The sequence below is a fragment of the Lagenorhynchus albirostris genome, chromosome 5 (assembly GCF_949774975.1).
Source record: "Lagenorhynchus albirostris chromosome 5, mLagAlb1.1, whole genome shotgun sequence".
NCBI lineage: Eukaryota > Metazoa > Chordata > Mammalia > Artiodactyla > Delphinidae > Lagenorhynchus > Lagenorhynchus albirostris.
Window position 1 is genome coordinate 92,850,755 of NC_083099.1, and position 288,358 is coordinate 93,139,112.

At 36.8% G+C, this 288,358-nt stretch overlaps 1 protein-coding gene across 1 annotated transcript; it reads left to right on the forward strand.

The window, feature by feature from the left end:
* Positions 1–12,930: 12,930 nt before the first annotated feature.
* CBLB (Cbl proto-oncogene B) lies at positions 12,931–224,057 on the forward strand. Its single transcript, XM_060150650.1, has 19 exons — positions 12,931–13,017; positions 14,351–14,534; positions 27,114–27,364; positions 106,170–106,316; positions 122,558–122,714; positions 128,251–128,372; positions 130,998–131,135; positions 135,964–136,051; positions 138,661–138,792; positions 150,753–150,956; positions 166,392–166,577; positions 168,121–168,486; positions 176,464–176,558; positions 189,640–189,786; positions 193,037–193,134; positions 193,250–193,381; positions 195,968–196,108; positions 203,061–203,180; positions 223,325–224,057. Exons 2-19 carry the CDS (start codon positions 14,367–14,369, stop codon positions 223,582–223,584), a joined length of 2,952 nt encoding a protein of 983 aa, XP_060006633.1. The 5' UTR covers positions 12,931–13,017; positions 14,351–14,366; the 3' UTR covers positions 223,585–224,057.
* Positions 224,058–288,358: the final 64,301 nt, after the last annotated feature.

Sequence of the window (288,358 nt, forward strand, 5' to 3'; positions counted from 1 at the left end):
TTTGGAATGAATCCATGCATTCCATTTCAGATTTCAAGTAAACGTTTTTGTTTCCACAGTGATAGGCTTCCCTAACTAGTTAAGTATTACATATTAGAAGCCGCTATGTATGAAAAAACAAAAACCTAATAAACACATACAGTATAAGAATATTCTTCTCAAATCCCGATTCAGCACACCTCTTTATGTGTTATATATGAAGTTATACATGACAGACCACAGTAATGGCATAGAGGCTGCCTTAATAATCTCATAGTCTGTAAAATGGCTAAGTCCAACTATGCTCTGTAATGGGACCGTATTTGCAACAGTATTCATGTCTGAATATCATTTTTTCAGATTTTATTTTCTTAGAGCAGTTTTAAGTTCATAACAAGATTGAGAAGAAGGTACAGATATTTTCCATATGGCCACCTTGCCCCACACATGGATAGCTTCCCCCATTATCAACATGCCCTACCAGAGTGGTAAATTTTTTGCAATTGATGTACCCACATTGACACACCATAATCACCCAAAGTCCATAGTTTACCACGATATTTTACCAATTTACATATATTTATTATTTTAAGAGATAAAAAATAAAGTGGAGGATGGCCTGAGAAGAAACACCAAAAATTGAAAGGATAAAAATCAGATAACTTGAGGACCAGTTTAAGGTCATTTATCCTAAAGAATAGAAGGTTCAGGGGACTCTATGTTGTCAAATTAATATACTGTGATGAGCTTTCAACCAAAAGGAAACTTGCATTTTTCTCTACGGTCCCAAATTGCAGGACTGAGGTCACTGAGGTATCTCAGGGTACACAGATTTGGGCCCTGTGTAGGGAAAAGCTTTCTTCTTCACATTCCGAAGTGTCTGCATGGGAATGGAATTTTGCCTTAGTATGTTTAACTAAAGGCTATTTATTATATCACTAAGTGGGGTTGTGTATATGGAGTTGAAGCATTGTATCTTCTTAATCCAGAGATTTCTTCTGTCATAAGATGTTTCCCCATCTATCAAACTGGTGACTATTTAGGCAGATATTGGTAGATATTATGATTTATCAATAGAAGAAGACAGTGAACCTCTACGAAAAAGACCCTTTTTAAAATTTTTTAAATTAAAAAAAATTTTTTTAATTTTTAAATTGAAATATAGTTGATTTACAATGTGTCAATCTCTGTTGTACAGCAAAGTGACTCAGCTATACACATATAGACATTCTTTTTTTAATATTCTTATCCATTATGGTTTATCACAGGATACTGAATATAGTTTCCTGTGCTATAGAGTAGGACCTTATTGTTTATTCATCCTATATATAATAGTTTACATCTGCTAATTCCACATTCCCAGTCCTTCCCTCCCCCACCCCCCTCCCCCTTGGCAACCACAAGTCTGTTCTCTATGTCTGTGAGTCTGTTTATGTTTTGTGGATAGGTTCATTTGTGCCATATTTTAGATTCCACATATAAGTGATATCATATTGTATTTGTATTCCTCTTTCTGACTTATTTTACTTAGTATGATAATCTCTAGTTGCATTCATGTTGCTTCAAATGGCATTATTTCATTCTTTTTTATGGCTGAGTAGTATTCCATTGTATATATGTACCACATCTTCTTTATTCATTCATCTGTTGGTAGACATTTAGGTTGTTTCCATGACTTGGCTATCGTGAATAGTGATGCTATGAACATAGGGGTGCATGTATGAAAAAGACCTCTTTTATCACCTACCATAGCCTCAAGCCTAGATGTATAAAAATGGACTCATTCTAATCCCAAGTCCGTTCCCTTTCCTGACTTCTCTATTTTTATCAAATACATGTATGGGCAGATATGTTATTTTAACTTCCCTTTAAAATCATATTCAATTAGAGTCAAAGGTCATGATCCTTCTTCTTCTTTAAATTATGTCTAACCTTCTTCCTCCTAATTTCTTCCTTTTGCTAGAGCTACCACACCATACCAGATTCTAAACTGGACACATTCAAACCAGGTCAACAGCCTCCTAACAAGAGCCTTGCTACTAGTCTCCTCATTTCACAATAATGTCAGATACTGATTTTGTTTTCTCTTTACCCTCTTCAGTAACCTTTCAAATTACCTTTGACTGCAGAATTAGTACAAACTCCCAATTATATCATTTAAAACTTCCATAATTTAGTTTTTGATATCTGTTGAATTTTGTCATTTTTGATGTGAACTTTCTGGCATAGGGGCTGATACTTTTCTTTCCCTTGGACACAGAAATCTGATTATTGCTATGCTTCCTGTGTATGCTCCATTTCCCACCCTTTAATCTTTACCTCCCAACTTGTATGTTCTTCCTTCCATAACATGACCTTCAAAGGAAGATCTAGCTTACTTTCTCTGCAAGGCATTCCCTTCCCTTTCTTACCCAAGTTAAACACCCATTTTTTCTTACTTTTGTAGTAGGCACTGTAGTCATATATTTATATAAAGTACTTGTTGATCAAACTAGTAGCAGCCAATTTATAGTGTGTATGAGGGAAACTCCAGATACATAATATAGTCCTGTTCATTTTCTACCAATAAAATGGCTTAATTGTGCATATTGTAATCTGAATTCCACAATAACATTGATTTCCTACATTAGACTAAAAATATATGTGATAATTCTCTGTTAATATCCATAGGTAGGAGAAAATGTTTCCATCAGGTGCATTATGGCTAAGAGGCACAGGATAAGCTATCTACATCAGAATTTAGATAAGAAGCTTGCTTGAAAGCCAAATGAGCCATCTCAACTTGTTATTTTTAAATCTGCCAAGGAATAGCTCATTTCATGCAAGAATAACCTTGCACCTGACCCAGAGCAAAGACTCTCTAGCTATTTTTTACATACACTGATGTAACAGTAGAATTGTTTAATGCTTTAAAAACCAAGTAAGGAAGAACATGAGAAAAAGAAAATAAACTTACAGCTTTGCTTTTCTTCATTCCTCTTTCTCTCTCTTTTTTTGTAACTGCAAAAAAGACGGTCAGTATTAAGCCATTGAGAAGAAATGAAATGGTTATTTTCCCTAAGAATTTTTATAAACATATTTTTCTAATGCTTCTTTAGGAAATACACTAATTTTGGCAGGTGGTAGTTACATCTTCTCTCTCTCTGTCTCTGTCTCTCTCTCTCTCTCTGCTGTTGACATTCAATTCAAACAATCCTATCATTTATCCTTTTTTGTACATTTAAAAAAATCAATGTTCACAATTTCGATTGCCTTCTTAGCAATCTTCTGGCGACCTGTGAGAGTAAGATGGAAAATTGGAAAGAGGTCGTTGGGAGAGCAGGCACAGGGGGAAGAAAAGTAGGAAATCAATTGTATTCATTGCCTTAGTCACTTCCCAGAGGATGCCTTCCAAAATTCTGCCTTTTATTTTTGAATTCATTTTTCCTCATTATTTAGATGCATCTGCAACTGGTAAGAGAGCTTTTGATCTATATTTCATAGGTAAGTATTATTCATGTGAATATTCCTTTTCATTAGTATAGAAAATATAAGCTGCACATATCTCCTGGCTGAAGTCTCTGCCTCTCGTCCTTGCTTGCTGGTCACGAAGCCATATTTTAAAAATACGTCTGGTTTTTCATTAACAACAAAGATTAAATAGCAATGTGCAGCCTTCATGATCTTCCCTTTTAATATCAGAAATAGACGCTTTCTTCTAATCACAAGCAAAACCAAAACAAGATGTAACAGGGAAAACAAAGTGTGTGTAAGTGGTCTAAGTGACTTCCTGCTAGGAAGGTGTCTGATGTGGTGGTGGTGAGGGGCATATAACCAAAATCATCAACCCTACCCAATCCTGACACTTAATAAAACACTACCCAATGAAGACATCCTATTTTCCTGAAATAAATGTAATTATTTGGAAAAAGATAACACATTGCGCTACTATGTGAGAAAATTTCTCATAGCTTTTCACCAGGCAATTAGGGCATAGAAGGGGGAAGAGAGAGAGAAGGAAAAAGAGAGAGAGAGAGAGAAATGGAGCTTTCCTGAAAAAAAAAACTGAACACAATCTGAATACAATGTGTACAATGGAGGTAAACTGACATTAAAGAGCACAGATAGCTGAGTCCTAGAAACTTGAGATTGGTTAAGTAAAGCAGGCTCATTCAGCTGGGCCACCTAAAGATGTGTGCGTGTGCATGCGTGCGTGTGTGTGTGTGTGTGTGTGTTTATGTGTGATGCAGGCAAATGTGAAGGGGGTAACACTATGAAGTTAGGATGAAGTGCTCAATGGGAAACCATTGAAAGTGATCAGATGATTTCCATCATACCGAGTTCCAGTTCTGATTGAAAACACTGGAAATCTAGTTCACAAGTGGTGTAGTCTGATATAGTCTGATAACATGCCTGTTGAGAAATGCAGACAGCTAATGGAAAGAAGAGTTTTGATGATGGACTTAATACTGTTGATGTTTTTAGATGATGGTTTGAGAAAGCTGGGGCTTGATTAGTACCCCTTCTGATTCTTCAACATGCAGCACCCAGTTAATGGAAATGAATCCTGCTAATGAATATACGCCCTTTACTCACTGGTCAAGGAATTAAATGTCATGTAGTAGGGCATGCAGTAGTCGAGAAAGTTGTTCTTGGTGTGTCCTCTGTTTCTGTATGTCATCTTCTGAAGCCATTTTCTTTTTTAGATGATTACTGTTTCACATAGCGTGAAAGGGCACATACAAAGTTAGGTAGCAGTTAGAATGTACAAATGGATAAAAAGTGAATAACCCTCCTGGGTTTTTAAAATTTCCTTTGTAATCTGGGGCAACCCATACATTTACAAATAGTAAAGTGAATTTAATAGTTTTGTGTTTTAATGTTTCATTATTTTGTGAAAAATATATTACCTCAGACATTTAAAATCAATATTTTATTAATGTGAGAAAGTATCTTATTTCCTGTTTCACTTTGATTACTGGAAAATAAAATTTTCTATAAAAGAAATGTAGTATTAGATACATCTAACTATACATAAAAGTATATCAAATAATATAAAATGCCATACATAGCTATGTAAAAATTTTACACAAGCACATGAACACATGCATGACAAGTGGAATAATTTCTTTGGGATTGGATTATTATGACATGGCTTTCCTGGTAGGCTGAGGCACGTTAATGCACCATATTAAAAAGATAACTTTCTTGGGCTTCCCTGGTGGCGCAGTTGTTGAGAGTCTGCCTGCCGATGCAGGGGACACGGGTTCGTGCCCCGGTCCGGGAAGATCCCACATGCCGCAGAGCGACTGGGCCCGGGAGCCATAGCCGCTGAGCCTGCGCATCCGGAGCCTGTGCTCCGCAACGGGAGAAGCCACAACAGTGGGAAGCCCGCATACCGCAAAAAAAAAAAAAAAAAAGATAACTTTCTTTTCTTTTCTTTTCTATGTGCTGTTGCTTCCTTCCTGACCCATCTTGAGTCCCATAGTTGATCATCTGAACTATTCTTTCACCAAAAGCCTTGACTTCTTTCATTGTATTTCTGCAGCACCTGCTCAATCAAAACACAAACGTGTTTTGAAGTGGCAACCTTACTACCCCAGTGCCCTGCTAGAGAAACTTCCAGATCCTGCCAGGTTGGCACCACTACCCAATGCATCGTCTCCAACCTCCACTGTGTATTCAGAATAGATTCTCAGTCTTTCTTTTTCTTGTCCATTTCCTTTTCTTCAACTCAAAATCATCATTCTCCTCAAGTTCCCTTCCATTTGAGATGACAATTTTGTCTACTATTTCATCCAGAAGAGTTGGAAGCCATGAAGCATGATCGACCTCAACCTCTAATCATCTCTAGAAATGTATTCATAATAAAACTATGTGTATATAGTTTTATAGATATTATTATTTATATATTTCCCTATCTCCACCTTTTTTGTTCTCAGAGGTCTTTTTTTTGTTCATTCTCATAGGATAATGTGTCCTTTAATGTCTTTCTTTCTAATTTATCTCTCAGCCTATTCACTCATGCTGAAATTTCTGTCATTTCTCTTCTCCATCCTTATACAGATTTCCTAATAGACTAATCTCTACTTTTCAGTTCCTCATCTCCCATTCCTGTCAGTCCATTCTTTAATTGACGTCGTTCCCACCAAGGTCCCAAATGATCTCTCAACTGCTAACTCCAAAGGATGTTTTGTAATCTTTTTTTTTTTTTTAATTGGACCTCTCTCCTGCATTTTTGTTTGCTCCAGGGAAATACTGTACTCCCCTGGTTTCCAGCATACCACACTCAACTAGTTTCCTTTGTGATCCTCTGTTTTTTTGTGATTTTTTTTTCCTCTGCTTTTCTCTGAATGTTGATCCTCAGGGTTCAACTCTCAACTCTTCTTATTCCATATAATCTCTCTTTATGACTTTGTAACTCTCAGGTATTTCTCACTTATCAGTGTTGCCAAACCTATGATCACATATGTCCCATTATCTAACTAAAATATCCTTCTGCTTACTCAGTGAATGCCTTACATTTTCGAATTTTAAAACGCAAATTAAATCTTCCTTTTCCCTAAATAGACTGTCCCTTGATATTCTTTATGCTAGTTGTTGAGCCTTTTACCAAGTCATTAAAGCTAGAATTTTGACCATCATTCTTGACTCCTCCATTTTCTGCACTTTTCATATTTCTGTACTTATCAGTTACTACAATGATAACTAATCTGGTTAATTAACTAATCTGCCTCAGTTGCTAATTAGGATCACCTGGGAAGTTTCAATGCTATACTAGCGCAATCAGAGCAGAATCTCTGATAGTGGGGCCGTGAAATTTGGGAAGATGGGAACTACTTTTCTCAATATTTCTCAAATATATCACTTGTTTTTTATCTCCAGTACCACTGCCTCATTTTAGGTCCTCATCATTACTTATTGCATACGTCCTAACTGGCCACCCTGCCTCAGTCTCATCCCTCTGCAATCTATTATCAATCTGACCATCAGGGTGATCATTCGGAAATATGTTACAATGTCATCTCCCTTACTTTTCTAATCCAGAACACTCTCCCCTGGTTTCAAACACTTTAATGGCTTCCCATCAAAAAAAGGATCACATCCAAGTTCTTCATTTGGGCACCTGAGGCCTTATTTTAATTTACTCATCACTTGCCACTTTTTGCCTTTTATTTACCTTTCTCTGCTTCCCACAAAATGGACCCACTTATTCCCTGTACATACATATTTGTTTTCTTTCTTTTGTGCCCCTGCTCATGAGGTCACCTCTGACTAGAATGACCCTTTCGTGTTTAACTGTTAATCCTATTCATTTCATAAGTCTTGGCTTTGTAATCACTTTTTCCAAGCTGGGTTAAGTGCCTTTCCTCAGTTTCTCATAATGATTTCTGCCTAAAGAAATTACTGTTTTTACCACTTAAGTTTATAATGATCTTTTATATGCCTGCTCTCTTTTTGGAAACAATGACTGGTGCTTGGTCATCTTTGTACTCTCTGGTGTCTAGCATAATGCTTGGCATATATTAGATGCTCAGAAAAGGTTTGTTGAATAAATGAGTGAATGAGCAGTTAGACGTCATAGCTGGTAAAATAAAAATGGATACTAATAAATGTTGTGTCCTGAAACAATCAAGAGATTTAAAATAAAAAAGGATAATTACTGTACCTTGAGAATGGGAAACTGTGAAACCAGTAGAGAAGACCTTCTGTAGGTCTAGAATATATTAGATCTTTATTGACATTATTAGACTTACTCCTGCAGGTAATTTGCTTCTGATTTATACATTCATTTTGGAACTTTCTGGTCTTAATTTGGCTTCTTGAGAAGAAAAATGAATATATAACTGGTCTATATTAATACTGGTCTGATTAGCAGTTATATTTCTCATCTAATTACATGGTTTTTATACTACACATTAATCTCCTGTGAATTTGAGTTTATTGTCTATATTTTTTTAGGGTCCAATCACCTTGAATAAATTTTCAGTTTCCAGATCTGCCAAACTGAGTGATGTGATCAGTAATGAGATGCCCTTCAGCCTTGAAATTCTGAATTTACATTTTGCTTAACTGAAAAATAAAAATTCAATGTTGTATTAATGTGGCATAAATCAAAATATGTAGGGACTATAGATAAATTATTGTGACAAATTCTATCACATTTTACATTCTTCACACAAACTCTTGAGGGAAAAGAAAATTATCAATATATTTCTGAATCAAGGCATGTTAGGGAACATGGAAAATGTACTGTGAAATAAAAAGAATGCAACGGGGGTACAAAAGAATACAGAACTGAGACAAAGTAGTAGGTTCATTCCAAGTTTTAAAGTAGCTATATTTAACACTTTGGTATAAACCCATTTTATTACAAAGAATAACTGCCAAATAAATCACAGTCTGGAAAATAATTAATCTGAGAATCAATAGCCTGGGAAAGAAAATCACAAGGAAGTGATTTTGCAGATGTTATTTTTTCCAAATATGCAACTATTTAATCTGATATAAACTTTAGGATAGAAATGTATTAAGGAAGCTGCTTACTTAATTTTGCTCATTCTGCACCCTGTGATATTGAAATCGTTCAGGATTACTGGACTCACATGTTATAATGAGAATTTACTATGTTTATTTACATATAATAAACTTTAATGATATTTGTGTCCAGTAATAGCAAATAGCAGATGCTGGTTTCTTCTAAGGAATATATATATAGGTGTGTGTGTGTGTGTGTGTGTGTGTGTATATATATATATATATATATATATACACACACACACACACACATACATATATGTAACTCATGTATATAAATATCTCATATATAAATAAATAAATTAAAACATATATATATTATCTGGTATCTGGTATTTCAAATTTTTGTTATCTCATACCACCTGCAATCTCTAGTTTTTGTTTCAAGGACTGATTTATTAATCATAAGTTTAATTCTTGAACAAGACCTTTGTGATAGTATTGGCTGGTTTCTTGCCAAAGATCTATTCACCTCTTTCTCTTTAGAAACAAAACTCAAATTTTTAGCTGGTTATATTGCTTCCTATAATAAAAAGCACATTGCTTTCCAGATATTTTAGCAGCTAAGTTTGACCATGAGACTGAGTCCTGGCCTTGAGCTATTAAGAGAAATATTTGTGGGAGTTCTATGAAAATTACTTAAAGGAAATTGATTCAGGGAGAAGTTTGTAATACCTTTCTACCTTTCCTCTTAGCTTTTAACCTGAAAATAAGTGATGATAGCTGCAGCACCAATAGCTATCTTGGAACATAAGGTGATCTGAGGGTGAGAAAAAAGGAGCCGGGATGATACAGAGGAAAGATAGGAACTCTTTGAAAAAAGTCCTTGAAAAAGGACTTGAAAAAATTGTGGAGCCACCATTCTTACCTGTAATTTCTACTTTCAGACTTTTTCTACGTGTGAGAGAAATAAGATTCTATCTTGTTTAAGGCATTGTTATTTATTGTTGCTTTTGTTGTTAAGCAAGAATTCTAGTTGATCCCAAACTAGTACTTAGATTCTGGTTCTATCTGGTGAATCCATAGATCAGCATACCTCACTGCTAGCTATTGGTATGTGTTGTTAAGGAAAGATGGAAATCTATTACCCTTAATAAGGGATGACTTGTTATATCCCAATATGACTAGGTAATAATCCACTTATTTATCTCTAACCTGTGAATTTGTGTCCACAGTCTCCCTGGGAGATTAGTGTTTTGCATTGTGTCATTCTGATTTTGAGTTAGAGGGGCATTGTAAATCTACCTGGTAGGAAAAGTAACATCTTGCTTGAAATTGTGAATAAAGTGGACACTCCATTGCACAGAAACAGGGACAACATTATACTTCCTATACAATATCCTCAAACAGTCAATTCATTCATTCAACAAATATTTTTTGAGTGGCTATTTATAGATCAAATAAGTTACAGGAAGGTTTTGTTATGTAGTCAACGAGTCTAATATCACATGGGTCACCTGTGAATTTGGAGAAAGTAGAAAAAAGAAAAGAAGAAAAATTGAACTGAATGAAAAAAGTATAAATATTTGCTTTTGCACCTATAATTTGCTATTGCACCTATAAATATATAGGTGTCTTCTTTTCAAAAAAATTTTCCTGTGTTTAAAGACAGGACTCTAATCTGCATTTTCTCAAATGGCACCAGCCTGTGACTACATATATTAAGGTCTAATATTAATGCTCAGATGACAAGCGTTCATATCTGCCATTACAGAATCTCTCAGTACCCCTGCCACAATGTCTCCCAGTTTGTTCTGGGAGTCCTAAGGGAGGGGTCTCACATAAACTTATAATCAGTTTGTTTATATTATTCACTTACTGGCTGTTATGGTGGTTGGAAAGCTCTTTGTTAGGAATCTCACCATTCTCCCTCATGCCAGGATCTTCCAGGAGAACACTCCTCTCCTATAAGGGTGTCGTACCCAAGTTCCCTCTAGGTTACAAATCACCATGCTGCTGAAGGATACTGCATTCACCTTAAACTGCACCATGTTGGAGATTGACTTGTTCTATGCAGAAATGAGGAGAGTATTTCTCTAGCCAACTCTGTCACCTTGAAGTACTACTACTTATGCTCTGAGTATCACAAAGTCTCCTATGAAAACACTTCTTTGTGCTTTTATTTATAGCCCTCAGCATGCAGTCCTTTATTATGTTTTATATCTTGTGTCTTCATTGGAAGCATCTGGGATATGAAGGTTCATCCCAACAGGTATTTATTCTCCCACACACATCAACTCATGTTAATAGTTTGCAGGGAGGGCTACTACTCCCTCAGTTCATCAGACATAAGCAAATGCTGAATCCTAGTAGGGTTCAAATGGGAACTCTACTACACCAGAACTTGACTTGGATTCAAGATGGCTTTGATAAAATAGCTAGTGGAGAATGAAGCTGTAAATTCTTGGTATTATATATATACGTATGTGTGTTGTGTGTGTATGTGTTTAATATATATATGTATATATATATACACACACATATATATAAAACTATATCCCACAAAACTTGTAATTTGTTTCAATATGATATGCTTGATACCATAGGCAGTGCTATTTTTTCATTAAGTCATCTCTTTCAGTTGCAAAACTAACATCAAAGGAATGCCACATGCTATAACATGTATTTTACTTATTCTGCATTTATCTAGATATCAATATGAGTAATGTACTTAGTTGTAATCTTTCCTTAAGCTACTCTTTTCCTACATGCTGAAAAACCTTCTATACATATATTCTTTTTGGATTTATTTAAAAGGTGAACCAATAAGTTTTTTCCTTTTGCAGTCTTCCTTTAGTAAATTTAGCTACTGTTACTATGAGTAAAAGAGATAGGCATGGGTGGGGGAGATATGGAGAGGCCAGTACTTATGTAGATAAATGCAATGTGAAAACAAGGACCTACTCTTTAATTATTGGCATAGAAAAAATGGCAAAGAAACAAAATTACTTCCTGAACCACATTTTATCACCTGACTAGTTGCAAAGAGCACGTTTTGCCTGTTTTAATCAAATGAAAATCTTAACCACCTGAATTTAGGGCTGTAAAGAATGTTTATAATAGCTCATGATCCTTGACAGTAATTACCACAGTACTAAAATGGTTATTTAGGTAGAAAGTGGTTAGAATCATTAAGAAACATTTTATCGGGTTAACTGATTAGAGAAAGAATTAAAAAAAATATTTTTTGAATACAAACTATTACAACACCTGAGAAGCCCAAGGTGTAAAGTGTATTCAACACTACCAACTGAGGTGGAAAGAAAATTCCAAAGAATGACAATCTAGAGCAATTGTTAGTAGCACCTGTGGTGGGGCTGAAGTTAAATAGAAAGAAATAGAAGGCATTTGTTTAATATATGATCTTGCTGAAAGGAGGATCCCAGCACAGCAGCTTTTTCCTTTTAAGATTAGCCAGATGTGGACGTTTCTAAAGACATAAGGATGGAGCCACAGAGAGATTACAAATGCTGGGAGAGAATGGCAGACACAAGAGTAAAGGTGACTTACAAAATACAAAAGCTGTTTCCTTTTCAGTCATTTATACACAACTTGCACTAAATAAAAAGGTACATTGTATACATTAGCAACCCACATAGTCTGGTTCTTTCACTGCCCTGGCACGATTAGCAGAGACAATTTGGCCAGCGGTGTCAACTATTTACTTTTTCATCAACCTGATGTTTGATCAGCAATTCTTTAAAACTAACAGTAAAAGGGAAACACACTCAGAAATTTAGGAAGTTTTGATTGGCAATCAGGTGTCAACCCTAGTCTAGTCTATTCTATGAAAGGCTTATACTTCATCTTAGAGGCTGAGTGTCTGCTCTGTTTTCGACAGTCAACAAGAAGCCATGCCTTAGACCTGTTTGGCTGCTGTCCTGGGTAGAAGAGTTTGGCAGCCCTAGGGAGATGAATTCTTCAGCCTCGGATCCGCCCAGAGTAAAGAAGCAACACCCTCTCAACCACTACTCTGTTGCTATGAAACAAAAGACTAGGAAAGTGAGCAAAGCAGGAAGTCCCGCCTTTTAGCCGGAGTCCGCTTTGGCTCCGGTTCCCAACGCTCACGCCCACCCGCCCACTCCTTATTGGTCAATTCCCTAGTGCCTTGCATCCTTTCTTTCATTTCCTTTCCCTTTTCCACTTTCGTTCTCGGGTGAGTCCAGTCCCGCCATTTCCCTCCGAATCCCTTTCCATCTGGGACGTGCGGCGAACCGGCCTTCCTCTGGGGCCATTGTGTACTGTGGGAGACGTGGACCGGGTGGTAGTGCGAGGAGGACGGGCGCCTCTCGCCCATTGGCACCGCCCGCTGTCGGGCAGGGCACGGGTGCTCGGGATTGGTCCCGTCGCGTGCGGCCCCGCCCCCGGCCCCGCCCCGCCCCTGTCTCTCTCTGTGTGTATCCTACAGGGGTGGGGTGGCCAGCGAGTGGTCTCTTCCCTCCGGCTAGTGCTGCTGCAGCGTCCCGCGGCCTCCCCGAGAGTCGGGCGGGAGGGGAAAGCGGGCGTGGACTGGTCTTGACGGTAATTGTTGCGTTTCCCTGTCTCGATGGCCGGTGCTCTGGGTCACTCCTTCCTCTGGAGCGGGGTTTTCACGGCAATTACACACTCCCTGCCCGGGCTGCCCACGCACCCTGGGCTCGTGCGCGTAGAGTCAGACCCGCGCACACGCGTGTCTCTGGGCAGCTACTGCGCCGAGAGGCCTGGAGGGAAGGGGGCGCGGGGGAGGCTCGACGCTGCTTTCCGCCTTGGGGGCCCAGGGGCAGCCAGGCGCGGGCCACAGAGCAAGAGGGGACAGCCCCGGCTTCCAGCTGCTGTCGCCGCCGCCGTCACAGTTTGAAGAGGGGTATTTAAAGACCGGACCTGGGCAGGGCCAGGGAGGGAGGAAGAGGGAGTAAAGGGAGACGGGCGGCTGGGATTGCAGGCAACCCGGGGAGCCGAGCGCAGAGCGCCCGAGACGGACCGGGCTGTGGGCGCTGTAGGCACGAGGCGATACTTTGTCCTTTCTCTGTCCACCTTCCTCCCCCAGCTGTGATCCGAGAGTGGCAGGGGAGGGGCCTGAGCCGGGAGGAGGCACAGATGTCCCGAAACAAAGCTTTGGACCCCTTACCCCCACCCCAGTTGGATGAGACCAGAGGCGAGGAGCGAAAGAAGTGAACTCTCTCCTCCTTTCTGTGCCCGCTCTTGTCAGTTTCTCACTCTCTTTTAAAATGGGTTATTTGTGTGTTGGTTTATATGGCTCTTAACTTGGGCGCAACTCCTCAACCGCGTTGGCTGAAGAACTGTGTGTTCGTGTGTCCATGTTCATGAGTCCGTAGTTGGTGGTTTTAGCGGGTAAAATCCAAGTCCTAAGCCTTTGTTGACAGCAGACGTGCCCTTTAAGCTCCTGTAGAAGTATCTTTACGTTTATATAACTTGACGAATTCTAACAGAGTGAAAGTGCGGTTTTTGAGGGAGGCTCCCAAAATATTTTCTGGGGGCTTCAGTTCTAGTCTTTTGAATTGGGATTAAGGCAGGGAGGGGAAAAACAGAACAGTGTGTTCTTATCTAGTTGGAGGAAATCTATATAAGTTTTTATTGTTATGAGTTTGGTATTAATCAAGCCTTCATTACTTGCATCTTTAACTCTTAGTGTTCCAAAAACAAATCTAAGGTCATTGCTACTTAACCTGTTTGCTGTGTGTAAAGATTGAGGGTGTAAATTCACACGCTATTGAAAAGTTGAATCTGGGGCCCTGGATTTTGTTCTCACTGATGGAGGAGTATGTAGTGTGTACAAGTTAACCTGTTTTCTGTTGGGTAAATATTTTCATGACCAACTAACTTTTTTTTTTTTTTTTTTAAATTTCCCTTTCAGAGAACTAATATTCCAGATGGCAAATTCTATGAATGGCAGAAACCCTGGTGGTCGAGGAGGAAACCCCCGAAAAGGACGAATTTTGGGTATTATTGATGCTATTCAAGATGCAGTTGGACCCCCTAAGCAAGCAGCAGCAGATCGCAGGACTGTGGAGAAAACTTGGAAACTCATGGACAAAGTGGTAAGTTTTGTCTGACCGTGTCTGTACACAGCAGGGTTGACCCTGGATGTGGCTGGTTTCTCCAGTTTTATTTGTACTGTTACTTAATAATAATTATTGTTGTAGCAACAATCTTTTGCTTTGGATTGACCATCTTTCTTATATCTGCTCTGGGTGTTTAGAAAAGTTGGGTTCAGAGCTAAGATTTGTTTTTTTACCTTTTGTCCTGCTCTTCAAGGTTCAAAGTTCCTCTACATGACTCAGACATGCAAAGTTTTTACTGTTGGCTGCTCTTTGTTGGTGCATGGCATAGAATAGTTTGGATGTGTTTGTTACATTTTATGTAAGGTTGTCTTGCTGTTAGATAACAAAAGAGTGTATACACTCCGCTGAGAATGATAACTGGGGAAAAAACCAGATTAGTCCTTAAGTGAGGAAGCAGTGTTTGAGAGTTTCCATTTTCATCTTTGAGAATTCATCTTCATTGAGGAACTTTTTTGCTGTTGTTAATGATAGAGTTACAGTTTCTTTCATCTATTCCATTTTGAAACAGGAAACCTTTTTGATTGCACATTGTTTATTGTGAAAGGAAAATTTATGATGTAGGTGGTGGGACTGAGAGTATCAGAAACTTCTGTGGTTTCTGCATGTTGCTTTCAGATGAACTACAATGTTACAAGAAGAAATAATGCTGGCTGTCAGTGCCCAGAGAAGTCTAGGCAACCTGAATACTTCACAAGGGTCTATGGAGAAAACTGTAGGTGTGTCCTATTTTACCAAGTAGGATTATGAAATAAATATAATTAAGATGTAGCTTGCTGCTGTGCAAAATTAATAGTTTTGCTCTTGAAGCAATAGTACTGTACCCTATATATTGGTAAATGTTTGTAGCGCCTTATGGTTTTATTTCATACATATTTGGGGCTAATTATAAAGTTAGTTGATGCAGGGCTCTTGATGTCTTTATAACTGCAGAAATGGAGGTTTAAAAAAAATATTTCTTTGTAGGTGTGTGCTAAAGCCTTCACAAAGTCATATGGTAGCAGTCAACTTTACTTTGGTTCGTAACAGTGTTCAAATATTTGCCGCAAAAAGCCACTGTCAGTGGTATTAGCAATACAGGAAGGGGATAAGATTTACTTTATTTTCATTTCTCCTTATGAGAAGCACAGATGGGTAGATGAACAATAGACCTGGCATTATATGGCTGGTGATGCTAAAGGCAGAGCCAGAATATTTTTGTTAGATAAATATCCTTAGTTTTAGGATTCAGTGTGACCTATTTAAGCTTCTGCCAATTTATTCAAATTGTGATATTAAAGTGCTCCAGACAGAATGATGTCATAGTGTCAGAACATTGCAACTTGCTGCTTGAGGTCAGGTTTTGATTTTAACATTAGATACTTAAGAATGAGGGGCATGCAGTTGGAAAAATTGTATATATTTCACAGGCACAATACTAGCTGTCTTTGCTTTTCTAAGGAGTAAGCAATTTAAGGTCACTCTCATGCCTGAACCATTAGTTGGGCATAAGAGAAGGAGATTCAAGGTTTTTCTTTAACTTATCTGTTATACGAGTGGGCAAAAATGGGTCAGATTCTACCAGGGAGCTGCTCCTCTCTCCCCACCCCTTTGAGTTGTCAGAATTTGTACAATTGTGAGTAGATGTTAGAACATCAAATGAAAAAGATTTATATAAGAAGTGGTAAACTGTAGGTAATATAGAGTCATTATTTTTGAAACATTAAAAAATGTGTGTGTAATTTTGGTCTGTAACCGATTGTTAACCTAAGTTTTCTCCTCTTTTAATTATTTCACCATGGGTTATGGTAAAAAAGATGGTTGTTTGATAGTTAAGCTTCTGCCATTGTTTGTTTTGTTAACCCTTTTGTGGGTTTGTGTTTAGCCTCTCCAACTGAGAAACTTGACTCACGGGGAAATCTACTACCTAAAGTCTCTACTTAGTGGAATGCGGGTATCGGTGTTGGCCAGAGGTGCACTGTGTGGCTTTCCCTATTTGTCTTCATTATTTGTCAAGGCTGAAAATTGTTGTGTTCATTTATGAATGCATTCGTGGGCTTTGTGGAGGGAAACCATATAAATCATTTTAAAAGAGTTCAGTATGTTTATCGCTACTCTATCTCACAGTAATAAAAAAGCATTGATAATTACTATTTGGAAAGTCTATTTTATTTAATTGTGTAATGCAGAAGGATCACCCACATGTGTTTGTCTTTCCTTCCTTGTCAGTGGTGAAGGAAGTGGTTCATGATATCAACACTGTCCTGGTGATTACATCAGGAACTTTATTATTAGTCGAAAAGTGAATCCCTTGACACATTACCTGTTTTGTAAAATAACTGCAATAGTGGGAGTTTAGCTTCTGAATAACGGAAAATAGTAACTTTCAAATCTAACTGGTAGTTATGTAAAAGGCAAGGTTAAGCATTTGGCATTTTTTCTTTATGAAGCCTCTGCAACAAGGTCAAATCTTAGAAGTGTAAAATTGTAAACAAACTCCAAGTACAGTATGTCGTCTCAGCCACTTGTAAAGCAAAATAACATCTCACAGGGCAGTGAAACAGTCTTAGACTGTAGAGAAATGTGTAGTTACACCATTCCCTGGCCTCTAGAATTTAAAACAGTCAACTGAAATTCCAGTTCCAACTAATTGTTATGTTTTCAGAGGGCAGGCTTTCTATACAAGGTCACTGAGAGTGGGAGGGAATAATTGCTCAGCTGTGTTCCTTGTAAGATGTAAAGTGTTTTGTAAGAAAACATCAGTGGCACAGACTTACTAGAGTGCATTTATTGAGAAAAAGAATAGTATCATATCCCAAAGCATCTCATTTAGACATATTTTCTGGTTTTAGTTCTACATGTCAGTGTAAGTCAATAGCTGACCCCAAACTCTTCAGGTCAGTAGATGCCTGTTTGATATAGTGACAGAACTGTTACTCATAAATACACAGCAAGGTTCAAATACACCTGAAATGTGGAGTCTGTTCCAAAGCTCTTACAGAGATGGAGGTTCTTAAACACTTAAACATTTCTTGAGGACCTACTGTGTTTCTATGAAGTGCTTATTACCTGGGGATGCAAAGCTATACAAGATATAACTCTGCCCTTGACCTGTCATGGAGCTCAGAGACCAGCATCAGAGCCAGGCATGTAAGTGGATAATTGCCATGTAGTATGGAAGGGGCTGTAATACAGACCTATACAAAGTACAGTGGGAGCAGTCGAGAACATCTGTCTTGTTTTTCTGGCCACTGCTCAGACTGTTGTCTGTCTGGATTCTGCTGGCCACTGCCTTTAGGAATAGCATTATTGTACTCTTGTTGGAAATGCTGTGGTGAGGGTAAGGAAATGATTGCTAATCAGTATGGTAGGAATGATGATTTATTAATGTGAGGTTCCTGTGCATGGTTTTCACAAGCATCTTAGCCAGGTGATGGAAAGTGGAAGAAACAGTTTTCCATCTAATAGATACTAAATGTACTGAGCATACATGGATGTTCAGGAAACTAAAGAGTAATTAATTGATGCTAAAGAGCAAAGCAAGTTGAGTACCTGCCTACGTTTTTGTCTTGCTGTCCTTGTCATTCATTTGAAATTACGTTACCGAAAGAGTTTTAAAAGCATTTAAAAAGTGATGATACCAAACAGCCTTTTCCTGCTTTTAACCCTCAGTACATTTAGTACACTTGCCAAGCTTGGAATATAATTTTTTCTCTATCTTTATAATTTCGCTTCAACCATAATATATTTTAAAGTTTGTCAATCAAAAATGCTTAAATTATATGCAGCTATTAAAAAATAAGAGTAAGTATTCTCTTCTGAGTTGAATTACTCACACCTCTGAAAAATATTGCATGTGGAATAACATTTAGGTTTAGGATGCCTATTGTTTATGTTTGTTCGGTTTGAGAATATCACTGTCCTTGGGCCCTTGGAACAGGGAATATCATTTATTTGAATTATTCTTCACGTATTTCTCTTTCCTTAGTTAGGTTGTTCTATATTAGCAGAATCATGGGCCCTAGTAGACTTTGATATGGTAACACATTACGTGTCTGGCTTATTTTGTTTACTACTGAGTTAGATTCTGATTTGTGCTTAGATAAATGGAGTGATCCCAAAGTTTGCCTCTTATCACTTCTAGGTAAAGCTTTTGGATAAAGTAAAAGATTTAAAGGAATCCTCCTAAGAGTTCCCTGGCTTTTTATCTGTGTGATGTGGAGCACACATTTAGCAGAAGCCTTAATCAGTTATTATCTTTTAAATCCTATAGAATTTTAACCATTCAGATTTTGAATCAACTTCTTACTTTCTTTCAGAGTTGCTTTCTATGCTGTCTATTTATTTCATCATTCATTTATCATGTCCTAAGTCTGGAAAGATAGAGAATCATAGATAACCATGTTATCCTGTAGGGTGTAGTTAAGTGCTGTAATACGGTGTAAATAAAGTGCTGTAACACAGCGTCTGGTAGATGTGAGTGTTGCTTGCTGGGGTGAAAAGTTGGTGTAGAATGCAGCATAGTGGAGGTATTATCCAGCTATTTTTTAGAGGATGCTTTGGAGTCCAGTGAAGTGAGGACACATCAGACAGAAGGAATGATGAGTAAAGGGAGATTGCTGAGTGAAAGAAGGTTGGAGAAAGATGAAGAGGCTTTGACTGTTTTTTCAAGGAATTTGGACTTTATTTGGTAGGCCGAGAAACACTGAGATGTTTGAGCAGAGTGAGAGAAAGTCAAGGCTATGCTGTGATAAATTACTGTCTTGACTCTAGAAAGGATGAATTAAGAGACAAAAAGAAACCCTTAAAAGTAGGAATAATGATAAGAGGAATTAAAACAGACTGGGCAAGAAATAATGAAGGGCTGAGCTAGAGAATTGACAGTAGATTAAGCAAGTGTTGGTTCAAACGTGGGAGGCATTTTGGAGTAAAATCTAAGGTCCTGGTGACCCTTCAGAGATAGAGGATGAACAAGAAGTTGAAGTGAAAGTGATTCTTGAGGTTTTCAGCTTAGTTGACTATAAAGGCAGTGATGCCCTTAATGAGGTAAGGTACATAGGAAGAAAAAGAGGAAGCTTGGGGGCTGGTGCATGATAAGTTTGTTTTTTGGCCATGTCGAGTTTGACTTGCCAGAGTGAAATCCATTTTGAAGTCAGAAAATTGAATGTACAGTTAAAGAGAGAAGTTGAAACTAGAGACATATGTTTGGTAGATATGCCATAGAAGCAGCATTTCAAGCTATAGAACAACAAGAGAGTTGGAGGGCAGAATAGAAGGTGAGAGGTGGAGAAAAAGTTAGAGATTGGAATTCTCGGCTGTATCGGGTGTGTATCTATAATTAGATGGCAGTGAAGGAAAGGGAATCCCGCAAAGAACAGTGATGAGACAGATAGGAAAAGAATGAGAGCATACTGATTTCCTGAGTAGAGATAGCTTTAATGAGGATCTAGTTTCAAAGTCTGAGAAAACCAAGTTCAAATGGAGAAAACCAAGCTGAATGAAAGTTCAAGAAGTCATTGAATGTCCTGAGTCGAGTCCATTGTTGATCTTTCAGTGTAGTTTTGCTTATGTGACAGCTAGATGAAGACGAGTATGTGGATTATTTAAAAATTGTTCTAGAACTGGGACAACTAGTGTAAAGAAAGAAAGTTCTGATAGATAGCTTGAGGGTTTGAGCAGAGCATAACTTTGTAGGTGCTATTGGAGAAGTTCACGGATTTAGGGGAAGGAATGTAGATAGGGAGTGATTTAAGATGTAAGGGAAGAAGAAATAATTGATGAAGTGGCATCCTGGATTACAATGTGAGAAGGAGAGGCTAAGAACAAGTAGAAGGGTAATCCTTGGTAGATAACTGAAACTTCCACTTAGATAAGAGGGAAGTAAGGAAATATACAGAGAAGTTTTGGGGAATTTTTAAATTTAATGTTGGGTTGTCAAGAAGTGATTTAACTTGTAACATTTGTAATGTCTAAATCATGTTTTAAAATTGTATATTATAGAATAAACAATATATATTTAAACTAGTTTTATAGCAGTTAAGTGCATAAATAAGTAAAAAATTGAAATGGAAATCAGTCCTGAGCCTTTATATTAAGATCACCTTAAAAACATGCTGTGACTTAGATGATGCCACAATGCTGTTTTTATCTACTCTGCTTGGGCATATATTTAAGATATTTTTAAATGTATTTGTAAGTGCTGATTTTCTCCTAGTAATTAAAGAAGCATTTTGAAAATATCCGACTAAATCTTTAGCTTTTTAACATATTAACATTTAAATAATTGTTAAGCTCACACTGTTTTCTAATAGTAATTACAAAAAATAGTTCTTAAGTATTCTACCTTTCAAATGATTCCAGATCAGCTGAGTACCTATGTACTGATTCCAAATCAGTAGAGACCTGGGCTTATTAGCCTTATCTGCTCCTATTCTGTACAAAACAGGAGACTTTTTAAGGATTTCAGGTAGTATAACAAACTTTAGGAACTAAATAAAAGAGCTCTTAATGATCTCCAACAAGGCGGCCAGTGCCCTTGGTCTAATTCTCACATCTTTGCAAAACCTGCAGGGATTTTGCCATGTTGTGGTATAATATGGAAGGCGAAGAAATCCTAAAAAGTTGCCAGTGCCCAGTATGTGTCAGGTATTGTGCAGAGCACTTTACATTTCCTCTTCTGAGAATTTGTAACATCTTTAGAAGTTTTCGTGGTTTCCAGAAGAAGAAACTGGCCCACGGTTGTAAAGCTAGTAACTGGCAGGGCTAGATCCCAGGTTTGTTTGGTTCTGATGCCTATGTTTATAGTATGAAGATTCAAGCACACTGCTTGAATCTTCCTCTTTCCAAGAGAAGTAAATCAAAAGGATCTTTACCCCCTATATTTGAAATGATCAAGTTCTTTCCCAAGCTTTGTACTCATTTGTAGACAGGTTTATTCAATATAGGTATGGACATCCTGTTTGTAATATTACTTTACTTCTGAGAGGTTCCTCCTTAACTTGTGTCTTTCCTCCTTTCCTCCATCAAATATTTATTGCTCATCTACTATATGCAAGATCCTACATTAGGTGATGGAGATAGACCAGTAAGATAGATATGTGAACAAATGAATACACAATTGACGTCTTAATTACAACTAGTCAGTTATTTAATGGTGCTTCTTATAACAATAAAAAGGTTATAAAGAGGTTATAAAGGTTATAAAAGGTTATAAAGGTTAAAGGTGTCTTTCTAAAGAAACCTTCTTTGAAAACCATAAAAGAATTGGTAGTTTCCCCCAAATCCTGCTATGATTAATTTCTAGACTCATAACCAGTTATATGCTAAGCTTCTTGTTTTGCCCGATTAATATTCTATGTAGAAAGAGTTCTGTTTTATTTTTATATTTTTAAAATTTTATGCTGTATAAGTTTTTATGCTTTTATATACTTAGTGGTGTGATTTGCTGAACTAAACTGTAAAGAACCCAAAGAACTCACAGATCCTTTTTGTCATAATGACATATTTTTAAGTAACTGCAATAAGGAATCTCTTACAGCAGTTACCTGAGGAGCACAAACAAGGGATTCTTTCAGGCTTCCCATACTATCTTTAAAAAATGGGATATTTCATTTCGCAGGTACAATACATGATTTAATATAACTGAATGTTCCATGAGGTGAGGTGTGTTTTATAATGAAAGTCTTCTATGGTATGCGCACAATTCCTTACTGTTGAAGTTTCCATTTGCTTCAGTAGAATTTCTTTCATAGGTTTCAGGGCCTGGTTTGAACCTTGTATGCAGAAAATATGTTAGCTGACCTAATACTTCTTTGTTACCTTTTGGCTGGAAATTTTAATTAAAGCACAGTCAGGAAACTGTTTAAATGCAAGAGTGTTCCAGAATAATTAATGGCTTTGAAGATTCTTGTAGCCCTAGTAAATCCTGTGTTTATATTTGTGCCTTTGCTTTGATATGGTTGAATATATATTTTATGTATGTGAATACATATTCATGTATTTACTGAAATACACATGTAGTGCCATATTAAATATAAAATATATTTTTTTTATGTATGTGAGATGATGCATATATAGACATATACAGAGAGGTCTACTTAAAAATCTTTTTTTTTTTTTTTTTTTTTTGCGGTACGCGGGCCTCCCACCGTTGTGGCCTCTCCCATTGCGGAGCATAGGCTCCGGACTCGCAGGCTCAGCGGCCATGGCTCACGGGCCCAGCCGCTCCGCGGCATGTGGGATCCTCCCAGACCGGGGCATGAACCCGCGTACCCTGCATCAGCAGGCGGACTCCCAACCACTGCGCCACCAGGGAAGCCCTAAAAATCTTTAAATACATTTTCAAGAAATACATCAGGCAGTTGTCCACTGTTATGGAGAGAGTGCCTGACTTGTTAAGTCCAGACAGCAGGGTTCTGAGCAGTAAACTTAACTAGGTTCCATTTCTGTGTTTAAGTATTGTTGTGTAACAAGTAAGGAGTTGGTCTTGGTGACCTCCAAGGTCCTCTTTAACTCTAAAATCCTTTGAGCCAATGACTATAATGGAATTTTTAGCCCTATTCCAATATTAAATGTTTTACATTTTAGTTCAAAAGCAAAGAGTAATGAACCAATCCTTTAATGTACCAGTTGGTGGCCTAAAAAGTCCATCAGTGTATAATGTGACTGTAGATGTGTTCTTTGTGAAAGCTCTCCTGTGTTGGGACCCGCTTTCATTCTAGGGAGTGACTTCGTTATTTCTAGAAGTCTGACTCATTCGAATCTGAACTTGAACCTTAAATGGTGAGCTTGATTTTTCTCCTTAAAATACTGGTTTTAGAAAAGTGATTTTTCTCGCCCTGGTTTTGCAGTTCCTTGCACATAGCAGGCACTCAATAAATATTTATTGAATTGAATTGAATTAGACCTGCTAGGAAGTCATAGTCCTGGCATAGGGTTATTCATTTTCGGCAATTTTCGGCAAGAGTTGACATAAATCACAGTTTAATACTAATCCAACTGATGAACTGCACAGTCAGCGGCATGCAATAGTAGTTCAGCATTTTATGTTGCACTTGCCCAAGTGCAGATTTAGAAAACTGTGTGGCCTACAAAGGCCTTGATGCATTGACTCTAGCCTATTGAAGATCTCCTCATTCCACTCACCCAGGGGCTCCTATGCCCCCACCTTTTAGAATGACTGCACTGACTGCTCTTCACACACCCTACTCTCTGGGGCCTCTCAAGCCTCTGCACATCCCTGCCTGGAATATTCCTTTTGCAAATTTAGGTATGCCTTTCATGGCCCTGCCACGTAGATGCGTCTGCTTCATTCCTCCTCTAGCGCTTTGTAGTCTCCTCCATTATAGCACTCTGATTCTCCTGTCATTCTTTTCTAAGCCACCAGTCTTTTTCACTAGAACACTCCTTGAGGACAGGTGTGTGATTTATTCATTGCTGTACTCCATAGGGCCCGAAACAATGCCTGACATATAAACGTTTGTAGAATTAACAAATGGGTCCTCAAGTTCCTGTAAATTTGCAAATGGAGTAAAATAAAAATGTAAATGAGTTTAGCCAGGGATCATTAGTTATATGCTTAATTCTAATTAAATTGTGATATAGTTAGAAAGAAGATCAGGCTGAGATTCATAAGATGCAGACTCTTGTGTTGGATTAATGATTTTTCAATAGTCGCCTTAATCTTTGTAGTTCTTAGTTTCTTTATCTGAAAAATGAATGGATTGGACAGGATCTTCACTAAGATCCCTTAGAGCAAGAATTACATTGCTCCTAAGTTAATTATAGAGAACTAGGTCTCTTCTGCCAGAGTCCTTGAGGCATGAAGTATGCTCTAGTCATCTATAATTTCCTGGCACTAAGCTCAGTACCTGGTATATAGTAGTTATTCAAACAATTTTACTGAATAAATCAATACTCACAATTATAATTTAAATAAAACAAATGAGAAAAAGGCCACATAGCAAATAGTAAATTAAAAATTTGTAACGTTTAAAAGAATCTATTAAGGAATGGTGATTTGGAATGTCTGAAATTTTTTTATTTAGCAGTTAAAAAATTCACCCGTTGGAGGAAATGAATTTAAAGTTGCCTAGCCCCCCTAACTACAAGTTAATAATTTATCAGTCTGTGACATGTTGTACCAAGTTTTATGTTGCTGAAATTAAACTGCCTGCTGTAGGATGTTGGTGGTGATATTTTTGAAATTTGTGTGTACTCGTGATATTATCTTTCAGTTTTAAGAACTGAAAAACCATCCTTTTTCAAGCAAGATTTGTTAAATCATTGATATATTTGGGACTTCATCTGTCTTTAGGGGAGAAAATATTATATAGTTCAATCATGAAAATAAGGAAGTAATATAATAACATCTGTGTGTAAAAATACATATAAAGAATTTCAGAATCAATCAACCAATCATCTATACATCCATTTATTAGTTCTGTACTGTATGCTAGACAGTTCTGCTTTAGGCGCTGTGTACAAAGTGGAGGGAGATAGAACGCCCTTAGTTAATGTGAGAAATGGTTGTCTTAAATTAGGGGCTGATGCTTGATAGTTTGAGCCAGACTTTTTTCCCCCACAAAAGATATGGTCATTTCTCAAAGGAAGCAAGTGAGAAAGTAAGTTTAAGAGTGCTTTTTCATTTGTCATTTCCTTGACTTATTGTGTTTGTGGTTCTTGAAATTATTAATGTTCAACTCTTTTTCATTTGGCCGGGGCACTTTTTTGAGTACCCAAAAGTGTATCCATGTTTTTGTGGAACCTGAAATTTAGAGTGGTCCTTTTAAAGAAAAAAGTACAAATACAAAATTGGGTATGAAAAGAAAGACCATTAAAAGAAATGGTTAAGTCCACAAACATCAGAGAAATAATCTAGACTCTGTACACTTATTATTTTTTAAAATTTATTTTATTTATTTATTTATTTTTGGCTTCATTGGGTCTTCGTTGCTGCACGTGGGCTTTCTCTAGTTGCCGTGAGTGGAGGCTACTCTGTTGCGGAGCACGGGCTCTAGGCGCGCGGGCTTCAGTAGTTGTGGTTCTCGGGCTCTAGAGCGCAGGCTCAGTAGTTGTGACGCACGGGCTTAGTTGCTCCGCGGCATGTGGGATCTTCCTGCACCAGGGCTCGAAACTGTGTCCCCTGCATTGGCAGGCAGATTCTTAACCACTGCGCCACCAGGGAAGCCCTCTGTACACTTTATGCTTTGATTCTCTTCCATTGCCCACGTATGCCTCCAATTCTGGGTAGCATTGGACACATTCAAATTACGAAATTTAAACGTGACCTTCCTGCTCCTGTGCTGGGCTGGTCAGCACCATGAGCACTTGAAATATTCCCGAAGCCATTCTTGTATCACAATTGCTGACAGTGATTTAACTAGTTCCAGAAGTGACTGCGTTCCTTACATGTACCTTCCACTAAAGCCAAACTAAGTGTATTTCAACTCAAATTCCCATTAGCCAGACTCCAGAAATGCCCCCAGCTCCTTCAGTGCCACCCAGCAGAAGGTTAAGTTTGACAGAAGGGATGTTGCACTGGGAAAAATACAGAAATCTTAACTAATTGTGTGTAAAATATCTTGCTCTTGAAAACTTTACAAAAAAAATGTATGACGAGACCTTTAGAAGAGGGCCAAGTGTCTGAGGGACCCTCAAGCTTCTGCTTCATGAGCTTCTCAGTAACTCTGCTTTGATGTGTACATTTTGCCTTTTGTAAGAGTGTGTGCCTTTACACTGTGTACACACTTGTGCAATTCCCAATGAGTTTATTTAAACAGTCGTTTAATTGGATGGTTCTTTATGCTGTGATTGGAGGGGTAAGAATGAGAGATGGGTAAAATTACTTATGACTAAATCACATGAACGTGTAGAAAGAAGTGAACGTAGTAGTAGAATTACTACCTTTTCGTGCTAGCAGAAGGTATGGTTATGCAGGCAGCCCTGAACGCCCCAGTCGTTGGGTGGCACCTGATGGAATGAACCGTTATGTAACGTGTTTCTAGGCCTGGGATGTAATGTGAAGAGGTGGAAAAGACTTGTTCTGACCTGACACCCATTTACTACTTAATAATTCAGTTATTAAAAGAGCACCTGTTTTTAGTACTTCTCAGGGTTCGGGAACAATACACCAAAACGTAAATTAAAATCTATCAAAGAGCTTTAGCTGGGAAAATAATCTCTGAATGTGAGATGTTAAAATGGGCCAGCAGATGAGGCCCATTCCCTCATTTTTGTTTAAAAAAGATACTGTTAGTGATATATAATAATTAGCACATAGATGTTCTGTTAAGCCGTGAACAGTGGGATGTTGAAGAGAGAATGAAAACTTTCGGGGTTGAAAGTTAAGGTCGGACATAGAAAAACTGAATGAGAAGAGAAGAGAATAGTATTTAATTGTATGAAAACAGATGGGAATGTAGATTCTTTGTAGATTGCTGATGATAATTTTAAAATCAAAATGTATATTATGCAAGGCAAAGAAATGGTACATAGTTTGATAATTTTCTCAGCTCTTCTGTGAAAGAAAGTGTTGCAGTTCATATGAAAGTGTTTTATTTCTGTCTTTGTTTCTTTTAGGTCAGACTGTGCCAAAATCCCAAGCTTCAGCTGAAGAATAGCCCACCGTATATACTTGATATTTTACCTGACACATATCAGCATTTGAGACTTATATTGAGTAAATATGACGACAACCAGAAACTTGCCCAACTCAGTGAGAATGAATATTTTAAAATCTACATTGATAGTCTAATGAAAAAGTCAAAAAGAGCAATAAGACTCTTTAAAGAAGGCAAGGAGAGGATGTACGAAGAGCAGTCGCAGGACAGGTAAGAATATTTCAGATTTTATTTTTCTCAGGGTTAAGGTCATTTATGTTGCTTTTTGTTTCACAGTTAGGATGAATGTTACCATGTGTTTGTTTTGGGGGAAATATCATTGCATTTGTGTATTCGCTTTTCATATTATTTAAACCTTGTAGTTTTACACAAGGTTTACACAAATTTCTCTGTGTCAATAGCTAGTTCATGAGACAGTGTTCTTATTTTGTTTTAATAGCTTTATTTTTTAGAGCAGTTTTAGGGTTGCAGAAAAATGACTCGGAAAGTAGAGCTCCCGTATACTCCCTCCCGCCATTTGCCGTTTCGTCGATTATTAAAAGCTTGCAAAAGGTGGTTCTTTTGTTACAGTGATGAACCAGTATTGATACAGTTTTATTAACTAAAGTTCATAGTCTGTATTAGGGTTCACTCTTTGTATTACACGGTTCTCAGAGTTTCCACAAATGTATAATAATGTCATATATCTACCATTATGGTATCATGTAGAATAGTTTCACTGCACTAAAAATGCCGTGTCCCACCTATTCATTGCTTCCCTCCCCCACTGCCTCCACCATACACCTCTTGAAGCCCTGGCAACCACTCATCTTTTTAAAGTCTCTATAGTTTTTGCTTTCTTCAGAATGTCATATAGTTGAAATCATATAATATGTAACATTTTCAGACTGGCTTCTTTTACTTAACAGTATGCCTTTAAAGTTATCCCATGTCTTTTCATAGCTTGATAGTTGATTTTTTTTTTTTTATTACCGAATGATACTCCATGACATGGATGTAGCACAGTTTGTTTATCCACTCACCTATTGAAGGACATCTTGGTTGCTTCCAATTTTGGGCACTTATGTATAAAGCTGCTATAAATATTAGTATGTAGGATTTTGTGTGGACATAAGATTTCAGCTCATTTGAGCAAATATTTAGGAGCATGATTTCTTGATATTATGATAAGCCTATGTTTGGTTTTGTAAGAAACTCCCAAACTGTTTTCCAAAGTGGCTGTACTGTTTGCATTCCCACCAGCAGTGAGAGTTCCTGTTGCTCCATTCCACCAGCATTTGGTGTTGGACAGCGTCTTCAGGACGTAGTCTTGATTGGAGGTGTAGGTGTGTAAGATGTGGGTGGAAGATGTAACTTCAGTTCCTATACTTTGACTATTAAGTGAGAAGCAGGGTCAGTGATGACTGAAGTGACATCAACTGAATCCTCATTTTATAGCCAGGATTTTTGACTTAGAGACTCTTCACTGAAGTTTGTTTTTTGGCTATTTCAACGTTAAATTTCATGATCTATCTTAAACTAAATAGAGCAAATAATAGAGTTTTCCACTTCTGGGACATTTAAGTTCTATCTAGAATGTTCACCGATAGTGATAGTCTATTTAGATTTCCAGACTGGAAAATAAATATTAATTAAAATATATAATGTCTTAACGTAGTTGAGGTGAATTTTAGTTTAAGACTCTTAACGTCTCTGGATTTTAGTTTTCTTAGATATAGGAAAGACCTCTAAGAAATCTCTAATGTTTCAGGTCAGAAGCAGTAGTCTCATATAGTCTAATGAAACATAGGATTGTGTAACAGAAAATTCAGTTATGTAGGTATATAGACTCTGAAGTTGTTTGTAAGTAGCAGCCAAAGAAATACCCAGAGTGAGTAAAACGGTCAAATTCAAGCATAGTAAAACCCTCTGCCAAAGGTAAAATGGCATAAATGTTTACTTATTTATCATTTGCTCTCTAAATTAGTGATGAATCCTAACATAATCATAGGAGTCTAACCAATTATGTAACTATGGGCTCATCACTTAATATTCTTGGACCACAGTTTATACATCTTGAGGGTGGTGACCCTTCTAGTTAGCTGCCTTTTAGCTCCAAGCTCTAAGACCCTCTCCAGGACTGTTAATGGGCATTTTGAATTGCCACAAGGTTCCAGAAGTAAGGAATAGAAATATCATAGTGATTGCTTCTTCTTATAGACTTCCCAAGAATGGCCAAGGTTATGGGAAGCCAGATGTTTATGTTTAAAACTGTATTTTCGCCTTGTAGTTTTAACGTAGATCTAATAAAACTAACTTGTTTTAGAAACATCTTTACACTTCCTTCTCACATTTGGTAGCCCTGAGATTCTTCTTGATATAGCAATGTAATCCATGAAATTTTACTTTTTAGGTTATTGGATCAGTGAGAAGGTGTGTAACTTCTAGGACTAGGAATTTGAGTCGTGTGTTTCAATTGGATGTAGTAAATATGATGGGGTAAACTTGTATCTCACTTTTACATCTTTTTTAGAAACTTGAAACATTTCTAACTCAGGAAATGTCTTATAACTACCATTTCATAAATAAATTCAGATTTTTTTGGCTTTTTATGTGGGAGCATATCATGGTGGAATCTTTATAAATTTTGGTTGTGTGTAGATTTCCATAGATGATGACAGACTGCATAATGCTAACTGATCACAATGAGGCAACTCTGTGTTTTAAGTGTCCGAGTAAATTTTGTCACTGTCTTAAATTCAATTCTAAAATAAAGTTTATTAGCTTCCGTGATGGTGTAGCATATTTCTAATTGGATTTTTCTTTCATCCATGTTCAATTTTCTGATAATGTTCAGTGGCCACTGTGTTTATGCAAAACTTACATTCGATAAATGATCATAACTCATAATAATGTACTATTCTTGGTACACTGTAACAAGACATAAATTTTTGATTTATGTTTCTGACTTATGTTTCTTTTAGTAGGAATATATATATATATATATATATATATTTTTTTTTTTTTTGCGGTACGCGGGCCTCTCACTGTTGTGGCCTCTCCCGTTGCGGAGCACAAGCTCCGGACGCGCAGGCTCAGCGGCCATGGCTCACGGGCCCAGCCGCTCTGGGGTATGTGGGATCTTCCCGGACCGGGGCACGAACCCGTGTCCCCTGCATCAGCAGGCAGACTCTTACCCATTGCGCCACCAGGGAAGCCCTAGGAATATATTTTTAAACGTTCACTTCTGTGTTCCCTTAGACTTCCAAATGTAACTGAGGCTAAAACGTGTCACTGTACACGGAACTCTGGATGTTTTGCTCTATAGAATATAAAAGAAACTCCTTAGAATGTTTTCAGGGTTGGTAGGCAATTGAATATTCTTTTTAGTAGTATGACTCTTATCTAACATGTATTACACACTGCTGATTGGGAATATTATAAATTCTCTGAACAATTTTTTTTTATTCTGTAAATAATGTCACTAGGGACATTAATATTTTTTGTTTGTTTGTTTGTTTTTTTGCGCGGTACGCGGGCCTCTCACTGTTGTGGCCTCTCCTGTTGCGGAGCACAGGCTCTGACGCGCAGGCTCAGCGGCCATGGCTCACGGGCCCAGCCGCTCCGCGGCATGTGGGATCCTCCCGGACCGGGACACAAACCCGTGTCCCCTGCATCGGCAGGCGGACTCTCAACCACTGCGCCACCAGGGAAGCCCGGGACGTTAGTATTTTTAAGCTGAAAATGAAGGACAGTAATACTAGAAATAGTAATTTGGAGTTCATTGACTAAACCAGCATTTCCCTGAGAGATTCTGTACTTTATGAGTACATGAATCAAAATGTTTATTTTAATGTTCTTGTTGTATCAAAAATAAACTTCTTTGTGGGTTTGTTTTAAATGTAAGGGCAAGTGGGAAAAAAATCAGGCATCAGTTTTGAACTAGCTGTGCTTTGATTGATTGCTAAAATATGAGTAGCCCGAATTTTTAAGGCAATTTCACACAAATGTGATAAATATAATAAATAGAAAAATAAATAGATATAGCAAATGGCATGCACTGTATTCCCTGTGTAGCAGGTGAAAGGTAGAAATTATAGTTAGGTAAGTTTATTTGCTGTGGAAATAGATATTATGAGTGTGTAATGCAAGCCTTTTGCTTTGAGAATGCGTGGAATAATGATTTCTGGTAGAGGCAGCCTGCATGCCTCTCTTGACGTTTATAGTAAACCTCTTCCTTCTCCAGTATCACCTTTTCCCCAGTTCCCCCTACCCCCCAAACAGCTGAACCTCACACTGTGCTGGTGCTTCTCCAGCAGTGTCTAAACCATTCTGAGCTGGTATTTCTGGGAAGAGTAATTCAGTGATTTGTGGCACACAGAACGTTTTCAAGTGAATGTGTGGAGTGGACTTCAGGAATCATGTAGAGAAGGGACAATTTATAGTTTCAAGCACAAAGAAGAGGAGAAACTTTATAACATATTGCTTAAATTTTTAGTGGCAAAAGTCAAAGTGGGTGTGAAGGTAGTTACAGGTGACAAATATGAAATTGACAGGAGATGCCTTTCCTCAGTGATGTGGCTGGCAGTTTCGTCAGTTGACCATTTTAATAGAACAATATTTACTCTTTCATATAAAAAGTTATGTATTAATCTCCTGTTCTTCAAGCCCTGGTGTTGGACACTGTTTTTTTAGAGCACCCAGAGGTGATGGCATAACGATAATCAGATTTTCCATATTTTAGAACTGCTTCAGTGAACCAGAGTGCTACAATCCATTTTTCCCTCCCACACTCCGGTTTGCAATCACTGGAACAAAACCAGAAGTCAACTGAGGTGGAAAAATAGCTCTGAGTTTGATAACCTATCTGTGAGAAAAATAAAGGCTTTTAAAAAATTCATGCCAAAGAGTAATACACAGATGTTGTCTTATTATTAATATCATTTGAAAGCCCCTGGACCATTCTTTATGCACATGTGTTGTAGAAAACAAATCATAGTGTGCATAGCTTGTATAATAATACTCATTCTAAATGATATTATTTTAAAAAAAGTATTTTGACATTAAAAAATTAGTTCTAGAAGATGCTAGCCTTTATTTAAAATCCTTCAGGAGCACCAGGCAAAATCTTTTTCTTTATTGACTATTTTGGCTGAACAAAGATAAACGTATAGCCTGCTACATTAATGAAGTGCCTTTCCCTCTAAAGAACTACAAATCACTCTACTTGCTGTTTATGCCTGTGTTGTCATTCATGAGATAGTGTACCAAGAACATTTTGAAACTGATATACTAAAGAGAAATGGTTAAGTTAAAAGTTGAAACAAAACAACATCAGCTACAACAATAATAACAGTAAGGGCAACAACAAAACACAAAGCTGCAAACCAACCTGCTTGCATTCCTCATACCACTGTATGACAACATTGCTTTGGCCAAAGAATAATGCATTAATTGAAATGTTTAAATTGGTATAAACATGAGTACTTGTTGATTACATGGTCATGGAAGCAGTTTTGAAATTCCTTGTGGGTTTTCAGTTTAACCATAGGAAGAGATTGACCTGTGTACACAGTTTGGGTTCTGTGGAATAGTTTTAATTATTATGGGATCTCACAGGTTAATGGCCTTGTTTATAATCCCACATCAAGTTCCACATTTTCTCCTGGGCAGCCCTGTACATTGTGAGAAGGACATGAAGAAAGAGTGCAGGAATCTGGTGGTGTGATGCCATTTCTCCTCCAAGGTTTCTTTGTAACCTTGGTTGGTTTCCTGACTCCAGTAGGGTTTTTTCAGTCTTTAACTTATTTTCTGGATATTCACAATATTTGTTGGCTAAGACATTTCAGCATCAACAAATGAAGATGTCATTTGTTTCAGACTAAATGTTACTGTTGCTCCATCAGTCTGTTAAATAGTTTTGCAAATTTAATAGTAGTTTTCTAGTAAAAATACTTTTTTTAAAAAATTATTACAGTAACCATTTGCAGGAGAATTAATCTTAGGGAAGTTATGTTATCTATAAATAATTTGTACAGTATTGAATGCATTGCATTTATTCTATGAAGTATCTATTGTTCAATGATGCAAGAGAAGGAATGGTTTATACTCCTTTAAAAAACAATTTTATATTTTAAATATTAACCTAATCTTTCTATTTCTCTTTTTATTTACTAATGGTGAAAATTGCAGTTCTTCTGCATTTCATGAGGACAAGGGACAAGTTGCAAAATATGATTTCTAAGTAAGTCAAAATAGGTTACTGATAGGTTTGAACACAGCTATTTTAATATAAACATACTCAGTTGCTATTTAATTTTTTCTATATGTATCTGCATTCTAGGCTTTTTTTTTCTTTTCAGTGGAAGAATCAGAGGAAGTGGAAGATTAATTTGTGACATTTTAAAATGATACTATATAATTTGGATTCAGAGGAAAATAGTAATCAATCCTTTTAAGTAGAAATATGTCTGCCAAGTAGGAAATGGAATTTTCTCTAGGAAAAGTGAATATCTTCCTGAGATTAATTTATCATGAATGAATAGAAAGTTTATTTAGTCTTGATAAGAATGCTTTCATTCATATTTAAAGCATCTGAGAGATGTGAATATACTTTTCTAAAGTTTGGAAATGAAGGGGCTTATTTCTTTAACACACTATGAGAGTAGAGGCCACAAGAAAGTTTTCTAGACAAATGTTTTCAAAGTTAAACAAAGGGAGTCTGTCAGAGTGGGCAGGTGAGAGCTTTCAGAATCTTTGACTCTTAAGGACTTTGGCCAACTACATCCATGCTGCTTTGCTAACTGGATACAAAGTAATTTATGTGTGGATTTTCATGTAAGTCAAAAGTGAAGGGTTTCTCTAGCAGTTTCCTCTTTGGGATATATTTTCAAAATATGAAAGAACACAAATTATTCTGCTATTCAGATATTCAAATTTAAGACTAAATCCACTGTCCCCTGTTTTTAAGTTTTAAATAAAGTGTTTACAATTAATCCATTTATTTGCTGTTTATTTACTTTTTTCCCCAGCCCTGTGTTAATACCATTCAGTCTCTAACACCTGGTTTATTAAGTATTAAAACTTTTATTGCAATTCATTTAAATTCCTTCCAGGTCAAAATATATATTATATACACGTGATATTTTGATTTTAAAATTGGAGAATTTTTTTCCTTGCAGTTGAGAGTTGATTAAAGGTTCATAAATTGCTGAGTGGTAATCATTGTATCGTAAGACAGTAAGCCAACTCACAAGACTCAAGTGCACTTTATGGTTGAATACCTTTTATGTTTTTCAGTCTTAAGGCAGTTTATTAAAATTGATGTTTTCCTTTCAGTAAATATCTGGTGACATTCAAATTTGATAATTAAAATCCTGAAGCACTCAAGAAAGAATGCCTGTTTTCAGTTTCATAATAACAATACTCCCACAAAGAAGGTTGATGAATGATGTCTTTCAAGTGGCAGATTTGTTATTTAGTTAAAGAGAGCTCCTTTGGCACATTTTTACGAATCTAAATTGAAGTTTGTTTATAAAACAGACAAGCTGCAGTGATAATTCTATAGCCTGAGGAATGCTTGGAAATCTAGTCCAAGAAGCATCTTTTTTTCCCGGTGATTTAACATAGAAGTGGAGTTTCCTGGAATCCAAACAGATTAGCATCCAGCACTAATTGGGTAGGTCATAAAATAGTACTCATATCTCACAGTTTTGAAATAAAGTGCTTCAGGAATATTCAGTTTTCTAAACCCATTTTAATATTAATCTTTGTCTCTTTAAGCTCATTATTGTCAGAGCATGAGTTCTTATTCGAGTTTGCATTTATACATGAGTTGTTTATAGATGTGTTAATTATAGCAGGATATGCATAGGTCATTACAGAAAGTACCCATTTATAGATTTAAATCATAAAGAGAGATCGAGGCTGCCTGTCTTATTTGGTAGAATCACTGAGGAACAGATTAAACTCAGAGACAATTTAGATTTATTTTTGAAATGTGTTACTTTGAACCTCTGATCATGTGATGTAATCACATGTGATCATAGATGTGTGACTATGAGTTTCCTAGGACTGCTGTAACAAATTACCACAAACCTGAAGTTTATGTTGTCTTAAGTTGATTCTCTCACACTTCTGGAGCCTAGAAGTCTGAAATCAAGATGTCAGCAGGGCCATGCCGCCTCCAGCTCTCTAGGGCAGGATGCTTTCAGGACTCTTGTAGCTTCTGATAGATAGCTCCAGGCACTCCTTGGCTTGTGGCAGCATAACTTCAATCTCTGCCTCTGTCATCACCTGATGTTCTCCTCTGTGTGTGTGTCCAGATTTACCTCTTAGGAGAGCACCAGTCATAATGACTCAGGGCCTAACCTAATGACCCTATCTTACCTTTATGACATCTACAGAGACCCTATTTCTAAATAAGGTTACATTCCTAGGTAGGGTTAAGGTTAGGATTTCAACATATCTTTTTAGGGGGCACAGTTCACCCATAACAGTGACTGAATACAGCACAATTTATACTATGGAAGGGAAAGAAAATTGAAACTCAATAGAGTATATGTCATGAAAGTGTGAAAAACTTTGCTCGGTAGAAGATAATGCTAAACAAATTACTTAAAATTGTTTTTTGAAGGGTCTGTAGCTCAAATAATTTTGTAGTTTTTTTTCTCAGGTTTATAATAAAAAGCTTGATGAATTAATTTACTGGTTAATTTTTATGCATATATTGAAAAGCATGGTGAAATTGACTTTCATCAATAATAAAATTTTTATATAAATTGAAATAAATGAATTTATAAGTATCTTGTTATAACATTCTTACTGATTTCAATGTATAAAATTATAAAATGCCATCTCTTTAGAAATTATTAGTACTATGAATATGTATATTTAATTAATTTACAATATTACTAGTAGCCCTGATTACCCTTTGATTAAGAATCCCTGTTTTATTCTTTTATTTTTGTGATAAGCTCTGGATGATTAATTAAAATAGTTAATTATGACTTACATCATCATCATTAAATCTATGTTTACAAAGTTTTCTGTATTGCAAATTAAAAAAAAATGTGGGAGGTATTTTCCATGTTGGTGGCATAGAGGAGACTACACTTCACGTTCACTTTGTGTCTTTACTATTAAGATATAAAGTATTATAAGTATGATTTCAAATTAAGATTTTAGAGAATCAACTCAAGGGTTTTAGAAAACAAGAGTAAATTATTTCTGAACATGGCATGTTGAGTGGCTTAAACCAGGGGTCAGCAAACTGTACAGAGCTAGACAGTAAATATTTTAGACTTCGCCAGGTCCCTGGTAACTAGTCAGCTCTGCCTTTATAGTAGGAAAGCAGACATAGACAGTATGTAAATAAATTGGAATGGCTGTGTTCTAATAAAACTTTATTTAGAAAAACGTTGTGGTAGACTAAATTTGGCCTGGGGGCTGTGGTTTGCCAACTGTTGCCTTAAAGTATTCATCTAAATTTTGGACAGTACAATTTTAAAAGTGTTTTATCAACATGGGCTGAGTATATAAATTGCATAAACTAGGAATGTGTCTGGATAAAAGTAATAATACCTAAGCAACTGTAGTTTACATATATAGGGATATATAATTCTCAGCAGTGCTGTCAGAGACTAAGCTCTTTCTGACTTTGTAATGTCCTTCCTTAGTGTGTTGGGTTTGTCCTCACTCTAGTCACCTAATGTCTGTAGAATTCCTGCTGCGGGTCCATATTTTTTTAAGGCTACAAGACTGAGGAGAGAAGGGCAACAGTTATGTATGCCTGTCCTCTTTATATTATTGATCAAAAAGCTGTCCAGGAACCTTTCTACCAACTTGTTCCCTCCAGCAGATTCTCTTAGGTCTTTTTAGGCCTGAAAAGTGTGATATCCAGAACAATAGTGAAAACATTTAGATATAATTTTTTTCTATTCTTGTTGGCTTTCTAGGGAAAAATATTTAAAATTAAAAGAAGGAACAAATTTACTGAGACAGTTTCATCTTGAACTCATTATCTTTTAAAAGAGAAAACAATTCTGTTTCCTTTTTTCATTGAATAATACCTCATTCTCTTTTAAACTTTGATGACTGGAAAGTTATGTTCAGACCCAAGTAATTGAAAGCAAATAATTAGTTTCAATAGGTAAGGAAGATTGAAATTATGTTTTATAAGCCTTGTATTATTATCTTTGTTATCAAACATACCTCAGAAATGTGTGGTAGGTATTCCAATTCCATTTTCTATCTGGAGAAGCTAAATTGGAGGTTACATGACTTGACAGGAATTTTATATATCACGTGTGATGTATTTCTAAATGATGTCTTCTTACCAGTCGGCATGTGTGAGCCTGCGGCTGTTGGCAGCTGAAGGGTATTGTCTCAGGAACACTCATTCGAGCAGTTAGCATATTTTATACTTGTGAAAATGAGGTGTTTTCTCATCTTCATTAAACCAGTATTGATATCGTATGTCAGATGGTCAGTAAAAGGAACTTTTGTTTTTTTTGCAAGACAGCTTATATTAGTTAAGTTCAGGACTGTTTATCTGAAACATGCTTTTTTGTTGTATTTACATGTGTGTTTGAGAGAGAGAGTTTTAAAACTTTTAATTTCTCCAGGTGAGCAAAGTCTTTTCCTTTGAGAAAATGGGAGAGGTTACCTAAGTATTTCCTTGCTGAGATATATTAACGAAAATAAAATTTAACTCATCTTGCAGATACTGCGAACATTTCAGTTTTTGTTCTAAAGGTTTTTTATGGGGTATATTGATTTTCTATGGTTGTAACAGCATGTGGAGCTGTCAAGTTTATTCTTTTCGAGAAAAATTTAATTTGACTAAAGATCTCTATTCTTGTCAGCCAGATCTCATTTATCCGATTAAAGTAGGTTTGCACGGATTCAAGTCCTAAGAAACAGAGAATTCTCCTTACCAATTTTTTTTTCCCCTGTATAATTCTAATTTTAGTTTATTCTCCACAGAGTTGGATATGTAAAAATTTTGTTTTTATAAAGCAACTGAAGCCGTAAAGTTGGTAATTTATCACAATCTTTCAACCACTTTACCAGTATTTGGTAAACTACAGCCTGTAAGCCAGATCCAGCCTGTGCTTCTTTCTGTAAATAAAATTTCAGTGGTACTTGGACATGTCTTTCTGTGGCCACAGTGACAGACGTCAGTAGTCGCCACAGAGACTATATGGCCCACAAAGCTGGAAATATTTACTATGTGAGCCTTTATTGAAAAAGTTTACTGACCCCTGCATTATTGATATAATCTTCTATGGCAGTCTTAGAAACTTGGCATTTTTAACATAAACATTTTCTTCCTGTTGATTTTCTATTCTGTTCTGCTAGTGATGCTTTATGAATTACTGATCATTGTGATCTTCTGAGGACAATAAAGTGTTAATGGCAGGGAGTCAATTATTGAGAGCTAAATCTTTATTAGACCCCTATTTTCTACCTTGTGTCAGTATGATGTATTTAATTTGTATATAATTTTAAAGTGTGATAAATTTAAACTTTTTTTGTAGGGTTTTGTTTTTTAAACACAAGGTACACAAAATATGTCATTAATGTCTTTGACAATCATCTAATCTAAGGGCTTCTGTACATAGCCCATGGACCAAATGATGCATTCTAACCCTCTAGAATGGTTAAGTATAGGTCCCTGACTTCCTACAATACCTCTGCCTTTACCAGTTGGGATGTGAGTTTCCACGTTTTTAAAAGTACCCTAGCTGTTTCTGCTGTCCTGCCTGCTCTTAAAATCCCCAAGTCAAATCATCTCATTTTATGTATACAGTCACCTCGGATCATTGAAATGGCACAGGTGAGGCTAGAAAGCCCAGATCTGTTCAGAACTCTTTTCATTTTTCTAAGCTTCCTTTATCACCACTGTAGGTAGGTGACCACTCCCAGTTGTAAGTCATTTTAAAGGATCCCAAGACAGATAAGTTTCTGAAAGGCTTTTGGAAGAATTTTGTTGGAAAAGAAGGAATGAAATTCCTTTTTATATTCTTTTCAGATTGGCCTAATCACTATCCTTAGAATTTACCTTTGCATGCCAACCTTTTAGCCTGCCATTTCCCCTTCATCTTCCCATGTCCCCTCCTCCCCATTTAGCAGACCCTCTTTCCTATTATTGGTATAGCTGAAGCTCCCACTCTGCTCCATTCATATGTTATTTCAGCATTTTCTGATCACTCCAGCCAGAATATCTCTTTTCCCTCTGACATTTATCAAGACCTTTCTTGTGACCCTTAACCAACTGTATATTGTCAGATATTGCCATCTTCTTAAAATGGTGATAAGACAGGTCATTTTTAAATGTCTCATTATACGTTGTTTAAAGGCAAAAATCACTTCTTTGTATCTCCCACAGTATCAAGAACAGTGCTTCAGAGGTGGCCAACACTCACGAGAATATAGGATTGTTCCTCTAGAATTACTGTAGGATTATTTGAAAATTCTGATTTATTCCTCGTTTAGGAGCTACTAAGGCCTAGAAACACGAGAAAATGAAAGCGTTACATGGGAAAGTGTCTGGTGAAGTGTCCAAAGGCTTATTAGCTTTTAGAATTTGTAGATAAACTCTGAATATCAACTTTTTCAGATTTGGGAATAAGTGCCATTGATTTTAGAAGGAAAAAAATGTCCATAAGCACAGTAATACCACTATGATTGATCATAGAATGGTTATATTTTACAGGAATTCTTAATTTTTTTTTTTTTGGCTGGCCTGTGGGATCTTAGTTCCCTGACCAGGGATTGAATGCGTGCACCTTGCAGTGGAAGCGTGGAGTCCTAACCACTGGACCGCCAGGGAATTCCCAATTTTTAATTCTTTGTGTATGCAGAATATCCTTAATGTAGTGACATTTCTGGATAAAGTTGGTGAAATTACTCCGATTTGGAATCACTTTAATGGAGTGTCCTTATGGCTACCCTTCGTACCTATGAAATAACCCCCTGAAAAACTCATAGTGCCACCATGCTGCCTGTTCCTACAAACCACACACGGCAGTAAACATATTTTGCAGCTTTCCTATTGACATACTAGCTTTCCATCTGAGCTCTTCTGAATGTTTTCACTTCCTCTTGTTTTAACATTTCTTCAAAGACTGCTTTTGTTTTTATGCTGTGTTGTATTTATGACCCTGAATGCACAGAACTTTTCAGCAACTGGGGAATCCTCCAACACTCTATGCTTTCGACATGAATAGTCCAGTTTCGTTTGGTATATATTATTGACAGAAGTGCTTCGTCGTCTTCATTACTTTCTGTGCAGCAGATCGTCATTATATCGTTTCATGACTCTTCAGGGAGTGTATAAATACGTGTGCACAAATGAAAAAACGTCTCATTATGGTGATCATCTTGTGTTGTTACTGATGGAGTTCCCTGTTACAGATAAGGATTTTCAAACTTGAAAATTCGTTTTCAATTTTTAGCTAAGTTTTTTTTTTTTTTTTTTTTGGTATTTGTGTATTTCCTTAACCGCCATCTTTTTTTCTTCCCTTTTAAAAGACAGGGTTGGACAGTTAGATCTGGTATTCTTGCTGTAAAGCTGAAAGCTTTTTTAACTTTTTTTGGGGGGGGCGGGGCACGAGCATACCAGCTCTGAGGGACATCTGAGACATTTTGAATATGTAGACAGGGATTTTAAAGAAAGGAATTGCTGTTCTCTTACATCAACCATACAGACTTAGAAACAGACTTTAAAGGAAAACAGAGACATGTGTGTTCTCACTGTGTATCATTGTTACGCCCCCTCACATAGCTGTGAGGATTTGTCAGCAGTTTGTTTTGACTCACTAAACCAAGGTGGGGGTGGTTTTGTGTGTTTTTGTAAGTTAACTAGTGTGGGATGTCAGTAATCTCAACTTTACCATTTTGATTGGCCATGATCCAGCCATTTCTCAGGCCATATTTTAATGCTGAAACCTGCCCGGAAATCTTTGCCAAATAATTTTCCTCTTCCTATAACTGTGGAGGTCAAAACCCGGTCCTTAAGATTATATCCTCTTTTTTGTTTCGTGTTGCCTCTGTGATGTCTTCATGATATCTCCCCAAACTAATTTGGGAACCTCCCTCCTTGAGTTGTTCTTTTCAATTTATCTTAATAGTTCTTCTTACATAATAAAATTTAATGTTATTTATTTTGGCAAGATTGGGGACACTCCCAAATCTACGTTTCATTTCCAGGGAGGTGGTTTTAGACACAGATAACCACAGTAGATCTTTTTGATCGGGGATGAGGAAGTCTTTGGTAGCATCTGAATGGGTCTTCTGACTTCAGAAACCATTGACAGAGGGAAGGTGGCCTAGGCAGATGTATCTTGACCCTTTTACTGTCTCCTTAGAGAAATGGCACTCCAGGAAGTTGTGCAACATGGTGGTCCTAGTACATCTTTGGCAGGACTTTATGGTTGGAAGGAAAAGTTTTGTAGATGAGACACAAAAGGCAAACAATATTTTCCTCTAGTCACCCAAAGTACCCATTACATTTAAAGGTCAGTGTGGATGTCTTTTGTCCCTGACAACTTTCCATTATGTAACTGCTCTTTATTTACTTCCTCTGCTATACGTGTGGCATCGTTCCCACAGCAAGTTAATGTCTTCTTAGTATGCATTTATTGTAAATTGTCATTTATGTGGGAGTAAAATAAGTAGAATTCTTTCGTATTTTCAGTACTTGACATTTAAGAAAGAGACAGATGGCAAGTAAACAAGGTGAGAACGGGACTTTATTTGCTGTATTACAATCTCAGACTACTGTAAAGAATTTTAACTATATGTTATTTTAGGAAGTTTCCAATTCACTACAGGTCATTGAAGCTTTGACAGAAGCAGAATCTACTGCATGTAGTTGAGAGTTCATGGGGAATTAGTAGGTTATATTTTTAAGAGTGTGAAAAGTTTTCTGGGTCCCAGTGTGCCTTAGAATAAAACTATTTTTCTATGTAATTTTAAATAATATTATTTAAAATTCCTAGTTGGGGTTCAGAATTAAGTTGGTTTAAACATTTTAAAATTCCTACTGATATCTTATCTCTCCTTTTTTAGTAAGCTCATGTTCATTTTTCTTCATGGTGATTATCATTATTTTTTAAAACAGGTTGTTTTATTTATTTATTTATGTGGACCATTTTTAAAGTCTTTATTGAATTTGTTACAATATTGCGTCTGTTTTATGTTTTGGTGTTTTGGCCCTGAGGCATGTGGGATCTTAGCTCCCTGACCAGGGATCGAACCCACACCTTCTGCATTGGAAGGCGAAGTCTCAACCACTGGACCACCAGGGAGGTCCCCATGGTGATTATTTTTAATTTCCCATAGCTCTACTGGAGATTTTCTTCACTATGAGATAGTAGTTGTTACAGATAATTCAAAATTCAGTTCTTCAGTTTTCACAAAGAATTTCTGTGAAATGTGACTAAAGAGGTTTTTTTTTTAGATTGAAGCTAGTTTTTAGAGCTATTCATGGTATAGGAAAATAAATTCATATATGATGCCTTTTTAGGTTATTCTTTGTAGAATTACCTATTTCTTTTCATCTGTACAAATAATATGAAGATCTTGGATAAACATTTGCTTCTCACCATTAAAATAAAAATAAAGAGCTGGTGCTGATAGTTCAAAGAGGTTAACAAGTGATATGCAGAAGGCAGACTGTCCTTCAGTTGCAAAATGTTACAAAGTGTACAACTCACCAGCTCTGGGGAGAGCAAGTATTCAGTTTGGTGAGTAAGAAAAGCTTCCAATGAAAGGTCCAGTAGATGACTTCCCCTCAAGAGGACAGCATTTCTGAAGAATGTAGAGCCTCTCTTGATATGGTAGTAGTAAAGTTAAAACTGAAAAGTGACTTTCTTTAATTGGTATACATTTAGAGAAAACATAAGAATTTTGAAAAAGACTGCATACATTATATGTTTTGTTTTGTTTTTTAACATGATTGAGTCCTTTTTGTTTCCTTCTCATTTTCGGTTTGTAATTAATTTATATAGAGAATCTTGTGCTAAAGTTTGTTGTAAATACAGCATGATATCAATATTATGTAGCACCCCCCTCCCATTTAGTTATATTAACCTCCTGGTTTCTCTTCAATTGCTAGGAATATATTTATGCTTCCTTCAGCTCTTTTGTCGATTTAAGTAGCACTTAACATTGCTTATCTGAATAGTGTCACCTACTGTGTACGACTATGTAGGAAATAGTGGCTTGGATTCTGAGTGAGAGCCTTGGAAAATTACCATCAGAAGGTCCGCTGTACCATTGCATACTAAGGAGTTTTAAGAACTATTTCTCCAGATGAAGTCAATACAGTAAAAGAAGTGCGGAGTCCTGACATTCTAGGCTTGATGTTCCCTATGTAGTCTGTTCTTTTATCATTAGAGGTTAACCCAGTCCTTAACGTTTTGTTTTCAAATTTTTGAGCTCATTTTAATGTACAATGAGGGTGTTTTGGTTGATATAGTTTATATAAAGTAGAGTTAAAGACCTCTTTTGTGATAAAAAAGAGAAAAAATCAGTAGTAAACCAGAAAGACTATTTTAATGGGTAATTTGAGGAAGCCAGTTTATTCTGGACCTGGTAATCTTAAGATCTAGAAAAATAGTAACTTTTCAGTTTTTTTTTTAATTAAAGGTTTCACTTAATTATCAAGTTGTAATTCTTTTGGGATACTGGTCTTTAGTGAGTGTTTAACTATTTCAGAGGAAACTTACATAAAGCGTAGAATTTTCATTTTAAAATTTATGCTGCTCCAAGATTTAAAAAGAAAACTTATCTCTGAGTTGTTCATTACTGATGTCAGTAGATTTAAAAGAGAAACATATCAGATTTTTGAAATTTTGATGAATAATAAACTTATTTGAATTGTAAGGAAAATGCTAAGAATGTGTCTTACTTTTTTTAAAAATCAGAATTAAACTCAAACATATATACTTACAATACCGAAAACAGATCTTAACAGCATTTCTTATTTAGGAAACGATATTGGTTATAAGCAGAAAGAAAATATCCTACTGAGTGTTTGAAAGCCAAATTAGTTGTAAAAGGAGTAAAAATCACTAATTTTTATCTTGCATTAAAGTTTCCAATTTTGTCTTTAGTTTTAACTGGTCATGGAAGTTAATAAGCCTATTTGTCCCAGAGAAAGGTGTTTGCTCTGCTTTCACTATTCTTTTTGAAGCAAGAGTCTGGAACGTTCTCCAGAACCATCATGCTGAATGAGTTGTCGTTTTTATTAGCTGGCCTCAAAATCTATTCTCATTATACAAGAGTGTCTGGTGGAAATGAATGGAAACTGATGGCTATAACCTTGAGTAATAACACTACGCAAAGCACTGTTTATTCATATGAGTGGTTTATCTTTTATATTTCTTCATCCTTTGCTTTTCTAGCCCCATCTCAAATCAGTCTCCCTCAGGTCTTTTTGCTCTGGCCACTTACCATTTTTCAGTGTTTCAGGCCTGTAGAGGCTCCACATCCACAGCTTCATCTGCCTGAAATGGTTTCCACTATCTGTCTAACTCTTGCTCATCCTTTAGATTGTAACTTAAATGTCATTTCCTCAGAGAGGCCTTCCTTGACTGATCACTCTAAATTATTCTGTACATTATTTTCTGTCATGGTTCTCTATTCTCTTCTTTCCAGATCCTATCATAAACTATGTATAAGTTTCTTTCTTTTCTTCACCACTCTCTCCCTGGTGCCTACTCCAGTTCCTACACATAGTAGGTACTCAATACCTGTGTATTAAAGGAATGAGGGGTGAATGTACACTAATCTCAACCTATATGCTATTTAAGCAGCATTATGAAACTTGCAGGCATCATTAAACCTATACTCAGACAGGAGCTGTCATTGGTTTTTTTTTTTTTTTTTTTAAAATACATTTATTTATTTATTTATTTTTGGCTGTGTTGGGTCTTCGTTGCTGCGCATGGGCTTTCTCTCGTTGCGGTGAGCATGGGCTACTCTTTGTTGCTGTGCGGGGGCTTCTCATTGTCATGGCTTCTCGTTGTAGAGCATGGGCTCTAGGTGCGCAGGCTTCAGTAGTTGTGGCACGTGGGCTCAGTAGTTGTGGCTTGCGGGCTCTAGAGCACAGTCTCAGTAGTTATGGCGCACGGGCTTAGTTGCTCCGTGGCATGTGACATCTTCCCAGGCCAGGGCTCGAACCCATGTCCCCTGCATTGGCAGGCAGATTCTTAGCCACTGCGCCACCAGGGAAGCCCTTGGCATTGGTTTTTATTGTTGTTATTCTATCTAGTTTTATTTTCTTTCTGGTAATGGAAGGAGAAATTTAATAGTTATTAAGCTGGAGAAATTGAATTAAATTGGGCTTGTTAATCTTGTATGGTCCAGAAATATTTCTTTTAATCAGTTGAGGATTATATTTTCATGTGACATTCTAGAAATGATGAAAAGGGCCTTGGAGCCACATGCATCACTCTTTTTGCCTGTTGATCCATAATTAGAACCAGTGTCCAGAATCTGTTTTAGCATAGATCCAAATAGCACAAAAACATCAGATTTACAAGTGAAACCACTTTCCACATATTTAATTATTTGTTGTACTTTACTGCTTAAAATTAGCATATTTAAAAGTTTTACTGAGAAGCATGAAACTGGAACCTGATGCATCCATGTTATGTTTCTTCTTAATGCAAATTAAATAAAATTTCAAAATCCCTGTGACAAAAGCACTATGGGGTAATTTCTTGGTTATAACTCTGAAGTTAATGAACATAATATTATGAATATATACAGGGGTCTTTGGCACACGCCTCTCTTCATGAAACACGTGAATAGTATTCAAGTGTTACTTTATACCTTTTTGAAAGAATTGACATCTTTTAAGAAAATAATTATATCATGCCAGATTATTTTTTTAATATATTTTTTTTTTTTTACTGGTTCCTTGTTTCCAGGTATACCAACCTGAAACACTTTGACTAGCTTTTTGGTTTCCTCCTAGTTTTCTGAACCATATTCTTGTACCTCCAACCATTACTCAGTATCTCATACAGTATTCCCTCTTTATAATTTTGTTTATTTGGTTCTCTTAATTTGAAACAGTTTAAAAAGAAAATCTTGTTACTCTCTTGCTTACTCTTGAATAACATTTAAACTTCAGGCTTACTGTCTGATTTCAATTCCTGGATTGTGCCAAGATCTTTCCTACTTTGTTGCCTCTTCAAGTTGCTTCCACTTCCTGAAGAGCTCTTCCTCTGAGTCTTCACATTTTTAGAGGAGGGGCAAAGATCCAAGTGTAAGTATCACCTCCTTAGATGGGTCTTATTTGCCTACCCAATCTAAAATAGGTTTTCCCACCCAATTAGTATTTTGAATGTTTGCTGATGGTTTCTTTCTTTTCCCAAGTGTGTTACCTATCTTTCAAGGTATAATTGAAGTTCTTAATCCTGAAGCATTTTCTGAATAATTGAGTGCTAGAATTTGAGTTTTTTGAAGAAGCTTTTACTGTTTGTCAGAACATGGTAGTTGGTAATGGAGAAGCAGAGTTCTGTCTTGGTTCTTCAATGTACTGTATCTAGTTGAGGGACATTTAGGGTCCTCTGGACTCACAGGAGGGCACCTGAGCTGACTTGGGGGTCAGGGAAGACTAGGGTGGAGAGTTATGTAGGAGTAGCAGTTAGATACAGGCAGGGCGAGTGTGTCATGGAAGACATTTTAAAGGAGTGGGAGGTCACACCTAGCTGAGAGTGTGAGAAAGCATATTGTGTTGGGGTTCTGAGGTATTAGGTATCTCAGCAGGGTGGGAACCTGGTGATTTTGGTTAAGTTTTTATACTTTTCTTTTTCTCTTCTGATTTTTCAACCGTTATCACGGTTATGTTTCTGATGAGGGGGAGAGGGGAGAGTATACATCAATAAGAAAAGAAAGAATGGAAATTAGTAGTGTACCATACAATTTCATATTTAAATGACTACGTTTTGCATTTTGGATATTCACTGTTAGCTGTTCATTTTGAAGTTTGGTGCTACTGATTAGTACGTTTGGTGCTTCACTTGTTTTAGCTTTGTACTAGAGCACATGCCATATGCACACTGGGCACTCAATGAACACCTAAAAGAATCGACCCAGATTTTGAAAACAGAGTTTGACTTTTAAGTTTGGTGAGTTTTCTTCATTGTTCCCTAATTGAATGTCCAGTAGACGTTGCACTTCCCATTAGGCTGCTCCTGAGATAAGTGTTTGATTATATGCAGGTGTGTGTCTTACTTTGCTACCCTAACATGATTTTGTCTCTGAAATGATATAATCAGGTATTTTACTGTCTTATAACTTCAACTTTAAAATTTAATCTTAGACTGCAGGGTTGTTTTCTTGTTTGTTTTGAAACAAACTTTTAGAGACAGAGATCGTTCCTTAAAAGAAAAAAAATGTAGCTCTTATCTGTGTCCTCTCTCTCTCATCAAGATCTGATTGATCTTTCTTATTATTATGTGATGCTTCATATGATTGATGCTGTATCAAGGTTACCATCACATTCCCTCTCAGAAGAAAAACATCCAGATCCTTGTATTGCTGATTCAGAGGAGGTATTACATACAGAGGAAAAGGCTTTGATAGGAAATTTGCTTCCTCTAGGAAATGAAGTACAAGGATCTAAATGTCTGTCATATAGACAAGGGCCAACCTTATTAGGCAATTTTGGACACGTATTCAATGGCTTTATTTATTTATTTTTAATAAATTTATTTATTTATTTTTGGCTGTGCTGGGTGTTTTTGCTGCGTGTGGGCTTTCTCTAGTTGTGGCGGGCGGGGGCTACTCTTCGTTGCGCTGCACGGGCTTCTCACTGTGGTGGCTTCTCTTGTTGCGGAGCACGGGCTCTAGGTGCGTGGGCTCCAGTAGTTGTGGCACGCGGGCTCAGTAGTTGTGGCTCACGGGCTCTAGAGTGCAGGCTCAGTAGCTGTGGCGCACGGGCTTAGTTGCTCCGCAGCATGTGGGATCTTCCTGGACCAGTGCTCGAACCCATGTCCCCTGCATTGGCAGGCAGATTCTTAAGCACTGCACCACCAGGGACGCCCTCAATGGCTTTATTAGAAGGCTTTTCCCATCATGATTTTTGACGAATTATACAGTGATCATACCACAGACAGTCTTAAAAGTTGTTTTGATATTGACAACAATGCATTATGGTGGAGGCGTAGAAAGTACAGATTATAACTAAACTGTTGCTCTCTTATCTGTTTCTTAACATCTAAAGCAGTAGAATTCCTGAGTAAGTGTTCCAGTGAAAATGGAGGCAAGTCAACTACATTTGATTGTTAGGGTTCTTGGGTTTACAGGTGTGCTAACCACATAATTACATATGAAAGGAGATATCCCTTTAAGTCAAAACTGTCAGTATTTGAAGATAGCATTTCAAATACTGTTATTAGGGCTGCATTGATTTAAATTTTCAGCAGTAATAAATAATTTGCCCTTCTTGTAATGGCTTTCAATAGCAGGAATTTCTCCTACAGGGGGACGATCAATAAATGTGAAGAAATATTGCCAAAATCATAATAATGTATCTTAAAAATTTTTATGTACTATGCTTGACTAAGTGACAGGAAGTTTTAAACGAAAGTAAATGCTAACTAACTTTGAAAGGATTTTTCTTTTTAGAATTTAGTTTCACCCTAAAGATAGCTGGGAGAATTGTGAAGTGACACAGAGTTAGGAATTACTACTGATATTGGGTCTTATTCCCATAGAAATGGAGAAGAAAGAGAGAATTTTGATTTTAGAAGGATATCTTCCATATCATGAAGACAGCTGCAGTTTTGTGTGTAGGAGTTGATCTTCTGCCTTCACTATGAGAAAACAACCGTGTAGACAAACAGTATTCATTATATCTATTTCACCTGAGTATTTGATGCTAAAGTTTGTCATAAGCTCCAGAACCAGATTGAAAAAGTTACCTCTGTTTCCTGAAGTAGGCATATTTCATGAGCTTTATAAAAATGATGTTTTAAAACATTATTTTATCATTACGTTAGAGGATATTACAATGTCTCTTTAGCAGTTACTATATAGGGGGATAGGAGAAAAAAATTGATTGTTACTTAAATTGTTCTTTGTTTGCAGGAAGACTATAACTTAAAAAGAATTGCAGCACGTTGTTCATGTTAAATTTTCTGGTCTAGAAATTTGGCATAGAAGTTCCCTAGAAGCTTCTGTTCCATTGTGGTTGAAATGTTTTCTCACCTTTTTGAACTACCTCATTACTGCTGATGTAGGTGAGATCTTGAAATGTGCCCGGAGAAAGTGGTGTAAAACTTCCTTTGACCTTTTCTGGACTCAGGGCTAAGATACCTTAGACCTGCTGCTTATTTTTAAAGATCCACGTAGGTTGTGTTCAGATGAGAAAGTTTATTTAAGAAACTTCAATTTATGTATTATGTATAATCATCTTCTGCTTCTAAATTTATCACGTAAAGAAAGGTAGAGGGTATTTCGCCCCGGGGTCAAGAGTAATGTTATTTAAGCTTATTGATGCATATTTGTGTATTTTCTATCCTATGCTAAAAAGAGCTTGAAACTAAAGTGGGAAAATATCCATTTTGGTGGTAGTTTTAAAAGATGTTTAGTATTTCATACAATCCTACCTTTAATGTAGTTTGGCATCTCTCTTAATATTTTTTTCCCTTTAAGGAAAGATGTTCTAATTTGGCTTAATTCACTCAGTGAAACTTCAATTAATATCTAATGAAAATCATTTTGTAGTTTCCATTGTCATCTCTATTTAAGACTGTTAAGTGTTCCGAAAATTCATTTTGCTCCTTTCTCTCGTTGTATGTTCCCCCATTTTTATCCACCCATAGTAAAGAGTATTTCCTGGGCTCGCGTGGACCTGATGCGGCCTTGTGAGTAAGTTCTGACTTATTGGATGTGAATAGAAGTGAGGCTTCTAGATCATGTCCTTAAAGGGGGGCCACATGCCCTCCTTTCCCTGCTTTTCCTGCTCCCTGCTGACTGCAGTAGTTATGAGTCATCTTGGGCCACCGGGAGGAGAGCTATGGCATAGGAATGGCCGAACTCCAAGAAAAAAGGAGCCTCAGTCATTCACCACCTCGTGGACTAGAGCTGCTATACTTTTAGGTGAGAGGGAGAGGAACATCAGTGGAAGCTGCTACTATTCTGTATCTCTGTCACACCCAGCCAAAACTGTATGCTAAAAGTCACCTCCGTGCTGAAAGTGTTCACTGTTTCTGCCGCATTACTTTGAGATTTAAGTTCCAAATTTGTTTAATAGTAATAAGTGAAGTCATGGCCATTTGAAATAAAGCTTTATTAACTGTTCTTTGCTTAGTTAAAAGCAAGCGCTGGATTCATGCTAATAAGACTCTTTAATGTTATATTGTCGTGATTTATATTATATATTTACTCTATTGTATGTTAAATGAATTTATGACCATCCTTGTGTTGGGTTTTATGACGCATTGAGGTTTAAACAGGATATTGTCTGTCGCTGGTCCAGATTTCCTGTGTTTCTGTCTTTGCGTCTGCTTTACTATACCTTCCTTCCTTTATCTGTGTCCCCAAGTCTTTCTCTTCCCCTTCTCCATTTGGCTGGTGTCCGGGGAGGCTCTGGTGCAGCTCTGCCTGGCCAAGTTCACTAGAGCTGTAGGATCTTAATAGAGACCAGGTGCCTGGCCCTATTTCTGAACACACACACATTGGTGAAATTCAGTTACTTGCTTGGGGGGTTTGCAGGCTTATACTGTAATGGATGGAAAAGTGCCCCGTGCTTTACAACCTTTTAGACTAAATAATACCACTTACAAGAAATTGTCAATGTTATAGGAACCACCTTCTGTGTGGGAGATGAGTACTAGGAAAAAAAGTTTCAAAATGATGAGTGAGAAATTTTCAGAAAGCATTGTTTGGTTTGTCATTTTCAGTCCAAAAGGCAACTTACATCCTCTTACTGGGGATGTGATATAGCTTCACTGAATGATCTGGTTCAGTCTCAAGCAATTTAGTTATGTTTCATTATGTTAAAATACTCTGTCTGTGCAGAATCATCATAAATTATGTGTGAAGTTCTAGGTGGGGAAAGCTGAAAGGAGGGCAGTGTTATATTATAAGAACGACCCAAGTCCTTCTGCCGATGTCCTTTCCAGTCTCTGTATTTATGGCCGTGCCAGATTCCATCGCATTCTGTATGCGTATCTATAACTGCATGCAAATACCAGGCATCTTGCATTTTAAAGAAAACCAGGGAATGGCCACATGTAATCTTACTTGCCTATGATTCATTCACATTTTGGAATTCATTTTATATGTGAATGGAAAAGAAGGAACATTTCCTTCCATATCAATCTATAAAAACCTTCACGCACTATAGTCTATATCCTGATCCTTGGAGCAATATTGAAAACCTCTTGTTTCTCTGGAGCCACTTACAGACCATTGCTCTTTTTACTTTCAAACAGTTTTCCTGTCAAGGCTTCCGCAGTCTTCCATTGAAGGCACAGCCTTGGAGATGTCAATATCCGTCTTCATAGCGTACTCCACACTGTTTAAAGGGAACTTTGCCCCACAATCTTGTTTGCACTTCAGATGTTACCTTCATTCTAGGCAGCTGTAATTCTCACCTGGTTGACTTCATTCTCAGGAGCTCTTATCATTATTCCACTCAGCCATGTGTACCCCTGGCCAAGTCATGCTACCCTCAGGAATCCTTAATTCCAAAATCTCATTCTGCAAGCACACCCCTAGTCCTCCTACCTTTCTTATTTCCTTGTACCCATGAAATCTGCTCTTAAATTTCACTGGTATTCTCCGTTACTCCTACTGCATTCTCTGGTCTCTTGATTGTCTTCAGGCTTCATTCATTTCCATACCCATTTTGGATTCCACTAATCATTAGCCAGACAGATATGAGTTCAAACTCTAGCTCTCCAAGTTACTAACTGTGTAACTTACATAATTTACCTAACTTATCTGTCTCTCAATATTCTTACTTGTAAGAAGGATATTATAATATCCATCTTGTGGAGTGGTTGAAAGTATAGTGTATAGAAAAATGTTGGTTAGTTGCCTAATATAGTTCAAGGCCATTAGTTGTTTTTAATGTGGGCTGCTTTTATCTTTAATATTATTTGAGAGAATGATAAAAGCTGATGAAAAGCTGAATGAAGTTGGGGACAAAATAACGGAGAGTGAAGGAATATAGATTTGATTTTACAAACGCTGTGGAGAACTATTGTAGGTTCTTCAGCAGTGACGTGGCACCATTTAAAATTCATGTGAAAGGTCACTCCAGAACAGTTTGTGTGATTGTGATGAAGACTAGAGAACAGAGTAGGAAATTTGTTGGATTGTATACTGGAGCTGTGACGTTTCCAGGTTAGTGTATCTTGTTTCATACTTTATCTTTTTAAAATTTAGATCATGTTTTATACTGTATTGTTACCTTTTGTACCACATGGCTTTATTACTTCTTTATGAATGACTTAGTAGAGAACATTTTACACATGCAGTAAATGTGAGTTTATTTCTGTAGTCAAGGAGATAACGGATTTCTTTCGAAGTATCTACTCTCTTGTTGCCCTAATTGAGTTGTACGATGAACTTGAGTCTCCATAAATAAAACTGGGGACAGGTCATGCTGGAGCCATTTAAAAGCCCAAGGTGCTTGGCTTTAAATTTCCAAAGCATTTGGATTTGTTGTTTAGGTGCTAAATCGAAGCAGTCTCCTCAGGAATTTCAGTCTTATTAAATTGATCTTGTCTGATTTCTATGAATTTATGTTACCAAAATACTCTCAATGGTGCCATTCCGATGTGAAATGAAATATGAGTGGAAAGATGGGGGTTCCCTTGATGATGTGGTACATTGTTTATTATACTGGAGAGTGAATGCTTCGCATCAGCCTGGGATTAGTGACATCATACCTTCTTATACTGTTGTCTTCACACATTTTCATCAGGAACAGTCAGTGAGAAACAGATAAGAATTTTAACTAATGGCAAGTACTTTGTACCTTTAAAACACTTTACTAAGGAGTTGTTTTTAATTGAAAACTGAGTTGATACACGGCAGTAAAATCTGCTGTTGTTAATTTACCTTACTCTCAAACTTTTATGAATTCATTTATTTACTCATTGGTTCCTTCAATGTCATTTGCTGAGCACCTTCTCTGTCCTGGCCCTGTTTTAGTTACACAGGATAATTATGAATTGTTGAGCCTGATTCCTCTTCCATATGGATTAGACAGTAGACAGGAAAATACCTAGAAAACTAAACAGTATCTGCATTTTGCTTTGAATATTTTTTTCTTCTCCTCTTCCTTCTTCCCTTTGCCCTGTTCTTCTCTTTCTCCTTTCCATCTCAATTCCTCCCTTCTTCCCCATCTCAGGGTTCAAGGAGATGAGGAGATGGGAACTTGGAGTGGAAGATTGATTTAAGTAAACTATTTTCCCGCCATGAGTTTGAATCTCGGCATAGTGTCTGATAAGCCATTATCTGCAAAACTGAAATGAAGAGATGACCATGACTAGATTGGTCCCTTCATCCAGCTCTTGCCTGGTGAGGGCTCTCAGGGCACCAGTTATTCCAGGCACTAGGATTCACTGGTGAACAAACCGATTGTGGCTCCCATCCTCGTGGAGTAGACATTCTAGTGGGGGAGGCAGACCACGAAATCAACACACATAACATGCTAGAATCTCAGTTAGGGGTACGTTCTGTGAAGAAGAGTAATCTCTAGGATAAGGGGCTAGATGGTTATACTCTAGGATTGTGGGCATGGCTCTGTCATTCCCTAACAGTTTCCCCAGTGTAGGGATAGGTCCTCTTCTTGTGAGTCTGAGAGGGAGAAGGTAGAAGAGTGAAATCTCCCTCTCAGGGGTGGTGTGAAGTGCAAGGACATTGGAGGCTGCCCCTACTTTCAGTGCCCTTGCTACCCCATCAGGGTTACTGTATCAGGCTGAGCTGTCAGCTTCTCCATTTCCACCACCTGGACGTCCACAGTTGGTATAAAAATCCTCTTTTAAATTGTTATTACCTTAAGCCAGTTGTGAGTAAGAATGGGCTAGGTGATGGGCAGCAGGGAGGGGTACAAAGAAGAAAGGGGCCCAGAGAGTGGAGGGTGGAATTCACTAAAGACAGCCTGAGTCTACTTCACAGTTGCCCTGAGCCAAGGCTGTGTTTGTGCTATTAAACCCTCTTAAGGTGACAGAAATATGTGGCAGTTGGTTTAGTTTCTATTTATTTATTTATTGAAGAATAGTTGATTTACAATATTGTGCCAGTCCCTGCTGTACAGCATGGTTTAGGTTCCAGATACATGTTTTTTAACTACAGTAGCCTTGCTTGGATAGCAGAACACCAGCCTGTTGTCCATTGTACATGCATAGGCAGGGAGGTGTTTGACATTTGAATTCAAGGCTGTGGTTACAGCCTCCACAAATTGTACCCTTTGCAAGGCCCCTTACACATAAACTTGCCTTTTAAAGAGAGAAGATCGGAGCTACTTCACATTCATCCCTGAAGAGTGAGCAGGACTGTAGAGGGAGTTCCAGTGGATTTGACAACCCGCAAATCTGGAGTTTGGGGAACACAGGAAGAAAACACCTGTAGGCTTAAGTTTTCAGATTCCCAATTAACTGCATACTCCTCTGAAGACTGATGATGGGGAGGAGAGTTATGAAAGAGGGGAAGTTTCAGGGAACCTCTGAGTTCAAAAGGTAGAATAGGAACAGAGACCATACGGGGAGAAATGGGGAGAAAGAAGCTTACTTGTTTCTTTTTAAAGAAGAAAGTGAAGCCTGGTGGGGAGATGGAGAGCCAGCTATTTAGAATTAGTAGTAGGGCCAGATTTGGGGTGGGGGAGGCACTGAAGAAGGTGAATAATAGAGAAATGATGAGTGTGGAGGTTCAAGGGCACCCTGCAGGGTGCTTTTCACCCTGAGCTGGGGAGAATTTCTGGACTCAGAGTTTAGGAGACCTTGGCAAGTTATCGAGCTCAGCACAGGAGGAGATTAGTTGCAACTTGAAACAAAGAGGGTAATTGTGACCAAGACAGAAAAGCATCCTCCTTTCAAAGGTCAAGATCACTGAGGTTCATGGCTCACTCCATGTTGGGCAGTGAAAGAGTAACCCAGTAGGAAAGGCAGTAATAACCTGTTTATCAAAGTGTGCAGGCAGCTGAATGGGGGGATTTGGAACAGACTGACTGATTTGGAAGTAGGATACGAGCTAATCACGTAACATGAAACCTTCCATGTGTTTCTTAAACTGATTACTTTGAACTCAAGATTTTCTTGTAACGTAAAAGTAGTTTGTGGATCTGAAAATGTCTGTATTGAACTCCTGTGGCCTGGAAGGGGGCCTGGGGTAGCAAGAGAAATGCAAATCCTAGTGGTTCTGTCTGGAGGGGAAACCGTCCTTCTCGCCCTTTTCCCTTTGTGGTGTGAATGGAAGGTCTCCAAGAGAAGCAGAGATGAGATCAGGCCAGGGAGCCTTCTGTTCTGTGTGGCTTTATTTGTCAGTGACACTGATCATAGCCAGAAACAGCTGTTTCAGTGAAGTTCAAACTCGCCATCTATTTTTGGTAGAAGCAGGAAGAATGTCAGAGGCGATGTTTGAATTTTAGGGCATTTTATAAGGGCCTAAGATAAAGCTGTTTAGACCTTCTGTCCTCTATCATTTCACTTATCAAATTCAAGCACAGCCTTTTAATTTCAACACACTTAGCTTCTGGAGATGAATAGGGCATTGAACGGGTTCTATAAACAAGTACATTTCTGAGCCATAAACAGGAACACAAGCAGCACAAACAGAGCGTGTCAGCAAGACAGGGGATGTGAGGAGAGCGACAAGGCAGGAGAGCTTTCCTTGCTCCAGTCTGGGGAAGCAGCTCTGTTGTCTTTGATTTAAGGAGCAGTGAAGGTATAAATCAGAAAATGCCGAGGTACCTAACCACCATTAGTCAGGTCTCCAGACAGTGCTTCGGGGTGATGATATATGAAAAATATTAGAGGTCGATTAAACACATGTTGCTTTTTAAAGAAACCACAAGATGGAGAGGCAAAACAAAATGGATAGAATTGTTTGGGTACTAAGAATAGCAGAGGAGACTCTGAAGAGAATTTTAAATCCTATCGCATGGGAGGTTTATTTTTCCATCCTCCTCTGAAAGCGTCCTACTCTTACCCTCTCCCTCTATTTTAGATTTAATTTGTTTGTTTACTTTGGCTCTGAGTGTGCCTTGAAGAGATACCACCCCCCCCCAGCAAATGTAACTGAGTGAGAACATTATTTTAGTTCACTCTCAAGGGGAGGAGATATTCAGGGTACCCAAAATTGAGAGTCCCGGTTCATTCCAAAATTAACCATGGAAAGACTTAGCATCTTTGCCTGGTCACATGCTCATCCTGAGCGTAGGACCTGAGCTATTGGAGTTGTTAAAGAATTAGTAGGCCTGAGAACTCTTAAGGCATTTTATTTCTTTCGTATTTACCAGCTTTTCTTGAGCAGTTTTCCTGTGCCTCTTGCGTTTAGAAATATTTTACGTTATCCCATTCAAAAGTGTAATTTGTTGTTAAATAGGTCAAACACCTGTGACTACGTGCGTGTGTGCGTGCACACTATTCATATGTAAATGAATGCAAATAAAAACAATTATAAATAAAAGTTGTAATTGTAATTTATAGTAGCACATGACAAAGAAGCAGTTAAAGAAATTATCCATCAATACGATGGAAATTTATGTTTATAAAAAATAGAGTTGTATCTATATTTGCTGGTATAGAACAATTTTTAAAGGTTTTACAGAAATAAAAAGAAAATGAAACAAGATGCAGACAAATGTGTTTAGTATGGTGATGTGATATGATCAGGAATATGTATACAGACAGACAGGTTCACATCTATGCTTCTTTATATTTGGCCCATGAAAAGAGGTGAGAAGGGATGGAGTCATGACCTTGGAAATGAGAAGCTCTGTTTCTTCCTCTGAGTTAGGAGGGAAGAAGAAGTCGAGTAAAGATAGAGAAATACTGAAATACTGAAAAATTAGTTGAGGAATAAAAGAAGGGAAGTTAGTACAAATCCTGTGTCTCTGTGTGTGTGTGTGTATATATATATATATTTTTTTAATGCACATTTTAATTCCTGGGAATCTAGAGAAAGCAGTGTCATCGGTTAGATGATTGCAGCACCTTCTCATATGTTCACGGAGGAGAGTACGAACACATACTAGCATGCTGAAGTGCTACTGACCTTTGTAAATCAGTTTCTTTTTCTACCTGCCTTGCAGAAATTTTCTTTTCTTCCTTTGCAGTAACATTTATATGAATCTCTACTCTGAAATTTCAGCATCCTGTCTATAGATTGTTCTTTGGGATAGGATACTGCCTATTGGTAAAACTAGAAAGGGCTTATTGGCTAGTCATTTTCTCTGGCATTTGGCTTTTAGGAAGGTGAATGTGTAAACCTTTGAACTGTTTGGCTCTGAAATATTGACGGATCTCTTAGGCAGATATCTAGTATTTGAATAGTAGGTTATGTGTCACTGATCTTTAAGGGACCAGGATTTTGAATAATGTTAACGAGGCACCTAAATTATTTTGTGTTTGTATGTAAGGGACAGAATGACTACCCAGATCAATTTTCTGAATCCCATAAAATTAAGAAAATAGAAACAATGGAATATTTAGTTCTTATTTGGCATTTGTATAAAAATTTAAATGCTGGTGGTCACTTCATGTCCTACCTTTAAGGAATAGGTAAACTTTAACCCGGATCTTATGAACCTCTATTAAAATAGTTGGATTATTGGTTTTCTGAAGTTAAAATTTCTCTTCCCCTATTAAAGAACAAAATGGAATGGGGAGTAACAAAGATGGAAAACAAACCTTCTGGGACTTTTTAAGCCATATGAATATTCATTTTATCAGTTCTGTTGAGTTTCTTAGTGGGGCAAACTCTGGTTTTTCTGTATGTATTTTCTTGATTTTTATGGTACAAAATTCTTTAAAATTATCCTAAAGAATTTCTTTCTGTACTTGTTGAGGTTTCACATTTTTAAATTTTATGTATGTGTGAGAGTCATATAGCTTAGTTATGATGACAGATTTAGAACAAATGCGTTGATGTTCTCTCTATAAGCTGGAGTAGGTTGTTTTCCTGCATTACTGCAAGACCAAAGAAGGGGGTGAGTCGGGGCATCGGGGAGAGAACTAACTGCTGATTGATGACGATGAACTTTGATATCTTAAGCATGCGTTTATATATGACAGTTTTTTTTCTTAGAGTCAAATTAAATGTCACTTTTCCCACCCCCCTCACCAATCTTGCTTCTACTACTTTAAACTTTTTCTGCTGGCTGCTTCTTTCTGAACCCTAAGATAGTTAGCATCAGTGGATTTCATGTATAAAGATAACATTTTCATTTTAGGAATATTTTTTCTATGTAATAATAGGAAAATAGTGTATCAACAGAATTTTGGAATTGTTTGCTATTCTATAGGTAGGGTGAGTAAAACTGAAAGGTAACGTGGTATCCATTTAAAGAATTTTGCAGTATAGCCATTTAGTGAAAATGACCTTGTATTTCTAGAAATGAAAGTTGAAACTTTTCAGGAGCAAGGAAACAAAGACACAAGAAATACAACAAAAAACTATACTGTTGATTAGTTCTGAAGTTGAGTTGTAAAACCCCTCAGGAGTGTAGAAACCAAGTAGTATTACCTACTTTCACCCCATTATGTATTTTTGAGTCTGTTAATTTGACTTTCTGAGAAACTTCATGCCTCTACTTTAAATTTTTAAATTTATACTTTTCAAGTGGTTTTCATAATGGCTGACTGTATTTAGCTGATATATGAGTCTAGACTTAGTCAAGTTATAGCTAACATTTTGCCCAGTATGTTGAAAGCATAATGGAGTTACTGGTTACATGTAAGTAGAAGGATTCCTGTTTTGCAAATTGACAGGTGCAGTTATGAAGTTAAGTCAGAGCTAAGTTGCAACAAACTTTTTCATTTTCCTTTTGCTCACGAACATAACAGGTTTCTCTGAGAATTTTTTTTTTACAAGTCAGTAGCACAGGGCTGATCCTCACTTTTCTAAATCTAAATCTCTAGTCTTTAATTTTTCTATACCTTACCCTATACTTCATGAACTACTAAAGCTCTTAAAGGGATAGAGTAGCTTAAAATAGCTGTATACTTCATTGTTTATAATTGTTTAAATAAAACTAACCTTTACAAGTATCCATTTTTCTAAACTTTTATAGGCTTTTCATATTTTAATTTATTAAAGAATTCTTAGTTTCTGTTGTGTTTAGAATTATTTAAACAGTATTTGCATTAAATTCAGTGGTAATGCACAGTTGAATTTATGGTATATTTATTATCAACAGTAATCAAAATCATACATAATTTTTTTTGCTTTTAATTTAAATCTGACTTTTAATTTATTGCCTTAATTTCAAAAATGTCAGTGCTGTTTCTCAGCATTTTTATGATGTACAAAAACTGTGTAATCATTGTGCTTTATTTTTAAATTGCTTTCTTTCAATAAGGAATACTATTATCATGAATGCATTCCATTACCTTTTTAATGTCTTTACAATTTCCCTAACTACATTGTAAATACCTGGAGATTTTATGTCTCAGCCATACTTTTGTCAGTATGGGAATATAATCTTAATAAATGATGATGATGGTGAACTGTTAAAATTAATGGCTTATTTTCTATATTGAATTATTATGGAATTAAGTGTTTGTTTAAGTCTAGGGTCTGATCTTACAAGATTATACCTGTAAATACATTTTTATTATTACCAATTTATTAGTTGCCATTCTTTGGAATAATTATTGTCTGAAGTTTTTTCAGAACAAGTTTTCACTAATTCTGACGAAGTTTGTGGTATTTTTTAAAAAGCCACTTTAGTAGTATTGTGACATATTTAAATGAAAGCACATGGATTTCTGGAAACCAGAATATTTAAACAAGAGATAATTTAATTAAACCTTTTGAAATAATAATTGTTTATTTTCACAAGTGTATTTTTATTCCTGGAAACAAGTTTCAGCATAATAACTTAAAATGATAAACTGATAGACAGAAAACTTTAATAAGGCAAATTAGATTTTTATTGGCTGTGACTGTGTTCCTTGCTTTATGTATATTTATGTAGTACCTCAGACATCCACAATGCTTATTAAATACCAGTTTCTTTCTCACATCAACCTGAAAACTTGCATTAGTCACGTTTCTGCCTGCCTTTATTGCCAAACTAGTGGTGCACACAACTCTTTAATTTTTCGTAAACAACGCCTTCTGTTATTTCTTGGATTTGGGCTTCGGTATATTCCCGTTTTCAAAACTTGTTCTAAGATTTCCTTTGACCTTATGGTTCAACTCAGTGGCTTGGCCTCTGCAGCACCTCCTACTGCTTTTTGAAATATTCACGTCTCTGGTTTTCAGTAATGTTTATCTGTCTCAATTCCTTTCTTAACTCTGAACTATTCCATCTGCAGTTCCTTTTGTTGGGTTCCTAAATGCTGGTACTCCCCAAGGCTCAGTCTTTGACTCGAATCTACCCTTTTCTTGGTGATTTCATTTAACTCTCAACCACCTTTGTCATGCTTATGGGTCTTTTGTCTCTCACTCTTTCTGTTCAACTTAGCTCTAGTTCCATATTGCCTATGAACATGTATGCTTGGAAATCATAAGATTATCTCAAATTAATGGGCCTGAACTCCTCCTCTTACACCCTGACATCCTTGCTTCTGTTAGTGTTATCAAGCTTCACGTCATCTATGACTACTAATCCTGTTCATCTATTTCCCCTCTTCATGTAGTCCCGAGTTCCATTGAATCCTCTCTTTTAAAAATACTCTTTGCTGCTGCTTCTTGTTCCCTATTCTTGCAGCTATTTCAGCCTTCCTTCACTCATGGCTAGATCACTGTTGATGGCTGGCCTTCCAATATCTTGTTCCTCCATTGCGCTAAAGCTAAAGAAGTCTTTTTTAACACTTCATTCCCCATTGGAGTCATTTGCCTTTGTTGCAGAAGATTAAACATCTTCTTTGTAAGCTGGTTTACTTTACATATCCTATCTCATTTCTCACTACTTCAGACTTGTCTCCATCTCTTTTTCATTTGCTCATGATCCTAGAAACATGTCATGCTAATTTTTGTCTCCATCCCTTTGGTCATGATTTCCCTTCCCACCCATCTGGAATCTCTTCATCATACCCACCCAGTTCCTGTTCCAACTTTTCCTTGAGTCTTTAGACCCTTCTGATTTCTCCTTTTTCTGAAACGGTTTTAGCTCTTAAAAGCTGGATACTGATGTTTGCCAAAGTATACCTTTTTACATTGCTTGCAGTTGTGGTAGACTTGTCACTTCAACTGAAATTTGGATCCCTTTGGAGAAGATCATTTATTTTTGGTATCCCCTTCAGTAGTACTGGGTCCATATTTTGGTACTCAGTAAACTTGATGGTTGATTGAATTGATTAAGGAGGTGATTATTCAACATTCAAATGCAGACTTTGCTTCTTAAAAGCACTTAGCTTGACATTGGGTAATAGCCCACATGCAAACACATACAAGTAGAATTCAATGTATGCACAATATACTTCTCTACTTCTAAAAGATACTTTCTTCTTTTTTTTTTTGAAGACCACTTTCTGGAGTGCTTTTATATTTTTTAAATGTGTTTTTTAGCATAGGGAATAATGAATAGTATTTGTAAGAGTTCCATTAATGCACTTGGAACCTTAGGGGTACTAAGGAGCTTAACATAGCAAAATTACATTTTGAAAGAAGAAAAGCTTAAGTGCTACATATGAAGATCTGGCAAACCTACTTAGTAGTTGTCTCAACGGTTTAGATGAAATTAATTGACAGGTTTGCTTCAAGTAGCTTTGAGACAGTCAGCTTGCTCTTTTTAATTTTATAGTTTAGCAAAGTGGAAACCAAGACTAAGTCAGATGACACCATGCAACCTTTTTATGTTTCAGTGGAACTGATAAAAGTTAGCATTGATATTCCATTTTAATATAAATCCATTAATAGCCTTTCTTCCTGTGGTATTTCTTGTCCTCCTTTGAATGAGATGGATGCTTTTATTTATTTCTCTTTTCACTACTACACTCAAAGCGAAAAAGGATATTTTTCTCAATCATTCAATAAAGTCATAGGTGCCTCTGGGTGTGTGAGGCCTTCTCCCTAAATTTAAAGCTCAGACTGCCCTGAAGGAGTTATCAAATCAGGGAAATAATGTAGGTATACAAGAGATATTATTATTGTGGAGAAGGGTGCTGGAGATGGATTTGAAAGAAATATAAATAAAGAACTCCTGAAGAAGGACAGATTTCTTGTGCTAGGCTGGCCCGATCATGGAGAGTTTTGTGGAGAGCATTTGATTTCATCTGCAGAAACAGATGGGATATTAGTGGGTAGAGAATGGGAGATGGAGGGACTGAACTGTGCAGGGCACAAGTGCAGCAGAAACAAGGTTTGTGGTGGTCCTGTGGGGAGGGGTAAGAAATTTGGCTCTGCAGGTGGCTGATACCAAATCTTGGAGGTACCTGAATCTTAGACTAAGAAATACGTCTCATATTCATTAGGACGTGAGGAATAATTGAAGAGCAGTGACATTACCAGAGGTGTGTTTATGAAGATTTGACACCATTGTGCAGAATACATTGAGTTGATGAAATTGGTAATCAGCACATTTATAGACAGTGTTGGTGGTAGTACAAATAAGACATAATTGAAGCCTAGATTTACGATAGTGGCAATGAGAATATTCAGTAAAGAAGGAATGGGCACAAGAGTGATTTCAGACAAGCCAGTGAAATTTGGTGCCACATCCCTTTACGCTTCCATGAAAGTATTTAGGCTTTTCAGCACATATTATACATTTATACTGTTCTCCTCAAATGTGGCCAGTGGTGGAAGATAATTCATTGATTAAAAGATTCTACTAATAGCATCAAAGTCTGTTTAGTCTCATGATAAGTAACTTAGATCAGATTTGTTAAAAATTTTAAATCAAGTTAAATATGCTACTTTGCATAAAACAAAACTAAATGAAACCAACAGTTTACTTAACCACCATGATGCTTGTTAATTGATTTAGATATATTGACAAGTCCTCATATCTGTGTTCTATCTAATGTTTTATTTTTTTTCAAATTACATTTTTCTTATTATTTTTATGAACATATAAACATAAAGCACATAAAAGCTTTGGTTGAGAGAATTTAATCCTGTCCAAAACCCTATTCTGATTTTGAGTCTCACTCCTTTATTTTTCAAATTCTGGAGTATGACTATTTGAGTTGAAATCCAGATGATCTTTCTTTTCATTTTCATTAGAGAGAATTAAAAAAAAAATTAAAAGTCCTTCTTTGAACTGCATTTTAAGCCAAACTGCATTTAAGTTTCAATATGCCATCAATCAGCTTTTTCTATTCTAGGATCTTTCTTCATGGGGGAGTCTAATAGGCTTTGCAGTCAGCATATAAGGCAGATTTTCTTTACTGAAATGCTGCCATTGATGAGAAGGAGGAAAAAAGCATATTTCCCAGGAGTGGGGAAGACAAGCAAACAGTTACAGTTTTCTAAAAGTAGTTGAGTAATACCCAACTTGGAGTTCTCGTTATTGAATTTTTTTGATATAGGCTTACCAATTATCCTCCAATAACTGGTTCTGTATGTATAGCTGCTTACTTGTGCCTCAGATGTGAGTCTTTCTTCACAAAATTATGTATTCTCTAATATTTCTATGATAAACTATAAATGCAATATTGCTTTTGGCCCTTGGGGACATAACCTTACAGACCTTGAAAGACAAGTTTGTAATTGTTATTTGGACTAATATTTTCATAGTCAAGATGCTAATGTTTGGGAGGAGGAGAAATGATGGCTTTTTATAATTTTACTCAGAAAATCTCTGCATAAAAATTATGTTGTAAATGTAATAAAGTGGTTAAGGAGAACTTACCTTGTGTTTAGTAAAAACTCAGAAAAATCAATAGGTATCGTCTGCAAGTTTTCCTTTGTTCCCATAACTGTCATTACCAATATTTTAAAGTATTTTCCCCCATGAAACAAGCCAACAGAGATAAGCCCCAAGATATCCATGTTTGGGATTTTGTTTGATCTAATTAATTTGACTTTTTCCTGTTTTATGTTTATATCTGTTACTCAGAAAGAATGTGTTATTATATAGTGAAATATTCTCTAAAGTTTTTTCTTAATCACTTTATCATCCTTCTTCCTTCCATAGAAAATGACCTACCATTGTTTCCTTCTTGAATTTGCTGAGTTAGCTGAGTTTTACCCATTTCAAAATATTGTTTTGGTAGGTTAGTTTTTTTTGTTTTTTTGGGGTTTTTTTGCGGTATGTGGGCCTCTCACTGTTGTGGCCTCTCCCGTTGCGGAGCACAGCCTCCGGACGCTCAGGCTTAGCGGCCATGGCTCATGGGCCCAGCCCCTCCGCATGTGGGATCTTCCCGGACCAGGGCACGAACCCGTGTCCCCTGCATCGGCAGGCGGACTCTCAACCACTGTGCCACCAGGGAAGCCCGGTAGGTTAGTTTTAATAGTATTTGAAATATTTTTGAATTCGTACACTACTTTATTCTTTGCTTCATCCTTTAAAGTGCAATTTTCCATTTAATTCTCTCAATATCTCTGAGACATAAATGGGCTTGGTGACTTTATTTACATTTTATAGATAGGAAAATTGATAGACTGTTTAAGTGACCTGCGTAAGATGACTAAGTTGAGATTAGGACTCTGAAATTAAGATATTGATTTTATTTAAATCAGTTGTCAAGGGGAAGCTTAGCAGTCTTCTACATAAAATTTTTATAGGAATAGGAAGAACAAAGAGGAAGAATCTCAAGGGCTTTGATAGGTCTCAAATCTTAAACATAACCTGTAAGGGCCTCCCAAGTCTGGCCCTTGTTACCCCTCTAGCTTCATCTTGCACCAGCTTTTCCCTTGTTTCTTTGCTGCATCCACACCGACCCTTTTGTCTAGTCCCTTGGAATTGCTCTGTTCCCTTTTACCACAGAGCTTTCATGTCTCCCTGGAGCAGTCATTTTTTCCTTTCAGTATCAGTAACTCCAATTTTTTCCTCAGATCTGATCTTTCTCAGGAAAGATGTTTCAGACTTCACTAGGTCGAATTCCTTTGAATAGTCCTTGGTATGGTTGCAGAGTTAGTTTCATTTGCCTGATAGTTTGACTCCTGCCTTTCTTATACTGATCTGTTAGTTCTTTGAAGACTGTGATATGTCTAGGTCTGTTCATACACTGCATTGACTAGCACAGACGTTGAGACAGAAACGGTGCTCAGTAAGTATTTGTTGGATGAGTGGATGGGTTTATGAAATTATTTCCACCACAGTCTTTTAACATTTATCATCAACCAGTCATCTTTGTCAGTTTCTGCTTTTACCTACTGTCCTATTTTACTCTGGGTGCCAGTAGCAGCAAAGTAGTAGTATAGATATTACTGGTAGGCTTAAGTTAAAACAGCAAACAAACAAGTTTAAGAAAGGGGAATGGAAGAAAGGGAGGGAAACCAAGTAGAAAAAAAAAGGAAGTGGTTTTTGCAAGGTTACAGAATTTCAGAGCTAAGTAGAATATTGGAATTTATCTAGGCAAATTTTTTTTTCCAAATTTTTATTTTGAAGCTTCATCCAGTCTTCCCCAATGTTAACATTTTGCATAACTGCAGCACAATATCAATAGCAGGAAATTGGCATCATCCATGGAGCTCATTCAAATTTCTTCACTTATGCACACACTCATTTGAGTGTGTGTGTGCGTGTCTGTGCATGCGTATGCACGCACATGCAGAGGCAAGTCATTTTTAACATGAGAAAATAGGAGTTTATAGACTTGTTTCAGTGACTTGCTCAAGGTCACCAAGCCAGGAGACAAAATAATTCTTAAACTCCATGTTGCTATCCATCCACCAGGCTATGAGTTCTGTCATAGAATTCTGCAAAGTATCAGGATTGTTCATTAGCATTAGTGCCAGAATTGGACTAATCTTCCTATATTGAAAGATATTAACTATGCCTCTTAGCCAACTATATTCACACAGACTCAAAACATTTAGTTTTATCAACTTGGGTCTATGTCAAAAATTGGAATTAAAGTCCTACTCTTATTTTTGCCCAGCAGGAGTCCTCTAATATTCAGGGAAAGGCCTAATGAAGGTTTCCTCAAACTACTTTTTAATCATTTGGATTAGAATAAAAAAATGTTTTTAATCACAGACATATCTGCTAAAGCTTTTCTTCTGGTAACTAATTGCTTTGATAATATAAAGTAGTAATCAAAGTGGAGGCTTAATGGATTTTAAACATGTGGTTTCTGAACTATATATTTTATAGAAAATACATATTTAATGCATTAAGCAGTGTTTTAAACTTATACCTGTGAAGTGCTTAATTTTTAAAATTGATCAGTGGGCAACCTCAGCATTTCCTGGAAGTAGCAGGCCTTTAATCCTAACAGGAAATATAAAGAAATGAATATGAGTTTGATTTGGTGTTGGAATCTGATATAAAATCAAATTTCTTCCTGTGTTATAAGCAATTCTATTTAATCCTTTCTACATTTTATGATTATAGAAAAAAAAAACAACGGCTTATAACTATGAATTATTTTGTCAAACTGGAATATCTTTGATTAGGGTAGTTAAGTTTTCAGCCATTTGGTATGATAGACACAATGTTTAAGCTTCCCCTGATTTTCAATTTTGAGGTTTAGAAATAAAGTTTTTCCAGGTTTGGTTATTTCTCCCCTAAGTTCAAGTTACACCTGTACAATAGCTTCTGATTTGTTTTTGTAATTTCACTAGGATAGGTTTCTTCGTGGACTATAGAATACAGCTTGTCTTTTTAAATGTGTGATTCTTATGAATTTAAAATAAAAATATTAAACTGCTTTAAATTGATTCATAAAAAAATAATTCTGGGTGTTTTAACTGAATGTTTTACTTTTTTATAAGAAAAACATTTTAAAGATTTTGGGCTAAGAAACTTTTATTTTAGTAATAAAATAGAGACTGCTATAGTGAATATAATTAGAAATATATACTATATCATTAATTTCATTGAATAAAAATGAGGGAAAAACATTTCCGAAAAGAAAATGCCTTTGGATTGACACTATTTCCAGGCAATCATTGATTTTAAATGGGCGTAAATCTATAGCAAAACCAGTGTTGCTTAATTTGTAGAGCTCCCAGCAAGACTTAAAGTATATTTCTGGGTGTATGCTTTCTGTACTTGGTGTAGCATTAGCACATATGTCTTCTTCTTGAAGCTAGTGCAAGTTTTAAAAGTCTCTTTTTTCTTCAAATATCTACAAACATATTTCTTTAGGAATTTTAGACTTTTAGCTATTTTTGATATGCTAGCTTATGCTTTGTTATTAGGGACAGTTGGTTCTGTCTCTAAATGTCCCGTCTTCATTTTTTACTGAATCTCTTCATTTCAGGTGCATAACAATGAGGCATTAAAATCACATGTGTAGTTTACTATTGCTTTATTGTTTTGCTACAAACCATTAAACAGTGTATGTGGCCTTTGCCCCACCTGACCCCTCATCTGTTTGAGAAAGCAGTTAACCACCCAGGATTTGCAAAGAAAACAATAAGAACAGTGTTTGGCAGTTTGCTGGGTCTGCCTGGGATTTGTACACATTCCTATCTCCCAGTCCTTGATTTTATGACTCTAGTAACTGTAAACAACAGTGAGCATAAAACAGACCTTTTAATTAAATGTGTTGGAATTAAAAAATATACAAGACAGTGGTGAGGTTATTATTTTTTTGATTGACTACTTTTGTAGGTTCACAGCAGAAATGAGGGGAAGTTACAGAGATTTCCCCTGTATCCCCTGTCTATCAGATGCACAGCCTCCTCCATTATCAACATCTCCCACCAGAGTGGCACAATTTTTTAACTGATAAACCTACACTGACATGTCATAATCAGCCAAAGATCATAGTTTATATTCTATAGTTCACTCTTGGTGTGTACATTCTCTGGGTTTGGACAAATGTATAGTGACATGTATCCATTATTATGATACCATACAGGGTATTTTCACTGCCCTAAAAATCTGTGCTCTGCCTACTCATCCCCTCTTCCACCGCCACTCCTGGGCCGCCAACCCCTAGATCCCTAGCAACCACTGATCTTTTTATTCTTTTTATTTATATATATATATATTTTGCAGTACACGGGCCTCTCACTGTTGTGGCCTCTCCCGTTGCGGAGCACAGGCTCCGGACGCGCAGGCTCAGCAGCCATGGCTCACGGGCCCAGCCGCTCCATGGCATGTGGGATCTTCCCGGACCAGGGCACGAACCCGCGTCCCCTGCATCGGCAGGCGGACTCTCAACCACTGCGCCACCAGGGAAGCCCGCAACCACTGATCTTTTACTGTTTCCATAGTTTTGCCATAGGTGATTTTTTGGCTTGTTATTCTTGACAGACTACGTGTATGCTTAAAAATAAGAAAAAGTCAGAAGGCACTGTACATAGGCTTACGAATGGCTATGCAACAGAAACATGGTACTGAGCTGGTTGTATGGTCTCCTGCTAACGCTGTCAACCTTTACGCTTTCACAGAGAAGTCAAATGACTATTGACACAAGTAATAGTTTTCAAGTAACAGTACTCTGTTCATGTCATCCAGCTATATTAATAATCTCCTATAATTGAATTCATGTTTTGTATATATTTGTGTCCTGAGCTCTTTGTAGATGGATATGTGTTGCTTATATATTTCTTTTTTTAACTACCTCTGATTTTGTTGTAGCAGTATAATAAAACCAGTTATTTTTTATTTGTCTGTCTGTTTTCATCTGACTCTCCATTCATTCATTTATCCAATTATCTTATGTACTTTCACTGCTATATCACTATTGCCCAGAAGTGTGCTTGGCAGATGGCCAAACTCAGTAAATATTTGATGAGTGAGTCAAAGAATCTACTTAAATGGTGGGTTATTTTGTGTTTTCATTTACCTGCTGGCAGATAGGATTGATTCTGGTCTTATAATCTAAAAGCTACAGTTACATTAGCTAATATGTTACTTAGTTTTAGGAATTTTTCTTAGCCTATTTTCAGTGAACCTAGTATTGGAGTATAGTTTAGTCTTGGATTTGTCCTAAAATGATTTTTTAAATTGTTACATGAAAGCATTTGCATCAATAGTTACTAACTTCTTTAAAGAAAATAAAACCAACGAAATAAATAACCACAAATAATAATAATTTAATATTTGGAAATATTGGCAATGAATAATGTCTACTAATGCTGTTCTTACCTTTAAAGTACTTTAATGGATTATTGTTGGTGGCCCAAAGAGTACAATCTAAGTCATAGACTGTTACTTTTAACCAAGAACAGCTAGTGCGCATTTACCCTGTACAAAGCATGTGGGGCAAAACAAAAGAAATGGAGACTATGACTCCTTCATGAAACTTCGGAGTATAGTCGGATAGGGTACACCGTGAAACTGATGTAAAGTTTATATTATGAAAACACAAAGTTTGCCCTAATGGGATCTCTGGTGAATGAATGATTACTTGAACAATTTACCACCAAAATAAACTGCAAGACAAATGCACATACTGATCCTCAGAGAAACAAGTGTTTCTAAAGCGTATGAGACAGGGATTGGGCAGGACATAAAGCTGAGGTGGGGAGAATAAAATTAGTAATTTAGCTTAGTCTTTTATAGTTTTCATGTTAAGGTAAGGTCGTTTCAATAAATTTTCTTTTTTAGGGTTCTTAAGAATTTAACAAAAACACCATTTTAGATGGAAATTTTAATAATTTTTGTAGAAGGGACGGAAAATTAAATTTTTTCTTTTTAAATTTGTATGAAAAATCCTTTTCCTATTGGTTTTAGAAGACTCAGTAGAAGAAAGATGTTAGTACAGAAACCTAAATAGCCAAACTGGTCAAACAGACCAAAGGATCAATAATCTCTTTTGGGAAAAGTTTTATAAACAGAGATTCCTTCCTGGGGACTTGTTTTCTGATTTTACTACATAAAGCAGTGGCATATTTATTATATCCACAGTGAAAGTATAATGAACGAGTACCGATTGAGATGTTTTGAGATTCGCATTCCAGTTCAAGTAGTTGTGTGATGTCAGGCAAGTGTCCTTGGCCCTTTTACTTATCTATAAATTCATGGAGTTGTACCACATGATCTCCAAAATCCTTTCCAGATCGATACTGATTTATTATAGTCTAACTCAGAAGCAGTTATTCTGAATAATCTTTGAATTAACAGCATAATCCTGAGAAAAAAAATCCTGCGAATTTTTTTTAAACAAATAAGATTTTTTGTCTTTGTTGTAAATTTTATTATGCTTTGTGCAATCTACTTATCTATCTATACTTTGTTTTCCCTTAATTTTATGTGTTTCTCTGAACACTGTTATTTCATAAATAAAACTATATATTGAACTATTAAAAATGCTTACTGAACATACGCCAGATCCTCAGGATTCTTTATAAGATTATGTTGCAAGTTAGCACAATAATTGAATTACTGATAATGGAAAATATTTTACCCTTCATAATTTTTTAATGAAAAGTAGAATCTTTGGGACAAAAAGTGACTAATCTTTCTGTAAAATTTGATCTGGTGAAATTTATTTCAGTGAAATTTAGATGTATCAATAGAAATTTACTTAGAAAAGGTAAAGCTTCTCTTTGTATAATGGTATTCTATTAGATACATGTATGATGGACTGTTCTAAGTATTAATTAACTTAAATGTTTAGTTCGGTATTTGTTTTAACCAAAGTAATTCATCGTTGTAGTTAGTGAGTAAGCTTAAAAGAATCTAGATTTGTGTCTCTGAGTCGCTCAAAAAGTAGCTTAGTAATTCATATGGTTCCACTTGTAGGTTTGTAATGAACATGAGTTGCTTCAAAATAGGGTTTTAAAAAATTTTTTGGGAAGATGACTGAATGTTTTACACAAATCCATGTTTAGTTTCTTTACTTCTGGTAAATTAAGATGTAGTTTCTAAACAATTCTGTATTATTGATTTATATTTAAACAGTTTTGAGGTTTTTTTTTTTTCTGCATCTCTTTTTTGGAAATTTCTACCCATTAATTTTTAACTTAAAAACACCCTGGTATAACATGTGCTATTTCCTGTGGCATATCTTTTTTTTTTTTTTTTTTGAGTTGCTTTTTAGCAAGCTATTTGGCAAAACTTAGTGAGGGGTTTAAGGCTTATCACATCTTTATGACCTTTAAAACGAATATCCGCTTGCTGATAACAGATAGGGATCTCAGACTTTCTATCTCTGCCTTCTGGGAGATGTTTTAATGAGTCAGTTCATTAGACCATATGAATAAAGTATCAAGTTCTACTTTTGCTTTGAAGTGGAGTTGGTGGATATTTGAGAATATAGGTAGCTTCCCTTGGAGGACTGTGTTCATTGTCCTAAAATTTCATTTGTGCAGTAAACATAGTTATGTTTGTTGAAACCTTTCCAGGTACAAGGTGTCTGTCTACCTGAGCGTATAGAGAAGCTAATTTATTTACTCATTGACTCAACACATGCTGTAGAGAATGCCACGTTAAAGTGAGAATTCAAAATCTCTTCGAATTTCTAAGTTTTTAAAATCAGAAATTTCATTCATATTGTTCTTCATTTAGCAAACATTTATCCTATTGTGTCCCTGCTATGTGCAGATCATAGGAATAGGTACTATAGGAACATAGTGGTTGACATGACCTGCTTCCTATCCTTCATAATCGTTTTTTTCTTTCTTTTTTCCCCCTCTCTCTCCCTCCTTTCCTCCCTCTGTTTTATTCTTTTCTTCTTCTTCTTCTTCTTCTTTTTTTAAAGACTCACAGCAGAGGAGACAGATACGTGAATATAATTCAAGGGAAGAAAAATTATAAATGCTGTACTGTTTATACTAGCAAAGGGGTATGGGGCTTTAGAGTGTAGAGTGATTAAGTGCAGCTTTGGGCACTGGAGATAGCTTCACTAAGGGATGAGTGGGATTTTTCAGCACCCATGTGAGGGAAGGGTCTTGCAGACTGAAGTTTGTGTAAAGATAAGGGGTTTTGAATGTACCTGGTACTCCAGGGAATTCTAAGTAATAATATAAAAAATTCAGTCAAATATTTTAAGAAGAGATGTAATGAAAAATGTGGCTAGGATTGTCCATTCAGGCTAGAGAGAATGAATGCCATGCTCAGAAATGTGGACTTTATAAAAATCATAAGGTTGGGGCTTCCCTGGTGGCGCAGTGGTTGAGAGTCCGCCTGCCGATGCAGGGGACATGGGTTCGTGCCCCGGTCCGGGAAGATCCCACATGCCGCAGAGCGGCTGGACCCGTGAGCCATGGCCACTGAGCCTGCGCGTCTGGAGCCGGTGCTCCGCAACGGGAGAGGCCACAACAGTGAGAGGCCCGCATACCGCAAAAAATAAATAAAAATCATAAGGTTGACATTTATTCCAGGAGGTGAATGAAGTGATCTGACCTGTGCTTTAGAAAGATAATCATGGGGAAAGTATGCAAATGTACCAGAGGGGGTAGATTGAAGGCAGGGGAACCAGTGGGTACATGACTGTCGTTTGGATGAGAGTTGAGATGTCTGACCTCTGAAGAACCATTGTGGTGGTGGATATAGAAGTTACGGTGTGGTGAGGACGCCCAGCTGACGAATATAGTGGTGGTGATTTTTTTAGGTATTGGAAGTGAAAGGGTATTAGAGATGAAACGCTCTCTCACTATGGAGTGAGGATAGAGGAACAGCTGTTCTATAGTAGAGGAATATCTAAGTGGATTCAAAGACTCTTAGATGAAAACTAAAGAAAAATGGAAACAAAGCAATAGATATAGCAAAAGGTGGGAGCAGATGAGTTCAAAGGACAGCACTGTCCAATAGAAATATAATGCAAGGCATGTGTAATTTTAAGTTATCTAGTAGCTATATTTAAAAAAGTAAAAGGAAGATAAAGTTAATTTAAAAAATACAGTTGGCTTAACCTAAAATATTATCATTTCAACATGTAATCAATATAACAGATTCTTAATCTTTTACATTCTTTTTTTCATACTAATTCTTGGAAATCCAGTGTGTACATATTTGCACTTACAGCAGATCCCAATTTAGACTAATCACACCTGAAGTGCTGAATAGCGTGTGTGCCTAGTTGACTGTCCCCATAGGATAGAGAAAGTTTAGGAAACCCTTTTTTTTTTTTTACGTCATCTGCAATTTATACATATTAACAATATTAGAGGCAGGGACTTAAAGTGTGCGACCAGAGTGCTATGTGAGAACTGCTCGTTTCTAATTAATAATTAATATAATGGAGTAAAGTTTAACTTAAGAGAAAAAACAGAGGTTCTTGGATGAAGGGAAGAAACTTCCAGCATTAACCTAAAAAGTACTCCTGTAATTGAATATCTTGCTAATTCCAGTAACTATTCCTGGGTTCAAATATTTTAAAGCCAGCAATGCTTTTTTTTGGTGGGGGAGGTTGTTTCCAGTTTTTGCTTTTTTTTTTTCTAACATCTTTATTGGAGTATAATTGCTTTACAATTGTGTGTTAGTTTCTGCTTTATAACAAAGTGAATCAGCTATACATATGTCCCCATATCTCCTCCCTCTTGGGTCTCCCTCCCTCCCACCCTCCCTATCCCACCCCTCTAGGTGGTCACAAAGCACTGAGCTGATCTCCCTGTGCTATGTGGCTGCTTCCCACTAGCTAGCTATTTTACATGTGGTCGTGTATATATGTCCATGCCACTCTCTCACTTCATCCCAGCTTACCCTTCCCCCTCCCTGTGTCCTCAAGTCCATTCTCTACATCTGCGTCTTTGTTCCTCTCCTGCCCCTAGGTTCTTCAGAACCTTTTTTTTCTTCTTTTAGATTCCATATATATGTGTTAGCATACGGTATTTATTTTTCTCTTTCTGACTTACTTCACTCTGTATGACAGACTCTAGGTCCATCTACCTCATGACAAATAACTCAATTTCATTTCTTTATATGGCTGAATAATACTCCACCGTATATATGTGCCACATCTTCTTTATCCATTCATCTGTCGATGGACACTTACGTTGCTTCCATGTCCTGGCTATTGTAAATAGTGCTGCAATGAACATTGGGGTGCATGACTCTTTTTGAATTATGGTTTTCTCAGGGTATATGCCCAGTAGTGAGATCAGCAATATGTTTTTGAGGGGAAAATGTAACTTTAATAAAAAGTATAATGAGAAAATAAGTGGCCACTTCGAGGGGTATAACATCATAAATTTAAGTTTATTCCATTATCTTTAAGAATATATACCCAACTTAATACTAACTTTGTCGTATAAATCAACTTCCGGATTATTTTAATTTTATTTTCCACCGAGAATCCACTGCTCCCCACCCCCAACCCATTGGAATAAGAGAACAAATAATAAAAAGTAGCACTTGACAAAATTCTAGGACTCAGCTGAGGAGGGCACAGCTGAGCCACAAGTCCACTGTGGGCCACTTGACCTTCCACTCCAGAAAGATAGAAGGTGTGAACAGAGTGCTTTGAGGTGGGCTCCTTTATTCCGAGCTTTGAGAAGCTTGAGGAGGTGGTTCACTGCATGAAAATAAACTCTGAATGTCTTTATGGTACCTTGGAACTTTGAAAGTAGCTGTATTTAACAACAAATAGCAGTTAGCGGGGAGAGTCAAGAGACATACATACTGCCATACAGAGGTATCTCAGTGGGGGCTTGCAAAATAAATCTCAGCCCTCAAATTTTCTCTCCTCAAATGCTGAGCCTAAAGGAATAAATAGAGGTTCCATAATTATTCTACAAATTGTGGATTCTAAATCTCTTGGGTAATTATCACAACTAAAACTTACACATTACAATAATCACAACTAGCAAATTACCTGGAATTGCTTGCTCAGTGAGTATCTTCAGTAACCAAAATTTGTACATCAAATGACTATGCGTGAGTGCTATTTATAATGGAGGGCTTGCTAGCATTGGCTGATGTGAAGACTTTGCTGATTTCTCTAATTTAATTTTCATCAACACTACAGGTTTAAACGTAACCTGCCTGAGTATCTAAGCCAATGAATTGTCTTGTTTTTAGAATAAAGCAGTTAAATTGGTGACATCAAATACTATATTAAAATATATGCATATACATTTATAAATTCCAAGAAAATATTAACTTCTTCATTCATCTGTTAATACTTGCTACCTTCATTAATTTTTTTCCATTATTAAATGCAAATTTTAGTGTCTTCTAAATGTTTTAGGAAGCAAGTGATTTAATTGTAAAATCCACTGATACTATGTCTGAGCTACTTCAGCTGGGCCAACTGCATCCTGGAGTGTGATTGAAGGTATGTCTACATGGAGACAGCTAACCATCTCCCTCTTGCCTCTCTCTGACCTTCCCTCCCAAAACAGAAGGACAGGGGAATGATTTTTATTGGTAGACTGTTGGGATTTGAACATTTTTTTCATCTTTTAGTCCTGGCTGTGAGCCTCTTGGAAATTCTGTGGGACCTACACTGGTGACAGACATTAACATTAAAATCTGGGACTTTAATTTGGTATTTTGGCACCTGAACATAATAAAACTTTTTAACTTTTTAGTTGACAGCTCTGAAGAGCACTGGTTCCTAACCTCTTTTGTCTCACAGACACCTTTAAAACTCTAGTAGAGACCTGTGGATTCTTTCCCCCCCCCCCAAAGCTGGATATAAGCTCATGAACAATTTTGCATAAGGCCAAGGAGGAATTAGTGAGACTAAGAAGCAAACTGAGAACTGTTTCAGCTGGAGAGGACTGGATGTGAGAAGGAAACAGAACCATTTAGATGATTGCAAATCGTGTGCGTGCGTGTGTGTGTGTGTGTCTGTGTGTGTGTGGGTTGTGGTGAAGAATGAGGCTAGAGTCAGGGGCCAAGCAATGACAAGCAGGAATCTGACATCCAGTCTGATGTGGGCGTCTGTGGGTGTGGGAGTTTCTCCTTGAGGTGTTGTATCACATTAGTGGCTTGCTTACAGGATTATCTTGAAAATTCTTAATATGATTCAGCTAGTTATTTTTGGCAAATTGCTTTTTTTTATCATCTCTGATTCAGATATGTATGTTTCCCTTTATATATTTGAAGAAAACTGTTTCTATTCCCTCTTACAACCCAGGCAACCTCCTCATCTTATTCCAGACATCCCTGGCATCTTTCAGGATTCTGTCCTCGGTTACAGCTTTAAGGTGTCTTGCTGACAGAGGTGGAGTCCTGAGCTTGTTGTCATTCTGAAACATGTTTTTGAGTAAATGCTATTTTTAATTCTTACCTTTAGGAGTTTTAACAAGTTGTTGTTGTCATTAGCACTAGGTTAGCTTAGAGTTGTGTCTAGCTATTCCCAAACAACAACACACTGCAAAGGCACCTTCAAGACGAGCAGTGGGCCAGGCCCAGCCTGTCTTAGGAAGTCCCCTGGCTGTTCACCGTACTACATGGGGTAGAGGAAGAAGACCATTTCATGTAAATGAACTAAGTGATGTGGTTAAGCACAACACAGTTCTTTATAAAATGAAAATTAGAATTGTTCAGACCTGTCTTAATGTTTAATAAGTACTTAAAAGGCTAACTGACTAATTTGACTAGCCATTTGTTAAAGGATTACTCATTTTTAACCTTTGAGTTCATTATCCTTTAAGTAGCTAAACATATTTTAAATAGTCTGTAATACACTGAAGTATTAAAAATATGATATGCTTTCTCATTAAAAATAACTTTTTCCCCTTTTATAAATATGGTATTTAATACAGTGATTGAATATCATTTAGTCTCCTGTACCTGGGCTTTGCAAGCTATTAAAGTTACAGACTTTTTATGCGTTAATACTGGCTGCTGCTTCTTCTTATGTTATTTGCCTGGGTGTTTTAAAGATTACTTTTATTAATAACCCAATATTTCAGTGCCAAAGAGAGGGTAATCCTCTCTAAAATTTAGCTTTTAACCTGCTCAAGTCATGAGTGATTAAAACAATTTTTTTTCCATGAAAACTCATTAGTCACACATTCAGGAACTCTAAATGTTTTAAATCTCTTCCCAGGATTTTTTTTAACATGTTGAGGGTAGCATCTCTCTCTCTCTCTCTCTCTCTCTCTCTCTCTCTAGGTAGTTGAATAAGCCAAATGGGTCAACGTTATTTTCTCATAAAGTATGCATTTGACTCTTTCACAAGTTGTTTTTGTATATATTTACTAAATTTGATTTGTGCAGTAGTTTTCTAAAGCCCAAATTATTTCTAAAGCCAAATTACTTGCTCTTTTTGTTTCTAGGCCAATATGCTATAATTGTAATTTCCCAGTAAATCAGATCGTATCAGGGATTTCTTTCAGAATGACCAGTAGATGTCCAAAGGATATTAACTTGGCTCATAGTTTCGGATTGGGGTTAGTGGTTTTATGTATATTTTCTTTTCCTAGAAGTTTTATGTAATTCGAGGTTTTTATCCACACACCTGTTATCATCAGATAAGAGCTTGCCATTTAAAGAATTCTAGAGCTAATTTTTCTGTAAATTAAAAGTGTGAGTCTTGACAGTGAATCCCAACCGCTGTGATCCATCAGAATCATTTGCAGCTTTAAAAGCGGCACCAGTGCCTGACATTCTCTGAGGCTCTGATTGGCTTGGCCTGGAGTGGGCCCTGGCAGAGGCAGGCTTTACGAGCTTCTCAGGTGATTCTGATGTGCAGCTCACCTTGGGAACCACTGAGTGTTAGAAGGCACCTCGAGAGCCTCCTACTCAGTGGTTTTCAACCTTGGCTGCACATCGATGTCACTTGGGGAGCCCTAAGCAACTCTGATATACGGGTCCCACCCCCAGAAGTTTTGCTTTGTCCTAGGATATTGCCTGGGGCACGGGCTTTTATAAAACAGCCAGGTGATTGTAACACAAAGGCACAATGCAAACCGTTGGTCACCAGCTCCTTTTTTTTGTTTTCTTCAGATGAGGAATCTGAGGCTCATACCAAAGTGATTAAGTAACTTGTCCAAGATCCACAGGACAGAACCAGAATTCTGATCTTTGGACTTGGAGTCAAATGTTTTTACCAGGACATCCCATATTTTTATGGAAGTGTAGTTTTTGGTATGTCAGAAGAACCCACAAGATTATGTTCCTTGGCTACTTAGTCCAGAAAATGACAAATATTTTCTCTATTTTAACACTGGAAATGTGGAAGTTCATAGCCAAGCTTCAGTCATTACCTCAGTTATGCCATAAGAGAAATTAAGAGCTAAGAATTAGACACATTCATGTATCCTAGAACTTGTGCACATTATCTGGAAGGAAATTAGGCAAAGAGATAATCCAACCGAAAATGCTTTAGGCCAGGTTAACCCCATGTCATTTTTGCTGTAGCAGGAGGTACAGATAATTGTGTTTATAACATGAGTCATTCTTTAAGAGAAGGTTGTGCAGGCCTGTATGGTTGGAGTTACAACTACCATATACATTACGAAGGGTACTTTGTTAGTAATGTTAATAGCAAAGGTAAAGATTAGAGCAGTGGTTTAGAAATATAATTTTCAGAACGTCACAGAAGGGAAAAAGAAATATTGGCAAAATATAGGCTAACTATATAGTCTCATATATTTGAGAAACACATGTGTATTTGGTACTCTTAGGGCAGAGGGAGGGTGTTAAGGTGGCTGTTACTCTTTGGCCCACATCTAGTTACCTGCCAAACACACAAACAAGCCTTTCACTGGGTGCACCTGTAGCCCCCATGACACCTGTACCTTCCTTTACTTATTACACTTGTTGTCTTTCTGTAGTCTGTAGCCTAGCACCTCCATGATCATAGGGTGTGTTTAAGAAGTATTTGTTAAATGAATGTTGGAGACTGTAAATTCTTAGGGTGGTGTTTTGCAAAATGTGATCTGCAGACATGCAGAATTAGCAGCAGCTCTTGGGAAGCCTGCTGGCAAGGCAGATTTTCAGTCTCTACCACAGAGTTACTGAATCAGAGACTCTGGACGTGGAGTTCAGTCATCAGTGATTTAAGAAGCCTCCAGATTTTCTGAAGTTCCCTGTTATTTGGTGAGGATTACCAAACCTTTTTGTATTCTTGGAAGGACCTAGAATAAAGAATAAGATGGTAGCATTTGTAAAGCAATCATAGATGCCAGGTACTATGTTAGATGCTTTATAGATATTATTAGGGTGTTCAGTACTTAGTATCTCTATCAGTTTGCTTTTTGCTGCGTGGAGAATCTAGTGGCTTAAGAGAATGATTATTATTTCTCATGACTCTTAGGCTTGGCTGGATGACTCCTGTGGTCTGGGCTACTCGGCTGAAGCTAGATGGCCTAGGATGGCCTCCCTTTGTGTGTCTGGGGCCTCAGCTGGATGGCTGGAGCTTCTTTTCATGTGTTTTTCATCCTCAAGGAGGATAGCCTGGGCATGATCACATGATTGCATAATGGTTCCCAGCATCAACAGAAGGGACCCACCAATTCACAGGAGCTTACAGCCCTGTTGCATTTACTAACGGCTCATTGGCCTAAGCAAGTCACATGACCAAGCCTTGTTAAAGGGGGTGGAGGAGGGCTTCCCTGGTGGCGCAGTGGTTGAGAGTCCGCCTGCCGATGCAGGGGACATGTCGGGTTTGTGCCCCGGTCCGGGAAGATCCCACATGCCGCGGAGCGGCTGGGCCCGTGAGCCATGGCCGCAGAGACTGCGCCTCCGGAGCCTGTGCTCCTCAACGGGAGAGGCCGCAACAGTGAGAGGCCCGCATACCGCAAAAAAACCCCAAAACAACAACAACAAAAAAAGGGGGTGGAGGAAAAGATTTCCCCTCTTGTGGAAGGAGTGGTCGCATTACAAAGGTACATGCATATCGGAATGAGGAATTTGTAGCTGCTTTGTAATTCAGTAAATATTTAGTTAGTAGTGTTATTACTAACATTCTTATTTATTACTAACGTTCTTATTTATATTAATGGTCTTATTAATTAATGGTCTTAATCTTAATGGATTATTAATGGTCTAAAGGTACAAGATAGATATACTTTGAAAGCAAAAAGGACATTTTAAAAGAATTTGTGATTATTTGTTAGCATCTTGCTCTTTTTATAATGGAAACTGTTTTATTCCTGCCTTCTACAGAAATAAGGTCTTGTGGACATCATTTTAAAAAATTGTGGATCTATAAGAACAATGGGTACAATAAATGTCAGGTTCATATTTTGAAATATTTCAATATAGCATACTTCTTTTCTTTTAAAAATATGATTATACGGATGTGCATTTTGGAGTCTTGGTGAGGATCTTCCTTGGAGTAGGTTTATCAGTTATAACAATAGCCTTAAGACTATATGCACCTGATTCCAAGTTGGTTGAGGGGAGGGGTGATTGGTGTAGACACCAATTCAAGGTATGTAGTAAAATCTCAGTTGCTAAGAGAACGTTTTTTCATGTGGTGCCACCTCAGACCTCAGAACTGAACGTTTGAAAGTATATTTGATTCTTGTTTGGATTATAGGGTGAATACATACTCATTATAGAAAATTTGGTAATGTGAGCATAAACAAAACAAAATAAAATCACCTGTATGTAATCTTACGACCCAGAGATAACAGAACACAAATGTTATTTGTGATCAAATGCTGAAATGCCTTTTATTTTTTTGATTATTCAAGTGTTTTAATTGTGGATGGGACTAGTCTGTATAAGATACTAAAGCTTCATGATGCAACTATTGCCTCATCTATTTAACAAATATGTACCAATATGCCTATTTTACGTAGCTAATAAAAATGGAAAGACCGTCAAGAGTTAGCTTTTTCATGCTTAAATGTTCTCTTTTATAACTTCTACATTAAATCCTTGTTTGTTTTTCCCTACCCTTTATTGTGTTTATTTTGTCAATTCCTTTTTGGTGTTTTTCCTATTTTTTCAATGTCTCAGTTGCAGGGACTGTTTTCTTTCTTTGTTCTTGCTCATTGTCATGTGTTCTCTCTCCCACTGCTGTTCTTCTTTCCTACTTTTCCATCTTTATTACTCTGGTCATTTTTATACATTTCATTTTTCCATCTAGTCATGTTGTTTATTAGACCTTGACAGATTAGCAACAAATAATCACCCTGGAGTTCTCATTTTATCTTTTACTATATATATATATATATATATATATATATATATATAAAATCTTTCAAATACATATATATATAAAATCTTACATATATATATATATATATTTGTTTTTTAAAGGAAGTGGGTGCTTCCTTGCTGCTTAGCCCTACCACTATGTGGTACTCTTTTGAGGAGTCCAGCTTAATCAAATTTTGGCTTTCTTGTGATGCCCTACCATCCCCCAAACAAAACGAAATCAAACCATAAATGCCTCCTTAAATTCCTGACCTCCGTACATACACACATTCACTAACAGTTAGGAGGTTTTGACATCTAGGCTGCAACTTTTCATTTGAAACCTTGTATGTTTGCATAAGCTCATGTCACTCAAAATAAGCAGTACAGGGGGGGGGGATGGGAGGAAGGGTAGTTCTTGGGTTAAAAGGGGAAGTTTCCTTCCTTAGCCCTAATCTCAATCTCTAACATTTGGTTCTGACTACAGATGGGGGAAAAAAAAAAAAGAGACTTAACTCCCCATTCAGCCTGCTCTTAACCCCCAAGCAGTTTGATTTGTGATAACATTTCTATTTTTATTGTGATCTGTAGGGTCAGATGTTTTGGTTAATGACTTGTAACGGGAGATCTGAAGGTTTTGCCTAACACCTTATTTCTCTGAGTGTTTATAATGTAACATGCCAACATTTCAGATCTCTGGATAGGGTTAAATTTAATCATCCTTTAGTGAAACTTCGAAGGAAAGAAATTATTGTTGAACTCCATGTGCTTCTGTCTTGTTTTAGAGACAACAAAAACCAGACATGTTTAATTCATCTGAAGGCATTTTATTTTTATTTTTTAATGTATCGTAACTTTTGAATAGGTAACACATTCACATGAATAGATTTCAAACAGTGCTATGGAATATCTGTGTATTTTGAAAACTCCACTTTTTAAAAAATTTTAACTAGCACTTTACATCTCTTTGTTTGATATAACTAGTTTAAATTCGCATTTTTGAGAAGGAAATATTTTATAATTTCCTGAGATTACTCTGGAGGTTAGCTTGTATCTTACAAAAACTGAATGTGTGCCTGCTTCTGATAATGGTGTCACCTTAAAATTTGGAACGACCAAAATGAGGTGGTCTGGATCTGCTTTTGAGCGGGCACCTGAGCACAGCTCCACAATTAGCCCTCGCTGCACTTTTCCCATTGCAGTGGGTACAACCGGGGAACTGCCTTGCTCGAGCTTCAATAGCTTGATGAAAAGGAAAAGGCTTCCACTCTGCATTATTTTTTCGGCTTCAATGTACAGCGTTAGGGGATACCTGAGGAAGGATTCATACCAAGAAAATCCAGTTGTCCTGATATCTGAATTTATAAATTAGAAACTTAAATTAGGCCTAAGTTTACCTATAGCGTTTTGCCTATTTATATTAGAAATTCAAAAGCATTTTATGGGAAAACTGAATTTTTATTGAAATCTTGAGTTTATTATGTGAAATTGGTGGTTGGGTTTTCCAATGGAAGGAAGATTTGTCATAAACAAATAGACAAAAGTATTATGATACCCCCAATAGCAGATTGAAAAAATGGTGAGACAGCTTTCTTTCTGATATTAGCCTCAGTTTATGGACTCTGGCAGTTCCACATTTAGCTTTAGGGGTGTTGAAAGATAACCTGAGGCATACTAAAATTTTTGAGAGTTGATTTGAGCAAAATCAATCCGAATCTGGCAGCATCCAATCTAGCAGAAAGACAGGAGCTCCAGGGAGCTGTTCAGAAGGAAGGACTTCTACAGGCAGATGGGAGCAGGAGCAAGGAAGTTATACTAGGCAAAAAAAGTGGGTTGGTTATTGCAAGGTTACTTTCCTTTAAGGGATGGCAGGGGTCTACCAGGCAGATGACCTAACTAATGCTGATCAGGTGATTCCTGATTGACTGGTTTAAGGTTCCATTCCTGGGAGAGCCAAAAACTGTAATTGTCTCAGTTTGATGACCTGGAATTTAGCATAAGTGACTCCACTTTGGGCCTGTTGTCTTGTTTTTAACAGGGAGTAAGCTTGGACTGGAAAGTAGCCAGTGGGGAGGTTATAAACTTACATTTCAGGGAGTGAATGTAAAGAAAAGAGCAGAAGTCTCTTTCTCCTTTCCCCAGAGAACGGGGGGGGGGATATATAGATATATATTTTTTACATACACAACACATATCTATTCACATATTTATGGATAGCTATATCCCTTAGTTGGTAATATATCCCTATATAATCTAAATAAGTAAATATTAAGAAGTGAAATCTTATGGTAGATACTTTCGGGTCTGGTTGCTTTGGCTCAACATTATGAGTGAGAGTCGTCCTTATTACTACATGTCGCTGCAGTTTGTTCATTTTCATTACTGTTTAGTGTTCCATTTTACGACTGTTTCACACTTTATCCATTCTCCTATTAATGGTCATTTGAGTAGTTTTGGCTTTAGTGTAATGCTGTGAAGGTTCTAGAACATGTCTTTTGGTGTACCATATGCATGTATTTCTGATGCATACACATACCAAAGAGTGAAATTGCAGAGTCATAGGGTATGCATGAATTCTGTCTTAGTAGAATATATGTGTATTTTTTTTTTTTTTTTTTTTTGCGGTACGTGGGCCTGTCACTGTTGTAGCCTCTCCCATTGCGGAGCACAGGCTCCGGATGCGCAGGCTCAGCGGCCATGGCTCACGGGCCCAGCTGCTCCACGGCACATGGGATCTTCCCGGACCGGGGCACGAACCCATGTCGCCTGCATTGGCAGGCAGACTCTCAACCACTGTGCCACCAGGGAAGCCCTATGTGTATATTTTTAACATATTTTAATATATTTATGTGGTATCTGTTATTAACTTTTTTGGTCATTTAAAAATGAGTTATGGCTGATTAATTGGTTAGTTCACAAGAAAGTATTGCCTATTTATATTGGGGGGAAATGTATGTGTGGTTTCATTTAGCTAGGAGTTTGAAGATTCAGTTCTAGCCCTTAATTGGTCTGTGACATTGGGCCTGTTACAGACTTTTCAAGTTGCAATTCCTTTCTATAAATGAGAAGGTAGAAATAATTATATGATTTCTAAGGTACCTTCATCTCTACATATCTGTGATTATTTTGAAATGTCCTAAAAGACTGTTATATAGGTATGCTTTTGTGATAGCTGCTAACTCAGGCAGAAAAAAACAAACTACCCAGTAAGATTAATGTCTGATTATATCATTTTCACAACACTTAAGTAGTATTGGGATATGCAGAAATCTATTTGGGTTTTTTAGTAAGCAGGGATGACTTTTAGTAATAGTCTTAATTCAACAGTCCCCAACCTTTCTGGATCAGGGACCGGTTTTGTGGAAGACAGTTTGTCCATGGACCAGGGTGGGGGAGATGGCTTCGGGATGATTCAAGTGCATTGCATTTATTGTGCACTTTATTTCTATTATCATTACATTGTAATATGTAATAAAATAATTATACAACTCACCATAATGCTGACAGGAGGCAGAGCTCAGGTGATAATGCGAACGATGGGGAGTGGCTGTAAATACAGATGAAGCTTTGCTCGCTTGCCCACCACTCACCACCTGCTGTGCGGCCTGGCTCCTAAGAGGCCACAGACTGGTACCAGTCCATGGCCTGGGGGTTGGGGACGCCTGTCTGATTCACATAAGACCCATGTGAAGGAAGAAAACTCATTAGTTTAACATGGTAACAGTTATCACAAAGCTTAACAGAATAATTGAAATTAACTTACAGCACTAAATTTTACTCCAAATAATTTGATAACCTGGAATTTCATGTCCATAGAATCTTTGTATTTTATGTTAAACTTTCATTCAAATCAAATGAATTAAATGGGAATGGTTGTCTTCAGTCTTACTTTTAAGGTTGGCTTTGTGTATTTTAATAGTCCATTCATTTTCCTCATGGCCTTTTCCCATGTGTAATCTGTATTTGCGAGTCATTTCCAGAGTTGGAAAAAAAATCAGCTAATATTTTATAGGTGAATAATAACTACTTATTAGCAGTCCATATTCATTTTTATGAGAAGCTTCTTTTTCACTTTTTGTTTCATTTTTTTTTCAAAGCTTGTAGTGTGTCCCCAGCTCAGTTCTTCAGCTGTGATTAGAGCCATGTGGAGGTACAATGGGGTGAAACCTTTACACTCTTCATGATTGGACCGCTCCTGACAGGGTTCCTCAGACTTACCTGTGGAACTGGAAGGTATAGCAGGCATTTCAGTGAGTCTTTCAGGAAGTTAAATTTATCCAGTTTAAAGGAATACTCTTTTTGTTCTGAAATTATGCCCCTCTCGTTCTTGTGGTGTGAAAATATTTTTTAATGTCCAAAGGATGATAGGTTTGGTGTTAATACCCTTTTGGTGAAATAAATAGGAATCCGAGGTTAGTTTCCCCTATTTTTGTTGTTGAGCGTTGTTAAACATTTCAGTTTAAACGTTTCAAGAAAATTTATTCTTTTAAATAAAAGCATCTAGGAACGAGCCATTTATAGAACACCTTCCTCCATCAACCCTTTTATATTGAGAAGGCCAGCTTCTCTGTATCAGTTTTTCAGAGCCCCTTCGTTAACTTTATCCTTGACTTATTACTCCTCACTGGCCTCTCAAGGGTGCTGGGCACGCTAACGTGCTCTACTGAGAGTCTCTCTCTGCCTTTCACTTTCCTTTTCTCAGGTGCCAGAATGGAGTAGCATCACCCTTAGGCTTCCGCAGCTGCTCCTTTCAAATTCCGACACTCCTGGCCTTGTTCCAGCCTCTGGTGTTGCATTCATCACTCCACCACAGGCTGTGCCAAGATATTTCTCTCCCTGATTAGAGGTTCTCATGATAACATTAGTTAGCCGGGCTTGATTGACGTTTTCCAGGGATATTTATGCTGGTGGGTAGGCAGGCAGGCCCTGATTGCTCTTTAATTATTAAGTTACAAGGAGATATATAGCAGTGGGAAAACTTAGTTCTAGGAGGAAATAGCACCTTAGTGGCATTTGGAGAAGATATTTTTTATTTCTCAGCTGGTGGGTCTTACTCCCCGCCCCCCCCTTGCTGTTCTTAAGGAGGTGGAACCAAACATAGCAGGTGAATTCCTTGCATTTAGGGATCTCAAAGTTTACTGGTGATAGAGGGAGATTATTGAAGGGAGAACTGCCCTTTCTCAGAGTAGGCATAGGTGAGCCACACTTAGGCTGAACCAGTGATGTGTGCGGTCGTCTTCTATTTCCTGTAGTAGGAGGAAGCAAGCCCACTCCCTGACCTCTGACAGTATGTTAACCAATCAGAAGAATTTAGTTCTTCTCCCAGGGTAGAGATGAGGAGGGTGAGCTGGGGTATGGTGATGAGGTTATCATCAGTCTGATGTTGATATTTACAAATGTGAAAAGTACAGGCTGTCCCAGGTTGGGGCCATCAAGGACTTAGGGGTGAGTTCTTTAGGGTTATTGAGCAAGAGGGATGAGAAATGAAGTGTCCCATCAGCAGTTAACCTTGATGTCTGTCCTGGAAGAGAAGCTAAATCACTCTTAAACAGTGATGTTCCAGCCCAGTAATGATGACTGTGACTCCTAGCGTGTTGGCAGCATCAGGGGAGGGACTGATGGATAGTATGTGGTGTGGGACAACAGAGTGGAATCTCTTTTGCAGATTCCACTTTAAAAACGTATTTAGATCTTGAGGCTGCCTTAGATGCAGTTTTACCTAGAGGCAGAACAATGAAAAATAAAGTACCTCTTGAGTTTCCTGCTAGTAACCCTGTGCTCTTCAGATATTAAACATGCACACGAATCACCTGGGGAGCTTATCAAAGTGCAGATTCTGAGTCAGCAGTTCTGAGGTGGGGCTTGAGGGTCTGCAGTTTTGACAGGCTGTGGGGTGACGTTTTTAAGCTGCTGGTCCAAGGACTGGATTTTGAGTATAATTGTTAGATAGCAATATTTATTTTTGCTCTTGCCCTGGGTCTTGACTGCGGAACTGAAATCTAAGGCTCACTATTACCATTAATTCTTCTTCATGTTTAGTCTTCCTTTACAGTTGACTATGAAAATGCTATTCACAGTGAAGAAGATAATACTTTATTATTCCCGGTGGTATGTATAATATGTGTATTATGGGAAGAACAGTGATTAATAATAGATATTAATAGGATCCAAATTAAATCCACCGACCAACCTACTGGAAATTCTTTCTGATCAGAAACCAAATGCTAGGCTACGCATTGCTATTTGCAGACATCTCCATGCAGTACCATATTCACATGTGTGTTGTACCAAACAGATGTCTGAGAAACAGATTTTTGTGACAAATTTTGACACAGGAAACGCGTCAGGCTCCATAAAACTTAATGGAAAAATGTATTGCTTAACTACAGTCCTTTTTTATTTTTTTTTACAGTCCATTTTTAAAGAACGGATTGCAGTGCTTTCAGTGGAATCAAATGGGTCTTATACTTGAGAGCCTTGGCAGTCTCCCTACCCAGAGAATTCACTCTGAGAATGTCACCTGGTGATGGTCCTTGATGGGTTATTGATAATGTTGTGTTTGGGGTTGGAGTTGGTCAGCTCAGTTTTCTACTTTAGATCATGGAAAAAGGATATATTTCTTTACTACACTAAATATTTATCTGCTGAATCATTTCTGGAAGTGAGGGAATTACCGTGGTATTTTGAAATGGAAGCACATCTTTTCAGATGTACATTCGCAACGTGATCTCTGAGTGGGTTTCAAATGATAATACACCAGGGGCAGAGAGCTTGCCAAAGGAGAACATCTGCTTCTAAGACATAGGCTTCTAGAGCATTCCTCTCTGAGAGCTTTTCTTTTGCTTGTTTTCTCAATTTGTTAAATCTAGATTATATTCTATTAAGGACACAGGGAAGAAACCCTCAAAATTCAATTACTATCTTACAACAGAGAAGTCTTCAATGAAAGCTTTTAAATTTGGATGAAGATCTAAGAACTCCTAGTTATTCAGCTATAGCTTGTGATGCATTTTACTGAAAGTGGTTTTCTTTTTCAAAGTCCCCCTGGAGATCGTGCTCCCTTGTGGAGTCATGGTTGGGTATGTTAAGCTTCTGCATCCTTGAGCAGCCTGAGTAGGTGGTGGGACTGTGCTGGTATAATGGGCAGGCCTGCAGAGCGAGGCGATTTAGTGTCTGCAGTGTGGTCTTGCTGCCCTTGAGGTCTCTTCCGTGAATACAGATCACTTCTGACCCTGCAGTCTGTCATATGGCCAGGCTGATCTACACCCACATACCTGTGTCTACCAGCCTTGCTGCTTTTATCTGGCATGCTCTTTTCCCTTTACCCTGCTTGTCTGAACTCCTTTTAAGAGGCCCAGAGTTGAATACACTCTCCCCCTGGGCTCCTGTGTTGCTGAAGCACCTTGAATGTACTTCATTTGTACAGTTACACTGCATTGTAGCTGTGTGTTTTTATATCTGATTACCCACTTAGATTATAAACGCCTGGAGGGCAGGGACGTAGCTGGTTTTCATCTCATTATCCCCATTGCCTAGTGTAGTGGCAGATCATAACAGAGCCTCAAAAAATATTTACTGAGTGAATAAACTTTATTTTAAAGTCACCGGAACTTCATATATGCAGATCACAATTTCTATGCATATAAAATTATTCCGAAAAACAGGGAGAACTGACTTTTGTGCAAGTAAGCTAGACTTTTAGAAAAGCCGCGAGCTCCATCATAAGTAAGATATGCCAGAAAGTGAAAAGATTAATTGGCGCTGCTTTTACAGTCTGATCTTTGTGGATTATTTGTAGCTTTTCTTTCTCTCTTAGTATTTGATTCCTTAAGAAATACTTCATTAAGCAGGAAATAATTAAGCAGGAAATAAAATTTTCATAAGTTAATACATGATCCTTCGCTCATCATTCTAAAATTTAACTGAAATATTAAAAATGGTTTCTTTTTAAATATTTGGGTTTTCTTATTTCTATTAAGCTTTAAATGATAGGTATCATCAGGAGAGGAATAATGATTGATTCTCATGCTAAGTGTATGAATTGAATCTTACAAGTCTTGGGTATAGCAATATATCTGTTGAATAACCATTTCAGTAAATTTATTTACATGGATAGACAGGTACAATAATCTGTTCAACAGTACCTTTAAATGTCTTCTCAAGATTATTATAGTGATGGTATAGGTACAGCTGGAAGCCAAAAGAATTATGCTTTAAAAAAAAAGTGTGTACAATTCAGTGTTGATAAGTAAGGGATTATTAATAGTTCTTGACTTTTTTTTCTTTTAATAGATCTTTAATGAAGTAAATTGCTTCACAATACTGTGTTAGTTTCTGTTGTACACCAAAGTGAATCAGCCATATGTATACATATGTCCCCATATCCCCTCCCTCTTGAGCCTCCCTCCCATATTCCCTATCCCACTCCTCTAGGTCATCGCAAAGCACCGAGCTGATCTCCCTGTGCTATACAGCTGCTTCCCACTGGCTATCTATTTTACGTTCGATAGTATATATATGTCAATGCTACTCTCACTTCTCCCCAGCTTCCCCCACCCACCCCGTGTCCTCAAGTCTATTCTCTATGTCTACATCTTTATTCCTGCCCTGCAACTAGGTTCATCAGTACCATTTTTTTCTTTTAAGATTCCATATATATGCATTATCATATGGTATTTGTTTTTCTCTTTCTGACTTAGTTCACTCTGTATGACAGGCTCTAGGTCCATCTGCCTCACTACAAATAACTCAATTTCATTTCTTTTTATGGCTGAGTAATATTACATTGTAATATGTGCCACATCTTCTTTATCCAGTCATCTGTTGATGGACACTGAGGTTGCTTTCCATGTCCTGGCTATTGTAAACAGTGCTGCAGTGAACATTGTGGTACATGTCTCTTTTTGAATTATGGTTTTCTCAGGGTCTATGCCCAGTAGTGGGATTGCTGGGTCATATGGTAGTTCTATTTTTAGTTTTTTAAGAAACCTTCATACTGTTTTCCATAGTTGCTGTATCAATTTACATTACCACCAACAGTGCAGGAGAGTTCCTTTTTCACCACACCCTTTCCAGCATTTATTGTTTCTAGATTTTTTGATAATGGCCGTTCTGACCTGCATGAGGTGATACCTCATTGTAGTTTCGATTTGCATTTCTCTAATAATTAGTGATGCTGAGCATCTTTTCATGTGCCTCTTGGTCATCTGTATGTCTTCCTTGGTGAAATGTCTATTTAGGTCTTCCGCCCATTTTTTAATTGGATTGTTTGGTTTTTTGATATTGAGCTCCATGAGCTATTTGTATATTTTGGAGATTAATCCTTTGTCTGTTGTTTCATTTGCATATATTTTTCCCATTCTGAGGGTTGTCTTTATGTCTTGTTTACGGTTTCCTTTGCTGTGCAAGAGCTTTTAAGTTTAATTAAGTCCCATTTGTTTATTTTTATTTCTGTTACTCTAGGAGGTGGGTCACAAAAGATCTTGCTGTGGTTTATGTCAAAGAGTGTTTTTCCTATGTTTTCCTCTAAGAGTTTTATAGTGTCTGGTCTTACATTTAGGTCTTTAATCCATTTGGAGTTTATATTTGTGTAAGGTGTTAGGTAGTGTCCTAATTTCATTCTTTTACATGTAGCTGTCCAGTTTTCCCAGCACCACTTACTGAAGAGGCTGTCTTTTCTCCATTGTGTGTTCTTGCCTCTTTTGTCATAAATTAGGTGACCATATGTGCGTGGGTTTATCTCTGGGCTTTCTATCCTGTACCATTGATCTGTATATCTGTTTTTGTGCCAGTACCATACTGTCTTGATTACTGTAGCTTTGTGGCATAGTTTGAAGTTGGGGAGCCTGATTCCTCCAACTCTGTTTTTCTTTTTCAAGATTGCTTTGGCTATTAGGGGTCTTTTGTGTTTCCATACGAATTGTAGGGTTAGGTACAATTTTCCTAGACTGAACCAGGAAGAATTAAGAAATATAAACAGACCTATCACAAGTAATGAAATTGAAACCTTAATTAAAAATCTTCCAACAGACAAAAGTCCAGGACCAGAAGCCTTCACAGGCGAATTCTATCAAACATTTAGAGAAGAGCTAACACCGATACTTCTCAAACTCTTCCAGAAAATTGCAGAGGGAGAAACACTCCCAAATTCATTCTATGAAGCCACTGTCACCCTGGTACCAAAACCAGGAAAAGATATCACAAAAAAAGAAAATTGTAGACCAATATCACTGATGAACATAGATGCAAAAATCCTGAACAAAATACTAGCAAACAGAATCCAACAGCACATTAAACCGATCATACACTATGATCAAGTGGGATTTATCCCAGGGATGCAAGGATTCTTCAGTATACACAAATCAATCGATGTGATACACCACATTAACAAATTGAAGGAATAAAAACCATATGATCATCTCAATAGATGCAGAAAAAGCTTTTGACAAAATTCAACACCCATTTATGATAAAACCTCTCCAGAAAATGGGCACAGAGGGAACCTACCTCAACATAATAAAGGCCTTATATGACAAACCCACAGCAAGCATCATACTCAGTGTTGAAAAACTGAAAGCATTTCCACTAAGATCAGGAACAAGACAAGGATGTCCACTCTCGCCATTCTTATTCTGCATAGTTTTGGAAGTCTTAGCCACGGCAGTCAGAGAAAAAAAAGAAATAAAAGGAATACAAATAGGAAAAGAAGTAAAACTGTCACTGTTTGCAGATGACATGATACTATATATAGAAAATCCTAAAGATGCAACCAGAAAACTATGAGAACTAATCAGTGAATTTGGTAAGGTTGCAGGATACAGAATTAATGCATCTAAATCTGGCATTCCTAGACACCAACAATGAAAAATCAGAATAAAAAAATTAAGGAAACACTCCCATTTACCATTACAACAAAAAGAATAAAATGCCTAGGAATAAACCTGCCTAAGGAGGCAAAAGACTTGTACTCAGAAAACTATAAAACACTGATGAAAGAAATCAAAGATGACATAAACAGGTGGAGAAATATACCATGTTCTTAGATTGAAAGAGTTAATATTTTGAAAATGACTATACTACCCAAAGCAATTGACTTTTAAACAGAGTCCTCAGTGAATAGAAAGACAAGCCAAAATCCAGGATGATTTCTTATCTAGACATATTTCAAATCTAGTTATGTTAAGTCGTATTTAGAAAATGTGATATAAATGGCAGCTCAATTAAAAGACTGCTATACAGTCTATAAACATTTCAGGTCTTTGCTTACATTTTATGTACATATAATATTAAGGGTATTCTCTACCTTTGAGCTTTTAAGACTTGTAGAAATTAAGTCTGTTGTCGGTATAAATCAGTGGATTTTTTTAAATATCTTTTTTAAACATCTTTATTTGCTTTACAATTGTGTGTTAGTTTCTGCTGTATAACAAAGTGAATCAGCTGTATGTATATATATATCCCCATATCCCCTCCCTCTTGTGTGTCCCTCCCACCCTTCCTATCCCACCCCTCTAGGGGGACACAAAGCACCATGCTGATCTCCCTGTGCTATGCAGCTGCTTCGCACTAGCTATTTTACATTTTATAGTGTATATATGTCAATGCTACTCTCTCACTTCGTCCCAGCTTACAATTCCCCGTCCCCGTGTCCTCAAGTCCATTCTCTATGTCTGCGTCTTTATTCCTGTCCTGTTCCTAGGTTCTTCAGAACCTTTTTTTTTTTTTTTTTAGATTCCATATATATGTGTTAGCATACGGTATTTTTCTCTTTCTGACTTACTTCACTCTGTATGACAGTCTCTAGGTCCATCCACCTCACTGCAAATAACCAATTTCGTTTCTTTTTATGGCTGAGTAATATTCCATTGTAATATGTGCCACATCTTCTTTATCCAGTCGTCTGTTGATGGACACTTAGATTGCTTCCATGTCTTGGTTATTGTAAATAGTGATGCGATGAACATTGTGGTATATGACTTTTTTGAATTATGGTTTTCTCAGGGTATATGCCCAGTATTGGGATTGCTGGGTCATATAGTAGTTCTATTTGTAGTTTTTTAAGGAACCTCCATACTATTCTACATAGTGGCTGTATCAGTTTACATTCCCATCAACAGTGCAAGAGGGTTCCCTTTTCTCCACACCCTCTCCAGCATTTATTGTTTGTAGATTTTTTGATGATGGCCATTCTGACTGGTATGCGGTGATATCTCATTGTAGTTTTGATTTGCATTTCTCAGTGGATTAACCTAATGGTATTTTCACAGTTCAGTTCATTGTATGCTTATCTAAATAAGTGTTTTGGAAATTAAATTCCTTCTGACGCAAATCTGAGTTAGACTACTTTCCAGCTAGTATAGTCCAGATTTCTTCTAAAAACCTCTTTTGGTTAGTTTGTTTTAGTATCAGAGAAAGTACAGAGATGTAAATTTTATAATTTCCAGTGTAAAAATGCTTTAAGTAGGAAGAGTAGTTTTAAATAGTGTTTGATCCTTTATCCATAAGTTATTTACTTATTCATATTGACAGAGAGAAGAGGGCCCTAGCCTTTCAACTGCTACTATTGATGACAATAATGATAATAATAGTAAGCTAGTAGCACTAATAATACTAGTAATAATGATACAAATTTATCAAATGCTTGCTGTGTGTCAATTTCCTAAGCCAATTATTTACTGCTGTGTATCAAACCACATAAAACTTAGAGGCTTAATTTACCAACAACTATTATTTGCTATGATTTTGTGCGTTGGCTTCTATTTTATGTTGTATTGGCTGGGGTGTTGGGCCTCCCTTGCATGCCTAGCGCTTGTTGCTTCCTTGCAGCTGGGGACCCACTAGGGCCTTTCTGCATGACTGCTTGGGCTTCCTCACAGCATGACCACTAAATTCCAAGATCATTTTCCAAGATGCAAAGGCAGAGAGCACAGATCTCTTAGGGCCTAGCCTCAGAATTTACGCGGTATAATTTCTACCACATTCTACTGGTCAAAGCAACGCACAACCTAGCCCAGGTACAAGCAGAGGGGGAATAGACTCCACTGCATGATGGGAAGAGTGGCAAAGAATTTTTGGCCATCTCTAATCCTCCACGAATTCTTTAAGTACTGTTGTAATTCATGTTTTGGAGATGAGGGAACTATGGCTTAGAGGGTAATTTAGTACCTAAAGTCATTCAGTTACTAAGTGGTTTAAGCTCAAGTTTAGATTAATTTGACTCTAGAGCTGGAGTTTTAACTTGAAATATTTGGCCTTGAGTGTGTGGGCAGATTAGATATGTTTGTCTTTCTACTCCAAAGCCAGTGTCTAAGGGTGGTTTTATTGATGTGCAGCTTATGTCATTTGCAATCAGACTAAAATAGTAAAGGGATTTGATTCATGTTATTGATCAGCCATCATGTGGTAAACATTACAGTCTCCCTAAATTAAGATATTTCTAAACTCTCAGTTGAGATGAAAGTTAACATTCTTAGATGTGGTAATGTCCTATGCTTACTATTAGCACATTTCCTTACCAAGGACAAATAAATAAAATCAACTTTTTAAACCATAGATTTCCCACTGAGCATACTTTGCTTTAGTAGTCTACGTTTTTCATATATTCTAGTGTTTACTTTTCATTAACACGAAAAACAGAGTTTTTAAGTTGCCTTTTATTACTTTTTTGTTATTTCTGCTGCTTTGTGGTTTTGATTTGAAAGAGTGTGTTATTCAGGGATTTTCCTTTGTTGAAAAGGAAAGAAAAAGTCAGAGATGCCTATATGGTAATAAACAAAATAAAAATTAAGGCTTCCAAATATACTAATGAATTTTTATACTTACTGTAATTTCAATTTTCAATGTTAGATTTTTCTATCCTGACTTAAGGATTTCTGCAGTCTCCGATTGAGGTATATTGAGGAAAGTCTGTACACTGAAAATATTTTATAGCACCTTTTACTTCATATTGATTTTTAGGTTGTGAAATGGATTCATAATTTTTCCCTAAAGCATATGGGCTTTTTAGTGCCTGAGCTGTCTAGTCACCTCCTACCAGCCAGAAATAAAAGTGATGACAGCTTCATGGAATGTTAGGGGACCTCAAATTATGTACCCACAGTCTCCTCATTTTATAGAGGACAAAACTTTGGATAAGAGAAGCTTTCGGCTCTTTTCTTATCATGGAGTAATGAGACAGGCAGAGCTGTGTCTAGACCCCTGTGTTCCCAGTGCCATGCTTTCCTCCACCATATCCCAGTACTTCCTTCATGAGGCTTGATATGGGAAATGTAGAAACCAATTGTCTACAAGGTCCTGCCGCCACCACTCGGCTACAGAATAAGCTACATCCAGTTTAACTTTAGCCAGTTTAAGCCAATCTTAGACCTTTTTTCAAATTTAAAAAATACACCTGTTGTTGCTACGTTCAGAAAGTTTAAGAAGTTTCTAGTGGTCCAGGGAAATTGTACTGCTAACAACTATTACAGCCATGTTTTCTTATGATTATTTTACCTTTTTTTATTTTGAAAGAACAATAAAATCCCAATTTTGAAAGAAAAGTAAGTCAGTCTTTACTGCTTAAAAAAACCTAGCATTTCTTTCTGAGGCTGCAGACATCTAAATTAGCCCACTTGTCTTGAACCCATTATCATATGTCATATCTGTATCTGGTATGCTGAAGGGAAAATGTGGGTTACTCTGGTCATGTGTCACTATACATTTCCTTTATGCTGTTGTATGACAAAGAATATATGTGATGTGCTAATTTATCTATAATAACTATCAGGGACTCTCTTGTTCCTAAAAATAATTCAATTTAATTGTGGTTTTTTTTTTTTTTTAGGAGATTATTGTAAAGGTAGGAGATAATGTCACCAACCAGCTTTAAGGATAATGAGGTGTAAGCAGAATGAGATGATTCCTCATTCAGTTTATCAGTTACTGGACTCTTTGACCTTTGTATTCCCTGCTTTATATCCTAAAAAAGTGAAACTATACTGTGTGCCATCGGTGAATGTTCTATGGTGGAAGGGCTAGTGCTTTGTAGAAAATTGGGACTCAGTGGTCAGGTAAAAGGTTTGGGGTGACTGCACCAGAAATGCCTTCTGGACTCGAAAGCCAAGCTTGGGAACCTGGGTGCCACTGGGGCCTGTCAGAGGACGGGCTGTTGCAGTGGGTGTGGAAATCTAGTCACTCTCTCTCCTTCAGGCACATTGCAGGTTTGCCTGAGAAGGTCAGTATGATGGCTTGTCAATACTATGTTTGAAAATAGGAATATTTAAAGAAAAAAACAGAAAAACCATTTATAAACTATCCAGAGATTACTACTGTTTATGTCTTTTTGTGTATATCCTGTATTTGGTTTCTATTTGTCTGTAGTGTGATATTTAGCTTTTTAGTAGAACTAAGACAGTACTGGGCATACTATTTATTGTCTTGCCTTTTTCACTTCACACTTTTATTGAGCACATTTGTGTGTGTGCATGCACACACACACACACACACACACACACACACACACTATGTTATAATGTGGCATCCATGTCCATTATACCAAAAATAAATGAGAATTGCTTGGCCAAATTATGTTTATTTTTATATTTGCCTCAACCGTTTGAATAAAGTAATTTTAACCCCAGGGAAGAGGTGGAATAAATGTCATGATTTTAGTTTTCTTGTCAGTAATGCAGAACATGAGCACATGCAGAGAGCTGAGCTATCTCTTTGCTCTGTGGTTCATTTGTTTTTCACTTGTTCCATTCCTGGGGAGCAGGGTTGAAGTGGGACAAAGGTATCAATGAGGAAAATTTCCAGAGTCAAAAGGAGGAAGTAACTGTCAGGGAACAGGCAATGTGATGGAAACTATGTTTATGCTTCCTCAGAAAGTATGACAAATGTGTTCAGTTTACTGAGATTCTGGAAACTTCACATGGGGCATACAGCATTAATTTCCTTTCATTGCTGTTGTTATATTTTGCAATTAACAAAGAAAAAATAGATAGGGAGAGAAAAGATACTACAACTCACAGAGCAAAGATTTTTGTTTTTTCTTATTTAGAGTCAAACACTAGATTTTTACTTCTCTCTTAAAGCAGCTTTTGGTAAAATTCCTTTTCATCAAAGTTTGGAAAGTTGATGCCTCACTATGTAGTGTTTCTGTAAACTGGTTTTATGTACTGCTCCTATCGATCTGTTCATTAGCACTGTTCGGGTCAGGAAATTCTTTTTTTTTTTTTTTTTTTTTTTTTTAAATTTCATTTATTTATTTATTTTTGGCTGTGCTGGGTCTTTTCTGTGCGTGGGCTTTCTCTAGTTGCGGCGAGCGGGGGGCCACTCTTCATCGCGGTGCGCGGGCCTCTCACTGTCAGGGCCTCTCTTGTTGCGGAGCACAAGCTCCAGACGCGCAGGCTCAGTAGTTGCGGCTCACGGGCCTAGTCGCTCCGCGGCATGTGGGACCTTCCCAGACCAGGGCTCGAACCTGTGTCCCCTGCATTGGCAGGCAGACTCCCAACCACTGCGCCACCAGGGAAGCCCAGGAAATTCTTATGTGTTTATTCTTTAAATATTTTCATGGTCATTGACATTAACATTTATTGGGTATCTATTATGTGTAAGAAGCTGTTACAGGTATAATAAGACTTTTTCTTCCCCAACAAAGACTTTTGCTCTGATTGAGGTGAAGTGCGATATGTTTATACAATAGCTGTGGTACTCTTCGGAGAGAACTTCCTGCCACTGCAGGTAATGTGAAGTGGTGGCATTTAATAGCCTGATAGATGACATTCAGGAAGGGGGATGGAAAAGATACCGTGGCCGTGCTTTGACATAAAACTGGTGCAGGTGAAAGTTCAACAGGCTGAGACGTTGGAACTTTGAATCAGTAAGGAGGAAGATGTGGCTTAACCTGAGGTTAAGAGCAGGAGAGGTCAGGAAGAGGCCATTCAAATGCTCGAGGAGAGAACAGAGAAGTGGTGTGAGAAATGGTGCAAGGTAGCTTGGTCCCATGGACAGGAGAAATCCTCGAAGAAAATACTGTAGGAAAAATTTGAACTATATTCTAATGAGTAGAAGTAAAAGCTATCTCTGAAGTGTAAATGTGACAAAAAATAAAAATAGTGGACTAGGGAATGTAGCAAGTAAAAATAATTAAGAATTTTCATTAGAAGCAATAAGTACTGACTTAATTGACATAATTCAGATTGCTACTTCACTGTAATTTTTCTTATGGCGATCTACTGGGAATTGCAAAGAACAAAAATGAATCTAGATTAAAAAAAATTGTTTCAGGGTCAAGTTTGTCTATTTGATGAAGAGACTCTTCTTTTATCAAAGTACCCCGGGTCATAAAAGTATAGTTTAAACTTCCAGTGTTTCTTTTTCTTTTGAAAAAGAACCTATCAAAGAAACTCAAAGAAAACCAAGTTCTACTATGATTACTTCTGGCTGCTTGTATTTGAATCATTGCAATGGGAACTTTCCACATGGTTCACAGAATTTTTATTGTATTGATATTTTATCTTAAACAGGAATGCAGGAATAGTTTTTTCTTTTCTCTCTCAAGTAATAGACTGGTCTACATTTTTAAGGTTTATTTTATAAGAGGATACTTGTTACAGATTAGGTTTAAAAATCAAAAGAAGTCCAACACTGAAGACAAAAGTGTTTTCTTTATTGAAGTAGATATTGTTAAACTTTTAAACCAGATGAAAGTATGAGTGATCATATCATACTGTCGTAGTTTCTCATAATAAATTTTCCATATAAAATTATTTGTTGTAGGGAGGGTGGGAGGGAGGGAGACGCAAGAGGGAAGAGATATGGGAACATATGTATATGTATAACTGATTCACTTTGTTATAAAGCAGAAACTAACACACCATTGTAAAGCAATTATACTCCAATAAAGATGTAAAAAAAAATTGTTGAAATCATTAAAGGGATAATCCTACTCTGCGTTGCTGCAAAGTTTAAATAGCTAACATTTAAAAAGATTATTTGGGAAGTTTTATTGGATGTACTGAGATAAGGCTTATTGTAGTCCTTTTCTTCATCCAAACTGCTGTCATAATCGTAGGAAATTTCAAAATCCACTTGAAGGACCCCATTCACCCTTGGAGTTTTTTAATTCCTCACCTAATTCATCTTCACTGTACTGTTCCTACCCATTGCAGGGCCATATTCTGGTCAGAACTGCATCCATCACCCCCAAAATTGTAGACTCCTCTGTCTCTCTCACTGATTACCACCTTTGTTCTGCTTCTATCTCAGTTTTATTCCCACTATGTTGTTCTATACCTTTGGCAATCCCTAAGCCCCTTAAATTCATTAAGAGTAGGATTGTGTCATCTTCACCTTTGTATCATCAGTGCCTACCTAGACGTAGTCTAGTAGACACTCAGTCAAGGTATGCAGAATAAATGAATGGATTAATCAAATATTCGCCCATTGTTTGCTGTGGAATTTTAAGAGGCCACCATGACAATTGATGATAATAAGGTGAGAATGATGGCCTTAAGATGGCCATCAGTTTAAGTAACAATAGTATTATATGGGGAAACGAAGAAAGACTACTAGGATATTTATACTTTTAAACAGAGGTGGCAGGTAGAGTTAATAATAACTCTTATTTATTGAGAGTTTTAAAAATTAGTTGTGTTAGGCTCTTACCTTCATATCTTATTTACTCCTCACATCAACTTAGTGAGACAGGCATTTCTATTTAAAACTTTTAGAGATGAGGAAACTGATTCAGAGAGAGAGGTTTAGTAACTTGTTCAAGACTACCAGCAGAGTAAGGATATGAACCCAATATGTACTATCAAATTTCAGGGCCAATCTCTTTAATACACAACAGTTGAAGAATTAGGCAGAATATCTTTTGAATATCTTCTGGGAACTTGTCAAAGGACATTACATTTGAATGTGATAGGAATATTTCATGTTTTAGTTGTGTTTAGGTAAGTCATTTGTAAATTGTCCATTCAAAACTGTTTATTTTAGAAAGCAAATTTATTTACCCTGAGTGCATCGTTCTTATTTTGTAAGATGGCCTGCTGCTCTTAATAGACCGTTGTGGGCAACACGTTTGAGAGTATACTGCAGAGATCAAAGGATGCCCAGGGTTCATCTTTCCCAGACACAATTTTGCACTTGGTCTCCCTAGCCTTGTTAGTGGTGGATGATTTGTCCTTTAAGAAAGGAAAAAGACCTTCCTTGTTTACCTATTTTAGTGCAGCTTTTGGACTGACATAGTTTGCTAAATTCTTTTAAAGTGAGCAGTTCAATGGAGTAACATGGAGCAGCTTAAAAAATTGTCCTGCTGCCTGTGTCTCAGGTTAGAATGTTTCTGTTCACACTTTACTTCTCTTATGACTTGGGGTAGACTCTGAGTCTTCATTGGGATTTGGACTTTTAAGATCTGCTTCGTATTCCTTGTAAATTGGTGCAGACACTATGGAAAATAGTATGGAGGTTCCTTAAAAAACTAAAAATAGAGTTGCCATGTGATCCAGCAGTCCCACTCCTGGGCATATATTTGGAGAAAACCATAATTCGAAAAGATACATGTACCCCAGTGTTCATTGCAATACTGTTGACAATAGCCAAGACGTGGAAGCAACCTAAATGTCCATCAACAGATGAAGGGATAAAGATGTGGTATATATACACAATGGAATATTACTCAGCCATAGAAAAGAATGAAACAATGCTATTTGCAGTAGAAATTATCATACTAAGTGAAGTAAGTCAGAGAAAGACAAATACCGTATGATATCACGTATATGTGGAATCTAAAATATGGCACAGGGCTTCCCTGGTGGCGCAGTGGTTGAGAGTCCGCCTGCCGATGCAGGGGACACGGGTTCGTGCCCCGGTCTGGGAAGATCCCCCATGCCGTGGAGTGGCTAGGCCCGTGAGTCATGGCCGCTGAGCCTGCGCGTCCGGAGCCTGTGCTCCGCAACAGGAGAGGCCACAGCAGTGAGAGGCCTGCGTTCTGCAAAAAAAAAAAAAAAGTAAATATGGCACAAATGAACTTATTTACGAAACAGAAACAGACTGACAGACATAGAAAACAAACTTACGGTTACCAAAGGGGAAAGGGGGTTGGGGAGGGATAAACTAGAGTTTGGGATTAATATATACAAGCTACTATATATAAAATAGATGAACAACAAGGTCCTACTGTATATATAGCACAGGGAACTAGATTCAATATCCTGTCATAAACCATAATGGAAAAGAGTATGAAAAAGAATGTGTATATATATGTATAACTGAATCACTTTGCTGTACACCAGAAACTAACACAATATTGTAAATCAGCTATACTTCAGTTGAAAAAAAAATCTGCCTCGTATTCCCCTTAGATGTATGGAAAACTTTAAAGCACTTAGACAAGAGAATGGAGAAGATCCAGTTTTATTTGAGACTCCCAGGAGTTATCTTAATAATAGTCTTTATTCCCAAGAGGGGGAAATGAAAGGCAAGGCTTGCATCAGCCTAGTATCCTCACTTCCTTAGGAATCAAAATGTTCCCAAGGTCAAAAACAGTGTGAAGTAACGCCCTAAACCCATCTTGGAAGGCACTACATCAGAAATGGAGTGAATGGTAATTGCTCTTTAACTGGACGTGAGTCTCATTTTCAGTGCCACTGTTTATATTCTTCGTGTCCTGCCTTTCTCTTTATGTTGAATTTGTTCCACCTTGTAAAGATTAAGAAGCACATGTTCTAGCTTTTAAATGTAAAAATTGAATTATTAATAGTTTTTGGATAAAAAATGGGCTCCCATTTCTTCTACCAGAAGCAGTACATTCTCAGAAACTTTGGAACTCACTGATATGAAGTGTCATTTAAAGTTTTTCACTAATTCAGCACTTAAAGCTTTTTATTTCTTCCTTGATATATGACACAGCTGTTTCTTGAAGTGAGAAAAGTCAAGGACTCCATACGAACTAATTAGATTATTCTCTTTGTGTGTCTCCTACATTTAGTGAAGGCTACTAATCAAGTCTTGATGTATTTTTTATTCATTTTTCAAATTCCTCATCTCAAGATGGCTATCGTTGGTGCATTGCCCCCACTATATTGTATGATAATAATGTAGTCATGTCTTTTTCTCCCCTACTATGTGATAAATTTATTAAGGGTAGGATTGTGTCATCCTACGTCAAATCTTGTGTACCTTCAGCCTCCTGATGATGCTGGCTATAGCCACTTAAGCTACTAAGACTTATTCGTAAAGAGTGATGCTCCATCATTCCGACCTCACATTCTGTGCAGTAATGTAACTTGAATTTTGGAGAAATTGATTCATACTGTTTTAAAGAAGGACAGTTTTAAGTGATCAAATTCAGGATAAAAGAGGCACCTTGCTTCTTAGGTGATATTCTTGACATTGCTGATGCATTCATTACACTTTTTTTTTTTTTTTAAATGCAGATAGTTTTCCTTCTCATCTTCTCCCTCTCCTTTGTCTTTGCTCCTCTCTGCCTCCCCCTTCTCAAGGCTCCTCTATATATTAACATCTTTACTGGTTTACCCAGTATTGACATCTAGAAGTTACTTTTTGCTTACCTGGTGTATCAGAATACTTTTACTCCAAAATTATTTCTTATAAACAAAATCTCACACAAAACAAATTTTTAAAATGGCTTAGCTTTGATGGTTAATGGGAGATAATGTGGTAGTAATTAGTCAAAATAAAATATCCCTTTATTGAAAGTATTGGAAAATTTCTTGTAAATTAAAGTTATGTTTAAGGTTATTGAGTCTTTGTAGATAAATTTTATTTCCTTAGTTGTTCTGGGGTAGGGCATTTAGTAATAGATACATATCTTAATATAGGATGCTTCAAATCCTTTATTAAGCAGTCATCATTTTTGGTCTTATGATGAGCGGCAATCAGGTGGGCTTAGGGAAAATTGGCAAAGTATGGACAAATATCAAGATAGGAAAAAAATTCATCTACAAAGAAGATGTGGAGTTGTTGCCTTTCTTCCCTCTATGTCTAGATGATTAGAGATGACTGTATCCTTGGATTTTATTTTCAAAATTGGAGGTTATTTATTTTTAAAATGGGTATCTAAGAGTACAGAGTGGGGTGGGGAACTAAAGCTTGATGTAAAGCAAAATATAGTAAACAAAAAACTCCCACACAGTCATATAAAAAACAAACCTATTTGCTATGACAGTAAATTTAAATGACATCAGAGAATAGAGTTAGCTATAAGTTCTTTTCATTTCTTGTTGTGGATTGCAACCTCTGTAAATCGATATTTCAGGTAAAGTGTTTCCAAAATAATCATTTACATATGTATGGTGTGTGTTTTTAAAAATTAGATATAAAATAAATATAAATATGCGTTCTGGTATATGTGAAAAATAAAGTAACACAAAACTGTTGCATTCATATGTTTTTAACAACTTGAATTTGTGTTTCTTTAAAGACTAAAGGCAAAATAAATCTTTTCATTGCCTTAGTTTATGCAAAAAGTTGAATAAAAATATGGTGATCTGTTTGTAGGAACAAGAAAATTGGACTATACACACAGTTTATAATTTAACAGTGATTAGTTATATAGTGATTATTAGAGCTTCTAGACTGTAAAGTATAAAGATAAAATGTTACTATTTCTGTTTTAAAGTTTAGTGCCTACATAGCCAATGGATCAAAAATCCAAGATGGGTAATCACTGGTACTGTGCTTCAGGCTTTAGATCTAACAAATAAAAATGAAAAACATTTGGATATGATTAAAGAACAGAGAAACAAGGGGATGGAGAGCAACCAATTCAGAAAATAAGGAACAGTTGGTTTTCCCTAATTACAGCCATCTTGTTTTCTTTTTTCTTCTGTATGTATCAATTGGAAGTTTGGTAGAAAATTAACTTGTTTGCCTAATTATAGAAATAAATTCGTTGCAGATTTTCAAAAGTGACTTTATGTTTTTCCTTAAACTCAGATTTCAAAAGTCAGTTGCAGTTTGTATTGGCTGCAATTCTTTCCTTGGATATAGTTCATCAGTTTACTTTTCATTTCCTAAGACTGGATTTCTTAAATCTACCATCACCTAAATGAGGATGTGTTGACATAAATGAGAAGATCAAGGATTCAGCTAATTAAAGAAGTTTTACCTTGGAATTAGGCTGAGTTGTGCGGAAGTGTGGCTGAATCTAAGAAGATGATGAAACATTTTGCATAACCTAACCATAATGAGATTGTTTGTTGTTGCCAGTCAAGCACTAAAATAAGGCCTAAGTTCTGACCCTTCTTTCCCATAAATCTTCTCATGGATAATAAAGGTTATGGAAATTGGGACTTTTTGGTTTTCCAGTAGAGATGAATTTTTTGAGATGTCAATTACTTTATACTTTATTGCTTTCTGTTCATTCCTATTTTTCCCACTTTTTATCACAAGTACCTTGTTTATTACGTATTCATATAATATAGGAAGTTACATGTTTCCTTTCAGTGACTTTACGGAGAGGTGCATGTTTTATGATCTTTTTGGTACCTAACATGTTTTTTTGCTTGTTATTTGAGAGTCATTAAACCCAGATACATGAGTAAAAAAAAAAAGGCAAATAAACACAACTTTCAGTGTCAAAGTCCTGCTGAAACATTGTATGGTGTTATATGCATTGCAGATTTGATGGCTTTCTTTAGTTTTCCTCTGTACTTACTTTGAGTGCTAATTCAAGTGCCTCCTCCCCAGCCCCAGCCCTGACCCCTCAACACACACACAAAGCAGTTAAGACTTCAAAATGGAACCATAGTAGGTATGTGCCTGCTGTGTTCTGGTGATTCTGAATAAGCAGGAATATAAAGAGACAAGGTCACCTCAAAACTGAAAAGTTCTGTAGTATTTTATCTTCCAGTTGCTTCCTTACTATCTAGCACTAAGAGTTTTGGGCTGATTAACATAATTAATGTTGTAAACTTATGAAAAGCTAAGAAGGAATGTAGATGATACTGTTAAAGTATTAGTCATGGTTTGAAGCCTGTTCTAAATCATGTCAGAATTCCCAGAACTTAACATGGAAATTAGAATAGAGACAACACCTACATTTCCTTCCCTTCCAAACCATTGTTTCCATACTGCCATAACTTTTTCTTTCTAAAACCGAGATTTGATCATTTCCTTAATCTTTTTAGTCCATTTTGGCTTCCCATTCCTTATTGCAGTGGCTTTTTATGGGCTACATTAGAATTACCCAGGGAGCTTCTAAAATATGCACATATCTGAGACTTATCAGAAACTCTGATTTTTAGATAGAAGTGACAAGTGTATTTGACAAAAACTTTGTTCATTGGTTCAGATGCCTCTTTTTGTCATGTCCCAACCAAACTTTCTCATCTTGTCTCAAGCCGTTTCCTCCACTCTCTTTCTGCTCTTCTCTAGCCATGCTAAATCTAGATATTATCCAAATAGTTCTATTCCTAACCTCTCCTCCTTCCCCTCCTCTCCACTCTAAGTCTTTCATCTGTTGAACAACTGCTTATCTTGCTAGATTCGCCTTAAATGACACATCTTTCCTTATTCCCCGTGTAGAAATAAGCACTCTGTTTTTTTTGTTTAACATTTATATTTGATTATGAGTTTTTTAGGTGTCCGTCTCCCCCATTAAACCTCATGTAATTCATCTTGTTCACGTTTATATTAAATGAGTACATGGACGACTAATAGAATCCCTGTTAGGAATTTAAATGTACAGTTTTTATGAACATTGTTTTTAAGGGCTTTATTGAGTTGACCTAGGTTGATAATTTCATTTTTCATAGTATATTCCCATTAAATCTTACATGCCTTATATTTACTTTTTCCTTCATTTTTCCCTGTTTGTATCTACAGACGAAATCTTACAAAACTCTCCCTTATCTTCAGTCACATGTTGGCAGAAATCAAAGCTATCTTTCCCAATGGGCAATTCCAGGGAGATAACTTTCGTATCACGAAAGCAGATGCTGCTGAATTCTGGAGAAAGTTTTTTGGAGACAAGTAAGTACAAATTTGGATCCATGTTTGAAGAATGGCTTAGACCTGCCTCCAGTTCCATATGGTGTAGATTTTACCTGAGTATTTTGAGAATATACTGCAGTGTTTTTGATAAGTGTTTTGATTGCTATTTTTTCTATTTAGCCACCAGAAGTATATCTCAGTAACTGAATAATTTTGTTGTTACCAAGTAAATATTATATGACATTTATTTATTTGGTGAGCATTCATTGAGTTAAATAGTTAGCTCTAAGAAGCAGATGTATGTAAGAGTATACATGAGAAGCCCATAACTTTTTATAACTTAGTGTACACATAAAACACATATAGAAAATAAAAGGCAGAAAGGGAAAGACACTTTAAAAATTGGCCTAAATAAATTGTTCTGACAGTCCAGAGGGGGGACACTTACTTGAGGACTGCGGGCATCAGAGACTGCTTTCTATACTAGGAGGTAGAGTATAAGCTTGACGAAGATCTGAAATTGAAGTGGGAAAAGGCCTCAGCACTGGCATTCAGGTTTTCTCTGTGTCATTGCACAGAAAGTATGCACGTGTAAACAAGATACAGAAAGGAGGATAATGTTATCACAGAGTTGCATTATCTCACAAAAATAGCTGAAGATGTTTTCCTTAGGTATTTCCTATCCAGACACAAACCCAGGTGAGCTTGGCAAATAATAGGAACTAAATGTCTGAAGTCTGCATAACTTAAATAAAACGTGCAAAACTTTTATCAGGAATCTCTTAGTAAGATGCTTAAGAACTGAGCATCAGGCGGCAGATGGTTTCTTCAGTTTCTTTTAAGGGTCCCCTTTGATGAGAGAGCACCCTCAGAATGTCCTTGAATGTAGGCAGAACTGTAGCTAAGAATTAAGGAGGAGTGATTGCTTACACACAGATTATTGTTTTCATCCTGTAGTTAAATTCTATATTCATACATTAGCTGATGAAATACGATGTAAAATGTTGGCACACACTTTCAGTGATCTGGAGTCCCGTGACACTGGTGAATTAACTGTAACGTTGGGTTTCCCGTTTTTTTCTTTTTTTCTCTATGACGTGCTGTGTTTATCTATAGCTACCACATGACTAGGACATACACAGAGCAATGCACATTTGATTAGATGCATATATATATATTTTTTTTGCGGTACGCGGCCTCTCACTGTTGTGGCCTCTCCCGTTGCGGAGCACAGGCTCCGGACGCGCAGGCTCAGCAGCCATGGCTCACGGGCCCAGCCGCTCCGCGGCATGTGGGATCTTCCCTGGACTGGGGCACAAACCCGTGTCCCCTGCGTCGGCAGGCGGACTCTCAACTACTGTGCCACCAGGGAAGCCCAGATGCATAATTATTTTACTTCAAAAATGTTAAAGCCTTTTTCCCACTTCTTAAATAAAATGTATTCTTAATTATTTTTAGGCACTACAGGAGGAAATACTGTTATTGCTTTTAACACAAGACATTCTGTGTTCCAGAAATCTAGCTCTTTGTAATGCTCCTATATCTATTCACAAATGAGGACTTAAAAAAAGAAAAGGTTCATCCTCATCTGAATTAGACTAACAGCCAGGAGTGTACGGATTAAATATTTGTGAATAGTAGAAAGCAGAAAGGGACCGCAGAGTTCCGGGAGTAACAGCTGAGGATGTCTTGAAGCTACAGCTCATATATTAACACTCTGAGCCTAATGCAAAGAGTTGGTAACCTTCAAAATAAACTATCTTAAAAGTTTAAGAAAATCTATCAGAGAAGTTGCTTGTGGTATTTCTTTTTGAAAACTGAAAATTCTGGTGAGTTAAAAATTGCTTGCTTGTCAAAAGGTCAGTAAAAAATGGACCTTTTGACAAAAGATTGCTCACATGTTTTTCAAGAGAGGAGTTTGTTTTGCCAGCACCTCAAACCACAGAGAATTATGCATTTGAGACATCGTTACTTCCCTTTATTTATAACCATAGACATTAAGGGGCTGAAATTTCTGTCCAACTGCTACGTGAGTGAAATCACTACTAAATCAAATGGGGGATTCTTGAAATTCTGATTAAACGCTCTCCCTACCTCCTAAACCCTTGTACCCTTGTCTGCTGTCTTTGCTTACTTGAGAAGGCTTCTTAATTGGTCTTTAAGATTTTTATTTTGGGGATGAGAGCCAAAGGTAAAGCTCCCTCTGGAACTCAGACATATTTCTGTAGTCATCAAAAGTAATGCTTCTTTTATTAGATCACTGGAGAAACCATCTTTATATTCTCTGTGGGTTTTCACCTTATAGTTCCATAGTATTTTATTGAATGAATGGACGAATGATGTAGCCTTTTAAAAGGTTGAATTCTTTTCTCTTCCTTATACTCATACTAGTTTGCATTTTTGCATAACTGAGTTCTCATACAGAAGTATTCCTGTTATTTATCTACATATTGAGGGCATATGAGAATGCTTTCATGTGACCTAACCGGTGACTTTAAACTTGAATGCATTATTGTTTCCAAAAACAGAACCATTGAGCGGTTAGTTCTAAAAACAGCCAAACAGATTATGATTTTTATAAAGCAGGTTTTAACATAAGGAGTAGTATTGTGATATTTTTCCCAAAAAGAACTGTCAGTAAGAAAAAAATATTAGTATTGAGTTAAAATTGGGAAATAGTTATCGTTCAAAGGACTTTATAAAACTCCTAAAGGCAATCTTAGGATTCAGACCTAAAGAACAGGCAGCAGACAAAAATCTTTAGGTGTCATGTGACTAATGCTTCCTTTCTGTGCTTCTCAACCTTTTTGAAGTCATGGCAGGGCCAGCCTCTGCTCAAGGCCCAAGCCCAGCTGCGAAGGAGGTTCTGTCTGTCTGGAGCCTTAGGGGATCAATAACATATCATGTGCCAGGGTAGACTGGTTGGGAAGTTCTGTAGTTGTTAGATTTGGGGAAGTCCTGTAGTTGGTAGATTTTTATGAGACGTTATTGAATGTGTTAATAGTTGAGTTCTGCTTTTGCTTTCTTAGTCTGTTGACCAGGAGATGGTAGAAATATGTGGAAAAGAGGAGTGGCATTTTTGAGTGAATGTGTCTAAGTAAATTCTGCCAAATGAGACCAATACCAAACTCTGGGTTAGAGGGTGAAGTTTATAATCCAGAAATTTTAAGCATGAGGCTCAAAGCATGTATTATTAACTGTTCAAAAAAGACCCATTCATGTGATTAGACTCGGTGACAGTCATTTTTCTAGTAAGCAAGTCAGGTAGCAGTTTCTAGGCTCCTTGTACTAAGCATTTCTTGATGTTGAGGAGATTAGACATGTGTTTCCCACCAAATTATAATTCAACAAGAACCATTCTAACTCCTGAATCTTTGTATGTCCCTTCTCCCCATCCTTACTTTACTTCAAGTTCTATTCATCAGTTTCATGTTCGAGTTCAGATTCTTCCCTGGACTACTGCAACAGCTTCCTGTCTGGTCTCCCTACCTTCAATAACAGCCTATCCCATCGATTTTCTTGATGAGGCCAGTGAGCTCCACAAAGCAGAACTCTTCACTCTATTTACTTTTTCTGCCTGAGACGCTGTGCATTCTATGCATCATTACCGAATCTGGGTTAAAGTCTATAACCCCATTAATATGACAAGCTTCAGGAACTTTTTTTCTAGCTTCATCTCTATTCAATTCATCCTCAAAGAAACAACCTCCTCATAGTCTGTACTTATTTCCTAGTATGCTTTTTATTTCCACACCTCATTGTCTTTGTTTCCCTAAACTGCACCCTCCTCTTGGGAAACCAGTTACCCACACCCTACCCAGTGTCACACCCTACCCAGTGTTGCCACTTTGGAGGCGTTCCTCAGTAACCCTAACCTAAGGTGGGCATGCCTGCTCTGTTCTTCCAAGTACCTGAGCTCACATCTCGCACACTAGACTGCCGTGAACTGCTGACATGCTTGCATTTCCCAGTAGACTAGAAAGCTTCCTTGATTTTTATTTCTCAGAGCCTGGTGTGTTTCTTGGAATATGTGAGCTCTAATAAGTGTTAACAGACTGGATGAATAATTGGATGGATGGGTGAGTGGATGGATGATGTCTATCGTCTGCTCAAAATTTTCAATAACTTATTATCTACAAATTGATTTTTTTTTTGTCATCAGTTCCTACAGTTCTCCCCGGCATGCCCCTCTTCCCTCCTCTTTCTTTTCTACAGTCCCAGAATCTTGGCACCCTTCCTTTAAGTCTAGTTCAGAAGTCTTCTTTTCTGGGTTCTAATATATACCCTCCCACATGTTCAACTTGACCCCATGTTTTGTGTTTATGTTGTATTTTAAATATATTTATATTATCAAATGTATTTATTACGTGGGTCTTTCCTGCTCAAAAATAAAGCTCCTGTTGACTTTTTATCCAAAAATTAGTAAAAACAGGTACATTTATTAGAGTTATTATATGTCAAACTCTGTCAAATGCTTTCACATAGATTAGCTCCATTTTCAGTACGAAGTTTGAACATTATTCTTTAAATGGCTATCAGATGAGTCCTTTGGGTACTGTATACATAACAGACACTCAGTAATTATTGGTTGAGTTCACGATGTATTTTTCTACCATTTTAGTCCTCTTTTCTTTTACTTATGTCCTGTTCTTCAGGCAAGTGGGATTATTTGGCTCTTTCCTGACACCTTAGCAGCTACAGGTTTCTATGTCTTTGCCCACATTGTTCCTTCCACTTGAAGATTTTTATCTCTGGTATAAAAGTTCTCACTAGGGCTTCCCTGGTGGCGCAGTGGTTGAGAGTCCGCCTGCCGATGCAGGGGACATGGGTTCGTGCCCTGGTCTGGGAAGATCCCACATGCCGCGGAGCGGCTGGGCCCGTGAGCCATGGCTGCTGAGCCTGCGCGTCCAGAGCCTGTGCTCCGCAACGGGAGAGGCCACAGCAGTGAGAGGCCTGCATACCGCAAAAAAAAAAAAAAAGTTCTCACTAACCCCTCAAAGTTCATCTTGCTCTTGATTCTGGCCCTTATTATCATACTGGATCTTTTAGTTCTTAAACTCCCATAAGCTCTTGCTCATCCTCTATATTTATTAGTTTTCATTGATTTTTAAAGTTATTTGTCTAGCTATCTTTCCATTAGACTATAAGCCCCATGAAATCAGGCTTATTTAATCAATCTTTGTGTTTCCCAAGGTGGATCAGCACAGTGTCTCATTTGGAGACTTTCAGGAACTGTTGCTCATTTAATTCAAATGAGTTGAGCAGCAGAGGCATGTGTGTGAGTGTGCGCACGTGGGACGTGTACAGCGTTTGCTTGCTTGCTTGTTCTGGGGCAGCATGCTTAGTGCAGGCTCGCAGGCGGGTCATCTGTGTTCAGGTTCTGACTGCAACATTTACTAGCTTTGTGACTTTGGGCAAGCTCCGTGCTTTCTTCATGCATTAGTTTCTTCATCTGTAAAATGTGGATGGTAATAACAAGAATACCTACTGTGTAGGGTTGTTGCAAAGGTTAAAAGAGCTAAAATCTACATTTCAGGCAGGTAAGACAGTGTCTGGCACTTTGTATGCACTCTGTGTTGTGGAATAATTAACCAGTTTAAACCTTTAATCTTGCTCAAAGCCCCATGAATATGTTTATTATTAATTCTACAAATAATATCATTAATATTCAACTTTGCATGATAGAGGTTCCATGGTCCCTAGAAATCTAAAAGCAAAATCCAGAAAAAGTTAATAAAAGTTTTCTAAAATTGTGTATATCCCTATGTAAAAGTGAGGTGGAATATAAGAAACTGTCCTGCTGACCATGGGGGGAAAAAAAGATGATCTGTTTAAAATTCAGTTCATTACATCTACCTTTGATTTCCTGGGGAAGTGGTAGGGACCTTTTTAGGTTTCCTGTGTTTTCACTTTTAATAATAAACAAAGGACAATGGTTTCTTTACCTTTGCAGTGAGTAAGATACATTTTTTTTTTAGCATATTAGCTAGATCAGTTTTCCCTCTAATCAAAAGGCAACTTAGTCATATTTAATTAAAGGATGCACAATAGAAATGAAGAACATTTATAAGAGAAATGTGCAGCAGGAGATCTAGAGAGAAAGAAAAAAAAGAACTGAAATAGAACTAAAAAAATTACCATTTAATATTTCTGTTATTTAGTCAACTCTTATTACTGCCTGTTTCGAAAAAGCAAAGTATCTTTATTTCATAAGGAAAATAAAATGACAGGGCTATTTTGTTCAACTCACTGCAACAAGATCCAAGACAGAAAAAGCAAATAAGATGTGAAATTATAATTTTCTACCTCTAAGCAGTATGTGTTCAATTTGGGGAGGGCAGTATATACAAAGATGATAAATATTTAAAATCAGTTCTGTCCCATTACAGAAGCGCTTAAGGAATGTCACAAATAGTAAGTGAATTATTTACTAGGGCCATCAGAGGAACACGCAGGCTGCATGGAGGAATTGGTATTTTGTATGGGTTGCACATGTGTTAATAAGGAGTACACAGGGGAGAATACTGTGAGAGGGATGGAATTCTCATGGCGTCTGCTGTCTTTCCAAAGAAAGATGCAGAGTAACTTCAAGGTTCCATAAATGGCATTTTTTTTTTTTGTTCTTGTTCTCTTTTTCCTTCTTTTCTTCACGTTGAACTCCTCAGTAAGTGACATTTACTTCAGTGAAATCACCGTGAATTAGGTCCTGGTTCTCAGCCTTGAAACCTGATTTCATTAGAGCCATATGTTTAGAGACTGAGCATACTTTACTGAGCTCACAAACTGATCTATAATCCAGAATAGTGGTTTTATTAATTCACAGTGATTAATGCTACTGTCAAGCAGATGGGAATGCTCTCGTCACTGTTAGCTAAATTATATGTGGAGCTATACCATATCCAGAACATTCCTTAGTGAACATGGAATCTAAATATGGGGTGGTGGTTTATGACCCACTATAGGAATTCCCCTGCCTCAAGGACCAAAGTACTTACAATTGTTATTCTCTCTCTTGGGCTATGCTTTGAAAGCTCTGTCCATTTTTGGCCATTTGGACTTTCTTTTTCCATATGCAAAGTTGTACTTTTAAAACTCTGTTCTTTGGAGCCCTGAGAACAATGGGAGCCCATGATGGGTTTTAAGTAGGGAAGTGGTCACACTTGGATCATAGGTGGGCTACTCTTGCTTGAAGTATGGATAATGAACTTGAGCAGTAGTTTCTAAACCCATTCAATCATATTCCTTATTACTAACTACTTTTTGAGCATACATCATCTATCTATGTATATCATCTACATACTCATGTATAAAATACATATTACTATACAAATAATGTGTATTCTCATATATAATATAAAGGACACATTATAATACAAATTTTTAAAATTGAATTAAAAATGCAAGTAGCATTTCAGTCCTTTCTTCTCATCCTAAATAGGGTCATCTTGTATACCCCCGGGGTCTATGACTGCCCTGCCCCCACCCCCCGATTCCACTTCCCACTTTAGAAACTGATAAATTAGGAGAGAAATAGGAGAGAGATAGGAGGCTGTTGTAGAAAACTAGGTGAAGATAATAATAAATTAAATAAATAAATAAATAGAAGTACATGAATTTGAGAATTATATGAAGATAAAATTAACTGTACTTGATTATTAAGGTATATGAGGTACAAAAAATGAGCCAAATGTGATGCCTCAATCTGGGATTTGAACAACTGGGTACCACTTACTGAGACAGGAAAAGTAGGAAGAAGAGATTTGGCAGTCAGACGAATTCAGTTTGGCATATGTTCAGTTTGGTGGGTCCAGACAAATCCATGTGGTGATATTTATTAGTAGATTAGATATACAACCTTGAGGAAAAGAATATAGAATTAAAGACAGAGATTGACAGTACATTTATGAGTTTGCAGATTGACAGCCTGTAGAATGTTTTCCTTGGCCTCAGACAGTATTTACATTAAAAAATTAGTTGGTAACTTTTAAAATTATTGATTTTTACACAAAAATGTTGTATTGAATTTCATTGAGAAATTGGAAGTGATGGCAACACTAGATATGAACTCTGACGTGGCGACAGTTGGCTAGACCTGGGCGCCAGCTGCCCAGTTTAGATGTGTCCCGTCCAGTTGATTGCGGTCCTTACCTGGACCTCTTTACTCATATACATTATCTGCCTGGTCTCCAGATATCTGAGTTTGTAATCTCTAAAAGCTGTGTGAAGCCATTGGACTGATTGATGTAGACCATGGAGAATGTGCAGGGAGAACAAAGGGGACAGATCCTTAAAGAATTCTGATGAATGATGTATGCACAGAGGAAATTTAAGGAATGGAGGCATCACCAGGGAAGTAGGCATAAAACCTGGCGAGTGTGGTATTATAGTTGCTAAAGGAAGATAGGATTTAAAGAAAGAGGGAGATGAATCAGAATATACTATTGAAAGATCAATTAGATAAAGACTTAAAAGATTTCATCAGATGTGGTACAACAGGCTTTCATAACTTAGTTTATTTTCTTTTTAACATTCTGAAAGTCTCCTTTATAACCAGTCTTAATAGGCTCCACATGTTGCACTGAATAGATGTGTTGAGTTTTTGGTGTACCCTGCATAGGTGCGTTGGATTTTGCTGTACACTGAGTAGGTACATTAAGGTGTCTGGCCTTCCACCAAGACTTGTGGTGCATTATAACCAGCCATCTAGGTGGTAGTCTGAGAATATCTTTTCTTGTTTTGAAGTTTCTAAGCTCCCTAATGATAAGATAAAATTCTGACCTTGTCCTCTAAAGTTTAACCTGTTTGTATCCAGATTTTGGCTACTTATTTTACTTCCCCATCTTGAGAAGTAATTGGTTTTTGTTTTGTTTTATTTTAGCTACTCTACCAAATGAGGAAAATACTTTCATGCTACTTCTTGAGACCATTAATGTTTTTTTCAATAATTTGGAATGTTAAGCCAATCACTAAAACTTCCAGAAATTGTGTTTCTAAAATATCATTTAAAAAGTTCTCCTGTGCAGAGCCCTGTTTTTTTTTAAAAAGCAGACTTCACATTTCTCTATCTCTTAGTTCTAGTCAGCTGATCAGTTTGATTTAATTAATTAAAACAGTTTTTAAGCCACTTATATTCCCATTCTCAGAAGTTCTTATATTGTATTCAGAGAAATAATTATTTTCTTATTAAGTATTTAATAACGTGCCCCTGGAATCAAAGCACGTTTGTTCCTTTCTCTGTGGGATGTTTCTACCTTGGTAGGTGAAGAGAGGCACTTCCTCCTTCTGAAGCAAAGACTATGCTTGTTTACAACCCTGTAATGTAAAGATAGTATTTCTCTGCATATCCAAGGACAAGCATACTTACCATTATAAAATATTTGGGTTCCCTAAGCCCTACATTCCTCTACAGTTACAAAAGTCACTGTGTGTGTAGGTGTCACCTGACGCTCTTTGCATCATCCTGTGGGAATTAGAGCTCAGGGAACAAGTTCCAAGAAAATGGTGTTACTCTGACCACTGCTTCCTGTGAGTAACGAAGTCCTTTGGCTTTGGTGCCCTGACCCACAAATACTCTGTCTTCTGCCAGCATCCATGCAACTGTGATAGGCTAACTTGTTAGCTTGCAAATAGGGTAGAATCTCAGATTTTCACAGTTCTTTAGAAACATGTTCTGCTGGTGGAGAAATTGTGACTTAAAAGCAAAGTAAATAAAGCTTCATAAAATTAATATTTAGGATTTATTTTTCATTAATAGACTGCTAATGCTTCATCTTCCTGTTTTCCTTATTCTGAATGTTGATTATCAGTAAGAAATGACAATAATTGTTTTTCTTTGTAGCTTTGTTTTTCCCTTGTTTATCTGCAGTCATCAGTAGTTTCTCTTAATAAAAAGGAATTTTGGGGGATCTACTTATGCAAAATAGTATGTACGTAGTTTCTCCTGTGAGGCTTTAGTTATTGGAAATTGTATATTTTTTTGCCTTAACTTACATATCTAGCAGACTTCACCCATTGCTTGTTAATGTAATTGACCTATGTAGAGAGATTTCTGGGGAATTTTCTTTTATTACAGACATTTTAATTTGTAGGACAGGCTGGGCTCTTAATGCTAAAAGAAGGATGTGTGGCAGAACTTTCTAATTTTAGGGTGTATAACTTACTAATTTTGTTTAATCTGAGTATCCTAACTTCTAGTATCATGAAATCATACATAATTAAAATCATACAATTATACTCTGAAAAAAATCTGGCTTTTTTCACTATTATGTTTATGAAATCCATGCATGTTCTTGCATATAACAATAGTTTGTTCATTGTTCATTCTCCTTGCCCCATTGTATGGCTATACCACAATTTACATATTCATTCCATTGGTGATGGACATTGGATTCTTCCTCCTTTGGATTTTTATGCTATGAACACTTTTTGTACATTTAAAAAAAGACATATGTATACATTTCTATTGTATGTATATCTAGGAGTGGTATTGCTGGCTCCTAGTTTATGCATAGTTTTAGCTTTAGTAGCTTTTAGTAAACCACCAAAGAGTTTTCCAAAGTGGTTTGCCAATTTAATCACCTATGAGGAGTGCCTGAAGGTTCCTGTTTTCCATATCCTTCCCAACATTTTATATATCATTTGTCATTTTAAAACTTGTTAAGAAGCCCCTCTGGTGGGGACGAGTGGAATCTCATTTTGTTCTTAAGTTACATTTCCATGATGACAAATGAAGTTGAGTGTATATTTGTGTGTTTATTGAATATTTTGATTTTTTGTGTGAGTGTGAAAATTATTTGCCCAATTTTTGAGTAGTAATTATTAATATTTAGAAGTTTTTATATATTATAGATGTGAATTTTTTGTTGATTATATTTATGTGAATGGTTTCTCCCAATATGTGGCTTTCTTTTTCACTTTGTTAATAACATTGTTTCATGAACACAGGTTTTTAATTTATTTTTTCCTTTATCCTTTGAACATTTGGGGTCCTGTTTTAATTATTTGCCTGTAATGCAGGTATTCTCTTCTGTTTCTTCCAAAAAACTTTATTGCTTTATCTTTCATATTTAGGTCTAAGGTTCATCTAAAATTGATTTTCATATGGTATTAGTTCAGGGTCAAGATTCATTTTCTTCCATATGTATATTCATTTGACCCAGCAGCATTTATTGAAAACATCATCCATTCCCTACTGCTGTTTATTTATAGTTGTTACATAACCAGTGTCCAGATATGATTGCATTTGTTTCCAAAATTTGTTTTATTCTATTGTCTATTTGTCTCTCCTTGTGCAATATCACACTGTCTTAACTGATGTGAAGAGTATAACTTTGTCAGTGTTTTTCTTATTGAGGTTCGGCTTGATTATTCTTGGCTCTTGGCATTTCCCTATGAAGTTCAGAATCAGCCTATCAGTTCCTACTATGAAAATGTCTGCTGGAATATTTGATTGGGGTTGTAATAAATCTAAGAATCAATTTGGAGAGAATTGACACCTTTACCATATTGAGTCTGCCAGTCCCTTAAAGCGTTATATCACTTTATGTCTTCTACATCTCTGATCAAGTATGTCTGTGTGTTTATGTTGTGTTTTTGCTTGTGTTTTGTTAGCTTTATTCCCATTTATTTGATATTTTCAGATGCTATTGTAAATTTTTTAAGTTTTATTTTCTAATTATGTATTGCTTATATATAGAACTACAACTGATTTTTGCATATTTTATCTTTAGCAGCCATGTTGAATTCTCTTTTCTTCTCATAGTTTAATCTGTAAATCTTTTTGTATTTCCTAGATAGAAAACCATTTCATAGGCAAATACTATTCTAATTTTTGTTTTTAATTGGTTATTTCTGTGATTGCAAAATATACTTGAAACAGTTTTAGTATGTCTTTTACTCCTTTAAGCCACTAGAGCGTATTAGAAATATTCTGAAAGCAATTCCTTGTAATCCTACCAAGATCTAGATATCATCAATTAAAATTTGTGTTGATCTCTCCAGACATTCCAGATAGTTTTCAGCATTGGATCATAAAGGACATACAATTTTTCTTTTTTTTTTAGCCATGCTACGCGGCTTGTGAGATATAGTTCCCCAACCAGGGATTGAACCGAGGTCCCCGGGGCCCTTGGCAGTGAAGGCACGGAGTCCTAACTACTGGACAGCCAGGGAGTTCCCAAGGACATACAATTTAAAAAATGCCATTTAATGCCATGGACACTTTTCCATGACAAATATTTTTTCCGTATACAATTGTTAATTGCTGTAAAATATTCTAATCTATAGATATGTCATTATTACTATCAAACATATTTGTTTTAATTTTTTGCTATTATGAACAACACTGTTGAAGAGACATAGATGAGTCTTTGCATTGCTGTGTTTTGTTTTTTTTTTTTTGACATAATTTCCTTGTTGAAATCCCTAGAAGTAGGCTCTTTTTGGGTTAAAATGTATAGGTTTTTGAAACTTTTGCTGCCAAATTGCCTTCTAGAAATGTGTAAATTTTCATTCACACCAGAAGTACACAAAAGTTCCTGTTTCCAAACATCCTAGCCTTTGTTGAGATTCACACCTTTATTATATGGATTCTTTTTGCATATGAGTTAAAAATAAAACCTATATAGCCTTTTATGAGAACTTGTGGTTTCATGGAAATGTTTTGCCCTTTTTTTGAGTATCAATTGCCTTACATTTTTGTCTTCAATTCCTTATTCTTTTGTGTTAAAACTGCAGGGTTTTAAAATTTAGCAAGTTGTTATCTCTCCTGACATTGTGTGAATACACTATCGCTTTTTTTTTTAAGTCATCAAACCATTTCTGTTTAGTAAGAGAGTGGTAGTACACTCAAATTTCTAGGTTCCTCCTCTGTGAAACACTCCCTTGCCTTCCCTAGACAGAGTTTAATTACACAAATTTTAGTTGCAAAGATGAATAAGATAGTCCCTGTTTGCAAGGATCTCCATCCCCTTGGGTTCCCATAGCACATGAATCTTTTTCTATGATAACCTGAGCACATGACACAACATAAGTTATTTACAAATCTTTCCACTTATTAGACTGTGGCTTTATTTAGATTTTTGTTCTGAAACTAGTACAATGCCTGGCACACATACGGCCTTTCTTGGGTGAATCACTCAACCTCGTTAAGCCTCAGTTTCCCCATCTCTATCTTGAGGATAAATATATTATCTGCCTCACACTGTTATTATGACAAACTCAGTACTTAATTTGGTGATTGGCAGATGTAAGTCATCAATAAATGGCAGCTCTCATTTTTTTTTCCTATTGGAAGTCTAAATATCCTGAACTCACATTATTGTTATAGGTGCCAGGCTACCCATTGGTCTTTTATTCAATTCTTTGTGGATTGATGGCTACTTGAGCTTTTCACTGGATTTTGAAGTTAATTCAACGTGTAATTAAAGTGATTTATAATTGTAAGTGGCAAAAGGACAAGTTAAAATACTTCTGGATTGGTGGGAGCTTGAAGCTTAGTTGGACCTTTTATGTTCTATTCCTTTTCTTTCTCTGCCTCTTTCCTTTTCCTAGATCTCTGCCAGCACACTGAAGTTCCTACATATTTGTAAAACAATTTGCCATTAACGTTTTCGCTCACTAGGTTCATATCTAGGGGAAGAGCTTATAGAAACCACCACTCCGTGGTATTGCTACAGTTAGTTAAAGGTGTGAACAGTCATCCTCTGCCTTTCCTCCTCCACCCACAAACCTCAGGAAAGTATGTGGTAGCAACTTGAAATCCTCTTTAAAAAGTTAGATCCTTAGTGCAACAGTTGTAGAACTTTTTTTTTTTCCAGAAATAATTGTACTGTATTTCTCTTCTTCACTCATGAACCTGCCCGCCCCACCGTTGCTCCCACCTTCTTCCCATGGTGGGTATTTGGCTCAGCTGATCAAGGGAAGGGTATCTGTTGTACAAAGTTTTATATATAGTAAGTTAACCAAATAATGCCCTTTCTTTTTAATCCCAGTTACTACCCTTAATTAAGGTTCTGTTTGGACGTTAGGTTTATCACAAGGGAACTGGGGGAAAGTCTCATTTGCACAAGGACTGTGCAAATGTAGCTTGCCCCTTTGTAAACTGTCGTTCCAAAGTGTTAAATTAGACTACAACTTTAGAAGTTTGTTCATTTTTTAATAATTTGCTCAGGGAAATCACTGGTTATTCAGAAGACTTATGATCTGCATGCACCTTAAATATTAGGATGAGGATAATTTTTATGGTAATGGATATCGAAAGGTGTCTGTTTAGCCAGTCTGTTTACTTTTTCTAATATATGCACAAGACAAAATTCTCTAAACATTTCTATACAAAAGAGAAAACACCCTTCTTAAATCAGTAGTTCTTTGTTTACTGGGTTTTTTTTTTTACTTTGAGTTTTATGGTTCATGTCTCTTTTGTGTATTGAATATTTGAAATTTTAATTTGGAAAAGCAAACTGCTTCTTAGGCACTACTTCCAAGGTAACTATAATGAAGCTGGACATAATTGCATATCTACACTTTGCCATAAATCAATAGCCTTCTAATGTTATCAAAAGTTTTCATTGTTACTTTAAAACAGCAGCATCTTGTTAACCTTAATCAGAGCCTGATGTGTGTTTCTTCTAAATGGCTTCTGATGTGGTGTCTCTCTTCGGTTCTCTGTGGTTTCCTGTTTTTTTCATACATAGAGAAAAGCCTTTTGATGTATTCAGCCTCATAATCTTTTTCTTTTAATAGCATATCAAACACAAACTTTCTTATATATACAGCGTAGCATTGTAAGCCGGTTTCACCATTCGTTTATTCATCTTGCCACAGATCACTCTTTCTCTGGAATTCCTCCAGCACTTCCTTAGATACCCTTTCTGTATTCTTTAGCATTACAGTTCTCATTTCTACCCTGAAAGAGTGTGTTCTTCAAGGGCAGAGATAGTATCTCGTATATCCATAATTGTATTTCTCCACAGTGTCCTGCCTTAGCAATGAATAGATCACATAGACTGGTGACGCTCAGTGAGTTGCCCCCAGCCCAGCCACATCAGCATCACCTGGGAACTTGTTAGGACTGTAAGTTCCAAGGCCCCACCCCAGTCATGCTGAATCAGGACATCTTGGGTTGAGGATCAGAAATTTCTGTGCTAACAAGCCCTTCAGTGATTCTGATGCATGCTCAAGTTTGACAGCCACTGCAGCAGATAATTATTGAATGAATCTGAAAGTTTTACATTTATGGTGCTGCTTCACTGGGAGGATTAGTATCAGATGGGGCCAATTTTGTCCATTCAGCCTGAGTTTTATTTCTCAAGAGATACAAGTAAAGAAAAACCTAAGATTTAAATATTTGCAACCTTAGAAGAGGGTGTATATAGCTTTTATGCTGTCCTACTATGAAAACTGCAGCTTAAAGTGTTTAAAATATGAAATGATTGCTTTCTTCCACCTGTTCAGGAATAGGCATTTAACATTCCAAAAGGAGGAAAAGTAAGGAACGAATAATGGATGTTACTCATTTTCATGGTGGGGAAGAGGTGGGTGAATGTTGGAAACTGGTCAGGTAGAGGATGGGTTGGAAGACTTTCCCCTGGGTACCATTCTATGCTCTTCTAAATTTTTGAACCCTGTAAGTGCATTATGTAGTAAAATGCTGATATGGGGTATTTAATAAGATTAAATTAATGAATAAGTTGAATAAAGAAGTTTCCATATGATAGCCAGTGGGGTTGGTTAAAAGTTATTAAAATTTCCCTTTGCATTAATATGAAAGGTTAGATAAAATGGCTTTCCATCTCTGTAGAACATTATTGGGGTGGTGGCAGAAATGTCTTAATGACTTTCCACCTGAACTTTCTTATGCAGTGAACAAAGAATTCTTACTGTTACATGAATCCATCATCTTGTTATTATTTTAAGAAAATAAATGGAGGGGAAGAATTTAACCTGATTCAAAGTTACATAACCTTGCATACACAAATGAAGAGGTCAGACCTACAAGACATTGATCTAATACCTTCTTCTGAAGTACTTTTAGAAGTATCTTGATAGGCAAGGAGAGAAAAATTGATTTACATTTTTGTCACATTCTTAGCAAATGGAAAATAATCTGGTTAGCAAAATCCATTACATATGTTCTGAATTATGAACAGTATTCTCAACTGTTTGTCTTTTAGTACAAATGCAATTATATTAATGGTATGATTGAATTGTGCTGTTTCAATGGAAGGTATGTCTTAAATGACAGTTGATTCAATTTTTTTTTTTTTCCTTCTCTTGCACAGAACTATTGTACCATGGAAAGTATTCAGACAGTGCCTTCATGAGGTCCATCAAATTAGCTCTGGTCTGGAAGCAATGGCTCTAAAATCAACAATTGATTTAACTTGTAATGACTACATTTCAGTTTTTGAATTTGATATTTTTACCAGGCTGTTTCAGGTAAGCTTTGTATTTGCTTAATCCTGCCCTCTCTTCCACTTCCCTCCCTTCTGTGTGTGTGTATGTGTCTCTTTTTCACACACACATGCATACATACAAATATATGGGAAATGGTCTCATTTTTGGTAGTCTACTATTTTAAAGCAAGTTTTTCTGGTCATTGCTGTAAGTTTAGAGTTTGGAGGATCTGGTGTTCCGAGCCTGGAGATTGCTTATTAGCTTTGAGAAGAATGATGTAAAGGAGCTTTAAAGTCCCTATTTAGTTTCTCACTTTCCTTTTTGTTCATTTTAGCCCAGTAACTGATAGAATGCAGGTTTTTTTTTTTTTTTTACGCGGTACGCGGGCCTCTCACCGTTGTGGCCTCTCCCGTTGCGAAGCACAGGCTCCGGACGCGCAGGCTCAGCGGCCATGGCTCACGGGCCCAGCCGCTCCGCGGCATGTGGGATCTTCCCAGACTGGGGCACGAACCTGTGTCCCCTGCATCGGCAGGCGGACTCTCAACCACTGTGCCACCAGGGAAGCCCAGAATGCAGGTTTTATAGGTGGGCATTTGCTGAGGTTGTATCCCAACTTCTTCTCCCCTTTGCCTCCCACATTCATTAGGTGAGAAGGGAAAATAGTGAACCTGGAAATAAATAGCAAACTCATCCTTCTCTGTATAGGAGATTACTGTGATGTGTACAGTTTTTACAGCTTGCTTTGCTCTTTGATCTGTATATCACAAACATTTTTCCGTGTCAGTAAGTATTTTCATCAATATAATTTTCAGTTGCTATAGAATATTCCATCAAAATAGTCTGTCATTAATTTAGCAAATCTCTCATTTGGGAAATTTAGATTTGTTTTCCTGGTTTTTTTTCCCCTAATATAAATGACTTTGAGATTAACCTTCTTGTCCTGTTTATTGTTTTTGGTTTTTAATCATTCTTTTATAATTGTCTTCACATAGCTATTCAGAAGCAGGTGTCACATAATAAAAGCTGGGTGCTATTATTTTGTATTTTTGTATGTGTTGATAGAATTACCCTAAACATGAAGACTTGAAATATGCTTTGAATTTGCCTCTGCCACTAAATTGCATATCATCTATGAGATTCATTTCAAGTAGTCACAAAGTGAGAACCCCACCTAAAATCTTTATGATTCTAATAATATCAATTATATAGCAAGTGATGTTAATTGATCAAAAACCAGGCTTGCTTATATTCTGACAATTTTTTTTATTATTTTAGTCTTCAGTAAAATTTATTCTGTTTGAAACATGCTTTCAACAAATGTTAGAGTATAATATTGGTTTTCATGTTTCTCATGTTGTAAGAATTTTGCTTCTCTGATTTATGACCCTGCTTGGTACTCACCCGCAAAGATCTGGTAACTGAATTATGTAAGAAAACAAGATTGCATGGGATTAACTTTTAATTTATGAAAGAATCCATTAACAGAGGGCAAATTAACTCTCGCCAACAATACTTATAGAATACATTTTACTTTATTACAACTTTATAATCATAATTCTACCTAGACGTATAGAATAGGAAATTAGATAAATGACTGCAGGAAGTATGCTTTTGGATATTTTCAGTTTACAGTAGTTTCATTATTATTCCCTTGGTATATGTACGTTGTCAGTTAATGTTTTTCCAATGACTTTAGGATACATTTTAGGAAAAGGTTGTGTTATCTGATACTGATTATTTTATAATGGAACCTCTCCTTTCTTTAAAAGTTTCTGATAATTTTACAAATACTTAATTTATTTAACATGATACCAAGACATTCTAATAGTAGATGCTTTGCTTCTTCCCCTTGAGAAGGAAGAGAACAAAAGTTATTTTCATACATTAAGCCTAGCTGTTTATTCTAGGAAGAGTGTATTTTCTGTGGGGAGCCTAGATGACTTTTTAGTGAGGATGTTAAATACTAGAACGCCTCAGAGTTATATATCAAAGGTATGAGGGCAGCTTAATGTTGGTTAAGCACTTACCCAAACAGCTGCTTAATATGTGTACATATTTTCTTATAAGCTGTTTCACTTTAAAACAGCCCAAGTAATCTCAGCACTCTAAGGCACATATATCTTATTTATGCTCATAGGGATGGGAGAGGAAAAGAATCTTTTAAGTAGAGCTACTATGAAAAGTATTAGATAACAAAACCAAAACCTTACTAGCGGACCAAAGAATGCCTAGTGTCTTTTAAAACTCATAATTACAGCAGTAGCTAAAGAACTTTTGTTAGCCCCTGTGTGTTTCCTCAGATTCTTCACCTCTCCTGATTTCATTATGCTTAGACTGTAATCATATATGTGCTTTAAAATACAATAAAATTGGTTGTGTGCACAGAAAGTACATGTATTAACTTTTACTGATCTTTTATTTTTACGTAACTTTAACAATTGAATAATATTTTCTTGTTATAGTTGTGTATTCTATATGAAAGATGTAAGTTTTGCAGCTACTGTAACTGCATGAACATATATTCTGCTGCAGCTGTGATATTGGTGGTTAATTGGTAGTGACTCCTTCTAGCATTAAATCGTTGGGAATAGGGTATTTAACAGAGCGGCATCTGAAAGAGGGCAGGGTACACCGTCAGGATTGAGGTTTGACATAGAAAACTAGCTTAAGGGTTTGCAGAAGGTGTCGGTGGAGATGAGGAGATGAAGTTGAGACTTGCCTAGGAAATGAAAGAAGCAAGAAGCTGGTGGATCCTGGTTTCCCCTTTTTCCTGTCTTCCCTCATCCTCATATTTTGCCAGAACTTGAACAAGTGCTGGGAGTCACTGGAAAGGTCTCGCATGGCCACCTTCCTCTGTCTACATTAAACCTTATCTCTCTCCCCTCCACGTAGTTCAGAGATGCTGGGATCGGCAAGTGCTCAAGTCCTGGAATGGAAAGACAGGGCTTTTGCTTTCCTCTTCCCTCTCCCTGGGGCTGCTGCTCCCTTCTCCTTCCATTTCCTCACTGTAAGAGAAGACTGGGTTGTTGAGAAATGGGGCAGTAAATGGGATGAGTAGGTGCAGGATAAGGAATGAGTGGTTTGGGGCAATGTACTATTGACTGTGGAATATATAGCATTGTGGAACAGGGAGAAAAAGAAGAATAAGAAACTCATCTATTGTAGTGAGGATTAAGAGAGTATCTGGGCAGACCAACTGAGGCCCTACTTCCAATGTAGGTTGTAAGTCGGTAAATGATGAACACAGTGGCTTTTGGGAGAATGGAGGGACTGGTCTTCTTAATTCACTTTATTAATTTCTGTAGTCATTTAAGAATCTCCAAATAACTTGGTGTTGGTGTGTGAGAAAAGATTTCCTATAACCTAAAAACAAACTGTGAAAACAACCATTCTCCCATCACTTTGTTTTGCCTCATTTAAGCCATTAGTTGGCAAAATACTTTAAACACACACACACACACGCACACACACACACACACACACACACACACACACACACACACACAAAATACAAAACTACCAGGTGTTTCTGACTGTGGGTTGCATTCTTAAGAAAAATAGTACACAGACTCTTTCTATTACATAAATATTGTTGCAGTTAGAATCTGGCCCTCTGGATTATTACTAAGAAATGGTTGCTAAATACTGCAGCATTTGGCTCCAAACTCCAGTTTCATTTTTTTTTTTCGCTTGTATTTGATCTGTGCATTGGCTCTCTATAAAGTTCAGCGTTTTGTAAAACAACTCTTTCATTAATTTGTGTGGATTTTAATGGAAGTGACCCAAATATTTTGTATTTTTTTCATCCTTGTCCTTTGTAGATGAGGAAGTAGAACAGAACAAAACAAAACAAAACTCAGCGACTATAATAGTAATTTTTCGGTTTTTCTAAACGTATGCTAATACTCTTCCAAGTATTGTTTATGTAATTTTTAGTCATCCCTTAAGAAGAAAATTAAAAACATGTTTTTTGTTTTTGTTTTTTTCAAGTACATAGACAGAACCTCTCATAATAAGTGTCTCCAGAGCTCATTTTTCCCCAGTTAGGTATTTCAGTGTGGTGGGGAAATACCCTAAAGATTTTTCTTGTTATTTTGGAAAAGGTTAAACTCTTCATTACAAAATCATTCTTTCCTTTGTTATCCTCATCTCAAGGGATACAATCCTTAAAGAATTGCGCCTTGTAAATGTGAAACTTGCTTAACAATCACAAGGAACAAGTCTCAAAACAGACAAAAGCAGGAGCCCTCCACCAATAATCATGTCTAGGATGACTATTTCAACAACTATCACTTGGCAACACAAAATACCTTTTTTTTTCTTTTATGTAGAAGATTTGAGTTAATAATCTGGCACATCGGATAGAGTATGCTGCCAATTCCTTTGGATAAATGTAGCTTCAGCCTTAAAGATATGGCAGAGATGATTCATTCACACCCTCAAGCAAAGTTGTCTATTACTGACTGCCTTTTTTCTCTTGCCATGGTAACTGGAGGGACAGCTAATCCTATTAAAGAGAGAACAATACAAACCCTTTATGTGTGCGTGCGTGTGTGTTTGTGTTTATTTCTGCAAAAGATTTTTACAGAGCTCACCTCTAAACCATGAACTTTTCTGAGTTTGTGATTGTACACGGATAAACCAAATGTGAGTACAGTAAGTAGTCTGTTACCATGGGAGTCGAGGCCTTGCAGACAAGTCACTCAGTAGAGGACCTCTTCAGCTATTCCCCCAGCCTGATCACTACGCTCTGACACTGTGCATTAGTGCCTGGTCTCCCTTTGGGAAGCAAGACAGGTGTGTTCCTTGTTCTCATGTAGCTTATGGCCAATGTGTAGACTTGGCCAAATCACTTACATTCCATGATGGAGTTTTTTGTTCTACAAAGTGAGATGTCTAAATGCAGAGTAGTGAACAAAACAGACACAGGGAGATGAGGCATGAGATGAGAGTTAGTGGTTTTAAATAGGTGGTCTGAGAAGGCCACATTTTGAGGAAATGACATTTGGAGAGGAAGCAGTCACATGGATATTTGGAGAAAGAATTCAGGTATAGGGATCAGCAAGTTCGAAGGCTCTGAGGTGAGAGAATATAATTATGTTCAGGCCAGCAGGCAACAAGGCCCGTGTGTCTAGAGGAAAGGCTGAAAGTGGGAGAGTCACAGCAGATGGGGACAAAAAGGGAACTGGGGCTCAACCCTGCAAAGGTCTTTCTAGGCCATTTATAAGGACTTTGGCTTTTACTCAAAGTTAGAGAGTTTTGAACAGAAGAGTTGATGTGGTTTATGTTCAAACTGATCACAACTGCTGTATTGGGAATAGAATTTGTAGAGAAGAGATTATGTGGTTTTCCTTTTTGCTTTCTGTATTTTATTCCTAAGAAATCTGTTTTCTGCATAATCATATTTCTCCAAAAAGAAAATATATAATTGCATGTTTGCTGTTAGGTACTAGAATTTGGCCTAAACCCCATAAGCTCACATCCAGGAGAATTTTAGTATGTGTATTAAATGATGGGTTGCTGTGTAATTGATAGTTGATATTCTCTAGGTAATCTTTTAATTTATTTATATTTTTAGCCTTGGGGCTCTATTTTACGGAATTGGAATTTCTTAGCTGTAACACATCCGGGTTACATGGCATTTCTCACGTACGATGAAGTAAAAGCACGGCTACAGAAATACAGCACTAAACCCGGAAGGTAAGACTTTTTGGCAGTAATATTATGTGATATATGTAAAGATGAAAAGTCCTCTGTGGTTCATTCCTAAGTAAATCAGTAACACCCATGGGAATGAGGGGAAGGAAATGCTAATAGACCAAAACAGTGCTTCTTAATTCAGTTCTTTAAATTGGTACGTTATGCTTGTTCTGAAATTTAGTGTTCATAAAGTGAAAGAGGATATGGTAGTATGTAATTTGATGAATTTAGAGAGTAAGTCTCAGAGTTTCAAATTGGAGTAGGATATTAGCATATTAACTGTTTTCGTGACACATGTTTATGTATAAAATTAGATGTGTATATTTAAATACTTGAATATTGTGCTAATGACAAAATAAATCAGTTTCATGTTCATTATTTTAAGGTATTTTTTCAAGACATTCAATTTGGTTCTATGATAATCACATAATTACATATAAATACATATTAATGCATGTAAGTACATATAAGTGTACATATACATGCGTGATAAACACATGTAAGTACATAGACATATAAGCCCATTGTTAACAATCCAAACCAGTTTCATGTCCTTGAGAACGTCTTCCATAAGACCTCATGCTTAATGTTGAAATTGAGTGAAACTCAGAGCTTGGCTGTGTGATCAGCCCCTCTGGCTTTGACCAAGAGAGCACACCTTATTAATGGCAAATCTGGGCGGGAGAAAGTCTGTCTCTCCCGTGGTGCAGGCATTTTCCCCACATGCGGTCTAGAAATGCACCAGGCACATAGTAGACATTCGTGCTGTGGCAAGCAGTGTGCTGGGTGCGACACTAATGACAGTGGAGATCTGCCCTCCTTCACTCTCATGTTTTAGTAGGAGACACCATCCCAGTGTTTGTGAGTGCACTGACTTTCACATAGGGGTCATTTCATTTTAGGAATGAATTCGGTAGTTTTTTAAATCTACCTTTTTCTTCTAATATCATTTTATTTGATTTGTAGTGCAAATGTCATTTGTCCTTTAGCAAAGTCTTTTTGAGTACAGTCAGTTATTGATGATTCCTTTCTTCTCTGCCATAATGAAAAATTTCCACCTTTTTTATTTTTAAAAATTTATATGGTATATTAGAAGGAGGTAATGGGTACAGAAAACAGTGTGGCTCCTGTGGAGTCGTTGGTTTAGACTGAGAGCTGGTTCTCATTGTGACCACAAGAGCAGGCCAGATATTGTGCACATTGACAGTGACTTAGGTGAGTCATTTTGTTTCATTCAGGGATCTTTCATAACCAGATTTTTCCGTAACTTTTACACCCTTCACTGGCATCAAAGTATCTTCTTGCTTCTGGAGTATGATTTGAAAGATGTAATATGGTTGGAATCACGGAATCATGCAAATTTAACACAGACGTCATTTGGGAAATTATCTTGTCCAATTCTAAATAAATAAAGTAACTGAATCCCTTTTGTGTTCTCTTGTTCAAGGTCATGGAGATAATTAATGGCAGTGTTGGAAGCAAAAGCCAGGTCTCATTGCTATTGGAATAGTTCTCTTAAGATAGTACCCTCTGAAAGGATGTTTTCCTTTCCTTCCCTTCTTGCCCTGTAACAGTGATTTCTTCTAAGTTTTAGGTAGTTAAAGATGAAATGATTAGACTGTGGTAAACTGTTACAGGTAAGGTGTGATGGGGTGTTTAGGAATACTCAGTGAACAAATCAAATGATTTTGACAAATATTTGCTGGATATGTGTTTAAGTGGTCCTTTCTCTTGGAAAGTGGTTCATCTCTTTGGCTTCATGGTAAAGAACATAGTTGGGTCTATTACAAGGACATTTGAGTTCTTCAGGATGTACTTTATTTGGGATCCAACTGACAGTCATAATAAGTCTGTGTGGAATTTGTGTGATTACGATTAAGGATCCTAATAAGGGACAGGTTGATATTTATTTTCCGGCTTTCTAGGAGAATATGTTTTTAGAGTTTCTTGTAAAGTCCTTTCCAAAATTTCCAAAACCAATATGAAGTTCTTAATATTTAAAAATCATAACTTCTGGAACTTCCCTGGTGGCACAGTGGTTAAGAATCCGCCCACCAATGCGGGGGACACGGGTTCGATCCCTGGTGTGGGAAGATCCCACATGGCGTGGAGCAACTAAGCCCGTGCGCCACAACTACTGAGCCTGCGCTCTAGAGCCCATTAGCCACAACTACTGAGCCCACGTGCCACAACTACTGAAGCCCATGCGCCTAGAGCCCGTGCTCTGCAACAAGAGAAGCCACCGCGATGAGAAGCCCGTGCACCACAACAAACAGTAACCCCCGCTCCTCGCCACTAGAGAAAGCCCGCATGCAGCAACAGAGACCCAAAGCAGCCAAAAATAAATAAAATAACTAAATTTATTTTTAAAAAAAATCACAACTTCTTCCTTTCTTTAAAAACCCAGTTTTCTTCAAGGATGAAACCACTTAAATGGAATTATTATCATTGCTTGTTTTACAGATGAAAAAATGGAGAAGGAAAACGGTGTAAAAATAAGTTTGAAGATAGAAATTCTAAATGATTCTGTTTATTCTTTCACTTAAGAAAAATCTAACAGATTGTTTGGTAGTAGTTAGCTTACATTTTGAATGTGATTAAACGTAATTTTCTTATGTTTCACAGCTACATTTTCCGGTTAAGCTGCACTAGGTTGGGACAGTGGGCCATCGGCTATGTGACAGGGGATGGAAATATCTTACAGACCATACCGCACAACAAGCCCTTATTTCAAGCCCTGATCGACGGCAGCAGGGAAGGATTGTAAGTATGAGACATGGGAGTTGGGGGTGCTTATTATTCACAGACGTGGAAGATAGAGACCGCTCTGCGATGGAGGGAATGGGTAGTGAGGCTGATGTTCAGGCTGGTTTTTATTTCAAGACTAAGAAATGGATGTTCCTTAGTTTTTATTGTTCATCTCTTAAAATAGTCATTTTAAGGTAACCTAATTATTTGATATATTTTTTTCTAGCATGGTCTAAACAATCTTCGGGTCTCAATATTGTCTTACAAATATTAGAAGTATACAGTTGTATAGGTACAGTTGGAGAATGGACTCAGTGGAATGATTATTTGATTGTTCCCTACCTAGCTCTGCTCCTGTGCTCCCAAATTGCACTCCCAGTCAGTGTAGGGCCTCTGAATCCTGTTGGGATCATGAGCAGATTCTGACAGGCTCCGTTTTTGGGCCATTGGTGAAGTTGCAAAGGGTTCCCCTGTTTATGGGGTTGCTGCAGACAGCTCACAAAAGCAACCCCCCCAAAGAGCCATCCATCAGCTCTTCTCTCTCAGAAAAATACAACTGGTTATTAAATGGGCCTGGGACTTCATTTCCACGGGGAGCACCGTGCTGGTGTGTCACTGAAACGTGTCTTCCTTCTCTCCGCCTTCCTCCCTCTGTTGTTCCCTCTCTTTCGTCCTTTCTGTTCTTTGTTTTTTTTGTGTTATTGTTGTTTTTTTAAATTGAAGTCTAGTTGATGTACAATATTATATAAGTTACAGGTGTACAGTATAGTGATTCACAATTTTTTAAGGTTATACTCCATTTATAGTTACTATAAAATATTGGCTATATTACCTGTGCTGTACAATGTATCCTTGTAGCTTATTTTATACCTCTTACTCCCCTTCCCCTATATTGCACCTCCCCCCTTCCCTCTCCCCATTGGTAACCACTAGATTGTTCTCTGTATTGGGAGTCTGTTTCTTTTTTGTTATATTCACTAGTTTGTTGTATTTCTTAGATTCCACCTATAGTTGCTATCATTGAATTTCAGTGTATAACATAGCAAATAAATTCCAACATCAAATTACAATGAGTTTTTGTATCTTTCACAGGAAAAGAACTTACTAACTAAAGGTAGTTTAAAATTAGATGTAAAACGGTATATATTGGGATAATTCTTTAAAATAATTGACTCCTATTGCCTCATGTAACCCTTAAATTGCTAGTTCTACTTTTTATGTTCACTGGTAATACCACATTTTCTTTTTCTTCTTCTTATCCTTTTCTCATCCCTTCCCTTCCCTTCTCTTCATGTCTCCCTTCTTTTACTCACATCAATAATAAATCCATATTCCAGAATTGTATGTTAATAGCTAAGTTCAGTTTATCTTAAGCTGTTTTTTTTAAATTTAGAAATAGATAAATTCTCCTTTGTTTTTTAGGTTAAGATTGCCTTTCTTCTCCATACATAAAGTTTAGACAATCTGATGGGTCCCTTCATAGTAAATATGTCTTTCATTCATTTTAGTCATATGCCATTCCCTTCACCCTTTTGTGGTATTTTCAGTGTCACCTCCATCTCACTGACTTTTCTTGTCCTTTGCCTTGCTGAGTAACTTAGAGACATATGTGCTGCTCCTACTTGCTGCGGCATGGACTGTGATAGAAGTCTAGCAAGAGAAAGTCCACCAGAAAGAGCAAATAGTTTAAATTTTCCAATAGCAAAAAGTTTTACTTTTCCAAAGTAATTGCAAAAACAGAAAGAAGAAAACGTGATGAGATCTATGTGAAGAGATAAAAGTTGTGAATTTTCAAGAAATAGTTACATAAGAATTGTATGGCAAACTGGTACCAAATGTCTATTTCTCTCTTTTTTTTAAATGATCATAAATTTGCTATTCTGTCATTTATACCTTACCTCTGGTGCATCAAAGATTCATATGTGTAGCTTTCTATTCACTATGATAAGAGGACTTTTGTTTTGAAGAAAATGTGCTTCAGAGTTTTAATTTATAAAAAAGAGGTTATGAGTGAGTATATCTGTAAATGGAGTAATTTTGATATAGCTTTTTTTTTAAACATCTTTATTGGAGTATAATTGCTTTACAATGTTGTGTTAGTTTCTTCTGTATAACAAAGTGAATCAGCTATATGTATACATGTATCCCCATATCTCCTCCCTCTTGTGTCTCCCTCCCACCCTCCCTATCCCACCCCTCTAGGTGGTCACAAAGCACCCACCGAGGTGATCTCTCTGTGCTATGTGGCTGCTTCCCACTAGCTAGCTATTTTACATTTGGTAGTGTGTATATGTCAGTGCCACTCTCTTATGTCATCCCAGCTTACCCTTCCCCCTCCCCATGTCCTCAAGTCCATCTCTACGTCTGCGTCTTTATTCCTGTCCTGCCCCTAGGTTCTTTAGAACCATTTTTTTTTCTTTAGATTCCATATATATATATATGTTAGCATATGGTGTTTGTTTTTCTCTTTCTGACTTACTTCACTCTGTATGATAGACTCTAGGTCCATCCACCTCGCTACAAATAACTGAATTTCATTTCTTTTTATGGCTGAGGAATAATATTCCATTGTATATATGTGTCACATCTTCTTTATCCATTCATCTGTCGATGGGCACCTAGGTTGCTTCCATGTCCTGGCTATTGTAAATAGTGCTGCAATGGACATTGTGGTACATGACTCTTTTTGAATTATGGTTTTCTCAGGGTATATGCCCAGTAGTGGGATTGCTGGGTCGTATGGTAGTTCTAGTTTTAGTTTTTTAAGGAACCTCCATACTGTTCTCCATAGTGGCTGTATCAATTTACATTCCCACCAACAGTGCAAGAGGGTTCCCTTTTCTCCATGCCCTCTCCAGCATTTATTGTTTGTAGATTGTTTGATCATGGCCATTCTGACTGGTGTGAGGTGATACCTCATTGTAGTTTTGATTTGCATTTCTCTAACGATTAGTGATATAGCTTATTTATATTGTTATAATGCTTTACATCTATTTTTCAAAAGTCAATCAAAATTAACAGATTATAATATCATAATCAGTAGTCTAGCCTCCAAACTCCTGTGCAAATTACCTGTTAATATTTACACAAACACACACACAACACACACACATCTTCAGAGGGGTTTAGCTAGTTGAATTTGAAATTTAATGATAGATTACATTAAAATCTGATCAGATTAGGTTTTAGATTAGATTAAAATATTAGGATTTTAATTAGATAGGTTTTTTGTTTGTTAGCTTTTTTTCCTTAAGATCAGTAAAAACACAGGATATCATCTGGTCCAACTATCAGGGACAGCTCTCCTTTCCGTATAGTTAATCTGATATTGTAGGACATAGGTGATCAAGAAGTTTACTTTGATAACTAGCCAAGATTCCTTATTCCTTCACTGCCATTGGAAAGGGCTCAGCAGTAGCACCCCAGTGTACTGGGGACAGTAATCACTGAAATGCTCCTTATACATTAAATAGAACCATTTAACCTTTCCTCTAGTAACCTTATTGTCATTTTGTAATCTTTCATTTCTGAGTTCTTCCTAGAATTCTACGTTTTTGAAGTGTGATGAACAAAATACATAATAATATTTAAAACTGGCCATTTTAGGGTATAAAAAAAGAGTTACCAACTTTTGCTTATCACTCAATATTTGTAAAATTGTATCCCAACCCTATAATGACATTCTAAATTTGTATCATAGTCAGATGTAGTCAACTCCTTTTCCTAAATCTTAAAAAAAAAAAAGACAGTCACTGATATGCTCCTTACCATGTGAGAATTATCTATCCTCTAGGTTCATTTTTCCTGGTTCACTTGTGTAATTTAAAATACTTACTAACATTCTTATAGACTCTTTATTTAAGGATAGATAGTTTTTGTTACTTCACAGAATAGTTTTAGTATAGTTTTGCCCTTTAAAATATTCACCACTGTAGTATTATGTTCTTAATTTTTCATTCAAAAATCTAGAACAGAAAGATAGTAAACAAAACCAACTGTAACTTAATAAATTGATGAAATCCAGCAGTAATATTACTGCTTTCTTAATCTAAAATATGTGTTTACCAACACAGTAAACTTCATTTTTTAATGAATTTCTGAATGAGTAAAAGCTGGTTTAGTACAGCAAGACAGCACTATAACTTTTAGTTCTTATTTTAATTCTCTCTAATAATGGAACCTTATGTTTATAAACCATTCTGTTTGTACCTTGATTTGAAGTAAGTGAAACATGGAATTGTAACATTTTTAAATTTCTGCAGTAAACGTGTATGTGTGTGTGCACATGTGTATATGTGTCAGGATAAGTGGAAGGTGAAACAGAAAGAAAGAGGATGGGAAACTGGAGAAAGAAAACACCACGGAAGTGTTTGAATAACTTTTGTTGGAAAATTGTGGGCTTTAATTCTATTTTTCTTTCCTGGTGGTACTAAGCATTGTGTAAAATGATACAGTTAATGTTAACTGTGCTTCAGATGAAAGACGTAATAATTGCAAATAGGTGTATATTCAAAGTATTTTGGAATAGAATATGAGTAACCAGGAAAATAAATTTTTAACTTACCTATACATATAGTAAAGGTATTTAATTGAAAATGATTGCTTAATGGCTGAGTCCATATTCATTGTATATTTCCTTTATGAAAAAGATTCCTAGATTTTAACTGTCCTAAAAATAACTTGTAGTATTATGGAAACAGTGATAGAATAAGTTCTTGATGTAAGTTACATAAAAAGGAAACATCCAAATGTCTGTTTGAATATAGAAGAATCTGATTAAATAACTTTAAATGCAATTAAGACTTGTATATTTATGTTAATAAAATTTCTGTTTATAACCCAGCTATCTTTATCCTGATGGGAGGAGTTATAATCCTGATTTAACTGGATTATGTGAACCTACACCCCATGATCATATAAAAGTTACACAGGTAAGGACAATTTCTGGAGACATATTTATAATTAATAAGGATCTCCAAAAAAAAATAAGTATCTATGATGACTTTGAAATAAATAAGATTCTTATACTATAGGTAAAATCATGTGCAGGTATTTAATGCAAAAGATATTTAAGGAATTTTAAGAGTGTTTGAAAAGAAATTACATTACTTTCTGCATTTTTTTGATAAAAGGTTCTGCTTTTAATACTCTTGCTTCCAATATAATATTGGCATTTATGTGGGGAGATAGATAAATAAATCCATAGGTAGGTAGATGGATATGAGGGGAGAGCTATAGTTTTAGAAAACTCCAAAGAAGATTAGGTTAATTATATGCATTAGTTTTTAGAGTCAAATGAGTAATTGAAGCCTATTGTAGACAATAATTATATTCTTATAAATCCATTGTTGGCAGCCTCATAGGTTATGAGTGGGAGTATAACTTGGTAAAGCCTTTCTTGAGGGTGATATTCAATAATTATCAAAATCTAAAGATCTTTGACTCTAGATTCCATATGCATATCACTTGCATATACACAAGAAGATCTATACACCAGGATGTTTACTTTAGCATTTTTCATAAAAATGAAATATTACAATATACCAAAATATTTAGTCATAGGTTAAATACCATTGTATACTCATACTGCATATACCATGAAGTCTTTAACAGGAGGAAGGTAGCTCTACTTATTCACATGGGAACTTCTGCATCTTATGTGAAAAAGTTATGTAAAGCTTAATTATGTAACATTTTATTTTGTAAAATTATATTACTTAAGTTCAATTTTGTAAATAAATAAGAAATTACCATATATGAACATATGAATGTGCTTTTAAAGAATAAAAATAGAAAAACACCAATCTGGCAACAGTCTTTAACTGAGAGAGAACTTGAATATTTTATTTTACATGTAGTTAAGTTTAAAAATTTTTATAATTTAGATATTTTGTGCTTTGTGTAATAATAAGACTGTAATAAAAAGAAATAATACGTTTTGGGGAAGACAACAGATAATTTTAAATTTTATTTCTGGTTCTCCAGATTTCAGTCTCAGTGGTCTTGATATTATTAGGTGAAACACACTTCCTGACATGGGTACTGTGTGTGGGCAGTTTTTAAAATTTAATATATGAAAGCCATTTAAAAAATTATTTAGTGATTCTCTATTTTCTAATATATGCAAAAAGACACGAGATAATTCCTCATTATAAATCCATTGTTTTTTAAAAATTGTTTAAAAATTCATATTCAGGAGTAGCATCATTCTCTTAAATTACTCATAAATATTTGATTAGCTTACATCTTAGGTTGTATTGAATTCTGCAGCTGTGATTTTAGCCTATTTTAATTTTTTTATAATTATAAATTGGCCCTTTGGATTTCATAACCAATATAGATACTTGTCTATTATTTTAGGGATTTCAGTGATATATAATTTATTTTGGATTACGTTAGACTTCTTTTCCATCTTGATCCATTTTCTTGTCTTTTTCCTTAATTTATTTTAAGATTATTTATATAGTCACACATACATATATCATGGTAGACACAATTGATATGTGAATGTGTGGGTATATGTGTGTATGTGTATCTGTGTATGTGTTTATATATATACTTTTTTCTCGAGATTGTAAGATCTTTCATTAGGTTAAGGATTAAATATTGTCATTTATTCATCCTATCCAGGGCCGTGTATGTATTAGGTACTTACTAGCCTAAAACATTGCCTTATTTAAACAAATTTTTATTTCTATATTTCCTTTTCTTTGTATCCCTATTAAATAACACTATTTTTCATACTTTTTTAATTCTTACCAATATGTTTGTATCTTCTTTGTGACGTAGATCTTTTCATTATCTGACCACTGAAAGTTTTACTGTGCCAAAGCTTCTAAACTAGCAAATCAAGAGAATGTTGAATAAAACAATTTTTGGTTGCCGAAATGATGAGATTTCTTGATGGTGTTAGACTGGGAAAAGAGTATGCGAATTAGAGATTTATTATAGAATTTGAAGGAAATAATTTAAACTTACTGACCCTCATTTTTACTTGTTTTTTTTTAAAATTCAGTGTGTCGTCTTATACTTTGGAGATTATATGACATAATAAATGTGGACGACAGTACCTAGCATGCAGAAAGGCCTTGGCAAATGCTGCTTTACTTCCATTCTGGAATTTCTACAGATAGCTATCTAAAAAATAAAATTAATGATCAGCCATATTGCAATTTGACATTAAAATTAGATGAGTATGTGGCATTTACAAAGAAAATAAAGTTATTTATTATTGCCTTTTAAAACCATAAGTTGTGTCTCTTAAATCACTCTATTGATGCAGGTACCTTCCTAAAGGAACAGTACAAAATGTTAAATAATCCAAAGTATTCAAAAAGCTTATGCAATTGCTGATAAAATCTGTTTAATTTTGTAGACCAAATTGTGATGACCAATTTAAAACATGTCTTAAATGGCAACATGATCTGACAGGATCAAGTGTGAGGAATTTACTGTAAGTCATTGTATTTAAGAAAATTCAGTATTATCACTTCATACTAAAAATACATTAACATTGCCTTTTCTCTCCCCCAAATTCCAGGAACAATATGAATTATATTGTGAAATGGGTTCCACTTTTCAGCTCTGTAAAATTTGTGCTGAGAACGACAAAGATGTCAAGATTGAGCCTTGTGGGCATTTGATGTGTACCTCTTGCCTTACAGCCTGGCAGGTATAATCAAGATTTAATTAGCAACGTTGATGTCTTCCTTATATTCCCTGTGAATATTTCTCTTTTCAGTTTTCTTCATCTTAATGATTCAGGAAGTAATACTGATAAGTGCTTTGTTTGAATGGTTGTTAGAAAAAAATCTCATGTTTGAATCTTTCATTTATATGATTTAATTTCTTTTTGTTTTTATGTTTGCTTTGCATGTATAACTTAATTTTATGATATTAATCGTAAGTAGTTCTACTTCTGTAACACTGTTGATTTCAGAATGTAACTTATCAGTGTTACCAACTAACCATATTTACATTATTTATCATAGGTCAGATTCTATTTATAGTAGGTCAGATTTTCAAGCAATAAACCCTAGTAGATAAATCTTACGTTGATGTTTCAACACCTCTCTTCTCCTGAGAAGATGTGCCTTCTGTCTCACATATGGGGGTCTACAGTTGCTCTGTAAGGCTAAAATAGAATCAGACAGAAAAAGTTTCCCAAATACCTTTAGTTCCCACAGAAACAGGCACTAAATTTTCCAATTTACAGAAGCAGAATTTAAGGTGAGCTGCCTTCCACTCTGTAGGCATTCAATAAATATAAATTGATTTGAGGTTTTAAATTAACACCTAGGGAATAATTGGTTTCCCCAAGGGCTTATTTTTTTTAAAATATTTCTTTATCTGTAATAAAGTTTGGAGATTTAAAAATAGATCTTTGGACAGATTTCTAGTTTTGAATATTTAGAGGATTCACAGAATATTTTGCTCAAGTCATTTTTTTGTTGTCGTTGTTTTTTGTTTTTGCGGCACGCGGGCCTCTCACTGTTGTGGCCTCCTCTGTGTTGCGGAGCACAGGCTCCGGACACGCAGGCCCAGCGGCCATGGCTCACGGCCCCAGCCGCTCCGCGGCACGCGGGATCCTCCCGGACCGGGGCACGAACCCGCGTCCCCTGCATCGGCAGGCGCACTCTCAACCACTGCGCCACCAGGGAAGCCCTAAGTCATTTTTAAATTGCTCTGTTTAACACAGTCAGTATTGAAGTCAGTATTGCTGATTGGGTTTAGAAAACAAATAATTAAAATTTCAAGCCTTTTAAAAAATTTTCAGTTGAGTGTATCATCGGCATCCCTACCATATTCCTGAGCCTTCTCTCCAACCCAGAACCTGTGCATTGCCTGAGGAAGGATGGCTTCAGAGGATCACAAAGGGGCAATGCAGACTCATAGGAGCATTGATGTTTGTTGAGCTCATTACTTGGTAATAAAATGTTAATGATTTTCACAGTCTTATAAAGAGGGCCTCTTTTTTCCTTTGGGGACATTTTAAAAATGGATGAAAAAAAAGGGGAAGAACTAGGAAATGAATTACAACTGATTTACATTTTCAGAGTCATTTCTGTACTCCCAGACATCTCTGCTACCTCGCTAAAACTTGCTCAACATCCCTACACTTCTCTCTTTCAGTATGCATTTGGTTTATATTTTACCTGAGGTTTTCCTTGTTATCCTTGCCCTAATTTCCCTTTATCCCTTCATGATGCTTGTGAATTTTGTGTAGTACAGGGAGTTGTACTACACAAGTTGGAGGAAAAGGGATGCTAAGTATGGCATCAGCAAACGCTCAGCATAGTCACGTGATTGCTATTTAAGTTACCTTAGCAATAATAGTACTGCATATGTAGCAGTGTCTTTTTATAAATGAGTTTCAATAAATTTAGTTATGCTGATAGAAGACAAAACTGTCGGTTTGCAAGTGGGTTTCAAATGTATCAGTAGAAAGTATTATAGAGATGTTATTGACTCAGTGCCTGGCTGACTGGGAGGGGACTACTTTAGGATGATTTGTTGTACCTGAAACCCATTAACTATTTCAGGGTAAGTATTAAACTGATAGGGGCCAAATGTGTATGTCACCCATTTAGATTGACTTATGTCCTCAGTGTGGTAGTATGGTTCTCACAGATATGAAGAACCTAAAAGTTTGCTTTTCTCCCTAAAGAAAACCAGAATTTTAGGCTGGTACAAACTTCCAGTACTCTACCTCTGTACATGGCCTGTGTATTTCAGCCCCTTCTCTGGGGGCCCCCGGCTTGGAGCATACAAATACATACATATTGCAGGACTTAGCATCTTCAACTTGAAACTTACCTAGCATTTGGAAGTTAAGAGGGTTAAAAGTCAGAAGCTCCCATTTGGTTGGCAGAACCTTAGATTAGTAAAGATTATTGTTTATAGTGTCATACAAAGTAGTTGTTTACCTTGTGGCTCAGGGTGAGTAAAAGAGTAAAGCTGAATGGAAAGCAAGAAGGTTTTACTTATTTTACTTTCTGTATACTTCTTAAATGAAATTTGTCTTTTAAAACTTTAGGGCCAGTGCTATATATTTAATTTAGTAATAAGTCTGTGAACTATTTGCAATAGGTATGGTATGTGCAAAACACAGAGGACCTATTTCCCGGTTGTCATGGCTATGTTATTAACCCTTTGCCCTTTACATCACCACAGGTTTTCTATATATTACTCTGTAGTCTCCAGATGGTGCAGTTTCTCTTGCCTGTAGCTAAACAATTCCTTGATTCTCTTCATGATTTTTCATGTTGATCTAATGGCCTTATATTAAGATAATGTCCAGTCATATTTGTAAATTAACATTTGCGATTTCTTTCTTTCTCTTTTTTAGTCTGAAGTACAGTACTTCTTAGTTTTACTTTTAGAGATTGAGGACGTGCATAAATTGCCAAGTGCTAAGAACTGTCTGTGAGTAAAATTTTAGGAGAAGCTGTCTGAGAAAGTAGTACTAAAGTAGTAGTTGACCAAGTTAAGTAGTAAAAAACTGACAAATTCAAAAGTGCTTAGAAGGTTGAAATAATCAAAATAAATCACACTCGTGTCACTAGTGAATAATGTTATTATCCTAATGTAATCATAGAATTTGGCATATAAGTTAATGAAAAATATGCAAAGGCATTATTTCAGCATCTTTAAAATTCTTCTCACACAAGACAGTTCATGATCAGTAAATATTTTTCTGATACATCTTGTATATGTCCCTGTAAGCTCTTACCTCCTTGTATTTGTATTATAAGCATTTACAATACATATTTACCTCTTTTGCCTCTAGGATGTGGATTGCTTTACCTGTTTTAGAATTCCTCTCCCCTAGCATGCTACCTCCACGTTGGTAGTTATTCGGTAAATATCTATAGACCGTGTGCTAGATGATGTAAAGGAAAGAGAAGAATAGGGCTAAGAGTACAACAAATAAAAAGACACTGATATTATGGATCAATTGTGAAAAGCCCTTGTAATGTCTCAGTTCTGTCCATTTCTCCTCTGCAAAGTATCAGTGGACTTTTCAAAGACCTTTTATCATGTTTAAGATCCGAGAATGATTCCTGAGAATTTTAAACCTCAGATCCATTTGTTCCATTTAGTAGCTGCTGGGTGATTCCCTTCAACTTTGCACATTTTGGTTTTTTTGCACTTTTTTTTTTTTTAAATTTCTTGCAATATTACTGGCACTAACCTACAGGCAGGAAGACCAAGTTTCTATTTATTGCTTTTTTACACCGAGAAATATGCACAGTGATCCCTGATTCAAGTTTTCTCTACCCTGAAAAAAATTGTTAGGTCAGTGTTTGAGAATTTCTAAGTGATGTTCCATAGTCTCTACATCTCAATGGGATTTTAGTGGTTAGAGAAGCTTCAACTTTTGAACATTTCTGCTTTTGGATAAACTGAATATTTCTACATTTTCATATAGATTTCACACTGTGCTGCCTCCTGCCAACCAACAGATCTGTTTTGGCAGTTTTCATATTTTTGTATGAACAGCAGTATTTGACAGTCATTTAAATACGTTATTGCAAAATGCCCCTGTTATTGAATAAAAATAAGTCTTATGAAATTATTAATCCATTTAAAATACAGTTAACAAACATTAGCTATACTAAAAACCTCACATCGTAGCCCCAATGAGCTGCTCACTGGACTTAAGCTAATTGTTGGTCAATATGAGGACAAAAAGAAACAAAATTATGGAACATTTCCATAGTTCTGCACTGTATTGTCAAACATTGTATCTAAGCTTGTAGATGTAATTGGAAACGTTATGTGAGTAGTAAGTCTCTGGATATGAGTACATGTAGTAATATGTGTCTTTTTTTTCCAACTTCTTCCTTATTCAAAATGGTAAAAGGCTAGAGTCTGTTTTCTAACTTTAAAGCCAGTGTTTTTGTTTTTATATGCTTGCTTGTTTTTTCTATCAGAGAAAAAATTGAGTTTTCAAACGTAATTGTGCACAAGGATAATTTGGTTTCCCTTAACTGGCTTGGTAGAAGCTGACATAGAATATTTCATCCGTCAGGCTCCAAGATCTCAAATCCATTCGTTTTCATTTATTTAGCAAACATTCTTTAAGCAGCTTCTGTTTCCCAGGTTCTGTACTAAAGACACAGTCCCTACCCTCAAGAAGTTAAAATTAAATCTAAAAATTTTATCGAGGGGCATGGTACTAATAATCACTTGAAATGAATATCCTGTTATCTTTCCAATTTAATTATGGATGTGAGACATTTTTGTTACTTTCGACTACTTTGGTTGGGCATGCTGATATGAAAAGGATTTTAAAGGCTGCATGTCTGCCAAGAAGCTCTGATAAATCAGGTCCAATAGGAAATATTAAACCCTGACCGTAACATATTATATGTTCAACCATTGTGCATTTTTAGCAAGTAGTTCTTCACCAACTTTTCCTTCCGTTTGATGCCCTACTTTGGTTTAATTGAAATTCATTGGAGACTTAAACTTTGTAATTAACGGAAACCCTAAGAAATGCACAGTAGAGGTGTCAGTTAGTTATTATGGGCTGCAAGTGGTTACTCTTTAATTGCTGTCATAATGGCCCATTTAGTCATGCCTCTGAAGAGGTGTCAGATACTTTTTTCTTCTTCTGAAACTGTTATTTAATAAATTGAACTGGCAAGTCTGAGTTTGCACAGAATACTAAGTAAAATGAGTAATCACCTCTCTAGAGGCATTCTTTGAAGTAGTATCACTCTGGGTTCGGCATTTCTTTCTTTTTTTAAAAAAATAAATTTATTTTTGGCTGCATTGGGTCTTCGTTGCTGCGCGTGGGCTTTCTTTAGTTGCGTCAAGCGGGCGCTACTCTTTGTTGCGGTGCATGGGCTTCTCATTGTGGTAGCTTCTCTTGTTGTGGAGCACGGGCTCTAGGTGCACGGGCTTCAGTGGTTGTGGCACGCGGGCTCAGTAGTTGTGGCGCACGGGCTTAGTTCCTCCATGGCATGTGGGATCTTACCGGACCAGGGCTAGAACCCATGTCCCCTGCACTGGCAGGCGGATTCTTAACCAGTGCGCCACCAGGGAAGTCTGGGTTCGGCATTTCTGTTCCATCCTTGGCAATGCAATCCTTGGAGAGTTTTCTTTCACTTCCACACTATTCCATGAATATTAACAAAACATGTTCTTCTTTACTTCCTCCATGTCTCCTTTTCTGTAATAACATATTATGCATCAGTGATATTGCAGGGTGATCACATAAGGTGTAAAGTAAGGAACTGTTTTTGTTCTTTCTTTCCAGGAATCTAGAAAATATCTGCTGCATACAGACTCTAAACTGTGTTCTTCAAATCTTTCTTCCAAAATAAAAATGGATACACATATGCCAATTGGATATGCAGCCTTTGTTTGAATTATTGCCAAGGACTTTCAAATTCAATTAAAAGCAAAGTTAATTTTCCTCTGATTATTCCTCCTGCATATTTTTTCAAAATAATTTAAAGGAAAGATATTGGAGTATTCAAAATACTTAGCAAAAAGTCAGCAGATGAAAATTAGTAAGCTCGGATTTTAATATGACATGTGATTAAAGAGATTTATAGGTGTACCATATTTAGAGAGCATGACTGGGGAAGAAATGTGTAACTGTCTAAGAGGGGTGAGAAGCCAGCTCAAAGAATCGCATTCAAGGCACTAAGAAGTAATCTTAATATATCTGTTTTCAAAAGCAACCAGCCTTTAAATTTCTAGCCTCAGTGAAGCTTCATAACCTTAGTACTACAAATAAAAAAATATTTGCCTTTAAGAATGTTATAAATTAGTATTTGTCCTTGATTATATGTTATGTCTTTTTGTATAAATGTGATAAAGTGTTGGAGCTCCTCTTTCACTTTGAGAGTCGTGTAAGGGCTATGGTATGTTTCCTCAGCTATCTTACTTCTTTTCTTTGTTCTTGAGACTATTTTTGTAGTAATTATACCAACTGGAATTTAAGTAGCACTTTGGAAGGCTTTGAATTAATTTATCTCACTTTATCTTTAAGATATCCCTTAAAATGTGCATTCTCTCATTATACCCTACAAAGAAGATGAAATGGCTTACCCAGTGTCACACAGCTGCAATTGGTGGGTATAGGATTCCAATCCAAGCTTCCAGATTCAGAATGTTTATGCTTCTTTCCTGATTCACTGTTTTCATGGTCCTTCCAAATTAAAACTAGAAGAGTCTAGATTTGTCAATGTCGTCTTCCCTTGCCCACCATAAAAGGACATCAAAACCAAAGATCTCTCTCTCTGTTACTTATTCTAAGATCACTATTAACTGTCATCATTCATTCTTTATAGCAAGAAGTTACTAAGTTTTTGTGGGATATATTGTGCTCTGAAAATGCTTAGTATGGACCCAAGCTACTCTCAGTATATGTATGTGTATATGTATCTATCTAGTTATTTGTCTATAATTGTTTCATGTTTAGAAAAAGAGATTTATGGTAACTTCAAATCTGTGTGAAGTATAGCAAGGTAGTGTACATTAGAAGTTACTGAGATGGGAAACACACATATAGTAAAAATATACTCATGAAATGAGTATATGAGACTCATGAAGTCTTATGTATTCTCTAGGGCCCTCCATTTATATTGTATTTGTGGGAAGGCATGAAATGATTGAACTTAAAGTGTGCCTTCAAATAATCATCTTGGGAGCAAAAGAAATTGTACTATATATGATGTTTATCTTTTAAAACATTAAAAGAAAGTATTTAAGAGATAATATTGATCTGGACAACATTTAAACAGAAATACTATGGAAGGTGACTGATACATGATGATGATGAGATGATAGTGACAATATTTATTTGGATTTTTACATAGGGTGTTATTGGGGAATGGGAATTTTGGGGGGAACTTAATTTTTTTTTTTCTATTTCTCTGTCAATGTTAATTTGTTCTCAGGTTACCTAAAGTTATATTTAATATCATTAACTTGCAGTATTTATGGTTGCCAAATGAGTCTGAGTAGTTTTATCATGAGCATATTACATAGTTAAGTTTCAGATGGTGTAGAACGCACTGATAACTTCTGTCTCATTTGGTTTGGGAGGATTTATTTGAGGAAGTGAAGTCTACTGAGTGAATTAGAACAGATGGAGTCCAAGTACTTCCTCTTAACTTTCTCAGAATGTGAATATGTTGGGGACTAGAGAAGGAATTATGTATTGGTCCTTCTTTTTCATTAACATATGTTCTGTGATCTTGCGTTAAGTGTATATTGACAGAAATATTATTTTAATTATTGAGGCACAATCCTGAAGAGTTAGGTATCTATCGAAGACAGTCTTCATATGTGTTTAATCAACTATCTGACAGAAATGAGGTGGAGTACCCAAACAGCACCAAAATTTGAGATTATGAGTACCAAATTTGACAATATGGTCAAACTTAATTTGCATATGACAATAGTTTACAGAGAAAGTGGTGGGTGAAGTCATATTAGAGGAGGCATGTTGTGTGATCTATGTTTGCAAATCAGAATGGAAGTACATTGCAGCTGGATTTTGATCCTAGTAAGTAATGTAAACGCTCAACAAAGATAAAGCTTAACAGAAAATATATTTTGTGACATATACTCATAAAGCAGCTACTCTCACATCAGTAATTTGTATAGCATTAAACTTTAAGGTAGGAGAGATGGCAAAAAAACCTAAATTCAGTTTTAGATGAACTGTTCCCAGTCTTTTTCTTGTACCATCAAGATGCTATTATTGCCTTTCACCTCCTTCCCTTTCCAAACACAATCTTTTGAGTTACCCCTTATCAGGAAATAGATCACATAAACCAGAAGTCATCCTTAACCAAACAACATGCAAACTGACCCTGGAGGTTCTAAGGAAGTCTTTGAAGGGGAATACAGTTGCTTATGCATTCTAGCCACTGTACTCAAAAATAATATGACTTTAATTATTTCGATTGAATAGATTAATTGTAGTTATGATAACTGTATTATACTTAGGTCTTAAAAGATTTTCTGGTTTTTAGGTACACATACTAAAACGTTTACGGATGAATTTATGTAATGTGTAGGATGTACTTCAAAATTATCCAGGGGCGGAGGGAACAAGTAAACATATAGCTGAAACAAGATTGGGTGTGAATTGGCGGGGGCAGTGTGATGAATTGGGAGATTGGGATTGACATATATACACTAATATGTATAAAATGGATAACTAATAACCTGCTGTATAAAAAAATAAATAAAATTCAAAAAAAAATTGGGTGTGAATTGATAATTGTTGAAGTTGGGAGATAGGTACATGCAGATTCATTACACTTTTTTCTCTGCTTTTGTCTATGTTTGAAAATTTATGTAATAATTTTAAAAAAATGTATAAATGCATGAAGTGTCTACTTAGGGCCCAGAGTACAGCTTTCCATCCTTCATGCATTAAAGACACAGGGAACATCAGCTCTTTTATATTTTAATTTTTTACTTAGTGGCATTCAGCTTACTAAAACTAAAGAAAAAAACTGTACACCCATTTCTCCCACCACCCACTCCCCCACCTCTGGCAACCACCAATCTGTTCTCTGTATCTGAACTTATTTTTGTTTTGAGTTAATTTTTAGATTGCACATGTAAGAGAGATCATATGGTATCTATCTGTCTTTCTCTGCCTTATTTCACTTACATAATGCCCTTGAGGTCCATCCATGTTGTGGCAAATGGCAAGATTTCATTCTTTTTTATGGCTGAATAATATTCCATTGTATATATGTACCACAATTTTTTATCCATTTATCCACTGATGGACACTTAGGTTGTTTCCATATCTTGGCTACTGGAAATAATGCTGCAGTGAACATGGGGTGTGCATATATCTTTTCTAATTAGTGTTTTCATTTTCTTCAGGTAAATATCCAGAAGTGGAATTGCTGGATTGTATGGTAGTTCTTTTTAATTTTTTGAGGAACCTCCGTACTGTTTTCCATACTGCCTGCACCAATTTACATACCCACCAACAGTACACAAGGGTCTTCTTTGTCCACATCCTCACCAACACTTGTTATTTCTAGTCTTTTTGATAATAGGCATTCTAATAGGTATGAGGTGATATTTCACTTTGGTTTTGATTTGCATTTCCCTGATAATTAGTGATGTTGAACATCTTTTTATGTAACTGTTTGCCATATATGTATCTTTGGAAAAATGTCTCTTCAGATCTGTCCATTTTTTAATCAGATTGTTATTTTGTTTTTGTTTTTGCTGTTGAGTTCTTTATGTATTTTGGATATTGGCCTGTTATCAGGTCTATGATTTGGAAGTATTTTCTCCCATTCAGCAGGTTGTCTTTTCATTTTGTTGATGGTTCCCTTTGCTATGCAGAAACTTTTTAGTTTGATATAATCCCACTTGTTTATTTTTGCTTTTGTTGCTTTTGATTTTGGTGTCAGGTTCAAAAAATCTTGCCAAGACCTATGTCAAGGAGCTTACCGCCTATATTTTCTTCTAGAAGTTTTATGGTTTCAGTTCTTACTTTCAAGTCTTTAATCCATTTTAAGCTAATGTTTGTGTATGGTGTAAGATAATGGTCCAGTTTATTTATTTATTTATTTATTTATTTATTGCCATGTGGTTGTCTAATTTTCCCAACACCATTTATTGAAGAGACTGTCCTTTCCCCATTGTATATTCTTGGCTCCTTTGTTGTAAATTAATTGACCATATATCCTTGGGTTCATTTCTAGGCTCTCTATTCTGTTCCATTGATCTGTGTCTCTTTTTGTGCCAGTTCCATACTGTTTTAATTACTATAGCTTTGTATTGCTCTGCTTAGGGCCATGAATACCACTTTCCATTCTTCATGCATTAAAGATGCAGGGTACATTGGTTCTTTCTCATCTTGCTCTTATATATTAAAACTATCTGTTTGAAATTATCTTATGTAGATCCATAGGAAAATTCACTGCAGACACACAGTATGGGTCCATTTTGACTTTTATAATAAGGGGATTTTATGTGGATGACAACCTATATTGAAAATGTACTTACATTTAATGTTCTTGTTATCAAAGATAGGAGAAAGGTTTAGCTTTCCTTAAATATTTGCTACTGTGTTAGAAAATATCAGTGTAAGATGGGAGAATTAAGTATCAGTTTTATCATCTGTAAAATGATGGAGCAAATACTTGAGTTGCCTTGAAGCTCACCAGACTTGAGCACACGTGGCAGTAAACATCAAGGGATTTTGTACTAGCCTGTCTGTATCTCTTCATACCACCTTAGTTCAACTATTTTACCATTCCAAGTTTCTTTCCCAAATTATGTAGCAGTCGATGAATAAGGAATTGTTGCAGTTTCTTTTCATTAACCAATCCAGAAAGCATTTGTTTTTCTTTTTTTGACAATTTGTTTGGCAAAGGAGATGTTCAGTTTGTTAATCAGAGTGATGCTTGGGAAAGAATAAACTACGTACCACAGAATCTGCCACAGAGTGTATGCTAAGTAATTGTCCAGTGAAAGGAGAGTGTTACTCCACCACTGATCAGAGTGTCACTGGAGGGCAGGTAGATCACCACGTTCCCGTCGTACCAAGTGCATGGGACAGTCTTAAGTACTGAATGGTTTCTTTAAAGATGTTAGCTCTTTTCATTCATAGTCTCATCTCTAAAAATGATGCCGTCATGCGATTTCTGCCTTAAAATGATCTTATAAGTTTTATAATTTTTTAAAATAACATACTAGTAAAGTCAGGGTATAATGGAGAAACAAAAATATGGTGGTGAATGTCATATACCATCTATCTCTAAAAGTCAGCATTATCTGCAGGGCAAGAAAACAGTCTTGTCCTGTTTCCCTCCCAACTGTGAATTCTTAATGTAGTTAGTTTTTGAGAAATAGAATTGGGAGATTTTCAGAAAACTTCAGTAATTACCAGTAAATGAATTTCTGGCCCAAAAGTATTTGCACAAATCCCTTTGCAGTATCTAGTTTGAAAGCAAGATGAGGTGTAAAACTTGATATCTCACATATTGTTACATTCCATATGAGCTGTGTCAGAATGACAGGCTCTCAGGACAGATGATGATTTCTGAAAATAAACTTATTTTTTCCCACTGATTGCTTATAAACCAAGGCTTTAAAAGACCTAGGCAATTAAAATGGAAATATGTAGCCATAGTTATGTGCACAGGAACTTTTCCAGAATTGATTTTGAAATGGATTGTTCTAATTGATACTATTACTTTATTTATAATGAATTTTTATCAAAATGTCCTTTGTATAGAATGTTTAATTTGCACTGGTGCCTTTTGGTAAAGAGGGACATGATTTAATTTCCAGTTTTCTGCAGGACTCTAAAGTTTTGATACATTAAAATTGTAAATGAACATTCAGTAAAATAAAGTTAAGCTCCTAACTTTTTGATTTATCCTAAATCAAAGGTTTTTGTAAAGAAATTTTTCTTAAAAAATTTGAAATTTTAAATACTGAACATATATTTTGTTGGTTCCCCGTTCTACTCTACCACCTTCAAGGCAGATCTTCCTCCACCCCCACTGCCTACCTGAAAACCTATTTTTTGCAACTTCTTTTTATAGTAGAACTTTGGCCCCTCTCAGTAGTGTTTTATTTGAACAAAGACCAATCAGCACAATTTTTATGTTTGTTCAGGAGTCAGATGGCCAGGGCTGCCCCTTCTGTCGCTGCGAAATAAAAGGAACGGAGCCCATAATCGTGGACCCCTTTGATCCAAGAGATGAAGGTTCCAGGTGCTGTAGCATCATCGACCCCTTCGGAATGCCGATGCTGGACTTGGATGACGATGATGACCGAGAGGAGTCCTTGATGATGAATCGGTTGGCAAATGTTCGAAAGGTAAAACTAGAAAACATAGGATTTTTTCAGTTGTTGTGTGGACATGAAAAAGAAGTGATGCTGTCGCAAGTTGGGTATGACGGAGTGTGGGTTTGGGAAAGAAAGATTCTGGAATCAAAAGAAAGGTGAAGATATAACTAATGTTGAAAGGCTGATGGAATCATAGGCTGAGAAAGAACTAGACTAATCAGAGTGCTTTCGCTGGTTTTAAACTGCAAAATGAGAGATGGTGAGAGCTTTCGTATAGAGAAAAACATCATCTGAGACTGGCAACAGCACATCTGTAAAGAAAAATTTAAGAAAGAAAATTATTAAAATTAGAAGTGATGAAACTGATGAAAAATAGTCTTTGTTGAAGTCTAAAAGAAGTGTCTGATAGTTATTCTTCTTATTAGGAAAGCCAGCCTTCTGTTTGGCTATTAAGAGGTCACATAAGATTTACCTTTATGAATTTACCATAGTCTGGGGTTTGCTTATCAATATTGCAGACTCAAAAAATTAACTTTGTCAGTTCACTGGGAACGGATGCTGCTGCCCAGTTGGAGTTTATGCAACCAAGCCCACAAGAGACTACTCAATGAACCAGAATGCCAATTGAGTAATTAACAAACCAGAAACATAATGATCAAGAGAGCTGGACTCTAAGCTATCAGGCTGTTCTCTGTACAAAAAGATACATGAAATTCAGATTACGCTCAGAAGTTTTTTGCTCCTAAAATCAGAGAAATGGCAGTGAGTGTTATGAAAGCATCTGCACACACAGTATGAAGGTGCCCCCCCTTCCTTCTGATGGCAGGCATGGCTAATCAATCATGGTTCTCATTCCTGCTGAGTTCAGACGTGGCCTGCACAGCCTTATAGAACCCCCACTGCAATTCATTAGGATTTGGCAGGTAACATGCAGCCTATTTGCCATCTAGGTGGAACGATGATAAAGTGTAATGGCAGAAGATTGTATTTGCCATATGCGTCCATCTCTGTGGTAGGGAAACACTTGGTGCAGGAAACAGATGAGGTGATTTGGGGGTTACCCATTCTTTACGGCTGTGTCAAAATTTACTTCTTGGCCTCCTGCATCTTCTGTGTTCCAGTGTTCCATGCTCACCGGGTACTTATCCTTAGGATTTTTAAATAACAAATTTCTACATATGGAGATATATTAATACCACCAACATGGCTACTCTCAAATTCTACTTTGGTCTGGGGTGATTTTTATTATTCACCTCATTGGTTTTTCATAAATGTCATAATTTAACTCTCATAGTCATAGTTTCTCTCAAGAGAAACTACTCTTGATTCTAGCCTCTAATGCTGACAGCTACATTCAGTTTTTACTTTTGAAGTTTGTGATCCCTTTGGCCCAAGAGATGGAAGAAAGGAAGTAGTTATCCCTCAGTAACCCTAAAGGATGAACAAGAAAAAAAAATCTCAAATTGAAACAGGGAATTGAGACTTGATTTTAAGATGAACTCAATCAGTAACCAACATTAATATGTATATGAGCAAAACTCTTTCACATTTTATTCTCTCAACTTGAAGAGGTAAATATTCTTCTCATTTTCAGATAAGGAAATGAGGCTCAGACTAGTCATGTGACATGGCTACATTAGGAGGTTGTAAAGCCAGAATTCAAAGTTGTGTCTGCTGGATAAAAATAACAGTGATATATCCAACACTCCATATGTAGCTTCCTTACATGCTGAGTGATGAAATGGTTTCTACCAAGTCAGATTGTGGACTGTATCCCAAAATACTTGTCATATAGCGTTATTTCAATAAAGTAGTAACATTTATGATTTCAGTGAGCTGGCAGTGTTCTGTGTTCTTAAGTCCTTAATCTCATTTAATCATGCTACCAATCCAGTAGAGAAGCTCCTATTACTGTCCTGTTTTACAATGGAGGAAATTGAAGAAGAAAGAGGTAAAATAACTTGCCTAAGATCCCAGTACTACTCTGAAGCAGAACTGGTGCTTTTTTCCTAACTTCAAAACTGTAGTTATGAGCCGTCATGCAATACACCTCTTTTGCCCTCTTTGGAACATGCTGCACACATTGTACTTCATAGAGTACAAGTCTGTGTTCTCTGAAGGTCTTTTCAGTTCTATAATATAATGTACATCACGAATAGTTACCAACTCCCAATGAAATGTTAACCAGAAGTTAAGAACAATTTGAACTGTGATCTGTTGGTATTAACCTGTAAAGATATTTATGCCCTAATTGGTCACCAAAAACCCAAGCAAATTCGATTAGGCCCTGCTAATTGATATATAAAAAAACTATTACATCTGTTTTTCCATATACTAGCTGTATGTGGCTATTTAAATGTAAATTTTAAATAACTAAGATTTAATAAAATTTTAAAATTCTGTTCTTTAGTCCATTCAACATATTTGAAATGCTCAACAGCCCCTTGTGTCTAGAGGCTACCCTGTTGAACTGTACAGATGTGGAACGTTTTCTGTAGGTATTGAAATATCTAGTATAGATAGATATAATAGAAATAATTAATATCCAGTAGATAATTATATTGGACAGAGCGTTATTAGATCATTCCTGCAGGTTCTTACTAGAAGCAGCTAGGTTTTGTTGCAAAAAACCTTTTCTTTTAATGTAGTAACCTAATGGTCTTAGCTTGGTCTGAATATTTGACTGTGATCTAGCACTAAAATCAGCAATCTGTGCCCTGTTTTTGTTTTTCTGTGAGCTAATGATAATTTTACATTTTAAATGGTTATATATTTAACTGATTTTTTAAGTACCTACATAATTCCCTTGATTTTGCATCTTGGCTTGCAAAGCCTTAAATATTTACTATCTGGCCCTTGAAGAAAAACATTTCAGTCCTCAGGTCTAGGGCACCTTAAAGCATTTAAAGAATGCTTATTGAATGCATGGATAATAGGGAATGACAGAAAAGTCTCTGAGAAACATATAACAGCTCAGGTAGTTCCAGTGAATGAGGTGGTAATGTTTTATAGCTAGGAAAAAGGCATTTCAATTTCCTTTACTAAATGGGCTTTCTTCCTTCAGTGATTGCTGTCAGGGGACGGGGAGCCGGGCCTTAAGAGTAATTCTTTCAAGAACTTGGTACACCTTACTGCTTTGGGGAAAATGAGGTTTACTCTATATGAGTTTGGGAAAGGTTGCAGTTTCAGCCTGATTTCCACTGACTTAAGTTGAAGCTTGAGCTTTGCTTCATTAGTAGCGCTGACAATTGAAGGGAATCACTGGTAACATAAAATGAACACACAACATTCAAAGGTGGCTGGTGGTTTTCCCTGATCTTCCACGCACTCTCAAACCATGCATGTTGTGTTCCCTCTGGCACACTGGTGAGCTTGTTTTTGAGGCAGCTGAGAGGTTTTGACAACGATCTTCTCTTTAGTTTACCCAAAAAGGAGAAGGCTGGTGCTGCTCTCAGACATTATTGTCCCAGCAGTCAGCGGTGTCATTTAACAAAGCTTTCACTCGAGTCAGTGTCATTTCCATACTTTCTTATGACAGTTAGAGATTGGAGAAATTTAAAGAACCTGTAATCATTTAAGTGGAGGGATCATATTTCAGTTAAATGTATTTATGTGCACTGATCTGCCTCTAGACAATTCTAAACAGATTGTGAATTTTATAATATTTTGTAAATCACTGCCACTTAACTTCCAATAAAACCTAAATTTTACTGTAGATACAAGCATCAATTCTTTCTGAATAATTGGGAAAAACATTGCTATGGTATTATGCTCCCATAATACTTCATAGGTACTTCTACTTCAGGAGTTACACTAAATTGTTACGTTTCATTTAGAGGACTGTCTTCTCCATTAGACTATTAGACTATATCTTATTTATCTTTGTGTTTCTTGGTACCTAGCATTTATTAAGTGAAATAACAAATGCACGTGCATGTTCACATGGGCTGTGAGGGCAGTGGCCTGATTTTGTGCATCTTTTTCACTCCAATCTGAAGACTGAGTATATCTGTTACAAAATACCAAATTATAGATTCTATTCAGTTCTGTCTTATAGATGAGGCTATGAACAAATATCACAGATCACTTTGACACAGTAGCTCTTCTACCTGATTTTCTTCCATTCTGTTTTTTTCAGTGATTCTGTTGCCTCATTCATTCATTCATTTTAAAAACATTTCATTCTCTCAACTCCACGAGTGACTGTCAGTCATGGTCCAGCAAAAGGAATCAGTTTTCTTTTATCTGCCATGTCAAATACTCATCTCTATCTTTCTCCTCTTTTATGAGCAGGTTGATGACTATATTGTGAAATTGTTTCTGTCTGTCTTAAGCATATTGCATTCTTTAAATTAGTAATGCTTCCATCATAGCATAGAGAACTGAGCTGTTTGTATATTCCTGTTGCCGTGGTGAGGTCCTGCAGCTGGAGTTTATAAATAGTAGCATACTGAACATATAGAATGTAGTTTTATTGTTTGTTTTATAAGTTTATTGAGTAATGCTAATCGTACAGAAGCAAATAGAACCTATACATCTATAATACAGTGTATTGGTTGCCTTTCTAGATATAGGCTATTTTATGAGTTTCATTAGAAGGTGTTGCAGGTTTTGCTTGAAATTGTACCATTGCCTGAGTTCTCAAGCTGTCAGAATTGCTAGGGTAATTGGATCTGAGTGAGCCCTTAGAGGAAGTCCAGGGTGTGATCAATAAGATCACATCCTTCTCTTTGACTTCAGTCAGATCAAAGCTAAGAAAACATGTCTATTGCTATTCAGAATTTTGTTTCATTTTGCCAAAGGTGTACAGAATCTCAGCAGTTCCTTAGCAATTACTTTGATAGAAAATGTTATTCATGAAACACATAAATTACAAACAAATGAAGATTTGATACAAGATATGTTGACAGGCTGACCTAGTGTATGAACTGAGATTAATTCCTTTGCTCTTAAACATTATATTTTCTTAAAACAGTATTTAAAATTTTAATGAATGACCATGTAAGAGGAAAAACAGGTGTGACCAGAGGTCAAAGGAATTATTCTTCCTTTATCTTTTTTTTTTTTTTCGGTACGCGGGCCTCTCACTGTTGTGGCCTCTCCCGTTGCGGAGCACAGGCTCCGGACACACAGGCTCAGCGGCCATGGCTCACGGGCCCAGCCGCTCCGCGGCATGTGAGATCTTCCCGGACCGGGGCACGAACCCGCGTCCCATGCATCGGCAGGCGGACTCTCAACCACTGTGCCACCAGGGAAGCCCCTTCCTTTATCTTTTTTTATACATTCTCCTAATGCTGCCATCACCAATTAAAATACATATTGCTGATTGAAAACAATATATCATCTAATTCTTGCTTTTCCTAATAATGCGTGAAGAAAGGATCCATAGTACTCCTGATCCTGAGGAAAGAATTCATGTGTATAGATCACAGTGTTTTTGCAGTGTTCTTAGGCGACTGTTACCTTTTTAATGTGACTTAGATTCCAACCACAGGGCTCAAATACATGCTGGAGCAGTAAGGACAAAATCTACAACAAAAGTGAAGTTCGAAAATAACAAGGCATTTGAAATGTAGAACATGGTTCTCAAGTATGGGCAGTTCTGCCTCCTGAGGGTATTCAGAAATATGTGGGAACATATTTTGTTGTCACAGTGACTGAAGAGTCGAGGGAACCACTGATATTTAGTGGATGGGGTCAGAGATGCAAAACATCCTGCAACCGTGGGACAGTCCCACCTAAGAAGAATTATTCGGACCACATGTCAACGGTCCTCACCTCTCCCGCTGTGCAACATGGGCAGAGTCGTGGATGACAGTGAGCAATCCAAAGTCACAGGTTCATTGTTTGCCATTTAATTGCATTTTGTTTACTGATTTTCTTAAAGTTCTCCATGCAGAATAGTAGCATTTTCTATATTAGTATGTGAATATCAAAGAAAAAAACTACCTTGTCCAAGTGCAATGTGATGATATAGGGCAGCGGTCCCCAACCTTCTTGGCACCAGGGACTGGTTTCGTGGAAGACAATTTTTCCACGGACCGGGGCCAGGGACAGTCATGGTTCAGGTGGTAATGCGAGCGATGGAGAGTGACAGATGAAGCTTCACTCACTCGCCCACTGCTCACGTCCTGCTGTGGGGTCCGGTTCCTAACAGGCCACGGACTGGTACCGGTCCGCGGCCCAGGGGTTGGGGGCCCCTGATATAGGGGACCTTGAAGACACTGTCACATATTCCTCAAAAATAGTTTGAGTATGTAGTAGTTTAGGAGAAGCTAGCACTTGAACTCTTGTACTTAGTTTTGGGTTGGCCTCCTGTGGTGTAGACTGTGAGCTCATGGTGGGCCTTGCTCTTCTTTTCATTCTCAGAGACTTGCATAGTGCCTGACCTATGTTATATGCCACTGAGAAAGTTTTGTTTTTCTTTTTTTTCATTGAATGATCAGTGGTTCTTAACACTGAGTTCATGTTCTTGTTTTGCTCCTTAGTATCTATGTGCCTGCATTGGTTATTTAACTCTCTGTGCCTCAGTGACCTTGTCTGTGAAACCCTACCTCTGAGAGTTGAGGTTAAATGAGTTAATGAATGTAAAGCCATTGGAACAGTGCTGGTACATAGTAAATGTTAAGTATCAGTTGTTATTAGCATTATTTTTATATAGTGTTATTTAAGACTCCTACAATATTGCTGTGCTTCTGAGAATTAAATATCAGTATTTTTGAGATGTCTATGGAAGTATTTTTTTCTTTTAGGTACTATTACCTGTCATTGTTTAGGAAGAAATAGACACCACAACTGGATTGGTTTGGAAAGAATTGGTTGTATTTCTTTACTGTATTAATGTATACATAATTATGATTACATTACATGACCACATTAAATTTACTGTACAACTATCTTATAGATTTAAAACTCAGAGAAAATGTAACATTGCCAACATGTCTGCTGGCATATTATTTTAAGGACTATGTAATTTAGATAAGCTTACAATAGTCTTATTTTCTACATAAGTAAATTAAAATGATTAAGTACAGGGAACTCTAATCAATACTCTGTAAATGACCTATATGGGAGAAGAATCTAAAACAGAGTGGATATATGTATATCAACTATACTCCAATAAAAATTAATTTAAAAAAACGATTAAGTATATATTCTCTAAAGTAGGGTGAAGAACTTAAGTAACTAAATAGCAATTGCTTATTGTTCAAAGCTACTGTAACTGGTATTTTGCCAGCAACAGGGCTTTCACATGAGGGCATTTTTCAGTGGCTAAAGATAATTCCCTTAATTCCCAGGATGTTCTTGTTTCTCAGCCATTTTTATGGAAATATTTCTAAATTATATGTCACTCTTCCCTGACTTCTCAAAATTGGTTATGCGGCTGAATGAACCAAAGGGCATAAGAAGCCACTATAATCAATGTGACATACTTCTTCAGGTTTACGTTTTGCTACAAGATTTAAGGGCAGGGCTTCCCTGGTGGCTCAGTGGTTGAGAGTCCGCCTGCCGATGCAGGGGAGACGGGTTCGTGCCCCGGTCCGGGAGGATCCCCCATGCCGCGGAGCGGCTGGGCCCATGAGCCATGGCCACTGAGCCTGCGTGTCCGGAGCCTGTGCTCCACAACGGAAGAGACCACAACAGTGAGAGGCCCACGTACCGCCAAAAAAAAAAAAAAAAATTTAAGGGGAGGTTGCATGCAGACAGGGGAAACATAACTTTGAATTAAAATCACATATATATTTGGATTAGAATGCAAAACTCATATAAATGTTTAAAGTAAAATATCAAACTTCAAAAGAAATTTCAGGGTTCATAGAGGCTGGTCACAGGCTAGGAGATTATGTCCCTCTTATAAAAGGTACTTCAGGGAAAAGCAGTATAGCTCTATGTAGCTAATAATATTTAACATTTTAATGGAAAGGGCCCTTGGGGTTATTCCACTTGCGAGGCTGTTTGCAGTTCTTTAAAGTAGACCCTATTGCAGTTTTATTGACCACCTCCCTGTCAAACCTCAAAGAGAGCTCTTACTCCAGTCAGCTCTTACTCCGTATGTAAGTTTCTAACCATTTTCCTTCTCTTCATTGCTTTAGAATTTGTAGTATCTAAAAATTTTACCAGAGTTATTAGTGGAATGTCAGCAATAATAATAATTTAAAATAATGAACCTCAGTTTACACACAAAGTTAATATCCATATTCTTAGTAAGCTAGCAAGGTCCTTATTCCTTGTTACTGTTCCTAGAGGGAGAAATACAGCAGAATTTTTCCATTGAGATGACTTTTCTTTTTTTATTTTCGGTTGGTTGGTTTTTTGGTTTTGTTTTCTAGGACTGTTAGAGCAGTTTTAGGTTCACAGAAAAAATTGAGGGGAATGTACAGAGATTTCTCATGCACCCCCTGCCTCCACACACGTGTAGCCTCCCCATCACCAACATTCCCCCACCAGACTGATACATTTGTCGTAATTGATGAACCTACATTGACACATCATTATTGTCTAAAGTCCATAGTTTACAGTAGGGTTCACTTTTGGTGTGGTACGTTCGTGGGTTTGCACAAATGTATAGTGACATGTATAGTATCATGCAGAGTATTTTCACCGCCCTAAACATCCTCTGTGTTCTGCCTATTCATCTCCCCCACCAAAACCCCCAGCAGCCATTGATCTTTTTACTCTCTCCATAGTTTTGCCTTTTCCAGAATGTCCTATAGTTGGAATCATACAGTATGCAGCCTTCTAAGACTGGCTTCTTTCACTTTGGAATATGCATTCAGGTTCCTCCATGTCTTTTCTTGACTTGATAGCTCATTTCTTTTTAGCACTAATAATATTCCATTGTCTGGATGTGCCACAGTTTATTTATTATCCATTCACCTACTGCAGGACATCTTGGTTGCTTACGAGTTTTGGCAGTTGTGAATAAAACAGTTATAAACATCTGTGTGCCGTTTTTTGTGTGAACATAAGTTTTCAGCTCCTTTAGGTAAACACCAAAGAGCATGATTGCTGTATTGTATGTTAAGAGTATGTTTAGTTTTGTAAGAAACCACCAAACTCTTCCAGAGTGGCAGTAGCATTTTGCATTCCCACCAGCAATAAGAGTTTCTGTTGTTCCACATCCTCATTAGCATTTGATGTTGTCAGTGATCTGGATTTTGGCCATTCAAAAAGGTATCTCGTTTTAATTTACATTTTCTTGATGACACATGATGCAGCATCTTTTCATATATTGATTTTCCATCTGTATATCTTTAGTGAGGTATCTGATAAGGTCTTCGGCTCATTTTAAAATCTGATTGTTAGTTTTCTTATTGTTGAATTTTAAGGGTTCTTTTTATATTTTAGAGAACAGTTCTTTCTCATATGTGTATTTTCCAAAGATTTTCTTCTAGTCTGTGGCTTGTATTTTTGTTATTCTCTTGATAGTTTCTTTCACAGACCAGAAATTTCTCATTTTAATGATGTCCAGCTTGCCCAGTATTTCTTTCATGGATGGCACCTTTGCTGTTGTATCTAGAAGACCTTGTATTTGGTGGTCACTTTTTAGATTTCTCCTATATTATCTTCTAGGCATTTTATAATTTTGCATTTTACATTTAGGTTTGTGGTCCATTTTGAGTTAATTTTGTGAAGGGTATAACGTCTGTGTCTAGATTTTTTTTTTTTTTGCATGTGGATATCCAGTCCAGTTCTTCAGCACCATTTGTTGAGAAGACTGTCTTTACTACATTGTGTACCTTTGCTCCTTTGTCAAAAGATCAGTTGACTATATTTTGGGGGCTCTATTTCTGTTCCATTGATGTATTATATGTCTATTCTTCTGCCAAAACCACAGAATCTTGATTAGTGTAGCTTTATAGTAGGTCTTGAAGTCAAGTAGTGTCCGTCTTCCAACTTTGTTCTTCTCCTTAACTATCCTTTTGGCTATTCTGGGTCTTTTGTCTCCATCTAAACTTTAGAATCAGTTTGACCATATCTAAAAAATAACTTGCTGGGATTTTAATTAGGATTGCATTTAATCTGTAGATTAAGTTGGGAGAACTTTTCTTTTTCACTCCAAGTTTCTCCCTAAATTCCTACATATTGAGACTTCTTGAAGTGTGACTGTGGATAAGTATGAAATGATTGTACTACTCTTACACCATGTTCCTCATATAAGCATTTGTTATCTAAAAGGGAACAATGGTACAGTACTCCAAAATAGACAACATAAATCATTTATACTTATATTACAAATTACATATGAATGTGTACATGCAAACGGCTCTGTAATGGATACCTTCTGAATAATATTCTGCATAGGCTATTATTTTAAAGTCTTTTGATTTTGTTATGTTCACAAATGGATATGAGCAGAAGAAGAACCAAGAGGTTAGTTAGTAGCAGGAAAATATTAGAATATTTTATTTTAATTCTATTTTATTAGAATGTTTTACTTAGAATATATTTTATGTGATAAAAGTTTTATCAATGTCCTTCATTAATTTTCACACATTTAGAGAAATGTCGTCCTTTTCATCATCCTTATAATACATGTATCTACCTTGTTCAGATATGAAAATTCATTAAGTAAAAATCTTCTTAGAAATATTATAAAATTGACTTTGATTATCTCTGGGATTGTCAGAACTCTCATCTTATTAGTAATTGGAGAGGTTTTCTCTTGTCCTGTTTTTAATAATAGCCTGGCAGGGTTTGAAGTTTCTTACCAAATGTTTTTCCATTTCCATAATAATGGATCCTATTAAGGCTGTTATAAAATCGCTCTTTAAAAGGTATGGATAAAATGAAGAGTGACTAAAATAGAATGAGTCCCTGATTATTATTGGTAATTGCGGAGCATGCTGAGATGAGCTTTTGACTACTTACTTCTTGGGCCTTTTCTCTCAGGATTTTCTGTTAAAATTGCAAATTCAGATTTCTCTATTCCTTATGGTAGTCATTCGCCTCCTATTCTAAGTGCTAAAGAATTCTGTAAATTTTGTCAGAAAAAATAAAGAATAGCATTTATTCATTTCATGAAGCAAAGGGTTTGGAAAAATTGGTGAATATGTAGACATAAAAGAATCAAATGTGGTCTTTAAATTTCTAGAGCACCAGGATTTCAGCCTGTTGAACTTACTTATCAACAACCAGCATTAAAGAAGTTAAGAGAAATTGTTAGTTAGACAGATAAGCTGGTGTGATGATAATACAGGCAGGGATCAAGGCGCCCAGCTTTTGTATTTTGAAAGGTGCGGAAACAAAAAAAGATCATATATTCTGAAGTTCTGAGAGCAAGTGTAATACTAGAAAAAAGTGAGAATTACCTAAAATCAAGATAAAGGAATTATTCAAATCAGCTATCCTATAACTTGAAACTATGATTCCATCCTTCCCAGTTCTTGCAGTTACCTCTATATAAATGATTTTCTTTATATTGTGCAATAAATTCTGTAAAGTTACTTCTGTGTCCACATCCTAGTTTCTGCTTCCTATGCTTTCCTAGGTAATCTTTTCTTAGCTTTCCATTTCCTTGTCCTAATCTAATAGAGTGGACAGACAGAGATGAAGGAGTGACAAAGAAAGGATTTCATGTAATGCAGTGGCAAAAAGCGTATGATCCTTTTAAGAATCCCTTGATTAATATGCCTTTTTATTATACTAATTAATTGTATTTATTCTCTAGAAGATTAAAACCAGAAGAGCAGTAGTGAAGACAAACTGAGAAAAAATTATTCCCCACAAATGAAAAAGATAGGGGTTCACTATCATAATATATAAAGAGCTCTTTCAAATCAATGAGGGGTAAATAAAAGAATATGGTAGATAATGGGACAAAGAACATAACATGAGTGGGCATGTGAAGCATTGTGTGAGACTTCTCTTCTCCTTAGACTTTCAAATAGGAAGGGAAGAAAATATAATTGGTGATTACTCAAATAAATTAAAAGTGACCTTTACTGTGACCATCTACTAAAAATGTTTACAAGTGTTCACAGTTAGCATTTGCATTTTACCAGCAATGAAAGTTAATGCAAAGTTTCAATATTCTAGTTGCAGAATTGTTCACAGAGACAACAAAAAGGCTTCAGCAAAGAAAAATGCATTATTATCTAAAGGGCACTGTTAAATTATCTACTCTTACATGGGGATTTTACTATAATTTAGGAGAACTCTGGAAAATGAATAAGCTATGGTGAATTTAGACCACATAATAAAGATAAAATATTTTTTGTTTCTTCACATACTCTTCACCTATTCTCCATAAAATCCTTCTGACTAAGCCAACTTACAGTTACTGTAATGCTTCAACATGAATTAGTCTTTCGGGAGGATAGTATAAAATCACCTTGAGAATGCAATATGAATTGTTCTTTTTTAAATATTTTTTATTTATTTTATTTTTGGCTGCATTGGGTCTTTGTTGCTGCGCGTGGGCTTTCTCTAGTTGCGGCGAGCAGGGCTACTCTGTTGCGGTGCGCAGGCTTCTCATTGCGGTGGCTTCTCTTGTTTCGGAGCACGGGCTCTAGGCGCACGGGCTTCAGTAGTTGTGGCTCGCGGGCTCTACAGCGCAGGCTCAGTAGTTGTGGCGCATGGGCTTATAGCTCTGTGGCATGTGGGATCTTCCCGGACCGGGGCTCGAACCCGTGTCCCCTGCATTGGCAGGCGGATTATGAATTTTCTTAAGCAAGTTCTGCTTCAGATTACATTCACAAAGCTGTAGAGAGTATGCTTGTCTGGAGGTAACTAGAAGTTCAGGGTTACTTCTGCAGCACACACAGTGGTTTGGATGTCTGTCCAAAGATTTTCAATATACCCTTTCAATATCTTAACAGTTCACCCACTTCAAATCAAGTCCATCCCATTATTTAAACACACTAGGAATATGGTAACTGCTTAAATATTAAATCAGTAGTTAAACCAGAAGTCAAGTTCTAATGATGATGGTGGGCTGCTGGATCTGTCAGGATTCTCCTTCCTATTCCAGGTAATTAGGGAAGCAGGCAGGTAGTTGTGGAAGTAAAGTGCTTGGAGGAGCATAGGTCTTTGCAGTAAATGCAACAAGCAGTGAAAAATTTCTCTGCAAGTAACTGAAACAATGAAGTGCTATGTATTCTCTGTATATCTATGTAAAAATTATTTCTTTACAGGATAGGAACCATGTGGATAGCTTTGCTTCTTGAGTCTTTTTTTGTAAAGAATAATAACCAGATCAATAAAGGATTTTTATCAGGTAACATTTTTTCTAGTTCTCAGAGAAAGTAACTTACCCTTAATGGGAATTTGGAGAATTAGATGTCCTGTGACATCTCCTGATCTGACTGCTACGAACTGTGATGCACTTAGTTTGACATGAGGAGTTTTTTCTATTCTGTCTGTGATCATTTTTGGATTGGTATTACTCCGTAAGGTTCAAATTCATGACCACGTGAGGCTCCATGACTTTTGGGGTAAAAGTCATGTTATTTTATTAAGAATACTGGCTGCATGAAAATCAGCTTATGACTCTACAGTTTCTGCTTTTTCCCCTTCAATTAAGTAGGTAAGAGATATAAAAAAGAATCATGAAATTAATAAGAAAGGGGTCTTAAAATTTACATGTGAAAGTGCATCTGAATTTATTGACCTATTTTAAGTTATTTGGCATCTATCGAGAGAGACAAAGAATTGACAGTCTAGCAATGTCATGGCAGTATTCCAGTATACCTGAGGTATGGTCTAGAAGCTTCTGCTTAGACACTCAAATTTATTTTTAAAAAGCCTTTACCAGGGGAAGCATAAGTCCCCACTCCTTCAGTGTGGGCTGCACATGGTAACTTCCTGGCAAAGAGTACAGTAAGGAAAATGGGAGAAAAAGTAAGTAGCTTTGTAGTGTAGAAGCCTTGACAGTCAATACCTCAGCCAGGTAATCAAGGTCAACATCAACAGTGATGAATCCCATTGATAGTGTAGACCCTTGATGTGATGTGGTTAAAGTGTTACTTTACCAACATGGCCTTCCTTCCAAAAACACACAGTGCTAGTCTAATCATGAGAAAAACATCAGACAAACCACAATTTTAGTAAATTAGAAAAAAAAAGACCTTCCATGATGTAACTAAGTGTGGACATGAACACAAATTTATTATCACATCTCAGTTAAGGACAGAATGGCTAAATCTTTCTCACTATTGCTAGAATTGAAATTAAATTGTCAGTTGACATTGACTACTCTTACAAAGGTAAGTAATGTTAGGGGGAAATGGCTTAAAAACAAGCTTAAAACTCCTTATAAATACTAGCACTAGGAAATAGATGAATATCAAAGCATGCTAGATTAATGTAGTAGGTATAAAAATTAAGCCTAGGTCTCCAAAGAGGTAGGTAGTAACTTAGCCTTGAGAAGGAAACTGCTTGATATTCCAGAACAGAATATTGTTATCCTAGTGAGGCTATCTGGTTAATTAGGATGGCTTTTATATCAAATAGGAATCAGGTTATGTCAAACACACACACACACACACACACACACACTTCTGAAACAGAAAGGGTTACACACATACGTACAAATCAAAGTACTTGTTGATGGCTTTTTGGTGCTCTTTTATCTACCAGATAACATGGAAACCCTGTAATAGCATAGAAATCTATCAGAGTTTTAGAAGTACAGACTTTCCTAGATGTAATTGTTTTTAAAGAAGAACATTTAACTTGAGGATTTATTTTCCATGTGAAGGCTTGGGGGAAAATATCTGGTCTTAAACCTGTTTATTTTAAATACACAAATTTTTAAAAATCCTTGTCTGATTTAATTGGTTTATAGGAAAGTAGATTATGCACTGGATACGTATTTTATACGAAACAAAATGATTTCTAAGTTCTAGAATGTACTATAAACCCAAAGACCTAAGAAAATTCTATAATACAGATAACCAAGAGCAATGTGCGTTACTGCATTGCATGTTTCTCATAAAATGTAGACAGGTTTCTAGAAGAATGCCTGCATTTGATTGGTTTTTTGTTGTTGTTGTTGTTGTTGTTTTTGTGGTACGCGGGCCTCTCACTGTTGTGGCCTCTCCCGTGCGGAGCACAGGCTCTGGACACGCAGGCTCAGCGGCCATGGCTCAGGGGCCCAGCCGCTCCGCGGCATGTGGGATCCTCCCGGACCGGGGCACGAACCCCTGTCCCCTGCATCGGCAGGCAGACTCTCAACCACTGCGCCACCAGGGAAGCCCTTGATTGTTTTTAAACTACCCTTTTGCTGGTTTTTTCCTAGACCCTTTCTACAATATGTAGGAGAAACTAATCCACTTATTCTTTACATAATACTGCTCTTGAGGGACAATGTGAGCTCCTTCCATCTATTAATCAGAGTAAACTAAGTGAGTTTATTTTAACAGATGTGCAATGGCAGATACATTCTCAAAACCAAATGTCTTAAGAACTGAAAGGTATGTACTTTACACCTCAAATAAACATCATTCTCTTTTTATATTCTAGTGCACTGACAGGCAGAATTCCCCAGTCACATCACCGGGATCCTCTCCCCTTGCACAGCGAAGAAAGCCACATCCAGACCCTCTCCAGATCCCACATTTAAGCCTGCCACCAGTGCCTCCTCGCCTGGATCTAATTCAGAAAGGCGTAGTTCGGTCTCCCTGTGGCAGCCCAACTGGTTCACCAAAGGTAAATCAATTTTATTAGAAACATAGATAATAATTTTATGTGATGATTATTGATTGCTCAGGTTTTTAAAATTCCGTTACTCATATTTCTTATGCTCTTGTTTATGAACAACTTTGATGGGTCTCTCATTTTGTTTATAGTGAGTCCACTATCATATTCCTTGCTTTATTGCTATAAAAGTTACATAAGTATTCAGAGAGGGCACATGTCTGTAACAGCCCCCTGATTTGCTAAAATAAACAGCAGAGTAAGTATAGTTATTCTGTAAAATGGATTTAAAAGGTCATTACATGTATTAAAATAAATTGCATGCTCTTATTAAATGATATTTTACACTCATTTTCATAGTGTCTTGACAAGAAAAATGTTATGAGCGTATATTTGCATAGGGCTTAAGATGTGATAGATTATCATCCAAGGTTCAGGGTGACTCAGAAGAGGGAATTATATGTACCTTTTATACCTGAAGGAATTAATTACAAAGAATTACAGTATTTGCAAACTAATTGCATTACTGTTTAATATTAAAGGCATAATTCTATCTGTACATCTAAGCCCACAGTTTTAGTTCTGTGCAGATTTTTTTCCAAATTTGAAAAGGGAATATTTTGCTTTATTAAATATAAGATTTTAAATATTAATCCCATTCGGTAATATGTGTTACGGTCTAAAACTATTTGGAAGCACAGTATTTTAATAGTATTAGACTTTTCTACATTATAATTAACATGGTTTTAAGATCATATTAAGACTTTTTAGGATGTTATTTAGTCAGAATTATGTAAACACACATTTTTTTGCTAATATTTTCAAACAATAAAAGGACAAATCATTCATCAGATGAACTATGTAAATGAAAATAAAAACTGTGAAAGTCACATAGATTCAGTTCAGGAGCTTATACCTTCGTATTTCCACATAAGAATCAGACTGATTTTTTTTTTTTAAGATCCATAAAACTCAAGTAAGGTCTGTAAATAATGCTGCTCTATTATTTGTGAATTTTCACTATTCTGGTAATAACTATTAAAGAACCGGAGCACATTTCCCCCTTGTCACTTGCTCTGTATTATAGAGGTGAACACAAAAATAACAAAACCAACATTTTCAGTCTTCCAAAGATATTACAAATCAAGGTGCTCTTTTAAAAAGTAAAACAACAACAACTTTGATGGTTTCTGCTGTTTCTCCTAAATCACAGAAACGTGCAAATAAAATAATTAATGACATTATTATTTTAATGTCAACCAGTCAAAATCACCATATAATTTTGATATTCTGCTACGTTTCCCTGTAGTCCTTATAATCCTAACATTTGAGTTTACGTATTCATTTTCTACAAAGAAATCTTAATATATTTGAGTTTTTCATTAATATTTTAAACTTTCATTAGTTGGTGATAAAATAAACTCATTAAAAGATGGCACAGGAATCTAATAAAGCCCTACTATGACTTAGAAAACAAAAGCAATAGTATACTAGTCTGGAAGTCATTTCAGTGCATGGAACCTCTTTTAATGTTTTTCCTCTTGTGTTTCTTTAGTCTTCTCCTTGCATGGTGAGAAAACAAGACAAACCACTCCCAGCACCACCACCTCCCTTAAGAGACCCTCCTCCTCCTCCACCTGAGAGACCTCCCCCAATCCCCCCTGACAATAGACTGAGTCGTCACTTCCTTCACATGGAAAGTGTGCCTTCCAGAGACCAGCCGATGCCTCTGGAAGCCTGGTGTCCTCGGGATGTGCTTGGGACTAATCAGTCAGTGGGATGTCGCCTCCTAGGGGATGCCTCTCCAAAGCCTGGAATCACAGCGAGTTCAAATGTAAATGGAAGGCACAGTAGAATGGGCTCTGACCCAGTGCTTATGCGGAAACACAGACGCCATGATTTGCCTTTAGAAGGAGCCAAGGTAAGAAATACTCAAAGCTGAAGCTAAATAATCTGCTTATAGTCTTCTGATAAGAGGTAGTATAAAAGGTTGAGTGGTGTTTTTTTCGCCTAGTGTGACACTTCCCTGCAGGTCTTTAATTATCTGCAAATTGTAAATAATCAGAAGCTCATTAAAACTTGAACCTAACAGAAGTCAGGAAGAAGGCTCTAAGTAATGATTTAATTTTCATATGAAGACACCAGACAATTTGCCAGAGATTTAGTTCACCTTCCCTTATTTCATCTGCAAATTTTTTTCCTATTAATGTTGTCAATGGGAGAATCAGCAGTCTTTTTTTATTTAACTCTCCTACTTCTATCTAATTTGAAAAGAAAGTTGTATGGTTATAGCATATCATCAATCAGTCATTGGAGTTATTGTTGCCTGGGACAGCACACCTTAGGCAGCCAGGTAGAATGAACTTCTCACATACATAAAAATACCAGGTCCAGTTCATTGTTGGAAAGCAAGGTCTTTCTCTATAAAACTGAAAGACTGTCACACATGTTGAGTTCTAACATGAAGGATATTACCACTGTCATTTATATGTACAGAAAAGAATTTAAGCATACAGGGAACCGAAGAGGCAGCAGCAGAAATCATTGAGTTTCGAACCCTCAGTGGGCCCCTGGCAGAGCTGTTCTGTAATGTTTTCTGATATTTGTGTCCACGATATTTTTGACTTAGATCAGATCGTCACCATCTTCCTTCAGCTGAAGGAGGCTTTGCCTCTTTTGAAGACTGTAATATTTAAGTGTTCCCATCTCTCTTGATCTTAAGTTGTTATTTTAGGGGAGTAGACTATTCCTTCAAAATAATAGTTTGTAGTTGGTGAGTTAATCAAGAAACACAGAACTGTGAAGAATGACATGTACTAAATTCCTGTATGTGTGTACACACATGCGTGCACATGTGTGAAGGAAAACTCTGTATAAGATTTAATTATTCGTGATATTCTAGGGTAGCCAGGATAGCAAGAGTCAAAATTGTCTACTCAGGCATTCGAAACACAGGGGAAGAGTGGTGGTGGTTTGCCGTAACTCTTTGTTAGTGCCTTGTTGGTACCTGCAGGCTTTCATCTATTATAAATATGAAGATCTGTAAAGGTTTTCTTCAAGGTCATGCAAAGGTGATGTAAATGGAAGAGAAGGCACTTATAAAAGCATTTTTATAATGTTCTCTGAAAATGGAGAGCTTATCTTCAAAAGTATGTTTCTACAACGTAGAATCTTGATCAGAAGGACCTGCCTTTTTTTTTTCCCAGTGATTTTTTTCTTCCCTTTAGTCTCTATTACTTTTCATTCATACATGATCACACTTGCCTTAAGGAGAGTGTTCAGAAGAGCTCCGACATGAATGGTTATATCTTAGCAACATATTACAATTTATTTCCTGAATGGACTTAGAAATACTTAAACTATAATAATTATCTTGGGCAATTCACTGAAGACCTCTTGTTTCAGGGTTCTTCTTAGATAATATGTTATACAGTCTTAGCACTAAATAAACGTGCCCTTCTAAGCCCTAGAATACAAGCTATTAATTTTTGTATGGATGGTGGTCGTTTTAAATTGGGGTTATAATTTCTTAGGTTATAGGTATGAAATTTTATTTTTATTATATTAACTATAATATAAGTTATTAGTATTAGTACTGATTTAAGTTATAAAGATTCCTTTACATGTTTTCTATGTGAACTTTCATGTCTTGATCATTGATACATGTTAATATCCCAGAGAACATTGAGTAAAGTACAAAATTTATGTCTTATTGAAAGCTGAATTTGTTTAACTCTATCTAAATTAGGCTCATTAAAATTCATGAAGGTCTAATCTCATATGTTGTGTGTATTAGCATTGCAATGCTTATATTCTCAAAGTTAATTTCAAGTTACAACTAGATTAACATTTTTACCAAAATTAGACATCTAATATTTCTCATTTCAGTATAGTTGTTTGACTTTTAAGGCAGATTATAAAGAAGGATTTATACATAATGTATTAAATGCTATAAAACAGACCATGTCTCCCCTTATTCTCCTCTTTTATTATCTTTTGAAGGAAAAATGGGTCCACTTCAGTAGACCACAAGGTATATCACAACTGACATAAAGTAGAAAAAGCCCAATTCCTCTTCTTATTTCACTGTTGGGAGACTTAGAGGCTAGCTTCAACCGATGGAAGACTGCGTCCATCTAGGATCCTGTAATTCTCAGTCTCTGCATGATCCTGGGTTGGAGTTTCTTTCTTTCTGTCTGTCTTTTTTTTTTTTTTTTTTTTGGCGGTACGCGGGCCTCTCACTGTTGTGGCCTCTCCCGTTGTGGAGCACAGCCTCTGGACGCGCAGGCTCAGTGGCCATGGCTCACAGGCCTAGTCGCTCCGCGGCATGTGGGAGCTTCCCCGACCGGGGCACGAACCCGTGTCCCCTGCATTGGCAGGTGGACTCTCAACCACTGCGCCAGCAGGGAAGCCCTGGAGTTTGTTTCTTAACTTACGTCTCTGTAGTTCCTCAATCCAGATTGATTTAATTACATATTTGTAAGCACTTTCTACATACAAGACTCTCCTAGTGTTCAGGATAACCAGAATCCCAATGTTCTCTCCCCTTTCAAATTTAACAAAATGTTTTTATAGAAGAGGAACTGTTCAACTCCTTTAGGCAGAAGTAAAAATGATAAGGCAAACCTGATAGCTGCATTTTAACAAAACTAAAAATCTGATCAACATAGATCCACCAGGCTCTGGAGTCAGACCTGAGTTTTACTTCCTGCTCTAGAATTCACTGGCTTTGTGGATGCAAGCAACTTACTACATCTGTGCCCCCAATTCCACTTATTTCCCTTACTTTATGAAATGAAATAATAATAGGACCTACTTTCTAGGAGAATAGTTACCCTCCAAATATCTAAGCCCCCATATCCCTTGGTTATGGAATAAAACCAAACTAGATGTGGAGTCTTAGTATAAGTTGTAACAGTTCATTTTCATTTAAAATAGTTGTCCTTATTTTTTTTTTAATTTAAAACCAAAATCATTATCTCTTTCTCCCTTTCCTCTCTGCTTTTATTTAGCATAGTGGCTAATGAATTCTCAGCAAACACTCAGTAACTGGGTTGCTGAGTTATTACAGTTAGATTGATTACAGAGGGGGAAAGAGTATATGCATGCTGGGGTTGGAGGTGGGCAGGGGTAGGGCAGGAAAGGACTTGGAGGAAGAAGATGTCTATGGTACACTAGGAGCGTAGACAGTTTTTTTAATGTATTTTTCCAGCACTCGCCTTCAGCCAAAGGTAAAATGTAACTTTCTTGTTTAAAATAGGATTTTTTACTCTTTTAGAGAGGTAGTCATTTTCTATAGATAGATCACATATTCACAATAAGAGGGAAACAAGGGAGAAGGGTTGAAGAAGAAGGGGAAATGATTTTGATTTAAAAAGGCTTGTATATTAATGAAAATGGTGTTACAATATATTCTCACCCTCCATACCTAGTGTGCAGTCTTTAAAATTTTTTTTTTTAAATGTTATCATGCAAATAAAGGGTATAGGGATTTAGATACTTGGAGGCTGATGTGTTATCTTCACATAACCCGTCAGTCTCTCCAAGTGTAAGCAAATACACTTCTGTGTCAAAGAGTAACAACTATCGTTCAGACTTGTTTTCATTAAAGGAAATATCTCAAATTAAATATCATCTGCCCATTTTAAAGATAAGAAAACTTAGATGAGTACTAAAAGTTTAACACCATAAGGGGAGTTCATGAAACTAACCATTCTGTAGAGTGAGGACTTGCTGCCCTTTGTTGTGTGTCCTATGTCAGTGTGCCAGTTCCCATCATCCATTAGAACCATTTGCCCTTTTTATTTGCATCTTTCCTAGATAAATGGTAAGGGAAGCAAGGATAAATTAAATTCTAATTACTCTATTTGCTAACTGTAAAGAGCTCTAAGGAAAAAAGCCCTCTAATTCATAATTAAAATGAAGTGTAAGAATTCTGTGACTATAATTTACTCCCATTTCTCTTCTCCCTCCCACCTAGCATAATCAAGTTAACTAAATTAATACTTTACTTTTTAACATGAACCTGAAAGCTAAGAGTTGTTAGGTTTATTTACCTTGTTTTATTTTGTTGGTAAGAGATTTCTTTCCTATAGGACTGTTTCCATTCCCTCAAATTCTAGCCACATTATAAACCTGTTCCTTACTTAATACTTTGTTGGCTAGATATTTAGTTATTGTTGTTGGTTTGTTTGTTTTAATTATTTTATTGCACGAAAATGTTTTAAAATATTGGAGACTTGAAATGTATCTCCTTATATCTAGATACTAACACTGTGTCCAACTATATTTGTTCCTCTTAAAAGATTAAGAATGCTACTGTTTCCTATGTGATAAAAATGATCTCTGACTTATGTTACTTCAAGTGACATTATTCTAAAATGACCTTGTGTACAATAATCTGTTGAAGATGTTGCTAGATAAATACATAGAATGATTCCTCTTTTTGAGATTGTGGCTTTTGCTATTTTGGTGGAGAGGCACATGTTTATAAGAATGAACTTAAACTTATCTGTGAATCTCAGGTGCTGTCTTTCAGAAAATAAGTCCTCTGTGTACACAGGTTTCATTTTTAATCTAATGTTTCTGAAGGATAAATTATAGTGATATTTTTGGTGTAGTGTATGTGTGCTCTTACATGTGTGGGATGGGGGAAGGGGGTTGTGTTTGGGGTTTTGTAATTAAAAAGGTTTTTCTTAATTGTACTAAGATTATCACAATTGTGTTTGTTTTCCCTACATCTCAAGGGTCCCAAATGCTTTAACATTAAACTTTAGACAATATCTGAATCATAGGAAGATATTTCAAACTTAAAAATTGGGATGAAATATTATCTTGAGGCATGTGAAAAATATTAATACAGGGTAACCTAGAGTAACCTAGAGTTTATAATAAATTTTGTGATAACTCAGATTATACTTCTTCCACAGGTAGTATAAATTCCCCTTAATGTATTCTTATTCGTTCAGCCTCTTTCAGTTAAACGAGTAGGATGTTCAAGACACTGTGGCGAACACAAAATGAATCAAGCACAGTCTAGTGAGGATGAGACAGGTATATAATTAAGGGATGAGGCATAGGCGAAGCATCCAGAATATATAATGTGGGATGCCCTAGGGGGAGAAACATTCCAATTGAGATGCAGGGTAAAAGAAGGAATAAAGAAAGCTTCGTGCAAGACGGATCTGTAAACATTAAAAGATCAGTAGGTAGGGCTTCCTTAGTGGCGCAGCAGTTGAGAGTCCGCCTGCCGATGCAGGGGACACGGGTTCGTGCCCCGGTTCGAGAAGATCCCACATGCCGCGGAGCGGCTGGGCCCGTGAGCCATGGCCGCTGAGCCTGCGCGTCCGGAGCCTGTGCTCCGCAACAGGAGAGGCCACAATAGTGAGAGGCCCTCGTACTGCTAAAAAAAAAAAAAGATCAGTAGGTGGTGGTGTTGTAGACATGACAGGAAGGAATAGCATGGAGGTGGGAAGGTAAGCACAGTGCAGGAAGTCAATTTTGGACAGACTCTAGGGCATACAGAGAGAGTAAGTACGGTAGGTAAAACTATGGCAATATAAACTGAAAGCAGTTACAGAGTGTCGTGTCTCATATTCTATACCAAGTTATCTTTAACTTGGTAGACAAAAAAGAGCTTTGAAAACTTGTTTGGCAGAGGAATGATAGGATCAGAATATTTAAGTTGGTAGCATGTCCAATGGAATTGTGGTAAATTTGCAACAGTGAACTAGGAAGGCAGAAGAAAAAGATGTTTCCTTAGTTGAGAGTTTAAGAAGGCCTGAATCAGTGAGATTTCAGTGTGAACTGCTTCAGTTGATACTATCAATCTACACATTTGAGGAACTACTGTTTTCTCCTATTTGCAAAAGGCTTTGCAGATTTCCAGAGGACGTAAAATATTTATTTTTGGCTCAAAAAGTTGTGACTTACTGCAGTCTCTAAAGTAGTTTTAGATAAAATGATTTTGTCTAATGAAACGGATGCAGGTGGGAACATGGAGTTCAGAATGAAATCATCGTAAATCTTGTCATCCAGTCGCTTTAGATGAACAGAAACATGAACGTCATTTTAGTACCTGCATTTTTAGGTCCTTTACAAACATGTATGTATGCACATATGTAGTGTAATGTAAGTCAGTCAGCAGTCAATGTTCATTTGAGCCCTACTGTGTGTAAAGCATTGAAGGAATGTCCTATAAAATGAGGAAATCAGAGTCTTCGTCCTGAAAAAGATTCACGTAGAACTAATACAACAGAAATTGTTATTCCCATAGCTCCCTTTTATTTTATAATTGCTGAAATTTTACTAGGTATCAACAGTGCATTAGATACTTGCTCCTATTAAAGCAAATAATTGCCTATAAATCCATATTACATTTCCCAGAATGAATTTTAAATGTGTTTATGACAGAAACATCAAGGAGATTTGATCGCAGAAATCATACATTGTATCCATTCTGGCAACAATTGCACAGGACTCAAATTAAGGATGACTTTATATGCCCATTATACAATGAGCACTTGTGATTTGACACATGTATTTGTTGGTTACAAGGGATTTTTTTATGTTAGGGGTTTTCATTGAACTGTACAATAATTAATATCTACTGAGACATTTCTTTTCTCTATCAAAATCGAAAAAACTCCGCCTTGTTCTGTTATTTGGTCCATAGTCAGAAACCCAAAGAGATATTTTTGTCATAGTGTATCTCTAGTGTATTGAATCTAATGAGGAATCAAAGCTATATATAGCACAGGACTTGTTTTTAGAGTGATACTTTAATGCTATAAAATTTATATTTTGTAGCTTTAAATTGCAAACATTGATATATTTCAAATGGATTCTTTAAACATGTTCCTTTTCTTAAGTTGCTAGGGAAGGGTATGGCCTTTTCCATTTTGCACTCTAAAGCTTCAACACCATTTTAGAACTGAGGGGTGAAAAAAGAATTGGTAGGTCATTGATTGGGTTACCTAGAACTATTCAAGTTACATCACATCCTTTTTGCCACAAATCAGCCTACACCTCTTAAATATGAACTAGTGAAGAGTTTGGGAAAGAGCTTCATGATAAAACCCTAATGATTAACGGTCTTAAAATATGTTTAATCTGTCTTTGCAAAGTTACTCTTTTTTTCTTTTAAGTTGCTTTCATTTCAAGTTGTTGGATTAGTTAAGAGCAGTTGTTAGACAGTTCCCATATGTAACTGAGCAATCTGGAAACCAGAATTTCTGAATTCTGAGTAAACACTGGCTCTCTATGGTACCTTATGAGCAAGGTAACAATTTTGGTTTGTGTTGTTCACACACCAAAAATTATATTTAAAATTGCTTGCACTCTGAAAGCCAGACCAGGTCTCTAGTTACCAGTAGGGCTAAAGCTTCGGCCTTGAAAGAACAAAGGCGTTTCTGATTATACTCATGCATTGTTTTATCAAGAAGTTTAGAAATGTTCTGTTAACCCCAGAGAGAGATAGTTTAGAACACTTTTATTTGGGAGGAATTGAAATAAGAATTGCACCAGTGCTGCTTTCTTCTTTACTGAATCCTTACAGAGAATGCTAGCTTTTCAATAAAAACTGATCATGTTTGGGGACTTTTACTATTTACCTAGCTATCTATATGATTTATAGAAATTATAGCATCTCCTCTCAATATAAGAGAGGTTGAATCAGGTTGTATTTTATCTTTTCACATAAAAAATGGTGCTACTTTCGGGCGGTAGTAAATAATCACGATGGTGCTCCTAACTCCTAAGTAAATTAGATGATATTTCACTTGTTCAAATAAACTGAAATTATATATTCTCTTCAAAATTATAGATTGTCTAAGAACTGTTACTGTTTTAAGGTCCTCCAGAAGTTAAATTCTAAACTAACCCTTTGATTTCCTTTCAGGTCTTTTCCAATGGTCACCTGGGAAGTGAAGAATATGATGTTCCTCCCCGGCTTTCTCCTCCCCCTCCAGCTGCCACCCTTCTCCCCAGCATCAAGTGAGTTTTACTGAATCTGGAGATCAACTGTACATGCATAAAGTTGTTATAAAGAGTGGTTTTGAGGTTCTTAGTACAGAAAGTACAGGGGTGAATATGCATCAATAAAAATGAACCAGCTGGATTTTTAAACTAAAGTACCAGAAATCGAGATCCTTTCTGATTCCTTGCTGATAACTACAGCATTTTTGAGACTTACCTACACTCTGAGATTACACATAAAGCAACAGAGAAAAAGCTAAGTCTTCCCTGCATCCAAGAAGAGGCTCAGGTAGCGCAATGAGCTCTCCTTTCCAATTCATGCCTCTTCCTTAGAGGTATCACATTTACCCCACTACCCAGTTTGACATGATAAAATAATCTTTGGTTCCTCCAGTTTTCTCATTTCTCAAATCCATTCCGCCACTAAGTCCTGTTGATTGTTCTTTTAAAGTTTTTCATATTCAGCTAATCTTCCCCATTGCCCTAGTTCTGGCTTATAACGGGACAACTGAAAGAGCCTTCTACCTGATCATATGATATGATCTCAGAATGGAATATCAATGGATTTTAAAGCTAGAAAAATGAGTTAAACTAGGTGTCTCATTTGAAAAAATGGGGACACAAGAAGCATATCAGACAGTTAAGGGATAGTGTCTATCCAAATCAAACCTGGATAAAACCAAGTCTCCTGATGGCCATTTCCCTACTCTATATTAAATCAGGCTACCTGTCTTTCCTCCAGTATATTTTATTCAGGTAGCTGATTTAATTTAAATTCTGCTTTCCCCAGATCACTTTCCTACTCAAAGCCCAACATTGTTCTTTCTTTCCTTCTAAATTAATTCTGTGCTCTCCTGCTATATCAGTAAGATCCACAGAATTTTACCCAATTAAAATATCATTCAGGAATTCTAATGCTTGCCCTCTAATCTTGTCTTGATTTTTTTCCTGGTTTTATGAGTCTTTCACGCTGTTCCCTCCTGTGCACCAAGTTTTCAGAATCTTTATTCTGAAGATCCATGTCTCAGGCTCTATTTCTGTATGAAAACTTCTGTGACTTCAGTCATAATGTAGTAAGACTGATTCTCATTCCTCCTCCTAGAGTTTATTTTCTACACATTTAATTATGTACTTTGCTCTACTGTTTTCTAATACTAAAGTGCCTCTCCACATTAAAAAGATTATAAGGTTTTAAGGGCAAAAACCTTTTCTCGTAATCTCTGCTTCTCCCTTAACACCTTACTGTTTGCTGTTTAATGAGTATACTGATAGTACTTGGTCGCTTGGTGGATTGACTTTATCATCTGCTAAGGTCCTCATTTCTAACTGAAAGTCTTAGAGCATCTTCACTCCTTCCTCTGCTGGTCACTGGATGCAAAAGAATGATAAGCTAGATACCAGCTCCCAAGAAATTTACCATCTACTTTAAAATAAAGTTAACGTACATGAAATCACAAGAGAACATTATGCACTAAACTGTATGCATCCAACTTGTTAGTTTTTATATAAGCTTGGAGAATACACTATTATAGATTTTGTAAGTCAAGGATGTCTTATAGAGAAGATGGAAATTTCCTGAGTCATGGAGGATGGGCACAATTGGGAAGGGGTGTGCATGAGAAGAAGCATGAGTATGAAATTTGACATCATTTAGGGGGCAGTGGGAAACTAAGCATTGGACCATTCTTTAGTGGCCACTTTTCCTGGAGCTGGCAGATATGTAGCAGACATAGAAGTTAGAAGCAAATATCTATATTCTGTGTAGTAGGTTGTACATCAGTAATAACATATGATATTGTAGCACCAAATGAACTCTGGGTATTTGTATATGTGATTAAAACATCTAAGCTCAATTACCTCTAATTCAGAGAACATCAAAAAACGAAGTACATGAAATCTTGCTAATTAGAGATTAAAATTTTACATTCTGTTTATTAAATTCATATTGGCAAGTGGGATAAAAGGCAGAGGTCACCATTTGCTTCATCTATATTTAGTGTTAAGTGCTTGTTTTTCTATAAGTAAAGAACAACAAATTCACAGTAAAATGCCTTTTATTGATATTTTTCTAACACTTCAGTTTGTATGTGTACCTGGATATACTTTCACCCCATTTACTCTTGATTATTTTCCCTCAAACAATGCAGTTGCTTTACTTAACCAGGGAAATACTTTAACAATGCATCCTTAACAGCAAATTAGTTTTCTATTTTGCATGCTGCAAATTAACCATAGTTAAAATTACAAGTGCTGGCTTTTAATGGCATGTTTATCTCTCCATTTTGTTTTTTATTCTGACATATAGGTAGCAGTTGTTCATTGTAGAAAATATGGAAAATATATAAAAGAAAAAAATAAAACAAATACATAAATATAAGCATTTACGTACCCCAGATATCAATGCCCAGAGTTTTTGTTTTGTTTTGTTTTTCTTGAATTTTTGAATTTTATTTTATTTTTTTATACAGCAGGTTCTTCTTAGTCATCCATTTTATACACATCAGTGTATACATGTCAATCCCAATCGCCCAGTTCAGCACACCACCATCCCCACCCCCACTGCGGCTTTCTACCCTTGGTGTCCATACGTTTGTTCTCTACATCTGTGTCTCTATTTCCGCCCTTTCAAACCGGTTCATCTATACCATTTTTCTAGGTTCCACATATATGCGTTAATATACGATATTTGTTTTTCTCTTTCTGACTTACTTCACTCTGTATGACAGTCTCTAGATCCATCCACGTCTCTACAAATGACCCAATTTCATTCCTTTTTATGGCTGAGTAATATCCCATTGTATATATGTACAACATCATCTTTATCCATTCGTCTGTCGATGGGCATTTAGGTTGCTTCCGTGACCTGGCTATTGTAAATAGTGCTGCAATAAACATTGGGGTGCATGTGTCTTTTTGAATTATGGTTTTCTCTGGGTATATGCCCAGTAATGGGATTGCTTGGTCATATGGTAGTTCTATTTTTAGTTTTTTAAGGAACCTCCATACTGTTCTCCATAGTGGCTGTATCAACTTACATTCCCATCAACAGTGCAAGAGGGTTCCCTTTTCTCCACACCCTCTCCAGCATTTGTTGTTTGTAGATTTTCTGATGGTGCCCATTCTAACCGGTGTGAGTTGATACCTCATTGTAGTTTTGATTTGCATTTCTCTAATGATTAGTGATGTTCAGCAGCTTTTCATGTGCTTCTTGGCCATCTGTATGTCTTCTTTGGAGAAATGTCTGTTTAGGTCTTCTGCCCATTTTTGGATTGGGTTGTTTGTTTTATTAATATTGAGATGCATGAGCTGTTTATATATTCTGGAGATTAATCCTTTGTCCGTTGATTCGTTTGCAAATATTTTCTCCCATTCTGAGGGTTGTCTTTTCATCTTGTTTATGGTTTCCTTTGCTGTGCAAAAGCTTTGAAGTTTCATTAGGTCCCATTTGTTTATTTTTGTTTTTATTTCCATTACTCTAGGAGGTGGATCAAAAAAGATCTTGCTGTGACTTATGTCAAAGAGTGTTCTTCCTATGTTTTCCTCCAAGAGTTTTATAGTGTCTGGTCTTACATTTAGGTCTCTAATCCATTTTGAGTTTATTTTTGTGTATGGTGTTAGGGAGTGTTCTGATTCCATTCTTTTACATGTAGCTGTCCAGTTTTTCCCCAGAGTTTTAACATTCTGACTGTTTTTTCTTTTTAGCCTTTTTTTTTTACATGATTTAGATTACATTGTAGAGATAATTTCATGCTCTCCTTTGTCACTTAATATTTTAATAAGCATTTTTCTTAATCATTTATGCTGTACTATATTTATCATGGAACCAGCATGGAATTCTGAAGTGACCATTAAAATAAAATCAGACTTGGTACCAGACGTGACTCCGGTATTAATATTTGTCTGTCTTTGAACAAGGTAACTTCTCTGGGCCTCACTTTCTCCATCTGATAAATGAAGGGATCTGTTTATCTTAAATGATCTCTAAAATTCTCTTGAGCTTCAACCTTTTAGGTTCCATGCAGTGTTTTTTTAAGGGGTACTCATTTGTAGTATTAATTACATATGAATACTTGGCAACTTGAATGCTCATTTATAATTGGTTGGTTGCATCCCATTTTTGAAGCCAGTATAACTTGGATTACTGCTCTGGGTTTTTTGTTTGTTTTTTTGTTTGGTCTACTTCACCTTCATTAGAGTGTATAACCAGAGTACAATGAGAATAGATCTTCAGCTCTGGAGAGGCATAGAATACAGGTCTTAGCAAAATGTCACTCAGGGAAATAGGGATGTTGGATGTTCAAGTGTATTGTTTCCGTGTCAGCGTCTTAGTACATGTTTCAAAATTAGGCCAAAGCAAAATAACAGATTGCTACCCATCGTAGCCTTTGATAGTTCTCACAAATGTTGAGAGCCCCAGTGTTGAATTCAGTAATGTCAAAGCTAATATTTACCTTTCAAGCTATACTGTGTTGTTATTAATATTTACTGAAGTATAATTGTTAAATTATTTGATGTTACTCTGATTCCCATTAAATTGGTGGAAGAGGCTACTCTCTGATAGTGTTTTCTTTCTTGTAAAACAGTATGACTGCAATTATATGACTTTTATTGTGTAATGTATCTGGAGACCTAGAAGAATATAGAATTTATTTTGAAAGCATATTCTGTCATAAAAGTAAGCTGAAACTGTACTAGTGCATATAGGTTTACTTATTTTTTTTCCTAAATGGTTTCTACTTAAGATGATTGACACTTAGCTATAAATATAAATTCTTAAAAGCTTGAAATATGGGTAATCATAATTTTTTTAGGGGAAGAATGAAAAAAATCTATGTGGATTATTTTTATTGTAGTGTCAATTTTTACTAAATTATTTTTATCTTGAAATAATTTGATTTTTCAAAATTAAATGAAACCTGAAACAGTTAAAAATACTTACTTTACTTAACACAAGATGTTGGCCAATAAGCAAAGGAATTACTCTAATAATGGAATAATTACTTCAGGTAAGATAATGTTCTGGAATGCTGAGGAATGTCATTTTTTAGAAGAATATTTTTCTTGTTCCTTGTCTTTTAGAAATGGACCTTTTGTACTTTTGACATATTAATCTTAAACTTTCAAATACATGTGAATCAATATTACTTAATATTTTTGTAAAAAGGGTGTTTTGTTGTTGGAGGTGGTGGTGTTGATCGTTGTTATAGATTTTTTCTAAACAGATAAGGTGCTAATAGTTTAAGCTCAGTGAATAGAGTATCCAGGTTTTGCCTAACTATCCTGTTTTCATTCAGTTGCGTACTGACTGGAGAGTCAGAGTGAACAAGATAAAATCCCATCCTCATTAGAATTTGTGCTCTAGTTAAGGAGAACAGCAAGTAAACAAATAACCATAGTATATTGTCAGGTAGTGGTAAGTGCTAGAAGGAAAAGTAAGGCAGGGAAAGGGATACTCAGTGATAGGGAGGTTTATACTTCAGATGAGGTCATTAGGAAAGGTAATATTGAACAGAAACCTGAAAGAAGGGAGCAAGCCATGAGACTGCCTAGGTGAAGAGCATAAAAGCTAGACAGTGAGGCAAGTGAATCCCTTTGGCTTATCTGGAGAACAGCAAGAGGGACAGTAGGGCTGGGGTTGAATAAGGTATATAGGAGCTAAATCATATATTGCCTTTAAGGCCATGATAAGAACTTTGGTTTGGTTAGTTTTAGGAGCCATCGAAGGTTTTGATCAACATGATGACATGATGCTGGTTTGTGTTTTTAAAGAGGGTCACTGGCTGCTACATGAATTGTCTTTAGGACAGCTGAAGTGAGACCAATGGAGAGTGTAGTCGTCTGATGTGGTGAACCAGTAAGAGATGGTCAGGGCTTTGGGGTGATGGTGATGGAGTTACACAGTCCACTTTGGGTTGTATTTTGATCCAACAGTACCTGTTAATAAATCAGATGTCTGTGAGGTACAATAAATAGGGATGATTGATTTTTATATAGGTTTTTGCTTAACGAAACTGGGTGAATGGGTTGGTGCCATTTACCAGAGGGAGGGAAATTGGAGAAGGGCAGGGGTGGGAAGGGGGCAGGGGTGGTAAAATTAAGACTTAAGGATCTGTTGAGTTTCGGTGCCGATTACACACACATCCGAATAGTGATGTTGAGGGGACAGTCGGACATACCATCTAAGCTTTCACCTTTATATTATATTCAAGTAAATACTTTAGTAGGTACTATCTAAAGCTGATAAAATGATTTCTACATGACCAGTGCCCAAATTTAATTAGATTTGTTATACTCTTAGACATATAAATGTAATCCTAGAAGTTTTTTTCTAATATAGGAACTTATATATGAAAATATCACCTTAAAAAACTATATCATTTACCCCTGAAATGTTCATATTGTAGAAAACGTATTTAGAACATTTCTGTGTGGTAAAAATTATAATAAACGTTATCTATTATTATCATAATCTAAAACAAACTAGAAATGTGGATTTGTGAATGCACCCTCAACTACTGCCACCTTCCAGTGAGTGATCTAAGAGGTCCACACCACCAAACAGCATCAGCATCTGTGCCCGCGTGTATGTGAGAGTGGTTGTTTTTAAATAAATAGTGGCCAAAATGGTCTGTAGATAGAAAAGTGCAAAAGACAAAACGAGACCAGTTTGACTGAAATGGTGGTCAAATTCATGGGAGAAGGGAAGTTTTGTTTTGTTTTGCTTTGTTTTTGACTGGGGAGTGAAAAACAGAAAGAAGAGATAAAAGCAGTATGCCACAGGAGTATTAAAGCAAACATCACATTGTAATTTTTAAAAACTTAAGAGAAAGAAGCTTGATGGAAAATTTTCATCTTACATACTGTGCATACCGGGCTTCATTGTTTATGCTTAATGGCAAAAGAGCAGGGTAACATGTTCTGTTATTGTTCACCTGAGGGTTTGTATAGACAATACACACTTCAGTTTTACATTAATCCTGTTTATGTTCAATGATAAGAAATTAATTTCATTGATTTAAAGAAAATATGGTAGAGAACTTTAAATGGAAGATCAAGCTGTAATTAAGAGCTACTCTTTTCTTAACCCTAGTGAATGAACAGTGATGCTCTTTTGTTAATTTTTGAACCAGCTTTCATTCAAATACCTTAAAATATTTTCAAGATTTGTCAAGATGTTGCACTAGTTTTACTTGTTTTACCTTGGGTAGATAGAAAGGTGAACTAATATTGAAGATGGCAGTCCTTTGTAAGTTACAATTGACATGATGTGTATGGGATAGTGTGGGATGGGTCCATCTTTTCAATTTATTCATTATGATCACTATGGCATTCTTCTCTCATTGTGTATCATGTAGAAATGTTTGTGCATTTGGTTTTGACCTATTGATATGACTCAGTATTTGAAACTCAGACTTTATTTTTTCTGCATATTCTTACTGATTTATAAATTTTGTTCACATCTCCCGTGAAGCAGCTTGACCATCCTAACGTAGGTTTTCTAATGTCTTGTGGTAAATCCCTAGAACCTGCTTGTTGACACACTGATGACAAGAATTGAGGGCTGCAAGCATATCATTTTAAACTAGTCTCAACAGAAAGAGAAATAGTGTGTGGAAAGGGTACAAAATAAATACTATGGGTATTATTTTTCTCCTTTTTATTTTAGTATTATAATTTCTAAATTCAGATAGAATCCCTCTCTCATCATTTGTGGGAAAATGGCATTTGGCGGATGGCTATAATCTGGGTGTGGGAATGCAACTAATTCCACTAATCTTTCATTTTCTCTGACTAAAATCTAAGATGAATACTGATATTAACACTAATCCCACTAGTCTGACAAATCTGTTACTTGTAATTTACCATACAACTGATTTATGATCACAAATAATTAGGTAGCCTTACACAGAATTGTGAGCCATTGGATTCTATTTAGATATGCAATCTAAATTATATTCCTTATACTGTCTCTTTTTTGTCCCATAGAGGCATAATTTGCTATATATTCTCCACTTCTCCATGAACATATTGATCTGTTCATAGAAAATGCATAGGGTTAGAATGAGATTCTATTTTCACATTAAGTGAGAGCATCTTGACATATTCCACCATATTCAAGCATTCCTTGTTTCTGTCCACATTTCTCTGTAGGCTCAAATAGAATTAGATAAGTTATTTGAAGGCCACTAGGGATATTAAGCATATTTGTTTGTGAAAGGTGCTAATCTGCAGTATCTTAAATGAGTTAAAATGAATTTTCAACCTTAAAATGAAAATTTTCCAGTTGTTAAATTAAAGCATAATTTTCATACAGTAAAATTCACCCTGCTTTATTAATGTACAGTTTTATGAGTTTTGGTAAACGCACAGTCATGTATTCACTACCACTGTCAAGATAGAAAACAGTTCCTTTACTCCAAAAACACCCCCCAGGCCTGTGTCAACTTTACCCTAAACCCTTGGAAATTTTCAATCTGATTTGTGTTATATAATTTTGCTTTTTCCCAAAGGTCATATAAATAGAATCATATAGTATAGAGCCTTTTGAGTTTGGGTTCTTTCTATTAGCACAATGAATTTGAGATTCATCCAGGTTGTCAAGAGTATCAATAGTTTGTTCCTTTTTTATTGCTCAGAGTATGTATTCCATTGTAAAACACACTATGGTTTGTTTATCCATCCCTCTACTAAGGGACATTTGTGTTGTGTCCAGTTATTGGCGATTATAAGTACTGCCACATTTAATATCACCGTGAAGTCTTTAATGTTCAACATGTATTGGGAAATTAGATTCTCAAAAAAAAAAAGGAGTTTCCTCAACATCTATCTTTTTGATTTCTAAAGCAGTCCCCTAAAAGTGTTAGAAATGAATATTGCCCTTGAATAAGTTAACTTAAAAATTAACCTCAAATTTATTTCTCCAGCTTAAAAACAAGTCAGTGAAAACTATACTTAAAGTATAAACTATACTTAAACTATAAGTGAAAACTTAAAATTAAAGCTTATATTCAGCCTAATAATATACCACACTGATTCTTCTGGATGTCATGAAAGAATCCTCAAAATTAGTATGTATATTTATAAAACCCACTCTTGAGATGCTGGGGAAATGGCTTACAGGTGGCACACGGGCAATCCTCATTTCAAATACAGCTAGATTTTGTGTTACCACTTCTCTGGGCTATGATTTCTCGAAGTTGGGTGTTTTGCCTGTTAGGATAGTTAGTACAAGAAATATGGACTAATGTATATGGCAGGCTCTGAAGATTCGGTTTTAATAAAAGATATTTTTCAAAGCCTTGCTTTCAGAGATTATTAAATAAGATTTTACATGTAGAAGGCAAGCAACATAATATATTTTAAATATTTTTCTACATTATGAAAGTATCCTAAAAATGATTTTCTTTCCCGTATCAGTTTGGTCATGTATTTCTCTAATAGCCTCTTGTTCTTTTTGTCTAAAAGCTGTGAGTGCTTCGTGGGACACACACCATGCCAAGCCTTGGTTGACTCAGGGTCTGCCCTTAAGCATTTTGCAATTAGACAGAAATAGAAGAAAGACATAGATGAATATATAGAAAACACACTGTCAATGTATGAACACTTACCAAATACATATAAAAGATGAAAGTTCAAAGAAAATTACTGTTTTGTGGGATGTCACAGGAGGTTCATCTATAGACAGTAAAGATGGATATTTCTACTTTGCTTTATTTCTGGAAAAGTTGAACTAATCAAGGTATCAGGAATTGCTCAAATGAAGGAAAGAAAAGTACTTGGTAAGGGTAATGTTTGAGGTATGTTATGTAGGAAAAACCAGTGGGATATGCAGAAGGTCACCCCTCTGATCATATGCCTCTCACACCAGGAATGTAGAAGGCTGTAGAGGATTGTATCTGTGAGCCTTCATCTTCAAAATGCAAAAATCACTAATTAAGAGCATTAGAAAATATATTCTTGGTTTGTTTCAAGTGTGCACGTGCAGATAGTGGATGTATTCCTCATTAAAGTTTAAATAACACACATTGAATTTAACAAGAGGCGAAGGCTGTGGGGAGGATGGCTGTGTATCTTTAAGACTATGTGTCCTTGTGCATTACCAGTGTATTAATTCAGGAATGACAGCCGCAGTGTAGAACACTCTGTGAATGTCTGATGATAATATAAAGGGAATGAAGTACTGGTGTAAATGGTGGGATGGTTTACTTGGCAGTTTTAATGTGGAACCAGGCAAATAAAATTGATCTATTTTATTCCTCTGGTATCCTAAAAATTTCCCATGAGCTAAATCAATGACTGAACATTTTCCTATGTCCCGTGAGATATTTTCTCCACTACCAAAAGTAAACATACATGATTGCTAATGAAAATTCTTTATTTTTACCACTTATCTAGTTGCAAGTAAAACTGAACCTACTTTTTGAATGAGTTTGTGAAGGGAAAAAAAAAAATCCCGCATGTAATTACAAACAATGTAATTATTTACATAAATTGAGTTTTTCCCTTTTGGTATTTTATATACAAATTCTTCATCTATTTGTACCTTCCTTATTTATTATTTTTTTATTAAGATTTTTTTTTAGAGCCATTTTAGATTCATAGCAATATTGAGGAGAAGGTACAGATATTTCCCATATACCCCTGGCTCCCACACATGCCTAGCTTTCCTCATTTTCACCATCCTCCACCATAGTGGTACATTTGTTAAAAATGATGAACCTACATTTATACATAACCACCCAAAGTTCATAGTTTACATTCCCTTTTTTACATGATAGAAATTGCTTTTATTTTTCCCTTCAGAATTGAATAAGATCAATTTTGTATAAAAATTTATATAATATTGAATAAAGTGCACTGGAATGATATTCTTATAAATTGGCTTATTTTTAACTAGAATATTATGCTAATATAAAAAGTTTGCTTTAAAATATAATAAGATAAAATATGACTCTTTAGAACTGTATTAAAATGGTGATAAGGTATCTAGGCATTTTTTTTCAGATTTAGATACGCAACAAATGCCACTCGAAGCCCTTCTTCACTTCTAGTATAATTCACTAAAATCCATTTAAGCTAATTACCTGCGACTAGTAAGTTTTAGCAGTAAGCCCCTATAATTCCATAAAATATTAGATAAGCTTTGCTTTTCATTTTCTTCAGGATACTCCATCTGTTGATTTGCAGCAAAGCTAAAGAGTAGGGGGAAGCTACCCTGATTAAATTCTTTATCATTGAAGATAAAATATAGAATCAGCCAGAACAAATGTGGTTTCACAAATCACCCATTCTTGTGTCATAGTGCAGTGCTTCTTTGAAAACTCTTAAATCTTTGGAACTAAGCTGCAACAGGCAGATAGAACATTCCTGACATTGATGTGGTTGTTGAATATTTGGTCAGTAAGTCTTTTTCTTTTATACAGTATATGCTTAAATTGCAAAGGAAAAAGAATTCCTTGTACATGACAATATAGTAGGACATAGAAAGGATGTGTATTTTTCTCATTTCTTTTGCTAACAGAACCCACTCTGGCCCTTGAGTTAGCTAAATTTATATCCATGTTTATAAGAATTTATGAAAAGGTAATGTTTGAAATCCCTGCTGTAATTCCCATCAAATCACCATTTTGCAGTCCGTGTACTCACTGGCCTTCATTTGGGATGTACATCTTCCAAGGTTACACCGTGGTAGGTGTAACCCTTAAGTTATTAATAAGGTTATTAGCTTGTGCTCTGGGTGGTGACAGTGGACTTCCTGTCACTGTATCATTGTGCTTTCATTTCACCATAAACTGTCATTTGAATTCCAAGGTCGCTCAAACAAACAAGAATTCAAAAATCGGTATTGAAAAAAGTCTTCAAAGACAGATAAAAACACACTTGAAAAATCTTAGGAGAGATTTTTTCTTTCATCTCTGAACTTCCTAGAGACTCAGATATATAGTTGAAATTTGAAAACCTTTAGGTTTTTCAAAATGTCTTCTTGCAGTGGGCACAGAGAAAAGCCCTTAAAGTTCTTTTCGTTCGAACTAGTTAGGAGAAATAAAAATGAAAAAGTTTTTTCAGTCTTGATGGTTCATATACCAAAGGCCTCTTGCTCCCTCTACAGAAGGTGCTTCAAAATTGCAGTCACAAATATTAAAAAAAAAAAAAAAAAATTTAACGAAACAGATTTGTCTTGAGGTTCATGATTTAAAAAAATGTTTGGATCCATATGTACCTCCAGTGTCCTGCAAACAGGTTGGTTGTCCTAAAGTTGGTCAGGGTAGGTTTGTGTGTTTCTACTTTGGTGTTTCTCAGTGGCATCAGCTTAGGATAAACTCCATTAGCAACAACTGTTAAAAAAAAGTACGTTTTTGTCGTTTTGTTATTAATTGGCTTTGTCTGTTTACTCAATGGATGAGTAAAATGCTTGGGAATTTCTTTTGATATTAGGTAATTGTTTTACATATTTGCATTCTTTTTTACTTAGCCAGGGAATTTAAGCCATAAAAATAATGGCCTCTACCTTAAAGACTTATAAAGTTCTCTTATTATCTACTTCTGATTGTTCCAGTCATTTTTAGATCTTTGTTAATTTTTGTCCCAACAACAACTATCTGAATTGTAACTTCACAGGAGAAAGAATTGTTTCACTTAACTGGATTTTTTCAACTATAAGTTATATTCATAAGAGACAGTTGAACTTTCTATAAATACTTCATTAATATGTAAAATAACCTTGCATATGTATCATCTTAATTTACCAATTTAAGTTAAATAGGAACAAAATGTTAATATTTTAATAGCTTTGGTGTAAATGATTTTATGCATTCACTTACAACTCCAGGACCTTTTTATTTTATTTGACAGGTTACTAGCTTCTCTTATTGTGCCATTTTAAAATTATAAGTATGAAAACTCTTATTTCATCAAGAGTTTTAAAAGTCCTTTTAATTTGTATTTAGTATAAGAACAGCCCTTCTGATGTTACCCTGTAATTGAAAAATGAACACAAGTGACAAAGTAGTTTCTTTGATTTGAATATGTCACATCAGACTTGCCTGTCCTGAATTATTATGCTAAAACTAGACTGGATTTTTTTTTTTCCCTCTGGTAGGTGTACTGGTCCATTAGCAAATTCCCTTTCAGAGAAAACAAGAGACCCAGTAGAGGAAGATGACGATGAATACAAGATTCCTTCATCCCATCCTGTTTCCCTGAATTCACAACCATCTCATTGTCATAATGTAAAACCTCCTCCTAGGTAAGAATATGGGCCATTTATCATCACCTCACGTCTGCAGTAAGCATTATCATTGATGGCATTTGTTTTTAAACAACTGAATCACATCTGTTTAATAAAAACCCTTGATTTCTTGCTCAAAGCCTCCTCTACCTATAATACTATATTTCTCCATGGCCTTTCAGAGAAAATGAAAAGATGTAGATTTCTATTAACTAGGAAGTCCTTTGACTAAATTAGTTGACTGGTAAGTCTAATGGAATAATTTGTTGCCCCTCTCCCCAAAAAACAAATTGTACTGTAGTAAAACTTTGCTGTAGGTTACATATAGTGGTGATTAATTCATGAATTTTCAGTAAGCTATTTTCAATGCATTTTATCAGTTCTAAGCACATATCTCATGAAGAAAAATTAGTGCTTAGAAAATAAGGTATTATACCAACCTTCCTTAGAATTGTTCTTCATGAAGTAAGGACTGGTATAATCTATATTGATTTTCAGATCTCGCAGAATTGAAAAAAATTATTTCCCTTAGCTATTTTTATCAGGTACTATTTTACTTTTCCTTGGATCAAACAAGAATGTGAGGAATTGTGTTCTGTTTTTCTTGTCAGTTGTTTATTCTCACTGTTATGGAGACATCCTTGGTCTTTGAAGTGGCAGCCCCATGGAGGTATAGGAGTTATTGAAAATGGGTGTTGTGTATTGAAACATTAGTTTGTCTTTAAGTAGAAGGACAATTCTGTGTTTATATAATTGAATTAGTAAATCATAATTTAATATTATTTTTGTTTTTTTAAATCTAATTGACATATATGAAGTACTCAGTAAGTCAAATCTCAGTTTCAGACTTATTTTCTGAGCTCCAGTTTTCTTTGTCTAATTACATCCCTGGAGCTCTGCTTGGCACATACAGAAGAGGGCTCAGCTACTGCTGGTGGCCCAGCCTTCTTGCCTTTCAGTATCTCTTTACTGACTGAGGAATAGGAGAGCTATTTAACACTTCAGTCATCTATGTCATCTTTACCTAGTGTGCCATTTCCTTTTGAGGTCAAGTCAATCAACAGAAAGCATTTTATGAGTGGAGTGTTCCTTTCTTTTCAGATGAAAAGTCTAAAAAATGTTTTAATGCCTTTCTTCAAGTATTGTATTGCAGTACTTGGAAAAGAGAAGCAAAACTCCATTTAAACCAGAGATCTGCCTTAGTGAGTTACAAGATTAGAATTATCAACAGTATGCAGAATTATTAACCATGGTTATTAACACTTTGCTGTCCAGGGCTTCATATTTCAAAGCAAGAACCAAACCTTTCTTTGCTGATTGCTGGTCTTTAGGACATTTGTTGGTAACATTGAGAAGACAGAGAAATAACTGAGAGATAATAATTTGTTATGTTAGAAGAACCAAATGCCTACTATTGTTATTAGAGAAAAAAGATTGCTTTACATCAAGTATAAATTCTTACAATTTTCAGTTCCCTTGGCTCTTACAAATGTGTAGTAATTTTAAAAAACTGAAATAAGATGAGCTTTTTTGGTCTCCTTGGGATCTCATTTTTTTTCACCACTGGATAAGCGAGTGGTATAATTTTAATACTTTAAATTTTAATTGTCACATCATACTGGATGAGATTTTTGGTGGCAGGCCTCCCAAATCCTGAAAATAAATTTGATTTATGACCACCATTACCATCTTTCTACAGTTACAGAGAAGTAATAAATGTTGATAATCCCTAATCTTAATTGGAGTGAATTTTCTGTCTAATTTGTTCTTGAAAGTCAATGGATGAAGTATCTTCTTAGGTCCTCTACAAAGCACTCTTTAAACTTAGACACATCCTTTCCTTCTATGTTTTTCCTCTCTTTGGAACATCAGGAGAACTAAATTGTCAGTATATGGAAAAAGTCAAACCATATTATTCATAGATTCATAAACCATATTATTCATAGATGAATAATTCCATTTCAGTAAAAATCCATCATTACTATGAAAATTCAATACATGATAACTATTTTTAAATGAACCATCTCTGGCCCCTTAAAGAGATGTGGGCACCAGAGAGAATGGAAATGAATTTCAGATGAAGCACTTTGCAATAACTATTCAAATGTCCAGTATCTCCTCCATTATGTATGTACTTTTACTTTGCCCCAAGAATTCAGAGTAAATCAGGGGAAAGTAAAATATAAACTCTGCCTTCTATAGCTCTTTGTGAGCACAGTAACTTGGTGAGCAGATAGTCAGTTGCTACACAGCTATATTCTGAAGACAAAATACGCTCCGTGCCTTCTCTTCCTGTGCCCCGGATTTGTGCATTACATTCATAGTATGATTCGAAAGCATTAATACCAACAATAAAAACACTTTTTTTAGGGCTTCCCTGGTGGCGCAGTGGTTGAGAGTCCGCCTGCCGATGCAGGGGACACGGGTTCGAGCCCCGGTCCGGGAAGATCCCACATGCCGCGGAGCGGCTGGGCCCGTGAGCCATGGCCGCTGAGCCTGCGCGTCCGGAGCCTGTGCTCCGCAACGGGAGAGGCCACAACACTGAGAGGCCCGCGTACCGCAAAAAAAAAAAAAAAAAAAAAACACTTTTTTTAGTATTATCCTTTTACGGACACCCAGATTAAAATGTTTGTTGTGTACCCAAGGCCTTTGCTAAAGTCATTTCTCTACAGTTGTCAGAAGTGCCAGTTTTGTTCATGGCAGTGGTGAAATTATACTCCTGACTCGAGGTCTTTGAATATGCCTATCTGAATTTTAATGGACTTTCTGAATATTTAATAATTCTCCTTCCTTGACAGGCTCTAGTTTATAATAAGGAAAGCTTAACTTACAGAAATAAAAATATACTGTTAAGTACCATTAACCAATAATGACGTCATTGGGACTTTTACATATTTTTTGCCTGCATATTACATTTTCTTCTTCAAAACCTTGATAAGGTAATATTGAAATCTTCCAAAATGATATGTTAATTCCACAGGTGTGTTTAGGGTATCAGCAATTTTGTGGCCCTTGTGATTCTTAGTTTCACTTAAAAAAAGAAAAAAACCTTTGTCTTCCATGGAATATTTACTTCTGCTTTGTAAAAGTATTCAAGTATCTAGATAATATTACTTTACTTTCTCTAGAAAAGGAAATTAATTATATTTATATCCTAACTTTATTACATGAGCAGCGTTGCTAGTTCCCATCATCTCCCCACCCCCAAATGACTTTTAAATGGAAAGTAATTATCCTTATGATTTTTGTCCTTTGATTTCTGCTTTAGGTCTTGTGATAACGGTCACTGCATATTGAATGGAACACACGGTACGTCTTCAGAGATGAAGAAATCAAACATCCCTGAGTTAGGCATATATTTAAAGGGTATGTATAAGACATATTCTCTTTGTAGTCTATGTCTTAATGGTCAGAATTTAAAGGCAAAATTCCATGCCATTGTTGTACTGAAAATACATTAAGATTTTGTGTTATCCTCTAGGAGATGTTTTTGATTCAGCCTCTGATCCAGTGCCATTACCACCTGCCAGGCCTCCAACTCGGGACAATCCAAAGCATGGTTCTTCACTCAACAGGACGCCCTCTGATTATGATCTTCTCATCCCTCCATTAGGTCGAAACCTTTAAAACAATTTCAAGCAAGCCTCCCTGCCACCTCTTCCAATTAATATCTGAATTATCAGAATTCTTAGTTCAGTGCAATGTAGACTCACTAGGTTATGAATCTGTCTGAATTCGAATGGAATCTCCAGGTGATAGTGGCTCTCGGTTCATGTGACCATTATTCCATTTAGATGACTGAAGCAGTGGTGTAAATAGCTGGCATCAGTTAGGGATTTATCAAGTTGTCTCTTCATGTACTAAACGCAGTCTACAAAACCTTATGAGGGCATTGTTCATTCCCCCAGGTGCTTGTGTTCTAGTAGATTTGGAGTATTCATCTGAGGTTTTCTTTAAGTGTAATTCTTAATGAATGCGTACTTCCTTTTTCTTTCAATATAAAATGACCCACTTCCACTTAGCTAATTACATTATGGGAAATTATATATTTTATTGTAGAGAGCTGAAAATAAATTCTGTCTTATAATCACTGCAACTAGAACACATCCAAAGAATCTGTTTCTTTGTTTCAAATTTTACCATGAAGTACACTTAATGTGTGTGTATGTGTACATGTGTGAAGGTACACACAGGTGTGTATTTATGTTAAAATTGGCCGGTGCAGGTGTCTGTTTATTTCATTAATTCTAGGTAGGAAGCTTCTCACCCTATTTTTAGAGGAGGACAATTAAGAAACCTTCACAAGTTAAGGCTTCACAATAATGAGTCACCATAGCATAAAATAATGTATAATGAAGGTTCATTTATAAGTTTATCTGAATCATTAGGCTACTAGAAATGAACCTCTCCATTTTTTTTTTCCCATAAACTGGTGTTTCCAGTTATACAGTTGAATGTCTTGCAGGTGCAAGACATTCAGTTCAGTGCTTTACTCTCACCTACGTGGATTACAAGCACCTCCCAACTTCCTTCTTTACCTATAGTCTTTTTCTCTTCCACTTCTTCCTGTATGCTGTTTTTGACCTATTACCCAAGTCTTTATGACTAGATCAGCACTGTCCAATAGAACTTTATGTGGTGACATAAAAGACCTATATGTGTGACTGTAGAACTGAATTTTAGTTAATTTAAATTTAAACTAAATAGCTATATGTGGATAGTTACTACCATGTTGGACAATGCAGATAAATGTTCCAACCTTTTTAACTCATCCTTCCTTTGGCTCTTCATGTACATCTCATATTTTATTTATGCTATTCACTCTGCCTAGTAGACCCCATCCCTGTATTTGATGAACAAATGTTTTTGAGGCCCTGATATCCCAGGCCTTCCTGTTCTTGGTAATACCTTGCTGAATGCCACTTTCTGCATTCCTCTTCCCTCTTACAATGCATCTCTCTCTCCCTCTGGGACCTATTCACCTGTGAGTCTTCTGTGAACTTTTCTTAGGTCTCATTGTGGAATCCAAGCTCCTTGGGGTCGAGGACTTATGATTTTGATCTTCACATTACCCATGTGCCTAGCATGGTGCCTGACATTTAGGGGCTGATAAAGGATTTGAATAAATGAGATAATGTAGGAAATAGCTGAAGGTTGGAATGATAACAAAGCTCTTTCTTTCTCTCTCCTATACCTTCATATATTTTACATTAGAAAAATATTGATGATCATTAGAGAAAAAATTTTGAATACTTTTTGCAAGGCAAGCTGGATAAGTGGTGAAACCGTTTATATTTAAATATACCTTTATATTTAAGTCAATGTATTTAAATCCATGAGAATTTTTATTACTAGAAGATGTAGGTATTTATACCCTGTTTCATTCACAAAGTATTTGTGAGTGCTTACAAAAATACATATACTGCAATTTTATTTTTTAAAGAATCAAGGTGAGGGAAAATATGAATAGGATAGTAAGACGTGGCAGGGGAAACACAAGTAGACATAAAAGCATACTGCAGTATTCTACAGCTACTAAAGTTGGGAACTATGCAAATATAAATAACTAGCTTTGCGACCACCACAAGAGGTAGTTCTATTGATATATTTAACTGTTTCTCCCTAGAGATATCTGGTAAGTAGAAAAAGATCATATTCCTCTACTGCAGGTGCATTTTCTGTATATTTTGACAATGAAATATATGGAGCATTAGTTTAAATGAATTAAAATGCCGTGGAGCAAACTTTTAAAAGAGAATCTAAACTATTCAGTGACATTAAACTTTTGTGCATAGTGTGATTTTCTAATTAGAGGCTGTGAACTCTTATTGTTACACAAAAATTCTGTTTTGATGATGTGATCTGTAATATATTTAGTTCAGACCTCCAATGTCTTAATATTATAAAGGTTACAAGTGAATAATAAGCTGTTTCATAACCTGAAATACTGCTTTTTAATAGAAAGGGCTGAGAGATCGAAAAAGTTTGTATGCACACACGTGTGTTTGTGTGTCTGTGTTTCTCTCCAAACACCTCCTAGAAAATAATCAGCTCCCATTAACAAAGTCAGTGAACTGCTGGGTAAACACTGGAGGTGAAGTTGTTTATAAGCAGCAAAAGAAAATCATTATTTTTGCCTGATACTGTGTTTTGATTAACGAAGTTCTGCTGTTGATAACTGACCTTTCTTTCAATGCAGGTGAAGATGCTTTTGATGCCCTCCCCCCGTCCCTCCCACCTCCCCCACCTCCCGCAAGGCATAGTCTCATCGAACATTCAAAACCTCCTGGCTCCAGTAGCCGACCATCCTCAGGACAGGACCTTTTCCTCCTTCCTTCAGGTAGGAGGGAAAAACCAAGCAAACCTTTTCACTGAAAGCAAAAATATTTCTAAGATGATACTGTCAAATAAGCATTAGTGATTCATTGGTTTCTAGCTCCCAAGCTGAAAAATCCCTGGGTGGGGAAAACAGCAGTTGGATAGGGTTGTCTGTCAATTGTTTGGTTTAATGGCAAAAGGATTACAAAAATGGCAAAAGCAACAAGGAATCGTAGAATTCAGAAATGGCGCTGAAGAGATTATCAAATAACACCTGTATGTTACAAAAGGTGAGAACCAGAAGTGCTCTGTGTTTGGGCTAAAAGTGATGGGGACAAATTTAGACTTTCTCCTAATTCTGAGTGCAATATTTTTTTCAAATAATGTGTTTAAAAATTTTTACTAAATATGCTTTAGGGTCATAATTTTATTCAAAAATGTAATATCTTGGTAAATTATATTGTTGTAACATTAATAGATATGTTTTTCTGAAATATCTGCATTTTATTGTTTTGTTACTGTTTTGATTTTTAATGCCTCAGTGTATCTACTAAAATTATTGGTCTTCAAGGAAAAATTAATAGTTTTTAAAAAAGAACTCAAGTGAGGAGTGGAAATAAAAAGACTTAATAAACCATCCACTCCACTAGTCAGAATTATCAGGAAAAACTAAATTCAGTTATGTTGAATCTGCTGATATTAATTGTTCCCGTCAGTCCTACTGGTGATACTGTGATCTGTACTCTGAAATGTCTGCCTCCTCGACTTGGTTTGGTTAAACATAGGGTAAAGATTTTCTTTTTTAAACAACCGCTTTACATTTGTGTATGAGATAAATCATGAAAGCCTTCTAAGAGTGCTCACTTTGTCCTTTGGCCACCTACATGCTTCTTTGAAAACTTAGGAATCTTAACCATTATCATTCACCTTTAACATTTTTCTCATTGTTTTTCCATTTGGTTTGATAATTCAGAAGTTTGAGGCAGTTTGTAGATATGACCCACAAAATTATAGACATATAACTTGGAAAATATAGCTTCAGTTTCTAAAAGTAGTTTATCTTCAAGGAATAATTTTTCGTCAGTAAATATTGAATTGTCCTCTGTGTCACCCACTCTGTGAGATGCCTCCCTGCCCTCATGGATCAGATTAATTCACTGAATGCTACCAATCAAAGAGCAACGTTCATAACCCTTCTAATCCAAGCAGAAAGCATGGATAATTGTTAGGCTCTTATTCATACAGCTACATATACACGCTAACATTTTGCTCTCTTTTTCACTTATACTTATTCAAATCTTTGTTTTATACATGGACTTTAATTAACATTTAAAAATGAATATATACAGCAGAAACTAACACAACATTGTAAAGCAACTATACTCCAATAAAATTTTTTTAAAAAATTAATCTCTCTAAATCTTAGTAAACTTAACCTTGCCCAAGGCAAACTTCTGGATAATTTCTAGCCAGATTCCTATAAGGTACCTGTCACCTTTTATATATGTAATTTAAGCCCCATTAAATGAAAGTTAAATGTAGTGCCTTCTTTTAAAATTAAGTCAAGCTTTCCAGGCTTGACTTAATTCTTACACTTTTTTACACAAACACACACTTTAACCTGTTTTTATCAAATGAATTAATTGTAAAATATTTCAGTTCTTTATCATTTCATTGTTCATATTGCTTTTGTAAACATCTTCAAAAAGTTTTTTCTCAAGATTACTAAAAAAGTCACTTCAAAATAAAAAGGCCCCCTTTTATTAGAATGAAAGTTGTGTAAACTGTTTTATTTCATATTTAGCTTTGCTTGGCTGCCAGGTAGGCTCAGTAGCAGTTATCCTTAACCTGTGGTGTGAGGCTAACATGGGACCAGAGTAGGGTCATTTGAACCTGTTGGCTCTCTCTTGAACTCCTTTTATGCATGGAAGTATTCTAATTCCATTCAAGTAATGTTGATATCCCTCGATAATAAATACTTCTGAGAAACAAATGGCAACTTTTCCCCCCTTTCCAGTCTCATATAATTAACTGGACAAATTTCTAGTCTGTTGTCAGATCCTTTATGAGATCCAATGAGTCAACTGTTTTTATTCAATTTTAAGCCACATGTATAGACCACATCTTTTTCAAAAGAAATATTTTAATTCTTCTTAACATAATGATATCGTAGAACATGAAAGTTTCTTTCAGCTTTAAATAAGCACCTGACTGTATCATTTTGCAAAGTATTCAACACATTACGCTGCCTAAAGAAGTGTAATAGAAGATTTACAAAAGCAGTTCTTCATGCTGAACTGAACTTCATGAAAGAATACTCTATAAATGCTAAACAAAAGTTTAACTTAATAGCTGTAGAACCATACAAGGTAAACAATGGTGATTGCTAAATTTAAATGGACTATATGAGCACTTTACTGCTATTATTTTCACTATAGTTTAATCTGTAGAATTTTAGTCCAGTGTAATGATAAGCCTTTTCTGGCATTATGAAGATTTGGTTTCCTTGAGGAAGTCATTATCCCTAATTAAAGACAAAGGCTGGATATCCCCATGATGTTGTATTAAATACCTACTCAAACCTACCTCTTTATTCCAGCATTCAGTGCCCTGCACACCTGAGTCAGGTCCACCTTCCCAGCCTTATAGCCCAGTGGCTGCTCTATAGTAGTGGTTTTCAAACTACAGGGTCCTGTGTTTCTGCAAAGGAGCCTTAGGACTCCTGTATGATCAAGCGGGGGAAGCGAAGCAGGGGCACAGCTCTGATGCTGCTTTTATCTGTTTTCTATTTTAGGCCTTCATGCAAGATTTCTTTTGGCAAAATAGTAATGCCCACTGCTGTACATGAGCCATCTACTCTGGACAGGCCAGTCATATCTTAACAAAACCTGAAGAGTTCTCAAAAAAAGCTTTACACTTTACTGTAAAGTGCTCCAGGAACAAAGCCAAGGCTGTATTTAAGTCTGCTCAGTCCCATTACTGCATGTCTTTGTGCAGTGCACAAAATACACAACGTATTTGGCAGCCCTTACTGAACCTTTTTCTCACTGTATTTCTAACCTGGAATCTTTTTTGAAGTCCTTATCCAATCTTAAAGTCACAATTCAACTCTAAAAGCTAGCCAGATTGACTTTATTAGAGATGAAGGAAGGTTTTCCACGGGATCCAGAAATGCAGTTGCATAAGTAAAATACAAAGAAAACTTGCATCATTAGTAGCAGTTATTGGAAAGGGTTTCTAGGGGTTTGGTTGACTGTGACCTTTATGAAGCACACTCATGACGTAGTTACCAGGGACTCTCATGCCCTCTGAGGGTTGCACTCACAGAGTTCAAATCAGAGATCGAGTGAGGCAAGGTCCTCCCCCAGGCGCAGCCAGTGTGGAGACTACTGTGTTCAGGTGTTGAAGGATTGATGGGTAGAGCCGTGGTTCTCAAATTGTGGTCTTGAGACCAGCAGCATTAACACTACCTAGAAATTGGTTAAAAATGCCAATTCTTTAGACCTACCCAAGACTTAACTAAATCAGAAACTCTGGGAGTAGGACCCAGCAATCTGTGTTTTCATAAGCCTTTGGGGGTGATTCTGATGCATGCTCAAGTTGGAGAAACCCAGGGCTAGGCTATATCTGGAGGACTGCAGCCAGGATGGGAAAGGGAAGTAAAATCACACCATGTAAACTATGGTAGATTAAAGGAACTGAGGATGTTTAACCGGCAGAAAAGAAGATCTTGAGTATGTATTAGAGTTGCTTTCAACCACAGTATTTGTAAAAGAATGATTAGATTTCTTCCATGTCTCCTGAGACAAAGACTGACCAGTGAGAAGAATTAGGAGTGGAAATTTCATTCCTGTTAAGAAGCTTCCTGGATTATTAATACTTCTTATATCTCAGAGGGGTAGTGAGTTCTCTAACACTTGAGGACTTGATCAGTGACCAGATCACTACATATGGGGGTGTTATGAATGTGAGTTAAAGAGTGAGGAGCTTTGTCTCACCTAAATAGGTCTTCAAATCCTCTTCTATCAATTAGATCTAGCATTGATATTCTTTTAAAATTTTCAGAACAATTGATAAATCTTTCAGATGGCTTTTGGACAGCCCCAGAGGAAATATGCCATTGTTTTAACTGTTCAATTTTATTTGCCTCTTTTCCTATGCTTGAGTAAAAAATTGGAAGTGTTTTAGATAGTGGGGGAAAAAAAAGAATTAAGAAAATTCCATAATGCTTCTTCCCAGAGATAACCACTTGATAGGTTTCCTTCTTACACAGCATAATTTTGATTGATGCGTATTTCCCCACTTCTTTCATAGTTAGCAAACCTTTCCCTCCCAGTGTTTCCTTAGTTTTTAATACTCTCTTAAAATAAGTCTTAAAATTTTTCAATTTAGCATTACCATACTGTAAATCACAGGCACTTGTACTTTGCTTTTTAGAGTGGACTACCCATCGTGTTCATTCATTCATTCATTTCTCAAACGTGTATTACTATATAAATGGTACATTGGCTATGGCATTTTCAATTTGTATGTTTTAATCCTAAGTCTGGATATAAAATTTTACTTTAAGGAATTTTTGAAGAATTTACTTTTAAAAACTTTATTGATTTTCAAATTTGGTAATTATTGTACTCTCTGTAATAATTGTATTATATATAATATCTTTTCCCATCGAAGCAGGAATGCTTCCAACTTTATAACTTGCTACAGAAGCCCAGTTTACCCTATACCTGACCAGTAGCCAAACTTAACATGAAGCATTTTAGTGGTTCAGAACTGAACTAAGTATTTCGTGCTATTTTTGGTAATATTTTTAGCGTACCTAGTGACCTTTTAGGTGCAACAGATTAGTGGAGCAATATCATACTACTGTATATTTTGTACTCTATTTATGACTCAATAATGTATCCAGAATCTAATGTTTACTCTTAAATAAATAGATGGTTAGAAATAGCATATCTAACAAACCTATAAATTTACCCCTAAGGAAATAAAAAAGTGTAATTATAAAAGACAGTCTTTTCTCTGACCTAATATTATATCAGTGATGTTTTAGAATGAACAAGAATTGAAAGTAAATTTCATTGAAAATTTAGCTGTAAATTTTTGGGAAATTTCTAAATTTATGCAGAAATCACCACATTTGGTTCCTTTGGTTAGCCTTCCAAATCAAAAGACTAACATTTGTTGCATGGAATTTGATTTATCTTCTTATTCCTTCCTAAAATGTTTCAACAAAATTAATGAGGCTGAACCATTGACTTTTCAATTATTGAAAACTCAGAATCTAAGACTTACTTTAATCTCAAAATTAATGAAAGCAAATTAAGTAGCCTTGCTTAGGTTAAAAAATAAAAAGTCTCCAGTAAAGCTGGAGATAATTATTGTACGCAGATAGGGGCAAGGAAATAATGACTTCAACTAGTCAAAATTAATATAAATAGGCATGTATTTCCTTCTCAAATAATCAAAGTGTTACATATTTTTAATATCAAACTCAAATTGAAGTTAAAACAATGAAATATTTATCAGGGCTTCTTTAATAGTTATAATTTTAGCCTTATGTTAGCAATACAGATTTCACAGAATTTGAATTTATGAAAAATCTGAATATGAGTTAATTTGGGTAGTTAAAGGTAAATATTTGTGAAGTGCAGGCTATTTACCAAGCCGTATGCTTGGTACTGTGTTTCTATTAGGAGATACAATTCAAACACAATTGAGTAAGATAAGGTCCCTGCCCTGAAAAGAACTTACAGTACCTTTGGAGATACGGGCAGACATAAAAGAAAGTGTTATGAGAGAGGAAAACCGAGGAACCCGAGATGGCAGTGGTGGCAGATGATAAATTATTAGTGAACCAAAGGTTGCAGAGGTAATGTTCATCTGCTCAGAAAATGAATCAGTTCTATGAATTTAAACTCATATACTACTAATTTTAAACCAGGTAGGTTTATGGTCCTAATGATTTAATATAGTAGCACTGATACAATCTTTTTCTGCCATTAGCTCTGCCATTAGCTTCTGCCATTATTCTCTTTTTAATAAATATAATTAAGAAGTACAATAATTTTTAATTTGTCTGCAATTCGTATTTTTCACTATTTCAGATGCCCCCTCTCTGTCAAGGTGGTTAAAAAAAAACAACACATTTTACTACTTATACAAACCTTAATGTTAATAATAGCATAATTTTTAATAATTGAATTTATTGTCCAGTGAGCCAACTAACAATTTTTTGCATAGGATGCCCAATGTAGTATTTTTTTTTTTTTTTTATGGTACTCGGGCCTCTCACTGTTGTGGCCTCTCCCATTGCAGAGCACAGGCTCTGGACGTGCAGGCTCAGCGGCCATGGCTCACGGGCCCAGCCGCTCCGCGGCATGTGGGATCTTCCCGGACCGGGGCACGAACCCGTGTCCCCTGCATCGGCAGGCGGACTCTCAACCACTGCACCACCAGGGAAGCCCTCAATGTAGTATTTTAAAAGGCACATTATATGTACAGGAGATTTCATAGACATGAATTCATTTAATCCTCACAAATCCCAAATGTCAGGTCCATTTTACAGATTGTGTCTGCCTAATGCTTAGACAGATTAACTGATATAATATTCTTACAGGCAAAATTCAAAACCCATTTTTTTCTTTGACAACAGTTTCTATTCATTGTACAGGACAGACTGGGACAGAAAATTAAAATTAGAAGCAGTTTTTACCATCAACAATTTTACCATCAAGTAAGAGATCTGAAAACTACAAAGTTAGTAGTGTGTATTAATTAGGAATAAATGGGAAAAGCATATTTGAGCAAGTGATGACTAACTTAGAAAATATGCAAATTAGAAAGTGGTACTATCAGTCATGAAATGTTTTATTTTCAAAAGTTGATCTTTATAGAGAATTTCTATTTTTTTTCTTTAGCCAGTTAGCAGAGATAATAGTTTTAATCTGAAAATTATCTTTATTTTTAAGATCCCTTCTTTGATCCAGCAAGTGGCCAGGTTCCTTTGCCTCCTGCTAGGAGATTACCAGGTGAAAATGTCAAATCCAACAGAACATCACAGGACTATGATCAGCTTCCTTCATCTTCAGGTGAGTTGGCTAATAATAGTAATAATAATACCTTATGTTTGTACAGTGCTTTTCGGAGCACCTTTTTATTCAGTGTATAATTGAGCACCGCCAGCCTAAGAAAGTATTTTTATCACCATTGCATTTGCTTATAAAGCATGTATTATGAGAAGAATGCCTACAAAATTGTCTCACGGAAAAGAAAACATTAAGCCTTAATATTAACTTTGATATGTCAGTAAAGCATGTTCTGTGATTCAAAATCTATTCATTCTCTAACTTTTGTTTTGCCTTATCAGATATGAGAAATGGGATTGAGGTCTTTATATACCGAACTGCTGCATTCTCTTATTTCTCCATTAAAGGAAGAAATCTCTTTAGAGTTAGTATTAGCACCAAACTATTCATTTTCATAGCTTATTTAGGGCTATCATTGCAGTGCTCTACCACCAGTCATCAAGTAGAAGCTTGTTCCATTTTAGTAAATACAGGTCGTACTCATAACCATTATTAATGGAATGTTGCTGCTTTGCTTCTTTGGGAGGTCTTCCTCGACCACCATATCTAAAATAGCTTCCCCTACTTTACACAGTCACTTTCTATCCCCCTCTTTTGCTCTATGTTTCTTCATAGCACCTTTCATTCATTTATTTGCTTGTCTGTCTCATCTGCTAGAGTACTGCTTTGAATATACACACGTGGTTTGGTTCACTGCTTTATCCCCAAGTGTCTAGAAGAGGGCCTAGCAGCACATGTTCCTTGGATGAGTGGAGGGGTAGAAGGGAGGAGGGAAGAGTCGCCGATATCTGTGTTATGGTGAACATACACATATTTTGAGCAACTGAAAAAATACATTTGTCTCATAATTATGAACATCAGAAGTTTTTCCTATGTAGATTTTTGTCCTATATCAGTATTTTTTTCATTAACTGTATTTTGACTTTTTTTGAAGTATAGTGGATTTACAATGATGTTTTAGTTTCAGCGGTACAGCCAAGTGATTGTTATATAACTGATATATATATATATATATATATAAAACTGAATATATATATATTCGTCTTCAGATTCTTTTCCATTATAGGTTATTACAAGATATTGAATATAGTTCCCTGTGCTATACAGTAGGTCCTTGTTGTTTATTTTATATATAGTAGTGTGTATCTGCTAATCCCAAACTCCTAATTTATCCCTCCCTGCTCCTTTCCCCTGTGGTAACTATAAGTTTGTTTTCTATGTCTGTGAGTCTGTTTCTGTTTTGTAAATAACTTTGTATCATTTTTTTAGAGTCCACATATAAGTGATAGCATATGATACTTGTCTTTGATTTACTTCACTTAGTATGATAATCTCTAGGTCAATCCATGTTGCTGCAAATGGCATTATTTCATTTGTTTTTATGGCTGAGTAATATTCCATTCTGCATACATATCACATCTTTTTTTTTTAACATCTTTATTGGGATATAATTACTTTACAATGGTGTGTTAGTTTATGCTTTATAACAAAGTGAATCAGTTATACATATACATATGTTCCCATATCTCTTCCCTCTTGTGTCTCCCTCCCTCCAACCCTCCCTATCCCACCCCTCCAGGCGGTCACAAAGCACCGAGCTGATCTCCCTGTGCTATGCGGCTGCTTCCCACTAGCTATCTACCTTACGTTTGGTAGTGTATATATGTCCATGCCACTCTCTTGCTATGTCACAGCTCACCCTTCCCCCTCCCCATATCCTCAAGTCCACTCTCTAGTAGGTCTATGTCTTTATTCCCGTCTTACTCCTAGGTTCTTCATGACATTTTTTTTTCTTAAATTCCATATATATGTGTTAGCATACGGTAATTGTTTTTCTCTTTCTGACTTACTTCACTCTGTATGACAGACTCTAGGTCTATCCACCTCATTACAAATAGCTCAATTTCGTTTCTTTTCATGGCTGAGTAATATTCCATTGTATATATGTGCCACATCTTCTTTATCCATTCATCCCATGATGGGCACTTACGTTGTTTCCATCTCCGGGCTATTGTAAATAGAGCTGCAGTGAACATTTTGGTACATGACTCTTTTTGAATTATGGTTTTCTCAGGGTATATGCCCAGTATTGAGATTGCTGGGTCATATGGTAGTTCTATTTGTAGTTTTTTAAGGAACCTCCATACTGTTCTCCACAGTGGCTGTACCAATTCACATTCCCACCAGCAGTGCAAGAGTGTTCCCTTTTCTCCACACCCTCTTCAGCATTTATTGTTTCTAGATCTTTTGATGATTGCCATTCTGACTGGTGTGAGATGATATCTCATTGTAGTTTTGATTTGCATTTCTCTAATGATTAATGATGTTGAGCATTCTTTCATGTGTTAGTTGGCACTCTGTATATCTTCTTTGGAGAAATGTCTATTTAGGTCCTCTGCCCATTTTTGGATTGGGTTGCTTGTTTTTTTGTTATTGAGCTGCATGAGCTGCTTGTAAATTTTGGAAATTAATCCTTGGTCAGTTGCTTCATTTGCAAATATTTTCTCCCATTCTGAGGGTTGTCTTTTGGTCGTCTTTATGGTTTCCTTTGCTATGCAAAAGCTTTGAAGTTTCGTTAGGTCCCGTTTGTTTATTTTTGTTTTTATTCCATTTCTCTAGGAAGTGGGTCAAAAAGGATCTTGCTGTGATTTATGTCATAGAGTGTTCTGCCTATGTTTTCCTCTAAGAGTTTGATAGTTTCTGGCCTTACATTTAGGTCTTTAATCCATTTTGAGCTTATTTTTGTGTATGGTGTTAGGGAGTGATCTAATCTCATACTTTTACATGTACCTGTCCAGTTTTCGCAGCACCGCTTATTGAAGAGGCTGTCCTTTCTCCACTGTACATTCCTGCTTCCTTTATCAAAGATAAGGTGACCATATGTGCGTGGGTTTATCTCTGGGTTTTCTATCCTGTTCCATTGATCTCTCTTTCTGTTTTTGTGCCAGTACCATACTGTCTTGATTACTGTAGCTTTGTAGTATAGTCTGAAGTCAGGGAGCCTGATTCCTCCAGCTCCCTTTTTCGTTCTCAAGGTTGCTTTGGCTATTCGGGGTCTTTTGTGTTTCCGTACAAATTGTGAAATTTTTTGTTCTAGTTCTGTGAAAAATGCCAGTGGTAGTTTGATACGGATTGCATTGAATCTGTAGATTGCTTTGGGTAGTAGAGTCATTTTCACAATGTTGATTCTTTCAATACAAGAACATGGTATATCTCTCCATCTTTTTGTATCATCTTTAATTTCTTCCATCAGTGTCTTATAATTTTCTGCATACAGGTCTCTTGTCTCCTTAGGTAGGTTTATTCCTAGATATTTTATTCTTTTTGTTGCAATGCTAAATGGGAGTGTTTTCTTGGTTTCACTTTCAGATTTTTCATCATTAGTGTACAGGAATGCCAGAGATTTCTGTGCATTAATTTTGTATCCTGCTACTTTACCAAATTCATTGATTAGCTCTAGTAGTTTTCTGGTAGCATCTTTAGGATTCTCTGTGTATAGTATCATGTCATCTGCAAACAGTGACAGCTTTACTTCTTCTTTTCTGACGTGGATTCCTTTTATTTCCTTTTCTTCTCTGATTGCTGTGGCTAAAACTTCCAAAACTATGTTGAATAAGAGTGGTGAGAGTGGGCAACCTTGTCTTGTTCCTGATCTTAGTGGAAATGCTTTCAGTTTTTCACCATTGAGGATGATGTTGGCTGTGGGTTTGTCATATATGGCCTTTATTATGTTGAGGAAAGTTCCCTCTGTGCCTACTTTCTGGAGGGTTTTTATCATAAATGGGTGTTAAATTTTGTTGAAAGCTTTCTCTGCATCTATTGAGATGATCATATGGTTTTTCTCCTTCAGTTTGTTAATATGGTTTATCACATTGATTGATTTGCGTATATTGAAGAATCCTTGCATTCCTGGAATAAACCCCACTTGATCATGGTGTATGATCCTTTCATTGTGCTGTTGGATTCTGTTTGCTAGTATTTTGTTGAGGATTTTTGCATCTATGTTCATCAGTGATATTGGCCTGTAGTTTTCTTTCTTTCTTTGTGACATCCTTGTCTGGTATCAAGGTGATGGTGGCCTTGCAGAATGAGTTTGGGAGTGTTCCTCCCTCTGCTATATTTTGGAAGAGTTTGAGAAGGATAGGTGTTAGCTCTTCTCTAAATGTTTGATAGAATTCGCCTGTGAAGCCATCTGGTCCTGGGCTTTTGTTTGTTGGAAGATTTTTAATCACAGTTTCAATTTCAGTGCTTGTGATTGGTCTGTTCATATTTTCTATTTCTTCCTGATTCAGTCTTGGCAGGTTGTGCATTTCTAAGCATTTGTCCATTTCTTCCAGGTTGTCCATTTTATTGGCATAGAGTTGCTTGTAGTAATCTCTCATGATCTTTTGTGTTTCTGCAGTGTCAGTTGTTACTTCTCCTTTTTCATTTCTAATTCTACTGATTTGAGTCTTCTCCCTTTTTTTCTTGATGACTCTGGCTAATGGTTTATCAATTTTGTTTATCTTCTCAAAGAACCAGCTTTTAGTTTTATTGATCGTTGCTATCGTTTCCTTCATTTCTTTTTCATTTATTTCTGATGTGCTTTTTATGATTTATTTCCTTCTGCTAATTTGGGGTTTTTTTGTTCTTCTTTCTCTAATTGCTTGAGGTGCAAGGTTAGGTTGTTTATTCGAGATGTTTCCTGTTTCTTAAGGTGAACTTGTATTGCTATAAAGGTCCCTCTTAGAACTGCTTTTGCTGCATCCCATAGGTTTTGGGTTGTCGTGTCTCCACTGTCATTTGTTTTTAGGTATTTTTTAATTTCCTCTTTGATTTCTTCAGTGATCACTTCATTATTAAGTAGTGTATTGTTTAGCCTCCATGTGTTTGTATTTTTTACAGATCTCTTCCTGTAATTGATATCTAGTCTCATAGCGTTGTGGTTGGAAAAGATACTTGATACAATTTCAATTTTCTTAAATTTACCAAGGCTTGATTTGTGACCCAAGATATGATCTATCCTGGAGAGTGTTCCATGAGCACTTGAGAAAAATGTGTATTCTGTTGTTTTTGGATGGAGTGTCCTATAAATATCAATTAAGTCCATCTTGTTGAATGTATCATTTAAAGCTTGTGTTTCCTTATTTATTTTCATTTTGGATGATCTGTCCATGGGTGAAAGTGGGGTGTTAAAGTCCCCTACTATGAATGTGTTACTGTTGATTTCCCCTTTTATGGCTGTTAGTACTTGCCTTTTGTATTGAGGTGCTCCTATGTTGGGTGCATAAATATTTACAATTGTTATATCTTCTTCTTGGATTGATCCCTTGATCATTATGTAGTGTCCTTCTTTGTCCCTTATAATAGTCTTTATTTTAAAGTCTATTTTGTCTGACATGAGAATTGCTACTCCAGCTTTCTTTTGGTTTCCGTTTGCATGGAATATCTTTTTCCATCCCCTTACTTTCAGTCTGTATGTGTCTCTAGGTCTGAAGTGGGTTTCTTGTAGACAGCATATATATGGGTCTTGTTTTTGTATCCATTCAGCCAATCTGTGTCTTTTGGTGGGAGCATTTAGTCCATTTACATTTAAGGTAATTATCGACATGTATGTTCCTATTCCCATTTTCTAAATTGTTTTGGGTTCGTTATTGTAGGTCTTTTCCTTCTCTTTTTGTTTCTTGCCTAGAGAAGTTCCTTTAGCATTTGTTGTAAAGGTGGTTTGGGGGTGCTGAACTCTCTCAGCTTTTGCTTGTCTGTAAAGGTTTTAATTTCTCCATCAAATCTGAATGAGATCCTTGCTGGGTAGAGTAATCTTGGTTGCAGGTTTTTCTCCTTCATCACTTTCAGTATGTCCTGCCACTCCCTTCTGGCTTGTAGGGTTTCTGCTGAAAGGTCAGCTGTTAACCTTATGGGGATTCCCTTGTGTGTTATTTGTTGTTTTTCCCTTGCTGCTTTTAATATGCTTCCTTTGTATTTAACTTTTGACAGTTTGATTAATATGTGTCTTGGCATATTTCTCCTTGGATTTATCTTGTATGGGACTCTCTGTGCTTCCTGGACTTGATTAACTATTTCCTTTCCCATATTAGGGAAGTTTTCAACTATAATCTCTTCAAATATTTTCTCAGTCCCTTTCTTTTTCTCTTCTTCTTCTGGAACCCCTATAATTCAAATGTTGGTGTGTTTAATGTTGTCCCAGTTCTTTTCATTCTTTTTTCTTTATTTATCTTTTTATCTTTTTTCTTTATCTTTTTATCTTTTTCTTTATCTTTTTATCTTTTTTCTTTATTCTGCTCTGCAGTAGTTATTTCCACTATTTTATCTTCCAGGTCACTTATCCGTTCTTCTGCCTCAGTTATTCTGCTATTGATCCCATCTAGAGTATTTTTCATTTCATTTATTTTGTTGTTCATCGTTGTTTGTTTCATCTTTAGTTCTAGGTCCTTGTTAAATGTTTCTTGCATTTTGTCTATTCTATTTCCAAGATTTTAGATCATCTTTACTATCATTATTCTGAATTCTTTTTCACGTAGACTGCCTATTTCCTCTTCATTTGTTAGGTCTGGTGCGTTTTTATCTTGCTCCTTCATCTGCTGTGTTTTTCTGTCTTCTCATTTTGCTTATCTTACTGTGTTTGGGGTCTCCTATTTGCAGGCTGCAGGTTCGTAGTTCCCGTTGTTCTTGGTGTCTGTCCCCAGTGGTAAGGTTGGTTCAGTGGGTTGTGTAGGTTTCCTGGTGGAGGGGCCTAGTGCCTGTGTTCTGGTGGATGAGGCTGGATCTTGTCTTTCTGGTGGGCAGGTCCACGTCTGGTGGTGTGTTTTGGGGTGTCTGTAGACTTACTATGATTTTGGGCAGCCTCTCTTCTAATGGGTGGGGTTGTGTTCCTGTTTTGCTAGTTGTTTGGCATAGGGTGTCCAGCACTGCAGCTTGCTGGTCGTTGAGTGATGCTGGGTGCTGGTGTTGAGATGGAAATCTCTGGGAGATTTTTGCCGTTTGATATTATGTGGAGCTGGGAAGTCTCTTGTTGGCCAGTGTCCTGAAGTTGGCTCTCCCACCTCAGAGGCACAGCACTGACTCCTGGCTGCAGCACCGAGAGCCTTTCATCCACACGGTCCTCAATTTGGGATGATTCGTCTATTCATGTATTCCACAGATGCAGGTACATCAAGTTGATTGTGGAGCTTTAATCCGCTGCTTCTGAGGCTGCTGGGAGAGATCTCCCTTTCTCTTCTTTGTTCTCACAGCTCCCAGGGGCTCAGCTTTGGATTTGGCCCCGCCTCTGCGTGTAGGTCACCAGAGCTTGTCTGTTTTTCGCTCAGACAGGACGAGGTTAAAGGAGCTGCTGATTCGGGGGCTCTGGCTCACTCAGGCCAAGGGGAGGGAGGGGCATGGAGTGCGGGGTAAGCCTGCGGTGGCAGAGGCCGGCATGACGTTGCACCAGCCTGAGGCTCGCCATGCGTTCTCCTGCGGAAGTTGTCCCTGGATCCCGGGACCCTGGCAGTGGCCGGCTGCATAGTCTGCCCGGAAGGGACGTGTGGATAGTGACCAGTGCTCTCACATAGGCTTCTTGGTGGCGGCAGCAGCAGCCTTAGCGTCTCTTGCCCGTGTCTTGGGTCCGCGCTTTTAGCCGCGGCTCGCACCCATCTCTGGCGCTCCTTTAAGCAGCGCTCTTAATCCCCTCTCCTCGCACACCAGGAAACAAAGAGGGAAGAAAAAGTCTCTTGCCTCTTTGATAGATCCAGACCTTTTCCCGCACTCCCTCCCGGGTAGCCGTGGTGCACTAACCCTTTCAGGCTGTGTTCATGCCGCCAACCCCAGTCCTCTCCCTGCGCTCTGACCAAAGCCCGAGCCTCAGCTCGCAGCCCCACCCACCCCGGCGGGTGAGCGGAGAAGCCTCTCGGGCTGATGAGTGCCGGTCGGCACCGATCCTCTGTGCGGGAATCTCCCCACTTTGCCCTCCGCACCCGTTGCTGCGCTCTCCTCCATGGCTTCGAAGCTCCCCCACTCCGCCACCCGCAGTCTCCGCCCGCGAAGGGGCTTCCTAGTGTGTGGAAACCTTTCCTCTTTCACAGCTCCCTCCCACTGGTGCAGGTCCCGTCCCTATTCTTTTGTCTCTGTTTATTCTTTTTTCTTTTGCCCTACCCAGGTACATGGGGAGTTTCTTGCTTTTTGGGAGGTCTGACGTCTTCTGCCAGCATTCAGTAGGTGTTCTGTAGGAGTTGTTCCACGTGTAGATGTATTTCTGGTGTATCTGTGGGGAGGAAGGTGATCTCCGCGTCTTACTCTTCCACCATCTTCCCCTCGTCCTCCACATCTTCTTTATCCATTCTTCTGTCGATGAACACCTAGGTTGCTCCCACGTCTTGGCTGTTGTAAACAGTGCTGCTATGAACGCTGAGGTGCATCTGTCTTTTCGAATTAGTTTGTCTTTTCCAGATATATGCCCAGGAATGGGATTGCTGGATCATATGGTAACTCAATTTTTAGTTTTTTAAGGAACCTTCCTACTGTTCTCCATAATGACTGCACCAATTTACATTCCCACCAACAGTGTAGGAGGGTCCCCTTTTCTCCACACTATCTCCAGCATTTATTATTTGTAGACATTTTGATGATGGCCATTCTGACTGGTGTGAGGTGATACCACATTGTAGTTTTCATTTGCATTTCTCTGTTAGCGGTGTTGAGCATCTTTCCATGTGCCTCTTGGCCATCTGTATGTCATCTTTGGAGAAATGTCTATTTAGGTCTTCTGCCCATTTTTTGATTGGGTTTTTTTTTTTTTTTATATTAAGCTGTATGAGTTGTTTGTATATTTTGGAAGTTAATCCCTTTTTGGTCACATCATTTGCAAAGATCTTCTCCCCTTCTGTAGGTTGTCTTTTTGTTTTGTTTATAATTTCCTGTGCTGTGCAGAATCTTTTAAGTTTAATTAGGTCCCATTTGGACTTCCCTGGTGGTCCAGTGATTAAGACTCTGTGCTTCCACTGCAGGGGGCATGGTTCGATCCCTGGTTGGGGAAGTTCCACATGCCATGTGGTACAGCCAAAAAAAACAAAAACAACAACAACACAGGAATTAGGTCCCATTTGGTTTTTTGCTCTTATATCCATTACTCTAGGAGATGGATCCAAAAAATATTGCTGTGGTTTATGTCAAAGAGCGTTCTGCCTAGGTTTTCCTCTAGGAGTTTTATAGTTATCTGATCTTACATTTATGTTTTAAAACATTTTTTATGTTTTAAAACATTATAAAACATTTTATGTTTTAAAATGTTTTAAAAACATTTACGTTTTTAAATCCATTGAGTTTATTTTTGTATATGGTGTTAGCGAATGTTCTAATTTCATTCTTTTACATATAGCTGTCCAGTTTTCCCAGCGCCACTTATTGAAGAGACGGTCTTTTCTCCATTGTATATTCTTGCCTCCTTTGTTATATTGGGTTGGCCAAAAAGTTTGTTCAGGTTTTTCCATAACATTTACAGAAAAATCTGAACGAACTTTTTGGCCAACCCAATATATTAATTGACCATAAGTGTGTGGGTTTATTTCTGGGCTTTCTATCCTGTTCATTGATGTATGTGTCTATTTTAGTGCCAGTACCATACTATTTTGATTACTGTAGCTTTGTAGTACAGTCTGAAGTCAGGGAGCATGATTCCTCCAGCTCCGTTCTTCTTTCTCTGTTTCGACTGTTCAAGGTCTTTTGTGTTTCAATACAAATTTTAAAATTATTTGTTCTCTGAAAAATGCCATTGGTAATTTGATAGGGCTTGCATTGAATCTGTAGATTGTCTTGGGTAGTATGGTCATTTTAACAATATTGATTCTTCCAATCCAAGAACATGGTTTCCATTTGTTAGTGTCATCTTCAGTTTCCTTCATCAGTGTCTTGTAATTTTCAGAGTACAGGTCTTTTGCCTCCTTAGGTAGGTTTATTCCTAGGTATTGTATTCTTTTTGATGTGATGGTAAATGGGATTGTTTCCTTAATTTCTCTGATATTTCATTGTTAATGTATAAAAATGAGACAGATTTCTGTATATTAATTTTGTATCCTGCAAATTTACAGAAATCATTGATGAGCTCTAGTAGTTTGCTGGTGGCATCTTTAGGATTTTCTGTGTATAGTAGCAAGTGGTCTGCAAACTGACAGTTTTACTTCTTCCTTTCCAATCTGGATTCTTTTTATTTTTTTCTTCTCTGATTGCCATGGCTAGGACTTCCAAAACTATGTTGAATAAAAGTGGTGAGAGTGGCATCCTTGTCTTGTTCCTGGTCTTAGAGAGAATGCTTTCAACTTTTCATCATTGAGTATGATGTTAGTTGTGGGTTTGCCCTATATGGTCTTTACTGTGTTTAGGTTATATCCCCTATATGCCCACTTTCTGGATAGTTTTTTATCATAAATGATGTTGAATTTTATCAAAAGCTTTTTTTCATCTATTAAGATGATCATATGGTTTTTAGTCTTCAGTTTAATATGGTGTATCACATTGATTTATGGATATTGAACAATCCTTGCAACCCTGGGATAAATCCCACTTGATCATGGTGTATGATCCTTTTTATGTATTGCTGGATTTGGTTTGCTTTTAAGCTCAAACCTCAGTTCACAGATTTGTTAATAGTGAGAGCTGTCCATTCTGTAACTTCCGAATCAAGATAATTATTTAGCTGCTTTGAGAATTATCAGCACAGTAGTTCTGTACTTGATGACATGCATGGGAGATGTAAAAATCCCTCTGCAGTTTTGTAAGTTTTTACACTTGACTATAACTCAGAAAAACAGAAAATTTTATTAACCATTTCAAATTTTGGTCTGTGCTGTTTTTACCAATTTACTTCTAGTCATTCCAATATTTCAGATATATCCATGGGTACCCACTGAAACACTGTATTTCCATTTGAAAGGGTAGATTTCCAGAATGATGAAAAAATGTGAAAGTCAAGAAGAAGGAGAGAGACAGTATCTTACAATATATATAGTAGAAGGAAGCAAATCCCTTAAGGAAATAATGTTAAAATACAACTTTGAGAAGAGTGCCATGACTGATTTAAAATAGCATTCAGTATCACCAGCTCTGGATTAACAGAAACATATACTCAAGTTATGAGAAGAGTTGTGGCCTAAATGCTCTATTTTCACAGCTTCTTTACAGTTCGCACCGTAACATGCAGGTATTGTTGAGCCCAGAGGGACATCATTCACATATATGATTTCAACTGGTAGGAATTCCAGTTAGCATTACACTAGAAATTTCAAGGAAGAACTTTAAGTCACAAACCCTGTTGAAACATCCCCAAATACGCATTTACCAGAAACCTAAACTGGCTTTACCTGAGTGATAAAATAGTCCTGATTATTACCTCTGAGGGCCTCAGCTAGGTGTAACATCAACTATTTCAGCCTACTCCCTGAACTCTCTTTACAAACACAGTCAAACCACAGAAAATAAGATACTTTTTTCCAACAAGATATTTGCTCACATGCTGCTTCACAGGGCTACCAAGCTGTCCACTAGTTTATTTCACACCAGGAGAGGGACTCAGCTTGCCTTCTGGATTAGATCTTTCCATCAGAAACTTAAGACTATGCAGTGTGCCTTTGGGATACTAATAGTGCTTATTTTGCAGTAACGTTTTTATTGATATTAAGGCCTTTTAAAGACAATCGTTGAGGATTCTGGTATAACTGCCACATCTTATAAATTCCATTTTCCTATTTTTTATGGTGATGTAAATAATTGATGGTGACTTACTTATGTATATAAGCTTTCTATGAAAATAACTCAAAAAATTTAATTGATTTAAAAATATTTTCCTTTTTCTAAAAAGGATGTGTGCATGTAAATGTATGTCTGCATATACAAAGAGCCTTCCAAATGTTTTATTCCTCCCCCCATAAAAGTTTATAATTTTCTGAAGTTTGTAGATGTAACAATATTTAATGATATGAATAGGTCATAATGATAATCAGAATAAGTGGATTTTACTGGCGTGTGTTAAACTTACATATACCTTATATGGGCCAAATGTTTTTGCTAAAAGTCTGCTTATTTCTTCATATAGGGTTCATGTCTGTACTAGCTATGCATGAGTTTTTAGACATTTTTAAGTTTGCTTTTCTCTTGTGGTAAGATATAATGTGCTACAGTTTGAATACCATTCTTTAAAAACCCAGGGAATCCAACTTATATTAGAATACAAAGTCGTAATGATGATGTGTTTGTGCTCATGTTGATGAAGTACAGCTGAGCTCTTGAGATTTTTTTTTAATATTCTTAGTATTTAAAAGGACGTTCAAGGTAATACTTAAAAATAACACTAGAATTTCAGAATATGACTTCTATTAAATGTGTTTATAACTGGTAACAGATATTATTGCCAAGTATACCTACAAAATAAAGGAGGTCTCATAAAAGGAATTAATTCCAATACTGCTTTTCCTTTACTAGCTTAAAGGAAAAGTGCCCAGATGTTGAATGAATTTTATATTAAGACCTCAACTGGAAATCACGGCTTCATTTCACATAAGAGTGGGAGTTGTGTATTGTTATAAGTGATGTTTTAAGATAAACGGTGTTTTTAAGATTTTGTTTTGTGTTTCAGCAAAGGAAATTGCCGCATTACAGAGTTTTACCATAGTTCAACTACCTAAAATGTTTTTCCTTACATACAGCTTCAGTTTTAAAACCACTGAACATGGGGTCAGTTTTCTTACAAATCTAATACTAATGTAGTTCTTTTATAACCATTTTCTGGATGTATTAAAAAAGTTATGTCATAACCTTGGCCCTTACAATCATAATTACCTACCTTAGTGTATGTGAAGATATTTTATTTGTAATTTAGTGAAAACTGTATTAAAACATGTCCTAAAATTCAGTAGTATAAAAACATGTCCTTCTAAAATTAAATAGTATATCTGTAGTGGAAGCAATTCAAGTTTACATAAATGAGTTCCAGAAATAATTGTTCCAACTTACAGGAGAGTAACAAAGTCATAATGATGATGTGTATGAGATTTCTTTTATGCCTTGATAAGTTAATTGATATTTTTTCTTTTAATTCTCAGATATTGTTATACTTGAAAAAATCTGTAGTCTAAGAGTCTTGATGTCCATCCCAAGTGTAGTCAATGAATTACTAAATAATTTTAGAGATTATGTCTCATTGTATGTAGTAATCATTTTTAAAATTTGTTAAGCACTTACTATGGGACAAATGATGCTAAGTATTTTAAATACAGATAACAGAGATAACTTAATACTTAATACATAACATATTATTATATTTATAGTTGCACACGTAAAATATATTTTATATAATAGTGTCTATATTGTATATTAATGTTTTGAGTAGTTTAAATGTAAATTTACTATAAGATACAGGTCTAATAAAAATATTTTTTTACTTTTTATTTTATATTGGAGTATAGTTGATTAACAATGTTGTGTTAGTTTCAGGTGTACTGTGAAGTGATTCAGTTATACATATACATGTATCTCTTCTTTTTCAAATTCTTCTCCCATTTAGTTTATTACAGAGTATTGAGCAGAGTTCCCTGTGCTATACAGTAGGTCCTTGTTGATTATCTATTTTAAATATAGCAGAGTGTATGTGTCAATCCCAAACTCCCAATCTATCCCTCTCCCCCAACCCTTCCCCTCTGGTAACCATACGTTTTTTCTCTCTGAGTCTGTTTCTGTTTTGTAAACAAGTTCATTTGTATCATTTTTTTTAGATTCCACATATAAGTGATATCATATGATATTTGTCTTTCTCTGTCTGACTTACTTCAGTTAGTATGATAATCTCCAGGTGCATCCATGTTGCTGCAAATGGCATTATTCCATTCTTTTTTAATGACTGAGTAATATTCCATTGTATATATGTACCACATCTTATTCTTCTGTCAATGGACATGTAGTTTGCTTCCATGTCTGGCTATTGTTAACAGTGCTGCAAGGAACACTGGGGTGCATATAGCTTTTCGGATGTTTTTCTCTGGATATATGTCCAGGAGTGGGATTGCAGGGTCATATGGTAGCTCTATTTTTAACTTTTTAAGGAACCTCCATACTGTTCTCCATAGTGGCTGTAACCATTCACGTTCCCGCCAACAGTGTAGGAGGGTTCCCTTTTCTCCACACTCTCTCCAGCATTTATTGTTTGTAGACTTTTTCATGATGGCCATTCTGACTGGTGTGAGGTGATATCTCATTGTAGTTTTGATTAGCATTTCTCTAATAATTAGTGATGTTAAGCATCTTTTCATGTGCCTCTTGGCATCTGTATGTTTTCTTTGGAGAAATGTCTATTTAGGTCTTCTGCCCATTTTTTGATTGGGTTGTTTGTTTTTTGGATATTGAGCTGCATGAGCTCTTTGTAAATTTTGTAGATTAATCCCTTGTCAGTTACATTGTTTGCAAGTATTTTCTCCCATTCTGTGGGTTGTCTTTTCATCTTGTTTATGGTTTCCTTTGCTGTGCAAAAGCTTTGAAGTTTCATTAGGTACCATTTGTTTATTTTTGTTTTTGTTTCCATTTCTCTAGGAGGTGGCTCAAAAAGGATCTTGCTGTGATTTATGTCATAGAGGAAAACATAGGCAGAACACTGTAAGAGTTTTATAGTGTCTAGCCTTACATTTAGGTCTCTAATCCATTTTGAGTTTATTTTTGTGTATGGTGTTAGGGAGTGTTCTAATTTCATTCTTTTACATGTAGCTGTCCAGTTTTCCCAGCACCACTTATTGAAGAGGCTGTCTTTTCTCCATTGTATATTCCTGCCTCCTTTGTCAAAAATAAGGTGACCATATGTGTGTGGGTTTATCTCTGGGCTTTCTATCCTGTTCCATTGATCTGCATTTCTGTTTTTGTGCCAGTACCATACTGTCTTGATTACTGTAGCTTTGTAGTATAGTCTGAAGTCAGGGAGCCTGATTCCTCCAGCTCTGTTCTTCTTTCCCAAGATTGCTTTGGCTATTCGGGGTCTTTTGTGTCTCCATACAAATTTTAAGATTTTTTTCTTCTAGTTCTGTGAAAAATGCCATTGGTAATTTGATAGGGATTGCACTGAATCTGTAGTTTGCCTTGGGTAGTATGGTCATTTTGACAATATTGATTCTTCCAATATTTTTTTCTTTTAATTCTCGGATATTGTTATACTTGAACATATCTGTAATCTAAGAGTCTTGATGTCCATCCCAAGTATCATTGAATTACTAGAGATTATGTCTCAGACTTCTTTAAAAAATATTACATACAGTTTTAAATATAGACAACAGAGAATTTAATACCTAACATTGTTATATTTATAGTTGCACATACAAAACATTTTATATAATTGTTTATATATTGTATATTAATGTTGAGCAGTTTATATAATACAATGTAATGTTATATATAAAATATAAATAAATGTAAATTTACTATACAATACAGATCTAGTCATAATTTTATTTCCCACAACCCCTCTGAAATAGGTATTATTAATGTCAATTTATAGAAGTAAGTGAGACACAACAAAGTTTAGTAATTTACCCAAGGTCTCACAGCTAGTAAATGATTGATTGAGAGGATTTGAATCAGTAGGCTGTGCACCCATTTATGTTGTTGTTAGCCAAGTTTATGTTGTAATCCCACCAGTAGTCAGGCCAAAAATTGGTTTAAAAACTTAACTCACGGGCTTCCCTGGTGGCGCAGTGACTGAGATTCCGCCTGCCGATGCAGGGGACACGGGTTCGTGCCCCAGTCCGGGAAGATCCCACATGCCGCGGAGCAGCTGGGTCCATGAGCCTGCGCGTCCGGAGCCTGTGCTCTGCAACGGGAGAGGCCACAACAGTGAGAGGCCTGTGTATGGCCAAAAAAAAAAAACTTTAACTCACATATTCATATAACAGTGATTGCTAAGCTGAGTTTGGAGATAGCCAATCATAAAACCAAATGAGTAGTGATAGAAGAGGGTACTAAGAATTCTAAAATCGTAGGAGAGATGTCAAAACCTGGATTGTGAACATTTTTCACATGAATTTAGGAAGCCACTACGTACCTTCTGTACTTTTTATACCAGCAAAATCAATCTCTGTCTTAGATTCTTGAGCAGCTCAGACCTGTAAAACCAACAGATGGGATCTGAGGCTTTTTTTTAAGTTATGAAAGTGGTACATACACATTAGAGAACAAAGTAGAATTAAAAAAAAAAAACAACAAGACAAGTCACTTAGAACCCTGTCATCAGTAAGGAACATTATTGCCATTTTGGAGTCCTTCTTTCTAATGATCTGTCCATACACATGTTCACACAGTGGAGATCATACTCCACAGTACAACATAATATCATAAGTTTCTTACCACATCATTAAATTTTTTTAACGTCATTTTAAATTATTGTATGATAGTCCATTTTTATATGCTGTCAAACTATTGCTTCTCAAATCATTCTCCCCACCAAAGAGCTAACTCCGAATGACATGGGGACTAGAGATTTAACTAAAAGTGGACAATCACATGCAGGAAATTGCTTCGAAGTCTGTATTATTTCAACAATTTATAGAAATTTTGCATTTTACTTGGTATATCTACATTTATTTTCATCTTTAAAAATATTAACTCTCTCATACCCTTGAGTAAAATTAGTGCTCCAGGAAGATGTACTGTTTATAGCCTATGGCTCCACACCTTCTTGCACTTATTTGGATGTTGTTGCCCTTGCTCATAGGAGTTCAAAAATACCATGAGCACGGACAGCAGCACCAGAATAAAACATGTCCTTCCAATCACATTTCTAAGGATGACATGTATTCAGGTACAGAAGTCCCCATAGCGCTGGCAAAATTCATAGTCATTCCAGTGTACTCCAAAACTACACATAGCAGCTTTGGGAGAACTCTGAGAGAGGTTCATCTGCTGTTTCATTGCTCCTTTGCATCATCTACACATTACAAAGTGAATAAGGACCTGGTATCTCCTCTTTTAGACATTGTGAGAAAGAAGAAGTGGAAACAGTGAAGGCTGTTCATGAGTTTTAAGAAGAGGTGTCTAGAAAGAGGGATTGGCTTTAAGTGCTTTGCTGTTTAGATCAGCATGAAAATTGCCTTTTTTTAATGGCTTTTACTATTAATTCAGGTTGTAACAGATCTTTCTTGTTAATATCTTGCTTAAAAGTTTCATATAGAACTAGGCACTCACTACAAATTCCAGGTTTTTGTCCTCTTCCACATTTGAATTCCTATTAATTCATAGTAACTGCTGTTCTATAGCACTGTAGTATAGTGGTTATCATTACAAATAATACTTAGTAGATTTGGAGAGTGAGAATTATGAAAGTAAACTGCTTAACTCAAAGTCACTCAAAATCTTAGCGGCCAAACTGAGATGCATCTAACCAACCTCGGTGCTCGTCACCGACATCCTCATCTTGAAAAGTTGTAGCTGTCAGTCAGTTACCTGGTGCAGAGCTACACTATCCAATTAAAACAAAAAATTAAAACGTTCCAAATTGAATAAATATTCAGCAATAAATAGAAATGTATATAACAGGTGGCAAAAAGTTGCAACAAAGCTTCCACGTTACTTCCATTTGTGGGCTCTAATACATGATACAGTTCAACTCTGGGCATTTGTAAGATTCCAAAGAGATGTCAGCACTGTTTTGGGGAAACAGATTTTGAGTTAGTTAGGGCAATGAGGACTAGGATTAAATGAGTTGGGACATATGAGTTTTGTGTTTAAAAGGAAAAAAAATCTATCTTTTGGAAAAATTAATCTTTGCTTCAAAGTTTTTTCTTTTTTTACTGAAAATATCTTCAAAATCTATTGTGATTCCTTCCAGAGATGGTTTGAATCATTTCCTCTAGTTGGTATTACAAATAGATCAGAGATACCTTCACTCCTCTAGCTAGATAGTTTTGATTTAATCATTGTGTGTGTGTGTGTGTGTGTGTTTTCCCTAACATTTGGTTTAACCTAACTTAGCCTTCCTGAATTATGTTTAGTACTTATTTTTTTTCAAGAAAAGAATAGCTTTCTCAAATAAAATTTATCATCTGCAAATTCCATTGCATTTGGCCAGTATTAATTATAGCAGCCTCACAGAGTGGATAGATTTCTTGGGGGGTTTTCCTGGTGACAGGTGCCATCTGCCAAGATCAAAGACACATGTTTATTACATCTAGAAGCTCTAAATCTTAAGACTTAATTTCCAATTATACTATTAGATGGGTCTCTCGCTGCCACAGCGTCTTTCCCAGTTTAGTAGTATTCATAGCTGTACTTTTCAGAGATGCTTGATATTCACGTGCCCTTCTCAGTATTCAGACAGAAACAAAATAACAATATTAGAAAAGTTCTTCGAAAATTACCAGTAGAATACAAGGAATTTAAACTTGTGTTTAATTCAAGATACTTTCCTCACCTAAAAGTAAGTCAGAACAGACAATATTTCAATGTATAAATTCTGTGGTAACTGATTAAAGGAAAGCTTGCTAGAATCTCTAATAGTTTTTGGAAGTAATTAGAAGCAAAGCATAATTTATTATCCCTCTCTGCATGACATAATGGAAATACTTAATAGAAAAATAAATGAAATCTCAAAAACAGTAAGAAATGCAATTTACTAGACCATAATAATTTGCGATATTTAGTTACAGATATACAAAACAGCATAGACTTTAGCAAGAACCAGAAACTAATGTGTGTTCTTACGTATGACCAGAGTAAGCTTTATCTACAGCTATAATATTTTTTTCAAACTGGATATCATTCTGTAAGAAAGGAACAATTAGAAATAAGACTATCATCCAATTTTGTGTAGAACTAAATATTTTCATCCTGGAGGCTTTTGTTTTGTGTATGTTATATTGATATTGCTAGAATTGCAAACAGGATGATATATTTTTTTTACAAGTTACCTTCTCAGAGAAAAATATACTTATGAGAAAAATATGAAATAATGTATCAGATAATTCTTTATAATTTACATTTGATTATTATTGAAAGTATCATCTTATAATATTTCCATAGGCCATCAGGAAAGTTGGCAAGGGAGCAGAGACCCAGAGGGACAGGATGAGAACAGGAGTCAAGAGGGTTCTAGCCTCACTTCTTCATTTATTTGTGTCCTTGAATTTGGCACCTGTCAGTGGTCTAAGAAGAAAAACATTAAATAACTGTTGGCGTCTACTGTATCTTAAACCCATAAATGTTTCATGGAATAACTTTGACAATTTTTAACCTTTTTTAAAAATCTAGGCTTTTGATATTAAGTCAGATACAGATAAATGGAAATCCATGATAAAAGTGCCACCTCAAGTTACTAGCCCATCTCCTGGTGATCTGTATGGGATGGTGGTCTATTAACTAACTTTCTTTTCTCCTAATAAGATTACTTTCCATTCATGGATACCAGTGTCATTGGGTTTAACTTTGAGAAACTATTATCAGGGGACTGATCTGGAACCGAGTTCTCCACTAATGTTTCTGCTGGCTTTGCTTTTTCTCAGGCTAAGCGTTCTACATTGGAATCTGGATAAAGTATTTCAGCAAAGCACTGAGTTTACTTCTGTCCAACCTATGGACTAATAGCAGACTCAAAGCATCTACTATTTCATTATTTCCCCCCTAGCATCAGCAAGGTATCACTTTACAGCATTATTAACTTGAAAAATATGCTACAAAGCATATTTCTCAGGAGTTTTGCTCTGACATGGGTGGGGTGTAGGGCCTGGTGGGGATGTTCTGCCAGGAGTATCCACGAGCTGGTAACAGTTTCCTCTGGTAGAAACTTCCCAAGGAAGTGCCTCCACCATAGTAGAGAAGGGCGAGCTGCATTGCCAAAGTGAAAGCTTTTCTTTTCCAGTTATTTTTGTTTTTTTTCTTTCTGTATCTTTTATTTCGTATGGTTTAAAGAACAATATGTAGAATTGGGAAAAATTTTGTGTTAATTTCTCAGTTAAATTTCCAACACACCCTACCTGAGTTTTCTTGACGTTCAAAATGGGGACAATATAACCTATCCAACCGTAGTATATACAAAATGGAAAATGGTTTTTGTAGAAACAATGAAAAACTGTTTTCATATAAAATAATGAGCTCATACTAATGTATAATATCTTCATTTTTAGCTCATTATTTAAATATCTCTTTAAAAATCTATGCAGATGGTTCACAAGCACCAGCCAGACCTCCTAAACCACGACCCCGCAGGACTGCACCAGAAATTCACCACAGAAAACCCCACGGGCCTGAGGCAGCATTGGAAAATGTCGATGCAAAAATTGCAAAACTCATGGGAGAGGGTTATGCCTTTGAAGAAGTTAAGAGAGCCTTAGAGATAGCCCAGAATAATGTCGAAGTGGCCCGTAGCATCCTCCGAGAATTTGCCTTCCCCCCTCCCGTCTCCCCACGTCTCAATCTATAGCAGCCAGGACTGTAAACACCAGAACACAAAGCAATTGCTGAATATTCCAGATGTGTGGAAAGGAGAAAAGTGAGATGGAATTCAAGAGAGAACGTCTCCTCCTCACGTGGCATCTTGAGAAGAGAAAGGCTCGGAAGTGCTGCTTCTCAGAAGACAGCTTCTTGCTCAGGATGCCAATGGCCACGGCTTCCTTATTTTTGCTAGCCATACTTTTAAATCAGGGTTGAACTGACAAAAATAATTTAAAGACGTTTACTTCCCTTGAACTTTGAATCTGTGAAATGCTTTTCCTTGTTTACAAGTTGGCAAAGTTGCAGTTTGTTTTTTAGTTTTGTTTGGGGACTTTTTTGATACCTGTACTGTGTTCTTGATAGACCCTCTGTACAGTGGTCAGGTCTGCTGTAACATTTTCTACCAACTCCCTTGCTGTCTGCGTCAACAGCTAAGTCACATATTCATTTTGATCGCTCCCATCCCACCCACCCACCCCCAAACCCAGGTCCAGTTCCATTTCTCCCATTTACAAGATGCTTTAAAGGTTCTGATTTTCAACGTATCAAATTAATGCAAAAAAAGTGTGTGGCCTTCACTACTGAGTCTTTTCTTTGGAAACCATCACTGTTGAGAGATGGGTAAAATCTGAATGTATAAAGCATTTTTTGGTCAATGAATGCCTTTTATAAGGGGTTTTCATATAATATAGAAGAGCTTCCCTTTTTGTGTAAGTTTTGTGATCTTCCACACTCTCATCTTTGTCATCCCAGGGGTGTCACGGCGCTAAAAACAAAAACCTACAATATTAGAAAGCAACTACCGCAGAGGTGGGAGAATACGCTTGCACATGACAATGCCGTATTGAAGTTGTATAATGAGGTCCCCTGATATTTATGCCGCATTACTTTGAGGCATGCTGAATAAGAGGGCCGTCTCCCAGAAATACATTAATAATTTTCAGATAAAACTATCACCATACCTTTCCCGAAGTGGAATAGAGTTCATTTCCTGTTTGAGTGATTATACTCTGGTACCTAAAAAGTTTAGGAACCAGTTCATATTGCAGTGGAAACGTTACATCTTTGACGCACTGTTAAGTGCTAATGCTACTGTGGCATTGTTTATTTTTCTTTTGCAAAATTCTTAGTAATTTTCTCTCTCCCATCAAATTAGAGTTCGTATTTAATTTTTCAATTCTCTCATTCATTGCTCCACATTGCTCCATCCAGTCAGGTATAAGACATTTATATAGTTTTGCCTTTTTTGCAAAATGGAGGTTGGTTCTTCAGAAACCGTGTTATTACTTTTAATAAACCTACAAATATTTATTGGGCATCTATGATGTGCTCCACGCTGTCAGGCACTGTGTTCTTAAAGCACAAACCGTCACAAACTGATTCCATTGTAATATTCTGTTTGTTATCCTTTATCTGCCCTTTTGATGGTGAAAGTGTCTCTGCTGGACAAAGCCTGGAAGGGTTCCACCAGCGCTTTAGAATTTTCAGGCAATCTGCTTTTTTTTTTTCTTATTTAGTGAAGAAATTAGACAAAACCAGGTCTGTGTTAAATGCTTGAACCCACAGAAGGCTTCCTAAACGTGGACTGATTGCAGGTTTGTGCACGTTTCTGCCACTCCTTTAACTTCACACAGTGTGATGTAAAAAGATGCATCTCATAGTGAGTCTTTCTTCAGGATTTGAAAGCATGTATCCAAACATGTGGCAGAGCCAAAGGAAATTAACAGTCAAGACTTGTGTAGTCATTGCATTGACCTGGGGAGGGAACTAACGCGTTCCTTTGTGAGCTGACATGTGCCCTTACTTGACAGTTTGATCTGACATGAGGTACCTGAGGAGTCACCGGCCTTGGATAGTTTGTGCTTATATTTTAATTTCTTCAGCTGATTCTGAGCTGGTTCATGTCCCTGGAAGAGAATTTTTAATTTGCTTTAGACGTTCTTCCTGTAAGTAGGTATATGAGGGCAGTTTTTTACACTTTTAAAAACTGCATTGGCTAATTCTCCATTGCTTTATGAACCCCATGTTATGTCATCATGATTTTTCATTTATTAGTTTCTGATGTCATGTTGGAATAGCACTGTGGTTCTTTTTTTTTATGACTTGCTGATCTTAGGTACAGTCTAAAAGCCAAAAGTTGCCACTTCATTGTGATAATATTGTTATAACATTCTTAATAGATTAGGGAAGGATGTAAAATACGAATGTTAGGAAGTATAGTATATTCTCTTTCAAACAATTCTCAAAAATGTGAAAATTCCCAGTGAGGATTAGAAAAAGACTGGTGACAATATAGAAAATTTAGGCCTGAATTTTTAAAAATCTATTTTGCAAAGAAAACTTACTAGCCTCCACCAAAATCTCTCTGTATCTAGTAGTCAATAGCAACAATTAGTTTTATCATTAAAAAGAACGAATCAAAATTTTGTATGGAATGGAAAGAGCGAAACTTACTATCAAACATTATCATGAAAAACCTATTGCTACCTATTACCTATGACTTATCAAACTCAAAAGATTTTTTTAGGAAATAATTAAACCAAAATAAATTTTTAAATTATAAAAGTGACTAGCCATTAATGGTTGGAAATGAACCAGGTTTGGTTTCACTGTGATCCAAAAAGTTTGACATTCCTCCCATGTCTCAAGACTTGGTAATATGATTATTTTTAAAGCCAGTATGATATATAATTCATATAATTAAAACAGATTGTGGCCAACATTAACCTGCTCTCCCCTGTCCCCCAACATATTCTGGGGGTAGAAATACTTATCCTCAAAGATAGTCCAGTAAATTAATCTCCACAATCTCTTTTTCCCCTTGATGTCTGTAATATCTATCCTGGCCAGATTTTCTAGAATTGAATCAGCAGTGCTTACGGTGATCTTGAACTTCCTTCCACAAAGATGACCTTTAGCCCCTCCCCATCCATATTCCCTTGCCTATATTGCAAAGAGTAGTAGAGCCCTAACTGCAACTTCAAAGGGCCCATTGGTTAACTCAATATTTCACACACAAGAACACTTGCAAAGATTTTTTCGTAATGTGAATTTTTTCTTTCAGTTCCAGAAGCATTTCCTACAGTTTGGACATTATTTTTCCTCTCGGATCTTCAACTTGAAGCTTTAATTTGCACTGAATTATCTAACCTGGTTAAAAATTTAATCTTTTCTCTTATGCTGACAGATTTGGAAGCAAATTACAGTATGTTTTCAACAATACAGGTACTGCCTGTTGACCTGGAATTTTAATGCTTCTAGGAAAAGTTTCCAGAAAATGACAGCAGTTGAGTGAAGGGTTTTCTTCCCAATTTACTATTTTATTTTTTTAATGCCTTTTTTAAACTTGTCTAATATGGCAAAATAGTTATGTGTTCAATTAATTTATATTTTATTCATCCTTTTTCAATTCTGGTTATTATGTAAACGCCAGTACTTTATCTGTTCTTTTAAGGTATTTTATAAAATGAATGTTAACAAAAGCAGAGTTGGTATTTTATTTTCAAATGAATGCAAACATTTCTTTCACAGCACTTCTATGTTGTATTTTTTTTCTTCATGTTAAGCAAAAGACATTTGACTTAAGAGCTAACCGGCCAAAGTGGTACAAAGTACCCATCCCAGATGATTTAGTTATTAAATACCAAAAACATCATTTAAAGATATTTCACATAGATAAGCTACTCCCATGTCTTAGAACTGAAAGTCAAAGTTATATTAAGGTTCTGAGTAAGAAACATCCTATCTGGGAAAGGCTGACGGTCTTCTGATGACATACCATATAATTGTTCATTCTTAACCAACAGTAACATTTATTCTTTACATTGATTTTTCTAATCATTTGTTACTGGCCAGTACATATTAGGGAGAGAACAATGGCGATAAACCATGTTAATAAGTGCTTTTATATCAGGAACCATAGCAGAATGTTGTGAAAATCATTGGTACATGCAAAATCTCATGCATAGTAGTGCTTCAAAGCACACACAATTAAATGGAAGATACAAGCACGTAATTCCAATACAATAAGTACTGTACATAAGTTATCACATTGTACTGGCATTATGTGCTTATGTAAGTGCAGAAGAACTATGCTGGGCCCTTAACATATGCAAGGAACTTAGTATCAAAGCATTTAATGCTTTGTGACCACCTAGAGGGGTGGGATAGGGAGGGTGGGAGGGAGGGAGACCAAGAAAAAGAAAGTAAATAAAGCATTTAATCCTTTCAACTACCACATGCCTCTTCTAGGACTGTGAAAGTAAAGCAGGGTATGATGGGTTCCTTCTGGTAAGCTAGACAAATGATAAGGCTGATTAGCATTTTGTCAGCCTGAAAGAGGAGCAAGGTTTTTGCTGTTAAGAAAGAACCCTAGAGGTAAAGCTTTTCAAACAGGAACAGCACACATGATAAAACACTTATTTAGGCAAAGTAGTAGGGCCTACGGAACACAGAAGAGACTAGGGAGGGTATACTGATGTCTGAAGGTGAAGGACCATGCCAGTCACTCTCAGATCCTAGGAACCATAGGATTAGAAATCACTTGCTGGAGGTCAGAGATGCTAATATCCATGAAAATGCCCAGAGAAATTAGGGTGTGTCTAACAGGAATTGCCACATCAAATAATCAGGCAGTAAACTAAGGGAAATTTAATTTTCATGGCTTTCTTTCATGTCCCTCTTTTGTTTGATTTTTTTCAAGGGAATCTGGGCAGTATTCTTAACTACCTATTTTTGCTTCTTTTTCATCCTTACTGCCACCACCCTCTTTTGGGTCTGAATTTTGACTGCCCTAGAATTTTAAATAGCCTGTAATTGACCTCTATGGCTCTAGTGCAAGACAGAATGAAGTTTCTGAAATTCAAATCCAGTGTTACACCAATGTAAAACTCCTGATGACTTTCTATGGTAGGGATTCCTTCTCTGCATTCCTCTTTCTACTCATCTCCCACTGCAGACCCTCTTCACTTCTGCTGAGCTGGCAACTGCCCAAATGAGCTCCATGTTTTGTACTTGCTAGTCCGTCTGAATATTCCTTTCCCTTTTTCCAACCTGGACTATTCATTCTTCAAAACCCAGCTCAATCATTTCCTCTATGAAGCATTTCCTATCTTCCTATCCCACATGTCAAGTTGAGCATGTCATCTACATCTCACACGGCACCAATATTCTAATGCTTACCATGTAGTTTTTGCAATTACTTCATTCTACAGATGGCCCCAACTAGACTGAACTTCTTTAGTCTAATATATGTCTATGTCCCAAGCTCCTAATATAGAGCCTAGCACATAGTAAATAATAAAACGTTTCGAATAAATGGAAATGGCACTCTTAAGCAGCCAACAGTGGAAACAGTCCTGAAAGCTTAGTAAAGCTCTGCAACTAGCTACTTGTGTGGAATGCCATCTCTTTGATTCGTCTTTCTCCACCCATGGACTAGGAAATAAAAAAGCCTACTCACTAACGTGATTACAGTAGATGCCTTAGTTTTTCTTCACTGTTTGGATGGGGAGCAAAAGTTATTTCATAACAAAAATAAATCATTCACAAAGTAAAAGCTAGGACGTTTTAAAATTTGAAGATTTAATTTTTTTTTAATTTATTCTACCTTTTAGTAACTTGAGAGGCTAAGAGAATACTTAATTCTTCATAAAGAGGTTATGACAAACATGTCTGTTCAAGAGACTACTGCTCACATATTCCCATGGCAATGTAACAGTGGTTAAGAGTGCAGGCTCTGGAGCCAGACTGCCTAAGATCAATTCCTCTATCTGCTCCTTCCAAGTTATATGACCTTAGACAGGTGTCCTAACCTCTTAGTGCATCAGTTACCTCGTCTGTAAAATAAGAATAGCAACCAAACCCACAGTAAAGGATTTATAGGAGGCTCAGTGAGTGAATACTGATAAAGAACTTAGAACATGTCTAGTACCATTGAATGCTCAATAAATGGCAGCTCTAATTACCACATACCCTAAAGAACTTAAGCCACATTTCATCTCCCAGGACCCCCAGAGTAGATGGCAAAGAAAAGCATGTCAGATTTATCCTTTCATTTCACATAGCAAAAGGTAGACAACAGCGTAACAAGTTTGTTCTGGCTAAACTGAGAAAATTTAAAACTTTGAAAGGTAATGAGCTACACATTCTACTGACAAATTGCAGAGTTGAGTTTTTCATGTAAAACATTTACTGTCATCATGCACTCCTGTAGTTGCTACACAAAGCCCAGTACAATGAAGGTAGAGATTAGAGGTGGTGAGATGGCTAGATCACCAACGTTAGTCTGGGCTCCTCCAGAGCTGCTTTCTTCCGCATTGACCACCACCTAGACCAAATACTCAGAAGCTATTTTATTAACAGATGAAAGCTTTTTTTTTTTAAGTTTAAAATCTAGTTCAAGCACAACAAATAATTTTGTCTTTGGGGTACAGAGAAAAGTGGCATAACTACTGGGTTCCTTTAGTCACTTCATACTAAACCAGAGGTAGAAGAAGATTTTCCCTAGAATGAGGCTATAGCCCCAATGCTGAAAACCACAGGTACTAACTAAATGCCTCTATATTCTACAAACCCACCCAGCGAACTTCTGCAGGACTCATTGAGAAGCTGGTAGCAGAACTCTCATCCACAGCCTTCAAAATATATACACAGAAGATGACTGACCTGGGAGAAGTGAGTAATGGGTGAGAATGTTATGGACTGAATCCACCTCTCCTAATCCAAGTAATGTTATTTGCAGAAAAAAGTCAATTACAGAGATTAAGAAACTCATTTTATTCTACTGAATGCCTACTTACACCGTAGACTGATGTGCCATCTGGGAGTATTTGAGCAGAGTGAAAACAAAACGGTCAAGAGGGACTTGCAATGAATGACCTGAGAAACAGCCTCACCACTGGGAGGGCAAGGACACACATTCTTACAAGACAAGCAGACCCCTGTTGAGGCAGCTGACCTTAAGCCATCTTGACACAAGAAGGCTGTCTCTCAGGCACAATAAGCCAAGCATCAAAAGACTTTGAGATGTATGCCACTGGACCAGGCATGAGGGAACCCTGCCAGTGAATATCTTTTGTGTCAGATAGTAATCCAGTGAAAAGAGAAAATTTTAAAAGCAGCAAGAGAAAACCATACAAGGGAACCCCCATAAGGCTGATTTTTCAGCAGAAATTGTGCAGATCAGTAGGAGTGCCATGATATACTTCAAGTGCTAAAAAGAAGAAAATAAAACCTACAACCAAGAATTCCCTATTTGGCAAGGTTATCACTTGAGAACTGAAGGAAAGACAGAATTTCCCACACAAGCAAAAACTAAGAGTCATCACCACTAAACCAGCCTCACAAGAAATGTTAAAGGGTCTTCTTTAAGGGAAAGAGAAAAGGATATAGCTAGAAATAAGAAAATATATTTAAAAAATCTCTATATCACTGATATAGGCAAATACATAGTAAAGGCAGTGGATCAACCACTTAAACAGCTAGTATGAAGGTTAAAAGACAAATTCAAAAAATCAGCTATCACTACAATAAATAGTTAATTTAAGGGATATATAAAATAAAAAAGATATAAAATATGTCAAAAACATAAAATATTGGAGGGGTGGTAATAAAAAATCCTAGAGCTTTTAGAATATGTTAGACTTAAGTGACTACCAGCTTAAAACAGACAAACAGACGTGAACCTCATGGTAACCACAAAGCAAAAACCTACCATAGATACATTAAAAAATAAAGATAAAAGAACCTAAATATAACATTAAAGAGAGTCATCAAACCACAAAAGTAGAGATTTAAAGAAGAAAAAAGAACAGAATTACAAAAGCAACCAGAAAACATTGAACACAACAGCAATAAAGACATACCTATTGACAATCACTCTAGATATCAATGGACTAAATGCTCCAGTCAAAAGACACAGGTTGGCTGAATGGATAAAGAAACAAGACCCGTCTATATGCTGCCTACAAGAGACTCATTTCACTCACTTTACAACTCACTTAAAAACACACAAAGTGAAAAGATGGAAACAGATATTCAATGTAAATGAAAACAAAAAGAATGCTGAGGTAGCAATATTATATTAGACAACAGACTTCAAAACAAAGACTATAAGAAAATACAAGGAAGAGCATTACATAATGATAAAGGGGTCAATCCAAGAAGAGGATATAACATTCAGAAATATTTATGCAGCCAACACAGGAGCACCTAAGTATATAAAGCAAATGTTAACAGACATAAAGGGAGAAATTGACAGTAATACAGTAATAGTAGGGAATTTTAACACTCCACATATAGCAATGGAAAGATCATCCAGACAGTATATAAGGAAATACTGACCTTAAATGATACACTAGAGCAAATAAAATATATATATATATGTGTATGTCTGTGTGTATATATATATATGTATGTATATATATGTATACATATATGTGTGTGTGTGTGTATATATATATATATGTATGTATGTATGTATGTATATGTATATATATGGAACATTCCACCCCAAAACTGTAGAATACACATTCTTTTCAAGTACACATGGAACAGTCTTCATAACAGATCACATGCTAGGCCACAAAATAATTATCAATAAATTTAAGAAGACTGAAATCATACCAAGCATCTTTTCAGACCACAATGGTATGAAACTAGAAATCAGTTATAAGAATAATACTGGAAAAGACAAAAACACATAGAGACTAAACAACATGCTACTGAAAAAACAATGAGTCCCTGGAGAAATGGAAAAGGAAATTTAAAAAAACCTTGAAAAACAACCATACAAAATCTATTGGACGCAGCACAAGCAGTCCTTAGAGGGAAGTTCATAGCAATACAGGCCTTCCTCATAAAACATGAAAAATCTCAAATAAACAATGTAACCTACCACCTAAAAGAATTAGAAAAAGAAGAAACAAAAGCAAAAAACCTAAGTCAGTGAAAGGAAGGAAATAATAAAGATCAGAGAAGAAATAAATAGAGATTAATAAAACAATAGAAAAAAATCATTAAAGCCGAGAGATGATTCTTTGAAAGGGTAAAGAAAATCGATAAAGATCTGGCCAGACTCACCAAAAAGAAAAGAGAGAAGTTCCAAAGAAACAAAATAAGAAGTAAAAGAGGAGAAATAACAAGAGATACCACAGAAGTACAAAAAACTATATGAGAATACTATGAACAGTTATACGCCAAAGAATTGGACAACCTAGAAGAAACGGACAAATTTCTAGAAACATAGAGCCTACCAAAACTGAATCAGGAAGAAAGATAATTTGAACAGACTGATCACTAGAGGTGAAATAGAATCTGTAATTTAAATATATATATATATATATATATATATATATACACACACATACACATACACACTTGCTGCAAACAAAAGACCAGGACCAGATGGCTTCAATGGAGAATTCTACCAAACATGCAAAGAACTTATACTGATCTTCTCATTCTTCTAAAAGACTGAAGAGGAGGGAATATCCCAGTCATTCTATGAAGCCTCCATTACACTGATACCAAAACCAGACAAACATACCACCAAAAGAACAAAAGAAAATTACAGGCCAATAACTTTGATAAATAAAGATGCAAAAATTCTCAACAGAATATTAGCAAACTGAATCCAACAACACATAAAAATGATCATACACTGTGATCAAGTTGGATTCATTCCAGGGTCACAAGGATGGCTCTACGTATGCAAATCAATCAATGTGATACATCACATCAACAAAAGACAAACACCATATGATCATCTCAATAGATGCAGAAAAAAAAATTGGATAAAATTCAACATCCATTCATGATAAAAACTCTCACCAAAGTGGGTATAGAGGGAAAATATCCCAACATAATAAAAGCAATTTATGACAAGCCCACAGCCAACATAATACTCAACAATGAAAACCTGAAAGCCTTCCCACTAAAATCTGGAGAAAGACAAGGATGCCCATTTTCACCACTTCTATTCAACATAGTATTGGGAGTTCTAGCCACAACAATCAGACAAGAAAAAGAAATAAAAGGTATCCAAATTGGAAGCGAAGAGGTAAAACTGTCATTACGTGCAGATGAAATGATACTATATATAGAAAACCCTAAAGCCTTCACACAAAAACTACTAGAACTGATAAATGAATTCAGCAAGGTAACAGAATACAAGATTAACATACAGAAATCTGCTGCATTCCTTTACACTAACAATGAAATACCAGAAAGGGAAAGTAAAAAACAATCCCTCTTAAAATTGCATCCAAAAAACTAAAATACTTAGGAATAAACCTGACCAAGGAGGTGAAAGACTTATACGCTAAGAACTATAAAACACTGATAAAGGAAACTTAATATGATTCAAAGAAATGGAAATATATCCCATGCTCTTGAATTGAAAGAATTAATACTGTTAAAATGGCCATGCTACCCAAAGCAATCTACAGATTTAATGTGATCCCTATCAAATTACCCATGACATTTCTCACAGAACTAGAACAAATAATCCTAAAATTTATATGGAGCCATAAAAGACCCAAAATTGCAAAACCAATCCTGAGGGGAAAAAAAACAAAGCTGGAGGCATAACCCTCCCAGACTTCAGACAATACTACAAAGACACAATGATCAAAACAGTGTGGTACTGGCACAAAAACAAACCTATGGATCAATGGAACAGAATAGAGAGCCTAGAAATAAACTCTCACACCTGTGGTCAATTACTCTTTGACAAAGGAGGCAAGAATATACAGTGGAGAAAAGAATCGCTTCAGCAAGTGATTGGGAAAGCTAGACAGCCACATGTAAATCAATGAAGTTTGAACACTTCCTCACACCCTACACAAAAATAAATTCAAAATGGCTTAAAGACTTAAATATAAGACATGGCACCATAAAACTCCTAGAAGAGAATATAGGCAAAACATTCTCTGACTTAAATCGTAGCAGTGTTTCCTTAGGTTAGCCTCCCAAGGCAATAGAAATACAAGCAAATATAAACAAATGGGACCTAATGAAACTTATAAGTTTTTGCACAGCAAAGGAAACCATAAACAAAACAAAAAGACAACCCACAGAATGCAAGAAAATACTTGCAAATGATGCGACTGACAAGGGCTTAATTTCCAAAACACACAAACAGCCCGTACAACTCAATAAAAAAAACAACAACAAACAGCCCAATCAAAAAATGGGCAGAAGACCTAAATAAGATATTTCTCCAAAGAAGGCATACAGATGGCCAAGAGGCAAATGAAAAGATAATCAACATTGCTAATTATTAGAGAAATGCAAATCAAAACTACAATGAGGTATCACCTCACACCAGTCAGAATGGCCATCACTAAAAAGTCTACAAATAATAAACGTTGGAGAGGGTGTGGTGAACAGGGAACCCTCCTACACTGTTGGTGGGAATGTAAATTGGTGCAGCCACTATGGAAAACAGTATGGAGGTTCCTTAAGAAACTAAAAATAGAGTTACCCTATGATCCTGCAACCCCATTCCTGGGCATACATCTGGAGAAAACTGTAATTTGAAAAGATACATACACCCCAATGTTCACAGCAGCACTATTTTCAATAGCCAAGACATGGAAGCAACCTAAATGGCCATTGACAGGTGAGTGGATAAACAAGATGTGCTGTGTGTGTGTACATACACACACACACGCACACACACACATACAATGGAATACTACTCCACCTTAAAAAAGAATGAAATAATGTCATTTGCAGCAACATGGATGGACCTAGAGATTATCATACTAAGGGAAGTAAGTCAGAAAGAGAAAGGAAATTATTGTATCATTTATATGTGCAATCTAAAATATGATACAAATGAACTTATTTACAAAACGGAAACAGACTCACAGATATAGAAAACAAACATGGTTACCAAAGGGGAAAGGAGGCGGGAGGGATAAATTATGAGTTTGGGATTGGCAGATACTAACTACTATATATAAAATAGAAAAATGACTGAATCCTACTATATAGCACAGGGCACTATATTCAATATCCTGTAATAAACAATAATGAAAAAAATACCTCGAAATGAATGAAAATAGAAACACAACTTTCGAAAATCTGAGATGCAGCAAAAGCAGTTCTAAGAGGGAAGTTCACAGAGATGCAGACCTACCTCAAGACATAAGAAAAACCTCAAAGAACATAACTTTATGCCTAAAGGATTTAGAAAAAGAACAAATAATCCCCCAAAGTTAGTAGAAACAAGGAAATAATAAAGATCAGAGTGGAAATAAATGAAATAGACACCAAAAAAATTAGACAATATCAAAGAGGTGGCTCTTTTAAAAGATAAACAAAACTGACAAATCTTTAGACAGACTCTTCAAGAAAAAAAAGAGAGGGCCCAAATAAAATTACAAACAAAAGAGCAGAAGGTCCAATTGATATTGCAGAAATACATTTAACCCTTGAACAATGCAAGAGTTAGGGTGCTGACCCTCCACACCATCAAAAATCTGTGTACAACTTATAGTTGGCCCTCCTTATACATGATTCCTCCATATCTGTGGTTCCACATCCACAAATTCAACCAACTGTGAGTCATGTAGTACTGTAGTATTTACTACTGAAAAAAATTCACATATAAGTAAACCCATGCATTTCAAACCAGTGTTTTTCAAAAGTCAATTGCACAATCATGAAACTACTAAACAGATATGCTAACAAGCTGCACAACCTAGAAAAATGGGATACATTCCTAGAGACATACAATCTGCCACGACTAAATCAAGAAAAAATAGAAAATCTGGCCAGACCAATTACTACTAATGAAATTGAATCAGTAATCAAAAAACTCCCAGAAAAGAAAAGAAGTCCAGGATTAGATGGCTTCACAGGGGAATTCTACCAAACATTTAAAGAGGAGTTAATACCTATCCTTCTCAAACTGTTCCAAAAAATTGTAAAGGAGGAACCACTTCCAAACTCATTCTATGAGATCAGCATTACCCTGATACCAAAACCAGACAAAGATACCACAAAAAAAATTATAGGCCAATATCCCTAATGAACATAGATGCAAAAATTCTCAACAAAATATTAGCAAACTGAATTCAAGAATACATTAGAAAGATCATACACCATGATCAAGTAGGATTTATTCCAGAGATCCAAGGATGATTCAATATTCACAAATCAATCAATGTGATACATCACATTAACACAACAAAATGACAAACTCACAGCTAACATCATACTCAATGGTGAAAAGCTGAAAGCTTTTTCCCTAATATCAGAAATAAAACAAAGATGCTCACTCTCACTACTTTTATTTAACACAGTATTGGAAGTTCTAGCCACAACAATCAGACAAGAAAAAGAAATAAAATCCATTCAAATTGGAAGGGAAGAAGTAAAACTGCCACTATTGGTACATGGCATGATACTATATATAGAACACCCTAAAGACTCCACTAAAAAAACTATTAGAATAAATAACATTTATTTGACATAGTGATTTGATATTTGTATACATTACAAAATAATTACCACATTGCAACACTGTAGTACACAAAATTAATACACTGAAATCTCTTCATTTTTATACTCTAATAACAAACTATCAGAAAGAGAAATTTAGGGAAAAAATCCATTTACAATTGCATCAAAAAGAATAAAATACCTAGGAATAAATTTAACCAAGGATGTGAATGACCTATACTCTGAAAGCTATAAGACATTAATGAAAGAAATTTAAGGCAAACAAGTAAATGGAAAGATATAGTATGCTCATGGATCAGAAGAATTAATATTTTAAAAATACCCATGCTACCCAAAGAAATCTACACATTCAGTGCAATCCCTATCAAAATACCCAAGGCATTTTTAACAGAACTAGAACAAATAATCCTAAAATTTTAATGTAATCGCAAAAGACCCCAAATAGCCAAAGCAATCTAAAGAATGAAGAAAAAAGGTATCACACTCCCAGATTTCAAACTATATTACAAAGCTATAGTAATCAAAGCAGTATGGTATCAAAACAAACAGATCAATGGAACAGACTAGAGACCCAAAAGTAAACCCACACTTATGTGGTCAATTAATTTAAGACAAAGGAGGCAAGAATATGCAATGAGGAAAAGACAGTCTCTTCAATAAATGGTGCAGGAAAAACTACAGGTACATGTAAAAGAATGAATGTAGACCATATTTGTACACCATATACAGAAATAAATTCAAAATCAATTAAACACTTAAATGTAAGACCTGAAATCATAATACTCTTAGAGGAAAACATAGGCAGTATGATCTTTGACACTGGTCTTAGCAATATTTTTTTTGGATCTGTCTCCTCAGGCAAGGGCAGCAAAAGCAAAAATAAACAAATGGGGCCACATCAAACTAAAAAGCCTTTGCATAGCAAAGGAAACCATCAACAAAATAAAAAGGCAACCTACTGAATAGGAGAAGATAGCTGCAAATGATATATCCCATAAGAGGTAATAACCAAAATACACAAAGCACTCATATTACTCAATAATCAAAAAAACCAATCTGATTAAAAATGGGCAGAGGATATGAATAGACATTTTTCCAAAGAAGACATACAAATGGCCAACAGATACATGAAAAGATGCTCAACATCACTACTCATCAAGGAAATGCAAATCTAAACCAAAATGAGATATCACCTCATACATCATACAAGAAACAAGTGTTGCTGAGGATGTGGAAAAAAGGGAACCCTCATGCACTACTGATGAGATTGCAAATTGGTATAGCCACTGTGGAAAACAGTATGATGGCTCCTCAAAAAATTAAAAATAGAACTACCACACAATCCAGCAATTCCACTTCTGGATATTTTTCCAAAGAATACAAAAACACTAGTTCAAAAATATATATGCATCCCCCCATGTGCATTGCAGCATTATTCACAATAGCCAAGGTATGGAAGCAACCTAAGTGCCCACTGATAAATGAATGGATAAAGAAGATGTGGTGTGTGTGTGTGTGTGTGTGTACACACGTACACACACACACACACACACACACTGGAATACTACTCAGCCATAAAAAAGAATGAAATCTTGCCATTTGCACCAGCATGGATGGACCTAGAGGGTATTATGCTAAGTGAAGTAAGTCAGACAGAGAAAGACAAATACCATATGATTTCACTTATACGTAGGATCTAATACACTAAACAAACATAACAAAACAGAAACAGACTCACAGATACAGAGAATAAACTAGTCGTCACCAGAGGGGATGGGGGTGGAAGAATGGGCAAAATAGGTGAAGGAGATGAAGAGGTGCAAACTTCCATTTATAAAATAAATGTCACAGAGATGTAATGTACAGCATAGGGAATAATAACTTGGTATACTGACAGTAATCAGACTCATAGTGGTAATCATTTTGTAATGTATAAAAATATCAAATCACTATGTCAAACGCCTAAAGCTAATATTGTCAACTCTACCTCCATTAAAAAAAAGACAATAACCCAGTGACAGTGTTTACACACATTAACTCAATGACAGTGTTTATATTTAGGGACTTAACACACAGATGAAATAAATAAAAAATGCACTACAATAGCACTTGTGAAGCAAAAATAATTTTGCTTCCTTCAACTCTTCCTCCCCTGTCCCAATCCTGAAGAATCAGAAACATAAGTGTGAATAGGAGTAGTAGAAAAGAGTAAATCTTACACCTTCTCTTCTCCTAGCCCTGAGGTTGAAGCCTGGCCGGGGCTGGGAGACAGTGGACAGGTTAGACTGAATTAGAATGCTGGTGACCAGACAAAAAAAGAGAGAATCAATCATCAAAACTAGTGATTAGAGAAAAAACATCATACATTATTATCTTGGCAGACTATTAGTTTCAAAGTGTTCAGTTAATGGGTTACTAAAGATAAAACAAATATCATTTCATTTCAAATGGACTTCGGTGGTGTCCTTAACTTAAAAAAAAAGTATTCAAAGGCAGGTGGCCATCATTAGAGGATCCGTCTCTAGGAAGATGCTGTGGGAGCTGGGCAGATCCATTTTCTTTCTCTAGAAAAACTTCCTGCCTGGCAATTGGAATCTGTCCAGCCCTCATGCTGCAAACTCTAACCGCCACCATCCCCAACAGTCTCTTCATCAGAGATCCTCTCCTCTTTGTCACCCAACAGTTTAGGGTCCAATCTCATCCCCAAATCTCCCTTCACAGTAGACACTCCTTCTCCCCCAGTAAACTACTCAAACCTCACTTGTTAGCTTGTTTATGAAGTAAATATGTGGGGCATGAAATGCAACATCTGGCAGCAACTTACCCAGAATATCAGTGACTGTGGTGAAATTACTCTCAAAAGGAACCGTACGTTTCCCTGAAGAAATGTTCCAATGTAAAATACAAGGTATCTCTGCTGAAAATTAATCACAGATACCTAGGACCTAAGGCTACTCAGACATGAATCACAAACAGCGGTACCAAGGTACTTACTTGTATAAATGTCTAATCAAGAGCGATCGGCAATGTTATTTATCTGGAATTTCTTGCAAAATAAGGCAGACTAGATGGTCAAAAGCAAGACTAATGTATCTCTATTGGGCTTTTTAATCAGTGCTAACATCATTAAACATTTACATAGCACGTTGGGTTTGGGAAAATTTTATATTTTGTTTTCAAGGTTATGTTGAAATGGGTACAATATACTTGGTATCTTCTCTTCGCACACAGAATTCATAAGCTAGAGAACAAAAATAACTTTCCCTGAGTCACTGGACAATTCACAAGAAGAGCTAGAGTTATAATCCATCAATTATTCCCACTCTACACATTAGATATTAAAAACAGACCTAAAATCAATCTACACATTAGATATTAAAAACAGACCTAAAATCAATCCGGCAAAGATCTAAGCAATCCTTTTGTGGACAAGAAAAGGAACTAAAAATGAGCAAGTTACTTTCACCTCTTACCTGCAGCAGGTGTGCGCCAGAACGATAAACACGTTTGCTTCCTGACCAGTTGTTTTTTTATGCAGAACAGTTTGGTAATTGGTAAACACCATCAACAAAGTAAACAGAATCACATAGCTGAAGCTGCACTGTGCATTGGAAATTCTGCAAAGTGATTAGCAGCTTGAAAATGTGCAGAACTTAATCTGCATTCCAAAGTGGCTTAGCACTATGGGTCATTCCAGCTAGCCATTTTCAATGTGTATAAAATACTTATTTTGTTAGTAATTTACTGTGCATATTAAAAAGAGGCAGAGAAAAAGATATGTTACATCCTGCCATTTCTCAGCAGACGTGGTTAATTGCTTGATTCTGTGAAAAGCCAATAAACAGGGAAAGGGAACAAATTAACATTCTCACAGGTTAAATCAAAAAAGCATCTGTTTCATTTGTGGAGCTCCAGTGTGTAACACAGAAGCACTTTTGGCCACCAGGCTGTTAATCTCTGAGAGGCTATAAACTTGTCATGTTAAGGACACTGCAAATTCAGCTTGAATATACTTTGCTTTTCACATTAATAGCATGTAAGGACACTTATGCCTCTCATCATGACTTCAGAGCCTTGAGAAGACCAATGTTCTTGTTATCTTCTCCGAGGACCACTACTACTTCAGCGCATGACTTCTCAATCTTTTGTGATATTAACCCCTTAAATTAAACTGACTTGGAGTTGAAGATTGCTACAAGAGCACTTGCTTCCCTTTAGAGATCACACACTACCACTCCACCTGGAAAATTCAAAAGTATTCAAACCCTCCACTGTTGATTAAAATCTGTTCTGATATCAGTAAGGAGATTCAAGCTTTCATTTACTCAGGAGAATGGCAGGGATTTGATAAAACATCACAGATAAAATGCTAAATCACAGCACAGTTTAGCAGTGTTCATGCTCTCATTTTGTGTTCTTTAGCTAAGTGAAACTGTAGCACCCTCAGATTTTACTTCATGTCCACATTTCTTCACCTAGAGAGAAGAGTTAATATGTGCCACAAGACACCGTAAAAATCTATGGGCAAGTTTAAAAGACTTTAAATGAATTTGGTGATTCTCTCTACATTTTTTAAAGAATATATTCTTGGGACTTCCCTGGGGGGTCCAGTGGTTAAGACTCTGCGCTCCCAATGCGGGGGGCTTGGCTTCAATCCCTGGTCAGGAAACTAAATCCCGCATGCTGCAACTAAGACCCGGTGCAGCCAAATAAGTAAATAAAATAGAGAAAGAAAGAATATATTCTTACATCATTTACACTTTTTACAAAGATCAGGAACCAGAACTCTGTTTCACTGGTTGTTTATAAACTATTTTTTCCCAACCGTGCTAATACACTGCCTCCACGTGTTGTTCCATCTCATCCAAGTTCTTAGGGGGAAATTCTAGAAACTTGGTCGTCTCAATGGGAAAACCCCCCAGAAAGAGTTGTGGCCTCTAACATTGTTCATCCATAACTTCAGAAGTCATCAGTCCATGATCTCATTCTACTATTAACTTTCTTGTCACATAAAGACACAGGAGAAATGTTCTACTCTCACTGAAGTCAGATCAGTGACCGCCATTTTGTTTTTGAACCACTAAGCAAGTCATGTCATCTCTCCAGGCTCATTTCCTTGCCTGCAACACATCAAGTTTGAACTAAATTTTTTCTACAGATTCTTTCAAATCTAAATCTACTTGGGGAGGAGGACATCACTAAAATGGCAACATAAGAGGCTCCTGATTGTCCCACCTCCCACAGATGTACTGAGTATACAGCAACACACAGATCATCTCTCTCTGAGAGAAATCCAGAAACTAGTTAAGTGACTCCTACACATTGGACAATTGACAAAATCTAAACATATCTAAACAGGTAAGAAAAGCTAATACACACTCTTACCATAAATCCCACACCAGCACAGCACCATTCAATCCCAGAGGGACCCCCCGCAACTCCTAGCTTCTCCCTGAGGAGTGAAGGTATTGATAAAAGGGTACAAACTTCTGGTTAGAAGCTAAATAGGGCTGTAAGTATAGTTGATAATATTGTATTGTATAACTGAAATTTGCTATCAGAGTAGATGTGTTTTCTCCAAAAAAGAGGTAAATATATGAAGTATGGATGTGTTAATTAACTTGATGTGGGAATGCTTTCACAAGGTCTATGTACATCAAATCATCATGATATATGCTTTAAATATATTACAATTCTATTTGTCAATTATACTTCAATAAAGCTAAAAAATAGACACACAAAAAAATAAATCTATATGGCAAAAATATTCTATATAAACTACTTAACCTCTTGATCAGGACTGTGAAGACAATCAAATCTTACATTTCTCTGAATTTGAAAACTTGTATTTCCTTGACATTGGAGAACTGGTAGAGCTAGCTTAATGACCCATGAGTCATATACACCTAATCTGATTGTTGGGACCTCCATGAACAATAATCCACAAGCAATATGCATGACGCTTTTTAGACAAGAGTATATTTCCTTGAACTTCAGCAATTCAGGAATTTGGAAGCCAACACAATTTAAGGCAGAACTGCTGGGAGACTTCTGCACCAGCTTTCAGTTCACCACACGGCTGTCTCTGGTATGTTATTAGGGAGATTAACTTTAAGCACTTCCTGGTTTAGTTCTGAGCAAGATGAGTGACCTTTTGTTCCATCAGGGCAGTGGGTTTGCTATAAATCCCTAAGTGTTACATTCTGGGAGCCTAGAGATAAGCAGTGGCTGAGGGCTTTACATTTTCTCATGTTATCTTAAGACACCCACAGCACATACTGCAAAACCTACCCACTTGAAGAAATCTTTAAAGCCCATGTGCTAAATGGGAACTTATTTGAGGCATTACTGACGAGCTATATTCATAGATGGATGGACCTGGAAGGGCCCTCAAGAGCTCATCCTGTTCGACTTCCCGACATCATTGCTTCGTCCTCGTTATCTTAAGAGATATGCACACCACGTACCATCCAGACCCAAGCTTGCCTGGATTTCTGACTAAGAGCTGTTTGCTATTCTTGATCATTTCATAACATTCCTTCCAACTCTAAGAGGGAATTCATAGCCTTCACAATATTTTTCAGTTATGTAAATTGAAAGCAAAGACATATTCTTGACATATTGCAAGACTGCCCAAACTTCTGGTCATATGCAAATTTTTAAAGTATATTTAGAGACAATTAAGTTTCCCTTAGGTTAAAATATATATTCTGGCTCCCTATAAGTCAAATATTATCAGTGCTTTACTCAAAAATATCCCCCTTAGGGACTCACTGCCTAATGGAACGGAAAATTCCACACTAAAGATCTTTATTGACAAACTTTAATATTAGAGCCAAATCACTGTAAGCTCTCTTTATTAATTTTTTTTGCGGTACGCGGGCCTCTCACTGTTGTGGCCTCTCCCGTTGCGGAGCACAGGCTTCGGATGCGCAGGCTCAGTGGCCATGGCTCACGGGCCCAGCCGGTCCACGGCATGTGGGATCTTCCCGGACCGGGGCACGAACCCGTGTCCCCTGCATCGGCAGGCGGACTCTCAACCACTGTGCCACCAGGGAAGCCCCTCTCTATATTAATTTTACATCAATTAACTGTTTATGTGTATGTGTGTGTGTGTGTGTGTGTGTGTGTGTGTGTGTGTGTGTGTTGAGAAAGGATATACAGTCTGAAATTGATTTAATGGAAAATACCCTGAAATACTAGCTGTGCCATGATTCTTTACACGATGATGAGAAAGATCACTGAAAATATTTGTGACCTAGTTTCCTTATCCATAAGGAAAAATAGTACTATAGCCCCTTATTCATTTAAAATAACTTGGTAAAAATTAAATAAGCATTATCTTGAAAAGTTCTGAAAAGATTATTCAAAATCAATTAATAATATCATGAAGGATACATTGCTTTGACCATTGTGAATAAGTGTGCTCGTGTATGGTTAGTGAGTCCATCTTTAAAGTGAGGGAAGGAGGCATTTGAGAGACAGTCACACCCTTACTTGAGGCATCCCTCCTCCCACCCACCCCCCCATATTAATCGGCACACAGCAAATCTCTCTAGTCGGCGTTAAAATTGTGACAACCTGCTACGCCTGCCGACTTGACATAGCAATTACAGTGCAGGAACAAAACATTACTATCAATCTCTAGCTGCTGAACCAGTGACAGTCGCTCCAAAAGGGAGTAAGTCAGAAGAATTGGAAGAAAAAGACAAGGAGACAACTGCACAGAGAGAAAGGGAGCAAGGGAATGCAGGACACAGAGAAAAAACAAAGCTCTAGAGGAGAATAAAGATATTAGAAGGACAGAGAAAATATGGCACCAAAAATTCACTGCTGAATCACACTTTTATTTTCAACAGGCACCTTTGGCAGATTTAGCATATTTAATGAGCGTTAATAAATAAAACATCAGAATTTTTGAAGTAAGATGTGAGCCTGTGACTTATTTTCCACCATGAGAGATTTGAGAGAGTAGGACTAGTTTCAAGGAAAAAGTGTAAAGGAGGGCAAGGTCATTTTGGACGATTTGTCAGCCCTTTCCATTTAATTGAACATTCATTTATTTGTTGAGCGTCTACCCAGTGTCCCATATAAGATAATGGAAATGAGACACAGTCCTTACTTCAAGTTCAACGTCTGCGGATATGGTGGGAAACATTCATAACGAGTTAGAATGGAATGAATCAAGGATCTACTTGCAAGTGTGAACAGTCTCTCCGTTACTGCTGACACTTAACCCAGAGGATGGGTACCCTCAGGGCAGCTATCCTCACCCATACGCTCAGTGCTAGAGGTCTTTTTGATTTGATTTCTTTTTGGCAATCCCCTGTGCTCTGGAATTTTCTCTTCCACGGTACCCATGTCCAAGAACATTCCTGGAAATTTCTGTAGAACCATTGCTGTCTACTACTTACCTACATAAGAGAAACTTCATATTGTAATCTGGGAATGTGATCTAGAAATTTACCCATAATCTAGGAATTAAACATATAGACTTGGAGTCAGGAAACATACAGTCCAGTCACTGGACTGCATCTTACTACCCTCATGATTTTTGACAAGTTGCTCATCCTTTCTAAGTACTTTCTGTAAAATAAAGATAATATGTAATTGTATTTATCTCATAGAAAAATTGAGAGGATTAAATGAGCATTTAGTAAACAATTAAAATGTTAGCTATTATTTTCTATTTGGGGATTGTATTAGTTTGTCAGGCTGCCATAACAAAACACCACAGACTGAATGGCTTAAACAACAAAAACTTATCTTCTCACAGTTCTGGAGGGTGGAACTCCAAGATCAAGATGCCATCATGGTTGGTTTCTCCTAAGACCTGTCTCCTTGGTTTGCAAATGATCACCCTCTTGCCACCTCTTCACAGGGTCTTCCCTCTGTGCACACATGACCCCGGTGCCTGTTTGCATGTCCAAATTTCCTCTTCTAATAAGGATACTGGTTAGAATGGATTAGGGCCCACTCATATGACCTCATATAACTATAATTACCTTCTTCAAGACCTTGTCCCCAAATACAGTCACATTCTGAGAGTGTTAAGACTTCAACATGTGAAGTTTTGCTGGAATTCAGTCTATAACAGAGGGTATAACATGCTTACAGTAAATTTACACACACACACACACATCTGTGACTAACTCTTAGAAGATGATGTAGAAATCTTTCCTTCACTCCAAATGCTCTATCATGTGCTGTCCCAATCATTACTGTCCTCTTCCAGAAGTGACCACTATTTTTGACTTCTATAATGACAGATAAATTTTGCCTGTCTTTGAAATTCATATAAAGGAAATTATACAGTGTGTACTCATTTGTGTCTGGCCTCTTTTAGTCAACAATATATCTACAAAATCCATCTGTCTGGTAGGTTCCATGTTGCAGTAGTTTGTTCTTTTTAACTGGTATGTATGAATATACCATATTTTGTTCATTCACCCAGTGAAAGGCATTTGGGTTATTTTCTGTTTGGGGGTATTATGAATAAAGCTGCTATGTACATTCTTACACATTCTCTTCATGAACATATGCATTCATTTCTCTTGAGTGGAACTGGTTATTTAGGAGTATATTACTTCATTTACAAAAAATGAAATTTTCTAGTTATCTTTTATTTCTAGTTTAATTCTAAAGTAGTTAGAAAATATACTGTGAATTATTTTACTCCTTTGAAATTTGTTGATATTTGCTTTGATGCCAGTGTATAGCCAATTTTTATAAATATGCCATGTACAGTTGAAAACAGTCTATCCTGCAATTGCATACTACAATGTTCTATAAACGTAACTGGTGCCAATTAAGTCAAGTTGGTTACTCATGGTTTTTTTCATCTTATATGTATTTACACTTTTGATTATTAAAATATCTAGTTAATTATGTTATTTTCTGTTTCCTTTTTTGTTTTACTAACCTTATTTATATGTTTTGAAACTATAGTATTAGATGCATGTAAATTTTACCTGTTACACATTCCTATTGAATTGACTTTTGTCATTAGGAAATATCGCTCACTAGCTCTGGTAATATTTTCCCCTTAAAACCTATTTTTCTTATACAATAAAGCCACATCTATTTTGGTTAATGTGTTCATGATACATTTTTTTTCAATACTTTTACTTTCAACATTTCCTTCTCTACATATTTAAAGTGTATTTCCCATAAACATATAAAATTATCTTATTAGCCAGCAAACTCACCTTTGTTTTTTAATTGGAGTATTTGGACCAAAAGAATTTCAATTAATTACTCATACACTTGGGTTTAAGTCTATGGTTTTGCTATTTGTTTTCATATATTTTTATGTGTTTCTTCATTTTTTGCCTTCCTTTGCATAAATCAAACTTTTAAAAATTATTCCAATTTTTTATTCCATTGTAATGATACAGTCATTCTCTTGGTAATTACAAAAGTTATGTTTTTCTGTTTTAAAACTGAATTTCTCTTTGACTTACATTTATAAAATCCAAGAATATTCTGAAACTACAAACACATTTCTGTTTTCTTGAACATATTAACTGCATTTATTTTAAAATCCTTTTCTGAAAAATATAAATATCTGAATCATATCTGTATCTCCTATTAGGGTTTTTTTTTTCTTTTGGCTTATAATTCTGATTGGAAGCTAGACATTGTGGATGGGAAACTGTAGAGGCTCTTCATATTTTCTTTCTCCAAAGAAGAATTTTTTTTTTTTTTTTTTTTTTTTTTTGCGGTACGCGGGCCTCTCACTGTTGTGACCTTTCCCGTTGCGGAGCACAGGCTCCGGACGCGCAGGCTCAGCGGCATGGCTCACGGGCCCAGCCGCTCCGCGGCATGTGGGATCTTCCCGGAGCGGGGCACGAACCCGTGTCCCCTGCATCGACAGGCGGACTCTCAACCACTGCACCACTAGGGAAGCCCCACATTAAAATATTTTTTAAACGTATTTGGAGTTCAGGTTGGTCACTTAATATTTCTTTTTTTTTGGATCACTTAATATTTTAAGGTTAGTTTTAGTCTTTGATAGGCCTGGACTATTTCAGTTTTGCTCTTAACCCTAGGATATGACCTTTTGGGGCCTCAAGGGAATGGGTGTTTACTGGGACCCTCTGATTTGACAGGATTTGAATATACATCTGTATATCCCCTGAATAGCACTGAGATCTCCACTAAACTCTTCAGGTACCATCTGCTGCTATTTTCTTGGTTTTGTAAAATCGTTCTCTATGTTTATGCAGTTTAGGAGTAAGTTAAGGTAAAATTATACACGAATTTTTATCCTCTCTTCTTTACGGCTCCACTTTCTCTGGGATTGTACCCCTCTGGCAGCCCTCATATGGGTATCCTCAGCCCATTTAAATCAGTGTTTTGGTTTGTGCTCTATTCTCCTGCTTAGTTCCTCTCCAGTACCATTAAATACACACACACACACTCCATTTCTTATTTGTTGTTTATTGGCCAATGGGTTGATCCAGTACCAACTACTCACTCATAAACAGAACAGGTACTTACTTCTGGGCTACTACTTTTAATATATTAGTGTGGTCTCCCCCAGATTTGACGTTTATCTAGGGTTTTAAGAAAGTGTACAGTGAGAAAAAGTGAATAAGTGAAATGAGAGGAGAGTAGGGAGTTGGTAATTATGTGAAAAATGGACGTCAAATAAAGACCGTGAAATCAAACATGTATGGAGTACTTGTGTATTAGTCCTCTACTAGACACAGTGGTAAAACTGAAGGCTATTTATTTCGTGGTATTTGACCCCCAAGAAGTTTATAATATTCTTGAGAAAAAAAGATTAAATGGAAAATTGTAAATAAAAATTCAAGCACTATATAGCAATTTAGAAAATAAGATTTCTGAAAGAAGTACAAAGTAGAACTCAGCAAGTGTATATTGAGCTTAAACTTTTCTCCATTTAAAATAAGCTGAAGTGAATAAAACAAACAAGCAGGACATTTAGCTCCAGTTAGCAGCAGGATAAAAATTTTAAATTTCTGTATCTTCCAAAAATGAAATGATGCCAACTTGCACTTTACCACATAGGGTAGCAGGACAGAAAACACTAGTTTGCATGCCCTAAATAAGAATGTTATGATTCAAATATTATGGTTATTTTTCTGTTTGCTATCAACAAATTCTAGGGCTCGTTGGATGCTGGTTAGCTACATTTTAGACTCGGTGGGGCACAAGATTATTGAGGCCATGAGAGTTTCAGGACATGTTTGAAGTAGGATTAAGACTTAATTCCATTTATACATGGCTGCACCCTAGATTTACTGAATCACAATCTCAGATTATGCTCACCAAGCTCTAAAAATTTTTCTAACATAGAGCCAGGTTTACAAACCACTGTTTCAAACTAGGAATTACATTTTATCACTCCTTAATTTGCACAGTGCCATTCAAAAACTGAACACAGAACACCCCTGCATGTTCAACTTCAGTAAGATATTTTATAAGTCAAAAAAGGTAAGAAATATATTCCTCCCCCAATAAAATTAATAGATAATTCCAAAGATAAAGAAGAGCTAGGAAATCTTTCTTGACCATTATGACTTTTTTTTTTTTTGCGGTACGCGAGCCTCTCACTGTTGTGGCCTCTCCCTTTGCGGAGTACAGGCTCCGGACGCGCAGGCTCAGCGGCCATGGCTCACGGGCCCAGCCGCTCCGCGGCATGTGGGATCTTCCCGAAGCAGGGCACGAACCCGTGTCCCCTGCATCGGCAGGCGGACGCTCAACCACTGCGCCACCAGGGAAGCCCCTGACTCTCATTTTTATATGTGATTCCTTGAGAAGCAATTTTCATTTTTGATGCTTTAGAAAATAATATGGAATCTCTGGTCAGGCAACATGACTGTGGAACTGAAACATTTCCTCCTCAAAGTAAGTAGAGATGCTGAACACAATAAAATAAAAATAATTTGGAATTCATAACAGGGCTTGCAAGGATGAAAAGAAAATCTCAAGGTGTAAGAAAAAAATAGTGAACTGAAAACTAAGGTAATAATTATGAGAATTCATGTTGTTGCTGCCCAAGCGGCTGTTACTGTAATGAATCATGGAGGGACTTATTGTATAAAGTTCATGCAAAGAGAGTTGATAGGACTGTGGGCCCTTGCAAAGTAGGAGCTAAAACTTGAGACTCCTACATAAAGCTAGGATCTCAAAGGGCTAAAAACTCAGCAAAAGGCAGATTATTAAAAACTCTGCACATAAACCCAGGGAATTGAAAAGGAAGCTTACCTGTATCGACCTAGACTATAGATAGAAAATAAGTATCATTTGAAAATTTGGAGAGCTAAGTTTTGAAAACTCCTGCATATTTACATCTGAAATTACAACATCTTTAAACTGATAACGTGAAAAACAGCACAAAATAAATATGAATAATATTTACTGTGGTAAAGAAAAAATTATAAACATAAAGATGAAAAAAGAACAATAAAAATTTGAATAAGGACCAATTAGAACACCTAGATATAAAGAATGAATAACTAGAAGATGGATCTAATATAGTGAAATTCCTAAAGGCCATGTTAGAAAGCTGAAAAGCAAAAACAGCAGAAAGATCACACACAAATGAATAAGCAGACTAACAGAAAAGTTCTGACTTCTTTCCAGCAATGAAGACATAACAAGAACAAGACTTAACCAGAAAAATGTTTGAAAAACAACTGTTTTCAGACACTGAGCAACAGGCAGTTTCCAGACCAGGGACAGAAAGAGGTAAAAACTAAACAGTATGTAGCATCTTATAGAGTTGATCAGTTGGAGGTCAGTGTTAAGGGAGACCAATGCAAGAGAAATTTGTGGACAGAGTTCCAGAAAAAGAGAGAGGTATGCAGAAAAATTGCCCTCGATATCTACACAGGCTTCTCCTTGAATCTTTGGTAAGGACTATGCCTCACATGCATACAGTAAAACTCAACAACATAAAATGAAGAATGATGAGGGACTTGTAAGGAGAGCAATTCCCAGAGCTCACAGTGGGTAGGGAGTTATCTCAGTTGCAACCAGAGTGGAAAGTCCTCAGTGGTCATCAGATCATTCAGTGGAGACCCAGCTAAATCATGCCTTAGCAGTAGGACAGAATTATTCCCAGAGTGTAGGCTATTCTAGACCCACTTTAACAAAGCTTAAAAGAAAGACTTCAAAAAGGTCAAACTCATCTGTAAATAACTTAATTACTTGTTAAAAGAAAGCCCAGCAGCCCTTCGAGTTAGACAATAAAATCTAGACCTTCAACAAAGTGATCATCATAATGTCCAGCATCCTGTCAAAATTACTAGATATGCCAAAAAGCAGGAACATGTAACTCATCACAGGAAAAAATTCAATCGATGGAATCAGATACAGAAATGCCAGAAAAAACATAAAAGTATATCACAAATTTATATATGACATTATTTAAGTATTTAAAGAAAGACATGGATAAAATTAGATAGAGAAATATTAGATATTAAAAAATAAAAGGAACTTCTAAAGATGAGAACCACAATGTCCGAAGTGACAATATCACTGAACTGGCTTAACAGCAAATTAAACATATTATTTGGAGAAATATCAACAACATATATCCGAATGAGGCATAAAGAAATAGACTGGAAAAGAAGGAACATCAGTTGACCTGTGATCTAATTCCAAATGTTCTAACATGTATATGATTGAAGAATCAAGAGGAAAGGAGAGAGGGGCATAGAAAAAAATACGTGGAGATATGTTATTTGAAAAATTTGATATTTGGTAAATACTATAGACACTGACTCAAGATGTTCAACAAATCCTAACATAAACACTAGGAATACCATACCAAATCACAACATTTTCAACTCCGAAAGACAAATATTGAGAGAAAAATCTTAGCAGTAGCTCCTTCCCTGTCCAAAAAGAAATATTACATACAGAAAAATAACATTTTTAAAGTGATAAAAGAAAAAATCTCAAACTAGAATCTGCAACCTCCAAAAAAAAAAACTAAATACAATTTTCTTTTAGACAAACAAAAGCTGACACCATTCAATTTAAGCCCAAGATGACTAGAAGAACAGAAATTTCCTCAAGAATATCCAAAGAGTAGAGGAATTCCAGGTTTCCAGTTCAACACCATTTCATTCGATGTCCAAAAGATAAGGTGACCTTTTCTAATATTTGGGCTATGTATGTTGTAATTTTGAACCAGTGGGGAAAATTTAGGCTACCAAAAATGGCTTTGGGAATTTTAAAAGTATAAATTTAAGTTGCTATCTCATACAAGAAATTTGAGCTGGGTTAGAGACTTACATATGAAAGATGAAACCATAAATGTGCTAGACTACATTGTGGGAAAACATATTATCTCCTTTTGGGGAAGACTTTTTTTTTTTTTTTTGCCGTGCTGCACAACATGCAGATCTTCCCCTGACTAGGGATCAAACCCCGTGCCCCCTGCAGTGGGAGTGCTGAGTCTTAACCACTGGACTTCCAGGGAAGTCCCAGGGAAGACCTTTTGAAACCAGACATTAAAGCCAGAAAACATAAGGGAGAAAGTGTGTGTGTGTGTGTGTGTGTGTGTGTGTGTGTGTGTGTGCGCGCGCGCGCAATGGATGGACAAACACATAACTTCCCTCTTTTCCCTTCCCACTTTTCAGAACGATTTGCAGAATAAGGCTCACGAGATGGAGGTCAAAAGATCGGTTTTATTACTGATAGAGCTGACTGGGGAACATGACTTTACTCCTCAGCCAGTTTGCTCTCCACCATGTGAGATAGTGGACTGAATAGTCTCCGCCTCTGTGGGGGCAACTTGGGGCGAGGGGAATGAAAGCTCCAACAGATAAAATTCCTAAATCTGATAACGCAAAATAATATCAGCAGTCACAGGTAGCGAAAGAATATTCAGTCCATATCTAGGGACATTAGTCCCAAATTCCCACAATTTATGTGCTCTGACTGGCTCCAGAACATAATTTTTGTGCCTATACCAAGAAAGTGGATGAATTTTTCTGGAGTTTCCATGTTTAACTCCTTGAGGGAGAGGGTGGCCTAACCTTTCTTCCCTGTTCCTCTTCTATCTGATCACTCCGTAACTGTTTTCCTCACATCAATAATAGATGCCTCCAGTGAGATAAACAGGGCAGCAGACCCACAGATTCTTTATGTTACTGACTCTACTATTCCTTCCATTCAGTATGGTTAAGTATCTTTAAGAATCTGCAGAAACAGATTCTAAAATACTATCACCTCCAGGTGGTGAGATCATGTGTTATTCTTAATTTCCCCCCAGATCTCCTTATTTTCATCAACAAAGGTCAAGAAGGACCATCAGATCCCACAAGCTCTGCTTCTCATGGAATTTTATTAAATCGATGACATCCCCCTTACTGTTGCAGTCCTTTACCAGCTCCTGGGTCATTCCCCATCATTTCTTAATATAAGTCCTAGATGCATAAAATTCTCTCTCACACTATTACTGATGTAAATCTTAGTGATTTTAATACATAAGTTAACAATCCTTCCAACAGAGTAGCGTCCTAGCACTTTGACCCTCTCCCCTCCAATTATCTTGTCTTCTATTCCATCTCATCCACTCACTCCGACGGGCATACCCGAAGCCTTATCAGGGCTAAAACTGCGACCCTCGATAAACTCAACTTCATGTAGCAAGGCATCTGACCATTATCTTCCCCTAGGATCCTGACTCCTGACCCCTCAACCCTACCAGTGACTCCCATCTACTGACTCTGCCATCTAGTCATTCTCCCTCATACGCTTGGTGTCCTCTTTCCCCTCCTGTCACAGCTTAAATTCGAGGCCAATTATTATAATCCCTGCACACACTCTCCACTCCCTTGCTCCTCTCTTGTTGTCATATTTTTTTGGCCATACCAAACCCTGATTAAATTCAAGCCCAGGTTAAATCAAGTTCTCTGCCTACTCCATGCTTGCAGTGATGAAGCTGAACATGGCAAAAGAGAAATACAAACATTCTGACTGGTCTCACTTTAGAGTCATGACCACGAACCTCGAGACAGTCTGTAACCCTGGCCAGAAATCCTGCCATATCTACCCTGGCCATTTATTCCCACCGTTGTCTAGGAGATTCTTCTACCCACTTCTCTCCTCAAACATCCCAAACCTTCTACCTTCACTCTCAGCTGATTTTGCTTCCACTTCACTGAAAAAATTAGACAATTGAAGCAATCAGTAAAAACTCTCTAAGACTCCCCCTACCACATGCACCCACTATGAGCGCCTGCACTCAGCTTCCTCACCTGACAAGGCAGAAGGCTCCCCTTCTCCTAAGGGAAGCCATCCTTTACACGTTCTCTGGCTTCATTCTCTCTCCAGGCCTTCCTCTAACAATGGCAGGGTGCGGGGCAATAGTAACAAATGAAAGTCTCTCCATGTACATATTTGCACATCATATTTTATGTATATACATGAATTCAAATATTGGGAGATTGGGATTGACATATATGCACTATTGATACTATGTATAAAATAGATAACTAATGAGAACCTACTGTAGAGCACAGGGAACTCTACTCAATGCTCTTGTGGTGACCTAAATGGGAAGGAAATCCAAAGAAGAGGGGATATACGTATACGAATAGCTGATTCACGTTGCTGTACAGTAGAAACTAACACAACATTGTAAAGAAACTATACTCCAAAAAAATTAATTAAAAAAATAAAATAATAGTATCCTGATATACATATAACATGTACATTATATACTATGTGTGTATACGGGTGCATCTAAAATGGTGGTGAGCATAAGAAAGCAAATTCAGGCACAAAATACTGTTTAAAAGGAAAAGATGATTTTTCTAATCAGTAAGCAAAAGAAGAAAATGAAGATTTGTTGAACATCTGCTATGTCCCAAGCACTGAGCTAAGGTCTTATATCATCTCATTTACTATATAAAGTAATGTATATATGGAAATTGAGATTTTGAGCAGTTACATAACTTGCCCAAGGTCACACAGCTAGTAAAATGGTCAAACTGGGTTCTGCTCCAAGGATGGTCTGACTCCAAAGCCCATGCTTTATTCATTGTGCTATGAGAGAAAAATACTATACTTTCCCATATGGCTGGTCCCAGTGTAAAGACCATGCTTTGTAATACCAGCTTCACAGCACTGAATCGACATGTGGTTGGTTAGGCTGGGGCCTTCTTGCCGCTGTCTGAGTGTGGCTCGGCTGTCTTGCTAAAGAGCTGCCAGATAGCCCCACAGGCAGCACTGTAGTGTGCTGATTCCTAGATGTTTTCTAAGCAGGTGATAAAGTGCTCTGGGATTCCTCCGGATACAATGTACCCTATAAATGCAATGTGTAGTTTCATTTGCCTTACAGTTGGGAGCTGCCTGGTGATTTAATTCTAAGTGCACTGTATTTTTTAAAGTGCATTTAAAAAGCATCTTTCAACTACTGGCAGACGTTGTAAACTGCTCTCAGAAGTTTTCAAAACAAGGGGGAATTCTACAGCAATTTTTTTTTCGAATTTTATTTATTTTTTTATACAGCAGGTTCTTATTATCCATTTTATACATATTAGTGTATATATGTCAATCCCAATCTCCCATTTCATCCCTCCACCACCACCCCCGCCGCTTTCCCCCCTTGGTGTCCGTACGTTTGTTCTCTACATCTGTGTCTCAATTTCTGCCCTGCAAACTAGTTCAACTGTACCATTTTTCTAGGTTCCACATATGTGTGTTAATATACAGTATTGTTTTTCTCTTTCTGACTTACTTCACTCTGTATGACAGTCTCTAGATCCATCCACGTCTCTACAAATGACCCAATTTCGTTCCTTTTTATGGCTAATTAATATTCCACTGTATATATGTACCACATCTTCTTTGTCCATTAGTCTGTTAATGGGCTTTTAGGTTGCTTCCATGTCCTGGCTATTGTAAATAGTGCTGCAATGAACATTGGGGTGCATGTGTCTTTTTGAATTATGTTTTTCTCTGGGTATATGTCCAGTAGTGGCATTGCTGGGTCATATGGTAATTCTATCTCTAGTTTTTTTAAGGAAACTCCATACTGTTCTCCATAATGCCTGTATAAATTTACATTCTCACCAACAGTGCAAGAAAGTTCCCTTTTCTCCACACCCTCTCCAGCATTTGTTGTTTGTAGATTTTCTGATGATGCCCATTATGACCGGTGTGAGGTGATACTTCATTGTAGTTTTGATTTGCATTTCTCTAATGATTAGTGATGTTGAGCAGCTTTTCATGTGCTTCTTGGCCATCTGAGTGTCGTCTTTGGAGAAATATCTATTTAGGTCTTCTGCCCATTTTTGGATTGGGTTGTTTGTTTTTTTAATATTGAGCTGCATGAGCTGTTTATATATTTTGCAGGTGAGTCCTTTGTCCATTTATTCATTTGCAAATATTTTCTCCCATTTGGAATGTTGTATTTTCATCTTCTTAGTAGTTTCCTTTGCTGTGCAAAAGCTTTGAAGTTTCATTAAGTCCCATTTGTTTATTTTTGTTTTTATTACCATTACTCTAGGAGGTGGATCAAAAAAGATCTTGCTGTGATTTATGTCAAAGAGTGTTCTTCCTATGTTTTCCTCTAAGAGTTTTATAGTGTCCGGTCTTACATTTAGGTCTCTAATCCATTTTGAGTTTATTTTGTGTATGGTGTTAGGGAGTATTCTCATTTCATTCTTTTATATGTAGCTGTCCAGTTTTCCCAGCACCACTTATTGAAGAGACTGTCTTTTCTCCATTGTATATCCTTGCCTCCTTTTTCATAGATTAGTTGACCATAGGTGCATGGGTTTATCTCTGGGCTTTCTATCCTGTTCCACTGATCTATCTTTCTGTTTTTGTGCCAGTAGCATATTGTCTTGATTACTGTAGCTTTGTAGTATAGACTGAGGTCAGGGAATCTGATTCCTCCAGCTCTGTTTTTTTCCCCTCAAGACTGCTTTGGCTATTCGGGGTCTTTTGTGTCTCCATACAAATTTTAAGATTTTTTCTTCTAGTTCTGTAAAAAATGCCATTGGTAATTTGATAGGGATTGCATTGAATCTGTAGATTGCTTTGGGTAGTAGAGTTATTTTCACAAAAATGATTCTTCCAATCCAAGAACATGTATATCTCTCCATCTGATTGTAGCATCTTTAATTTCTTTCATCAGTGTCTTACAGATTTCTGCATACAGGTCTTTTATCTCCCTAGGTAGGTTTATTCCTAGGTATTTTATTTTATTTTATGGTGATACAAAGCAGGAGTAAGCACAGTTTCCTCATCTGTTAAATAGAGGGTTGGATATTCTATGACTCTGTGAAGCTTATAAAGTGACATCACGATATGTAGACAGGTAACTTTATGGTACACTTGGGTTCTATGATACAGTTCACTGACTGAAACATCCATCACTTATTTTTGTATGTGGAGACAGAATTTTAGGGAGGAAGAGTGCTTTATAAATCATTTAGATCAACTCCTCATCTAATATGTAAAAATATTGCCCCAATATTCCCGTCTGGTGGAAATCCAGCCTTAGTTTAACTTCGCTTCCATTTTAGGTCAACATTTATTGTAAGATTTTCACTTGTTTTGACAGTTTTTCTCCAGCTGAAAAGTTTCTTAATCAATTACTACTATCTTTGGTAGGGGACACAGCACAAGAAAGAGACTGTTGAGACCACAAAACGAGTGGCATGGATCTAGTGTGTAAGGCTAAATTTTTTTCCAAAACTGTTTTGAATTTTTCTTAAAATATTTAAATTGTGATGAACTGATGAGACTGACAATCAAAAAGGTGTTGTCATCTACTGTTCCAGAGTTCTTTATTAGTTTTGGCTCTTTGCACTAAGTGTTTTAGAAATTAATTTTCACTTATCTTTTGGTTAGATTTCTTTTCTATCTCCCTTGAAGAAATTCATAGCCATCTATGCATCACAGCAATTTAAAGGTGGGCAAAGAGGACTTCAGAGACTGTAGTTATATAACACATTTTTGAATGAATGATCTCAGTTGTAGATAAGAAATTGGCAGGTTGATTTAGAAATGGGGGCAGAAAGTCATTGAAGTAGATTTTATCTTCTCAAGTTCAGTGTCTCACTAAGAGGCACCTCTGAATCCTTCCACAATTGAAGAATTACCCAAAATACTTCTCATTTATATTAATAATAGTTATTATTATTAATTCTCACTATTCATTCTTTTGAGATTTTACTGTGTTCTTAGATGTGAATAATATGAAGGTCTTTATCATAAATGAAAGAAAGAAATATTACTTTATTGAGACCCAGGATAGATTTCTTTGCATTCAATATTTGGTTGCACAATATCTGAAGAAGAGGGATATAAAGGCACCTGACTTATAAGGAAGATTTAAAAGGTACACGTTTGTCTATTTATCAAAACAAATGGAAAGTATATCTGTATTTGAACACTGCTCACAAGGAATCCAAAAGGATAATTTAGTTATTTTATTGTAATATAATCCAGGACCAACTGGGGGCAGTTCATGGGCATGTAAGTGACTCAAGCAATTGGTAGACTGCTTTTAGACAGAACTGAACTTCTCTGCGCATTTTATACTTTTCAAAGACGTCAAACATCACTTTATTTCTATTCAAAATGTGGACAGTTTTACTTTTTCATTAATTCAACAAATATTTATTTGGAAATTCCCACTATGTGCTGGTCTCGGGTGCCACTACTAGATATTGGGAACACAATAATGAGTAAAAGCATATAGGGCTCAAATATTCATGGCTCTTTCATGGAAAGGCACTGCACAGATAGAGATGCTAATGAATATCTATAATGAACTGACGTAAATTCTGAGAAGGAAAGAAGCTGTCCTAGATTTAAGGACCATCGGGTGTGTACTCAGCAGCTTTCTAAAGGTGGCCCAACCAGCCAGTCTGGGGACCCCAGACTGACACACCCTCTATCCCTCTTCAGACAGAAGTCACAGAGATTGTACCAAACACCTTGAATCAAACACCACTGCTAGCCTTCTAACCCTCTCCCTTTACTCCAGAACTACCCAGTAGTGGTAATAGCTTCAGAACCACACTGAGCAAGTGTCCTAACAGGCCTCAGTCTGCCTCCAGGGCAAGCCAAAGCTGTACCTAAGTGAACACTTCTTCCACTCTGCTAGGAAGCCTGAGGTGCCGGAGCCCTCCCTGGAAGGTCCTCAAGAGCTGATTATGCACATCTCTTTCCATTTTCAATGGCATCATGTTGGTAGCTCCACATCGGCTGGCCATGATCTCAGAGGGAGAACTTACATTCTGAAAACACTTAATGCACAAATCAGGGCTCCTCCAACCCCAGAGTTATTTTACCATCCCACCACTGTAGAGGTACCCCCAATTTTTTAAGTGTCTTAGGGTCCTGTGTCATATATGAGGCATAGGATGATTAATGTGCCAGATCTATGGTCAGTATCCCTACTATGAAATAGGGAGGCCTGTCTAAGCTAATCATCTGGGTGGTACATCAGACAGGTCCTGAGAATGAGCTCAGTGCCCTTCACAGCAGTCCTGTCTCCAGTCTACTGGTCACCTACTTCCTGGGCACAGACAGAGCCGGATCACTATCAGAATGAGGGCCAGGCATCCTGTAATCTACAACAGAAATTGTAGGATTTTAACAACACATGACTCCACATGTGACTGAAGGCTGCAGGACAAATCCTTAACGAAGCAACTTCACAAGGCGTGTCTTCACTGCATAAATTTCTACTTTTTTTGTGAGAATACGTAAGTTGTAATCTCTCTGCAAGGTTAAATTATGCAAAACAGTGTTAACAACTATACTCACCATGTTATACATTAGATCCTCACACTGAATTCATCTTATAACTGAAAGTTTGTACCCTTTTACCAACATCTCCCTGATTCTCCCACCCCCGGCCCTGGCCCCAGCCCCAGAAACACTCTTTCTATGAGTATGACTTTTTTTTTTTGATTCTACATATTAGTGATACCATTCAGTATTTGTCTTTGTCTGGCTTACTTCACTTAGCATAATGCACTACAGATTCATCCATGTTGTCCCAAATGGCAAGATTTCCCTATTTTTTTAAGGCTGAATAATATTCCATTGTGTGTGTATATGTATACATAATATTCATAACATTGCATGTATATACATATATATACATATAACATCATGTCTGTGTATATATACTGATATATATACCACTGTGTATATATATAACATTGTATACATTTATAACTGTGTGTATGTGTCATACATATGTATGTATATATACATACATATACATAACATATTCTTTATCCATTCATCCATCAATGAACAATGAACACCTAAGTTGTTTGCATACCTTGGTTATTGTAATAATGCTGCAATGAACATGGGAGTACAGATATCTCATTGAGATAATGATTTCATTTCCTTTGGATATTCCTGGAAGTGGGACTGCTGGATCATATAGTAGTTCCATCTTTAATTTCTTGAGGAACCTACATACTATTTTCCATAGTGGCTGTACCAATTTATACTCTCACTAACAGTGCAAAAGATTTCCCTTCTCTCCATGTCAACACTTGCTATCTCGTCTTTTTGATAAGAGCCATCATAACAAATGTGAAGTGCTGTCTTGTGGTTTTGATATGCATTTCCCTGATGATTACTGTTGTTGAGTACCTTTGCATGTACCTGTTGGTCATTTGTATGTATTCTTTGTTAAAATGTCTATTCAGGTCCTTTGCACATTTTTTAAAAAAATATTTATTTTTCCTTATTTATTTATTTGACTGCAGCGCGTCTTAGTTGCAGAACATGGGATCTTCATCAAGGCATGTAGGATCTTTCATTACAGCACATGGGCTCTTCGTTGTGGTGCTCGGGCTTCTCTCTAGTTGTGGCATGCAGGTTTTCTCTCTCTAGTTGTGGCACGTGAGCTCCAGAGAGCGTGGGCTCTCTCACTGAGGCATGTGAGCTATAGTTGTGGTGTGGGCTTAGTTGCCCTGTGGCATGTGGGATCTTAGTTCCCCGACCAGGAATCAAACCTGCGTCCCCTGCATTGGAAGGCAGATTCTTTACCACTGGACCACCAGGGAAGTCCTCCTTTGCCCATTTTTAAATAGTTTTTTTTTTAATTGAATTGTATGAGTTCCTTGTTATCTTGGATATTAACTACTTATTGGATATGTGATTTGCAAATATTTTCTCCCATTTGGTAGGCTGTCTTTTCATTTTGTTGGTGGTTTCCATTGCTGTGCAGAAGCTTTTTATGTTGATTTTTGCTTTACTGTCTTTGCTTTGGTGTCAAATCCAAAAATTCACTGCCAAGACTAATGGCAAGCATCTTACTCTTACCCCATGTTTTCTTTTAGGAGTTTTACGGTATTGGGTCTTATTCAAGAGTAGATCTATTTTGAGTGTGTGTGTGTGTGTGTGTGTGTGTGTGTGTGTGTGTGTGTGTGTGTGTGTGTGTGTGTGTGTGTGTGTGTGTTGTATGAGGTAGGGGTTCAGTTTCACTCTTTTACATGTCTATATTCAGTTTTCTCAGCACCATTTATTGAAGAGACTATACTTTCCCCATTGTATATTCATGGTGCCTTTGTTGATAACTGACCATATAGGCATGGATTTATTCTGGGTGGTCTGCTCTATTTCACTGATCTGTGTGTCTGTTTTTGTGCCAATATCATACTGTTTTCATTACCATAGCTTTGTAATATAGTTTGAAATCAGGAAGTGGGATGTCTCCAGCTTTGTTCTTTCTCAAGACTGCTTTGGCTATTTGGGGTCTTTTGTGGTTCCACACAAATGTTAGAAAAGTTTGTTTTCTACTTCTGTGGAAAATGCCACTGGAATTTTGATAGGCATTGTATTGAATCTGTAGATCACTTTGAATAATATGGACATTGAAGCAATATAAATTCTTCCAGTCAATGAACACAATAAACACATTTATTTCTGCTTTCTTTCTTTATAAATTATTAGTTTCATCAATACTTTATAGTTTTCTATGTACAGATATTTCACCTGCTTGGTTAAATTTATTCCTAATTTTTTTTCCTTTTGGTTGTTTTTGTAAAAGGGATTGTTTTCGTAATTTCTCTTTCTCATAGTTCTTTGTCAGTGTATAGAAATACAACTGATTTTTGTGTATTGATTTTGTATCCTGTAACTTTACTGAATTTTTTAGTTTTTTGGCAGTCTTTAGAATTATATGTGTGTGTGTGTGTGTATATATATATATACACACACACACACACATACACACACACACACACACATATATATATGTATAAAATATCATGTCACCTGCAAAGAGAAACAATTCTACTTCTTCCTTTCCAATATGGATACATTTTATTTCTTTGTCTAGCCCAAATGCTCTGGCTAGGACTACGCTGAATAAACATGGCAAGAGTAGGCATTCTTATCTTTTTCCTAATCTTAGAGGGAAAGCTTTCAGCTTTACACCTTTGAGTACGAAGTTAGCTGTGGGCTTGTCACATATGGTCTTTATTATGTTGGGGCACATTCTACCTATACCTAATCTGTTGGGAGTTTTTATCATGAAAGGATACTTCATTATGTCAAATGCTTTCTCTGCATCTATTGGGATGCTCATATAACATTTGTTATTTATTTTGTTGATGTCATGTATCACATTTATTGATTTGCTTATGTTGAAACACCCTTGCACCCCAGGAATAAATCTTACTTGACCATGGTGTATGATCCTTCTAATGTACTGTTGAACTTTGGCAATATTTTGTTGACATTTTTCATCTATGTTCATCAGGGATATTTACCTGTAATTTTCTTCTCTTTTTAGTGTCTTTGTCTGGCTTTGGTGACATGATAATGCTGGCCTCATAAAATGAATGAGAATGTATTTTCTCCTCTTCTAGTTTTTGGAAGAATTTAAGAAGGATTGGCATTAATTCTTGAAATCTTTGGTAGAATTCAACAGTGAAGCCATCTGGTCCTGGACACTTGTTGAGAGGTTTTTGATTACTGATTCAATCTCCTTACTAGTAATTGATCTGTTCAGATTTTCTATTTCTTCATGATTCGGTCTTGGTAGATTGTTCATTTCTTGGACTGTACCCATCTCTTCTAGGTCATCTAATTTGTTGGCATATAATTATTCATAGTAGTTTATGATCCTTAGTATTTCTTGTTATCAATTGTAATGTCTCTTCTTTCATTTCTGATTTTATTTGTCTCTTTTTCTCTTAGTTCATCTAGCTAAACATTTGTCAATTTATTTTCTCCAAAAAAAAAAAGGAAAGAAAAAAAAACAGCTCCTAGTTTCATTGATCTTTTCTATTGTCTTTCTAGGCTCTACTTATTTCTACTCTGATCTTTGCTATTTTCTTCCTTCTACTAACTTTGGGTTGAGTTTGTTCTTCTAGTTCCTTGAGATTTAAAGTTAGGTTGTTTATTTGGTATCTTTTTTTCTTAATTTATTACTATAAACTTCCCTTTTAGAACTGTTTTTGCTGCAACCTGTAAGTTTGGAATGTTTGTTTCCATTTTCATTTATCTCAAGTTATTTTGTGATTTCCCCTTTGATTTCTTCTTTGATTGGTTGGTTGTTCAGGAGCCATTCTGTTTCATATCCACATTTGTGTATTTTCCAGTTTTTCTCTTGTAATTGATTTCTGGTTTCATACTTTTGTGATAGCAGAAGATGCATGACAGGATTTAAATCTTCTTAAATTTGATCTAGTCTGTTATTGAACCCCTTAACTTAATTTTTCAGTTCAGTTATTGTATTTGTCAGTTCTATGGTTTCTATTTGGTACTTTTTAATATTTTTTGAAATTATATTTCAAATAATATTTGTTGAAATTCTCACTTTGCTCATGCATTGGTCTCCTTACCTCAGTGGGCATCTTTATGACTATTAATTTGAACTCTTATCTAAATTCTTATTTATTGGGTAAATGACTTATCTGTTTCATTAAGGTTGGTTTTGGGGAGATTTATCTTATTCTTTTGGTTGGAACATATAACCCTGTCTCTTCATTTTCCTTAACTCTGTGTTGGTTTCTGCACATTAGATAAAACAGGAACTTCTCTCCATCTTGTCAAACTGGCCTTGTGTAGATGAACCTTGTCAATTAGCCAGACCAGAGCTCCTTGTTGCCTCTCAAACCTCTGTGATCATCTAAGGCACCGTCTTGGTAATTAGTGGCTCCCGGAAGTTGAGGATATGCCAAGACCTGTCAGTTTCCCAAAGGCGTGGGAAATGTCCTTATGCCTGTTCAGGCTCCAGGATGACTAATAATTGCTTGGCCCTTCAGCTCCCCAATGCAGACTAACTGGAAGCTCGACTTTCAGGCAGCAGCTGGGAAAGTCAGGATGTTAAATATGCAGTCCAGCCTCTAACAAGGAGAAACTGGAAGGTGGGTATTTTGCCCATTCACTCTGTGCTGAGCCAGAGGGAATAGTCTCTGGAATTGTTTATGTGCCCAAACAGAACTGCTTTTTTGTTTTGTGTAGTCCCTTGGGACTCACAAATGCCAATCCCTGTCAGCTCCTAGTGCTAGATTTGGGAGTCAATAAGAGTTGGGTGACAGCCATAACAGTTGGGGTGCTACATATGTGGATAAGCTCCTTCCAGGGAGAAAATGGACACTTGGTTTTATTGTTGGAGGAAGCTGGGGGGGAATATCAAGGGATGTGCCCACCAGCTCTCTCAGGTTCCTTGGAGGATCCCAGGTAGCACACGCAGCGATTAGAAGCCAGAACCTCAAGCAGCAGCTGGGGAGGTATGCAGTCAAATCCCTTCCAAAGACAAACTGGGAGGTGAATATTTTTGCCTGCTCCCTCTGTGCTTAGCGCTGGGTGGACAGCTGCAGGAAGTGTCTGTTTATCCATTTGAAAATTGCTTTATTTTGTTTAATATGGTCCTGTAGTGCTTGTGAAGGCTGAGCCCTGTTGGCTATCAGAGCTGGTGATTTGCGGGCCTCGGTGGAGTGGCTGCCTCAAAAGTTGGAACATCAAATGTGTGGACAAGCTCCTTCCAGGGAGAAGGTGACGTCTTGGTTTTATGGTTGGAGTGAGACAGAAGGGAGACAGAGGAAGGCAGGGGAAGTGTACACTGACTCCTCTGGGCTCCTGGAAGGATCCCAGTCTGCAGCTAGATTAAGTCTGATTAGAAGCTGAACCCTCAGTTACCAGCCTGGTAAGTATGTAATCAAATTCCTTCCAGAAAAACACTGGGAGATGGATGTTTTTGCCTGCTCTCTCTGCACTGAGCCCTGGGGGGAAAGCCACGGCCAGTGCACCCATGCCTGTTAACAACTGCTTCTTTGATTGCCATGGTCCTACGGGACTCATGAATGCAAGCCCTGTTGGCTTTCAGACTTAGGCGATTTGGGGGCCCATCTCTTGGGTCGAGGAAGCATTAAAAGTTGGGGCTCTAGATGTATGGCCCAAACTCTTCACTCCTCAGGGAAAAGCTGGGAGTTGGGAGTTACCTCCCAATTTTATGGCACTGTGACTGGGGTGGGGTTTTTGTTGAGAGTGTGTCTCAGACTTTCCTGTTTTGATACTGGTTTTTCTCAGTTGCCTGATGTGTAGGAGACACTTAGCTAGTTTCCAGATTTCTCTCAGAGGGAACTGCTGTGTGAAGCTATATATTCAATGTGTCCATGGGAGGAGGGAATTCAGGAGCCTCCTATGTCACCATCTTGGTGACATCCAGATTTCCACTTCTGATAAAAATTGAATAAGGGCTCACTCATCCTCTAACCGACCATCCTACTAGGTTGGAAAGGTGTCAACTCTCTTTTCCAGACTCCGTTGCAACTTAGATTCTTTATCTGATTTAGATCCTGTTATATGAACTGGTTTAATATTTGGAAGGCTTAAGAGAGGCAGTGTTAAGAGGCAATGTTTAAGTGTCTATTCTCTTTCTTCCTCCATGTTAAGATAGGGTTTCCATGACAGCTTCTTATTTCCAATTTTACAAAGCCCGAATCAGAACCCCAAGGGTGTTCTTGAACTCTTAGCTCTAGTATTGGCCTCTAGTGAAATAATGCTTTTGCGAGTCAGTCCTGTATATATCTCAAAGTCAGCCTACAGACCAAACCTACAACTTTCTCCTAAAGCCCTTTGAATGATGTTCTAGCCACCTAATTTTCTATATTAAACTTCTTCTTCTGAATATAAGTGGTTTCTTTTTTCAACACATAAAATATTTGGAGTAAGAAGTTAACACTTAATATGATCATCTGCGATTATTTTACCTGGTTTGGATTAAAGGCAGTAATGGCATGATGTCATTGGAAAATGGGAACGTGCAAAATAAAGTGCAAGAATGACCAAGAAAGTTACTGAAATTATTATCCAGTGTCACCTGAAATAAAGACTAGACTTTGTTAAAACAATAGGTGTCTAAAATGGGCTGTGACCGAGACAAAAAGGCATACAGAGACTGTAATTTGGACTGGCAGTTTGTAATTCCATCAGATATAGATTAAGGAGAAGGGGAAAGAAAAGGAGGAAAATGGGAAGGGAGGGAGGGAGGAAAAAGAGAGGCGGGGAGAGACAGAACAAAGGATAGAGGGGAGAAAGGAGGATGCTTTGAAGAAAAAGACGAAAATCAAGATTTTTAAATTCTTTGCTTAAGGTAACGGTATTATCAAGAAGTCTGTGCCTGCTGTAAAATGATCTCTTATTAGTATGATAGAGCTAAAAATCAAAGGCACAAGCTGACCATGTAGGCTACCAGATTAAAATACATATTGAAGTGCAGTGTCGTCGACTCTCTTACACAATTTAGCGCAAGTTTTCAGAAAAAAAATTCTCCCACTTGGAATGAACATACTTAGGTGGATTCAAAGGAATCTGAGCTCTCTGGCCCTCCAAACCTACTCATCTTCCCATGTCAGCAGAAACAGCCTCTCCTTCCAGTCTTATAAAGCTGATTCTACTTTGTTTGGAGATCCTGTTAAGTCCTCACGTGAGGCAGTTATTGATAATTTGTAAGCAAACACCCACTCTCCTTATGACACAGGTACAAAATCATTGCCTCTTGACTTAGAATAGTCAGACTCTGCATACCCAGGGACCAAAACCAAAACCCAGCATGGGATGAGATAGCTTTACAGCAAACATTTTCTAGATTTTGTTAATTTATTTGGCATCAATATAAAAAAAATTGTTCAAGAATAGATTCCTGAGGTCCTAAATAGGAAAAGAGTTTCAATTTTTTAGGTTAGGTCTAATTTATCAATGTGTGTACATTTTCCAGAGATTTGTAATTCAGTGTGCTAGCTCAAGTATCTGGGAGTGCTTCTGACTCAAGATTGGCTTATGTAGAATGAAATATACATTACAGAAAATTCTCAGTATTATAGAAAGAAGACTGTAAAGATTTAAGAAGATAAGGATGATAGAGCAGATTTGTTATCTATAGCTTACTTATTCAAACTGAAATTAACGTCTGTAGGAGAACCCAAAAAGCACACGCTTCACCAAAGCACTGAGAAATGCATAACTGAGAGAAGTACCAGATTATCATAAAGCTCTATAGACACTGTCCCTTACAGGCCAGCATTAATGTGGTAAATGCTGCCATTTACATGGTCTGACTTATTTCACTGAGTGGATTCCCCAAGAGAGAAATGTGGTAGTTATTTTTATGTGTCAGTTTTGATAGGATATAGTGCTCAGTTATTCAATTAAACACTATTCCTGAGTGATTTTGTACATGAAGTTAATGTCTATAATCAGTTGACTTTAAGTGAAGGAGATTAATCCTGATAATCTGGGTGAGCCTCACCCAGTCAGATGAAAGCCTTAAGAGCAAAACTGGAGGACAGCAACATCACCAATACAGTGACATAGGTTGTTCCTGACTTCACTCTACCTCACAAGAAGAGGAACTAATAACTGTTCAAGAGCAAGACATGGGGGGAGCTTCAAGATGGCGGAAGAGTAAGACGCGGAGATCACCTTCCTCCCCACAGATACATCAGAAATACATCTACACGTGGAACACCTCCTACAGAACACCTACTGAAGGCTGGCAGAAGACCTCAGACCTCGCAAAAGGCAAGAAACTCCCCACGTACCTGGGTAGGGCAAAAGAAAAAAGAATAAGCAGAGACAAAAGGATAGGGACGGGACCTGCACCAGTGGGAGGGAGCTGTGAAGGAGGAAAGGTTTTCACACGCTAGGAAGCCCCTTCGTGGGTGGAGACAGTTGGTGGCAGGGAGGGGACGCGGGGTGGGGGGCAGCTTCAGAGCCGCGTAGGAGAGCAAAGCAACAGGGGTGCGGAGGGCAAAGCGGAGAGATTCCCGCACAGAGGATCAGTGCCGACCGGCACTCACCAGCCCGAGAGGCTTGTCTGCTCACCCACCGGAGCGGGCGGGGCTGCGAGCTGACGCTCGCGCTTCGGAGGTCGGATCCTAGGGAGAGGACTGGGGGTGTGAACACAGCCTGAAGGAGGCTAGTGCGCCACAGCTAGCTGGGAGGGAGTCCGGGAAAAGGTCTGGAGCTGCCGAAGAGGCAAGAGACTTTTTCTTGCCTCTTTGTTTACTGGTGCGTGAGGAGAGCGGATTAAGAGCGCTGCTTAAAGGAGCTCCAGAGATGGGCGCGAGCCGCGGCTAACAGCGTGGACCCCAGAGACGGGCATGAGACACTAAGGCTGCGGCTGCTGCCACCAAGAAGCCTGTGTGCAAGCACAGGTCACTATCCACACCCCCTTCCGGGAAGTCTGTGCAGCCCGCCACTGCCAGGGTCCCGGGATCCAGGAACAGCTTCTCCAGGATAACACACGGCGCACCTCAGTCTGGTGCAACATCATGCCGGCCTCTGCTGCCGCAGGCTCGCCCCGCACTCCGTACCCCTCCCTGCCCCCGGCCTGAGTGAGCTGGAGTCCCCAAATCAGCTGCTCCTTTAACCCCGTCCTGTCTGAGCGAAAAACAGACAAGCTCCAGCGACCTACTCGCAGAGGCGGGGCCAAATCCAAAGCTGAACCCCACGAACTGTGCGAACAAAGAAGAAAAAGGGAAATCTCTCCCAGCAGCCTCAGAAGCAGCTGTTTAAATCTCCACAATCAACTTGATGTATCCTGCATCTGTGGAATACCTGAATAGACAACGAGTCATCCCAAATTGAGGAGGTGGACTTTGGGAGCAAGAATATATATATATATATATATATTTTTTTTTTTCCCCTTTTTCTCTTTTTAAGAGTGTGTATGTGTATGCTTCTCTGTGTGATTTTGTCTGTATAGCTTTGCTTTTACCATTTGTCCTAGGGTTTTTTTTGTTGGTTGGTTTGTTTGTTTTTAAATATACTTTTCAGCATTTTTTATCATTGGTGGATTTGTTTTTTTGGTTTGGTTGCTCCCTTCTTTAATTTTTTTATTACTTAGTAAAAAACATTTAATAATTATTTTATTTAACAACTCTTTTTTTTATTTTATCTTTTTTCCTTTTTTTCCTCTTTCATTCTGAGCTGTGTGGATGACAGGCTCTTGGTGCTCCAGCCAGGCATCAGGGTACTGCCTCTGAGGTGGGAGAGCTAAGTTCAGGACACTGGTCCACAAGAGACCTCCCAGTTCCACACAATATCAAACAGCGAAGATCTCCCAGAGATCTCCATCTCAACATCAAGACCCAGCTCCACTCAACGACCAGCAAGCTACAGTGCTGGACACCATATGCCAAACAACTAGCAAGACAGGAACACAACTCCATCCATTAGCAGAGAGGCTGCCTAAAAATCTTAAGGACACAGACACCCCAAAACACACCACCACACGTGGACCTGCCCACCAGAAAGACAAGGTCCAGCCTCATCCACCAGAACACAGGCATTACTCCCCTCCACCAAGAAGCCTACACAACCCACTGAACCAACCTTAGCCACTGGGGGCAGACACCAAAATAATGGGAACTATGAACCTGTAGCCTGCAAAAAGGAAACCACAAATACAGTAAGTTAAGCAAAATGAGAAGACAGAAAAACACACAGCAGATGAAGGAGCAAGATAAAAACGCACCAGACCTAACAAATGAAGAGGAAATAGGCAGTCTACCTGAAAAAGAATTCAGAATAATGATAGTAAAGATGATCCAAAATCTTGGAAATAGAATGGAAAAAATACAAGAAACGTTTAACAAGGACCTAAAAGAAGTAAAGTGTAAACAAACAGTGATGAACACCACAATAAATGAAATTAAAAATTCTCTAGAAGGGATCAATACCAGAATAACTGAGGCAGACCAACGGATAAGTGACCTAGAAGATAAAATAGTGGAAATACCTGCCACAGAGAAGAATAAAGAAAAAAGAATGAAAAGAACTGAGGACAGTCTCAGAGACCTCTGGGACAACATTAAATGCACCAAAATTCGAATTATAGGGTTCCCAGAAGAAGAAGAGAAAAAGAAAGGGACTGAGAAAATATTTGGAGATTATAGTTGAAAACTTCCCCAAACAACAAACTTCTTGTTTTGGGAAAAAAAAAAAAACAAGACCCGTATATATGCTGTTTACAAGAGACCCACCTCAGACCTAGGGACACATACAGACTGAAAGTGAGGGATAGAAAAAGATATTCCATGCAAACAGAAATCCAAAGAAAGCTGGAGTAGCAATTCCCATATCAGACAAAATAAACTTTAAAACAAAGACTATTACAAGAGACAAAGAAGGACACTACATAATGATCAAGGAATTAACCTAAGAAGAAGATACAGCAATTGTAAATATATATGCACCCAACATAGGAGCACCTCAATACATAAGGCAAATACTAACATCCATAAAGGGGAAATCGACAGTAACAATCATAGTAGGGGACTTCAACACCCCACTTTCACCAGTGGACAGATCATCCAAAATGAAAATATATAAGGAAACACAAGCTTTAGATGATACATTAAACAAGATGGAATTAATTGATATTTATAGGACATTCCATCCAAAAACAACAGAATACACATTCTTCTCAACTGCTCATGGAACACTCTCCAGCATAGATCATATCTTGGGCCACAAATCAAGCCTGGGTAAATTTAAGAAAATTGAAATTGTATCAATTATCTTTTCAGACAACAACACTAAGAGACTACATATCAGTTACAGAAAAAAATCTGTAAAAAATACAAACACATGGAGTCTAAACAATACACTACTTAATAATCAAGAGATCACTGAAAAAATCAAAGAGGAAAACAAAAAATACCTAGAAACAAATGATAATGAAAACACGATGACCCAAAACCTATGGGATGCAGCAAAAGCAGTTCTAAGAGGCAAGTTTATAGCAATACAATCCTACCTTAAGAAACATCTCAAATAAACAAGCTAAACTTACACCTAAAGCAATTAGAGAAAGAGGAACAAAAATTGCCCAAAGTTACCAGAAGGAAAGAAATCATAAAGATCAGATCAGAAATAAATGAAAAAGAAATTAAGGAAACAATAGCAAAAATCAATAAAACTAAAAGCTGGTTCTTTGAGAAGGTAAACAAAATTGATAAATCATTAGCCAGACTCATCAACAAAAAAAGGGAGAAGACTCAAATCAACAGTATTAGAAATGAAAAAGGAGAAATAACAACTGACACTGCAGAAACACAAAGGATCAAGAGAGATTACTACAAGCAACTATATGCCAATAAAATAGGCAACCTATTGGCAACCTGGAAGAAATGGACAAATCCTTAGAAAAGTATAACCTTCCAAGACTGAACCAGGCAGAAAAAGAAAATATAAACAGACCAATCATAAGCACTGAAATTGAAACTGTGATTAAAAATCTTCCAACAAACAAAAGCCCAGGACCAGATGGCTTCACAGGCGAATTCTATCAAACATTTAAAGAAGAGCTAACACCTATCCTTCTCAAACTCTTCCAAAATATATCAGTGGGAGGAACACTCCCAAACTCATTCTACAAGGCCATCATCACCCTGATGCCAAAACCCGACGAAGATGTCACAAAGAAAGAAAATCACAGGTCAATATCACTGATGAACATAGATGCAAAAATCCTCAACAAAATACTAGCAAACAGAATCCAACAGCACATTAAAAGGATCATACACCATGATCAAGTGGGGTTTATCCCAGGAATGCAAGGATTCTTCAATATATGCAAATCAATCAATGTGATACACCATATTAACAAACTGAAGGAGAAAAACCATATGATCATCTCAATAGATGCAGAGAAAGCTTTCCACAAAATTCAACACCCATTTATGACAAAAAAAAAAACCCTCCAGAAATTAGGCATAGAGGGAAATTTCCTCAACATAATATATGACATATATGACAAACCCACAGCCAACATCGTCCTCAATGATGAAAAACTGAAAGCATTTCCACAAAGATCAGGGACAAGCCAAGGTTGCCCACTCTCACCACTATTATTCAACATAGTTTTGGAAGTTTTAGCCACAGCAATCAGAGAAGAAAAAGAAATAAAAGGAAACCAAATCGGAAAAGAAGAAGTAAAGTAGCAGGACACAAAATTAATGCACAGAAATCTCTTGCATTCCTATATACTAATTATGAAAAATCTGAAAGTGAAATTAAGATAACTCTCCCTCCTTCCTTCCTTCCCTCCCTCCTTTCTTTCTTTCTTTCTACTTCTAATAATTCTATTTTTTCTCCCTTTTATTCTGAGCCATGTGGATGAAAGGCTTTTGGTGCTGCAGCCAGGAGTCAGTGCTGTGCCTCTGAGGTGGGAGAGCCAACTTCAGGACACTGGTCCACAAGAGACCTCCCAGCTCCACATAATATCAAATGGCAAAAATCTCTCAGAGATCTCCATCTCAACACCAGCACCCAGCTTCACTCAACGACCAGCAAGCTACAGTGCTGGACAGCTGCCAAACAACTAGCAAAACAGGAACACAACCCCACCCATTAGTAGAGAGGCTGCCTAAAATCATAGTAAGTCCACAGACACCCCAAAACACACCACCAGACGTGGACCTGCCCACCAGCGAGACAAGATCCAGCCTCATCCACCAAAACACAGGCACCAGTCCCCTCCACCAGGAAGCCTACACAACCCACTGAACCAACCTTAGCCACTGGGGACAGACATCAAAAACAACGGAAACTACGAACCTGCAGCCTGCAAAAAGGAGACCCCAAACACAGTAAGATAAGCAAAATGAGAAGACAGAAAAACACACAGCAGATAAAGGAACAAGATAAAAACGCACCAGACCTAACAAATGAAGAGGAAATAGGCAGTCTACCTGAAAAAGAATTCAGAATAAAGATAGTAAAGATGATCCAAAATCTTGCAAATAGAAGACAAAATGCAAGAAACATTTAACAAGGACCTAGAAATGAAACAAACAATGATGAACAACACAATAATGAAATGAAAAATACTCTAGATGGGATCAATAGCTGAATAACTGAGGCAGAAGAACGGATAAGTGACCTGGAAGATAAAATAGTGGAAATAACTACTGCAGAGCAGAACAAAGAAAAAAGAATGAAAAGAACTGAGGACAGTCTCAGAGACCTCTGGGACAACATTAAACACACCAACATTCGAATTATAGGGGTTCCAGAAGAAGAAGAGAAAAAGAAAGGAACTGAGAAATATCTGAAGAGATTATAGTTGAAAACTTCCCTAATATGGGAAAGGAAATAGTTAATCAAGTCCAGGAAGCACAGAGAGTCCCATACAGCATAAATCCAAGGAGAAATACGCAAAGACACATATTCATCAAACTGTCAAAAATTAAATACAAAGAAAACATATTAAAAGCAGCAAGGGAAAAACAACAAATAACACACAAGGGAATCCCCAAAAGGTTAACAGCTGATCTCTCAGCAGAAACTCTGCAAGCCAGAAGGGAGTGGCAGGACATACTGAAAGTGATGAAGGAGAAAAACCTGCAACCAAGATTACTCTACCCAGCAAGGAACTCATTCAGATTTGATGGAGAAATTAAAACCTTTACAGACAAGCAAAAGCTGAGAGAGTTCAGCACCACCAAACCACCTTTACAGCAAATGCTAAAGGAACTTCTCTAGGCAGGAAACACAAGAGAAGGAAAAGACCTACAATAACGAACGCAAAATAATTTAGAAAATGGGAATAGGAACATACATATCGATAATTACCTTAAATGTAAATGGACTAAATGCTCCCACCAAAAGACACAGATTGGCTGAATGGATACAAAAACAAGACCCATATATATGCTGTCTACAAGAAACCCACTTCAGACCTAGAGACACATACAGACTGAAAGTAAGGGGATGGGAAAAGATATTCCATGCAAATGGAAACCAAAAGGAAGCTGGACTAGCAATTCTCATGTCAGACAAAATAGACTTTAAAATAAAGACTATTAGAAGAGACAAAGAAGGACACTACATAATGATCAAGGGATTGATCCAAGAAGATATAACAATTGTAAATATTTATGTACCTAACATAGGAGCACCTCAATACATAAGCAAATACTAACAGCCATAAAAGGGGAAATCGACAGTAACACATTCATAGTAGGGGACTTTAACACCCCACTTTCACCAATGGACAGATCATCCAAAATGAAAATAAATGAGGAAACACAAGCTTTAAATGCTACATTAAACAAGATGGACTTAATTGATATTTATAAGACACTCCATCCAAAAACAACAGAATACACATTTTTCTCAAGTGCTCATGGAACATTCTCCAAGATAGATCATATCTTGGGTCACAAATCAAGCCTTGGTAAATTTAGGAAAATTGAAATTGTATCAAGTATCTTTTCCGACCACAACATCATAAGACTAGATATCAATCACAGGAAAAGATCTGTAAAAAATACAAACACATGGAGGCTAAACAATACACTACTTAATAACGAAGTGAACACTGAAGAAATCAAAGAGGAAATCAAAAAATACCTAAAAGCAAATGACAGTGGAGACACGACGACCCAAAACCTATGGGATGCAGCAAAAGCAGTTCTAAGAGGGAAGTTTATAGCAATACAAGCCCACCTTAAGAAACAGGAAACATCTCGAATATACACAACCTAATCTTGCACCTAAAGCAATTACAGAAAAAAGAAGGAAAAACCCCCAAAGTTAGCAGAAGGAAAGAAATCATAAAAATCAGATCAGAAATAAATGAAAAAGAAATGAACGAAACGATAGCAAAGATCAATAAAACTAAAACCTGGTTCTTTGAGAAGATAAACAAAATTGATAAATCATTAGCCAGACTCATCAAGAAAAAAAGGGAGAAGACTCAAATCAATAGAATTAGAAATGAAAAAGGAGAAGTAACAACTGACACTGCAGAAATACAAAAGATCATGAGAGATTACAAGCAACTCTATGCCAATAAAATGGACAACCTGGAAGAAATGGACAAATGCTTAGAAATGCACAACCTGCCAGGACTGAATCAGAAAGAAATAGAAAATATGAACAGACCAATCACAAGAACTGAAACTGAAACTGTGATTAAAAATCTTCCAACAAACAAAAGCCCAGGACCAGATGGCTTCACAGGCGAATTCTATCAAACATTTAGAGAAGAGCTAACACCTATCCTTCTCAAACTCTTCCAAAATATAGCATAGGGAGGAACACTCCCAAATTCATTCTACGAGGCCACCATCACCTTGATACCAAAACCAGACAAGGACGTAACAAAGAAAGAAAACTACAGTGCAATATCACTGATGAACATAGATGCAAAAATCCTCAACAAAATACTAGCAAACAGAATCCAACAGCACAATAAAAGGATCATACACCATGATCAAGTAGGGTTTATTCCAGGAATGCAAGGATTCTTCAATATATGCAAATCAATCAATGTGATACACCATATTAACAAATTGAAGGAGAAAAACCATATGATCATCTCAATAGATGCAGAGAAAGCTTTCCAGAAAATTCAACACCCATTTATGATAAATACCCTGCAGAAAATAGGCATAGAGGGAACTTTCCTCAACATAATAAAGGCCATATATGACAAACCCACAGCCAACATCATCCTCAATGGTGAAAAACTGAAAGCATTTCTACTAAGATCAGGAACAAGACAAGGTTGCCCACTCTCACCACTCTTATTCAACATAGTTTTGCAAGTTTTAGCCACAGCAATCAGAGAAGAAAAGGAAATAAAAGGAATCCAAATTGGAAAAGAAAAAGTAGAGCTGTCATTGTTTGCAAATGACATGACACTATACATAGAGAATCCTAAAGAGGCTACCAGAAAACTACTAGAGCTAATCAATGAATTTGGTAAAGTTGCAGGATACAAAATTAATGCACAGAAATCTCTTGCATTCCTATACACTAATGATGAAAAATCTGAAAGTGTAATCAAGAAAACACTCCCATTTACCATTGTAACAAAAAGAATAAAATATCTAGGAATAAACCTACCTAAGGAGACAAAAGACCTGTATGCAGAAAATTATAAGACAGTGATGAAAGAAATTAAAGATGATACAAATAGATGGAGAGATATACCATGTTCTTGGATTCGAAGAATCAACATTGTGAAAATGACTCTACTACCCAACGCAATCCACAGATTTAATGCCATCCCTATCAAACTACCACTGGCATTTTTCACAGAACTAGAACAAAAAATTTCACAATTTGTATGGAAACACCAAAGACCCCGAATAGCCAAAACAATCTTGAGAAAGAAAAACGGAGCTGGAGGAATCAGGCTCCCTGACTTCAGACTATACTACAAAGCTACAGTAATCAAGACAGTCTGGTACTGGCACAAAAACAGAAAGATAGATCAGTGGAACAGGATAGAAAGCCCAGAGATAAACCCATGCACATATGGTCACCTTATCTTTGATAAAGGAGGCAGGAATGTACAGTGGAGAAAGGACAGCCTCTTCAATAAGTGGTGCTGGGAAAACTGGACAGCTACATATAAAAGAGTGAAATTAGGACACTCCCTAACACCATACACAAAAATAAACTCAAAATGGTTTAAAGACCTAAATGAAGGCCAGACACTACAAAACTCTCAGAGGAAGACATAGGCAGAACACTCTGTGACATAAATCACAGTGAGATCCTTTTTGACCCACCTCCTAGAGTAATGGAAAGAAAACCAAAAATAAACAAATGGGACCTAATGAAACTTAAAAGCTTTTCCACACCAAAGGAACCCATAAACAAGGCCAGAAGACAACCCTGAGAATGGGAGAAAATATTTGCTAATGAAGCAACTGACAAAGGATTCATCTCCAAAATTTATAAGCAGCTCATGCAGCTCAATATCAAAAAAACAAACAACCCAATCCAAAAATGGGCAGAAGACCTAATAGACATTTTTCCAAAGAAGTTATACAGATTGCCAACAAACACATGAAAGAATACTCAACACCTTAATCATCAGAGAAATGCATATCAAAACTACAATGAGATATCATCTCACACTGGTCAGAATGGCCATCATCAAAAAATCTACAAACAATAAATGCTGGCAAGGGCGTGGAGAAAAGGGAACCCTCTTGTACTGTTGGTGGGAATGTAAATTGATACAGCCACTATGGAGAACAGTATGGAGGTTCCTTAAAAAACTAAAACTAGAACTACCATACAACCCAGCAATCCCACTACTGGGCATATACCCTGAGAAAACCGTAATTCAAAAAGTGTCATGTACCAAAATATTCATTGCAGTTCTATTTACAATAGCCAGGACATGGAAGCAACGTAAGTGTCCATCGACAGATGAATGGATAAAGAAGATGTGGCACATATATACAATGGAATATTACTCAGCCATAAAATGAAACAAAATTGAGTTATTTGTAGTGAGGTGGATGGACCTAGAGTCTGTCATACAGAGTGAAGTAAGTCAGAAAGAGAAAAATAAATACCGTATGCTAACACATATATATGGAATCTTAAAAAAAAAAGGTCATGAAGAATCTAGGGGAAAGACGGGAACAAAGACACAGACTTACTAGAGAATGGACTTGAGGATACGGGGAGGGAGAAGAGTAAAGTGGGACAAAGTGAGAGAGTGGCATGGACATATATACACTACCAAAGGTAAAATAGATAGCTAGTGGGAAGCAGCCGCATAGCACAGGGAGATCAGCTCGGTGCTCTGTTACCACCTACAGGGGTGGGATAGGGAGGATGGGCGGGAGGGAGGGAGACGCAAGAGGGAAGAGATATGGTAACGTATGTATATGTATAACTGATTCACTTTGTTATAAAGCAGAAACTAACACACCCTTGTAAAGCAATTATACTCCAATAAAGATGTTAAAAAAAAAAAAAGAATAAGACACCGCTGAAAGAATCCTACAACACGGGGGTAGGGCTGAACCCCCCACCGAACCACAGAGTCTAAAACATACTGCATTAGATGGGTAAGAGAAGTGGCTACATGTTGACTGCATTGCCTCTCCCCCGGGCCAGCTCAGCACCATGCAGAAAAGTCTCCCTTGAGCCTCTGGTTCCTCCAGTGAGAAAAGACATCAGCCCTCTCCAGCACTGTGGGTTATCCTGTGGGAGGCCCTACTCTGATCTTTCACCATGGGGATTGCAGGGGCATCTGTGGAGCCCAGCCTCTAGGAATCTCACGGGGATAGAGAAGGGGACTTGCAACAAACCAGCACACAGAGCTCACACTCGCTGTGCCTAAGTAGATCCAAACCAGAGGATTTGCTCATCCACAAAACCAAGTTGGTGGTACACTGTGAGTCAGGGAATTCAGCAGGGTGCAGATCTGCCTGAGTTGGATTCTCAAATAAGGAGTTTTGCTGGCCCTAGAGGCTGGTTTTCCCATGCCTTGGGCAAGGAGCTGAATCACACCTCTAGCTGCTGTGGAGAGTGGCTCCAGGTCACATCTGACTAGAGGGCCTGGCAGGAACATCTGGAAGCTCCGTACTTCAGTAACCCTCATACCAAGAGGTGGGCAGGCAGAGCTGACTGCTCCCAGAGCAAAGTCAATACTGAGCGTGGAGAGTTCCCCTGCTGTGCATAGGTAGGGGAGTTAATTCACAGCCAATTAACCAACATAGCTGAGTTAAGGCTGGCACTCAGCCCCTCCCAACTGGTGAACCTGTTTGGGAAATTGAGAGTTGCCTAGAGCGGACCCTCCCCTTTCCACCCAGGCAAGGGAGCTGAAACACAGCCCCACTCCCTGTGGCTCCTGGCCCCATTTGACCAGAGGGCTGGCAAGAACACCTGGAAGCTGTGCACCCAGGGGGTGCTCAAGCCAAGAAAAGGGAAGACAGAGTCAATGGTTTACAGAGCATAGCCAGTGGTCCTGTTCGGCCAGGGAGCTTAGGGCATGGATCAGCTTAAGACAGCAAAGAGCTTTACCAGCTTTAGAGTTGCTTCTCCCACTGCTCCCATGCAAGGAAACTAATTCACAGCCACATTCATTGCTGAATACACTCTCAGCCCACATGACCAGGGAACCTAACCAGAGCACATGGGAAGCTGTGTAGCCCGTTCAACAATGCTGCTTATAGTAGCACTTCAACAGCACAACCCGTGCCTTTCCCTACCTGCAGAGCAAAACCAGTGGTCTCATCTGACCAGGGAATTAAGTGTACACTGTTGCCTAATTCAGGTTCCCAAACAATGAGACGTACAGGCCCTGAGTCCCATCCTGCTGCCCTGCCAGGGCAGGGAAGCTAATTCATAGCCCCATCTACTGAATATAGTACCCACCCTCAGTTACCTAGTAAGCCTGAGAAGAGAATCCAGGCAACTGTGGAGCCCATCCTATGGCCTCACTTAGGTAGGGGACCAAGTCAGCAGTCCTATCCAACTGCTTTTAGCCAGTGCCCCACCCCTATCCCCAACCTGAGAGCTTAAACAGTTGCCACACCCCCAAAACAGACCATAATAGCAGGTCCCTCCTGCTAAAGGACATTACCAGCAGACACGCCCAGAAACCCACACCAAGCTTCCTGGTGAATATCTGTCTCTGTCAAAGCAAACCTGTAAAGTATGGAAGAGGAACCCAATTGCTCAAATACACAGATACCAACATAAGGAATCAGGATCATGAAAAACCAGGTAAATATAATGCCATCAAAGGAAACTAATAAAGCTCTAATACCTGACCTCAAAGAAACGGAGATCTGTACTGTTAAAGCATTCAGAATAATCCTCTTAAAAATGTTTAGTGAACTACAAGAACACAGACAGACAACTAAAAAAAATTAGGTGAACAATGTATGAACAAAATGAGAAGTTGGACAAAGAATAGAAACCATCCCAAAATACCCAACAGAAATCCTAGCACTGAAAAATAACGAACTGAAGTTTTTTTTTTTTTTTTTTTTGCGGTACGCGGGCCTCTCACTGTTGTGGCCTCTCCCGTTGTGGAGCACAGGCTCCGGACGCGCAGTCTCAGCGGCCATGGCTCATGGGCCTAGCCGCTCCACGGCATGTGGGATCTTCCCGGACCGGGGCACGAACCCGTGTCCCCTGCATCAGCAGGCAGACTCTCAACCACTGCACCACCAGGGAAGCCCTGAACTGAAGAATTTAATAGAGAATTTCAAAAGCAGACTCAACCATGCAGAAGAAAGAATTAGCAACCTGGAGAATAGGACATTAGAAATAATCCAGTCAGAGGCGCAAGAAGAAAAAAGAATAAAAAAGAATGAAGAAAACCTATGAGACTTACAGAATACAATGAGAAGAAACAATATTTACATTGGAGAATTCCAAGAGAAGAGAAAAGAACAGAAAGTATGTATAAAGCAATAATGGCTGAAAACCTGGGGAGAAAAATGGACATCCAGATCCATGAGGCCCCAAAAGACCAAAACAGGTTTAACCTGAATAGGTCTATACTGAGACACATTAAAATTAAATTGTCAAAGACAAAGAAAGAATTTTAAAATCAGCAAAAGAGAAAAATTGCACACAACTGAACCTCTACAAGACTAGAAGCAGAGTTTTCAACAGAAACATTTCAGGCCAGGAGATAATGGGATGACATATTCAAAATATTGAAAGAAAAAAACTGTCAACCAAGAATATTACGCCTGGTGAAGCTGTCCTTTGAAATGAAGGACAGATAAAGACTTTTCTGAACAAACAAAAGCTGAGGGAGTTCATTACCACTAGACCTGCCTTAGAAGAAATGCTAAGGGGAGTTATTTGAGTAAAAGTAAAAGGACACCAATTAACATAATAAAAACAGGAAAAGGTAGTGTAAAATTCACTGGTAATGATAAATATAGAGTCATTGTGAGACTCTGTAAATTGGTAATGGTGGAGCATAATTAACTTACAACTCTAAAAGTTAAGAAAATAAATGTAAAAATAACCATAACAACAGTAATCTTATTACACAACATAAAAATATGAATATTGTAATAATAGAAGTAACCTAAAATATGAGGAGGATGAGAAGAAGTAAAAGTGTAAAGTTTAGGATATTGAAGTTAAGTTTTTTTCAGCTTAAAATAGTGTTATAATTTTAAGATATTTTATGTAAGTCTCATGGTAACCACAGGGGGAAAATCTGTAGCAACTACACAAGAGAACGTGATAAGTCAAAGCACTCCAGTACCAAAAGACATCAAAAAAAAAAAAAAAGAACTGCAGGATAAGAAATACGGAATAATGGGAACTTCCCTGGTGGTCCAATGGTTAAGACTCCACGCTCCCAGTGCAGGGGGGTCCGGGTTCAATCCCTGCTCAGGGAACTAGATCCTGCATGCTGCAAGTAAAGGAGCCTGCATGCTGCAACTAAAGATCCCACGTGCCACACCTAAGATCTGGCACAAATAAATACATATATAAATATTAAAAAAATAAGGAATAATGGATCTACAAAACAACCAGAAAACAATTAACAAAATGGCAGTAATAAGTCCTTATCTATAAATAATTACTTTAAATATAAACAGGTTAAATTCTCCAATCAAAAGACATAGAATGGCTGAATGGATAAAAAGATCCAATGATATGCTACCTACAAAAGAGATTCACGTTAGCCTTAATGACATAAACACACTGAGAGTGAAGGGATGGAAAAAGTCATTTCAAGCAAATGGTAACCAAAAAAAGCAGGAGTAGCTGTACTTATAATCAGACAAAATAGACTTTAAACTAAAACTAGTAAAAAGAGACGAAGAGGTCATTACATAATGATAAAGGGGTCAATCCATCAAGAAGATTTAACAATGTAAATGTTTATGTGTTCAACATCAAAACACCTAAATATACATAGCAAAAGCTAACAGAGCTAAAAGGAGAAATAAATAGTAATACAGTATTAGTTGGGGAACTTTAATACCCACTCTTAACAATGGACAGATCATCCAGACAGAGAATCAGTAAGGAAACAGTAGATTTGAATAACACTATAGACCAAATGGATCTAATGGACTAAGCATAATCAGAACATTCTATCCCACTTCTGAAGTACACATGGAACATTTTCTAGAATAGATCATATTTTAGGCCACAAAACAAGTCTTAACAAATTCAAGAAAATTGAAATCATACCAAGTATCTTCTCTGACCACAGCAGCATGAAACCAAGAATCAGTAACAAGAATAAAGCTGGGAAAACCATGAACACATGGAAATTAACACTCTCCTATACAACCAATGGATCAAAGGAGAAATTAAAGGGGGAATTCTAAAGCTTCTTGAGACAAACAAAACACACCAGAACTTGTGGGATACAGCCAAAGGCAATACTGAGAGGGAAGTTCAGAGAAATAAACATCTATAGTAAGAAAATTCCCAAATAAACAACCTAACTCTATGCCCTAAGGAACTAGATAAAGAAGAACAAACTGAGCCCAAAGTTAGCAAAATAAAGGAAACACTACAGATTAGAGTAGAAGTAAGTGAAGTAGAGAACAGAAGAACAATAAATAAGATTAATTAAGAGTTGGTTATTTGAAGCCAGGACATAGAAGCAACCTAAATGTCCATCAACAGAGGAATGGACAAAGATGTGGCATATATATACAATGGAATATTACTCAGCCATAAGAAGGAAAGAAATTGTGCCATCTGCAGAGACGTGTATGGACTTAGAGACTGTCATACAGAGTGAAGTCAGAAAGAGAAAAATATCGTATAATATCTCTTATATGTGGAATCTAGAAAAATTATACATAAAAACTTATTTGCAAAGCAGAAATAGAGACACAGACATAGAGAAGAAATGTATGGATAACAAGAGGGGAAAGGGGGGGATGAATTGGGAGACTGGGATTGACATATATACACTACTATGTATAAGACAGATAACTTATGACAACCTAATGTACAGCACAGGGAACTCTACTCAATGCTCTGTGGTGACCAAAATGGGAAGGAAATCCCAAAAAGAGAGAATATATGTATACATATAGCTGATTCACTTTGCTGTACAGCAGAAACTAACACAACATTGTAAAGCAACTATACTCCAATAAAAAAATGTTTTAAAAAGAGTTGATTATTCAAAAAGAAATGAAATTGACAAACCCTTAGCTATACTAACCAAGGGAAAAAGAAAACACAAATCAACAAAATTATGGATGAAAAAAGATACAACTGATACCAAAGAAGTGCAAAGAATCACAGGAGGCCATTATGAATGACTATACTACAAAAAACTGGACAACTTAGAATAAATGGAAAAATTCTTAGAAACATACAATTTAGTAAGATTGAATGAAGATGAAATTAAAAACCTGAATATACCAATTACTAGTAAGGAGATTGAATCACTAATCAAAAATCTCCTAACAAAGAAAAGCCCAGGACCAGATGGCTTCACCGGTGAATTTTACCAAACACTTAAAGAGGAACTAACACCAATCCTTCTCAAACTCTTCCAAAATATCTAAGAGGAGGGAATGCTTATTTTATGAGGCCAGCACTGTCCTGATACCAAAACCAAAAAGGACACTACTAGAAAAGAAAACTACAGGCCAATATTCCTGATAATACAGATGCAAAAATCCTCAACAAAATACTAGCAAACCAAATTCAGCAGCACGTTGAAAGAATCATTCACCATGATCAAGTGGGACTTAATCCCTGAAATGCAAAGATGGTTTGATATATGCAAAATCAATTAATATTAATATTGTGATTATTAATTATTTAATATTAATAATATTAAATAATTAAAAATAATTAAAATAATTAAAAATTATTAATTAATAATTAAAAATAATAATTATTAATTAATAATTAAAAATAATTAAAAATATTAATAATTAATTCAGTTATATAATTAATATTAATTAATATTAATAATTAATAATTTTAATAATTAATAAAATTATTATTAAAATATTGATTATTAATTATTTAATATTAATATTAATTATTAATAATTAATAATGTGATTAATACTAATCACATTAGTAAAATAAAATAATCATATGATCATCTCAACAGATGCAGAAAAAGCTTTTGAATTTTTCAAATTCAACATTCATTCATGACAAAAACTCTTCACAAATTAGGCATATATTAGACATATATTTCAACATAATAAAGGCCATAAATGGCAAACCAAGCCCACAGCTAACATCATACTCAATGGTGAAAGGTTGCAAGCTTTTCCTTTAAGATCACAAACAAGACAAGGGTGCCCACTCTCACCACTTCTATTCATCATGGTACTGGAAGTCCTAGCTGGAGCAATTAGGGAAAAAAACAAAATAAAAAGAATTAAAAAGTTGTAAAAGGCATCAGAATTGCAGAAGGCATAATTTTATATATAGAAAATCCCCAAAACTCAACCAGAAAACTGTTAGATCTAATCAATGAATTCACCAAAGTTTCAGGATAAAATTAACATACAAAAATCAGTAGTGTTTCTATACACTACCAACATTTTCTGAAAAATAAAGAAATTGATCCAACTTACAATAGCATCAAAAACAATAAAATAGTTGGGAATAAATTTAACCTAGGAGGTGAAAGATCTCTACTCTGAAAACACAAGACATTGATAAAAGAAACTGAGGATGACAGAAACAAATGAAAAGTTATCCCCTATTCATTGACATTGTTAAAATATCAATACTATCAAAAGCTATCTATAGATTCCATGAAATCCCTATCAAGATTCCAATGGCATTTTTTTTTAACAGAAGTAGAAAAAACACTTCTAAAATTTATATGGAACCGAAAAGACCTTGAATAACCAAAGAAATCCTGAAAGAACAAAGCCAGAGGCATCACACTTCCTAATTTCAAGCTATACTATAAAGCTACAGTCATCAAAACAGTAGACCAATGAAACAGATTTGAGGGCCAAAATATAAAACCAAGCATAGAGAGTCAACAGATATTTGACAAAGGAGCGAAGAGTACTCAATGAAGAAAATAGTCTCTTCAATAAATGGTACTGGGATAGTTGGATATTCACATGTAAAAGAATGAAACTGTACCCCTATCTTAACCACGCACCACAATTAACTTAAAATGGACTAAAGACTTAAATGTAAGACCTAAAACCATAAAACTCCTGGAAGAAAACATAGGAATAAAGCTCCTCAATATGGGTCTTGGTAATGATTTTTTTGGATATGACACAAAGCACAAACAACAAAGTCAAATATAAACAAGTGGGACTACATCAAACTAAAAAGTTTCTGTACAAAAAAGGGAATAATCAACGAAGTGAGAAGACAACCTACAGAATGAGAAAAAAATATTTGCAAACTATATATCCAATAAGGGGCTAATATTCAAAATATATTTAAAAACTCACATAACTCAATAACAAAAAAAAACAAACAACCCAACTTAAAAATGGGCAAAGGACCTGAATAGACATTTTTCCAAAGACGACATACAAATGGCAAACAGGTACATTAAAAGATGCTCAACATCCCTAGTCACTAGGGAAATGCACATTAAAACCACCACACCTGTTAGAATGGCCATCACCAAAAAGACAAAGAGAGCAAATGGTGGCGTGAATGTGGAGAAAAGGGAACCCTGTGTACCACTGGTGGGAATATAAATTGGTACAGCCACTATGGAAAATAATATGAAGGATTCTCAAAAATGCCTGAACATAAATACTGTATAATTTAGCAATTCCACTTCTGGGTATATATCCAAAGAACACAAAAACACTAACGTGAAAATATCTGCACCCCTCTGTTCATAGCAGCATTATATTTACAATAGCCAAGACATGAAAACTACCTAAGTATCCACCAATGGATGAATGGATAAAGTAGTTGTATATATACACAATGGAATATAAAAATGAGGACATCCTACCATTTGTTACAGTGTGGACAGACCTTGATGACATTATGCTAAGTGCAATAAATCAGAGAAAGAATACAAATAGTGTATGAACTCATATACAGAATCTTAAAAACATAAAAAACAAAACAAACTCATAGAAAATGAGGTCAGACTTGGCATTACCAGAGGCTGAGGGTTGGGGGAGGGGAATTGGAGGAAGGTGGTCAAAAGGTAAACGTCCAGTTATAAGAAAAATAAGTACTAGGAATTTAATGTACAACATGATGACTATAGTTAACACTGCTGTATGATATAATACAGGAAGTTGTTAAGAGAGTCATCCTAACAATTATCACAGGAGAATTTTATTTTTCTTTATTCTTTCTCTTCTTTTTATTGTATCTACATGAGATGACAGATGTTAGCTGAATCTATTGTGGTAATCATTTCACAATATATGTAAATCAAACCATGATGCCATGAACCTGGAACTTGTACAGTGGTGTGTGTCAATTAATTCTTAATAAAACTGGGGTAAAAAAGAACAAAACTGAGGTGTCCCTGAGTTAGAAGAAATTCCATCTATGGGCTGCAGTTAGCTCCTGCTTGAGAGTTGCCAGCCTGCTGGCCTGCCCTGCAGATCTCAGACTTTCCAGCCCTCCAATCATGGAAGCCATTTCCTTGATATCTCTCTCTCCCATTGGTTCAGGCAGAAAGAGGGACAAATGACAGCACCAGAATCAGTAAGCATGGCTGCTGTAATAGAAATCAAGTCCAGATTATTAATCAAAATGTTTTGATAATTAGGAATCATCCTCAGTGGCTTAAAATATTTGGGTAGAATATTGTTGCCAAACAGATTTTTGTATGAACCACTGTAAGGCCAGCAGGTCCGGGGAAGGGCCCAGGGAGTCAGACGGAACCACCGCCAGGGTGGTTGATGCAGCCGAACCCACGAGTGGCATCAGCCCGGGACTTTCCACCTGCTCAGGAAACAGACCCGGGACTTTCCACTCGGCCCTGATCTTCCCTCTCCTCGAGGGGCGGAACCAACGGCTCTGAGGCTGATGCAACCGACACCTGACATTGCCACAACACCCGAAAGATTACCAAAAAAGGGGGCTGCTTCACACAGCAAGTGCCTCCTCTGTGTCCACCCCTATAAATTTCGTTCGTGCCCACACCCGGGCGTGACTTCTCTGGCCCCGTTCTCTCGGACCAGTGAAGCTGGCCCGGGAGCGTTCCCAAATAAAGCTTGTTTAAGCTCTCCTCCGTTTTTGGTGCCGTTCCTTACATTTGGTGCCGAAACCCGGGAGGGGTACCCAGCCCCACAAATTACCGCGGGGCCACCCCTCCCCACCCTCAGGGGACGACTAGGGACCTCTGCTCACCCACCCGATCCGGCAGAAGCAGGGTAAGTTCCTCCTTCGTTCCCCTCGACCCCCGGGGTCCCTACCCACCGGACTCCCTGTCCTTAACCGCGGCCGCGTCAGGGACTCCTCCATCCTCCCTCCGAGCCTTGGGCGATTGTGGAGATGTCCCAACCGCCTGACTGCTCTCCGATCCGCCGTGACCGACCAGAGACATCTCTCTCTTTCTCTGTTCACCCAGGGACAGACCGGAGGTCATGGGGACTTCAGAATCCAAACCAGATCCTAAGGCACCCCTGGGGTGTCTCCTGGCCAACTTTACAAAACTCGGCTTTTCTCAAGATCTCCGCCGCAGGCGGCTCATAGTTTATTCCACCGAGGCCTGGCCACAGTACGCTCTAGACAATCAATCTAAATGGCCTCCTGAAGGGACTTTAGATTTCAGCATCCTCCGGGATTTAGATAACTATTGCCGCAGGACGGGTGAATGGTCCGAGGTACCCTACGTCCAGGCCTTCTGGTATTTACGCTCCCGCCCTTCCCTCTGCATCGACTGTTCCACTTCCCAGATCCTTCTTGCCAAACAGACATCTCCTATATCCAAGCCCCTAATTTCCTTTGACGATGACCCCTCTTCCACTAGCCGACCCACCCGAATCTCTCGCCTCTCCCCCCTCCAGAGCTCCTCTCCAACCCCCACCCTACCCTGAGGCCCCTCTCCCTCCTAAGCCCACCCCAGCGCCCCCCACCGCTGCCCCGCTTCCCCTG

Coding starts and splice junctions, on each gene's coding strand:
- CBLB (XM_060150650.1), top strand. CDS start 14,367: ATGGCAAATTCTATGAATGGCAGAAACCCTGGTGGTCGAGGAGGAAAC. Junction 128,373..130,997: donor TACAGCACTAAACCCGGAAG/GTAAGACTTTTT, acceptor TATGTTTCACAG/CTACATTTTCCGGTTAAGCT. Junction 166,578..168,120: donor GCCCAACTGGTTCACCAAAG/GTAAATCAATTT, acceptor GTGTTTCTTTAG/TCTTCTCCTTGCATGGTGAG.